General features: G+C 43.7%; 2 protein-coding genes and 3 gene segments (V, D, J or C); 1 reads left to right on the forward strand and 4 right to left on the reverse strand.

The window, feature by feature from the left end:
- Positions 1 to 26180: 26180 nt before the first annotated feature.
- On the reverse strand, positions 26181 to 31667 carry LOC116764505 (histone-lysine N-methyltransferase SETD2-like). The gene has a single exon (XM_032653185.1). The coding sequence runs from the start codon at positions 31650 to 31652 to the stop codon at positions 26181 to 26183; it is 5472 nt and encodes a 1823-aa protein (XP_032509076.1). The 5' UTR covers positions 31653 to 31667.
- Positions 31668 to 58994: 27327 nt separating this feature from the next.
- On the forward strand, positions 58995 to 169656 carry RPIA (ribose 5-phosphate isomerase A). Of its 3 annotated transcripts, none has more exons than XM_032653147.1 (9): positions 58995 to 59296; positions 64977 to 65037; positions 67190 to 67245; positions 86677 to 86736; positions 88875 to 88939; positions 90167 to 90235; positions 90912 to 91053; positions 92555 to 92654; positions 169270 to 169656. In XM_032653147.1, exons 1-9 carry the CDS (start codon positions 59024 to 59026, stop codon positions 169476 to 169478), a joined length of 1035 nt encoding a protein of 344 aa, XP_032509038.1. In that variant the 5' UTR covers positions 58995 to 59023; the 3' UTR covers positions 169479 to 169656. The 3 variants fall into 3 exon arrangements, with proteins under 3 accessions (XP_032509038.1, XP_032509039.1, XP_032509040.1); XM_032653148.1 differs by lacking the exon at positions 169270 to 169656 and adding an exon at positions 97719 to 100590; XM_032653149.1 differs by lacking the exons at positions 92555 to 92654; positions 169270 to 169656 and adding an exon at positions 97719 to 100590.
- Positions 133266 to 221527, reverse strand: LOC116764484. The segment is given in 4 exon segments: positions 133266 to 133819; positions 137159 to 137194; positions 220707 to 221018; positions 221419 to 221527. Coding segments are annotated over 4 exon segments (720 nt in total).
- Positions 163407 to 163947, reverse strand: LOC116764486. The segment is given in 2 exon segments: positions 163407 to 163709; positions 163899 to 163947. Coding segments are annotated over 2 exon segments (352 nt in total).
- On the reverse strand, positions 180996 to 182324 carry LOC116764485. The segment is given in 2 exon segments: positions 180996 to 181470; positions 182231 to 182324. Coding segments are annotated over 2 exon segments (390 nt in total).
- Positions 221528 to 288358: the final 66831 nt, after the last annotated feature.

A 288358-nucleotide genomic window follows, 5' to 3' on the forward strand; every position in this document is an offset into this window, starting at 1 on the left:
AATCGGAATCATACAGTATGTGACCTTTTGAGATTGGCTTTTTTTCACTCAGTGTAATGCTCTGAGGTCCATCCATGTTGTCGTATGCATCAATAGTTCATTCTTTTTTATTGACGAGTGAAGTTCCATGGAAACGATGTGCCACATTTGTTTAACCAGTCACCCACTGAAGGACGTTTTAGTTGTTTCCAGTTTTTAGTATTTTAGTTTAGTTTCCGGTTTTTAGTATTACAAATAAAGCTTTGATGCACAGTCATACATAGGTTTTTGTGTGATCGTGGGTTTCCATTTTTCTGAACTAAATGTCCAGGAGTGCAATTGCTGGGTCATATTTTAGTTGCATGTTCAGTTTTTTTAACTAAAGTAAGTTTGCCAAGCTGCTTTCCAGAGGGTATACCATTTTACATTCCCACCAGCAATGTAAGAGAGATTCACTTTCTCCACATCCTTGCCATCATTTGGTATTGTCACCCATTTTTATTTTAGCTGTTTTAATAAGTGTGAAGTGATATCTCAATATGGTCGTTACCTGTGTCAAGCCAAAAGACACAATCAAGATAAAAAGCGAGAGAAGGTGGGCTTCCCTGGTGGCACAGTGGTTGAGAGTCCGCCTGCCGATGCAGGGTTTGTGTCCCGGTCCGGGAAGATCCCACATGCTGCGGAGCGGCTGGGCCTGTGAGCCACGGCCGCTGAGCCTGTGCGTCCGGAGCCTGTGCTCCACAACGGGAGAGGCCACAACAGTGAGAGGCCTATGTACCGCAAAAAACAAACAAAAAAAGAGTGTCCCAACCCAGGGGAGTTTGGTGAGGAGTTTGATAGCAATGGTTCAAGGATGGTGCTGCTGATATGGATCAGGGTGTGTGCAGGGCCTCAGGTGGTCTCCTGATCTTCTCTGAAGAATGCTTCATCCAGCGGTTCCATCTTCCATTTGTTGGGGGTTTTCGTTCTGTAAAGAGCTCAAAGATATTGCTATGTGTATCCCTTGAGGTGGAACCAGGACCCTCCTCCAAGGCTGCACTATTGTTTCTTAGCTGATCCTCCCCTTGTCTCTGCATCCCCTCCCTTCCCTAATTAGCAACTGTTTGAACCTGCCCTTTGGGACTCAGGGAAGGTCAAGGAAGCTGAACAGAAAGACTCCTGGGCACAGGAGCCCCACAGGGTCCTGCTCAGTTTCACTGTCTCCTCAAACAGCAAAATCGGGGAAGTTTTAAGCTTCATGAAGGGGCTTGAGCAGGAGAGAATTCAGCACAGAACTGGGGCAAAGGATGACAGTGTCCAAACTTTAGTTGATTGAAGTCATGAGGGTCAGAAAAGGTCAATATCATCATTCCATCCTCCACCTAGGTGGGGGCCGAGTTCCTGTAGAACTCAAATAGAAGTATCAGATTGTGATGTATATCCCTTACGGAGGGTGAGAAAGGTCTGTTGAATGGCGGAAGGAGAGGTGAGGGGTCCTTGAGGGGTTTCTTTAGAGGCTAGATATAAGGGTTTAGTGAGGAGAGCAAAGTTAGGGATCCAGTGTTGGAAAAATCCTATAAGGCCCAAAAAGTAGAGAATTTATTCCGCTGTTTCCGGAGGCTGGAGTTCACAGATAATCCGGGTGCGATCGGCTGTTAGACCTTTTGTGGTAGGGGTAAGGTGGAGCCCCAGGTAGGTTACAGAAGATACAGATAACTGAGCCTTGGCTGGGGAGACCTGATAACCGCGAGAGCCAAGGTAATTGAGGAGATCTGCAGTATGTTGTCTTGAGAGGCTGAGAGATGGGCTACAGAGGAGGAGGTCATCTACCTATTGAAGGAGTGTGCTGGGGGTAAGGGAGCAGGAAGTGAGGTCCCGTGCCAGCGCCTGACTGAAGAGGTGAGGACTGTCGCGGAAGCCCTGGGGAAGAACTGTCCAGGTGAGCTGACTGGAAGTATGAGTATCCGGATCCGTCCAGGTAAAGGCGAAGAGGAAATAGGAGTCGGGATGTAGGGAGATAGTGAAAAAGGCATCTTTGAGATCCAGAACCATAAAGTGGGTTGTGGATGGGGGGATATGGGAGAGCAAGGTGTATGGGTTTGGTATGACTGGGTGGAGAGGAATTATGGCCTCATTGATTAGTCGCAGGTCCTGGACCAGGCGATAATCCCCAGAGGCCTTGCGGACAGGTAGGATGGGGGTGTTGCAGGGAGAGTCAGTGGGGATAAGGAGTCCCTGGTTTAGGAGTCTGGTGATAATAGGTTGTAGGCCCCTAAGGTGAGTCTCAGAGATGGGAAATTGGGGCCTTGATGGAAACTTGGAGGGGTCCTTTAGGCGGATGAGGACGGGGGAATGGTGTGTTGCTATTATGGGCTTTGATGTATCCCAGGCCTGGGGGTCTATCAGGTTGGGGGAGATGGGAGGAGGGAGAGGGTTCCGCTACCAGACCAAGGAGGGGGAGCAGGTGTTGAGAGGAGGGGGCCTTAGGATCAAGCCTGGCCAGTTGGAGAGAGGCCCCTAATTGGAAGAGAACATCACGACCTAGCAGAGGAACCCGGCAGGACGGTATGACTAAGAAAGAATGAGTGAAAGGGAGCCTCTCGATGTAACATGAGGGGGCCGGTCTGGAGTCGGAAGGACGGTTTGCCATCAATACCCATGACCAAGATCTGGGAAGGAGAAACTGGCCCGGAGTAGGTAGGCAGGACCGAATAGGTAGCCCCCGTGTCCACCAGAAATGAGATGGACTTACCTGCTACCCGTAGCGTTACCCTGGGCTCGGCGAGGGTGATGGGGGTCTTCGAGTCCGGGTGCCGTCAGTCGTCAGCCAATCCCAGCAGTTTGAGTGGTAATGCCGTTGGGTCGGCCTGCCGCCCGCGTGGAGACGCTGAGGGAGGGCCAGTCGTAGGGCAGTCACTCTTCCAGTGGCCCGTTAGCCCGCAGCTGGGACAGGGCTTAGAAGGAGGTCGGGGATTGGGACATTGGCGAGCCCAGTGGCCTTCTTTTCCGCATTTGAAGCAGGCCCCCGGCGGGGTTGCCTTTTGCGGACCCCGTGGATGCTGTGATCCATGGGAGATGGCCGGCCTTAGGGCGGCTACAAGAGCGTGGGTTTGGAGAGCCACCTTTTGGTGTATCCGAGCCTGTCGGCTGGATTCTGCCAAATCCTCACGGCCATTATAGACTTTAAAGGCCATCTTTACCAGATCTCGAATAGGGCTTTGAGGGCCGTCTTCTGCCCGTTTTAATTTCTTTCGGATGTCCGGGGCTGACTGGGTGATAAAATGGGTGGCTAGGACCGTTGCCCCTGCCGGGGTGTCGGGATCCAGCCGGGTGTAGAGAGTTAAGGCCTCTGTAAGGCGATTGAGAAAGATAGCTGGATTTTCGTTAGGGTCTTGGGTTATCTCTTTTAGTTTTTCAAAATTGACCACCTTATGAGCGGCATCCTGCATGCCAGCCAGGAGGCATTGGATCATGAGGTCGCGTTTACGGCGGCCATCTTGGCCATCCTGGTTAAGTCCAGCCTGGATCGGTGCCGGGTACGGCAGTCGCTCCGACAGGCATGGAGTTGTCGGTAAGGTGAACCTGATCTGCATGGTTTCGGGCAGCAGTTTGAATTCTTTCCCTCTCGTCAGGGGTCAGAGTAGAAGATAGGATCACAAAGATACCGTGCCAGGTTAGATCGTAAGCTTGAGAGAGGTAGCGAAATTCTTTGACGTAGCGGGAAGAGTCGGCAGAAAAGGAGCCTAATCGCTTTTCTATTTGAGAGAGATCTTGGAGGGAAAAGGGAACATGAACTCTAACTAATCCTTCAGCTCCTGCTACCTCCCTCAGAGGGCACAGGAGATTTGCATCTTGGGAGTCTTGGGAGTCGTGAGAGCGTGTATGGGCACTAATTGGTGAAGCAAGGGGCGTGGGAGAAGAAACCGTTGAGGGAGGCGGGGGAGCGGTTGGAGGGGCCGGTTGGAGGGGCAGGAGCGGGTTCGGGAGGAGGAGGGACCGCCTCAGGGTAGGGTGGAGGATGGAGAGGAGTTCTGGAGCGGGCAGAGGCGAGAGATTCGGGAGGGTCGGCTAGTGGAGAGGGGTCATGTCAAAGGAAATTAGGGGCTTGGATGTAGGAGATGTAGAGGGAAGGGCGGGCGCATAAATACCAGAAGGCCTGGACATAGGGGACCTCAGACCATTTGCCCGTCCTGCGGCAGTAATTATCTAGATCACGGAGGATGTTAAAATCGAAAGTCCCTTCAGGAGGCCATTTGGATTGATTATCTAGAGGATAAGCCATCGGCTACGGAGATCTTGGGAGAAACCGAGGGCTGTAAAATTGGCTAGGAGACACCCCAGGGGCGTCTTAGGATCTGGTTTCGATTGTGAGGTTCCCATGACCCCCAGTCTGTCCCTGAGTGAATGGAGAGGGAGAGAGAGGCGTCCCTGGTCTCAGTCTCCAATTCACGGCAGGTCGGAGGACGGTCAGGCGATTGGGACGTCTCCACAGTTGCCCGAGGCCCGGAGAGAGGACGGAGGAGTCCCTGACGCGGCCGCGATTAGGGACAGGGAGTCCGGTGGGCAGGGACTCTGAGGGTCGGAGGGAACAAGGGAAGGGGACTTACCCCGTTTTCTGCCGGATCGGGTGGATGAGTAGAGGTTCCCTGGTTGTCTCCTGGGGTAGGGGAGGAGCGGCCCGCACGGTAACCCGCGGGGCTTGGTACCCCTCCCGGGTTTCGGCACCAAATGAAAGGTCGGATCTTAACAAACAGCACCGCGAAACAGAGGAAAGCTTCAAGTGAGCTTTATTAGGGAGCGCTCCCGGGCGAGGTTCACTGGTCCGAGAGAAAGGGGCCAGAGAAGTCGCACCCGGGCGAGGGTTGGGCAAGATTTTATAGGGGAAGAAGGGAAAGGGGTGTGGTGAATCCGGGAGGGCGCAGGGTATTCCTTATTTGGTGGTTTTTCGGGTATCCTGGGGGACCGTTAGTCCCGCCCCTCGAAAGGCGGGAAGGCTGGGCCGGGTGGAAAGTCTCCAGGTCAGTTCCTGGAACTGGGTGGTCTGGAGAGTTTCGGTCTGATGCAACCTGTGAGTCTGATTGCGTTCCCCTGCCTCGGGCCAGGTGGCCTTACAATTCTTTTAAAGGTGGTGCCCTGCCCCTTTCCTGCCTGAGTCATCAATATTAAATATAATACTTTTACTGTACCTAGTTTTACTAGAAATCAAATAAGACCTTATTACTGTTAAAGTTTGTCAGCAAGAAAAATAATGGTATGAAAACGTTTTAAGTAAATAAAATACAGGTAAATGAGATAAGAGCTTTAGGTTAACTCTTTAGGAATAACTGTTTTGGGAATGTCTACTTTAAGGATAATATCTCCAGATTTTGGTAACCTGAAACAAAACTAAGTTAAACTACGAGAATTTCTTCACTATCTGGGTCATTACGAGTAGGATAAAATACTAGAACATGAATTGCTGGGCAGGCTTAAGCTTACCTACTTTTGTCTTATGAGAAACTGAAGGTGTTTATTAGATACATGTATCACATTGAAGAAAGAAATTCTTTAAGAAGGTGTATGTTTCTAAAGGTTATAAAATACGTTCATAATTGTCAATCAGGAAATGCTGGTATGACAGTTTATAATTACTTGCTTCTTGGTTTTTGCTAGAGATTAAGATTCTAAGGTTAAGAATTATAAGGGAAACATTTCAGTATGCAAGGAAAGTAGGATGTGTGTTTTCAGCCAAAAAAAGAGGAATGAAAATACATTTTGTTAAAAAAAAGGTCATTTTGTCCTAGAGCTGGTTGTTTCTAAATGGATACATAAAGTTGTCAAATGTTTGTGGAAAGGGAACACAGAGTTTTGTACATGATCAGGATTGGCCTAAATGAGATAAGATTGAACTTAATTAAGAAAGTGAATTTTAAAAGTAAAGTGGTACAAAACCTGAATTTGGTTCTCTGAAAGGACAAAGTTTTCTTAAAATATTGAACTGTTTTTGATAATAGATTGTGAGTTTCTTTGTGTTTAAGTGATCTGTATTTGCCAGTGAGATCTTCTGTTGTCACTTTAGTTAAGTGAATGGGTATTGTTTCACAGTGACCTGTGATTCTATTTGACCAAGTGTTGTAAAACTTCTTGATATTTTTGACAAACCTCCCAAAGATAAAATCCTAAATGACGCTCATTTGACCTCTAGCTAATTTTGAAGTTTTCCAAAGGGTCCCTAGAATACCTCAAAATATTTGTTTTCTCTCCATCTCAGAGAGAGGAATATTAAACTACTTAGGCTTCTTTGGTATGTTAAATTACATGGGAAGCATTGTCAAATAGGTGGTGATAAAACTTCTTAGATTGTACCCTATGGGTAAATGTTACCAACATACATATTCTAGAAATTATATGGAACTCCTAAAATTCTGGTAGGTCCTGGTAAAAATTATATCAGTCATAATTTTAGTAATTATCTTAAATTTTTGTGTGTCACAGCAGTAACCAAGTTTTCCAATTGCATTATAATCAGGTCTTTAACCTTGACTTTTTAAGTCTTTTGACGTTTATAGGCAGTTATTATTGTACTCTTTTTGCAAAATGCTTCATCTTCAAGAAGATCCACAGAAAGTACTTTTTGCCGTGAACAGATTTCTGATAATTTTCACATCATACTGCTGAACTGGGTAAGAAATTAGAATTCTGATAAACTGGATGGCTTCGTGTAACTGTTACCAGAAGAGTAAGATCAAGAACTAGTCACATAGGAGTGGGTGAACAGACTGTGGTTATAATTTTTGGTTTTTGTCTGAAATATTACTGGGTTTTAATCTGTTTTCCAGATATAAGGAAACCTTTAAAATATACCTCTGTAAGTAGAACTGAAACCTTATCTTTTCTCTCTACCAGATGCCTCCAGAATTTGGAACCACTTAGGCTCCCAGTAGCTTTATCAGGCCTGTAAGGAAGGCCACCTCCTAAAAGGTACAGGAACCTCACTGTATTTTGGGGACCTCGAGAAGAGAGGAATTCACCTAAATCCATCACCCAAATCTATAGAGATCACAGGTTGAATCTATGACATACCTTTGGTATGGGTTTCCTAGCCCTGAGGTTTTTAAAGTACAATCTGAGATTCTTTATGAAAAGTTCCAGCACAGCCAATTTAAAAGTCTATGTGGTCAATTACCCAGACTTATTTTGCAAACAAATAAGTCTTAATTTGGCTATATTTGGTAGAAATGAGGGTATTTTAGAGAGAAAAAGATTGTTTCAGTGAATACAGAATTCTAGTTTTGTTAACTGATGTCTGTATTTATTGGCGAAGACTCACTTCCCAGATAACTCCTTGTTAAGTTTAGTCATTAAAAAGACACTGTTTCTGAAGTTTATCACAGTAATCTAACTTTGGAAGAAGATCAAGATGCATGATGACCTGCAACCAGGTTATGCGTATGGGAAAAGACATCAGATAAAGGACTCTTTTGGGCCACTTCGGAAGGGACCTTATCAGACCTCTACAACTGAATGAACTGCAACTCCAATTTCTGACACCTGACTTAGACTAAGACCAGCACTACCAGACCAGGATGAGAATATTACATCAGAAGTAGACAGCTGACCCAAGATGCCAGAGCAGGTCTGTATACTGATTACTTTGACAATTGCTCACACTTTTCTAATGAACCAAATGTATTTCTTGGGCTCAATCCCATGCAAGTTTCAAAAAAATAATCAATCCAATTGCTGGGTTTGTGGCCAATTACCAGTAGTCCCAGGTTGCCTTGGTGGATTTCTCCTCTCCAAAGCTCTAACTGGATGGTTCTTAGAAATTTTATTTCAAACGAAACTCTAGCACCATGCAAGCTAACATTGCCACCAATATCACTAAGTGATACCCTCTTACCTGGCCAATTAATGGTGCATGTTCTGAACCTGGCCATAATACTCCTTTTTTATTAGATGTTGAATATTGGGTAGCTCCTAACAGGACCCAATGGATTTACTGAACAAGTTTATGACCTTGGCTCTCCCCAGGTTGGTTAAGAAGATAAAAAACTGGTTTCCCTTGGGCTCAAGGTCACCTATGGCTGCCGTGGAATCAGCCCCTGTCAATCTGTAATGTGAGTACTCTGGTTACTATCAGTTTTCCAAATGGCATGACCATTTAGCCATGATATTTGTTTACTCATCTTATGACCCATGAAGTGTCAGATTTCTGCTCTGAACAATCCTCTTCCTAGTTTAGGGGAAATACTAGGAAAATGGTTTTGTTCAGGAGGATTTTGGCTTAAATCTTTGCTAATGATATTGCTACTACTACCAGTTTAGTTTGTGGAACTTATAAGTTGATACTTTCCTGCCTTTCATGCTGTGTCACCTACTCGTACTAAGATAATGTCTAAATGACTTGAAACTATAGATCACATCTGTAGTTCTATATAAAATAATGGACATACCCCACACACATGTGAGGAAAATTGGCTTAAGTCTTACCAGACAACTTAGAATTGAATGTCAGTCCTTGCCAAACATCCTGCTAGTACAGCTCCCCCGAAAGGAGAGAATCAGACCATTAAGACCAAGCATCAAGGGACAGGCAAGCAGCCACCCTGGTTTTGAGGGACCAAATATTTGATCACCTAACACTTTCTACTGAAAGATTATTTCACAGTTTCCCCCCATTGATCATTAAAGTTCGTATTTTATGGCAAGACAAGAAAAACTTAAACTTTTCTCTGCCCTTTGGTGGCCTCTCTCCCCACTACTATGCATAGTGTGTCTGCATTATGCATCGGCCAAACCTTCCCCATTGGCAGAAATACCTGCTCAACCATAGAGAGCAACATCCTCCTAGCATCAGAAAGACAACTCCTTAAAAGATAGTATTCCTTCTTGATCTTGTAAGGGGCCAAGATGATGCTTAGACTTGGATTGTGTAAACTGTCAACAACACATCATCTAAATGTATAGCCTCTGTCTCAACAAACTTCTATAACTGTGCCTTTACTTCACTTCTCAGAGCTTTCTGAGATGCTCTTCCTGGGTTGTAATATCCAAATTTGGCTCGAATAACAGTTTCCATTCCTTAGGATGACTGATTTTTGTCAACATCTCATAGTGGCTTGCTTCCTCACTTATGTCAAAATGTTTCAAATACTACCTCCTCAGAGACCTTTCCTGACCCCAGCTGTCCTACCTAGCATAGCAACACTATTCCCAACTCCTTAGTTTTACTTCTAGCATTTAATATTTGAAATTATATTATGCATATTTATGTTTTGTCACTTCACACTAAAATGAAAATTCCCTGAGGGCAGGAATGTTTTGTAGGTCATTTACTGCCATATCCTCAATGCTTGGTAACATACATGGCACAGCGCAGGAAGGAGTACTGTAACGGTTGATCGAGTGGAATGAATTCTCTTCTCAGAACTCGTGCAGGGCTTGTAGAAATCTTCTTGCGTGTTCTTAATCTAGAACTGTAGTTATTTAATGCTTATTCATCCTGCAAGCCTGTATGCTCTCAGAGGACAGGAATTATGGCTTATTTATTTAGGGGTACACAGGAGGCATTCAAATAATGGCACTACCTCTAAAACTCCAAATATCAGCTGTAAAACTTGTCTTTCCATACAGGGACTACTATCAGGATTTCATATGAATAATAGTATTATTCAGAAGGAGGAAAATACATCACATTTAATTTATAATGCATTCCTCTGCATGTAACGAGGTACAGTAAATACAATTAGGTACTTAACTTTATTTTTAAAACAAAGCCATCTTCCAAATATAAAAAAATAGACCTCTTTTCAAAGAACCATTTAAATATGCCTTTGAGAGCCACAGTATTTTATTTATAACAAATAGATGGCACTGCAAAAAGCATTCATAGATGTTTACGTAAATAAAAATGTTAGTATCATTCTGGCACCCTTTTGAGGCAGGCCTTTACATTTATAGAAAAATTACCGTAACTCAAAAGTAAAATCAATAATGGCCTTTAGTGTAATTTGTATTTAAAGCTGAATTTGAGCAATGTAGATTGGTAACTTATTTGGGATCTGGACCCACATATCTGAAATCTGAAGTAGAAAGCTAAAGCTTCTCATTTCCATACAGTTTGTCAACAAACGTACCCCAGTCATTCTAGTATCTGTATAAGGTGATCTATTAGCAACACCAGTAAAGTGATTTATAGGCAAATATGCTAAGTAAGGGCTGACACAGCTGGATCCTCGTTCAGATTTTATAAAAAGACACTAACTACCTATGCCAAAAAATAATAATGCGATCCAGGATTACATTTTAAATTATGAAAGAGCTTCTGGGAAAAAAAATTAGTGATGGAATGACAACAGATGTCAGGTACTTCTCAAATTAAGAGAAGTACATAACTGCATTCCAAATGAATTAAAACAAAAGCACATTTACAGTGGAGTTTTTTCCCCACCAAACTTTCCCGTCTCAAAAAGGGTCAGGATTTGGGCAACACCTTTCCCAGCAAACACTTGAAACAGCAATGACGTCTTTTAAGAAGCCGCTTTTTTTGCTATTGCACAGAGGTTGATTTTAAAGCCAATACAGACAAACGAGTTCAGAAAAAGGAGCGGTCTTCAAATCCATTCAGCAAATGCTGCAAATCAGCTTCTACTTGGACAATGAAATGGAGAAAATCTGTGAAACTCTCCATTTGGTGTCAGTTTTACTGTTGTGTTGCTGGCAACCGTCTCAGGTAGAGGAAGCCAAGTCCCATACGTATGGGGAAAGCAAAAGCAGAAAAACATTGTGAAGGCTTAGCAGTTCTGTGACTTCTAATGATTACAGACCGAGTTCAATTATAAGCCATGTTGCTGTGCAGTATTCTTCTGAGTTTCATGTCTCAAATACAAAGGAGCACATGGCTGCCTTGGGCAGATGTACTGGAATTATCCTCTTTTAGTTTACTTCTCCTTTTCTCTAAGGCCAAGTAAAAAATGTGAGATATTTTCATATACCACAAAGGTAATACAGCAGGCTGGAGTCACTCTAATCAAATTGGGGGCAATTCCTTTGTAAAATCCACCGATGCCTTCTTTCCTTTAAGAGAGAGACAAAAAGGATATATACATATATATGCATATATACACATATATGCTTAATTTCCTACAGAGCTAGCCTGAAGATAAAATCATAACCATCTTTCAAATGCCTTTAAATGTGTGAACGTGTAGGAGTATTAGCTGATCTAATGTAGGCATTAAACATCTCATAACTAATAAAAATGCTAGACAACACTAAACATAGCACACAACAATAAAACTTTATTTTCTTAATGCCTAGAATTGGAATAAAGCCTTGAAACTTTTCACTTACATTCTCAATATATATATTTACTAAAGTGAACTGAATTTAAATGTTTAAATACTCTGTCCTGGCCTTTTAGAATTAAAAAGAAACATGGGGATGTATACCTATAACAATTTAAACATTCCCACACTGAAGACATACATGTCTTCCATACATGGAAACAAGTGTTTGCAAAAGTTCTGCCACCAGTAGCAGATGTGGGGCCTTTTTTTCTTTTCTTTTTTTAAATTGGAGTATAATTGCCTTACAATGTTGTGTTAGTTTCTGCTATGCAATGAAGTGAATCAGCTATATGCATACATATACCCCTCACTCTTGGACCTCCCAACCCCCATCCCACCCATCTACGTCAACACAGAGCAAGGAGCTGAGCTCTGTGAGCTATATAGCAGGGTCTCGTGAGCTAGCTATTTTACACATGGTAGTGTATTTATGTCAAACCTAATTTCCCAATTCATTCCATCCTCCCCTTCCCCCTGCCAACATGTCCACACGTCCATTCTCTACATCTGTGTCTCTATTCCTGCCCTGGAAATAGGTTCATCTATGATTCCACATGCACGCGTTAGTATACGGTATCTGTTTTTCTCTGACTTACTTCACTCCGTATGACAGACTCTAGGTCCATCCACACCTCTACAAGTGACCCAATTTTGTTCCATTTTATGGCTGAGTAATATTCCATAGTATATATGTACCACACCTTTATCCGTTCATCTGTCCATGCACATTTAGGTTGCTTCCATGTCCTGGCTATTTACAAATAGTGCTACAATGAACATTGGGTTACATGTGCCTTTTTGCATTGTGGTTTTCTCAGGGTATATGCCCAGTAGTAGAATTGCTGGGTCATAGGGTAGTTCTATTTTTCGTTTTTTAAGGAACCTCCAGACTTTTCTTCACAGTGGCTGTATCAATTCACAGTCCCATCAACAGTGCAAGAGGGGTCCCTTTTCTTCACACCCTCTCCAGCATTTATTATTTCTAGATTTTTTGATGATGGCCATTCTGACTGGTGTGAGATGATATCTCATTGTAGTTTTGATTTGCATTTCTCTAATGATTACTGATGTTGAGCATCTTTTCATGTGTTGCCATCTGGTCCCGGACTTTTGTTTGTTGGAAAATTTTTAATCACAGTTTCAATTTCATCACTTGTGATTGATCTGTTTGTGTTTTCTAATTCTTCCTAGTTCAGTCCTGGAAAGTTGTACCTTTCCAAGAATTTGTCCATTTCTTCCAGGTTGCCCATTTTATTGGCATAGAGTTGCTTGTAATAGTTTCTTATGATCCTTTGTATTTCTGTGGTGTCTGTTGTAACTTCTTTTTCATTTCTAATTTTATTGGTTTGAGTCCTCTCCCTTTTTTTCTTGCTGAGTCTGGCTAAAGGTTTATCAATTTTTTTTATCTTCTCAAAGCACCAACTTTTAGTTTTATTGATCTTTGCTATGGTTTGCTACATTCCTATTTCATTTGTTTCTGCTCTGATCTTTATGGTCTGTTTCCTTCTACTAACTGGGTTTTCTTTGTTCGTCTTTTTCTAGTTGCTTTGGGCATAAGGTTAGATTGAGATTTTTCTTGTTTCTTGAGGTGAGACTGAATTGCTATAAACTTCCCTCTTAGAACTGCTTTTGCTGTGTCCCACAGGTTTGGGGTCATCGTGTAGGAACTACAGGTGTAAGACTGATAAAGTTAAGTAAATCCTGGGCTTGACTTGGAAGTGTCAGTATGAGCTCATAAGTTACTTTATCTTAAATAAAGCTATAAAACAATTAACAACAGAATCTCCTAGCTTTGTTTACTGAAAAGACCTAGAAATAATGACCAAACTAGTAATGCCTGGATTGTGATCTCTATATACCATTTCCTACTAAAAGGAACTAAGGCTCCTTGAAGAAATGGGTGATTTCAGCTCTGGGGCAGGAAATGTACAAGATGAGCCTGGAACATCTTGGCAACTATGAAAGACAACTCAACAGGATCCGAGAGTCAATGTGGATTGGTTCTCACTGGAGAGTTGATACGATTTAAGCATCAATGAAGATAACAACTGGAATGGTTTGAAACACATCAGATATGTTTAAATGCATGAGTTCATAATGATATTAAAATAAAATTCATTGGTCAGCTTAGAGGATGCCAAGAAATCAACTTGTTACTTTGAAATTTGGGGAAAAAAGCAAAGCATTTGTTCTGCTTTCTCTACATGAACTGTATTTCTGGGTAACCAACTTGTTGATGAAGGAAAATTTCTCTATAGAATGTGTGTGTGTATATTTTATAGCAATATATATTGGTATAGATAACAAATGAAGAAAGTGATAGGATATCCCTCTTTTCAACCCTGCATGATTTTAGGGCTCTAGCAATGATCATCAATGACCGATAACATTCCAGCATGAGAAGAAGACTATGTGCCCCCTAAGGAAAGCACATAACACTCCCCAAGAAGTTGTTTTGCGAGAAAGAATCAAACCTGGATCTGGGAGATTTAGGGGTAGGATTGTGGAAGAGTAAGACGCGGAGATCGCCTTCCTCCCCACAGATACACCAGAACTACATCTACACGTGGAACATCTCCTACAGAACACCTACTGAACACTGGCAAAAGACCTCAGACCTCCCAAAAGGCAAGAAACTCCCCACGTACCTGGGTAGGGCAAAAGGAAAAGGAATAAACAGAGACAAAAGGATAGGGACGGGAGGGAGTGGGAGGGAGTGGGAGGGAGCTGTGAAGGAGGAAAGGTTTCCACACACTAGGATGCCCCTTCGCGGGCAGAGACTGCGGGTGGTGGAGGGGGAAGCTCCAGAGCCGCGGAGGAGAGCGCAGCCACAGGGGTGCGTAGGGCAAAGCGAAGAGATTCCTGCACAGACGATCGGTGCCGACTGGCACTCACCAGCCCGAGAGGCTTGTCTGCTCACCTGCTGGGGCGGGCGGGGCTGGGAGCTGAGGCTCGGGCTTCTGTTGGAGCGCAGGGAGAGGACTGGGGTTGGCGGCGTGAACACAGCCTGAAGGGGTTAGTGCACCACGGCTAGCCGGGAGGGAGTCCGAGGAAAAGTGTGGAGCTGCCGAATAGGCAAGAGACTTTTTCTTCCCTCTTTGTTTCCTGGTGCGCGAGGAGAGGGGATTCAGAGCGCTGCTTAAAGGAGCTCCAGGGACGGGCGCGAGCCGCGGCTAACAGCGTGGACCCCAGCGACGGGCATGAGACGCTAAGGCTGCTGCTGCCGCCACCAAGAAGCCTGTGTGCAAGCACAGGTCACTATCCACACCTCCCCTCCTGGGAGCCTGTGCAGCCCGCCACTGCCAGCGTCCCGGGATCCAGGGACAAGTTCCCCAGGAGAACGCATGGCACACCTCAGGCTGGTGCAACGTCACGCCGGCCTCTGCCGCTGCAGACTCACCCCGCACTCCATGCCCCTCCCTCCCCATGGCCTGAGTGAGCCAGAGCCCCCGAATCAGCGGCTCCTTTAACCCCGTCCTGTCTGAGCGAAGAACACATGCCCTCCAGCGACCTACACGCAGAGGTGGGGTCAAATCCAAAGCTGAACCCCCGGAGCTGTGCAAAGAAAGAAGTGAAAGGGAAATCTCTCCCAGCAGCCTCAGAAGCAGCGGATTTAAGCTCCACAATCAACTTGATGTACCTGCATCTGTGGAATACCTGAATAGACAACGAGTCATCCCAAATTGAGGAGGTGGACTTTGAGAGCAAGATTTATGATTGTTTCCCCTTTTCCTCTTTTTGTGGGTGTGTATCTGTATGCTTCTCTATGAGATTTTGTCTGTATAGCTCTGCTTCCACCATTTGTCCTAGGGTTCTATCCGTCCATTTTTTTTCCTTTAATTTGTTTTTCTTAATAATTATTTTTTATTTTAATAACTTTATTTTATCTTACTTTACTTTATTTTACTTTATCTTCTTTCTTTCTTTTTTCCCTTCCTTCCCTCCTTCCTTCCTCGCTCCTTTCTTTCTTTCCTTCCTTCTTTCTTTCTTTCTATCTGTCTTTCTTTCTACGTCTACTAATTCTTTCTTTCTACTTTTTCTCCCTTTTATTCTGAGCTGTGTTAATGAAAGGCTCTTGGTGCTGCAGCCAGGAGTCAGTGATGTGCCTCTAAGGTGGGAGAGTCAACTTCAGGACACCGGTCCACAAGAGACCTCCCAGCTCCACATAATATCAAATGGCAAAAATCTCCCAGAGATCTCCATCTCAACACCAGCTCCCAGCTTCACTCAACGACCAGCAAGCTACAGTGCTGGACAACCTATGCCAAACAACTAGCAAGACAGGAACACAACCCCACCCATTAGCAGACAAGCTGCCTAAAATCATAATAAGTCCACAGACACTCCAAAACACACCACCAGACGTGGACCTGCCCAAAAGAAAGACAAGATCCAGCCTCATCCACCAGAACACAGGCACTAGTCCCCTCTACCAGGAAGCCCACACAACCCACTGAACCAACTTAGCCACTGGGGACAGACACCAAAAACAATGGGAACTACGAACCGGCAGCCTGCAAAAAGGAGACCCCAAACACAGTAAGATAAGAAAAATGAGAGCACAAAAAAACACGCAGCAGATGAAGGAGCAAGATAGAAACCCACCAGACCTAACAAATGAAGAGGAAATAGTCATTCTACCTGAAAAAGAATTCAGAATAACGATAGTAAAGATGATCCAAAATCTTGGAAATAGAAGAGACAAAATGCAAGAAACATTTAACAAGGACCTAGAAGAACTAAAGATGAAACAAACAACGATGAACAACACAATAAATGAAATTAAAAATACTCTAGATGGGATCAATAGCAGAATAATGGAGGCAGAAGAACAGATAAGTGACCTGGAAGATAAAATAGTGGAAATAACTACTGCAGAGCAGAATAAAGAAAGAAGAATGAAAACAACTGAGGACAGTCTCAGAGACCTCTGGGACAACATTAAATGCACCAATATTCGAATTACAGGGGTCCCAGAAGAAGAAGAGAAAAAGAAAGGGACTGAGAAAATATTTGAAGAGATGATAGTTGAAAACTTCCCTAATATGGGAAAGGAAATAGTTAATCAAGTCTAAGAAGCACAGAGAGTCTCATACAGGATAAATCCAAGGAGAAATATGCCAAGACACATATTAATCAAACTGTCAAAAATTAAATACAAAGAAAATATATTAAAAGCAGCAAGGGAAAAACAACAAATAACACACACGGGAATCCCCATAAGGTTAACAGCTGATCTTTCAGCAGAAACTCTGCAAGCCAGAAGGGACTGGCAGGACACATTTAAAGTGATGAAGGAGAAAAACCTGCAACCAAGACTACTCTACCCAGCAAGGATCTCATTCAGATTTGATGGAGAAATTGAAACGTTTACAGACAAGCAAAAGTTGACAGAGTTCAGCACCACCAAACCAGCTTTACAACAACTGCTAAAGGAACTTCTCTAGGAAAGAAACACAAGAGAAGGAAAAGACCTACAATAACGAACACAAAACAGTTAAGAAAATGGGAATAGGATCATACATATTGATAATTACCTTAAATGTAAATGGACTAAATGCTCCCACCAAAAGACACAGATTGGCTGAATGGATACAAAAACAAGAGCCATATATATGCTGTCTACAAGAGACCCACTTCAGACCTAGGGACACATACAGACTGAAAGTAAGGGGATGGAAAAAGATATTCCATGCAAATGGAAATCAAAAGAAAGCTGGAGTAACAATTCTCATATCAGACAAAATAGACTTTGAAATAGACTATTAGAAGAGACTAAAAATAGAACTATCATATGACCCGGCAATCCCACTACTGGGCACATACCCTGAGAAAACCATAATTCAAAAAGAGTCATGTACCTATATGTTCATTGCAGCACTATTTACAATAGCCAGAAGATGGAAACAACCTAAGTGTCCATCATCGGATGAATGGATAAAGAAGATGTGGCACATATATACAATGGAATATTACTCAGCCATAAAAAGAAACGAAATTGAGCTATTTGTAATGAGGTGGATAGACCTAGAGTCTGTCATACAGAGTGAAGTAAGTCAGAAAGAGAAAGACAAATACCGTATGCTAACACATATATATGGAATTTAAGAAAAAAAATGTCATGAAGAACGTAGGGGTAAGACAGGAATAAAGACACAGACCTACTAGAGAATGGACTTGAGGATATGGGGAGGGGGAAGGGTAAGCTGTGACAAAGCAAGAGAGAGGCATGGACATATATACACTACCAAACGTAAGGTAGATAGCTAGTGGGAAGCAGCCGCATAGCACAGGGAGATCAGCTCGGTGCTTTGTGACCGTCTGGAGGGGGGGGATAGGGAGGGTGGGAGGGAGGCTCAAGAGGGAGGGGATATGGGGATATATGTATACATATAACTGATTCACTTTGTTATAAAGCAGAAACTAACACACCATTGTAAAGCAACTGTACTCTAATAAAGATGTAAAAAAAAAAAAAGAAAAAACCTGGATCTGATTTAGCCTCCAGATACAACCGTTAAATTTTAGGCAAGGGCTTCCCTGGTGGCGCAGTGGTTGAGAGTCCGCCTGCCGATGCAGGGGACACAGGTTCGTGCCCCGGTCCAGGAGGATCCCACATGCCGCGGAGTGGCTGGGCCCGTGAGCCATGGCCACTGAGCCTGCGCGTCCGGAGCCTGTGCTCCGCAACGGGAGAGGCCACAACAGTGAGAGGCCCGCGTACCGCAAAAAAAAAAAAAAAAAAAAAAAAAATTTTTAGGCAATACAGGGGATAGGAAAATTGACATGTCAGGATTATAATCAGCAAGTCAGGACTATGGGAAACTTGAAAGACAACTGGGTTTCTTCAACACATATACTGCAGCAAAAGAGAAAAAGGAAAACATGGATTAAAAGAGTTAATAGATATTAACTCTTTTCGGTGTTTGGACTTTAATTGGATGCTTGAGGTAGTTCAGGACATTTAAACATTGATAGATATTTGATATAAAATGATTTGGGGTTGTGGTGTGAAGTAGTATTGTGGTTATTTTAAAATAGCACTTATATTTTAGAGATACGGAAATATTCAAGATAAAGTGATATGATGTCTGGAATTTGCTTCAGAGTAACCTGGAAAGGAAAAGTGGGTGCGAGGGGGTCTAGATGAAATCATGTTGAAGAGAGGTAGAAGTTAACCAAGATGGGGAAAAATTGTGACACATGGGGCCTGGGATGAAGGACATAATGAGTGGAGACCAGAACATTAGTTAAGACCTCTTTGAATTGGCACAGACTGTGAAGGTATTTGTGTCCCATGTGAATGCCCACCAAAGGACATCAACTGCTCAGGAGGTTCTTAATGATGAGGTGGACAAAGTAACTCGCTATGGATGTGAGTCAGCTTCTTTCCCCGGCACTCCAGTGCTAGTTCAATAGACCCCTGAACAAAGAGGCTGAGGTGGCAAGGATGGAGGTTATGTATGGATTCGACAACATGTAATTTCCCTTACTAAGGCTGGCCCGGCTGGTGCTTCTGCTGAGTGCCTAATGGGCCAACAGAGAGTCCAGCCTGGAGTCTCTAATATGGCATCATTCCCAGGGGGACAAGCCAGTCACCTAGTGGCAGGCTGATTACCCTGGACTTCTATCATGGAGGGACAGAGATTTGTTCTCATGGAAATAGACATATATTCTGGATACAGATTTGTCTTCCCTGCCCTTAATGCTTCTGCTAGCACTACCATTCATGGACTCACAAGAATGCCTTATCCACCACCTTACATTCTAAACAGGATTTTTCTTTTATACATAAATATATATATATATATATATAATTTTTTGTTTTTAATTTGACTGTGCTGGTTCTTAGTTGCAGCATGTGGGATCTTCATTGCCGCCTGCGGGATCTTTAGTTGCGACATGCAGGATCTAGTTCCCTGACCAGGGATTGAACCCAGCCCCCCTTGCATTGGAATCACAGAGTCTTAACTGCTGGACCACCAGGTAAGTCTCTAAACAGCATTGTTTCTGATCAAGAAACTTCATGTCACAGCGAAGAAGTGCAGCGATAGGGCTTGTCCCATGGAATTAACTCGTCTTTCCACATCCCCCATCACCTGGAAGTGACTGGCCTAAATGAGAGGGGAAATGGCTTACTGAGGACTCATTGATGGTACCAGTTGGTAGACAACATCCTGAAAGAATGGGGTTCTGTCTTACAGGTGCAGTGTATGCTTTGGATCAGAAAGCATTACATGGTGTTCTCGCTCCTATAGCCAGAATACAAGTGGCAGAAGTGGAAGTGGCTTCTCTCACTATTACATCTTATAACCCATTTACAGATATTTGCTTCCTGTCCTGACAACTTTGAGCTCTGCTGGTTTGGATATCTAAGTATCCAATAAGGGAATGCTTCTGCCAGGGGATACAACAATGTTCCCACTGAATTGGAAGATGAGACTATGTGTTTAAAATAACAGAAATGTCTTTATCCCCTGGTTTCTGTGGGTCAAGGATCTAGGCACAGCTTAGCTGAGTCCTCTGCTTAGGGTGTCACCGTGCTGAAATCAAAGTGTTGGCAGAGGCTTCAATCTCATGTGGGGCTCAGGGTCCTCTGCACAGGTCATGTGGTCGTTAGCAGAACTCGGTGCCTTGCAGATGCATGATTAACGTCCCTGTTCTCTTGCTGTCAGCTGGGGATGGCTCTCAGCACCTGGAGGTCGTTCTCAGGGCCTTGCCACGCGGCCCCTCCTATCTCAACATGGCTATTTTGCTTCCAGACTAGCAAGAGAACTCTTCTGCTTTTTTATTGTTCTGAAATATGTTTTTATCTTTCATTTAACATTAAGAACATCTTTTGTTGTTGTTGTTGTTGTTTCGGTGGGATTGATTTTGTTTTATTTATTTATTTTTTGGCCGCTAGTGCAGCATGCAGGATCTTAGTTCCCCGACCAGGGATCGAACCCGTTCCCCCCTGCAGTGGAAGCACAGAGCCTTAACCACTGAATCACCAGGGAAGTCCCAAGAATGTCTTCTCATGTAGACAAACGTATGTTTACCTCATCCTCGTAAACAGCTGCACAGCATTCCATTGTAGTAATAGATCATCATTTATTTAGCTAGACCCTAGTGACTGACTGACTGTTAACATTGCTTCCTATTCCCGCTGTTTCAAACAATGCTGCAGTGAAATTTCCTTGCACACACAGTATGTCCTGGGGCATTTCTGCAAGAGTGCCTGTAGGGCAAATTATCCCTGGGTCCAAGAGGAAGCAAGTTTCAAATTTTGATATATTACTGACTTACCCTCAATTATTATGACAGTTCTCACTCCTGCCAATAGTGTTGGAGAATTTCTGTTCTCCCTACCCTAGCCAGCACGGGATATCATGAAGCTTTTTTTTCCTTCCTGTTTCCTTGAGATATAACTGACGTACAGCACTGTATAAGTTTAAGGTGCATGGCATAATGATTTGGCGTAAGTACGTCTTGAAATGATTATCACAATAAGTTTAGTGGACCTCCATCATCTCACATAGATATGAAATAAAAGAAAGAGAAAAAAATTTTTTTTCTCCTTCTGATGAGAACTTACTTTCTTAACAGCCTTCACAGATAACATACAGCAGTGTCAATTACATTTGTCATGTACATTACATCCCTAGTACTTATTTCTATAACTGGAAGTTTGTAGCTTTTGACTATTTTCATCCACTTCCCCCTCCCCTCAGTCCTCACCTCTAGTAACCCCAAGTCTGATCTCTTTTTCCGTAAGTTTGTCTGTTTCTTTTTGAAACCTCATTGACCTACAACGCTCTGTTAGTTCCTTTTGTACAATATAGTGATTCGATATTTCTATACATTTCAAAATAATCGCCATGATAAGTCTGGTTGGCAACCAGCTGTTTGTTCTCTGAATCTATGACTCTGTTTCTGTTTTTTTGTGCTTGTTCATTTGTTTTGTTTTTTAGATTCCACATATAAGTGAAACCAAACAATATTTGTCTTTGTAAATATCTTCTTTCATTCAGTAGGTGGCCTTTTTTTTTTTTTCCGTGAATAGATGTTGAATTTTGTCAAAAGATTTTTCTTCATCTGTTGAGCTGATCATATGATTTCTATTCTTCAGTTTGTTAATGTGGTGTGTCACACTGATGGGTTGGTAGATATTGAATCTTTCATCCCTGGAATAAATCCCACTTGCTCATGGTGTATGATCCTCTTAATGTGTTGTTGAATGCAGTTTGCTAATATTTTGTTGAGGATTTTTGCATCTGTGTTCATCAGTGATATTGGCCTGTAATTTTGTTTTCTTGTGTTCTCTTTATCTAGTTTTGGTATCAGGGTGATGCTGGCCTCGTAGAATAAGTTCGGAAGAGTTCCTTCCTCTACAGTTTTTTGCACTAGTTTGAGAAGGGTAGATGTTAACTTTTCTTTAAATGTTTCTTTAAATGTTTGGTAGAATTCACCTGTGAAGCCATCTGGTCTGGGATTTTTTGTTTGTTGGGAGATTTTTTACTACAGACTCAATTTCATTCCTGGTCATTCATCTGTTCATATTTTCTACTTCTTCCTGATTCAGTCAGGAGATTGTATCTTTATTGGAATTTGTCCTCTCCTTCTAGTTTGTCCACTTTATCGACATATAGTTGTTCTTTGTAATCTCTTATGATCCTTTGTACTTCTGTAGTGTTTGTTGTAACTGCCCCTTTTTATTTATGATTTTATTTTGGGGGACCTTCTCTTTTTTTCTTGATGAGTCTGGCTAAAGGTTTATCGATTTTGTTTATCTTTTCAAAGAACCAGGTCTTAATTTCATCGATCTTTTCTATTTTTATTTTTTTAGTCACTATTTCATTTATTTTTGCTCTGATCTTGATATCTTTCCTTAACTAACCTTGGGTATTGTTTGTTGTTCCTTTAGATGTAAGGTTAGATTGCTTTCTGAGGTAGACTTGTATCACTATAAAATTCTCTCTTAGAACAGCTTTTGCTGCATTCCATAGATTTTGGATTGTGTTTTCATTTTCATTTGTCTCCAGGTATTTTCTTATTTCCTCTTTGATGTCTTCGATGGCCGATTGGTTGTTTAGTAGCATATTGTTTAGCTTCCACGTGTTTGTGTTTTGGGTAGTTTTTTCCTTGTAGTTGATTTCTAGTCTCATAGCACTGTGGTCAGAAAAGATGCTTGCTATGATGTATGGTCAGGCCCTCAAGATGGCTGTTCTCTTGCTCTCTGTACCTCCCCTGATCAACCAGTCCCTGCTTTACTCACATGACTCTCTAATCCTCTTAATTATAGGGCTTAATTATAACTGCCTACCTACTTGCCCCCTGCCCCAGCTGCTGGTTTCCCTGGTAATTGATGAGCTAATCTGGCATCAATTCACCCTATAAATGGTAGCCACCTTCTCCCCGGAGTGGTGAAGATTGCTGCCATGTCCTGCCTGCTGTCTGCCACGCACAGTGAGGTGTTGCTCCAGGACCTTGCTTCATGTGTAGGTTTCTCTTGTCCAACAAATCCCTGATGTCTCTGTTGCTGTCTCTGGGTGAGAAAACTCCTGGGAGCTGAGATGTCAGGACGTAAGGACGGGAAACAGAAAGTTGTGGAGGTGATCGGGAGGAGGCCATCTACTAGCATGTGGGGCCTTGTGGTAGCTGTGTTCCATGAGAGATGTCTTTTTCTTCCATTATGTTGATGATATCCTGTCAACCTCAGTCTTTTCCCAGTTTAAAAGTAGCCCAGTGCTCCTCATTCATCTGACTGCACGGAGTTGGCTGGTGAATAGAGACAAAACTCAAGGACCTGGATTATCTACAAAATACAAGCATACCCCTGACCTACCACCCCTAAACAATTAGAGACACAGGCTTTAGGGTTATGAATTCAGAGACAGACTTGTGAATTAACATGGCCAATTACCCGGGAGTGTTTGGCTGAGGTCTGTGGCAACAGCGGAATAATGAGTGCCCTTGGGCTTCTGGTCCCAACTATGGAAGGGGGCAGAGCAATGATAGAGTGTGATGGAACAACAGCTATATGCAGTCTACGATACATTACAACAGGTGGAAGACATTACAAAAAACTACCCGATTCTTTGAGCATGCAAAAAACCACTATTCATTTGTATGCAACATATAGGATCCCCGTGGACATCGATAATGACCAAGGAATCTACTTTATTGGCCATGAAGTTCAGGAATGGACCGATACAAAGGACATACAGGGGCATTTCCACCTGCCTTACAACCCCACTGCTACCGGGCTACAAAGAGACTACTTAAACAACAGTTGAGGTGGGAAACTCACTCTTAACACGTGGACACATCCCAGGAGCAGTTATCCCAGTGCCGACGCCATGTTAACCCGGAGGTAACTAGTCAACACCGTTCGAGTTCAACTGTTGACCACCGAAGGACTGTTGCCAACTACAGGTCAGGACAGCAACTCATTTTTGCTTTTAAAAGACTTGCCTGATTAGATAGGTTGGACCCACCCGGGATAATCTCCCTTTGAATTATAGTCAGCTGATTAGGGACCCTAATTTCATCTGCAAAATTCCTTTCGCCATATTGTTGTATAGTCATGAAGGTGATATCCAATGGTATTTACAGGTCTCTACAGTGCTCAAAGGAAATTACACTGGTGTTTACCCCAGGGGGCAGGAATTGTGGGATCCATCTTAGAATTCTGCCTACCACAGACTGCCCCCTGGCCATCTCACACTCCTTATACCACTGAACCAACAGGTGAAAAAGGTTAATCTACTGGTGTTATGATCTCAGTTACCGCAGGAAATTGGTTGCCTTTATAATGGAAGCAAGGAGGATTTTTTCTGGAACCCAGGAGATTTTTTCTGGAACCCAGGAGATTTTCTGAGGTTCCCTTCAATACTTCCATGCCAACAGTAAAGATCAATGGAAAGCTACAGGAACTGGAAAAAGGCAGGACAATTGAGGATTCAGACCATTCAGAAGGGAAGGATTGAATCATTCTACCAGTAAAGAATCTGGATGGAGCTGTGGGTTCTGGCTGTGGGCAAGGAAAACAGGGAATAAGTGGGTGAAGGTGGAAGCTATAGACGTCACCTCTGACCTCGTGAATAACTACAGAAACCAGGACTGGTAGCTTTGCATATTTTCTGTTATATGTATGTGTTTATTCTAACTTCTCCTTCCCATTTTAATTTTATATAACACCAGGTGGAGGTCAACTTTACAATGTAGTCTTTAGTGGGACCTAAGACTGAAATTGAGGCCTAATTAATATAGGCAGCAATGGATTCAGTGACCGTTGGGCTTTGTGTTTTACCTGGGGGAAGGGCAAGAACTTCACTTATCAAGAGGGTTAGCTGTTTCTTGCTAAAATGTAGTTTCTTTGCTGGGCAGGCGTTGAAATGGTGAATGGTGCATATGAAAGCTGAGAAGTCAAAGGGATCGACTGAGCTGCTTATGAACTTATTGCTTCCCAGCTCCAAATTCATTCTCCAATTGCACACCCAGAGTGCTCAGTCCTTTGACTACCTTGTAGCCCCAGCCCAGGAGCCTTGGTGATCACCTTGCTGCGGTCTTAAGAGGCACACCGCGTGCTTCTGGCTTCATGCTGTAGCAACCCACAGCCCTCACCACGCACACTCCCAGGCATGACCAGGCCTGATTTTGCTGCCCCCTGCAGGGCTGTTCCTGAGACCTTTCCAAGGTGGGCGATGTCCGCTCCGGCTTGGCACCCGCAGAAACATCCCAGCTTCCTCAGCAACCTGCTTACATGCCTTGGCTTGCCTGTGTCCTAGGTGACTGTTTCCTGTTTATCAGATGACCCTAAACCAGTTCTCGCACAGGCAACCCAGCAAACGTTCTCACCAGCCAGTGGTTGTCTGCAACCGCACCTTCTCCAAAATTCAATTAACTATCAAGTTAAGAAAAAGGGAATTCTGTTGGAGCCAAACTGAGTATTATAACCTGGGAAGCAGATTCTCAGAAAGCACTGAGAACTCTTCCACCTGTTAGAAGTTGAAGGCATAGACTTATGCTTTTTTTTTCTTTAATTGATTCTATTTTTTACATAAAAAGTTCAGTAAAAATTGGATAAAGTAAGTGATTTTTTTTTTTTTTTGGCGGTACGCGGGCCTCTCACTGCTGTGGCCTCTCCCGCTGCGGAGCACAGGCTCTGGACACGCAGGCTCAGCGGCCACGGCTCACGGGCCCAGCCGCTCCGCGGCATGTGGGATCCTCCCGGACCGGGGCACGAACCCGTGTCCCCCGCATCGGCAGGCGGACTCTCAACCACTGTGCCACCAGGGAAGCCCAAGTAAAGTGATTTTAAGCAGTAAATCAATCTTGTCAACATAGCACAAGGCTGGCCGGAACCACAAGGCAGCCCGCTCTGGAATATTTACATGATAACACATTAAACCTTGCAGGAGAACTTAAACCATCCTTACAAAGTCTTCTGTGATCCTAGCACGCAGCGGCTTAAAAGCAAAACAAAAGCCAAAAACCAGGAAAGACAAACTATTTTCAATGTATTCTCATAGACATTAAAATATAATACAGATCGTCAGGGTAAGGGGTCGTGGGTGGGGATGCGCATGAGTCTGTGCCCTGACAGCACCGCCAAAGAGGAGACCCAGCCTTGCGAGTGGGGTCAGGCCTGGCCGGGGTCTCGGAAGGCAAGGTCTCAAGGGCCTAAACCCTTGCCTCAGATGACCTCTACCAACAGCTCACAACCAGGGACCGCTTGTTGTAGATGGACCTCATTTTTGTGAGCTCATTCTGCAGGTTTGAATTCCCCAGGGTGATGTGTCGTCAGTAGCACAGCCCTGACAGTGGGGTGGGGAGAGAGGGCCCACGGGACTTCTTTTCCCCAGAGTCTCTCCTACCAGCTTGCCCGTCCTCCCACCCTGGCCCTGAAGGTCACTCTAATTCAGTGTCCCGTTTGGGTTTGTAAACAGCCCCAAACTTCTGCATGTACTTCTTAATGTACTCCTTGGTTTTGTGTCTCACATCCTCATCGCACTCCAGGTCCTCGGGGTCCTTACAGTACTTCAGCTCCTTATTCATAACGCCGTGAGTCAGCTTGCGAGCTAGGTGTTTGAAATCTTCAGTTGTGGTAATTCTTCCCACTTTGCAGTCAGGTTTCCAGTAAGGGTTCAGGCACCGGACGATGAACTGGGACATCTCTTTTCTGAATACTTGTTTGCTTTTCTCAGCCAGCTCACTGGAGGCGTCTGCTTCTGCTGTCTTAGGCTTTTTTGAGGTCTTCATGGGATTTTCATCGTATGTTGGGGTTCCCAGGTCCATCTCAGCTTCATGGTCAAGGCTGGCATCCTCTCCTGGGCTTTCCCAAGTAGGAGGATCCCACTGAATCTGCCTTGTGATCACATGGTAGTAGTAAATCTTCCCTTCTGGGTCTCGGGCTGTCTTCCAGTTGGGAGGTAAGACAATGGTTTTCGGTTTGGGAGGAGATGGGGGTGGTAAGTCCGAGAGGTTGTTTGTCACAACCTTTTCAGGTGGCTGTAAGGGCTGAGGCTGCCCTGGTGCAACTATTGTAGTCACGGCTGTGGCTGGCTGTACCACCACTCCTTGTGGGTGAGCTGTGAAAATCTGTTGTCCCTGGATGTACTGAAGACTTGGCTGGGCATAACTCTGTACGATTGGTGGAGTTGTTTGTGAATAGGGTGACGTCACACCGTAGACAGTGGGAGCAGCCTGTCCTTGATGACATAAGGTTGCTTGAGACTGTGCGGGAGGGTACTGCTGCTGTACACTCACGGACTGTTGGTTTGAATCCCAAACACCATACTTCTGTCCCTGGACTGGGCCTGGGGCCGGCACTGGCAGGACGGTGACCCTGGAGTCTTGGTGTACCACACCATCGCTTTGGGCCACATACTGTGAACTGGAAACTTCCACAGGGGCTGCCACATGTGGCACCACTGGCACAGGTGGAGGGGCAGCAAGGGGTTCTGTAGAATGTCCCACCAAGGGCTGAGAATAATCATAAGGAGAAGGAGAACACACAGGATCCGTGCTGCGTGTGGGGAGGAGCACCTTTCCAGCACTAGGATTGCTGGGATCCACATAGGCTTGCATGGGGTTACCTGGTGGGTAGCCAGCAAAGGGGTGATGAGGGGCATGGCAGCCAAGAGAGTCATAGGGCAGTGGAGACGTCACTCCCAGGTTCTGCATCTGCTGCTGTTTTTTTTGAGCCTCCCGCTGAGCTACCTCCTGCTCAAACCACTTTCGACGCTCCTCTGTAGAAAGTTGATTGCGATCTTGAATTTGTACTTTCTTTTTAGAAGTTGGTGTATCATATCTGCCACCTGGCCTTTTTGTTCCCCGCTCACAGGCAGAAGGTGGTGGGGAGAGGGAGCCCCTTCGTTTCCTTTTCTCTTTATTCTGAGTTTGTTTGTCTGGGTCTCTCTCTCTCGACTTGTTAGGAGTCTTCGGGGCAACTGTTTGATCTCTGAAGCCAACAGCATCCCTTCCTCGTTCGGTTATTGTGCTCTCCTTTTCAGTTTGCCTTTCCTTTGGAATTTCATATACCTCCTTTAGGTCTTTCCAACTGTCCAGGAGCTTGGTGGCCAAATCACTTATATCTACTGGTTTACGTGGCTGTTCCTGGCTCCTCTCACTCTCCACATCAGACACACCCTCCTCTTCATCTTGGGATGGTGTTTCCTCAGCAATAGGTTCGTCTAGTTTTGTGCCATTGTTCTCTCTAGGCTCTATTTCAGTGTCAGCCTCTGGTTCAGATGTGGGTAGCTTAATGGCCTCCACAGTGATGTCACGATCAACTTCAGATTCAGGCAGCTGTTGTGTGAGTAGCTGTTGTTCCTCTTCTTCTATAGGGACGTTTTCTAACTGGTCAAGGTCCTCTTTGCCATCCTTGCCTTCTAGCTCGCTGGTAGCATCAGAGATCGCACTGTCCGTGCCATTTTCACTTGTAATTTTAAGTCTGCGAAACATTAGCTTCTTGGGGGTGTCTGTGTCAGCTTCTATGCTCAGCTTGGTGGAAGGATCAGGTGTGTTGAGCGGTGTGTGGGCACATGATGTATTCTCGCTAGAATACCCATCTCCTTCGCTCAGCTGAGGGACAGCAGTCTTGGTTTGAGACCAACGTTGAACAATAGGAAGCACTTTGCTTTCCTCCAACATACTTTTAGCAGAAATGGGTAAATGTTCCAAAGTCTTTATAATCTCTTCCTGAAGCTTCTGGTTACTTTCCCGGCCATCACGTAGCTCTGCCATCCAGATCCACAACAAAGGCAGCCCTTGATGTTCCAGAAAGGACTTCAGGCAAGACTGTGAATGTGTGTTCTGTATGAGCTTGAGACAGGTAAGTTTCTGTTCCAAAGTCTCAATTCTAACCATTAGCCAGGATAAGCTGAGCACCTGGTTTTTATCAGAGAGACACTCACCATTCTCCATCAGAGCTTCTAGCTCTCCATCCACCGAATCCTTCTTCCGAGATCGTTCTTTCTTCATTTTCCCCCCTGCTGCTCTGAGGTTGACTCTGTTCTCTCTTCCCAGGTAACCCCGGCAATTAGCCGACCCACAGAAACATCTCTGTGCTTCCTTGCCATATCTTTGGAACTGATAGTCAAATGTTAACTCTGAGCCTGAAGGAACCAGTTTGGTGGTAAAAATCCCAACTCTCAGTTGTCCGTTCACAGTCCATTTTTGAGTCTCACAGTTTGGTTCACAGCTGTGATTCATGAACCGGGAGCAATTTCCTTTCTGAGTGGCATCTATTATCTCATCATTCTTCAGGGCCATGAAATAGTAGTGGATGTTTCTGTTTCGTGCATACTCCTTTACCCGGGCCTTAAACTCTTTATGATCAAGTACCTCTCCACAATATTCCAGGACGAAGGTGTTGGAAGGAAGGTCTTTGGCAGCTCTCAAGCCCCAGCCTTTCTTTTCTGTGAGTATGACTTCCACATCTGCATGCTGTTTTCTTTGAAACCGTCTGTTGCAACAATAATCCCCATTTGGACAACGAGACGAACATTCGATCATGAGGAGGCGATTAAGACAGTCTTCCCCACACGCTATTTCACCTCGAGCTCTTTCATCTTTAGAGAGAGGTGTACACTCACACTGCATTCGCTTAAAATCCCTATGGGATTTATTCTTCCTTCTTTCCGTTAAATAAACATTTTCTTCAATCAGATCAAAGTAAGAAGGCATCTTCCCTCGTTTGGCACACTCCTTCCACCGCTCCGGGTCCCTGAAGTCCTCCATGACACACGAAGGCCCAACCAATGCTGAGCCTGGAGGCACTGCTGTCTCTCCCTGCTCTACCTCCACTCGAACTTTCTTTCTGTCCCGAAGCTCACCGTCACTCTCAGAATCACTCTCCAATTCCTGTCTCCTTTTTTTAAGAGGCCCTCTATCTTTCCTATCATTTTTTCCTAAGTTTTTCGAAAGATCTTTCTCCTCACTTGCAGCTAAAGAGTCCTTAATGGAATTGCTGCTTAGTTCAGGTGCTTGCACTGACCCCTTGTCCTTCTGAAGGGACAGGAAACATTTATTGGACTGGCCTGAAAAGCGAGATCCTCCACGTTGGTCCCAATTCTCCTCCTCTTCACGGTCATCTGTTAAGGAATCTGGTACCTGCCCTTGAATTCTGTCATACACAACCCCAGTTCCAGGCGGTCTACCTGCTGATCTTGGATCCCAGTAGCCATTGGCTTGCCAGTAATTACGTGTCCCACTATGCTGTTCTGCACTTTGCTGATACTTGTGTCCACCACAGGCTCCATAGCTGCTGTCAGGTTGCCGACATGTGGTAGCAGGCTTTTCTTGTTGAGAGAAGTCCCACCCTAGATTTCTGAGCTCTTCTGATGATGAACAGAAACCATCCACTCGGGAGATCTCACAAGAAGAAAAATTTGACTGTGTTTTTCCCAGTCTACTATCTGGCCTGTTAGGGAAAGTGGTCTGTTGCCGAGACTTACTTGAGACATCTTCAGAATCGTCAGGAGAAGAAACTGGCAGTTCTTCTTGCTGCCTAGAAGTTATTTTGGCTTTCGCTGCTTCCTCAGAATTTGGGTGACCTAGAGGGTCAGGTTTTATGTCTGTATGGCTTGTACTATCAACCCCATCACTCTGAGGATGAGCAGTTTCAGACAAGTGATTATCTGTCTGTTTTTGGATGGGCTGTGTAAAAGAGATTTCTGAATTCTTCTCTGTTGCTTTATGAAAGAAGAACTTCTCAGTTTGAGGACAGGCTTTACTTGGTATGCTCTCAAATTTTTCCTCATATGAATGCCTCCTTGGCTCCAATCGCTCATCTTCCCAGTGGTCAGAATAGCGTCTGTAACTCTGACTGCTCCGAGAAGAACAAGGACTTGTTTCTTCCATGGGCAAAGTAGAATTCTTTGGCACAACCAGCACAGACTGAAGATGGTTTCTTGGAATGCTGCTATCATCAGAATCTGTATCTTCCGAATCACTTGAACTTTTGGAAGAACCAGAATAATCTTCATGGACAGTGGATACAATCTCTGAGGCATGACCACTACTGTCACATTTTAAGGTATATGTTACACCATCACTGTCCTCCATGATCAAATTCAAAGCACAAGAAGAAAATACAACTTCTGAGTCATCAGAAGTATGTGCATGTCGTCTTCCACCTTCTTCATCTAAAGAGATTTCTGGGCTTCCTCTTCTATCAGGCAGTACGGAGTTCCCTTCTTCTTGAACCTTTTGCACATATTTCCCAGATAGTCCATTATTACGCCTGTTTTCCCAGGAAGCAAATCCTCTTCCTGAATCAGGGAGGCCACTAGCTACTCCTATTATTTCTTTCTCTGCATGCTTTAAAAACTCTGAGCTCTTACTCTTCAGCACAGCATCCGAAACTGGAGATGCATTCTCTCCACATTGCAAGAGAGTTGAACTGTCTACGTTTGTCCCTGGTGGAAAACTCTGAAGAGATGAAGCAATGCATGAGCTCCCTGTAGGTGGATATAAATCATCAAAATGATTAATAGAAGCTGAACTAGTACTACCAACACTCTCCTTATATCCTCCACATGCAAATTTTGAGTGCTGTTCTGTCAGACTTCCATTATCACATATAACTGTTTTTGATTTCAAATGCACATTCATGAAGCTATTTGAAGAAATATTTGTTACTAAAGGCTCAGTATTTTCAGCTCTGGAATGACACAAAGAAGGGGGGTTGTCGTTTGAAGTACAGTATATATCTGAATCTTTGGTTTTACAGCAAGAAACTCTCACGTCAACTGGTTCTTTAACTATTGTTTTGGAATAATCTATAGTCATAACTGGCAAAGATATGAGTTGATCCTGGTGTGGCGACACTGGAGGTTCTGTTTCTCTAAATGGGCTTTCTGACTTACTGTGCTGCATGCGAGTATCATCCAAGTCTTTTTCTTTACATCTATTAATGTTTCGAAATCCATTTGATGAAAGCATGCACGTTTTGACCAAAGGGGATACCTCTGATCCAGTCACACTATCATCAGAAGACATCAAACCAGTGTCGCGTTTGGAAGTGCAAAATGTTGCCAAATCAGATTCTGCCCCAGGAGATCCGTTTGTATTAAATTCTGTGGGACAATAACTTTTTAATTAATCATTCTTCACTTTACACAAAGAGCCTAATTCCTTAATACTATCATGGCTATCATGTCCTATAAATTCAGACTTAAAAACAGGTGATTCATCTAGCTTTTTAAAAGTAGGTGAATCATTTAATCGATTTGATGGAGATGGAGACCCGATCTTCTCTCTTTCAGGAACTTTACTAATCACTCTTAATTCACTACCTTTTGAACGAGGAGTCTGTAAACTAAAAGAATGAGACTGTTTGATTTCCTCATTCAATTCTGTACAACAGAAAGAATTTTTAAATATCAGACTTGGGTGCAGGTTTTGAAGGGGGCAGATTTATAACGGGAAGCACTCTTACCGTGCTTGGAATATGATGACCCGCGTCGGAATCCCTGTTCATTAGTGGGAGAGTAACATCTTTTCATTGCTTCATTTTCTGAAGTCCTTTTGGATTCTCCTAATTTTGAAGAATCCTTGGATTCTCCTAATTTTGAAGAATCCTTTCGTCTTTCTTCCATCTCTAAGTAAGAGGACTCAGTTTTACAGTCTCCATCAGATTTAGAATAGGAGGATGGCGTCCTTAGGTCTCTGTAAGAGCAAGGAAGAGACGAGGTGCTCCTTGAGTATGTCTTCTTATACTAACCATCCGAGTCAGAACTTTGTCTTGACCTGTTATCTGTGTATGGCCGAGACTAGCGTGCCCTCTCTCGATAAGGGGAACTCCTATGGTAACGACCATCATAATGAGAGTCGTCATAATGGGATCGTTCTGACCGAGAATAGGATGAACTAGTTCTAGAACCTCTGTCAGATTTAAACGAGACCTGCTCCGCCTTCACTCTCTCTCTGATCTACGGCGAGAAGATATGTAACGAGTATCTCTTTCAAGTTTTGAGCAGCTAAAATACTTATCCTCTCTCTCTGTTTTAGATCGTGAAGACGTGAGGAGGTCTGCTTAATGCGTAATGCAAATGCACACTGGACATTAGGGAGGGAGAAGGCCCGAACAGAATTCCGTGTTTAATTTTTTTTGTCCTGCCTTTACATTTTATTCCATCAGAGGTATGAATGCCAGAGGGGGATCCTCTTCCAAGCTTGCCTTTCCTTGGGTACTCTCCCTCTGCCCTAGGGTACTGTTAAGAGTTCTCAACACGCAGTCATCCCTCTGCAGGAGCAAGGAATTGGTTCTAAGTCTCCCCCTGCCCCCCCAGTCCCCTGCGATTGCTGAAGTCTCTTATATAAAATGGAGTAGAACAGTCTGCCCTCAGTACCCCGGGGCTCCACAATGGAGGATTCTGCATCCGAGGATTCAATCTACTGCAATTCAATTTATGGTTGGTTGAATCCGGGGTGCAGAACCCGTGGTACAGAGGGGTAATTGTATTTATTTCACTCTATTATAGCTTAACAATTCTGATTAAATTTACCGTGTTCCGTCTCCTGGTTGGACCTAGATTGGTAGAGGTGTGATGACTTGCTTGAGTGTGGGACAAAGAAGTGAGCATAGGTAGCACTTTCTCCCCCCTCTTTGGGAATAAGCTGCTCACAGAAAGCGTGCATTGGGCCCCGTTTCTCCATAAGTCTTACTAGGGCAGGCGGCAAAACAGTCTGGGTCCAGTGCTGTCTGCGGCTGGATGTGTATGTCTGTATCGTTATGGGGCTCAGTGTAAGGAAGCCCTCTTTTACACAGATATAAGGCTGAAATTAGAGAATGAGTGTTATTAGAAATAAAGATAATACATCATGTTCCACATACCTCTTGTCTACTTATGAATTACTTTAGAACCTGGGTGCAGAAGAGGTTAACATGCTTCACTTAAGGGAAGAAGCTTGTCACTATTTCCTTTGACAAGTTGAGTGTGAATTGGTTTTATCACTTTCTAGGCTTGTTCTATTCATAATTAACATATATTGAAACTTACATTAATATAAACAAATAATCCTGCAATATTTGCTGTCAGAAAATAGATAAGGGACAACCTTCAAATCCAACTTCTGTGTAGTTGGGCCTTCAACTATAAGCAGGTCTTAGTTATTTTTCTAAGTCTCTTATGCTTTTCATGGTGAGTTGAATATCTTTATTATATAAAAAAAGTTTCTCTGTAAAACTAAACGTTTTAAAGAACCTATACAACACATATAAGGGTCCCCAAATGCTCACTTTTCATAAAAATGACATCTATTTCCATAGACGAGTTCACCAACATCCTGACAGCTGATGGAAAAGTGACACATAGGCTTTAGGGTCTAGATCACAGATTCTGTCACCTAGGAAGCTTTCAAGTACAGCAAGTAATAGAAAAACCCAACTGAGAATGGCTTACATAGAGTGAACCAATTAACTTCCTTTGAAACTACAGAGATACATGTTGCTAGGAGTGAGGCTAGAAGCTCACATAATGTGACTTAGAACCTAGTTTCTTTCAGTTTTTAACTGTCACTTCCCTGGTGTTGACTGTTTTTGGACAAACTCACTCCCTCCCCCCTCACCCCCCAGTTCATAATCCTAAACTGACTTTGAGGAACTCTAAGAATTACATGAATCCTTTTTGTGAAACAAAGAGAATCTATATCATATATTCAGCGAAAGTGTCTAAGAGTCACTGATTGGACCAACCTAGGTAATCGTGCCAATTCTAAAACATTCAGAGATGGCACATTCAGATTGGCTCTATGAGTCAGGGCCTTTCTCTGGGGCAGGTGAGGCCCATTTTCTATCTAAATCACAACGGTGAGAATGGAGGGATGGGGTAGGTGCTGAAAAGAAATTCAGGCTATTACTCCAAGAAGGAAGAAAAATAGATACTGGGCAGCCATATAACAGGTATTCATTATAGCTACTTCCAGAGTCTATTTCCTATTTACTCAAAGAAATTTAAGACTCTAGGTAACCCTGAAATTCACATATTTTCTGCATGTTACCTAACACATTTTTAGAAAATAAAAAGGTAAAATAATGTGAAACGATTTAATTTCTATAAGTGATCTTATAATCAAAGAGACCTTGCTACAAAAGTGAAACTTTATCTAGAGGATTTTATATTCAGTAAAGTGTTCACATTCAAGAGCAAATTCTCATTCTGACGATTCATGAAGTCACTCGTGATATTCCTTCTTTAGTGTGGTGTTTATATAAAAACATGAGTCTCTAAAATTGCCATGGCAAAAGCACATATTGAAGCTTGATAGCCTTCTTTTCACAAAGCATGGTTTCCATCATTGTCTTGGATCACACTGTACCTTATGTTCATTCTCTGGTACAGAGCTCCAGCAGCTTTTTTTTTTTTTTTTTTTTTTTTTCTTTTTCTCTTGCCCTGCATCTTAATCTTCAAGCATTCTCCTACAGTCATGTTCTGGTTTTCGCTTTGTCAGCCTCCGCCACTTCCACTCCCTCCTAGACTCCTAGTACTTTTTTCAAGCTAAAGTTCTTTACCTTTATCTGCTGAAATCCAAGAAAGAGCCTGTAGTGAAATGAAGACTTGCAGTTTTCCCCACCTGCTTAGTTGCTTGCAATCTGTCTTCAGCCGCTACAATTTGAGTCTGCCTCAAGTTATCAGTGGCATTAATCTTCATCCTACCAGAATATTTACATGGTTGATAACCCCTTTTTCTTTGATCCTCTTGTCTGATTGGTCTTCCTCTGTCACTCCTAAGACATAGCCATGTCTTTCTGTTCTATTAATTTCTCTCACTGCTCTTTTATGCATCAAATAGACAGGTGAAGTAAGGCTCTGAAAGTACTCACCTTTCTGGTCTCAATCTTTCAACTTCCTCTTCCATTTCTTGTTCCATTACCACATTGACTATTCACTGCTAAAGACATGTCATCTGTGCTTTTTTCCAAGGTTCTCTTGGAAATATCTTCCTTCAAGGCTCAGCTTAAATAATTTCCCTCCATGAACCCTGCTCTAGTTTCCTCCAAACTTGAACTACCTCCAACTCCGTTAACCAGGTCCATGCTCTATCACCAGCTCTTGACGGAATATTTGCGAAAGCTCTCTAGCTAGTATCCCTGCTTCTTGCCTGTCTTCTACTTGTTTCTCCATACTACCGCTAGAACTGTCTCTCATACAACCTGAACCCCTCATCATGGCCTCTAAGATCTGGCTCCTGCTAATGTCTATTGGCCCAGGAACTGTGCTAAGAACTTTACTTGAATTAATCCATTTAATCCTATGAGCTACATACACTTAAAAATTTTTACATCTTTATTGGCGAATAATTGCTTTACAATGTTGCTTTAGTTTTTGCTGTATAACAAAGTGAATCAGCTATGTGTATACATATATCCCCATATCCCTTCCCTCTTGAGTCTCCCTCCCCTCCCTATCCCACCCCTCTAGGTGGTCACAAAGCACCGAGCTGATCTCCCTGTGCTATGCGGCTGCTTCCCACTAGATATCTATTTTACATTTGGTCGTGTATTTATGTCCATGCCACTCTCTCACTTCGTCCCAGCTTCCCCTTCCCCTGTCCCATGTCCTCAAGTCCATTCTCTATGTCTACGTATTTACTCCTGTCCTGCCCCTAGGTTCATCAGAACCTTTTTTTTTTTTAAGATTCCATATATATGTGTTAGCATACGGTATTTGTTTTTCTCTTTCTGACTTACTTCGCTCTGTATGACAGACTCTAGGTCTATCTACCTCACTGCAAATAACTCAATTTTGTTTCTTTTTATGGCTGTAATATTCCATTGTATATATGTGCTACATCTTCTTTATCCATTCATGTGTCGACGGACACTTAGGTTGCTTCCATGTCCTGGCTATTGTAAATAGTGCGGCAGTGAACATCGTGATACGTGTCTCTTTTTGAATTATGGTTTCCTTAGGGTATATGCCCAGTAGTGGCATTGCCGGGTCGTATGATAGTTCTATTTTTAGTTTTTTAAGAAACCTCCATACTCTTCTCCATAGTGGCTGTATCAATTTACATTCCCACCAACAGTGCAAGAGTGTTCCCTTTTCTCCACACCCTCTCCGGCATTTATTGTTTGTAGATTTTTTGATGATGTCCATGGTGACTGGTGTGAGGTGATACCTCATTGTCGTTTTGATTTGCATTTCTCTAATGATTAGTGATGTTGAGCATCCTTTCATGTGTTTGTTGGCAATCTGCATAACTTCTTCAGAGAAATGTGTATTTAGGTCTTGCACCCATTTTTGGGTTGGGTTGTTTGTTTTCTGATATTGAGCTACATGAGCTCCTCGTATATTTTGGAGATTAATCCTTTGTCGGCTGCTTCGTTTGCAAATATTTTATCCCATTCCGAGAGTTGTCTTTCTGTCTTGTTTATGGTTTCCTTTGCTGTGCAAAAGCTTTAAAGTTTCATTAGGTCCCGTTTGTATATTTTTGTTTTTATTTCCATTACTCTAGGAGGTGGGTCAAAAAGGATCTTGCTGTGATTTATGTCATAGAGTGTTCTGCCTATGTTTTCCTCTAAGCGTTTGATAGATTCTGGCCTTACATTTAGGTCTTTAATTCATTTTCAGCTTATTTTTGTGTATGGTGTTAGGGAGTGTTCTAATCTCATACTTTTACATGTACCTGTCCAGTTTTCCCAGCATCACTTATTGAAGAGGCTGTCCTTTCTCCACTGTACATTCCTGCCTCCTTTATAAAAGATAAGGTGACCATATGTGCGTGGGTTTAACTCTGGGCTTTCTATCCTGTTCCACTGATCTATCTTTCTGTTTTTGTGCCACTACCATACTGTCTTGATTACTGTAGCTTTGTAGTATAGTCTGAAGTCAGGGAGCCTGATTCCTCCAGCTCCGTTTTTCTTTCTCAAGATTGCTTTGGCTATTCGGGGTCTTTTGTGTTTCCATACAAATTGTGAAATTTTTTGTTCTAGTTCTGTGAAAACTGCCAGTGGTAGTTTGATAGGGATTACATTGAATCTGTAGATTGCTTTGGGTAGTAGAGTCACTTTCACAATGTTGATTCTTCCAATCCGAGAACATGGTATATCTCTCCATCTATTTGTATCATCTTTAATTTCTTTCATAAGTGTCTTATAATTTTCTGCATACAGGTCTTTTGTCTCCTCAGGTAGGTTTATCCCTAGGTATTGTATTCTTTTTGTTTCAATGGTAAATGGGAGTGTTTTCTTGATTTCACTTCCAGATTTTTCATCATTAGTGTATAGGAATGCCGGAGATTTCTGTGCATTTTGTGTCCTGCTACTTTACCAAATTCATTGATTAGCTCTAGTAGTTTTCTGGTAGCATCTTTAAGGATTCTCTATGTATAGTATCATGTCATCCGCAGACAGTGACAGCTTTACTTCTTCTTTTCCGATTTGGACTCCTTTTATTTCCTTTTCTTCTCTGATTGCTGTGGCTAAAACTTTCAAAACTATGTTGAATAAGAGTGGTGAGAGTGGGAAACCTTGTCTTTTTCCTGATCTTAGTGGAAATGCTTTCAGTTTTTCACCATTGAGGACGATGTTGGCTGTGGGTTTGTCATATATGGCCTTTATTATTTGAGGAAAGTTTCCTCTATGCCTACATTCTGAAGGGTTTTTATCATATATAGGTGTTGAATTTTGTTGAAAGTTTTCTCTGCATCGATTGAGATGATCATATGGTTTTTCTCCTTCAATTTGTTAATATGGTGTATCACGTTGATTGATTTGCGTATACTGAAGAATCCTTGCATTCCTGGGATAAACCCCACTTGATCATGGTGTATGATCCTTTTAATGTGCTGTTGGATTCTGTTTTCTAGTATTTTGTGAGGATTTTTACATCTATGTTCATCAGTGATATTGGGCTGTAGTTTTCTTTCTTTGTGACGTCCTTGTTTGGTTTTGGTATCAGGGTGATGGTGGCCTCGTAGAATGAGTTTGGGAGTGTTCTTCGTTCTGCTATATTTTGGCAGAGTTTGAGAAGGATAGGTGTTCTCTCTTCTCTAAATGTTTGATAAAATTCGCCTGTGAAGCCATCTGGTCCTGGGCTTTTGTTTGTTGGAAGATTTTGAATCACAGTTTCAATTTTAGTTCTTGTGATTGGTCTGTTCATATTTTCTATTTCTTCCTGATTCAGTCTTGGCAGGTTGTGCATTTCTAAGAATTTGTCCATTTCTTCCAGGTTGTCCATTTTATTGGCAGGGAGTTGCTTGTAGTAATCTCTCATGATCTTTTGTATTTCTGCAGTGTCAGTTGTTACTTCTCCTTTTTCATTTCTAAATCTATTGATTTGAGTCTTCTCTCTTTATTTCTTGGTGAGTCTGGCTAATGGTTTTTCAATTTTATATTCTCAAAGAACCAGCTTTAATTTCATTGATCTTTGCTATCGTTTCCTTCATTTCTTTTTCATTTATTTCTGATCTGATCTTTGTGATTTCTTTCCTTCTGCTAACTCTGGGGGTTTTGTTGTTGTTCTTTCTCTAATTGCTTTAGGTGCAAGGTTAGGTTGTTTATTCGAGATGTTTCCTGTTTCTTAAGGTAGGATTGTATTGCTATAAACTTCACTCTTAGAAGTGCTTTTGCTGCATCCCATAGGTTTTGGGTCGTCATGTCTCCATTGTCATTTGTTTCTAGGTATTTTTTGATTTCCTCTTTGATTTCTTCAGTGATCCCTTCGTTATTAAGTAGTGTATTGTTTAGCCTCCATGTGTTTGTATTTTTACAGATCTTTTCCTGTAATTGATATCTAGTCTCATAGCATTGTGGTCAGAAAAGATACTTGATACAATTTTAATTTTCTTAAATTTACCAAGTCTTGATTTGTGACCCAAGATATGATCTATCCTGGAGAATGTTCCATGAGCACTTGAGAAGAATGTGTATTCTGTTGTTTTTGGATGGAGTGTCCTATAAATATCAATTAAGTCCATCTTGTTTAATGTATCATTTAAAGCTTGTGTTTCCTTATTTATTTTCATTTTGAATGATCTGTCCATTGGTGAAAGTGGGGTGTTAAAGTCCCCTACTATGATTGTGTTACTGTCGATTTCCCCTTTAATGGCTGTTAATATTTGCCTTATGTTTTGGGGTGCTCCTATGTTGGGTGCATAAATATTTACAATTGTTATATCTTCTTGTTGGATCGATCCCTTGATCATTATGTAGTGTCCTTCTTTGTCTCTCCTAACAGTCTTTATTTTAAAGTCTATTTTGTCTGATATGAGAATTGCTACTCCAGCTTTCTTTTGATTTCCATTTGCATGGAATATCCTTTTCCATCCCCTTACTTTCAGTCTGTATGTGTCCCTAGGTCTGAAGTGGGTCTCTTGTAGACAGCATATATACGGGTCTTGTTTTTGTATACATTCAGCCAGTCTGTGTTTTTTGGTGGGAGCATTTAATCTATTTACATTTAAGGTAACTATCAATATGTATGTTCCTATTCCCATTTTCTTAATTGTTTTGGGTTTGTTATTGTAGGTCTTTTCCTTCTCTTGTGTTTCTTGCCTAGTGAAGTTCCTTTAGCAGTTGTTGTAAAGCTGGTTTGGTGGTGCTGAACTCTCTCAGCTTTTCCTTGTCTGTAAAGGTTTTAATTTCTCCATCTAATCTGAATGAGATCCTTGCTGGGTAGAGTAATCTTGGTTGTAGGTTTTTCCCCTTCATCACTTTAAATGTGTCCTGCCAGTCCCTTCTGGCTTGCAGAGGTTCTGCTGAAAGATCAGCTGTTAACCTTATGGGGATTCCCGTGTGTGTTATTTGTTGTTTTTCCCTTGCTGCTTTTAATATATTTTCTTTGTATTTAATTTTTGACAGTTTGATTAATATGTGTCTTGACATATTTCTCCTTGGATTTATCCTGTATGAGACTCTCTGTGCTTCTTAGACTTGATTAACTATTTCCTTTCCCATATTAGGGAAGTTTTCAACTATCATCTCTTCAAATATTTTCTCAGTCCCTTTCTTTTTCTCTTCTTCTTCTGGGACCCCTGTAATTCGAATATTGGTGCATTTAATGTTGTCCCAGAGGTCTCTGAGACTGTCCTCAGTTGTTTTCATTCTTCTTTCTTTATTCTGCTCTGCAGTAGTTATTTCCACTATTTTGTCTTCCAGGTCACTTATCCGTGCTTCTGCCTCCGTTATTCTGCTATTGATCCCTTCTAGAGTATTTTTAATTTCATTTATTGTGTTGTTCATCATTGCTTGTTTCCTCTTTAGTTCTTCTAGGTACTTGTTAAATGTTTCCTGCATTTTGTCTATTTTATTTCCAAGATTTTGGATCATCTTTACTATCATTATTCTGAATTCTTTTTCAGGTAGACTGACTATTTCCTCTTCATTTGTTAGGTTTGGTGGGATTTTATCTTGCTCCTTCATCTGCTGTGTGTTTTTCTGTCTTCTAATTTTGCTTATCTTACTGTGTTTGGGGTCTCCTTTTTGCAGGCTGCCAATTTGTAGTTCCCGTTGTTTTTGGTGTCTGTCCCCAGTGGCTAAAATTGGTTCAGTGGGTTGTGTGGGCTTCCTGGGGGAGGGGACTAGTACCTGTGTTCTGGTGGATGAGGCTGCACCTTGTCTTTCTGGTGGGCAGGTCCACCTCTGGTGGTGTGTTTTGGGGTGTCTGTAGCCTTATTATTGTAAGGTCGGATCTTAACAAACGGCACCGTGAAACAGAGGAAAGCTTCAAGTGAGCTTTATTAGGGAGCGTCCCGGGCGAGGTTCACTGTTCTGACAGAAAGGGGCCAGAGAAGTCGCACCCGGGCGAGGGCTGGGCAAGGTTTTATAGGGGAAGAAGGGAAAGGGGTGTGGTGAATCCGGGAGGGCGCAGGGTATTCCTTATTTGGTGGTCTTTTCAGGTGTCCTGGGGGACCGTTAGTCCCGCCCCTCGAAAGGCGGGAAGGCTGGGCTGGGTTCAAAGTCCCCAGGTCAGTTCCTGGAACTGGGTGGTCCGGAATGTCTCCAGGGCAGTTTCTGGAACTGGGTGTTCCGGAGAATTTCGGTCTGATGCAACCTGTGAATCTGATTGTGTTCCCCTGCCTCGGGCCAGTTGGCCTTACATCCCGACATCTTTGGTTTAATGGGGTGGCGTTCTGATCTCTGGCTACTTCATGCTGAATGGGGGCGTCTAAAGGGGAGTCAGGCGACCAGAGGTCCGAGGCTTAGGGGAGACCAGTGGGGGGTTCTGTAGGAAGCAAGGTGTAAGGACCGAGGAGCATTTGGTTTGTGGCCACCCGAGAGACTTCCTCCATGCGCCTGCGAAGGAACCTAAGAAAACAGGGAGCAGGCGTGCTACGAAGAGGGTGCGGTCCGCTTTTGAAAGAGGGGTGTCAAAGAGTCCCTCTCTCGGCGGGCTGAGGGCCTCTACGACTTGGGGGCAGGAGTGGGAAGGGGAGGTCCCGGTATTGGAGATAGGCAAGAGGGAGGCCAGGTTTAGGCAGGGGGGAAGAGGTTGAGGGAGATAGCAGGGTTTTCAATGTACAGTAGGTGGGACTCCTGGATGCGGGAGGGGCCCAGGAGGGAGAGAGACTTGTGGCCTAGAAGGTCGACCAGCCGGTGGGAGGAAAGTGGGTGGGACAGAGGTTAGTGGGTGGGACAGAGGCAGTTTGAGTGTTTGTTTGGTCAGTTAGTGGGTGGGACAGTGGGTGGGACAGAGGCAGTTTGAGTGTTTGTTTGGTCAGTTCGCCTGTGCTGCTAGGGCCCGAAGGCATGGTTGCCATCCCCAAATGGTTGGGTCTAGCTGTTTGGAGAGGTAAGCCACGGGGCGGTAGGAAGGCCCTACAGGCTGGGCAAGGAGTCCAGTGGCTATTCGGCCCGTTCATCCACAAAAAGGTGAAAAGGTCGGTTTGGGTTGGGCAGAGAAAGGGGAGGAGAAGATATCAGAGCGTTATGGAGGGTGAGAAAGGCCTGTCGAACGGCGGAAGGAGAGGTGAGGGGTCCTTGAGGGGTTTCTTTAGCGGCTAGATATAAGGGTTTAGCGAGGAGAGCAAAGTTAGGGATCCAGACTACTGGGTGGAGAGGAATTATGGCCTCATTGATTAGTCGGAGATCCTGGACCAGGCGATAATCCGTAGAGGCCTTGCGGACAGGCAGGATGGGGGTGTTGCAGGGAGAGTCAGTGGGGAAAAGGAGTCCCTGGTTTTGGAGTCTGGTGATAATAGGTTGTAGGCCCCTAAGGTGTCTCAGAGATGGGAAATTGGGGTCTTGATGGAAACTTGGAGGGGTCCTTTAGGCGGATGAGGACGGGGGAATGGTGTGTTGCTATTATGGGCTTAGAAGTATCCCGGACTTGGGGATTGATTGGATTCGGTGTGATTGGAAGAGGGGGATAGGAGCGGGAGGGTTCTAGAGACAGGCCGAGAAGAGGAAGCAGGAGTTGGGAGGAGGGGACCTTAGGGTCAAGTCTAACCAGCTGGAGGGAGGCCCCTATGTGGACAAGGACATCTCGGCATAGCAAGGGAACTGGGCAGGATGGTATGACTAAGAAGGAATGAGTAAAAGGGAGTCCTTTGATATGACATGGGAGTGGACTGGTCTGGAGTGGGAAGGATGGTTTGCCATCGATACCCATGACCGAGATCTGGGAAGGAGAAACTGGCCCGGAATAAGTAGGCAGGACCGAATAGGTAGCCCCCGTGTCCACCAGAAATGAGATACCCGCTACATGTAGCGTTGCCCTGGGCTCGGCGAGGGTGATGGGGGTCTTCGAGTCCGGGCGCTGTCAGTCGTTAGCCAATCCCAGCAGTTCGAGTGGTAATGCCGTTGGGTCGGCCTGCCGCCCGCGTGGAGACGCTGAGGGAGGGCCAGTCGTAGGGCAGTCACTCTTCCAGTGGCCCGTTAGCCCGCAGCTGGGACAGGGCTTAGAAGGAGGTCGGGGATTGGGACATTGGCGAGCCCAGTGGCCTTCTTTTCCGCATTTGAAGCAAGCCCCTGGCGGGGTTGCCTTTTGCGGACCCCGTGGATGCTGTGATCTATGGGAGATGGCCGGCCTTAGGGCGGCTACAAGCGCTTGGGTTTGGAGAGCCACCTTTTGGTGCATCCGAGCCTGTTGGCTGGATTCTGCCAAATCCTCACGGCCATTATAGACTTTAAAGGTCATCTTTAGCAGATCTCGAATAGGGGTCTGAGGGCCGTCTTCTGCCCGTTTTAATTTCTTTTGGATGTCCGGGGCTGATTGGGTGATAAAATGGGTGGCTAGTACCGCTGCCCCTGCCGGGGTGTCGGGATCCAGCCGGGTGTAGAGAGTTAAGGCCTCTGTAAGGCGATTGAGAAAGATAGCTGGATTTTCGTTAGGGTCTTGGGTTATCTCTTTTAGTTTTTCAAAATTGACTACCTTATGAGCGGCAGCCTGCATGCCAGCCAGGAGGCATTGGATCATGAGGTCGCGTTTACGGCGGCCATCTTGGCCATCCTGATAAGTCCAGCCTGGATCAGTGCCAGGTACGGCAGTCGCGCAGACGGGCATGGAGTTGTCGGTAAGGTGAACCTGGTCTGCGTGGTTTCGAGCAGCAGTTTGAATTCTTTCCCTTTCGTCAGGGGTTAAGGTAGAGGACAGAACCACAAAGATATCGTGCCAGGTTAGATCATAAGCTTGAGAGAGGTAGCGAAATTCTTTGGTGTAGTGGGAGGAGTCGGCAGAGAAGGAGGCTAATCGTTTTTCTATTTGAGAGAGGTCCTGGAGAGAGAAAGGGACATGGACTCTGACCAGTCCTTCAGCTCCTGCTACCTCCCTCGGAGGGCACAGGAGATTTGCATCTTGGGAGTCGTGAGCGCGTGTACGTGCACTAATTGGCGAAGCAAGGGGCGTGGGAGGAGAAACCGTTGAGGGAGGCGGGGGAGCGGTTGGAGGGGCCGGTTGGAGGGGCAGGAGCGGGTTCGGGAGGAGGAGGGACCGCTTCAGGGCAGGGTGGAGGATGGAGAGGAGTTCTGAAGGGGGGAGTGGTAAGAGATTCGGGAGGGTCGGTTAGTGGGGACAAATCCAAGGGGATTGAGGTTTTGGAAGGAGGAGATGTTTGTTTGGCAAGGAGGATTTGAGAGGTAGAACAATTGACGCAAAGGGAGGGGCGGGAGCGCAAATACCAAAAAACCTGGACACAGGGGACCTCAGACCATTTGCCCGTCCTGCGGCAGTAATTATCTAGATCACGGAGGATGTTAAAATCGAAAGTCCCTTCAGGAGGCCATTTGGATTGATTATCTAGAGGATAAGCCATCGGCTACGGAGATCTTGGGAGAAACCGAGGGCTGTAAAATTGGCTAGGAGACACCCCAGGGGCGTCTTAGGATCTGGTTTCGATTGTGAGGTTCCCATGACCCCCAGTCTGTCCCTGAGTGAATGGAGAGGGAGAGAGAGGCGTCCCTGGTCTCAGTCTCCAATTCACGGCAGGTCGGAGGACGGTCAGGCGATTGGGACGTCTCCACAGTTGCCCGAGGCCCGGAGAGAGGACGGAGGAGTCCCTGACGCGGCCGCGATTAGGGACAGGGAGTCCGGTGGGCAGGGACTCTGAGGGTCGGAGGGAACAAGGGAAGGGGACTTACCCCGTTTTCTGCCGGATCGGGTGGATGAGTAGAGGTTCCCTGGTTGTCTCCTGGGGTAGGGGAGGAGCGGCCCGCACGGTAACCCGCGGGGCTTGGTACCCCTCCCGGGTTTCGGCACCAAATGAAAGGTCGGATCTTAACAAACAGCACCGCGAAACAGAGGAAAGCTTCAAGTGAGCTTTATTAGGGAGCGCTCCCGGGCGAGGTTCACTGGTCCGAGAGAAAGGGGCCAGAGAAGTCGCACCCGGGCGCGGGTTGGGCAAGATTTTATAGGGGAAGAAGGGAAAGGGGTGTGGTGAATCCGGGAGGGCGCAGGGTATTCCTTATTTGGTGGTTTTTCGGGTATCCTGGGGGACCGTTAGTCCCGCCCCTCGAAAGGCGGGAAGGCTGGGCCGGGTGGAAAGTCTCCAGGTCAGTTCCTGGAACTGGGTGGTCTGGAGAGTTTCGGTCTGATGCAACCTGTGAGTCTGATTGCGTTCCCCTGCCTCGGGCCAGTTGGCCTTACAGCCACAACTAGAGAAAGCCCGTGCACAGCAACAGAAACCCAATGTAGCCAAAAATAAATAAATAAAATAAGTTAAAAAAAATTTTTTTTTAAGTATTGAGAGTAATAGTAGAGCAGAGAGGTAAAAGGGGTTTTTCTTTCAGTAATCTTCTAAAAGTGTGAGGTTTACATTGACGTTTGCCGTTGTTTTCTTATGGTTATTTTCGGTAGGTTGAATAGCAGCCCGTCAAAGATGTCCACATCTTAATATCTGGATCCTGTGAATGTTACCTTGTACCCTTGTATTGATCTTGGGTGGCCTCGGCTTGCAGCGGCTTGAAGCAAGATTTCCATTCCCGGCCAGAGACTGAAGTCAGGCCACGGCAGTGAGAGCACTGAGTCCTGGCCACTAGACCAGGGGCCAGTGACAAGACCCTGGCCCATACAGCTTTTCAGAAAATGAATTTCCACAAAGAAACGGAAGGTAGTGAAACAAGTTAAAATGCTTATTAGAAGGAAAAAGAGTACGTGTGGATAGACACGTGGGCGGGCTCAGAGAGAGAGAGCGCCCTGGTGGTAGTTTGAATCACTTTTATGGGGCATTCCTTTCAGGTTTCCTCTGGCTAATCATCTTGCTTTGCCTGGTTCTGAGTCCGTATTTGGTTTATCTCAGGGTCCTCCCATGTGTGCCTGCGCATCTCTTAGTCAAGATGGATTCTAGTGAAGAGGCCTATGAGTAGGTTGAACATCACTCCCTTTTTGACCTCCAAGGAGCCTTTCTGCGCCTGTGTAGTCGGGAGGGTCTCCTTGACCTTGAGAATGAGAAATATGTGGACTCTTATCTGGGCAGGGCTCAGTTCCTCCTCTTCTTCATCTTGGAATATCTGTCCACAGGCGACAAACTCCAGCTGCTCAGCCTGGGGCCCATCTACCTCCTGCCTCAGTATCACAAGAGAGATTTTTGCTGATGTGATTAAATTAAGGTTCTTGAGAGGAGGCGATTATCCTAGATTATCCATGTGGGCCGGGTGCAATCACAAGGCTTCTAATAACAGGAGTCGAGGAGATCAGAGTGAGTAGTAGGAAATGTGACTACAAAACCAAGATATTGGAGTGTTGTAGGAAGGAGCCGTCAGCCAAGAAATGCAGGCAGCGTCTACCTGTTAGTGACAAAGACAGGACTAAAAATCGATTCTTGAAACTCGTTTTTTTTTAAACTGAAGTATACTTGATCTACAATGTTTCAGGTGTACAGCAAAGTGATTCCGTTTTAGATAGATAGATGGATAGGTAGATAGTTAGATTCTTTTCCATTATAGGTTATTATAAGATATTGAATATGGTTCCCTGTGCTATAGAGTAGGTCCTTATTGTTTATCTATTTTACACATAGTGGTGTGTTCTAACTCAATTCTTTATTCTTCCCATCGCATCATTACCGTTGCTATATGATGTTATAAGTTAAATCAGATATGCTGCATATGTTAAATCATATTTTAATAAATTGTAAGCTATTATACAATTTCTGGGTTGTACCATAATCTTAACGTGCTGATTTTGTCTATTCATCATCCAGGAACTACATACTGAGCACTTACCTTGGGCCACTGTAAAGCCCTGTGGACACAGACAGAGAAGATGCAGGCTCTAGGCTCTGAATCAAGGAGCTTGCCCTTTAGTGGGCAAACACATGTATATCAGTGTGAAAAGTACTATGATGAGATTATTCAGGAAGTGAGGCCTGAGCCAGGTCTTAGAGGATGACCAGGTGTTAGCCAGAAGAGGATGAAGTGGGAGTGGGGAGGGGAGGGGTACACCGGGGAACTCTGTTGGCTGGCTATGATTGGTGCTTAGGCAGTTGAGGGTGCTACTGAGAGAGGAGGATGCTGAAGGAAAAGGTTAAGGTCAGCTCCTGGGAAGCCCTGGCATGCCTTAAGACGTTTGGAACTCATCTTGAAAACGATGGGGAGCCATCAAGATTTAAACAGGGATAATATGATCAGATTTGGGTTTTTTTGTTTGTTTGTTTGTTTGTTTTTGCGGTACGCGGGCCTCTCGCTGTTGTGGCCTCTCCCGTTGCGGAGCACAGGCTCCGGACGCGCAGGCTCAGCGGCCATGGCCCACGGGCCCAGCCGCTCCGCGACATGTGGGATCTTCCCGAACCGGGGCACGAACCCGCGTCCCCTGCATCGGCAGGCGGACTCTCAACCACTGCGCCACCAGGGAAGCCCCAGATTTGTTTTTTAAAAATTGCTCTGATGACTGCAGAAGGGAGCTGAGGATGAGGAAGGAGAGAAGCTACGAAGCTGTTGCAGTAATCTAGATGCTGGAACAGGAAGGTCCCCTCAGACATAGGGAAAGGGGCCGGGTCTGAGAGTTATAAAGGAGGTAGGACCTGTAGGTAAAAGTAATTAACTGACTAGAGTGAGAGAGAGAGAGGACTCTTCTTAAAATCCTAGCTCAGAATTTGTTAATTTATTCATTGCAATGGTTCTTGCTTATTGGTTGCTTAAATCTATCATCTGCAGGGAGATAGAGACATCCCCGGTGTGGGTCTATGTCAAAAAGCATTGCAAATCAACTTTCCTTTTTTTTGTATAAAATATCCATAATGGAAATTGGCTACAAAGATATTTTAATTCCAGCTATTTTTTTAACATCTTCATTGGAGTATAATTGCTTTACAATGGTGTGTTAGTCTCTGCTTTATAACAAGGTGAATTGATTCCAGCTACTTTTTTCCCTTTGTCACTTGCTCACTTACTGATCATATCCCTGACACTAGCAGATGGTAGATGTGTATGCGAGAGATGCCAGCTGGGTATGCGAGAGATACCAACCCATTCTAATATTTGACTGATTGTCTCATGTATTTATAACTCCACCTGTTTCCAAAAAGAATTTGGAACAGCCTACTATGAAAACACAGATACAATAAGCCTAAGCTCAGTGGATACAAAGCAAAAGATTGGTAATCTTTGTACTCCCATGCATGGCAGCCATGTGCTGTTTTCAAGTTCCTAGCATCCATTTCTTTCTTCAACCCTAATTTTAAAAACTTTATCTTATTGAAGTATAGTTGATTTACAATGTGTTAATTTCTGCTGTACAGCAAAGTGATTCAGATATATGTATATATATAAATATACAATAAATATTTATATATAAATAACATTTATATATAAATATAAATATTTATATATAAATAACTATATATATAAATAAATACATAACTCTACTCAATATCTTGTAATAACTTATAATGGAAAAGAATCTGAAAAAGAATATATATATATACATATATATATATAAATACAAATATATGCATGTATAACCAAATCACTTTGCTGTAAACTTGAAACACATTATAAATGAACTATACCTCAAGAAAAACATTTAAAAATTAAAAAAAATAATGACTATATTCCGCACACTGTAAAAAAAAAAAAGAAAGAAAGAAAGAAAGAAAGTAGGCAAAGAGAAAAACCAAAAAACCCTGTATCGGGGTCATACTTCATCTTTTTTGGAGAATTTTCTTTTAACAGCATCATCTACCTTTGAGGTGCTGAGGAAATGGAATCATTTCCATTGGAAGATATGCCCCGGCCTTGGCAATGGAGGCAGGAACCCAGACTCCCCTGAGAGCTTCAGAATGACAGGCGTTTGTCTGTGTGGCCCATTGCTGTATTCCTGGTACCTGGAGCAGCATCCAGCACATAGGAATTGCTCCATAAATATCTGCTGAGGGAATATGCGAGGCAACTGAATGGGAAACATTCTGCTGAAGCTGAGTAGATTCTAGAAGAAAAAGGGAAAGAAAAGACCTGTGTTCTCTGTGGGGACAAAGAAGGGGAGATTTCTTTAAGGGGAGGAAAAAATTGACTTGATAAGGGGAGGAAAAATTTGACTGGATAATGGGAAGAAACTTGTGTTTAAATGGGTAGGGTGCTAGGGAATGCGCAGTCCCCGACATTGCTGGCAGCTCTATCATCTGGTGCACATTGCATGGGCCAGTCTAGACAGTGAGCGTAATTTGAATGAACAGAGGGTGACTAGTTCCCCGACCAGGGATCTAACCTGTACCCCCTGCAGTGGAATCGTGGAGTCCTAAACACTGGACTGCCAGGAAATTCGCCTAAACTCACATCAAACACTTCCGGGGTAAAAATTAAAGGCATTCATAACATATAGTAAGTACAGTACTGCCTGTATTTTTGGCCCCAGGTGAGTATATAAGGGGATAATACAAGGTAACCTCAAACATACTGGGATAATAGGAAATATACAAAATAGGAAAAACGTACTGAAGAAATCCACCAGCTGTATTCCATCACTAAAAAGTGGAAGCTTTGAGTTCCCAAAAAGCCTGAGCCTAGCTTTTGTTGTCTACTAGCAGGAAGTATACCTGTTAACCAGGGGGAACAAACAGAGGTTTCTGGGGCCATGAGGTCTGAGAGTTCTGGAAAACTGGACATCCACATGCAAAACAATTAATCTAGGCATAGACCTTACACCCTTCACAAAAAGTGACTCAAGGGCTTCCCTGGTGGGGCAGTGGTTGGGAGTCCTCCTGCCGATGCAGGGGACACGGGTTCGTGCCCCGGTCCGGGAAGATCCCACATGTCGCGGAGCGGCTGGGCCCGTGGGCCATGGCCGCTGAGCCTGCGCGTCCGGAGCCTGTGCTCTGCAACGGGAGAGGCCACAACAGTGAGAGGCCCGCGTACCGCAAAAAAAAAAAAAAAAAAAAAAGTAACTAAAACTGGACCACAGACCTAAATATGAAATGCAAAACTATAAAACTCCTAGAAGATAACATAGGAGAAAATCTAAGTAACCTTGTGTTTGGCGATGACTTTTTATATGCAACACCAAAAGGAACAAGCCATGAAAGAAAGAACTGATAAGCTAGATTTCATTCAAATTCAAATTTTCTGCTCTGTGAAAGGCACTGTCAGGAGAATTAGCAAACCTCAGACCGGCAAAAAATATTTGCAAAAGACATATCAGATAAAGAACTATTGGGAATTCCCTGGCAGTCCAGTGGTTAGCAGTCCGCGCTTCTGTTGCAGAGGCACGGCTCATCCCTGGTCGGGGAACTAAGATCCCGAATGCCACTAGGCTTGGCCAAAAAGAAAAAGGGAACTGTTAGAACCGTTATCATCCAAAATACATGAAGAACTCTTAAAACTAAACAATAATAACACAATCCGATTTTAAAAATGGGCCCGAGACCTTAAAAGACACTGCACCAAGGAAGATCTACAGATGGCAAATACACATATGAAAAGATCCTCCAAAACATATGTCAACAGGGACATGCAAATTAAAACGATAATGAAATACCACTGCACACCTATTAGAATGGCCTGAATCCATAACACCGACAACTCCAAATGCTGGCGAGGATGCAGAGAGAAAGAAACTCTCAACCACTGCCGGTAGGAATGCAAGATGGTATGTGCACTTTGGAAGACAGTTTTGCAATTTCTTACAAAACCAAACCTCCTCTTACCATATGATCCAGCAGTCACACTCCTTGGTAGTTACCCAAAGAAGCTGAAAACTTATATCCATTCAGAAACCTTCATTTGGATGTTTAGAGCGGCTTTATTCATAATTGCCAAAACCTGAAATCAGCTAAGATGTCCTTCAGTAGGTAAAATGGATAAAATGTGGTCCATCCCAACAATGGACTATTTATTCAGTGTGAAAAGAAATGAGCTATCCAACCATGAAAAGACATGAATGAAACTTAAATGCATATTCCTAAGTGAAAGAAGCCAATCTGCGATGACTACATAGTATATGATCTCAACTACTGGACATTCTGGAAAAGGCACAACTATGGAGACGGTCAAAAGATCAGTGGTTGCCAGGGATGGCGGGAAGGAGGGATGAATAGGCAGAGCACGGAGGATTTTAGGGCAGTGAAACTATTCTATATGATACTACAATGGTGAATACATGTCATTATACATTTGTCCAAATCCATAGAATGTACAACATCAAGAGTGAGCCGTAATGCAAACTATGGATTCTGGGTGATAATGATGTATCAATGTAGTTTCATCAATGGTGATACAATGGTGTGGGATTACCCTGTATTTATTACCACGTTGATAATGGGGGAAAGCAATGCATGTGCGGGGGGCAGGGAGTATGTGGGAAATCTTACTTTCTACTCAATTTTACTAGGAATGTAAAACTGCTTTAAAAAATAAAGTCTGTTTTTAAAAGTTATAATCAAAACATGTTATTCATAAACCCAATAAATATTTAGATTATAATTTAGAAGAAATTGAAGCTTGGGAGAGCATGGACTTTCTAACCAACTTAAGAAAAACATGCTCAGAAAACTAGTAACTCGTTTTCGCTTTTATTCTCCCGGTAAGAATAAAAACAGTGCTCCTTTCCTGCAGCTCCCTTTTTCATTATTAGAACGTATGTCCGGCCACTCTAAATGGTGTTCAAGACACGGTGTCCTGCTTTTCTAGTGGGGAGAACAGAAGTGGCTGACCTCAGGTCTGTTCAGCTCCTCCTTGAACCGCGCACGTGTGTGGTGACACCAAGGCCCAGCAGTCTCTACCAGAAGCCCCTCCCCTCTGAGCTCTGGCTGGGCCTTGAGTCAGGGAAATCAGCAAGGAAACAGTTACTGTAAAAAACATCAGAGACACTGTGTAGAGCATCCAGTAATGCCTACAGTGTGCTTCATACATCGCAAACAGCTCCAGATATGCAGGAGAAACATTTGGGATAGAGTTATCTTGGTCCATTGTTTTATCATAATTTCTTGGTAAAACTATTTCTTACACTCTTAAACATTCTTGTAAGCTGATAAAGAGGGAGGTTATTCCACATCAGTGAGGCTGAAGGCGGGGAGTTGGGGGATGAGGGGAGAGGAGGGGCCAAGGGCTGTGGATTCATTCATTCTGCAAGTGCATGTATCCAGCAGTGAATAAGAAAGACAAGTTTTCTGCTTATAGTCTACAAATAGGGGATACAGACAATACACAAAGAAACAGATTACTTAAAGAGATGATGTTACAGCAGAATAGGACGATCTGGTGGGCACGAGGTGGGGATTGGAGGGCTGAGGATTGGGGCAGTGGTACTTTATTAAATGATCAGGGAAGACCTGGGAGTGGGCAGGAACCTGAGGGAGAGTGAAGGTCCATGGCTAAAACGTGTGGTCCAGCCTTAGAAAGTGCCCCTGATTCCTCTGGAGGACTCACTTGTACACTGAAGTGGCAGAACAGGTTATTTTGGACCTGTTGGACCACATTGAAAACTGTGGACCATTTTTAAAGTCTTAATTGAATTTGTTGCAATATTGCTTCTGTTTTATGTTTTGGTTTTTTTGGCCGCAAGGCATGGGGGATCTTAGCTCCCCGACTAGGGATCGAACCCGCACCCCCTGCATTGGAAGGCAAAGTCTTAACCACTGGACCGCCAGGGAAGTCCCCAGCCTCCTTCTTTAAGAAGGACACAAATCCTTCCCTTCTTTGGGGCCGGGTACCTGGTAAGCCAGGCCGGTGCTGCTCAAGGCTGAACAGACACAGGCTCTCGGGGTAATAGCGCAGGCATTAGGGCCAGAGCTGATCCCTCTGACAGTGTGAAAAGGATGAACCTTCTCGTGGATGTTTCCCCCCACCTCCCATGCCCGCCAGGCAAAGCTTGTGTTCCTTCGTGTCCTCCGACCCCTCCTCAACTCACAGGGATGTGAAGCCTCTTCCAGCTCCAACCAGAGGAAAAAGAACAATGGAACTGAGCGACGACCTTGACCAAAGAGAAGAGGTGAATTCCTGAGGGCACTCTGGGGAACAGGAGACAAGCAACAGGGGTGGTGGTGATAGGAGGTGGGGAGATGTTTGGCAATAGGATGGACTGGAGAAGGCCGATCACGTGAAAGTTCTGGGTGAAGCAGGTGAAACAAACTGCCTGGGGTAGAAGACCCATCTGTGAATTTCCATTTGAGGATGCTTTAAGGTGAGTTTTTCAATCTCAGCACTACTGACACTTTGGGTGGGAAAATTCTCTGCGGCTACCAGTGCATGTGGAATGTTTAGCAGCATCCCTGGCCTCTGCCCCGTAGCAGCCACCAGTCATGACAATTAAAAATGTCTGCAGATATCGCCAAATGTCCCCCGGTGGGGGGCACAAGATCACTCCGAGTTGACAACCATTGCTGTAAAGATTTCAAAAGGCAGCTTGATCCTTACGCAAGGAATGGTTTCACACAGCAGTAAGAAATTGTCCTATACATATTTTTTGACCATGTGGTCAACCAGAAGGAAGACTTGCTTTTGGTAAACGGCCTGCTCTATGCTTCCTTCTAGTGCTCAGTGTCTAGCAAGGTCAGAACACTGGTATATTAACCGTGGCTCATTTTGATCACTAGACCATCAGAAATAACAAGGTCTCATTCTCTTCCAATGCTTTAAATCGCAGTCAAAATTACTAGTAGACAATAAACCTGTTCTTGTGGAAACGGGATGAAGGAAGTCAGGCCACAGGTTGAGGCTCCAAAGGCCCATTCTAAGGCTGTGGGAGTTGGATGCTAAGAGAATGTGAGCTATTTCTAAATGAGTCTAACTCCTGAATAAAACTAGGGGAATCCGAACTCTAGCCTGAGGTGTATTTGAGCTAGCCCCACGCCAGTCTCTGTCAGGATCCTCAAGTCCATCCCAGCATCTGGACAGTCTTCCCTGGAGTGCCCTTCCAAATGAACACACTGAAGAAAAAGATAGGGAGAAGGGAGTGGAAAGGGAAGCGGGGAAGTGGGGAGGGAGAGAGTTTTTCTTGCTTTGCTGAAGCCCAGGCAGGCACGCATGCTGGCTGTGTATCTCCCTGGGGGAGCCTGCATCCTGGGATTGAGGGAGTGGCCAAGGTGCCTTGTTTCCTCTCAGACTGAACCACACTGGAGCCATCAAGGAGGTGAGGTGCTCAAGGCCCTCCCTCTCACCATCAATAATAGTGCTGGAAAATGGGCTCTGTGATCCTTCATTCTGTCCCTGAAAACTCTTTTCCAAGGATATTAGGGCCCATGAAAGAGGGGAAAGTGAGCCCCATGTGGTTCTTGCCAGTGCAACTAATCTAGAAGGAAATAGAATTTTTAGTGGTTTGTTAAGATTGTAACACAGATTGATCCCCACTCTGTGAGACCCTGAAAGTGGTCTAGCAGCCAAAACTTGGACTTCCCTTCAGTTACTACTTCTTCATTTATAGAGTTTTTCCTTCCTTTTTTCCCTTATTAACTATTTTGTCTTAAGGTCCGTTGCTATTACTTGTGACTTTAAAGAGAAAAAACATTACCTGTGTGGTTTATACAAAGTTTAGGGCTATATTGTGTGTGGGAAGACAATTAATACATATCCATCTAGGTGATTCTGTTAGATCAAAGTTTGATCCTAGAGTCACTGAAGGTTTGCAGCCCAGCTTCACCTATGAGCAGTGTGACCGTGGGTCAGTCAGGACTTCTTTCATGTCTTATCTGAACAATGGGGATAAGAGTACCCACTTCTTGGAGCTGTTAAAATTAAATGTGATAACATCCGCAAAGCACTTAGCATGGTGCCTGTTATTAATACATATGCAAATGCAAAGCGTCATAGGAACACGATACTCAAACTATTCTCAGGGTCAGCATAATCTCAGCCCCAAGAGCCGCCAGCGGAATTTCAGATTGGCCGTGAGAGTCACTGGGTACCATTGGCAGACCTAAGGAGAAGGGTTAAAAGTGAAGGCAGAGGGCTTCCCTGGTGGCGCAGTGGTTGGGAGTCCGCCTGCTGATGCGGGGGACGCGGGTTCGTGCCCCGGTCCGGGAGGGTCCCACATGCCGCGGAGCTGCTGGCCCCGTGAGCCATGGCCACTGGGCCTGCGCGTCCGGAGCCTGTGCTCCGCAGCGGGAGGGGCCACAGCGGTGAGAGGCCCGCGTACCACAAAAAAAAAAAAAAAAAAAAAAAGTGAAGGCAGGAATGAGAAATGATTGCAAGATGGAGAGAGGAGAGACAAGAAAGAAAGAAAAGAAACAAAAACAGAGGCACAGACAGGTGGACCTTTTAGAACACTGCTTACTCCCCAAATATTGAGCCGGGCACTGTTCATTCTATGAGGAATAGACTGTGCTATCAAGAGACACAGTCTCACAATCTTTTGAGAGAGACAGTCGCATCAATAGAGCAAGGTGAACTATCACAGAGAGGGTAGAGGTGAGTGGAAGCACAGAAGGGCAGCCAACCCCGGAAGCAGTGGGGTTCAGGGTTACAGAGTAACATGTACAAGAGTGGAGACCTTAGGAACATCTGAGAGGAGAGTGCAGTGTTTTCAAGACATGGAGGTAAGAGCACGTGTGCAGAAATTGAAATTCTGTACAGCTGAAGGTGAAGTGTGGGGTTAGGCATGAAATGTATCGGTTATCTAGTCACGCTTTAGGTATTTGTTACGGACCATCTACATGTCAGACACACGGAGGATACTGTAGAGGAAAAAAAGCAAATTCCCTCTTCTCAGAAATATTATTATTATTGGCCACGCCACACGGCTTGCAGGATCTTAGTTCCCCTACCAGGGATTGAACCCAGGGCCATGGCAGTGAAAGTGTCGAAGTCCTAACCGCTGGACCGCCAGGGAACTCCCAGAATATTATTTTCTAGAGAGGACAGGTGACAAACAAATACAAAACCAAGTAAACATAAATAATCAAGGAAAGTTCTATGAATGAAAGGAAACACTGGTAAAGTGATAGAGGATGGGTGGGTGGGAACCCAATTTAGATAGGGTAGTCAGGGGGACTTCTCTGAGGAGGTGGTTTTCAGCTGAGTCTAAAGAATAAGATGGAGCTGGCAGTGCAGAGAGGGGCAGACAGACAGGCAGAGCAATCAAGATGGTGGGAAGCCCCAGTTCAAATGCTGGAGACTGGGGGCAGCTGGGGGCGGTGGGGAGTGAGGTGGGTAAAGCAGAGATTGGCACTGATATTTGCTCCAGTAACCTTTTGATGGAGAGATCTGAAGGGGGGGAGACTGCCCCCAAGAGGATGCAGGAGAGGCCACAAGTTTGTAGAGAGCAACTGTAGTGAAGATGCACGTATTTTTCTTTTTTCCTGCATCTCAGCCAGAACTTGGCGCTAATTTCCAAATTCTGCCTAAAACGTAGGATTCAAGTATCACCTCAAATAACTTTTCCTCCTGCAGGCCAAGGTGGAGGTGGTTGAACTATTGGTGGGCGATTGTAGTGGGATCAGTATCGAGGCTGTCAAGCAGAAGGAGCTTTATTTGGGGTCTTAAGAATTGCAATTCGGGAGACACAGATTCAGGTAAAACTCAAGAGTGTTCTGGGGAAGAGAAAAAGCCAGGAGCTTATACGGACAAAACCACAAGGTTATTAGAGTTGTCTAGCAAGAATTGTAATTGATTCTCAAGGCAGGTAAGAAAATATTTGTCCTGAAAGACTAGGCTTTCACGAGTTATTTTAGGGTAAGGGTCCCAATAAGTACATAGGCTGTCTGGAGTTATTTTAGGGTAAGGGTCTGATAAGTATCCCGAGCTTCTGGCAGATGTCCTGAATGCCTGCTTTAAGACAGAAAGTGGTCAGCTTAGATGTGCATAAATCACACTTCCCCAACGGCATCCTCACTCCATCTTAGAGAACTCTCTTACCGACTCCATTTTGATTTTCCTTTCAGAAGGTCCAGGGGCTGACAGCCTCAGGGGTCATGGCAAAGAGAATCCAGGTGACCAGGGCGATAACACAACTTTTACCGGTGCCTTGTACACAGAAGACGGAGAAGACCTGAAGTGACTTTGAAGGAGATGAATTCATGGCAGACAGAATGGATTCCACCAACTTGGAGGAGTAGCACAAAGGCTAGTGCTTTTTAAAGACCTCTAAGTAGTTTATAAGGCTGGTGTTAGCAATAGCTTTCTCACCTGTAAAATGGGGACAATAAGAATTCTCTGACCCTCCCTATTCCCTCTGTAAACAAACAAACAAAAGGACAAAGAGTCTCACTCATCATCCAGTTACACGAAGGGCTAAGTCTCAATCCTGCAGTTGCCCCACCAGCAGTGCACCCTGAGGGGAATTCAGGATGAAGAAAAACAGTATGAAGCATTTTGTGTTTTGGATACAGGGCCCCTAGATAGTTAAATGCATATCTAAGTAAGAATTTCAATGACCCTAGATTCTTGGATCTTCCCATATTTGGGAAAGCACTAAAATCATTAACTTGAGATATATTCAATATATATATTTTTAATGATTAGCAGTCATCTTTTACCAAGATGTATGCTTAACTACATTTCCTAGATCAAAAATTCGTATGTATACATATACATATATATGTATACATATGTGTGTGTGTGTGTGTATATATATATATATATATATATATATATATATATATATATATATATACTGGCCCCTCCCCTATCTCTTCGTAATAGTTCCACATAGCTGAGAGGTTTATCTCCCAGGCTAGAGTCCCTAGTAAGGTCCCAGAATAAAGCTGAAAGTCACTGCCCTTACGTCGTGCGTTTTTTTTCCTCCACACCTACAGCAAGACACTTTAAAGGTAGAGAAGAAAAGAGAAAGCTGTTAGGTTCAGTGAAAGCCCTTTTTAAATCAACAAGTATTGCAGGGTTTCTGCAGGGCACACGTATGTTCCCAGCCAGGCTCCATCTGGAGGGAAACCGTGCCTTCCAACGCTGCCCAATGCAGAACAACATCTAAGGCTGGGCGTTCTAATTTGTAGCCTCGGGCCTGCGGTGGGGGGCGGCGGGGCCTAAGGATGGACTAAAGTGGGAGTCGGAGCCCCCAGGTGCGTTTCCCTGTGGCGTCAGTCTAGAGAAGTCACTCCCAAAAGGACATCTCTAGAAGAGCGACTGCCCTCAGGCCTCGCCCACCGCCACGTTCTTACTTCTAGAAAAAACAACAGGGTCAGGTCTAACACTCCCTTCGCAGATGCTGGAGCAAAGAGAAAAATCTCCAGGATTGACCCCCACCGGGGCTACTTGGGCGGTACAAGCCGTTGCGCCAATGGCTGTCGCCGAGATTTGCGAACCCGGTCGCGGAGCATTGTGGGGCTGGTAGTCCAGGCTGGGGCACGGCTTTAGGCCATTGAAGCCGTAGAACTACATTTCCCAGAAAGCCCCGCGCTGCAGCAGACGCGGACCTAGTACGTCAGCTACCAGACTTCCGGCAGAGCCGGGGGCGGGACCGTGGCGGAGGCTGGAGCGGGGCGGCGGGATGCAGCGACCCGGGCCCTTCAGCACCCTCTACGGGCGGGTCCTGGCCCCGCTGCCCGGGCGGGCCGGGGGCGCGGCCTCTGGCGGAGGCGGGAGCAGCTGGGGCGTTCCGGGTTCCCACGTGCAGTTGCCGGGACGCGCGCAGTTCGGCGCTGGCAGCACAAGTACAGCTGGCGGGGACGCTAACAGCGTCTGCCCGGCCCCCTCCACGATGTCCAAGGCCGAGGAGGCCAAGAAGCTGGCGGGCCGCGCGGCCGTGGAGAACCACGTGAGGGTGAGCAGCTCAGGACGTGGGGCGCCCGTGCTCGGCCTGATGGGCTCGCGCTCTGGGCACTGCCGGTTGCGCCTAGTTCCTGGCAGGGAGGGAGCTGCGTGAGAGGGGAAGGGGTACGCATTTCACCCACCTTGAGACCTGCTCCTTCAAGGCCTTTTAGATGTGGAATCGGTTGGGGTCGCGTTCCCTAAAGTTGTGCTATCTAAAGACTGCTTGTCCAGGCCAGATAAGTTTGCAAAGTGGAGCCTGGTGGTGTGTGTCTAATGTTTGGAGTGGGGTTAGTAGGGACTTAGCATGTGGCTTCCTTTTCAACAAATAAGAGACTGGGACTGCGAGAGGTCTTCACTCGCTTCACTGCCCTGGGAAGTCGGGGGTGGGGGAGCTGATTTTAAAAGTGTTTTGAAATTTTACTCCAAGAAAGTACTTAGCTGGGCGCGCACCCGCTCCTGAGGGTACTTGGAGGGAAGAGGAGACTGAGCCAGAGGAGAAACCCAGGCTTTAAACCTCCTCCTTTTGACACTTGAAGTCTGGAGGACCCTCTTTAAGGTCGGGATGTGGGGATGTTTAGCTCTTACTTGGCGAGGTCGTGGCCCTGCTTGTTTGCTGTGTTGTGGGTGTGGTCCTCTTGGGTGGAGTCTTTTAACCCGAGCGCATTTGCTGTCAGCAGTCAGTTATCTTAATTGTAATACCGGCGGCCAAGTGGAGTATCTCTGCCCTTAGGTGGAGTTTTCTTGACTTTATTGGCTTTTAGTCTTTCTTTTCTGCTTCCTGGAAAGTGGTATCAGATTCCATTTTCTCTAGTGATGGTTCTTTATTCTTTACATTTGGTAATGCTTTCGTGTACAAAGTTATTTTGCCTAGCTAGATAAATGTTTGATCCTCCCACCGCCTGGCTAAGTGGGAGGGGCGAGTGTGGTAACCTTTGGCTCAGCGTGTTCTGTAGGAGGAATGACCAAGGATCCTCCGGGACCCAAACCGAGTGACTTCCGTTCCAGTGCCCTTCCACCTGTTACACAGCTGCTCTGTTCTGGTTTAATAGTGTGGTTAGCAATAGGATTTTCTATGGGGATTCACAGAGATGATGTAAAATGTGTAATCTGGCTCTCCTTTTGGGATTCACGTGCCTCAGCTACAAAATTGGGACGGTAAGCTGAAATTTCAAAATGCCTGGATAAAGTGAATCGTAATGGATAAATGTAATGGATAAATGAGATCTATACAATTAGAAAAGACCCATGTATTAGATTTCCTGTTAACCTATTTGCATTCCTGTTTGGTGGCACGCCCCTCCCTGACCATTGTTTTATTATTTTGTATTTGATTAAATTACAATCTGCAAGCTCCCACCTTAGGCCAGAGCCGCAAAACACTGGATTCTGGCCACATTATTGCGTGAAGTTACCAGGCAATCCTGGGGAGATGGTCATAGGCCTTTTGGGGGCACTCACCCCAATCTGTTACACCCACTTTCCTTTTCAAACTTCTTTTCTGAGATGCCAACACTACTTGAATTTTGTATTTTCTGCTTTGTAACTTTGATTCATTCATTGCAGGTATTTGTTGAGTGCCTACTATGTGTAGGTAGTTGGTGTGGTGGTCAGAAATGTGGCTAAAGGGAGGAGGAGGGGCTGGTCCTGGATACTTTGCAGACAAGATAACTTAATTCAGAACCACAGGTTTATCGAGCATAGTCCCGTACCTCACTGTCAAGGCTTAGCTGCTCTCTCCAGGGGGTATCCTATCCTTTTTTCCATCTAAGGCCGAGTTTTCCTTTAGCACTTTGTGTCTTGCAATTGTTTACTTGTTACACAACCCAGGTTTTGCTGCTCACCCCTCCAAAGACAAGTGTTGGTTGGAAAGAAAAGGTTACTTTATTCTGGAGGCCGGCAACCTGGGGAGAAGGCAGACTCCAAGGATCAACTCCTAGGGAGAAAGGGGAAGTTAATCGCAGTTAATCATTTGGGGAGGGGGCGTTCAGAGTCTTATCTTCCACTGAGTGCAGACTTTCTTCTGATTGGTTGATGGTGAGGTAACTGGGTGATGGTTAGCCGGAAGTCATGCGCCCAGCCTGAATTTACCATCTTCCACCTGGGTGGGGCCTTAGTTCCCGTACAGGAACTCAGAGTTGTATTGTTTTGTATATTCCTTGAGAAGGAACCGGGACCTTGCCTGTCGCAGCACCATTGCTTCTTGACTGCACCTCCCTGGTTTCTGCAGTCCCTTCCTTCCCTGATTAGCAACCGTTTGAATCTGCCCTTTGGAACTCAGGGGAGGTCAAGGAGGCTGAAAGAAGCCTATTTCCTACAAACAGGAAGCGAAGGACACGGAAAGGATTTGTACGGGAGGACCCCATAGGGTCCTGCTCCGTTTCATACTCACTTGTGTAAGTTTATCAAGCTAGGTTGTGTGCGAGGTCCTGTTGGTTCCACCTTTGGAATGAATGTTCTTAGAACTGACCCTTCCTGTTGGCCTGCCAACTTTCCCGGTTTAGGCTCTCCTCATGGCCAGAAGATTGCAGTTGCCCTTATCTCGTCCCCTCTGTCGACCACCCAAGTGGTGCATTACCATCTTCTGAAGCTTTAATCTACTCTTGTCACTGTGCCCCTCAGGTGGCCTCGTCCTAACCTCCATAAGACACATCAGGAGCATCTATTGTCAACCAGTACTGAGGCAGGTGGAGGGGATACACAGATGAGAGGCTCTGGTTCTTGTCTTTAAGCCCACAGTCTTGTTTCCTTCTCTGCCCCCTTCTCTCCCATGTACCAGAACATTGGAAAGGACAGACTACTGGCATAGAGTGTGTGTTTTAATATCAAAACCCTTGACCAAGAGTACTTTTTCTTGTCCGCTGCTTTTGCCTATTAAAATCGTATATGTCCTTCAGGGTTTGGTTCAAAGGCCATTCTTCCTTTCAGTTTCTCCTTAGTCTCGTAGGGGAAGCAGTTCTCCCCTTGAATTCTGTAGCACTCCATACCTCTTAGGTGCCTTATGCCTCTTAGGTGTCTTTATGGTCTAGTTATGTGTATGTGCGTCTCCCAGTTCCCTGAAGGGTAAGCTTCTGGAGGGTAGTTAACCTTATTTTCATTCCGTGTTGGTCACAGTGGGGCCTTCCCAGTAAATGCTTGATGAATTATGCGGAGTGTGGACACGAATATGGAGGTTGTGGGGTGAATCTCCCTAGCCCGTTGGTGACTACTTGCATTTCCGGGTGGGTGGAAAACTTGGAGAGTTCTCAGCTGAAGCCTTTGGGTAGCCACCCGGGACTCAGATGTGCCTGTTGCAGGATGGGTCACCGTGCAGGGCCGTGCTCTCCTGAAGGTCCCTAGCCTCCTTTGTTCTCTTTGGAGCCTGGGCTTAGCTTTTCGGCTGGCTTGGCTTGAAGGAGTTGGTGGGCAGTGGTTCCGGTTGGTCAACAGAAGAGGTTACCCTACCGGACAAGGTGACCCAAGTTGTGCTGTCGCGCGTATGACCTGTTGTCAAGTACTTGCCGCTAGGAGGAGCCTGCTTGTACAGCAGAGCCTGCCTGGCAGCCTTCTGCTGTTGGGCCGCATCTATTTGGCTTTGGCTGGTACACCGATTCTCGGCCAGTCATTTGATTGCAAGGTAGCAGGACCACAGGGTTGAGGAGCCTTGGGCCTGGCAGGCCTGTGCAATTCCTGGCCTCTTCCAAAAGCCAAGGGAGGAGCCTTGCGCAGAGCTTGTGTGACTCACCCAAGTTCATCTGTGTGCCACCTGCCTGCTGGGTGACGTGAGTATATGGCAGCGTATGGTAATGCGGAACCTGACAGTTGAATTACTGTACAGCTAGAGCTCACAGCTTCAGGTTGGGTGTGAAGGTCAGGTTGAACCTACCTAGTCAAGACATTTCCTCGTTACTTGAAGGTTTGTACATTTTCTGATATTCAGCTATTTTGTGTCGTGATGTAGCATTTACTGGTCTTGAAGACCTTGCTATTGAGGTTTGCCCAAGTAGCTAAATGGCTATTGGATGCATTGCCTTCTTGAGGGCATCATCACAGGTGAAATCCTGACCTAGCACAAGCCCTGTTTTAAGGCCCCTTGGTGTTATTTGGTGACTTTGAAACTTTGAGCAAAGACACGCACCCCTGTAGGATCAGATACTACCTGCAGATTCCAGCATTTCATTGAAAGTATGTCTAGTAATCTCTTGCTCATTTCTAAGTCTTAAATTTTTCCTTAGGGTGTTGGATTCATCTCTAAAGTGAGGCTAAGGGCCTTGAGGTCACAAGGGGTTGTTGTGAGATTTGACTTATATTAACATTTATGAATCTTCTTGGTAGGTGCTTAACAGATGATGTTAAGCTTTGGCTTGTAGCTGTTTTGCCCTAAACAGGCAGGAGATTACTCCCAGGAAGTTGCTTAGGAACCAAGCTTCACACTAGTTCCTGACTGTTTGTACTCTGACCTTGTTTTGCCGTTTGTGGTCTAACTGACCTTGGCTGGGCCCCGGCTCTGCCTCTGGTCTACTCTGAGGTACCTGCCCCCTCTTCTTAAGATAATAAGCTCAGTAGTAAGTTGCCTGTTTCTTCTCCATTGTACTCAAGGAGTGGCTTCCTATATGGCAGATGAAGACTGTTTCTCATGTTCCCACCTAAGCCTTCACCCTCTCCCCGTTTTGTCTGAAGCAGGCTTGTGCAAAATGAGGACCCCTTGGGATCAGTCGGACAGAGTTGACGTGATTTGCCGTTCAAGGTTGCTTCAGACTCTCTTCTGTTGACTTGGGCTGGAGCTCTGGATGGTAGCCTTGATGTGTCTCTGAGGTTCGCTGTGATGCCACCAACTTGATGGCGACTGTGTAGATGTTAAACTTGTGTGAAAAGGCGCTGAAGCCAGAAACCTCTGTTTTCTGCTCTTAACGTTCAGCTAGGCTGTTTTTCTCCTAGGGTCTTTCCTTTCTGATCGTGCTCCCGGGGATGGCCAAAAATCGTTCAGCGTCCATCTGCAGGCCATTTCCGTGAGGCTGACTTAAGTCGCAAATAAGCCAAATCTTTTGTGTTGATAAGAGGTAGGGAGTGTTAAAAATGAGACAACAGACCCAAAATGGAGTCGCTTACGCCAAGCCCCGCATCACCAAACAATACCTAGTTACACTTCTGGCTCTCCCGGAAATGGAATCTTAGCATGGAATCTTAGCTCAGCCAGTCAGGAATCACCTTATCAGCACTATTGAGGTCATCTGCCTGGTAGAGCCCTGCCGTCCCCTAAAGGGAAGTAACCTTACAATAACCAGCTTGCTTTTTTGCCCAATATAACTTCCTTGTGCCCGCTTGCTTCTTGCTATAAAAGTCTTAATTTTGTACAGCTCCTCAGAGCTCCCTCCTGCCTGCTAGACTGAGTGCTGCCCAATTCAGATTGATTTTTGCCGAAATAAATGCTTAACATTTTTAATAGGCTTCAGTTTATCTTTTTACAGGAGGAAATGGTGATGTCATTGTCAGGAATGAAAGGAGGAGGGCTCTGCTGATAAATTGCCACTGGGCACCAGGACATAGCACAGCTTTGAGGGTCAGTGATTATGTTTCTGTGGGCACAGTACCTTGCACCCAAGTTGGTGAATTGCTGTTCCTAATAATTTTATAGCCCTAGGAAGTGGGCTGCAGAAGGGAGTGAAACACGGTATTAATAAGTCTTGGATTTCCCTCCTCCTTTTTTTTTGCAGAATAACCAAGTGCTGGGAATCGGGAGTGGTTCTACAATCGTCCACGCTGTGCAGCGAATAGGTATGTTTTCAGGCTGACTCCTGGATGTTTGTGTGGGGTGGTGGGGATGGGGGCATAGAGGAGAGGGAGGAAGCAGGGCGCAGCTTGGCACCAGCGTTGTGGAGCCCGTGGCCAGGTGAGTGTTTCTGCTCTTCTCTGGGTGGGATTCTTGGACCTCTTCACCCAAGTTTGGGGTTGCCCTGGCTTTGTTTACTCTGCTGAGCTGGGTGAGGAGCTGACTTAGGGTGAGGTCTCCACAGAATCTTAATTGTCATCAGTGGTGTGTGTGTGTGTGTGTGTGTGTGGCCTCATGGATCCCGAGGCAGGCAAACCCTCTAAAGCCTGCGGTTTCTCAAGCAAACAAATCGAGGTCGGCCGGGCCAGCGCAGGCTCGGCCTGTCCGTGAACCTGCAGTCGGTGGCAGGCTCTGCAGACGCTGACTTCATTCTGATTTGGGTGTCTCTGGGCTCAGGAAGGGCTCAAGAATTATCAACCCCGGTGGCTGCTGGACAGGTTTGACCGCCCCGCTCTTGTTTGTGAGAACAGAGCCCAGAGGCCAGGCTTGCCTGAATGTGGATCTCCTCTGGTAGGTGCCAAGGGGCTGTGCTCAGGGGACAAAGCGCAGGAATGCTTTGTCTTTAAGGAATGGTTGTGGTGCGGGTGTGATGGCTTCTGGAGAACTCAGTGTCGCACACCTTTCTGCCTCAGCACTGAGTATGTGAAGGACTTTAGGGCGCAGGGATTACTGTGGGTTTCATAATAGTGGCATCTGAATCTGCCAAGGTGTACACCCAGTGATTAAGGAGACTTGAAATTTTTAATAAGACAGTTTTTCCCTGTCGACTGAAAAAAAATACACAGCCTCAAAATTGAGAATTATGTTGTATGTGTGTGTTGTTTATTTATTTATTTATTTTGGCCATGCTGTGTTGCACGTGGGATCTTAGTTCCCCGACCAGGGATCACACCCGCACCCCCTGCAGTGGAAGCGCATAGTCCTAAACCATTGGACCGCCAGAGAATTGCCCAAGAATTATGTTTTATTTGGGGGTGTTACTGAGGACTTAAATGTGGGATGCAGCCTCCCAGATAGCTCTGAGGGACTGTTGAGGAGCCAGGATATGTAGGAGTTTTTGCAAAAAAACCCCCGAGCAGTCAAACATCAAAAGATTAATTAAAGAAAAACCAGACATCTCAAGTTAACGAGTGTAGTGCTTTCCTGTGTATGGAAGATGCAAGGGTCTGGGCTCAATGAAATTATTCCTTTGATATGCACCTTAATCTAGAGCCAGTATCCTGTTCTTTCCGTCCTGAATTCTCTCAGGGGTGCACCGCTTGGGGGCAGCTGCAGAGGCTGAGGGCTTGATGGCTGCGACATCCTTTGTTGACTGAAATGACGGGAGACGTTCTTTGTCTGCATCCCTTAAGACTTTCCTTTTTGTATTTTGTTTCTTTTTGGCCGCATCGTCGGCATGTAGGATCTTAGCTCCCTGACCGGGGATTGAACCCGTGCCCCGGTTGTGAAAGCACCGAGTCCTAACCACTGGACCACCAGGGAATTCCCAAGACTTTTCTTTTTGTTTAAATCAAGTTTTCCCGAAAGGTACAAATCCAAAGTGAATAAATAAACCCTCTTTAACCACCCCCTGGGGTCTATTATAAATGATTATATTTTTTTACTAACTGTAAAAGTCAAATTCTAGCTTTTCTCTGTAAAAGCCTATATAGGGAAGTAGTTAAGACTGGCACTAGACTGCCTGGGATCGGATCCCAGTTCTGTCATTTGTTAACTGTGTACCAGTTACTTTGCCTCTCTGTGCCTCAGTTTCCTCATCTGTAAAGTGGGGATAGTAATTGTAAGTTATCTTTTTGGGTTACTGGATTAAAAGTTCATGTGTACAAAATTCTTTGAATATCGCCACGCACATACTAGCAAACCCTGACGTTGCTCTTTCTGTGGTTAATACTTACCTCCTTAGGCTTTTTTGTCCCTGTCTAGTGACATGTGAAGGCTGTTTACCAACTTTTCAGCAAGGGTGGGGACATAGAATGAAAGGGACATTTCAGTGGGGGGAGGGGTTGGACCTTTTCTGTGGGATTTGAGCAAATGTGAGTACAAGGAAAATAAGGTGAGGAGAGAGAAAAACCACCAACGCGGCTTTTGTCTCCACAGCTGAAAGAGTGAAACAAGAGAATCTGAACCTCGTCTGTATTCCCACTTCCTTCCAGGTATGTCCTGCTTTCCATTCTGCATCTTGGCAGTTGGATGAATCTTCTGGGTCCCTGAGGATGTAGGGGTGTGGCTCTGGGTTGTGTACCAGGGTTTTCTGGGCGAGAGAGCCAGGAGCGGGAGCGCAGGTGATTGGAGATTGCTCCTCGGAAGCATGGTTTTAGACGTGAATATTTTAGTGTATCTTGTATTAGGCACCACAGAGTACGTAGAGAGAACCACATGGTCTCCGTCCTCAAGGAGTATTATCTCCATTTATAGATGAAAAAACTGAGGCTAAAGGGCGTTAAGTGATGCATTAGAAATGCAAGTACAGTAGTTTGAGTCCATGTCTAATGCTGTTCCACCATGAAATAGTAGGGGCTGGTGAAGGAAAGCAGTGGAGCCAGTTAAATACAGGGAGAGATAAGGGAATAGTAGACTTCAGGAAAGGAGGGAAGAGAGGTGCCGAGATAGAGCCCCATGCCTCACCTGGCTGTTGTGGGGAGGGTATGTGTGTCGTCTCTCATTGGCTTCGTCGCAGGGATCCTGTGAATTGGGGTTAAAGGTTGGCATTGCTGGTGATTTGTGCTCCTGTGATGTTGTGGACATGGTTTTGGACAGCTAGGTCTTAAGAAACTCTCAGTCCTGGAGGCAGGATGTGTCAGGTGTGTGCCCCAGCCTGTCAGAGTAGGGAGTGGAGGAAGGATTCCGGATTCCAGGTAGGCAGGATAGGAAGTTAGGAAGGATAGTGCGCGCTGTCGGAGCTGTTTTGAAGTTAAATCTCTTGGAGGCTCTGACAAGCTGCCCGGACACCCAGGGAACTGAAGACAATACCATAATTCCTGCTTCAGGCTAGAAAAGGAGTGGTTTTACCTGGCCTTTCTTGCTTTGGAAATCCTGATGTTCTGAGGAGATGCTCTTAAAGTCAGAGGGGCTGTGATGGGTTGCCTCGCTCTTGAAAAAGCGAAGTGTCTGATTTTTCCAAGCGACTTGATCATCTAGTATTTTTAATTTCTTGTTGAATAAAATTATTTCATATTGGTGTGCTTATTTTTAATTAAAGCCATACATACACATAGATTGAAGAATCAAATAATTCAAGTCATTTTATTAAAAAATAAGACACTCCCTTCACACCCTCCCCCACTCCTGACCACCACCATTTCTTGCTCTTGAGATGGACATACTTTTAAAACTCTTTTAGCTGATTGGGTATTTCCAAAGTCTGGAAACTACATGCTTTTCTTGCCATTTAAAATTTTTTTTTCAACTTGAGGTGATAATTCCATGCTGAGTGGATGCAGGGAAGACGAGCATTCGGTTATCTCTTCCCTCCTTGCTGTCACAGGTCAGACACCCTTCTCCTAGTCTGCAGTACAGTTACGTTTTGGTGAGGCCTCACTCAGAATTGTGATGTCCAAGCTACAGCTGAACTGTGCGGTCAGCTATGATTGCGCTTCCGTGCCTGCCTGCTCATTATTTTGTTTTCCTGAAAGTTAAGTAAATGATGCCTTTGTTTTTTTCCATTTCCTTGGTTGTCTGAAGACTCCTTACTAAGTCAACCCCAAACTCTTACTTGGATGGAAAATCTCACCTCATTCTGGCCCAGTGGATATTCTACTCCCATCAGCTTCATCTTCTTGGTACTCTGGTTGGTAGCAGCTACCCTCGACTGTTGTCTTGGGATCTCCCTTTGCTGTCAGGAACTTTCCTTCTCTGTCTGCTCTTTTTTTTTTTTTTTTTTTCTTAAGCTACGCGGGCCTCTCTCTGCTGTGGCCTCTCCCGTTGCGGAGCACAGGCTCGGGACGCGCAGGCTCAGCGGCCATGGCTCACGGGCCCAGCCGCTCCGCGGCATGTGGGATCTTCCCGGACCGGGGCACGAACCAGTGTCCCCTGCATCGGCAGGCGGACTCTCAACCACTGCGCCACCAGGGAAGCCCTCTGTCTTGCTCTTTTGGATCATCCCGTTCCTCCCCACTACTCCCCCAAACCCTTTGGTTTTGCTTCCTTCAGTTTTGGTGAATCACATCCTTTAGGTAGCTACGCAAGTGCACGGGATGCAAACTTGTCAGCGCTTTGGTTGTCTGAAAAAGTCTTTAGCCCCTCTGGAAGTCAGTTATTTGGATAGAGAATTATTTTTTTTAAAAAATATTTAAGGGGGGGGACCCTGAAGATGGCGGAAGAGTAAGACGCGGAGATCGCCTTCCTCCCCACGGATACACCAGAAATACATCCACACGTGGAACAACTCCTACAGAACTCCTACTGAAGGCTGGCAGAAGACCTCAGACCTCCCAAAAGGCAAGAAACTCCCCACGTAACTGGGTAGGGCAAAAGAAAAAACAGAGACAAAAGAATAAGGACGGCACCTGCACCGGTGGGAGGGAGCTGTGAAGGAGGAAAAGTTTCCACACACTAGGAAGCCCCTCCGCGGGCGGAGACTGCGGGAGGCAGAGGGGGGAGTTTCGGGACCGCGGAGTAGTGCACAGCGACGGGTGCGGAGGGCAAAGCGGGGAGATTCCTGCACAGACGATCGGTGCTGACCGGCACTCACCAGCCCGAGTGGCTTGTCTGCTCACCCGCCGGGGCGGGCGGGGCTGCGAGCTGAGGCTCGGGTTTTGGTTTTGGACGGAGCTCAGGGAGAGGACTGGGGTTGGCGGCTTGAACATAGCCTGAAGGGGTTAGTGCACCACGACTAGCCGGGAGGGAGTTCGGGGAAAAGCCTGCACCGGCCGAAGAGGCAAGAGACTTTTTCTTCCCTCTTTGTTTCCTGGTGCGCGAGGAGAGGGGTTTAAGAGCGCTGCTTAAAGGAACTCCAGAGACGGGCGCGAGCCGCGGCTAAAAGCGCGAACCCCAGAGACGGGCGCGAGCCGCGGATGAGGGCGCGAGCCCCCGAGACGGGCGCGAGCCGCGGCTGAAAGCGCAAACCCCAGAGACGGGCGCGAGCCGCGGCTAAAACCGCGGACCCCAGAGACGGGCGGGAGACGCTAAGGCTGCTGCTGCCGCCACCAAGGGGCCTGTGTGCGAGCACAGGTCACTCTCCACACCCCTCTTCCGCGGAGCCTGTGCAGCCCGCCACTGCCAGGTTCCCGGGATCCAGGGACAACTTCCCCGGGAGTACGCACGGCGGGTCTCAGGCTGGTGCAACATCACGCCGGCCTCTGCCGCAACGTCACGCTGCCTCTGCAGCCGCAGGCCCGCCCCGCACGTAGTGCCCCTCCTACCCCCATCCCCCAACCCCCGGCCTGAGTGAGCCGGAGGCCCCGAATCAGCGGCTCCTTTAACCCCGTCCTGTCTGAGCGAAAAAACAGACGCCCTCCAGCGACCTACACGCAGAGGCAGGGCCAAATCCAAAGCTGAGCTCCTGTGAGCTGTGAGAACAAAGAAGAGAAAGGGAAATCTCTCCCAGCAGCCACAGAAGCAGCGGATTAAAGCTCCACAATCAACTTGATATACCCTGCATCTGTGGAATACCTGAATAGACAAGGAATGATCCCAAATTGAAGAGGTGGAATTTAGGAGCGAGATCTATGATTTTTTTCCCTTTTCCTCTTTTTGTGAATGTGTACGTCCATGACTTTTTTTAAAAAAATTCTTTTTCTTAATAATTAAGTTTAATTGTAATAACTTTATTATACTTTACCTTCGTTCTTTCTTTCTTTCCTTCCTTCCTTCCCTCCTTTAGACAACGAATCACCCCAAATTGAGGAGGTGGTCTCAGGGAGCAGGATTTATGATTTTTCCCCCTTTACCTCTTTTTGTGAAGGTGTATGTGTATGCTTCTGTGTAAGATTTTCTCTGTATAGCTTTGCTTCCAACATTTGTCCTAAGGTTCTATCCGTCTCTTTTTTTTTTCTAAATATTTTTTAATTCAATAACTATATTATACTTTATTTTATTTTTACTGTATCATCTTTCTTTCTGTCTTTTTTCCTTCTTTCCCTCCTTCCTTCCTTCCTCCCTCCTTCCCTCCCTCCCTCCTTTCTTTCCTTCTTTGCTTCTTTCTTCCTTCCTTCCTTTCCTCCTTTCCTTCTTTCTTTACTCATACTTCTACTAATTCTCCCTACTTTTTCTCCCTTTTATTCTGAGCTGTGTGGATGAAAGGCTCTTGGTGCTCCAGCCAGGAGTCAGGGCTCTGCCTCTGAGGTAGGAGAGCCAACTTCAGGACACTGGTCAACAAGAGACCTCCCAGCTCCACATAATATTAAACGGTGGAAATATCCCAGAGACCTCCATCTTAACACCAGCACCCAGCTTCACTCAACGACCAGCAAGCCACAGTGCTGGACAACCTATGCCAAACAACTAGCAAAACAGGAACACAACCCCACCCATTAGCAGAGAGGCTGCCTAAAATCATAATAAGGCCACAGACACCCCAAAACACACCACCAGACGTGAACCTGCCCACTAGAGAGACAAGATCCAGCCTCATCCAGCACAACACAGGCACTAGTCCCCTCCACCAGGAAGCCTACACAACCCACTGAAACAACCTTGGCCACTGGAGACAGACATCAAAAACAACGGGAACTACGAAAGTGCAGCCTGCAAAAAGGAGACCCCAAACACAGTAAGATAAGCAAAATGAGAAGACAGAAAAACACACAGCAGATGAAGGAGCAAGATAAAAACCCACCAGACCTAACAAATGAAGAGGAAATAGGCAATCTACCTGAAAAAGAATTCAGAATAATGATAGTAAGGATGATCCGAAATCTTGGAAGTAGAATGGACAAAATGCAAGAAACAGTTAACAAGGACCTACAAGAACTAAAGATGAAACAAGCAACGATGAACAATGCAATAAATGAAATTAAAATCACTCTAGATAGGATCAATAGCAGAATAACTGAGGCAGAAGAACGGATAAGTGACCTGGAAGATAAAGTAGTGGAAATAACTACTGCAGAGCAGAATAAAGAAAAAAGAATGAAAAGAACTGAGGACAGTCTCAGAGACCTCTGGGACAACATGAAACGCACCAACATTCGAATTATAGGGGTTCCAGAAGAAGAAGAAAGAAAGAAAGGGACTGAGAAAATATTTGAAGAGATTATAGTTGAAAACTTCCCTAATATGGGAAAGGAAATAGTTAATCAAGTCCAGGAAGCACAGAGGGTCCCATACAGGATAAATACAAGGAGAAACACGCCAAGACACATATTAATCAAACTGTCAAAAATTAAATACAAAGAAAGCATATTAAAAGCAGCAAGGGAAAAACAACAAATAACACACAAGGGAATCCCCATAAGGTTAACAGCTGATCTCTCAGCAGAAACCCTACAAGCCAGAAGGGAGTGGCAGGACATACTGAAAGTGCTGAAGGAGAATAGCCTGAAACCAAGACTACTCTACCCAGCAAGGATCTCATTCACATTTGATGGAGAAATTAAAACCTTTACAGACAAGCAAAAGCTGAGAGAGTTCAGCACCACCAAACCAGCTTTACAACAAATGCTAAAGGAACTTCTCTAGACACGAAACACAAGAGAAGGAAATGACCTATAGTAGCGAACCCAAAACAATATATAAAATGGAAATAGGAACATACATATCGATAATTACCTTAAATGTAAATGGACTAAATGCTCCCACCAAAAGACACAGATTGGCTGAATGGATACAAAAACAAGACCCTTATATATGCTGTCTACAAGAGACCCACTTCAGAACTAGAGACACATACAGACTGAAAGTAAGGGGATGGAAAAAGATATTCCATGCAAATGGAAACCAAAAGAAAGCTGGAGTAGCAATTCTCATATCAGACAAAATAGACTTTAAAATAAGGACTATTAAAAGGGACAAAGAAGGACACTACATAATGATCAAGGGATCGATCCAAGAAGAAGATATAACAATTGTAAATATTTATGCACCCAACATAGGAGCACCTCAATACATAAGGCAAATACTAACAACCATAAAAGGGGAGATCAACAGTAACACATTCATAGTAGGGGACTTTAACACCCCACTTTCACCCATGGACAGATCATCCAAAATGAAAATAAATAAGGAAACACAAGCTTTAAATGATACATTAAACAAGATGGACTTAATTGATATTTATAGGACACTCCATCCAAAAACAACAGAATACACATTTTTCTCAAGTGCTCATGGAACATTCTCCAGGATAGATCATATCTTGGGTCACAAATCAAGCCTTGGTAAATTTAAGAAAACTGAAATTGTATCAAGTATCTTTTCCGACCACAACGCCATGAGACTAGATATCAATTATAGGAAAAGATCTTTAAAAAATACAAACACATGGAGGCTAAACAATACACTACTTAATAATGAAGTGATCACTGAAGAAATCAAAGAGGAAATAAAAAAATACCTAGAAACAAATGACAATGGAGACACAACGACCCAAAACCTATGGGATGCAGCAAAAGCAGTTCTAAGGGGGAAGTTTATAGCAATACAAGCCCACCTTAAGAAGCAGGAAACATCTCGAATAAACAACCTAACCTTGCACCTCAAGCAATTAGAGAAAGAAGAACAAAAAAACCCCAAAGCTAGCAGAAGGAAAGAAATCATAAAAATCAGATCAGAAATAAATGAAAAAGAAATGAAGGAAACAATAGCAAAGATCAATAAAACTAAAAGCTGGTTCTTTGAGAAGATAAACAAAATAGATAAACCACTAGCCAGACTCATCAAGAAAAAAAGGGAGAAGACTCAAATCAATAGAATTAGAAATGAAAAAGGAGAAGTAACAACTGACACTGCAGAAATAAAAAAAATCATGAGAGATTACTACAATCAACTCTATGCCAATAAAATGGACAATCTGGAAGAAATGGACAAATTCTTAGAAATGCACAACCTGCCAAGACTGAATCAGGAAGAAATAGAAAATATGAACAGACCAATCACAAGCACTGAAATTGAAACTGTGATTAAAAACCTTCCAACAAACAAAAGCCCAGGACCAGATGGCTTCACAGGTGAATTCTATCAAACGTTTAGAGAAGAGCTAACACCTATCCTTCTCAAACTCTTCCAAAATATAGCAGAGGGAGGAACACTCCCAAATTCCTTCTACGAAGCCACCATCACCTTGATACCAAAACCAGACAAGGATGTCACAAAGAAAGAAAACTACAGGCCAATATCACTGATGAACATAGATGCAAAAATCCTCAACAAAATACTAGCAAACAGAATCCAACAGCACATTAAAAGGATCATACACCATGATCAAGTGGGGTTTATTCCAGGAATGCAAGGATTCTTCAATATACGCAAATCTATCAATGTGATAAACCATATGAACAAATTGAAGGAGAAAAACCATATGATCATCTCAATAGATGCAGAGAAAGCTTTCGACAAAATTCAACACCCATTTATGATAAAAACCCTCCAGAAAGTAGGCATAGAGGGAACTTTCCTAAACATAATAAAAGCCATATATGACAAGCCCACAGCAAACATCATCCTCAATGGTGAAAAACTGAAAGCATTTCCACTAAGATCAGGAACAAGACAAGGTTGCCCACTCTCACCACTCTTATTCAACATAGTTTTGGAAGTTTTAGCCACAGCAATCAGAGAAGAAAAGGAAATAAAAGGAATCCAAATCGGAAAAGAAGAAGTAAAGCTGTCACTGTTTGCAGATGACATGATACTATACATAGAGAATCCTAAAGATGCTACCAGAAAACTACTAGAGCTAATCAATGAATTTGGTAAAGTAGCAGGATACAAAATTAATGCACAGAAATCTCTGGCATTCCTATATACTAATGATGAAAAATCTGAAAGTGAAATCAAGAAAACACTCCCATTTACCATTGCAACAAAAAGAATAAAATATCTAGGAATAAACCTACCTAAGGATACGAAAGACCTGTATGCAGAAAATTATAAGACACTGATGAAAGAAATTAAAGATGATACAAATAGATGGAGAGATATACCATGTTCTTGGATGGGAAGAATCAACATTGTGAAAATGACTCTACTACCCAAAGCAATCTACAGATTCAATGCAATCCCTATCAAACTACCACTGGCATTTTTCACAGAACTAGAACAAAAAATTTCGCAATTTGTATGGAAACACAAAAGACCCCGAATAGCCAAAGCAATCTTGAGAACGAAAAAAGGAGCTGGAGGAATAAGGCTCCCTGACTTCAGACTATATTACAAAGCAACAGTAATCAAGACAGTATGGTACTGGCACAAAAACAGAAAGATAGATCAGTGGAACAGGATAGAAAGCACAGAGATAAACCCACGCACATATGGACACCTTATCTTTGATAAAGGAGGCAGGAATGTACAGTGGAGAAAGGACAGCCTCTTCAATAAATGGTGCTGGGAAAACTGGACAGGTACATGTAAAAGTATGAGATTAGATCACTCCCTAACACCATACACAAAAATAAGCTCAAAATGGATTAAAGACCTAAATGTAAGGCCAGAAACTATCAAACTCTTAGAAGAAAACATAGGAAGAACACTCTATGACATAAATCACAGCAAGATCCTTTCTGACCCACCTCCTAGAGTAATGGAAATAAAAACAAAAATAAACAAATGGGACCTAATGAAACTTCAAAGCTTTTGCACAGCAAAGGAAACCATAACCAAGACCAAAAGACAACCCTCAGAATGGGAGAAAGCATTTGCAAATGAAGCAACTGACAAAGGATTAATCTCCAAAATTTACAAGCAGCTCATGCAGCTCAATAACAAAAAAACAAACAACCCCATCCAAAAATGGGCAGAAGACCTAAATAGACATTTCTCCAAAGAAGATATACAGAATGCCAACAAACACATGAAAGAATGCTCAACATCATTAATCATTAGAGAAATGCAAATCAAAACTACAATGAGATATCATCTCACACCAGTCAGAATGGCCATCATCAAAAAATCTAGAAACAATAAATGCTGGAGAGGGTGTGGAGAAAAGGGGACACTCTTGCACTGCTGGTGGGAATGTGAATTGGTTCAGCCACTGTGGAGAACAGTATGGAGGTTCCTTAAAAAACTACAAATAGAATTACCATATGACCCAGCAATCCCACTACTTGGCATATACCCTGAGAAAACCAAAATTCAAAAAAAGTCATGTACCAAAATGTTCATTGCAGCTCTATTTACAATAGCCAGGACGTGGAAACAACCTAAGCGCCCATCATCGGATGAATGGATAAAGAAGATGTGGCACATATACACAATGGAATATTACTCAGCCTTAAAAAGAAATGAAATTGAGCTATTTGTAATGAGATGGATAGACCTAGAGTCTGTCATACAGAGTGAAGTAAGTCAGAAAGAAAAAGACAAATACCGTATGCTAACACATATATATGGAATTTAAGGGAAAAAAATGTCATGAAGAACCTAGGGGTAAGATAGGAATAAAGACGCAGACCTACTGGAGAACGGACTTGAGGGTATGGGGAGGGGGAGGGGTGAGTTTTGACAGGGCGAGAGAGAGTCATGGACATATACACACTAACAAACGTAGTAAGGTAGATAGCTGGGGGGAAGCAGCCGCAAGGCACAGGGATATTAGCTCGGTGCTTTGTGACAGCCTGGAAGGGTGGGATGGGGAGAGTGGGAGGGAGGGAGACGCAAGAGGGAAGACATATGGGAACATATGTATATGTATAGCTGATTCACTTTGTTATAAAGCAGAAACTAACACACCATTGTAAAGCAATTATACCCCAATAAAGATGTTTAAAAAAAAAAAAAAAAAATTTAATTATTTCTTTTATTTGGTTGTGCCGGGTCTTAGTTGTGGTGGCAGGCAGGCTCCTTAGTCGTGGCTCGCCCACTCCTTGGTTGTGGCATGCGAACTCTTAGTTGCGGCATGCATGTGGGGTCTAGTTCCCTGAGCAGGGATTGAACCCGGGCCCCCTGAATTGGGAGCGCGGACTCTTACTCACTGTGCCACCAGGGAAGTCCCCTGCGTAGAGAATTCTGTGCTAAATCACTTCTTAGTACTCTGTTGTATCTTCTGGCTTTTTTTTTTTTGGCCGCACTGTGCAGCACGCGGGATCTTAGTTCCCCGACCAGGGATGGAACCTGTGCCCCCTGCAGTGGAAGCGTGGAGCTCTAACCATTGGACCGCCAGGGAATTCCCTCTTCTGGCTTTCAGTTTGCTGTTGAGGAGCTTGCAGCCATTCCGGTTCTTGATCCTTTGTATAAAACCTATTTTTCATTCTCTCTGAACTCTTACACCCTTATATTATCTTTTCTTTGTCTACAGTGTTCTGAAATTTCACCATATTGTGCCTTGGTGTGGGTTTATTTTTGTCCACTATGCTGGGCGCTTGCTGGGACATGTCATTCTACAAATTCACACTCTTCAATTTTGGGGATTTTCCCCCCTATTATTCCTTTAATTTTCTTTTCTCTGTTTTCTCTGGCTCTGGTCTTTCCTTTTAGGGTACTTGTTATGACCTTGGTGCTTGTGGCTTGTTTTGTCCTTTTGTCTTTTCAGCTTTACCTTTTTCTAACCCTTCTGTTGAGCTTTCTTTGCTCTCATGTATTTAATTTCAAATAACTCTTTTTTTTATTGTTCTCTGAAAAGGTTTTTGTTTTATGGGTGCAGTTTTTTTCAATTTCTTCTCTTAGCTCCCTGAGGATGTTAATACTTTGGTTTTTGTTTTAGTATTTCTTCTCCTATATCTCTTTTCTCAAAGTTTTTTTTTTTTAACAGTTTGTTGGAGGTATAATTTACATAGAAAATTTACTCTTTTTCTTAATATCTATAAAAATTTATTTATTTATTTATTTATTTAAATATGGCTGAGTTGGGTCTTTGTTGCTGCGTGCGGGCTTTCTCTGTTTGCTGTGAGCAGGGGCTGCTCTTCGTTTTGGTGCACAGGCTTCTCATTGCGGTGGCTTCTCTTGTTGCAGAGCGCAGGCTCTAGGTGCACAGGCTTCAGTAGTTGTGGCTCGTGGGCTCTAGAGCGCATGCTCAGTAGTTGTGGCATACGGGCTTAGTTGCTCCACGGCATGTGGGATCTTCCCGGACCAGGGCTCGAACCTGTGTCCCCTACATTGGCAGGCAGATTCTTAACCACTGCGCCACTAGGGAAGCCCCCAAATTTACTCTTTTCAGTGTATAATTCTGAGTTTTGACATAGTCATGTAACAACCAACACAGTCAAATATTGTTAGAATGCTTTGTTCTTTTTTTTAAAGAAGATTTTGCAGCTCATTTTGAAGACTAGTGGACTAAGAAGCTGACCGGAAGCCAGCTCTCGGGGTGAGGGTGGTCCTTGCTCTCGGCTTGTCTGCCAAGAGCACTCGTGGCAGACAGATCATTGGGGAACCCCTAGTGTCAGATCATTTTTTTTTTTCCTCTGGCTGGTCAGGTTTCACAGAGAAGACTGCCCAGTGCCCTTTCAGGAGGGGTATGCATGGCTGCCTGTGTCCCGGGAGCCAAGTGAGAGAAGAGGGCTAGAGGACGTCTGTCATTATTTGGGACATAACCCCCGTTTTCAGCGTAGTGCCTGTGGTAGACGGGGAAAAAGTGCCTGCTACACGTTGCAGTATTTCTTTGACTCTGGGCCTGATCGTGTGACGTGTTTTGCCAATGGGATGTGACCAAATGGCAGGCCATCAGTGGCTTGAACAGTGAGTGCTTTTGCTTTGTGGCTTGGCCCTTCTGCTGCTGAAACCATTCTGCGGCCATGTGAACAGGCCTCGGCTCCTCCTCTGGAGGATGAGAGGCTCTGTTAAGCCTCTGAGTCTTGGGGTAGCTGCTGCACAGCCAAAGCTTGCTGATGCAGTACCCCATCTTCAGCTGCGCCTCGCAGCCCAGTCCTGACACCTGCTGTTTGACCACCAGAGAATAAGCGTGCTGCTTTGGCAGTAGTGGAGCAAGATGCTTTTCACTCCCACCGTTGTGTCTGTTTTCGGAAGTTCACAGCGCTGCTGGTCCTTGAACCTTTTGGGAGGTTCTATGCCGTTTATTTGGTCGCTTCTTAGCTTTTTCCAGTACTGGTTTAGGACACTGGCTTAGGATTTCTCTTCCTCATTTCTGCCATTTACCATTGTGCATCAGCGATCTGGCTTTTAGAAGTTGGTTGCTGTTTTTTCCTCTTTTTGGTTTATGCCATTGAGAAAAATTCCTTTATTGTACTATAGATTTAGAGAGGTTTAGGGAAAGAGCTGAGCTAAATACAGGTGTTCAATTGCTATCTTTAAAGGGAAGTTTGATCTGTGTTTTTAAGGTAGCATCCTCCCAGCCCACTTCTGTGTTGTGGTGGTTAGTAATAACCATGTACCCAGACTGGAAAATGCTGGCCGGTTCCAGCTGATCAGGTAGAGGAGTCATTCACAGTTCACAGGACTTTAAAAAATTCGCTTGTCCAGAGTTACTGTTTTGTTTCCCCGCCCCCACCATCAAACCCAAACTTATTTTGTGTTAAGTTTAGCCAGCCGCAATCTTCCTGAAATGACTGAAAGGAAATCAAGATATTTCATGTTCTGCCTTTTAAACAAGTAAACCCATAGGTGTTTAAAAGGATTTTTGTAGATTTTCCCTTTAAAGTTAAAAGCTTTTGGGAGAGGAAAATTTTAAAAAAGGATTTAAAAGCCAGATCTGGTCTAGGCGAAAAAACAGCGTTTGCCCATGCTGGCTTTCAGTCTACCTCTGTTAGTTGATAGGAGGGGAAGTGCAGCGTTTTCAGGTATTATTGTGAAATTGATGAAAAACAGGACTGCTAGCCTGCCACATGCCACTGTCCTTGATCACATGAGGCATTTGGGGGCACCAGCTGTGGGATTGCAATGAGAAGGCATTGCTTCCTGTCTTTTTTTTTTCAAAATCACAAGCTAATCATTAGCTTTCCTGCTCCCTGCACTTTTAAGAGCTGGAAGAGACAGCTGTTTGCTCTACACCCTCAGGAGCCCCTTAGCTTGTGAGCCTGAAGTGTCTGGTGTCCAGCAGGTACTGATCTCAGTTGAGCACCTGTGTCTGCGTTAGTACTGGCTGAGCCAGTGATGGGTCCCTATCTCCACAGTAGGGCTGTAGTGTTGAATTCAGTGGATTCGTTTCCCAGGGCTGCCATAACAAGGAACCACAAATTGAGTGCTTAAAAAACAAATTTATTGCCTCTCCTTTCTGGAGGCTAGATGTTGATTGCTTTACAGGCTATGAAGGAGAATCCTTTTTGTCTTTCTCGTAGCTTCTGGTGGTTTGCTGGCAATCTTTGGCATTGCTTGGCTCGTAGGCACATATCCTTGCTCTCTGCCTTCCTGTTCACGTGGCGTTCTCCCGGTGTGCCTCTGTCTGTGTGTACAAATTGCCCTTCTAAGGACACCAGTCCTGTTGGATTAGGGCTCACCCTCATGACATTCTGACTTGATTACCTCTGTAAAGGTCCAATCTCAAAATAAGGTCACAGTCAGAGTTACTAGGAGTTAGGACTCCAACATACCTTTCTGTAGGGGAACACAGTATAACCCATAACACTCAGGGAGGAGGAAGCTCGTACCACCTGTGACGATGACTTCTCTCTGTGTGCAGGGCCATTTGCGGGGGTCTTGTGCGGAGTCCGGTCAAAGATGGGGAGAAGGGAGAGTTGGAGGACCTGCTGATGGAAGCAGGACTTAAGGGTCCGACCCCAGTGGGCTCTTCGAGGTCATTGTACAGGGTCCTCCACGTCGCGAAGGGGGGGATACAGACGATTTAAAGGGAGAACAGATCCTGTCCTTACGTTACTGCTTATTGTCTGGGAGGACACAGGGCTTGTGGAGGTTGGGGTGGCCTCCCAGCCACATAACATAGACAAACGTATCTGCTGGGCTCCTTTCGTGTGCGGACTCTGGACGGGTGTTGAGACAGGCAGCTGGTGGTGGTGGTGAGGCAGATTTCAGTCAGCGTAGTGATCACCGAGGGGTTATCTTCTCAAAGGGGTGCAAGGCTCCTTGTGCATGGCGGGTGTTATTCAGCAGTGCTCATGCCCAGTGTGGTGCCTGGCTCTTAGTAGGCACTCTGCTTGTTGGATGAATAAATGCTACATTTGTGTGTGTCATGTTTTACAAATATATGGTAGAGAAGAAGTAGAGGTAACGTGCCTGTTGGAGGAAGGAGAGCCCACTCCTTGCACAGGGGATTGGGGGCTTCCTGGAAAGCCGGGCGTGAGGGGCTGGAGTTTGGGAGGAGGCAGGGCATTTCAGGTAGAGGAGGGAATGCCAAAGAACTCCTTTTAAAATTGTTATTGTTAAAAACGTTATTAATAGCATAGTATTATTATGTAAGATGACGTCAATTCCATTTATAAGCAGAGGCCGTCCTCTCCTTTCCTTTTTCTTCTACATTCCCTTTGTTTGCCTTATCTTCTGATTTCCTTCCTAGTCCCTAGACAGGGCAGGAGAGCAGGAGACTGTATTTCTGGTCCTCGCCCTGCCCCTAACTTAGCACTGGGACCTCTCTGGGCATCCATTTCTTTCTTAAAACAGGAGTTTGCACTAGGTAACTTGACTGAACTCAAAATAATTGATTATTCACTCAACTATTGGCTTAACTGACCCTAACGGCTATAGGGTGAAAAGTGTATGTGAAATGTGCTCACTGATTACAATCTAGATGGACAAACAGGACATCCTCATGAAAGAGTAACACCGCCAAGTGGTGCAGGCAGTCTTAACACTTGAATGTTAAATTACAATGATATACAGGATGTTTCCCTATAGGAATCATGATAGAACAGTTTCCTGACGCCCAGTGTTCATGTAATACGTTTGAATGCAGTTTAGTATTGTTTCTAAAGTAGTACATAAAATTAACAGGAACCGTAGTATGTAACAAGTTTTATTTGCATGATAGAACATCACACTGAACTTTATGCAGTTCCCAGCATTATTCCAGCACCATCTGTATTAGATATCTTTGCTGGAACAAATTACGCCCAGACTTAGCAGTTTAAAACAAACATTTATTAGCTCCTGGTTTCCAAGGGGCAGGAACCTGGAGTGGTTACCTGGGGGGCTCTGGCCTCGGGTCTCCGGGGAGGTTGCGGTTAAGCTCTTGGCCAGGGCTTCCAGCTCCGTCTTGTGGGTGTTCTGGGCCTTAATTCTTCACAGCCTGTGGGGTAGGGGCCTGTCCCCAGGGCTGTCTCCATGTCTTCAGGACTTGGCAGCTGGTTTCCCCCAGTGTGTGTGATAAGAGAGCGAGGGTGAGGGGGAAGGAGGGAGGGAGGGAAGGATCTCTTGTGGGAGCACGCCCCCCCTTCTTTATAAACTAATCGCAGAAGTGTCTTGCTATCTCCTCTGCTGTGTGCCACTGGTAACACAGAACAGCCTTGGGACGTTGTGGGCAGGGATTCCCCAAAGGCACGAATACCAAGAGGCGTGGGGGACTTTGAGGGTTCATCTTCCAGACGTTCCAAATGTTTTCATAGGCTTAGGGTCTGGAATTAGTATGGTTCCTCCAGTGTTACATTCGGAGAAACCTAGGAACTGAGAAATAATCCAGAAATACCATTTTATTGTTGTTTTCTCCCTTCATTAGATATTTCTCTTTAAGAGGATCAAAATCATGTTTTTTTTTTTTTTTTTTTTTTTGCGGTACGCGGGCCTCTCACTGTTGTGGCCTCTCCCGTGGCGGAGCACAGGCTCCGGACGCGCAGGCTCAGCGGCCATGGCTCACGGGCCCAGCCGCTCCGCGGCATGTGGGACCTTCCCGGACCGGGGCACAAACCCGTGTCCCCTGCATCGGCAGGCGGACGCTCAACCACTGCGCCACCAGGGAAGCCCCAAAATCATGTTTTTTTTTCTTTTGAACTTTTTTTTAGTCAGTATTTTATTTTAGCTTTTCATTGTGGAAAATCTCGAACTTCAAAAAGGATAAAGAATAATGAACTTCCACGGACCCATCACCCAGTTTCCACAGTTATCAGTTCATGGCCAGTTTTGTTTCATCTGTACCTCATTCTCCTTCACCTTTGTTATTTTGAAACAAATCCTAGGCGTAGTATGATTTCATTGTATGTATTTTATTATGTCTCTCTGAAAAGTAGGGAGACTTTGAAACATCTCAACAATACTAAAAAAATCAAACGGTAACCTTTAATAGGATCAAATAAAAATCCAGGATTCAAATTTCCCCTATTGTCTTATCCTTTTTTTTTTTTTTTTTTTTTTTTTTTTTATGCGTTACGCGGGCCTCTCACTGTTGTGGCCTCTCCCGCTGCGGAGGACAGGCTCCGGACGCGCAGGCTCAGCGGCCATGGCTCACGGGCCCAGCCGCTCCGCGGCATGTGGGATCCTCCCAGACCGGGGCACGAACCCGTGTCCCCTGCATCGGCAGGCGGACCCTCAACCACTGCGCCACCAGGGAAGCCCTGTCTTATCCTTTTTTACAGTGTGTTTGAATCAGGATCCAAATAGGTCCCATATATTGCAAATTCCAGGATCTTTGTACTTTATTGTTAGAGTCTTAGGATTTTGGATTTGAAGATTGACATTGGTCATTACCCATCTGCATCTTTTTATAGATGAGAAAACTTGCCAGGGGTCACGTGACTGGTTCATTTAAGATTAGAACCGAGACCTTCGGATCCTACATTTCAGGTGCTTTTGACTTTCAAGCAGAAAATATTTTCAAGACGTGGCTTTTGAAAAGAAGTTTTCCATCCTTTAGTTCCTCTGCGTATTGTAAGCAGTGGCATGAACACAGATCCTTATCACTTGAACTTGAGTGGTCAGACTCAAAGGTTCACGGTGCATTTATTCCAGCAACGAATTCTGCTCTGGGCCCTGTGGTGGTGATAACCCTCCCCTTCAGTCAGCCTGTGTGAAAGGCATGTCCATAGAGTCGGTGGTGCTGACTCTTCCTGCAAACATCCTAAATCTTTCCCAGTCTGGTGCTCTCAGGTGCTCTCACCTAGCCATTCTGGAGGTCCAGCCTTTACATATTCTTCTGAGCGTATGTATTCTTTTGCTTATTTTTATTCAACAGTGTAGTCTGGAAATCAGTATGTATCAATTTGTAGTGATCTTCCACAGTCTTTTTTCATACTGTTAGATTTTTTTAGAGACGTTTCTAATATTTTGTAGGTTTGGCTCTTAGTTTAGGAAATTTAAAAAAATGTTAGTTCCCCCTTATCCGGGAGGAATATGTTCCAAGACCCCCAGTGGATGCCTGAAACCACAGGTAGTACTGAACCCTGTATACACTGTGTTTTTTCCTATACAGCCATACCTATGATAAAGTTTAGTTGATAAATTAGGCACAGTAAGAGATTAGCAACAACAAATAATAACATAGGACAATTATAACAATACACCATAATAAAAGTTACACGAATATGGTTTTTCTTTCTCTCAAAATATCCTACTGTACAAATTTAATACCTTTTCCATCTTAACTAGGCACTTACGCACTGTAGTCTTGTAACTTTTGCAGTTTGAGATGCAACAGCAAAATTAGCACAGCTTTCTTTTTCCTTCTTTAACTTCATGGATGGAAAATTCATTCTTACCATAGATCTTAGCAACCTCGGCATGTAACTTTTTTTTCTTAACTTACTAAATTGAGGACTTTCACTTTTTTACTTAAAGGACTTTATGGCTTGTCTTTGGCATATCTGAATTGCCAGCATCCCTATTGCGCTTTGGGACCATTACCTTGGAGATATTGCAGGTTTGGTTCCATTCCACCATGATAAAGTGAGTATGATATAAAGCGAGTCACATGAATTTTTTGGTTTCCCAGTGCATATAGAAGTTATGTTTATACCGCATCGAAGTCTAGTAAATGTGCAATAGTATTATGTCTAAAAAAAGCAATGTACATACCTTAATTAAAAAATACTTTATTGCTAGGGACTTCCCTGGTGGTGCAGTGGTTAGGAATCCGCCTGCCAATGCAGGGGACAAAAGTGCGAGCCATGGTCCGGGAAGATCCCACATGCCATGGAGCAGCTGGGCCCGTGTGCCACAACTACCGAGCCTGCGTGCCACAACTGCTGAAGCCTGTGCGCCTAGAGCCTGTGCTTCGCAACAAGAGAAGCCACCATAACGAGAAGCCCACGCACCACAACGAAGAGTAGCCCCCGTTCTCTGCGACTAGAGAAAGCCCGCGCACAGCAGTGGAGACCCAATGCAGCTATAAATAAATAAATAAACGAATAAATAAATAGACTTTATTGCTAAAAGTGCCAAAAAACAATTACAGTAGTAACATCAAAGATCATTGATCACAGATCACAGTAACAAATATAATAACAATAATGAAAAAGTTTGAAATATTGCGAGAATTACCAAAATGTGACACTGAGACACAAAGTGAGCAAATGCTATTGGAGAAGTTGTACCCCTAGACTCCTTGGAGTCAGGGTTGCCACAGCCTTCAACTTGTAACAAATGCGGTACCTGCAAAGTGCAGTAAACTGAAGCACAATAAAACAAGGTATGCCTGTATTGGGTAAGGTAAGGGTTACTTGATATACAAGCACTGGGGTATTGTGACGGTCAATCTGATAACTGAGATGGCTTTTAAATGACAAATAGGCAGGGTACACAGGACAAAGGGATGAGGGCTAGCTACTCAAAATGGCGTGCAGTTTAAAAGTTGTGAACTGTTTGTTTCTGGAATGTTCCATTTCATGTTTTTGGATCAAGGTTGCCCCTGGGTAACTGAAACCGTGGAAAGTGAAACCTTGAATGGCCGTGGAGGGGGAAGGGGGTGGTGGTGGGGGGGGAGGGGGGTGGTGGTGGGGGGAGGGGGGTGGTGGTGGGGGGAGGGGGTGGTGGGGGGGAGGGGACTACTGGTACTGTATTACCAGAGGCTTTGGGAGGCCATGACGCTACCTTTATTTATTTATTTACTTATTTATTTATTTACGGCTGCGTTGGGTCTTCGTTGCTGCGCACAGGCTTTCTCTCGCGGCGAGCCGGGGCTACTCTCTGTTGCAGTGCGCAGGCTTCTCATTGTGGTGGCTTCTCTTGCTGTGGAGCACGGGCTCTAGGCGCACGGGCTTCAGTAGTTGTGGTGCACGGGCTCCGTAGTTGTGGCTCGTGGGCTCTAGAGTGCAGGCTCAGTAGTTGTGGCGCACTGGCCTAGTTACTCCGTGGCATGTGGGATCTTCCCGGACCAGGGCTCAAACCCTTGTCCCCTGCATTGGCAGGTGGATTCTTAACCACTGCGCTACCAGGGGAGTCCCCCTTGACGTTATCTTAAGTAACAGGTCACTGAGGAGGAACTCTCAGCCTAGCACTGGAGCAGTGTTCACTATGTGCTGTCTATCTTCTTCCAGCTTCTGGAATGAATTAACTTTTGCTGTTCATGGGGCTAGACCTCCTACCTCGTGGTGGACCAGGTTGGATTTGAGAGGAAGCCTTGGTGGGACTCAGTGTCTGACACTTAAATCCAAGAGGATTCTGGGGATTCTTGCCGTCACTTAGAGTTAATGATTAAAGGTGCTTTTTCCTGTCCTCCACAGGCCCGTCAGCTCATCCTGCAGTATGGCTTAACTCTCAGTGACCTGGACCGACACCCAGAGGTAAGTAGAGAGAGGCTGCTGGGTTTTTTGGTCTCCTTTCTTTTTTTTTTTTTTTTAAATAGCTGTCACTTGTTCGTGGACTCTGCATATCTTGTTGAGTCTAGGAGAAGAGTCAGTTAGTCATACTAGCTTTTCTCCTAGGACTTTGAATATTAATCCTAGCTGAGGTCAGAAGAGAAGAGCTTATTAATTTCTAGGACATTCCCTGTGGTTTAACCGAGAGGGCTCAGGGACCCAGGGCGGCCGTCAGAACTAAGTGGAGATAAGAAGCATCGTCTGAGGCAGCCATGGGTCTTTGAAAACAGATTAAAATGAAGCTGTATGGTGAAGATGATTAAACACACAGACAGTCTGGAGGAGACTGAGGAGCGAGCAGCATGCTCACAGCTGGCGTTTACTGAGCCCTGACTGTGTGCCAGTTACTATGCTAAGTGCCGGGCCTGTATTAAACCACAGTCGTCCCTGGGTATCTGATGGGGAGCGGCTCCAGGACCCACTGCGAATACCAGAATCCGCGGATGCTCAGGTCCTGTAGTTGGCCCTCTGTATCTGCGGTTCAGCATCTGTGGATTCAACCAACCGTGGGTCACGTACTGTAGTACGTATTTAGTGGGAAAAAAATCTGTATAAGTGGACCTGTGTAGTTCCAACCCATGTTGTTCAAGGGTCAACTGTATTTAAGCTCCAGTAGTCTTGAGGGTGGGTACCATTATTAGCTCATTTTACAGATAGGAGAAAGGCACAGAGAGGGCAAGGCATTTGCCTAAGGCCGTGCTGTTTGTAAGTGGCAGAGCCTGAAAGTGAATCCAGGTGCTTCTGACTCTAGAGGATGCTGCTTAGAAGGGTGTTGTGGGAAGGGGTAAAGTTTGAGCAGAGCTGTGAAGGCTAGGTGGCAAGGGCAGGAGAGAGCATTCCAGAGAGGGGTAGATGGGAACCATGGGAGCGGTTCCAGTCTGGCATGTGTGCAGTGCTGAGACTGGCTGGGGTGTCTAGGACCGAGTGAGTGGAATGGCTTTGTGCACAGCAGGGGGAGGGGGAGAGGGAGAAGGAGAGGAGAGGGCAAGGCTGCATTGGAAGAGTGAGGTGGGATTTCGGCAGCTTGAACACAGACTTGATGGTGGTCTACTAATCCACTGTGTCATGGGACATGTGGGCCACAGATGGGTTAGTAAGTACCATGGGAAGGGCCTGTTCAGAGATATCTGTGGGTAGAGCCAGGGCACAGGCTGAACCAGCTGTCCAGCTCTGTGGGGAGAGTGGTTTGGGCTGAAGGTGGGCGTGAAACCCAGACAGAAAAGGTTGCCGCCTTCCAGGCCCCAGAGAGCTGCCATGGTGCAGAGAGGGGAGGCTCTACCTCCATCCTTGTGAAAGGGTGGAAGCGAGGATGCCCCGTTGAAGCTTTGTAGGCCCTGGGCCAAGCAGCTTCTAACTGCAGCTTGAACTGAATTTGCGCCCTGAGGTTTTACACTGCTCTTTTAAAAACCATACTTGAGGCTCCCACCTTGTCTCTGCAGAGTACCGGGAGTGACAAGAAGTACATCCCTTTCTTGATTTCAAATTTTGAAACATGAATGAACCTATTCCCACTGCTTTTGGGCCTGGCAGTGGAGCTTCCTGTAAAGGGAGTGGGCCAGCCCAGACAGGTGCCTTGGTGGGTCATAGCGGGGGTACCTCAGAAAATTTCCAGTTCTGTATTGCATCAGATGTGTGTCAGCATGCCGGTATTTTTGCCACATTAGTACGGAGACTTCTGAATCAGTGTGTCTCAGCCTTTTTTCCATTAATGCCCACGCCCAATGAAATTTTAATCTCACAGGTATACTGTATACCTCCTTCTGTACTTGGAGGTGAAGTTACTCATGTTGAGATTGCATGCTCTCAGTAATTCCAGCTCATCCCCAGAGAAGCCCATCAATGAGTAAAGGGAGTGTAAAGTGGTGGATGAGAGTTGGACCCGGGTGTGGTTCCCCTGTTTGTTTCCTGGTGACCTTAGTGGAATAGCTTAACCTCTCAGGGCCTCAGTTTCCTGACTGGCTAAATAGGAAGAACTGTGCTGGCTAATAGGGCTGCTGGGACCTGATGAGCTATGGCATGTTCAAGCTTAGTGGTTTTTATATCTTTCCTTACCCTCAACACAGATTGACCTTGCCATCGATGGTGCTGATGAAGTAGACGCTGATCTCAATCTCATCAAGGGTGGTGGGTGAGTGTCGTGGGGATTTTTTTGCAGAGTATCTGCTGGTTAATCCTTAGCAAAGCAAAGTGGAACACAGAATAAACACACTGCCGCTGTGATGTACATGAGTTTGTCTCTCTACTTGGATGTGGCTCGCATAAGGCTGTAGAACCAGCCTGGCATTTCTGGTTGCTAGTAGCAGTCTGGTGACAGGAACCTGGGCCTCTTCAATGAAATGATTCATCTTAAAGGGTTCTCTTTGCTGCTTTCTGCTGATTCCAGCTTTAAAAACTGTACAGGCTAAAGCAAACATATTACCAGGACTAGATTACGAGGTCTGTGGGCTCTGAGCAGTTAGTGATGTATGTATTCATTGATTTGGAAAACATTTCTCAGGTGTTGATTTTGGGGGGTTAGGAAGTGGTGAGTTGAAGGAGGTGAAGTCCTGGTCTCCTCGTTCGTACAATCAAGCAGACTGTGGAGTGACACAGAATTTGCTTCACATCTCACTGTGCCCTCTCCACTTTATAACCTGGCTGTCACTCTGCAGATACGGCAGGTTGTTCAGAGCTTGTCCTTACTTCTCCAGTTGCAGAACCTCCGCCTCATGCCGTGCTCAGGTGGCTTCTCCCCAGGCACAGTGCTTCCTGGCAGATGCATCTTAGATGGGATTACGCCCGCTGCCTGACTGGGAACCATTTCTCCCAGACACAGGCTGTGTTTCCATAGTCCATTTACTGGAAACAGCATGTCTTAGCTTGGGCTGCCATAACAAAAACCTTAGACTTAGTGACTTAAATGGAAAAATTTATTTCTCACAGTTCTGGAAGCCCTGGGCTTGCAGATGGCGGCCTTCTCAGTGCAGCCCCCTGTGGCGGAGGGAGGGGAGAGTAAGAGAGCTTTCTGGTGTCTTCTTAAAAGGATATCCATCCTACCAGCCCAGGGCCACACTTTAATGATCTCATTGAACCATAATTACTTCCTTAGAGACCCCATCTTCCAGGTATAGTCACATTGGGGGTTAGGGCTTGAACAATTGAATTTTGGGGGAGGGGCCGGGAGACACAAGTCAGTCCGTTGCACGGTATGATGGAGTTGGGGGGGGGGGTTCCTTTAAGAATTAAAAATTCAATTTCTCTTTAAGTGCCAGAATTGAGTGGATTTTGGTTTCCCGCATCTGATTTTAGTTCCCAAATTCAGTTTTTGTCTTAACTTACCCCTGTGTTCATTTGCTGCTTCTTCACCATCCCCCAGAGGCTGCCTGACCCAGGAGAAAATTGTGGCTGGCAATGCCAGTCGCTTCATCGTGATTGCCGATTTCAGGTACGATGTTCGGTGTTCTGAACTGTCCACTGAGGAGGTAGATCGGACCGCAGGCTTCATTTTACAGAGGAGGAAACAGGTGGAGGGAGGGGCTTTCCTAATAGTCTATGACGGAGGGCAGTATTGCGGAGGATTAAGCTCTGCTTTCGTGCTGAAGTTAGGCACTGCTATTTCATGTGTCCACTGGAAGGAGGAGGAAACAGCTTGTCATGCTTGTTAACAGAGCGCCTTCCTAGCAAGGAGCCTCAGAAGAAGCGGGTCAAGCCCTGCCCCTGGGTAGTGACCCAGCATCCCTGCAGCCTCTGGGGTCACACGTGACTTGTGTCGTGGACAGTCTTTGACCAGGCTGTCAAATTCTCCTGCAGGGAGTCTGATAGAAGGCACTTCTGCGAGCATGTTAATTAAAAAAAAAATTACAGCTGTAAATGATGATGTTCTTCACACCTGTATATGACAAGCCAGTCACATCCAGGTTTTACCATTTTTGTCATATTTACTTACGAAAGCTACTGCTTTTCTTAAACGGTAAAACACAGCCAATGCATTTGAAGCCCCGCGCACTCGACCCTTCTCGCTTCCCTTGTCCTCTTACCTCATTATTACCCCCATGCCTGAATTTGCTGTGTCTGTACCACTGAGCTTATTTACATTTGTTGTACTTTCTCTTTCTTTCCAGGAAAGATTCAAAGAACCTTGGGGATCAGTGGCACAGGGGAATCCCCATCGAGGTCATCCCGATGGCCTATGTCCCAGTGAGCCGAGCTGTGACCCAGAAGTTTGGGGGCGTGATTGAACTTCGAATGGCTGTCAACAAGGCAGTAAGTGGCCGGGGAGGTTTCTGGAAGGCATTCCAGGCTCTCAGGGCTGTGTCCTCCTTCCTGCTTCCATTAGGTCTGTGCCTAGACTGGGCAGGTGGCTTCTGTTTATTTATTTTCAATCAGCCTATTGGTTTACTTTTAGAGCGCTGGCTTTATCAGTTTCCACATTCAAACTCATGTAGATAAGGTTATACTTAATGCAATGCGTATTCTCTGTATAGATGGACGTATTTTCTGTCGCTCGGGATCTATGCTCCTTAGGTTATCTGGTCTTTGTACCCGAGGCCTGGATCTCTGACTAATAGCTGCTAAAAATGGGTTTTGGGAGGCCCACCTGGGGCAGAAAGTTATTCAGGTTTCATGGTGTAATTTTATTTTTCCTCCTCTTTTCTCATTCTGTGGTTAAATGAAGTAGAGTTTCTTGGGAGATGTGGATTCCTCCCCAGGAATATGCTCCAGAAACTTCGTCCAAATGTTTCTCTTCAGTGTCTAAAGTGGGTTGCACAGAACTTTTTCTTTCTTACACTTAAATAAACAAAAAAGCAACAGCAATACTCCAAAACATAACTGTAGTTGCAGACGGAACTATATATAAAAAGTTTGGAACATGCAGAAGAGAAAGCAAGTTATCTGTAACTACCCTGACGAACTTTAATTGTGGCGTGTTTTCTGCCTGGTGCTTTTGTGACTTTTACAAAATCATAATCCTAATCATACTGGTTGTACAGAGCTCTGACTCTGGCTCCCTGTGTAACTGAAAAGCCAAGAGGAGATTGTTGGGGTGCTCTCTCACGGCTGGGGTTCCTCCACACTAGAGCCCAGCATCGTGCCTTCATGGGGTTCTGCACTGGGCTCCCAGCCCTTCTCCAGTTTGCAGAGGAGACCTCATTTCCTTGCCTTCGACTGTAGTGTTCTGTCAACGTTTATGCTGCTAAACGCTTTCTAGTGCGCAAAGCTGTTGCGGAATCCTGGCTTACTTAACTAAAACTACCCCCAGCCTGTTTGACCCCAGGACCCCTCTCTGTGCCCTGTCTTTTGGATGGGTCTGCCCCACCTGGGGGAGCCTTGTCTTATGTTGCATCACTGATGATTCTTAACATGAAGCTGTGGGAGTGTTGAGCCGTGTCGGTAGTCTGTTCTGTTGCTGTAGTTTTTCACTCTAATAATAGCTAAGAATCAGTGAGCCCTCGCTGTGGCTAACGTTAACCCATGTGGCTTTCCCACAAGCTGCCTGATGAGGTATGTTTCATTATCCCTTTTTTGCCATTGAGGAATCTGAGGCTTACAGAGGTTAATGGCTCCTGTGAGATCTATGCCTGGATGGCTTCAAGACTCCAGTTCTGACTCCCAAGTTCCTGCCTCCTAGAAAGCATGAGACAGGGGTACTGGTTGGAGCGGGTTAATTCAGATACTTGCCTTTGGTTATCACCTCCACTCTCCTGCTCTTCTCTGCCTGCCTGTATCTACATGGCCTCTGTAAGTGTGGGGAATTATCTTCTAGGGTCCTGTGGTGACGGATAATGGGAATTTTATCCTGGACTGGAAGTTTGACCGGGTCCACAAATGGAGTGAAGTGAACACAACTATCAAAATGATCCCAGGTAATGGGAGTGGCGTTCACTGAGCACAGACGCCCATGCCCTTCGTAGCTGTCCCCTGCCTCTGGCCGTGGATGGATGTGGGCTTTGCAAGACTTGGTTGGAAAGAATTTCCTTCATGCTGTGTTTGGAATTCCTAGCTTCACGCCTTTGCCTTTTCCTTCCGAGAAGAGTTATTGCTCACCTAGCAGCTTCGTTGGTTGGCATTTCACAACCCATTCAGTTGGGGTAGGCCTGGAGTTGATGGGGTGTCAGATGGGGCCTGCCTTGAAATAAGCCCGCCCTCTCTGCGAAGAGCCTTTCCTTTCAGGAGCTTGACTGCAGCCTCTTTGATTTTGGCATGTTCTCTGGGGGAGAATGACTCAGGTCACCCACACACTAGATTCCTGCCACAGGCAGGGCGCTGTGACACGTGTTACAGGGAGTTCTCCTGTTAATAGAACATGGGCTCTGCCTCAGGGAGAGTTGATGTGAACCTGGGGAAAGCTGTGTGGGGCTGCCTAGAAGCTGTGCCTACAAATAAGATGGAATGTGGAATACCAGGAGTCTAGAGTTGCTTCTTCTGCGAAGCAGGGGGAGGTTCATGGAGGAGAGGTGACTTTGGACCTCTGCCTTAGTGTAGAGTGATCCAGACACTGTGCTAAGTGTTGAAAAACGTCTCGTTGACCCCCCAATTTAATAAGATAGTTACAGAGGAAGACACGGATCGAGGAAGGGTACATGGTTTGCTCAAGGGCTGCAGCCCCAAGGTGGGAGCCTGGGTTGTCTGCCTCTAGACCCTGAACTCTAAGTCCTTCCTTTGTCGAGAGCCAGGTCAGGAGGGGGTTGTGTGACACGGACATCTGGAGCAGTGGGGTGTCTCCAGTCCACCTTGTGCCAGGGATCCGGGCCCTGGGTGAAGGCTGGGTGGGCAGTATCGAGGTGAGTTATGAGTCCAGGCCAGAGGTGGTACTGAGGCCTCATACGAGGGGATTAAAAAGAGGAGGCAGATGTGAGAGGTATATCGAGCGACTAAGATTCCAACTGGGAATATTGCATGACATGAAGTATTCTTGGGCCAGAGCAAGCTAATGGGGCAGATGGAGTCAGTTTAGTAGATTGTAGTGGCTAGGGGTGGATTCTGGAGCAGACATCCTGGGTAAGGATCCAAACCCAGGCTTGCTCTATCAGTATGACCTTTGTGCAGTCAGTTAAATCTCTGCGCCTCAGTTTCTTCCTCTGTAAAGGCGTCTGCTGTTAGTACCTACCTTAGGATTGTTGGGAGGAGTAAATGGGTTAAAATGGTGCTCAGCACACATGGAAATATTTGTTGAATGAGTACATCCCTAGGAAGGAAGTATACTGTCTTCATCGTTAACTAAGTTGCTAGATTACATTCTGATTTACCCATGCTATTTGGGAATGAAATACATATAAATATATAAAATGAAAAGTACATAGACATGTAATAAAGAGCTAATTCTCCAACCTTACTTTACTCTACTATTTTAGTCTTCTATTGACAATCTTTTTCCAGATTTACTATGTAAAGAAGATTGGTTGAATTAAGCTTATTCCCTTACTTAGTGTTAACTTTTTAGTGGAAGAACTAAAGAGCCTTCTAAGAAGGCAGGAGGAAGAGAAGCCATAGAGGTCACTGTCAGTAACGTGGGAGGATTAGCCCCAAATGATAATACAGACAAACCCAGGGACGCACAGGAAACCGCTCACCACTGCCAGCGCTGTTCCTCTCTAGGTGGATTTCTTGCAGTGCCCACTAGGTAGCTCTGTTGCACCTGTTTAGACCTTTCTTGGTGTATTGAGACATTGAGATCTCCTTCGTGAGCAGATTTCTCCCACGCTTTGCTCTCCACCTTAGTAAGTAGACGCTACATCCTAGAGAAGTTCAGAGTTTCATTAGGAACTTAAAATGAAGAAAACAAAAAAAGAGAAGCTAGATGTTAAATTATTTAGTGCAGTGCCACCAGGATCATCAGTGAGATTTTGTTCTCTTTCTCATTCTCTTTTCTCTTCCTCTTTGGTCTCTTAAGATACTTGCTGCTGGACCATGATCAAGGGAGGAAAAGAGGGCAAGTTTCCCTGTCTATCCTGTCTGTCCTGTCACCCTGCCCTTGTCCCATGTACGTTCATTTATGTGAGGACACTTAAAGGACAGTTAAACCGGTCCATGGCTGGTCACGCCCTTGGGTGTTCCATTGTTTGCACGCAGAGCAGAGGTTCTTTCCCCCATGTTCACGTTGAGCCACCTCTGCCCTTTCCACTAATTGGGAGGGTGGGGGTAGGGATGGGTTAGTCACTCCTAGCATCTCAGTAACCTGAAGAGAGTTTGCTCTAAGATCAGACCTTAGACTGCTGCCATGCATCTCTGCGCTTTCTTTGAAGTCTTTTCTGGAGCCAGTATGGCTTTCTCTTGGATCAGGTGGAAGCCGTCACCTTGTATTACAAAATTTTTGAAAAGGATGGGTCTTGAGTGGCCACTTGGCATGTCTTTGGAAGGCCCCAGTTGTGGCGGCCCAGTGTGGTGCTGGAGACCTCTGTGTTTCAGCAGCTCCTTTCTCTATCTGATGGCTTTTTATTGCCGGTAAATGATTTTATTTGTTTATGTATTGGGGGCTGTCTTTGAAAATTTTAATTTTGTTTATCCTTTTTAATATATGTAGTTCAAAATTACAAAAGTAAACAGTGAAAAGTCTCTATCTTCTGTCCCTTTGCCCTGCCAAAGTCGTGTGTCCTTCTTGAGCTGATCTTTCATAAACGCAAATCAGCCCCCGCCCCCATCTCCTTTTACATAAGTGACAGCACACTAGACAAGTGGTTTGCTTCCTACTTTTTCCCATCTTGAAGATTATTATGTAATGGTTCACAGAAGAGCTTCCTCATTGTTTTTTAAATAATTGCATGGCATTCCATTTTGTGGCTATCACAGAATTTATTTAACCAGGTCCCCACTAGCAGATGTTTGTTTCCAGTTTTTTTTGTTTTTGTTTTTTTTCAGAAGGGAATTACCAGATCAGAGAATAAGTGTATCTGGTTTTGCTGTTGGTGCAGAATTGCCCTCGATGGATAGCACCAGTTTACCCTCCTGCTAACAGTGTATGCAGGTGCCGCTTGCCCTACGCACTGGGTCCATCAAACTCTTTGTTTTTTAGTTTAATTTTATTTATTTATTTTTGGTTGCGCTGTGTGGCATGCAGGATCTTAGTTCCCTGACCGGGGATCGAACCTGCGCCCTCAGCAGTGAGAGCTCGGAGTCCTAACCATTGGACCTCAGGGAATTCCCAAACTTTTTTTTTTCGACAGTTGAACAGTATAGTTAAGTCCCCCTGCATATGGACGAGTTCTGTTCCAAGGGCGCATTTGTAAGTCCAATTTGTTCATAAGTCCAACAAAGTTAGCCTGGGTGCCCAACTAACACAATCGGCTATATAGTACTGTACTGTAATAGGTTTATAATACTTTTCACACAAATAATACATAAAAAGCAAACAAAAAATCAAGAAAACATCTTACAGTACGGTACCTTGAAAAGTACAGTAGTACCAGCTACATCACTGCTGCTTTTACGCTTGCTTCCAGACATCCCGAGCTTGAAACAAGGATAGTATACTACTGTACTCTATGCAGTACTCCACAGTAAAGTACACAAAAGCACAGCCACTTGTAGAGGACGCACGGACGTAGCAATGTACGCCAGACCTGTGAACTAACTTACGCGATCGGACATGCGAACGCACGTTCACCTCTTTGAAAGTTCGCAACTTGAAGGTTCGCGTGTAGGGGATTTGCTGTATTATCTCATTGTAGCACGTGTATATACGTAACTATCTTCAGTGAAGGTTGCTTACGGTTAATTCTCACTGCTGAACAGTATACCATCATATTTATGTGTGTGAAAAAAAGTCTGTATATCCATTCTACTCTTACGGGCATTCGGGTGTTTCTAGTTTTTAGCTATTAGTAAAAGTGCTGCTGTGAACGTTCTCATACACGTCTTTTGAGGGCCATATACATACCTAATATATAGCTTATATACCAAAGAGTAGAATTGCTGGATCATCAGGTATGAATATGTCCAGCTTTAGAAGATGTACCAGCAGACGTTTTCCAACGTAGTTTTGCCAATTTACTCCTACCGTTAGCGTGTGGGAGTGTCTTTGCATTCTAGTCAAATTTCATTATACTCATTCTGGTGAGTGTGTTGTGGTGTCTTGTTTTAATCTGCATTCTCTTTTGACTAGTTTGAGCACCGTTTTCTCTGTTTATTGGCCATTTTGGATAACCTTTTTTGTGAAGTGCCTCTTTAAGTCTTTTTTTTTTTTTTTAAATAAATAAATTTTCTATTTATTTTTGGGTCTTCGTTGCTGCACATGGGCTTTCTCTAAGTTGTGGCGAGCGGGGGCTACTCTTCATTGTTGTGCGTGGGCTTCTCTTGTTGCAGAGCATGGGCTCTTAGGTGCTCGGGCTTAGTTTTGCTCCGCGGCATGTGGGATCTTCCTGGACCAGGGCTCGAACCCGTGTCCCCTGCATTGGCAGAAGGATTCTCAACCACTGTGCCACCAGGGGAGTCCCTCTTCAAGTCTTCTGCCCATTTTTCTACTAGGTTGTCTGTCGTCTTATTGATTTGGAGAGTTTATATATTTTGATGTGGTATATGCATTGCACGTATGTTCCAGCCCTTTGTAGGAGAAAGTTCTAAGGCTGATAGTGTGATTGAGGATAACTGGAAGTGGGGGTACTTCGAGTAGTCCTGGGGGGGCCTCTCTGAAAAGATGACCAGTCCAGACTAAGGCAACAGTGTGAGCAAAGGCCCGAAGGCCAGGAAAGGCTTTGCACATCTGAGTATAGAGGGAAAGCCAAGATTGCAGGGGAGAAGGCATTGCAAGAAGAAATAAAAGTAATCAGAATCTCTTTTCATTGTCATGAGGGAGGGAGGGCTTTAGACTTGTCATTTCTTTGTCCAGTGCTGTTCATGGTAGTTGCTCCTACGGACCCTGCCCTGTGATCCTGGTTTTCTTCTCGCCTTGGGAACCTGAAACTTAATGCTCCCTCCCGTCCTTCGTCCTGCAGGCGTGGTGGACACGGGCCTGTTCATCAACATGGCGGAGAGAGTCTACTTTGGGATGCAGGACGGCTCGGTGAACATGAGGGAGAAGCCTTTCTAAACTGGCCCTGCAGGAGCGGAGTGTGTTCCCCTTGTGTCCCCAGCCCGCCGCCGAGGCGGACATGCCTCTCCAGGAGCCTTTGCCTTAATGTATCTGTGCCAGGTGGACACTTGGCAGGGTGGGGGGGTTGAGGGTTAAATCTGGTCTTCTGAAGTATTGTTATTAAATGTCTTTTTAAAAAGAGAAATATAAACATATATATTTTTACTATTAAAAATACTTAGTTTTTTTTTATAAAGTAGAACTTGATTTCATGTTTTATATGAAACATTTACCAAAAAAAAGGAGGACTGTCTTTTAAACTTTTAACTTGAGCCTGCTGGTTATGGTGAAGCCTCTGAATATTGGGTTTGCTGAGAAATGTAAATCAAACTTTTCTTTAAAGTGGTGAGATGAAGGGCCCAGCCGGCAGCGATTCCCTGATGCCTTACTGGAAACACTGGAGTTTGTTTACTTTTCTACCACCCTGTTTTATTTTTAGTTTTTGTTGTGTACAGACGCACGGTGTGCAGTTACGTGTTGTAAGATGTGAATGACAGAAACCCGGTGAGCGTAGGGGTGTGGTGTGTGTGACTCAGAGTGTGTAGACCACCAGGGGGAAAATGTGGGGGCTCTTCTGCTGAGAACAGGGGGTTCATTCAGACCCCTCTTGTTGGAAGCCATTGGCTAGAAGTACTTGCCAGTACTGCCAAAGCACTGCTGTGAAACACCTTTGAATGATTGTCTTTTCGTCGTTAATTTTTTTTTTGTTCCTTTATTGTTATTTGCATGGTTCGGCATCAGAAGTTGTTACCTCTTTATATTGTTTGAAGGTTGAAATAAAACAGTATGGTGCCATTTTGACTGTTTGTCTTTACTATAGAATTTTTGTCAGTTTTGCAGTAAAATAGGAATCAGTTTTCCTCACCCACTTTACGTTGGATCTTTGATAAGGGGTAGAACTCACTCAAGCAATCTTGAGCCAAAGAGTAGACAAATATTACCTTTATTTCTGAGAGAGCTTGATGTCAGTTTTATTCCAGAGACCTCTGTCAAATAAGACATTAGTTTTCTTTATTAACAGAGGATGACACGGCTGAACAAAAGTCACAAATTATCCCTAAGTTTCACACCAGTCAGACTTTGGATCCTGGAAGCCGACGAGCAGTAAAGTGGGTAACCTGACTTTTCTCTGTGTTCTCCCGGTCTGTAATCTTCGCAGTGTGCCTGACGAGCAGTGAACCATCCAGAAAGCCTCCGATGGGAACGGAAAGGCTGTGGTCAGCTCAGTGATGATTCTACATGGGACTCGGGAATCCATCCTGTTGCAAAGGTGTTTGTGCGGAGAGCCCTGATTCCACCCCCCGCCACGTGCTGACTTCACACGATCCTTAGACAGTCATTTCACTCGCCTTGGCCTCTGTTCTGAAGCTTGGATTATAGCTGCCAAACTTAGTGGCATCGGAATTCCTGCTAAATCAAGTTGCAGGAAGAAAGTCGATCAGTCAGGACTGAGCACTGACGAGGCTTTCTTTGCCGAATTCCTTCTCTTCTTTGCTCTTAAGGTGCTGTTTAAAAATCGTTGCCTCACACATTGTTAGAAGACCTATTGTTAGGAGCGCTTTATTTTTCTCCAAGACTGTTTTGGTCTGGGTGATAGGTAATTTTTGCACAAAATGGGCACTAGGTCTTAGCTGAGAAAACTTGATAGAACTGATTTTTGGAATGATCCTTTAAAGCTCTTGGATTAAATTCCGGCATAAAGATAAACAAAGTTAAACTGGGCTCCTGAAAAACGCCTGCACGCTCCACAGCACATGTAAATCCTCAGAGGCTTTCATACGCCTTCACACCTGTGACCCAACTGCAGTTCCCTGAAGTGTGAATGTGAGGTTTTTTTCTCGTGAAGAAGGAAAAAACACCTGCTGTGCTTCAGGTAGCACACAGCAGTTTGTTCTAAAGGTCAATTTTGATTAAAGTTTCTTCAAGAAAATTGCTAGTAAATGTGGTCTTGTTGGATGGACACAATTTGCAGGCTTGTGATCAGTTGGAGGGGCACAGGGCAAGCTGCAAGTCCAGTGTCTGGGAAAGGTTTATAACCGAGTTAAGTTGCCACCTTTCTGGGAGACATCAAAGGGGAAAAATAATCACTTGGATTTGAATCAGATCGATTCTACTTTGGTTTCAGCTAGAGCTCATCAAGTTCTGATACTCTTCAATCATCAAGTGTTTTTCAATCAGCAAGTCCCCATCACGTGCCAGTTCTTAGTGGGGAATAGTCGGGGGCCGTGGTGGGGGAGCGTGGGGACAGAGACGAGACACCTCCTGTGCTCCAGACGCTTCCAGCCTTTTGGGTGAGACAGATAGAGGAATTGTCAGCACAGTGAGGAGGAGGGGCCACGAGGTAGGAAAAGTTATCAGGTGACTGGTGACAGAGCCCTACCTGTCCTCACTTACTGCGTGCAGGTGCTGGCCTGGGCCTTTGGCCTGTTGTCTCACAGCAACTTGGTGGTGTCTGTTCTTTTCATTGGCGGAGTGGGATACGGGCTCAGTTTAAGTAACTCGTTCAGGTCATACACTGGAAAGCAGGCCAGGCCTTTCTGGCTCATGGTTGCAGGTGGTTGTAGGACTCTGAAGGGTTGGTGTTCTTAATTGTTGTATCCATCATTTGTAACTCGAATCACAAGTAATTTGTAATTTGTTAAAGTACTGAAGTTAGTGAATGGTTTATTGTGTATGTCTGTATGTGTATAGACTCATGGGTAATCCTATAATATTAATAAATTTCTGTTCTCTAATGAGCTTTCTTTTAATGGGAGAAAGGAGCAGGACACTGTACAACCTAGGGTTGGCTGTGGGAAGGCCCTTGTAGGAGCTGAATGCCATCACTGATTTTCTCTCCTCCCATGCTTGTTTCCTTTCTCCCCTTTCCAAGATATACACACAGTGGCAACCATAGGCACTCCTAGCCTGGGGAGGATGTTTATGGCTAAGGGTTGTTAGTTCCCTGTAGCCAAAGACTCTTCAGAACATGTAGTTGAACAAAATTGGTTTTATTGACCCATTGAGTGAAGGACGTCACATGCCATGGGGAGTCTGTCCAAGGGTGTTAGGACTTAGAGGATTTAGGCTTATGCCTGGGGCTTTGGGGGAGGGCTTTGTACTGGAATGGATGTCATCAAGAAGCAGGAGAGGGCTTCCCTGGTGGCGCAGTGGTTCAGAGTCCGCCTGCCGATGCAGGGGACACGGGTTCGTGCCCTGGTCCGGGAAGATCCCACGTGCCGCGGAGTGGCTGGGCCCGTGAGCCATGGCCGCTGAGCCTGCGCGTCCGGAGCCTGTGCTCCGCAACGGCAGAGGCCGCAACAGTGAGAGGCCCGCGTACCGAAAAAAAAAAAAGCAGCAGGAGAATTCTGTGATCGGGTATCTTAATTTTTACTGCGAAGGTAAGAAGAACGGAGTGAGGCTAAAGCTGGGATTGGTAACGAAGCAGCAGGCACTCAAATAGCCAGGGGAGGAGATGTCTGGTCCTATTTGTGGTTTGGATGACGTTCATGTGTTGTCTCTTTTATGGAGACATGAAATGATTTTGGAGTCATGTCGTGTTTGTCCTCACAGTCACAGTGGCTTTGTCTGATGGTGTTCTGTGATATTGTTTATGATGTACAGGAGAACACAACAGCCTTGCTGTGGGGTGCCAGGCCAGCTCTTAGCAACACCAAGACTGGGCTATAGAGCCTGGCCAGTTCCCAGCTGTCAGGGGCTGCATTTCTCTTTCTCAGGATCTTCTGACCCCAGGGTCTGGAGACCTGAGTGTTCTATGAGCTACTCTTCCCTTCCCTTTGGTTAACAGGTACTGAGTACTTTCTGTGTCCTGGGCACTGGGATGGAAGAGTCAGGCCACACATACCCTATGATGTGACTCTAGCCTTCAAAGACTTCATTGGTGCCATGAAGTTTGCTCACTTCCTGTCCCACCTAGCAGCTGATCCAGCCAGATTTAGGATTGCATCAGCCTTCACTCTCCACTAACCCAGTAATCAGATGATGTTTTTGACACAGGTTCAGTGCCTTTGCTTTTTTAGTAACCAGCTTGTACTGCAGGACAGCAAAACACTCCAATATAGCCTCGCATTCAAATGTGCCCAAGTTGACCTCTGCAAATAAACATCTTTCACGATGCTTTGAGAGGGATAGAAATGTGATGGTTAATGAGGGCAGTGTGGTAAGGTGGAATCCAGAGGGGAAGGGAAAGGTCTTCCCTGCAAAGGCCACCCCAGTGTTTGTGGACAATGCATTATGCAGCCTGATTCAGTGTTGAAACTCCATCACTGAGAACATCTCTGCTCGGCAGCAAGGTGGGAGAGGAAGCAGCTTCTCTGGGAACGGAAGCCCTGGCTGCCTTCATCTCTATCAGCTTCAGCCCATGGGCAATAAGACCCCCAAATGTCTCCCTGATGACAGAAATACATTGGAGGGACTTCCCAGGTTCAAGGGTGTTCCAACCTGAGTTGCAAATAGGAGAGTTGCACGCATCCTCGTTTTATTTCAGAAGCTGTTCTTAGTGGAGTGTTAGGCCAGTCTCCAGTCTCTGATGAGTTCAATTCAGATTAGAGCTCTGATCTGAGTTTAGCTCTGCTTGGCCCATGTTCCTGTGCTAGTGGTGCTGGCCTCCTGTTTCTCTGTGAACTTGTGGAAGCATTGACAAGGCGAGAGCCCGCGGGGAGCTGGCACCCAGGGCAGTACAGGTATGGTCAGGAACAGCACTGCCCAGTGGAAATGTGAGCCACATATGCTATTTTAAATGTCCTAGTAGCCACGCTAAAAAGATTAAAAACAAGCCAAAAAACAGGACAACTTAATTTTAATAAAATATTTAACCCAGCGAATCCAAAATATTAATATTTTAACACACAGTTGATACTTTACATTCTTTTTTTTTTTTTACTAAGTCTTCAAAATATCATGTATATTTTACTTCAGTACATCTCATTTTGGACTAGGCACACTTCAGGTGCTCGGTAGTGACTATAGGATTGTGGAACAAGGTTCTAGAATTCAAGTGGAACTCTGGTGTTGTCCTTGTTCTGGCTTTTTAAAGCCTCCTTTGATTCACAGGAGCAAGCCTGGGTTCTCCTGTGGCCCTAGATTTTTTTTAAAGCCCACAGAGCATTAAGTCAAATAGAGGGCTCCCCAGGGGCTCCACTCAGTTGCCCCCATTTTTTTTTTTTTTTTGGCATCTCTTTATCTAACTATCTATCTATCTATCTGGGTTGTGCTGGGTCTTAGTTGCGGCATGTTGACTCTCGGTTGTGGCATGCAAGTGGGATCTAGTTCCCCGATCAGGGATCGAACCCGGGCCTCCTGTATTAGGACTGTGGAGTCCTACCCACTGGACCACCAGGGAATTCCCATCGAGCAGATGACTTTTTTGACCTTGTAAGTGGCCTTAACTCCAGGAAAGGGAATACCATTCCTTCAGCTTCTGAGTTAAATGACTATTTTAGTTGAGGTATACTATTTTTTCTGAGATAAGTAAGTATGATTAAGATAGTAACCTTGGTTTGGAATTCCATTCTTCCACTTACTAACTTTTGGATAAGTTATTTCACTCATAAGCCTTGATTTCCTCAGTGTAAAATGGCTATAAAAATGTTACCTTTTAGGGTAATTTTGAGGATCAAATGAATTAATTCATGCCAAGTGCTTCGAGCAGTTATTGGCACATAAAGCACCTGAATGTTTTATTCTCATTAGACTGCTGTGAACTTATATTTTCTAGATTCCTTGGGCCTCACAATGAAGAGCATTGGGACGTGCAAAAATAGCTTGCTGAAAATAATTAGGGGGCGCATTGGATGGGGAAACAGTGAACTGAGTCATAGGTACATGGGGTTCACTGCTCTCTGCTTTTGAATGTGTGATATTTTCCATAATCAAATTTTTCTTAAAATGGCTTGCCAACTTTTGTTCTGGAATTTGCTGAAAGAAAACATTGTTAGAATAATTTTAGGTGCCCCTATGAAGTGCCATATAGGATTATCGAGATGTGTGAGTATATGTGTGTGTTCTGCTTGGGAAAGTCAGGGAAAGCCTCGTAGCGTAGGTGGTCATTTAGTTGTATCTCTAAAAAAAATTTTTCAGCTCTATTGAGATATAGTTCACATACCATACAATTCACCCACTTAAAGTGTACAGTTCAGTTTGTAGTATATTCACAGAGTTGTGTAGCTGTCGCTGCAATTCTAGAACATTTCCATCAACCCAAAGAGAAACCCCTTGTCCATTAGCAGCAACTCCCTGTTTCCCCTCAATGCCGCCCACCCACACCCCCCAGTCCCAGGCAACCATGAATTCACCTCTTTTTTCAAAATTATTTATTTATTTATTTATTTATTTTTGGCTGCATTGGGTCTTCGTTGCTGCGTGTGGGCTTTCTAGTTGCGGCGAGTGGGGGCTACTCTTCGTTGTGGTGCGTGGGCTACTCATTGCGGTGGCTTCTCCCGTTGCAGAACACAACCTCTAGGTGCGTGGGCTTCAGTAGTTGTGTCACGCCGGCTCAGTAGTTGTGGCTCATGGGTTCTAGAGCGCAGGCTCAGTAGTTGTGGTGCGCGGGCTTAGTTGCTCCGCGGCATGTGGAATCTTCCCAGACCAGGGCTCAAACCCACGTCCCCTGCATTAGCAGGCAGGTTCTTAACCACTGCACCACCAGGGAAGTCCCATGAATTCACTTCTTGTCTCTATAGATTTGCCTCTTCTGTAATTTCATATAAATGGAGTCATACAATATATGATCTCATTGTGTCTTATTTAGCATAACGTTTTCAGTTCTTGTTCATTCTTAGAGCGTGTATCGATACTTCATTCCTTTTTATTGCTGAATACTATTGTATGAATATGCCACATTTAATTTATTCGTCAGTTGATAGACACTTGGGTTGTTTCCACTTTTTATGAGTAATGCTGCTATGAACAGTGATGTACAAGTTTTTGTGTGAATGTATGTTTTTTGTTATCTCCTTGTCTGTTTGTACTTCCTTCTTTCGATTTAAATAAATTTTAAAGCCTACTTTCTAATTCCTCTGTTTTTTGTTTTCTTTTTTACTGTTTATATTTTAGTGACTTTTTAAAGTGGTTGTTCTAGCTGCTGAATCTCGAAGGAAGAGTAAAAGACCACCAGGTAGGCAGTGGTGGGTGGGGGAAGAGTGGAAAGAAGCATTCCATGGAGGGGGAACAGAATGTGCAAAGGCAAGGGTTAGTGAGGACCTGGTGGGTACGGATAAACTTGAGGAGCTGTGTATGGGTGACAGGTGGTGGTGGCTTCGGGGAGGAGCTGAGAGAAGGGAAGGCAGGAACCACTTACTGAAGGGCCATGTTCACCATAGCAATGGACTATGGTCTTAATCCTGACAGTGGGGGATTTAGGCAACGGAGACTTATGATCCGTCATTGCTGGCGGCAGGGAGGAGGGTGGGATGAACAAGGCAGAGTCTGGGCCGGAGAAATCAGTGATGAGTCTATAGAAAATGTTCAGAAGGGCTTCCCAGTTTATTTGAAGACTTTGTGTTTTTTTTTTTTAAAGGCTGGTAGAATGTTTTCTTTACAGTTTCAGGACACAGCAAGTCTGGGTTGTACAAGATGCCAGGAAATGGTCTATATCATGTGGGTACTTTTTCTGAGCGTCACTGGTTACCCTGGAGGCAGGAACTTTGGCACTTCCTAAATCCAGTTACCTTCAAAGTGTTTCCGTTAAAATGATCCATTGTTTAGGAACCCCCCAAACACGATGAGATATAAAGTGGAAGTAAGAAATAGGATACTTGGGAAGGAGACACAATCATCAATGTCTCTAGAGGACGATCAATATATAAAAGCCAGATATGCAGAGGCAGATAAAAGGCAGGTACTGAGTTTAACAGGTTTTTTTTTCCCCCTTCTCCAGCATCTGAGCTCCCTGTATATATCTGGGGAATTCCTCACTGTGGGAACTTGATGTGAGGCATGTCTTGCCCTTTCTACCACAGCTGAAATGTCCATTCTTCCTACTCCCTGGCTCCTAGGGCATGGACTGAGGCTTGATCAGTGGGCTGCCCCTGCCCAAGACTTGAACCTCAAGGCAGCGTCCCAGCTATCTATTGCATAGTGAACAACCTCAAAGTGTAGTAGCTTAAAACCACCACCACCATTCATTTGCTCAGTCCTGCAAATTGAGCAGAGCTTGCTGGGGATGGCTCATCGCTGTTGTATGTCGCTTCAGCTGGGGAAACTTGGCAGAGGCTGGAATGTCTGGGAGATGCCTGGGCCTCTCACTCTCCCTGGGCCATCTTGGGCTTCCTAACAGCATGGTGGCTGGATTCCAGGAAGGAGTGTTTTTGTGGAAGCTGGAAGGCTTTCTCAGACATTGTACAATGTCTCTCTCACTTATATTGCTCAAAGCAAGTCAAAATGCCAGCCCAGATTCACAGAGGTGGAGAAATAGACACAATGTTCTTCTGCTGGTGGCAACCAGAATTCAGTGGTGGGTGGCAGTAAGGCCAGGAATGACATTCAGGGTAACAAACAAAAACAATATAGCATCGTATTCAGACCATTTTAGGGTTAGATCTTGGCCATATTTCCAGTGTGTCAGGTACCCTTGGTTCTGTTTTCTAAACCTAATTTTCCAGTCTTCCCATCCGTTTTGGAGCTGCATTATACTCTTTAAATAAATCCCATTTCCGCCTAATTTATCCAGAACCAACTTCTGTTGTTTATATCTAAGAACTCTGCCTGTTACCCCAATCAATAAGAGAATCAGTAAGGACTGTACAGTAAAATAGTAAAATAGATAATTTACCAAAGAGGAAAAGAACATGGCTAATAAACACCCAAAAAAGTTCTATCTCACTGGGGCTTCCCTGGTGGCTCAGTGGTTAAGAATCTGCCTGCCAGTGCAGGGGACATGGGTTTGAGCCCTAGTCCCGGCAGATCCCACATGCCACGGAGCAACTAAGCCCGTGCACCACAACTGCTGAGCCTGTGCTCTAGAGCCCGTGAGCCACAACTACTGAGCCCGCATGCCACAACTACTGAAGCCCACACACCTAGAGCCTGTGCTCCACAACAAAAGAAGCCACCGCAGTGAGAGGCCCGCGCACCACAGTGAAGAGTAGCCCCCACTCGCCGCACCTAGGGAAAGCCCGCACACAGCAACAAAGACTCAATGCAGCCAAAAATAAATAAAGTAAATTAAAACAAAAAAGTTCTACCTCACTAACAACAAAAACAAAACACATCTAAGATAAAACAGTAACCACCAGATGCCTTTTTTTTTTTTTTGCTTATAAAATTAGCAAATAAGGTGATCAGTGTTGCAGAGGGCAAGGTGAGACAAGCTCTCTTTAGACCGCTGGTAGGATTGAAAACTGGTCTAATCTTTCTTTCTGGGGATTTTGGGGCAATATTTACCAAGAATCTTCAAATGAATCAGTCCTTTTTAGTCGCATCCAGGAATCTAGTCTGATCAAATACTTATAAATGTGAATAGAAATTTATGTACAAAGATGTTCATACCAATGTTATAATCTAGCAAACATTAGAAATTTGAATGACACAAATGAGTTAACGTGTGATGTCATGAGATATTATGCAGCCATTAAGAAAGTTTTGTAAATAGTGAAAGATACCAGAAAAACTTTATAGAATAATATTGAGGGATAAATTAACCGAAAATTATAGATGTGAGTGACATATGTCAGTCATGACCTAGTCAGAAAAGTAAACCACTCTAGGCATTTCAAACAAAGAGAACTCATTATGGGAAATGCTTCACAGGAGATGGAAGGGCAGAGAATCAATCCTTATGTTAAAGCAACTCAGAGATGAGTGACAGCCACAGGCCACTGCACTCCCAGGGCTGGAGGACGTGGTGTTACCAGAACCCAGAAACTGGGCACTTGGTAGAAGCTAGGACCACAGAGGAGATGTAGCCACTGCTGGAAAATTCCTCCCCAAAGCAGAGAGGGACTAAGGCCTTGCTTTAACCCTAATTCCCACTCTCTAAGCTTTTGCCAGTGCCTCCCATCAGCCAACCAGCCAAAGTCAGTCGGCAGTGGAACCTGGGGCAGGAAATGCATCTGACAGTGTATGGAGTATGATCTCCACTAGATGAAAATTGTGCCTATTAAATGATGTTAAAATTAATATTTTGCTGATGGAATTATATATGACTTTTACTTTCATGTTTTTTTGTGTGTTTTCTAAAGAACCCAAACAGTATTACTAAAAACAATGGTGAGTATATTCAGGGGAGATGCCAGACATTCTTACAAAGATAATACGTACATGAGGATGGATGTGATGCAGTCAAACAACAGCGTTTTAGATACTGGGTCTCTTTCATTAAGCTCCAGGCTTTAGTGAGCGCTCCTCCTAGCGCTGGGTGTTCTCTCTTCATGGCAGCCAGTAGGGGGCACGCCAGCCCAGCGCACAGGCTGGCTGGCAGGCTGGGGTTTCCGGCGGCCCTTGCCGAGTGAGACCCTAGGGGAGAGGTTGCTCTGTTGACTAGCCTGGCCCCAAGAGATTTGTCTCTTTCAGGCCTCCATCTCAGAGCTGCCCCTCCCTTCCATTTTAGACAAGCTATTGCCAAGATTCATGAGAAAGCCAAGACAGGCACCACTGGAACTGGAGGGGCTTTCGTTGTCCCTTTGGGGTGTTTGGCACATGTGTCCATTGAATCTTGAGCCCCACTGTCCTGCTGATACTTGGCCTAAAGGGACTTTCCTGGAGGTGCCAGTGGTCACTGGTTAGACTCTCAGCCCTAGGTGTCATATGACAGTCAATGCTGTCTGAATCCATCGTGGCGTTGCCTTGAGTGTGGACCTGAAATTGCTGTGTGCAAGGCTCCATATTTTACAGTTTCTGCTGTTTCTTCAAACGGTCTCACCTCAAGTGACTGATTCTGGTAGACCAGCTCGGGCTGCTTAACCAGCGAAATGCCAAAAGTAGTTCGAGCTGCATTACTGAGTGGCCAGAGGACTTTTTTTGGCGGTCAACATGAGTACCTTGACATTAAGGTACCTCTGTTCACCTGACCTTTATCTTTGCCTGTTCCCCGGGGTACACAGAGCTTTCTCACGGCTGGAAGTGCAGGCTGGGCTGGGCTGGGCTGGGATTCCTGCCTTCCCGAAGCAACTCCATGACCTCTTCAGGCAGATGATCTCTGGACACCTATATACAGGTCCCCAGGGGTCACAGGAGATTGCTCTGGGGAGTGGGGAAGCTTCCCCGGGGGAGAAGGGGTCACATTCTGAATAGTGGACATTGTAAAAATGTAGCAGGTCTCTGATAATGAAGGCAGCTGCAGCCCCATCAGGAGCCGCCCTGGGCTGCCACTAGGCCTCCCACAGTGAGTGCTGCCAACCTGCTGCCTGTGCAGAAACTCTGGGGTAAGAGCTGGGCCCTGGAGTCCCACCCAGGCTCTGTGTGTGTGTGTGTGTTCTTGGAAAATCCAAGGGAGGTCCAGTGAGGTGGAAGTATAGAATGCTTTGCGACTTTATGCGTTTCTGTTTTGGGAAATGAGTTAAAACTCCTCTAAGGAAAAGATTGCTTTGGTAAAATGTAATTAAAGAGATTGCGCAAGCAAAATACAATGAGTGTTAAGAGGGTGACATGCAATTTTTTTTTTTAGTTTTATTGTTCTTTTAAGTTGAAGTATAGTTGATTTGCAGTGTGTTAGTCTCAGGTGTCCAGCAAAGTGATTCAGATATGTATATATTCTTTTTGAAATTCTTTTCCCTTAACTGGTAGATGCAATTTTAATCGGGAAAAATAAGCATACTTTCATCAAAGTAAACTATTTTAGGCATGAAAAGTTGAGTCTCTGATTAAGCATGAATCCAGGCTGATAATGCTTATAAATGTTGATCTGGGAAGTTCTTGGGGTACTTTGCAGAGCTGAGAGCTGGGTCCTCTGGGCTGATGGCTTAGATCAGCTCCTTTCTCTCAAGTACAATTTTCTTGGATTTTATTTAATGCACTCTTATTTTTTATTGAGATATAATTCACATACAATAAAATTCACCTCAATGCATTCATCTTCCTAAAATTGATTGCTGTTATATAAGATGTATGCTTAAGTATTTTTACATTTATGTTTAAAAGTTTTGAGGAGAAAAGAGGAATCTTTCTCTAAGTAACCTTGTAGATTTTTGTTTTTAATTATGGCAAGTACTCATTAATTATAATTTTTTCTTTTTGTTCCTTTTTAAAAAATTGAAGTATAGTTGATTTATAGTGTTTCCGGTGTACAGCACAATGTTTCAGTTATACATACAAATATATATATATATATTTTTTTTTTTTTTTTTTTTTTTCAGATTCTTTTCCATTATAGGTTATTACAAGATACTGAGTATAGTTCCCTGTGGTATACAGTAGGTCCTGGTTGATTATTTTACATATAGTAGTGTATATCTATTAATCCCAAATTCCTAATTTATCCCTCCACTCTCATTAATTATAAATTCATTCCATGGGGCAAAATATATTTTCTGTGTACCCCTATCCATAGGAACCTCAGTGGATCATCTCATTTTTGTATACCAGATATAAATAATGGCAATTAGTAAATGACCCCAAATATTTATCCAAATAAGAGACTGAATCCTAGAACTTATTTTTTGAATACTTTTCTGTAATTAAAATAATTAACACTTTGATAACTTGAATTTTTATAGTAAGGAAAATTCTAAAAGAATTCCAGAAGTATTGGTTTTGGAAGTAGTTCAAAAATTAGTTTGCTCTGTAAGGAGAGTTTATGTAGCACGTACCTTGAGGTCTCACTTCTTGTTATGTCTTTTCTAACATTCCAGTTTTTGGTTTCAGTCCACTTTTATTAAAAAACCTACTTGAGAACTAAAATATTTTATTAAAAATTTATTAGTCTGGGGGATATGGAGGGGTGGAGAGAGAATTATTTCCCATGATTTTTCTTTTGTACTGTATGAGTGTTCTGCCAAGTTCATGGATTACCTTTTTAACAATCAAATGGAAAGATTTTCAGTAAAATGCTTGATGCCCTTTAGTGTTTTTCATTAACCTATTTCTGCCTTTTTAAGTACCTTCAAGAATGGAACTAGACAAATGGCTGTGAGAAATTAGAGAGAAGCAACTTAATTGACTAAAGCATGCGTCTGCACCCAAGCATACCCCTGGTAATTTATTTTAGACAATTGTCTAAACCTAAAGTATTTTCAGTTCTCAATCCAGAATGACTGAACCTATTTTTATAGTTCACGTGTCACTTGACAATAAAGGATAATTTCAGATTCTGAGAACTATTTGCTGTAACTGGTAGAATTTAACCTTTCAAATCACTTAGTCCAAACTGTTAGGAAGCAATAAGCTTTCATGTTTGTCTGGTTAAATAACAGTGCTTTATTTACCCTGGGTGCTGGGGGCAGGATCTTCACAGCTGGGGAATGATCTGCCCAGGGCCTGGCACAGAGCTTGTGCTCAGGAGGTATTGGTTCTATTTGAATCTGAAAACAAAACGATTTATTTCTGACTTCCACTGTGCAATCTTGGCAATATTTTCCTGTTCCTAAATATTACTTATTGGGAAATGATATTCTAATAACAAAAATTTCGGAGGAAGAAAATTCACAAATTTGGACTTAATATAACAGTTTTAGCATTTTGTCCACGTTTTCTTTCCAGCCTTTGTTCGGAGGCACATGTATTTTTACAGAAAGCTAATGGTAAGGCATATAGAGTTCCACACTTTACAGATGCCTCACTAATTGAGTTTTCCATGTTGCAGTACAGGCTTCAGAAGCCTCCTCTCAAATGACTGTAAGTTAGTTCACTGAGTTGGCTTTCCATAATTTCCTTGGCCATTTCTATTGTTGGGCATGCAAGAGTTTTCTAATGTTTGGTTTTTAGACTTCTTGACATTTTTGAGTTAAAGGGAATGAGATTTTAGTGGCTTCTGATATGTGTTACTAAATTTATTTTCAAAAGGTCGTACCAATTTACAATGCCAATTAAGTGTTTCACAAGTGTCGTTTTTCAACCATAGGAGAATTATGTTACAGTCTATTTACACACATCTGTATCTCTCCTGTACAGCCAGCAAAAAAACTGGCTTGAGGGTGAAGACCTAGACATACATAAATACCCGTATGTTCACTGTGAATGTCTAAGCTTCACTAAATTCTATAGATATTATCTCACTGAGAAATACAGAGATAACCCACTTAGCTCCCGGCCTCAAGTCTGGCATTAGGTCTTTTTTGAGAGCACGATTCTGTAAGTTTTTGGTCACAAACCCTCATCAGCAAACAGTGGAGACTTTGACTTTCTGTTTCTATGATCACAGGTGTCTCTCCAGAAAGAAGGAGTTGAGGGAAATTGTTCCCACCCGTGTAATTATTCAGGACTAAGTAAGTGCCCGGCCTGGAGGCAGGAAGGAGAGCTTGCCTGTGAGCCCACCACACATGGAGAAAACAGTTTTGCTTCATGTTGCCGGTGGGGCAGGAAGTGGCACCATGTTGCTTTTTATGAAATGAATTCTGTGCCTGTCCGAGGGAGCTGTTGTTCAGAAGACTGGGTACAATACGTTTGCCAGGAGTTTTCTTAAACATTGTTTGTGTGACCGTTATTCAACACTGTGCAGGACATAAGGTGTTTTTATCCTCAATTTTATACTAAGACTTATTTTATCTGGACTAAGTAACGCAGTCAGCAGAACAGGAGCAGAACCAGAGCCAAGTACCAAAGTCTGTATTCAAATCCAGTGTGGTTTTAGTAGGTTTTATTGCCATCTTAGGCCACTTGTTTATTTATTTATTTATTTTTGGCTGCGTTGGGTCTTCATTGGTGCACGTGGGCTTTCTCTAATTGAGGCGAGCGGGGGCTACTCTTCGTTGCGGAGCACAGGCTTCTCGTTGTGGTGGCTTCTCTCGTTGCAGAGCACAGGCCCTGAGTGCACAGGCTTCAGTGGTTGCAGCACACAGGCTCAGTAGTTGTGGCACATGGGCTTAGCTGCTCTGCAGCACGTGGGATCTTCCCGGACCAGGGATCAATCCGCATCGCCTGCATTGGCAGGTGGAATTTTAACCACTGTGCCATCAGGGAAGTCCCAGGCCACTTATTAAAAACATGCCATTTGAGGGCAGAAATCTCTCAATCTGCATCCCCAGCACAGATGAAGGGGAAATTAGATCAGTTGCCTTGGCAACTTTGTCCAATGTTGACTCATTGGATAGGGTAACCCAAACCAGGATACTCAGGGATTTCTAGATTTAATTTGTTTCCTTCCGACGGCATTGTTTATATCATCTGGGTAGTCTCCTACTTTCGCTCTTGCACTCTGTAGGCATATTCTCAACACCCATGTGGGTGAGGGCCTGCTTTAGGTGATAAGCTCCTAAAAGGTCTCTGGAGGCCTGGTACAAGGCCCACACATCAGGGGGGTCATAGGTTAACCTGCATGGTGGGCCCAGTCCATCTCTGCTGGAGCTGTTGTCTTACTTTCTCTTTGGCTAGTTACGTTCCTTAGAGCAGTGCCTCATTATACACCTTTTCATCTGCTGAAACTTTAAAAATCCTTGCTAAAAGGAATACTGCAAAGCCTCTTTTTCATATTAAAGTATTTATTTCTATATTATACTTAGCAAGTCATGTTCAAAGAAAGGACCTTAAAAATTCTTCACGTTGGGCTTCTCTGGTGGCGCAGCGGTTGAGAGTCCGCCTGCCGATGCAGGGGACACGGGTTCGTGCCCCGGTCTGGGAAGATCCCACATGCCACGGAGCGGCTGGGCCCGTGAGCCATGGCCGCTGAGCCTGCGCGTCCCGAGCCTGTGCCCCGCAACGGGAGAGGCCACAGCCGTGAGGGGCCCGCGTAACGCCAAAAAAAAAAAATTCTTCATATTGTCATGAAGGAATCGTAGAACCTTAGATGTGGAAGGAAACTTCACAGACACCCAGTTCAACCTGCTCATCCTACAGACTGGAAAACTGGGGCCCACTGGCTTGCTCTAGATTGTTAGCAAAGTGGTGCTAAGGAGGGTCTCCAGCACATCTTTGGATTCCAGTCCACTGTTTTAAAGACTGTGTAATGAGCACCTGATGTTTGCTCTTCTATGACAGGAGAGCAGACAAAAAGAAAAATACTCTAGTTCTGGAATCAGAAGCATACAATATTCATAATCATGGGACCCCCTTACAACCGTGAAGCCCTTTGTAGTTTATAAATCTCTTGCACCCTCAGAAGTGTGAATACGTAAAATCAAATTTATTTGCTATTTTCTGAGTTTCTTAATTGGCCAACATTTTGCCCCTTTATAGTACTACAGTAGTTTTTGGGGAGATTCTGAAGTGTCTTCTGAGTTATCAACGAAATAAAATTACTAGAGAGAGGAAACCAGATCTACTGGTTTTATTTCACCTCAGTCATGATCTTTTAAAATCTGTTTACTTTAACTAGAATAACCCATTCCTTAAGTAAGGCAGCTAACAGGGAATTTTCTGAGGTTGCTTAAAAAATTTTGGCGATTTTGTTAGTCCTCCATTGGATGCTTCTTCTTTCACCTTTTGTGAAAGAAATAGGGTTTGTGGATTTTGATAACTACACACAGCAGATTTTATATCATCAAGTTTTGATAGAACAAGGAGGTCTAATGACATGATTTAAACTAAAATTCACAGAATCCTTTGAATTTGAATGACAGTGTCTTGAGAAGAGGAGGGGTGTGCTAGAGAGTGGCTGCTGTATCATTAGTGGAGCCCTGAGGCTGGGATTGATTGCGTATGGTCCGAAATGAAGAAACAGCAGTGAAGCATCTCGTGTGAGCTTGAAAGTTGTAAAGCAATGCTTGCGTGTAGGTTGATAAAAGGAACAAGAGTGGTTACTTTTACCTAGGCTCCGCACTAGGTGCTCTCATGTTGTCACTGTTCTTACAGTAACCTTCAAAGAGGTGCTCTGTTATTATCTTCAAATTACGGACGAGGAAACTGATGTTTTGAGAGTGTCACTAACTTGCTCAAGGCCAGTCACCCAAGTTATGGTAGAGCTGGATTCAAGGTCATGTCCGCCTGTTCTGAAGTCCATAATCTTTTCATTGAACTTTTATTACCATGCTGAAAAAACTATGATTAAAATATTTTTCTGCTTTTCTTGGCAATTTATTCCAAGATTGAATGATTTCCTTTTTCTGGACATGTGCGGGCTCTTAACGTCTCTTCCTCTAACTATGGCTGGGCTGGACCTTCTCCTGTGTCCCATTTCTCCTGCGTAATCAGCTCACAGTGGTTGGGGGAGCCCCTGTATCAGCCAGAGTATTAGAGTCGCTTTCTCTGACTTTTCCTTACTTTCCCCTTGGTGTTATGGGGAAAAGCTCTGTAGTAACTGAAACTGGGAGTCTTAGGAGAAAAGGTTCCACTGTGGGGTACACGTCAGCAACATTTGCTTCCTCCATTGTGGCTTAAGCAACCTGTGAGCTGGACCCTCATGCCGGCCCCCTAGTGAAAAAAGCCTGTTTTCATTTCTTCTCTTGCCAAGCCCAGCTGGATAGCGCAGGTGCAGGGCTGGCCTCTTAAAATAGAAGCCTTTGTTCCATGTGACGTGGCCACATGGAAACCCCCTCGCCCCTTCACCTGCTGTTCAGATTCATGAAATGATGATGATCTGTTTTCCACCGTGCCATTTTCCTGACTTCTGTGGGACTTTTCGTTTGTCAGTTGACGTTTCTAATTTCTTCACTTGTAAAATAGAGGTAACCTCGAGGATCCTTCCTAGCTTTGATATTCTGTGTCCGTGCTTCTGCTGAGAGCTCAGATCTTGGAATTCACCATCTCTATTTTGTTTCATTCTCCCAGCAATATTATTCTAGCAGGAGTAGCTGGGCCTACAAATGAGTCTCGTTGGTTAGAGTACGTCATCCCACTATCTTGACTTCCCATTTGTTCTGCATCGGCAACAAGTGTAAAGCACCATTCAAAACCTTGAATAAATCCCCACGTATACGTATAGGATCACAGAAAACAACAGGTGATTTAATTTAACATCAGGGAGGGTTATTTCCATGAGAGCTGTCTTTTCCTTTCTGGCATAAGAATTAAAGATTCCTTTCAAAAGTTCTAAATCTTAAGAGATTAGACTTTTTGTTTTAATATAAATTTATTTATTTATTTATTTTGGCTGCGTTGGGTCTTCGTCGCTGCGCACGGGTTTTCTCCAGTTGTGAGCGGGGGCTACTCTTCGTTGCGGTGCGCGGGCTTCTCGTTGCGGTGGCTTCTCTCGTTGCAGAGCACAGTCTCTAGGCACGCCGGCTTCAGTAGTTGTGGCACGTGGGCTCAGTAGTTGTGGTGCACGGGCTTAGTTGCTCCGCGGCATGTGGGATCTTCCCAGACCAGGGCTCGAATCTGTTTCCCCTGCATTGGCAGGCGGATTCTTAACCACTGTGCCACCAGGGAAGTCCCAAGAGATTAGACTTTAAGAAATTGATATTTATAAAACTCCGCTGGCTTTTTTTCCTGATGGTCAAACTAATCTTTGAGTCCTCTTCTCCATTTTTTGTAATTTAGGACTAGTAATGCCTCCTTCATGGGGTCGTTATGGGAAATAAATGGGAAAAAGGATGTGGCTCTGCTTAGGAAGTGTCTGACACATATTAGGCACACAGAAAATGTTTGTTCACTTAGGGTCAGATAATAAGTTACATTTTTTCTGCTCATGTGTGCTACCTGTTGATTGGCCTAGCTACTGATTTGGCCCCATGATCTCAAGAAGCTAGCAATATTTTAATGAGACTAAATAAACATATGAAGCAATTAGAGAACAGCTTAAATCAGGACATGACCAGCTGTTGCTCTGGGGTTAAGATGCCCCAAGCAGAGCAGGCAAATTCTCACAGTGATGGTCTCTGAGTCAAGTTTTCAAGGAGAGTGGTGTGCCAGCATAGCTGACCATTCTAAGAAAGAGTCAAGGCCATAGGTTGTGGGTTCCAACAATGGGGAAAAGGCTAAGTAAAATTATGCAGTATCAGTAAGAGAGAATGATGTGTATCTTTCACAATCATCAACGTAATATCTAAGTCAAAAATAGAAGTGCTGGGAAAAACAGCAAGTGAAAGAAGTTGAACACAAAATTGTGGTAATGATGTGAATTACCCCTGTCACTATGAATGAAATACATAAATAAGTATTAGAAAATAATATGACATGAGGAATGAAAATAATAGATGTATTAGGGTTATGGATTTATGGATAAATTTCAAAAACATTCTCCTTAGTAGTCTTTCACTTTTAAGAATTGACATAGACCAAATATTCTGAATAACTTCATACTGAATAATGGCTCGGATTGAATACTGTACCAGTGCGTGGGTGAGGGCTCCATCCTTCTCTGGGGTAGGACTTCCTCTCTGATATCCAACGTGATCTCTGTCTTGAATGACTTGATTTTTTTTTTAAAGAGAAAAATGTATAAATCCGGTAGGTTGTGGAGTCCTCTTCCATTTACATTCCTTCCATTACATTTACAATTCTTCCTAAATTCCCTACAACCTGATATTGAATCCAAAAGGAGGGAGAGGCCCTGAGAGCTCTGATTCTGAGCTTCGTGGATATGTCCTGCTACTTCTCTAGAAAATGTCTGGGTCCTCCATGAATCAGTCGGCCCCAATAGAGGCTCATATCTCTTCAAGAAGAAAACAATATGCCGGGTGGGAGGGAGGGAGACGCAAGAGGGAAGAGATATGGGAGCATATGTATATGTATAACTGATTCACTTTGTTATAAAGCAGAAACTAACACACCATTGTAAAGCAATTATACCCCAATAAAGATGTTAAAAAAAAAAAAAACAATATACCAACAGTCAACTTGGCAAATGGATAATTTATGTTTTATTTTGGCAGACGGACCCTTTATTTTCAAAAGAATTCCTCATAAATATCCCTTAAAATTATATTGACCTTTCAGGAACACATTGCTTTCATGCAGTGACTTGCCCTATAGGTCAAGTCATGAATACTTAGGGCTGGTTCTGCTAGAGCTTGACCAACCCTAACCCTAACCCTGACCCTTTATTTTTTTAGGGTTCTTGTTAAGGGGAAGAATCTGAGGAGATGCAACACAACTGGGACCCTCAGTAGTCTTCCAGCTTTCAATTCGATTTAAGTCAAATTGATTCGACCCTGTGCAAGCCCATCCAATGCAAACTAGTCCAATCTAACCAGTCCAGAAAACATGTGGGTGTTTTGGGCCAGTGACTGAGGATCAGTCATTCCCCCCGAATCAGAAGTTAACACAGCAGCCTGGCCCAGGTTGCCCTCTAATCTTTCCTGCCACCACGGGGAAGCCTGGAGCCCTTTTCCACTCACTCGATGTGCCAGCTTCTCAAGGTCTCCTTGCCAGAGTCTGCTAGAGGAAGGAGAAATGGGCAGAGAGCCTCAAGACTGGCTTCTAGTCTCAGCTCAACTTCAACTGCTAAGTCATTGGAAGTTAACTAGTTATCTACTTAGTCAAATACAAAGTGCTGAATAAGTCAGTCAATCTCTCGAGGGCTTAGTCTCCATATTTATTCCACTAAAGAGGGTAGACTGCCTTTTCTGGCCGCTTCTCTTCAGTCCTAGTGGTCTGTGAATTCACCTCCAGCTCTTTTATCCAAACTTCTTGATTCATTCAAACCAAATCCCAATCACTATGATACTTCTGGCTGGCTCTTCTCGGGGTGATAGCACTCAATTTGGCACTATTCTAATTTTCCCATGTCTATACTCATTTTGGGGGGGGCAAGGATTATGTTTGTTTTTTGTTTTTGTTTTGCGGTACGCGGGCCTCTCACTGTTGCGGCCCCTCCCGTTGCGGAGCACAGGCTCCGGACGCGCAGGCTCAGCGGCCATGGCTCGCGGGCCCAGCCGCTCCGCGGCATGTGGGATCTTCCCGGACCGGGGCACGAACCCGTGTCCCCTGCATCGGCAGGCGGACTCTCAACCACTGCGCCACCAGGGAAGCCCTATGTTTTATGTTTTACACAGACTTCTTGAGGGTAGAACTTGTGACTTCCATGTCCTTATATCTCCTCACAGTGACCTGAACTTTTAGGGCCATTGTAAAAATGACATTCTTCTCGGTGAGTCTCTCCTTTCTTTTAGAGTCCCCTGTCTATAAAACATTCTACACTCAAGGGTAAAAAGTTATCAAAATTTAAATAAATCCTTGAATTTTTATAGCTCCAATATTTCCTTTTAGAGTAAATGTTGGAAGTAACTTCATACACATAAAATTTTTTTAAAGATTTATTCTTAAAACTAAATGAGGTTGTTTGATAAATCTGTCTGGTGTGAAACACAAACAGTCATTTCCAGTTGTGAAAGAGCAGTGATTCTAAGTTATTTGGTGCAAATAAGCAGTTCTTTCCTGTCAACTCAATGACTTCTTACCTCTGGTCAAACCATTCTGCCCAAAAGCGTACTTCCTTTCCACTCAAAGAGAAAGTGCCCATCGTGCGTGCACAGAGGTGGAGAGAATGGCATGGTGCTGGGTAGGGTGTGGTGTTGGTGGATTTGGATTAGATGATATGGGATTGTGAGAAATGACACTTCATTTCTAGGTGGCTGGCTCCAGAAGGTGCAATCTCCTGTCCTCACATGAAATCGGAGCTTACATTCATTGGAACTGAAGGCAGCATAGAGCAGATGTGCTATAGAAGGATAGCAAAGCAACAGGAAGACCAGTCCCTGAAGTTCACTTTTGGAAGGTGGATTCCAAGTCCAGGCGGGACTCTTTAGGAGGACCTGGATGGTCAGATCCAATTATGTTGTTCCAGGCAGGTGGTTGTGTTGAGAAAAAGGAGGAACAGGCTTGAAATCAGAGGGCAGGTATCTGAGAGATGGCTTTTCCACTTGGGCAAGTCTCTCAGTCTTTCCGGTTCTGTTTCTTCATCTGTAAACCGGGGTAATAGTGTCACACTCTGTGAGTCGGTCTATCCAAATAACAAACAAACACAACCACGCACACAGAAAAACAACCCCTATAATAGTTCTCTCAACATATATCAACCGTAAACAATTCATTATTCATTCACTCATTTATTTATTCAACAAACGCTTTTGCAACCAAGGCACTGTGCCTTGTGCCAAGCACTGTAACAAGTATACAACTGCATAAAAATGAAGGTGCGAAAATTCTAGTTCAAGTCCTTCATAAATGGTAGATGAATCATAAACCAAAGCATGGAAATAAAGAATGACTTTCAGTTGGTTCTCCAGCTACTATTGTGATCCTCAAATATTGTTTTGGTGCACAGTTTTTGAGCAAAACAGTGCCAGTTTCTTTATAATGGACAGAAGGCCCTCCTTTTCAGGAGCTTATATTTTGATGGGAAATAAAGGCAGAGATCCTTGGGTCTTACACAAGTCAAATACATAAGTGATGGATCGTATGTACCGAGCACGGTGGTGTGGGGAATCAAGAGAGTAGACTCTGGGTAAAATCAGCAGAGTTTCTCATTATTCACAGATGATCTTTTAGGGAAGGTGGGATATCTGGGGGATATCTGGAGGTCAGCTGAAAATAGAACCAAGTTTTCATTGATTTTCAGACATACCTGCAGATAAATAACGAATGACTTATGAGGTTAACAAGTTTGATACTGTTCCATTGAACAAACCATTCCTGCCTCATCATTTTGGAGTGTGTCGTAAATCTGACAACACGGGTGAGAAGTTTATTTGCAACTGTCATATCAGATAGGCCTAGAGAAAACACAACTTGTTTGATTTTACTTATTAACTCTGACTGCAGTAACTGGAAGAAGTGCATTCCTTTTTCTTACCTAAAAATTAGGGGTTACTATATTTCTGAGCAAAATGCATATTAGAAAACCATGTTGAGGTTGAGAGTGGAGGGAGCCAGTGGCTGGGGTGAGAAATGCTCTGGACAGAAGCGTGTGTCTGTGGGTCTGCGTGTGTGTTGGTTGGGGACGAGGAGGGTTGCATTGTATCATTTTTCACATCTGTCTGTTAAGCTTCTCCTGTTTCAAGAACTTTGGATTTTTACAGTCAATTTAGGAGACACTGTGTCTTCAAGCATTTATAATCCTCAAAGAGTAGGGAGGGGGAAGGGAGGAGAAGACAAGCTCACATCGGGGCAGGAAAGCTCAGTCCCATCCAGCCCTTCGGTTTGGGGCTCTCTTTGCAGTTGCTGCAGTCCGAGGAAATCTTTCCATCTCAGGGTGGCTGCTCTAGTCAATAAAGTCATAGGAGACTCTTTGCTAGATCATCATTGCTAGATTATTTAATTGCTAGATTATCATCTAGCATTGGAACCCTGGTACAGTGCATGGCAGACCAGCTGATCATCACCTCAATGCACAGCCTCTCTCAGAAACCCGCAGCGTGGGCTGGGCCCTCAGGGGAAAGACCTGGTGACCACTGTGTTCAGAGCCTACCCAGTTTCTCTCTGTTTCTCTGTCTTTTTGTCTCTCTCATTGTTCCCATCTCTGTTATCTTTTGGCTTTCTTCCAGCTCTCTTTATTTTCCTTTTCCCTCGAATCCTGTACAAAATGTGCTTTAATTCAACACGCTTTGGAATAAAATCATAAACATTAGTTTGCTAAATAAAACACTGCACACACACACACACACACGAAATATTTTCTATTTGTTAAAACAAAAGAAGAGAATTTAAACAGCTCTCCGGAATGTAGAAGTCTGGGGCAGATTGTCTCTTTGGATTGGTGATCCTCAGTCCAGAATTTCCTCATGTCTGGATTGTGGGCCAAAAAAAGAAAATATATGTGGGAAACCCATATGTGGATCTTTGAGTCTGTGGAGAGTATAGAGAAGTGAATGGGAGTAGGAGGAGGTCCTCATTTTATTCAGGTCCAGGGAACAGATTTAAGCTTCTGTTTGGTGACTGAGGATCTTAAAGGGCTCAAGGTGAGTGTTTGTAGGTCACGCGGCAGCCCCATGAGGTCAGGGGCAGCTGTGTACTCCTCTCCACGGTGCATCTTCCCTCGCCTACCTCCCAGCCCCCAGGACACAGACCCTAGTGCTCGTCAATGTCTATAGAACGAAAGAATCCAGGAATAGGTGTCGGGTCAGAAGTTGTAAGAGAATGGCTTGAATATATTCTGATTCCCCAAGCTCTTGATCTGTTTATTTTCTTATTCCTCTCTATCCGTGATGTTAGTTTTTTCCTTGTTATGTGTCTCTTTCCCACAGGGAAGGGCAAAAAACCCGGTTTCGGTTATTAGAGGATTTCAGTAAATGAGCCATCACCTGTCTGCCCATGAACCAAGTGGGTGGGAAGCCAGGTCTTCCGTCCAAGAAGAGTTTGTGTTGCCTTAGACTCCAGAGTATCCTTTCCACAAGGCTGTAAACACGCTCTTAGTTCACTGTCCTTCTGGTGAGGAAGACAGCTGAATGGTTGGAACACTTGAAACCATGTGGTGATATCTGGAGAGCACATTTCTTTCTTTTTTCTTTCAGCATGAAATATTGTTCTTTTGGGAAATGCACCTTCCACCTTAATCCTGCAACCTTCTTATGTTCCGTTACGGTGTCAGGAACGATGCGCTGGGGGAGGAAATACCCTGAACTGAACTTGATCCTTAGGCCTGTGGGTGAGACATTGTAGCAACAAATAGTTCCTTCACTCCATGGCTCAGTTTCTCTATTTTTCAGATTGAGAGATTTTTCTTGCTTTACGTGTCAAATAGGTAAAGAGGAGCAGAAGGACTGTGATGTTTTATTGTCAATTGGAAGAAATGAAGATTTCAAACCAGACTAAAAAAGGTTTCTTTGTGGAATCACTGCAGGGAGAATATCCACTGAACGCAGCCATGGAATCCGAGAACCTATTAATAATTAAGAATCAGAAAAGATCATGGATTGACCATATACTCTGTGACCTGCCCTGTCCTAAGTGGATTATATACAGTATTTCATTTAATGTTCATAGTAATACTGAGACAGAGGTTTTACTTCTGTTGCTTTAGTATAGACAAAGAACCTAAGACCAAGAGGAGGTGACTAAGTTTTGAAGTGATGAGTCCCCATGTCAGAGGTCCTTAGCCTGTGGCTTCCCGGTCACAGGGCTGGAGCCCTGGAGTGATTTGTGAGGATATCCTTGGTGTCAGGTAAATCCCAGGTTGACTAATGTTTGGGCAGGAGGATGAAGGTATGTATCTTTCCTGACCTCCAACGTGTATTATGGGCCCATCCTGTGTGGTTCCACAGGGTTCTTTAGACATCCCACCCTCCATCCCACTGCTCTGTGTGGGATTTCTGCTAACTTGTTTCTGCCCTAGGCTGGGAGCTCCTTGAGGTTGAGAGCTCTGTGTTGTTCACTATGTTTCTGCAGAACATAGCGCTACACAGGGCCCGGTAGTGAAGATACTAATCATAAGGTTTGTGGAATGAATGAAGGTGGGCCTCCAAGTTAGGGTTGCTTGGGATAGAAGGGCAAACAACTAACCCTGTGCCTAGGGTAAGGGCCAGCAGATGGCCAAATGGATGTGTGGATGGCTACACGCATGGATGGAAGGGGGAGATAGTACAAGAGCAGAGAATGCTTCTGTCCTGGGCACTAGGAAATTTATGAAATATGTTCTGAAATGTTTCTGTGACTCATCCCTATCCCTCCCAGCCTCCTATCCCTGAGATGCCCAAACTACTCAGCATGAAGTTTTTCTTGCTGCTCTCAAACACTTCCAGGACCTCTGTGGGCCTCACGAGGAACCTGCTTGCCCACAACTTTTTTCTCACATGCTGTGTATATAGATTCTATTACTGTATCAGACCACTTAGGGGATGCTGACCATTCTGGGCTGAGGTTTTCAAGTAGGAGAATTCTAGGACTGGAGATGGGGCAGTGGGGTTTGGTAGAATGGTATTAAACAAGGTTAGGGTCCATGTTACTTCCATTCCAGTGCTGGACACAGACTTAGCCAGGTGCTATGGGGGCCCCAGGTGCAGGGGGCCGTGGAAAGTACTGTAAGGGCGTGGAGTGTACCACCCAGCCTGTTGAAGGAGGATGGGAGTGAAACCAGCAGCTGTGCTCAAGGTTCTGTTTTCAGTTCCCCAAAAGATCTTCTTGACCAAAGTGGTGTGACCGTTGCTATGACAGTTGCTATCTTGGTCCTTGGCGCTCTCCTTTGTAAGATGTCATTACTTTTTTGGTCTTCTCAGGCCAGTCACCATGAAACTCAGAACCAATCTGGGGTTGGGGTGTCTGGGCATGGTTTTGGGGCCTCAGCACTGTGAATGTGAAAAACATTGGGGGTGCTAAGAGGGACGTTTGGCTAATGAGTTATTTTTCCAAACTAGACCAACATACCTAGTTGTCTTAGGCTTGGCTGACTCTCCATTTTTGCTGAGGGTCTTGAATTCCTCCCCCTGAGAAGTCTGTAATGAGCTCATTGTTACATTTAGTAAAAACAAAACAGTTAGAAGACTGGCTTCGAATCTCAATTCTGTCTCTAAGTGACCAGGCTATGCCATGCTTTTTAGTCTCCTCATCTGTTAATGAGAGATTTGATTTCTAAGCTCCTCTCACTCTAGGATTCAATGATTCTTTGCCCCTGAAAATGGCAGCTGTGAATAGTGGTTATTAAGGGATTGTGCTTTAGAGTTTGGGCTCTTGACCGGGCTGCCTGAGTTTGAAAACTGATTTTGGTATTTACTGATTGTGTGACTTGGACACAGTGTTTACTCTAAGTCTTAGTTTCCTTATAATACAAACTACCCATGGGTTGTTGGAGGATTCAGTGACATGATCTCTGTCAGTGTTGAGACATTACTATCCATTACTCTATCATAGAGTACAAACCTATTACAACTCAACATGGGTTGAGCCACCAACAGTATTACGGAAGGTCTTCTCTGTGTATTCTTTGTTTCCTACCTTGACCATCAACATGTTGTTATGGTGTCGTGGATTGGAGGCAGCTCCTCATTTGCTCTGTTGAGCCCCTGATGAAATAAAAACTTGTATACTTTCTTGAAAAGGACTCATAGAGAGAGAAGATCCTTATTCACCATCCAGCCCAACACTTTTGCTAGTATTATAGGAGTTGATTGAGGCCTAACTGGTAAGATTACAAACCAATAACATTGAAAACCTGCAGAGAACCTGCCACGTGCAAAACTATGAAAAAGACATGGTGGTTTGGGCTTGGTAACCGTAGTTTAAGTCATGGTTCTACCTCGCATGAGCTCTGTAATACTAAGCACTTGACATAACATTCTTAGTCTCAGTTTCCTCATCCATGAGGCAAGGACATCAGTGCCCATGGACACCCCCTTCTCTTCTGTTACTGGGTGAGCTGTCTGTGTTCCTAGCTAAGGGCAACACCTCCACCTGTGCTCCCCCTTTCCCACCTCACCTTCTCAAGGACACGCTCCAGTAGTTTTCCCTTCTCTCTCCTACAGCACCAGATCTTCTTTCTCTACTAGATGATTCTCATAAACATTTGTCAGGAAGAAAGAAATTTTCCTCTACCCTTCTAGGTTTTTCTGGCTGGTCTGAGATTTAAATTTACCTGAGACAGATTAACAGGAGAAAAACACAGTTTAATAACCTGCATAAGTGGGAGAGACCCAGAAAAACTGAGCAACTCGCCCACATGGCTGCAACCGTCACCTTAATTACCGTCTTCAGCTAAAGACGAAAGAGGATGTTGGGGGCAGTGGCTTGGGACTTGAAAGGGGCAGAAGGCAATTCACATGGAGATGGAAAGGTAAATGGTGGGTAAATAAATGTTTGCTGGGCCAGGCTGAGATAATGAGACATGGAGTGGACTCTGATCTCTGAGAGTTTCCCCACCACACGCAGCTCATGTTCTTTGTAGACATGTCTGGTGATAGCTCTACTCTGGGAACAGGCCCTCAATCTAAATTTTTTTAGGCAGTTAGGGGCAAGGCCAACATTTCTTCCTGAGTCTTTTGAGCCTTAATTGTTTTCAGCTCAAAATAATCCACATGCCAGAGAGGCATTTTGGGGTGGCAAGTTTTGCTCCCGACACATTCAAAAATGCTGTCATTTCTCTTCTCTTTCCAGATACTGCCTCACTCCTCTTCTTCCCTTTTCCAACTCTTTCCTTGAAAGAGTTGTTCATGCCCACTGTCTCCACTTTCTTTCCTCCGATTTTCTTTTGAATCCATTCAGATCAGACCTTTGCCTGCCATTCTATAGAAACTGCTCTTATCTGTTCACCAACGACCCCCTACGTCACTCAATCCAATGGTCCATTTTCATTCCAGTTGACAACTGATCGATTTTCCCTCTTTGGAACATCTCTTCTCTTGGATTCCAGGACAACACTACTCTCGGTTTTCCTTCTTCTCTGACCAATCGTTTTCAGTCTTCTTTTCTGGTTCCTTCTCATCTCAGTAATCACTTAATGTTGGCGTGCCTCCCAGTTCAGTGCTTGGATTTCTCTATCCATGCTCACTAGCTAGGTACCCTCTCACAGTCTGTTGCAATCTGATGGCTTTTAACACCATCTGCATGGTGATGACACTACATTTATGTCTCTAGTACTGACCTCTCTCTTCTAAATTCCAGGTTCTTATATCCAGCTGTCTACCTGCCATGTTTGCTTGGTTGTCTAATAGGCATCTCAGATTTAACATATCCAAAATAGAGCTCTTAAATCATCAATAATCAAGGCAATGTCTATTGGTATCAGGATAGACAAATAGGCCGTGGAATGGGAAAGAAAGCGTAGAAATAGACCCTACTTTACGGAGTCAATTTTTTTCAACAAATATGCCAAAGTAATCCAACAAAGGAAAGGAAAGTCTTTAAAAATAAATGGTGCTGGAACAACTGGATATTACATGAAAAAAAAGTATGTTGACTCCTATACCTCATACTATATGCAAAATTCATTCCAGATGGATCAAAATTGAGCTCCTGTCTTTTCTCCCAGACCTGCACGTTCTGTAAGCTTTCTTATTTCATTAGAGCAACTCTATCCTTCTAATTCCTTAGGCAGAAAACCCTGGATGCACCCTTGTTTCTTTTGTCTTTCCCCACATCCACACTGTCAGCATGTCCTATTAGCCCTACTTTCAAAGCAGCACCATCTCTTGCTTGGGTTATTCTAGTAGAAAGAGGAAAGGGAAAGGGGAAGTGGAGATAGATGTTTATCTGTTTGTCTTTTTACACTGTGCTTCATTCAAGAACTGACAATTCCAAGGTCTTAACTCTTCCATTGTGTCCGCAGCCTAACAAGTCTCTTTGTTCTTTCTTGAGACCCCGGACCCCAGGGATCTCAGGTCCCTGCCAGGCCTCTTCATCTTCCCATAGAAGGTGCCACGGGTCCACAGACTACTGGTCATTTCCCATTTCCCTAAACCATTCTCCTATCTGATGCTGTTGCTTCGTGGGGCTGGTGTAACCTTCTTGTGCACCACTTGGCTGTCCTATTAGACTGTAAGAGCATTAATGGTTTACTGAGGCTGACTTGTCAGTACAGATGGAAGTTTGTTGAGAACCGAACTCTCATCTCTGTCATCCCCATTATGTTAGTTTGCTTGGGCTGCTGTAACAAAGTACCACCAACTGGGTGGCTTAAAACAGCAGAAATTTATTCTCTTTCAGTTCTGGAGGCCAGAAGCCTGAAATTAAAGTGGTTCTTCCTTGAAGCTCTGAAGCAGAAGCCACCCCGTGTCTCTTTCCTAGCTTTGGTGGCTCCCCAATGATCCTTGACGTAAATTAGCTTGCAGCTGCGTTACTCCAGTCTCTGCCTGGCTTTTTCCCTGTGTGTCTCTGTATCTCTAATCTTCCTCTCCATAGAAGGACACCAGGCATTAGATTTAGGGCCCACCTGAATCCCAAATGACCTCCTTTTTCTTTTATTTGCATTTTCTTTTATTATTTTTTTAAATTGGGGCATAGTTTCTTTACAATGTGGTGTTAGTTTCTGCTGTACAGCGAAGTGAATCAGCTATACGTATACATACATCCTCTCTTTATTGGATTTCCTTCCCACTTAGGTCACCACAGAGCACTGAGTAGAGTTCCCTGTGCTATGCAGTAGGTTCTCATTAGTTATCTGTTTTAAACATAGTAGTGTATATAGGCCAATCCCAATCTCCCAATGACCTCCTTTTTTAAAACTTTTTTTAAAAACCTTTTATTTATTTATTTATTGGCTGTGCAGCCTGCGGGATCTCAGTTCCCTGAACAGGGATCGAACCTGCACCCCCTGTTGTGGAAGTGCAGAGCCTTAACCACTGGACCACCAGGGAAGTCCTTAAAACTTTTTATTTTGAAAAAATTATAGATTAACAGGAAGTTGCAAAGATAGAACAGAGAGGTCTGGTGTGCCTTGCACTCAGTTTCCCCAGATGGTTACTTCTTAACATGGTTACAGCACAGTATCGAACCCAGCAATGTGACGTTGGTACAATGTGTGTGTATCATTTTATGTCATGTTATCACGTGTCTAGATGTATGGAACCACCACTGCAATGCAGAAACAGGATTATTCCCTTACCACTAAGATCTCCCTTCATAGTCACATTCAGTCTTTTTTCCCCCCACCATCCCTCACCCCTGGCAACCAGTAATCTATTCTCCCTCTCTACAATTTTGTCACTTCAAGAATGTTATGTAGGGGACTTCCCTGGCAGTCCAGCGGTCTTTGGCCTAGCCAAAAAAAAAAGAAAAAAACGTTACGGAAAAAGAATCATGGACTATATTACTCAGCCATAAAAAGGAATGAAATTGGGTCATTTGTAGAGACATGGATGGACCTAGAGACTGTCATACAGAGTCAAGTAAGTCAGAAAGAGAAAAACAAATATCGTATATTAACACATATATGTTCAATCTAGAAAAATGTTACAGATGAACTGGTTTGCAAGGCAGAAATAGAGACACAGATGTAGAGAACACTGTATGGACACCAAGGGGGGAAAGCGGGGGATGGGGTTGGGATGAATTGGGAGATTGGGATTGACATATATACACTAATATGTGTAAAATAGGTAACTAATAAGAACCTGCTGTATAGAACAGGGAATTCCACTTCACTGTACAGTAGAAACTAACACAACATTATAAAACAACTATACCCCAATTAAAAAAAAAAAAAGAATCATGTACTATGTGACCTGTGAGACTGGCTTTTTTTCACTCAGTATAGTACACTTCAGAATCATCCAAGTTGTTGCATGTATCAGTACTTTGTTTCTTTTTATTGCTACGTGGCATCCATGACATGGATGTGTCACAATTTGTTCAGCCTACTGAGAAGCATGTAGAGGGATCTACTGAGTCACCTTTTGTATCACCTATTGGGGGCCATGTTGGTTGTTTCCAGTTTTTAGTTATACATACAAACCTGTTATGAAAAGTAGGTACAGATTTTTGTGTGGATGTACTTTTTCATTTTGGGAGGTTAAATGCCCTGGAATGCAATTGCTGGTGTATTTTGTTTAGTTTTTTAAGAAACTGACAAACTATTTTCTAGAGCGTTGCCTGAGGCATCTTACTTTTCTACCAGCAGTGTATGAAAGATCCAGTTCACTGCATCTTCACCAGCATTTCAGTATTCACATCTGCAAAAACCCTATTCCAAAATGAGGTCACATTTATAGGGACTGGGAATTTGAGCATATCTTTTTGAGGGACACAATTCAACCCATAACACCTGTCTTCACTTCTTTGGGTCGTGGTGGGTCTGGTTTCAGAGTTTTGCTTTATGAGAAGACCCTTGCTTGGGATCAGACGTGCCATTGATTGTTGAGTTTTGCCACCAGAGATGAATGAGAAAGTTTATGTCATTTGAAGGGACATTACTGAGTCTTTCTGAACTCTACTCAGACCCCCAAAATTTCAAAGACGTGATAATAATGAATATTCTCAAGAGGTACAGTGTCAGTGTTGTCCTTCTATCCACTTCTTTCCATGAGTGTTCTTTCCCACTTGCTCCAGGACTGACAAAGGAAAGGAAAAAAGAAGAAAAATTGGGTTATAAATTTGTTTAGGGAAAGGACAGCATTTTAGTTACTTCTGTACCTCTTTCGGGGTATAGGCTAAGAAAGGTGCTCAGTAAATGTTTGGATGGATGAGTAGGTGAGAGGGGAAGGGCTGGGGTCTGGGGGAGGACAGTCAAAGTTGGTTTTATATGTGCCCCTCCTGCCCCCCGCTTCCCAAACACATAACCTTTCATACATGGGATCCCAATACCTGGTCCACGTTAATTCCATCCTTTGCCCATTGTTGAATGTCTGTCCATTCCATTTCTACGTATGTATGCTCCTGGTTAGCCAGATAGAGGAGGAGTCCCTGGGAAGGTAGCATTTGACCCTCTGTTCTGTGCAGCAGTGTAAGTACTGGAAGGCAGAATTGTATAGGTGTCAAGAGAGCAGAATTAGGGGACTTCCCTGGTGGTCCAACGATTAAGACTCCTCGCCCTCAATGCAGGGGCATGGGTTTGATCCCTGGTCAGGGAGCTAGATCCCGCATGCTGCAACTAAGAGATCCCTCGTGCCACAACTAAAGATCCCGCATGCCGCAACTAAGACCCAGCGCAGCCAAATAGATAAGTATTAAAAAAAAGAGAGAGAGAGAGAGAGAGAGCAGAATCAGGCAGGTAGGGATTTGATTCCTGGACCACCACTTACCGGCTGTGTGGCCTTGACCTATTACTTATGTCTCTTAGCCTCTCTTATCTGTAAATTGAGTATATTTCTTTATGTGAACTTATCTTGAAGTAGAATGTATATACAGAGAGGTGCACAGATCATAACTTTACAGCTCGATAAAGTTTCACAAAGTGGCACACATCGCATTATCAAAACTTCATAAGCCCCTTCTTGTCTCCTAGGCACTACCTCACCCCACCCCCCAGCCAAAAGTAATCCCTATCTCAACTTCTAGTTGTATTTTTCCTGGTTTTGAACTCTATATAGATGATAATATATAGGACATGTCTTTTGTGTTTGGTTTCTTTTGCTTATGTCATGTTTATGAGATGCATCATTGTTGTTGGGTACAGTTGTAGTTTATTAGTTCTCTTATTGAATAGTATTCCAATGTGCAAACATGCTACAATTTAATGACCCATTCTCCCGTTGGTGGACATTTAGATTGTTTCCAGTTTTTGGCTTTTATTAATGAAGCTACTCTGAAAAATTCTTGCATGAGCTTTTTTGGTGGACAGGGACACAGTCATTCAGGTGTAGGATTGCTGAGTTATAGAGTATGAATATCTCTCAGCTTTATAGAACCCGACTCACATTTTAATGAACGCTTTTAACCGTGTAACGTAGTGAGAATTAAATTATGTTGTGGAAAGCAATCAGCATGGTCTTCGGCAGATAGAAGGCCCTCAATACGTATTGTATGTAAAATGTAACGAAGGCATCATATTCCCTTAAGTTGAAGTGCCATAATGGACTTAAACATTTCCTATTGCTTGTTCGCTTACGTTGTTATCATTGTTTTGTTATTTTACATAGATGTTATTTTACATGGATGACTCTTTTTCTAGCTGTTCCCTTCTTTTGATAGATTTGCTTTTGGTAAATTAGATTCGACTGGATCAAAGAATATGTGACAGTAAGAACCATCACCCTTAAAAGGACTCTGAGGGCCTGCTGAAGAGGGGAATCAAAGAAGCAAGCATCTCAATCCCAATAAAATAGGTAACTAATAAGAACCTACTGTATGGCACAGGGAACAGTACTCAATACTCTGTAATGACCTATATGGGAATAGAATCTAAAAAAGAGTGGATATATGTATATGTACAACTGAATCACTTTGCTGTACCCCTGAAACTAACACAACATTGTAAATTAACTATATTTCAATCAAAAAAAAAAAAAGGGGGCTTCCCTGGTGGCGCAGTCGTTGAGAATCCGCCTGCCAATGCAGGGGACATGGGTTCGAGCCCTGGTCTGGGAAGATCCCAAATGCCGCAGAGCAACTAAGCCCGTGAGCCACAACTACTGAGCCCACGCACTGCAACTATTGAAGCCTGTGCACCTAGAGCCCGTGCTCCGCAACAAGAGAAGCCACCACAATGAGAAGCCCGCTTGCTGCAACTAGAGAAAGCCTGTGTGCAGCAATGAAGACCTAACGTGGCCAAAAATAAAATAAATAAAATAAATAAATTTAAAAAAAAAAAAAAGAAGCAAGCCTCTCATAGCATGGCCCAGGAGAGGGCTGGGAAGATAGGTGGCTTATGGGTTTCATGGAAGAGTGTCTTATAGAGGACAGTACAGTAGGGTAGAATGGAGGATGATGATTTTTATAAATGATGGTGTAGTTTTTAGCAACTCAATATTTAGTTCCTTAGAACTGCTGGCAGTGGTCCCCAACCTTTTTGGCACCAGGGACCAGGTGGAAGACAATTTTTTCACGGGGTGGGGGGGTGGGGGGAGGGGTTGGGGATGGTTCAGGTGGTAATGCAGGCTATGGGGAGCTGCAAACAAAGCTTCTCTCACTTGCCTGCCACTCACCTCCTAGCGTACGGCCCACTGGGGACCTCTGCCTTGGAAGATAAACTGGGTCATTAGAAAAACAATGTTTTGTTCCTTTTTATGGCTAATATTCCATTGTATATATGGGCCACATCTTCTTTATCCATTCATCTGTTGATGGACACTTAGGCTGGTTCCGTGTCCTGGCTGTTGTAAATAGAGCTGCAGTGAACACTGTGGCACATGACTCTTTTTGAACTATGGTTTTCTCAGGGTATATGCCCAGTAGTGGGATTGCTGGGTCGTATGGTAGTTCTATTTTTAGTTTTTTAAGGAAACTCCATACAGTTCTCTATAGTGGCTGTATCAATTTACATTCCCACCAACAGTGCAAGAGGGTTCCCTTTTCTCCACACCCTCTCCAGCATTTATTGTTTGTAGATTTTTTGATGATGGCCATTCTGACTGGTGTGAGATGATATCTCATTGTAGTTTTGATTTGCATTTCTCTAATGATTAATGATGTTGAGCATTCTTTCATGTGTCTGTTGGCAATCTGTGTATCTTCGTGAGGTGGATGGACTGTCATACAGAGTGAAGTAAGTCAGAAAGAGAAAAATAAATACTGTGTGCTAACACATATGTATGGAATCTAAAGAAACAAAAAAGGTCATGAAGAACCTAGGGGCAAGACGGGAATAAAGATGCAGACCTACCAGAGAATGGACTTGAGGATATGGGGAGGGGGAAGGGTAAGCTGGGACGAAGTGAGAGAGTGGCATGGACATATATACACTACCAAATGTAAAATAGATAGCTAGTGGGAAGCAGGGGCATAGCACAGGGAGATCAGCTCGGTGCTTTGTGACCACCTAGAGGAGTGGGATAGGGAGGGTGGGAGGGAGGGAGACGCAAGAGGGAAGAGATTTGGGAACATATGTATATGTGTAGCTGATTCATTTTGTTATAAAGCAGAAACTAACACACCATTGTAAAGCAATTATACTCCAATAAACATGTTAAAAAAGGAAAAGAAAAACAATGTTTAAAAAGCTTAACTCAGGAAGGAGAGAGAAATCACAGGTGCAAAGATTCACTTTATTTATTCATTTTCCCCCCAACGTTAGCATGATTAAAGCCAAAGAGGGGGAGGACGGTGAGGTGGGGAGATGGGCTGGAGGACTGCAATAGGGAAAAGGGCCCGAGGCCTGAAGAGGCGAGGAAGGGGGCTGGGACCCAGCCCAGGTGATGGTCGAGCCTGCAGGCCTCTCGCTCTAACACTCGTCCTTATTGATGCTCTTGACCAGGGCGGAGGCCAGGGACTGGTGACTGACCTCGCAGGTATAGAGACTATGGCTTTCGTACTCGGACCTGGACAGCGTCAGGGTGCTGCTGAGGCTGTATGTGCTGTCCTTGCTGTCCTGCTCAGTGAAACTCTCCTGGATGTTGCTGGCTTGGACAACTCCATCCACTTTCCAACTGACTTTGATAGTTTTGGGGTAAAAGCTATTCACTAAGCATACGACAGAGGCAGTTCCGGTCTCTAACTGCTGTTCCGATGGGTGGAAGAGGAAGACAGATGGCTGAGCATCAGACCCTGAGGAAGGAAGCATAGGGAGTGGTGTTTAAGTAACGGGGAAGTTCTCCACTTGGGTGCATTGTTTGTGGGTGAGCCTGGAACTGTAAGGGACAGACATGCAGAGGGCAGCATGCTTATTCTGTGGCATCCAGGGAGCAACTAGGGAAGCCAGGAAGCATATTTCTCATCGCCATGATTGGGAGATTTTTCCCTAGCCCCTACCCCTTAAGAAAGTTCTAAATTGTTTTGTTTGAAGTCTTTGCAGCCTTTCGAAGCTCTTTGCATGCCCTTCTGACCTTACCTTTCTCTCCTTCATCTGTGTTCTCTGCCTCCTGCAGGGAACCCAGTGCTTCAGGCCAAGAAACAAAACCACTTCATTGGACCCGCCAGAGTTTAGAAGTGAGAACAGGACTTGCACAGATCGTTTCCCCTGTGCCTCTCCTAGCTCTGTGCAGTGATATCAGGCTGCCTTTCACTTCCTGGCCTTCCTTCGGGCGTGTTGGGGTCAGACCCACCAGGCAGGGTGAGCCCCAAACTCAGTCTGGGCCCGGGTCGGTGGGGGGATCGGCCACTTCACCCTCTGCGATCAGGCCAGCAACTCACCCACTCCTCGCCAAGGCCTCAGAGGGAGACCTGGGTCCTGGCCTGATGGCTGTCACCGTATGGGGCAAGGTTCAGCCAGACCAGGAGGGTCAACTGTAATTTTGGCCACCTGCCCAGGAGGAACTGGCTAGCTTCACTTCTGACCATGAACAGCTGGCAGATGGCCTGCTGGGAATCCCCTTTGTGGGCCTTCAAGCCCTCAGGTGGGAGAGCATGAGTTAAATAACAAACCAAGACTCTTCTTTTGCTGTGAAAAGTCACAGATAAGTGAAGAGATTTTTATAAAGCTATAAACCTTTATAAAGCTATAAGCCTCCATGTTAACCAAGCAGTTTAATATAAGATACTGAAATTTTAATGTTTTGATACTTTCTTCTCTTTTAACCATCATCACTATTTTTTTCAGAGAATTTTATAAAATAGCCTTAGTAGCAAAATAATATGAATTCTAGAAAAAAGGGAGAGGAAATAGTCTATGAAGATATCCTATTTGGGTCAATTTTTGATAGCTTTAAACTTTCTATCTTGCATTAAACAATTAGCATATTTGATATGGAAACTCTTGTAAGACCTCTTACTAGCTTTCTAATGGAGTTTAAAATTTATTAAAAGGTGTTTAAAAGGCCCTAAATACAGTTTTAGAACAGTTTAAAATACTTACATGGTTTAAATAGTTTGAAAAGAGTTTTAAAATGGCCTAAAATAGTCCTGTCAGGTTGTCACAAACCAAGAATAATCTTTTTCAAGTATTGCTTTTGAAATTACCTGGAGTAAACAACAATGACAATGACAAATAACTAAACTATGTTAAAGAGTATATAATTAAAATAGCCCGATTAAAAATGTTCTAACCACAGAATGTGGGGATTGGAAAATATATTCTATTAAGTTTTTATCAATGGCATTTACATATGGTTAGATATTTTGTACACCTGAAATATAATCCTACTGAAGCCATTAAATTTCTGAAAATTAAAAACATGTCACAAATTTATCTGATTTTTTGTCAGCAAATATATCTTAATGATATTTATTTTGAACTCAGTAAAAATTAATTGATCAAAACCTGAACGGCCAGATTGTTGCTGGCCTTTGGTTATATTTTTGCTGGTGTCGATTTTGCCCTGAAAGAATTTTTATATATATATATATATATATATATACATACATATATATATATATATGTATATATATGTATTTCATTTGGATTGAGCCTTTATTACTTAAATACATTTGATGAGAAGATATTTAAGAAATTACATATCACTGCAAAAAAATAGCTTTAAATTCTTTATAGTCTTCTACTGGAAATTTTTATTAAGGGGATATAATGTGAACTTCATTTCTGGAATCGCTAATAAAAATCAGGTTTCTCCCTGTTTTCCCCATGTTAACTCATGCCCATCACATTTCTGTTCTTTTCCGTTAGCGACATTATTTGTATCACTGTGTCAGGAAAGAGGGCCACAGCACAGCTGAACAGGCGATCGCGGGGTTGCCGTGGCCTTTGGCGGCATTTAGCGGCCAGGTGCGCCGTCACCAGAGCCCTGGGACCCGGCCGCCAACGTCATTCAATCACGAAAAGAGACCGCCAAGAAGTCTACAGACCACCCTAGCTGTGCCACGGCCTCCTCTGCAGTATAAAAACACCAGCAAGTAATAACAAAGAACATACTCATTAAAATATTTCCTATTTTTCTACATGTCCGTGGGCATCTGAAAAACGCAATTATTTTATTTTCCTTCACTTAAACAAATTACTTCAAAACTGAGCTTTTGGGGACAACCCAAAAATGGTAGGAAATGGTCTTTCCTCCATTATGATAAGAGATCATTTCCAGTTTAGTCTAATATAGAAATGCGGCTTTTTAAAAAAGAGTAATCTGTTAAGGTATAGAATCTCTATAGAATTTCTAAATATTGACAGTTTAGCACTCATTTTAGCCTCTAAAAATGGCGGTGCTTCTGATTCGCAATTAAGCGGCAACTTTAACACAAATAAATATGCTTTTCTAACTTCTTACTGATTTTGTAATGCATCCTATTGATTTTTATTCTTATAAAATAATATATCGGACAGAAGAGAGAAAACAGACTAAGAAATACATTTCTCTACTTTTCCGTGTTGTACATACAAGCAAAAATCAATACAATATTTGGCAAATTTCAATGAAAATTAATTCGCTTTAACTCTTTTAGAGCTGCAAGTATTCCTTTTTCATCGACACTAATTTTTTTTCCCTTCGAGTCATTCGGTGTAGATTAATCTTTTTGTCTACAAACCCAGGTTTGGAGCTGAGTTTAACTTCTGAAACTGATAAAAAATCTGAAATGTTCTCATTTACCCATCTCCACAAAACTCATACTTAAGCCTCTAAAAGTCAACACTGGCATTTAGACCCAGACACATTTCAGAAGGTAGTAGAGAAAAATTACTTACGTTTAATCTCCAGACGTGTCCCTTGGCCAAAGGTGATCCTCAGCGTTAACTTAATTACTTTCCCCTCAACAAAAATCTGTTTTTGCTGCTAAAGTCATTTGACTGTCGGATACAGAGAAAATCTGGCCATTTAGATGCCACGTCAACTAACTAGCTCTTTGCTCTTCTGAGACAACCTGATTTTCAGTCCCTTTCTGATCTCATTTTCAGAAGAATCCCATTCTCTTCGAAAGTGACCTCAACTCACATCCCAAGCATGAAAACCCCCAAATTTCACGACTCTATAAGAAAGAGGAGTAGAAAAGTGCACTTACGTTTGATTTCCACCTTGGTCCCCTGGCCGAACGTATAAGCCACAGTGAGTGAGCTAACACACCCCCCTGATCAAAAACCTCCCTCTGAAGCCAATCACAGGAAAAAGGCTAATTCACAGAAAAATCCAGATTTTTCTTCCCTTCTCTCCACAAACCCTACTCTCCTTACAAATTCATCCACTTTTCTGTTCAGCTTAAAAATTGACTATCTTCTGGTTTTCTGCCTTTTAACTTTTGGGTCACCAGGAATGGCTCATTTAACCAAAATGTCACAAATTTGCACAAAGGATACAGCAGGACAAAAACCTCACAAATAACTGAGCAAAAATGTGCTCACATTTAATCTCCACTGTGGTCCCTGGGCTGAAGGTGAACCATGGTGATTCCCCTTAACTTCCACTCGCACAAAACCCTACCCTGACAGGGCAGCAAGCCCCCTTCCCCAATTCAGTTATTTTGGTTTGGAAATCTTAAAAATTAGTCATCAGTTAGCCTCCTGTAGAACAATTTCCCCTCCTCTGTACCTAATCTGGGAATGAAATTTGTTTTATCCCTGACACCTAATTAATGAAAACGTGCAAAAAAAGGAACAAAAAGCAACCAATTAGACGGAAACGGCAAAGAGCAGAACCCTGGGTCAGCTACTGAAGCTTAACTCCCTTCTCAAGCAGGAGTGGAGGCCCTGGGGCTTCCCTGACAGAGAATGTTTGTCATTCTTAGGTGAGCTCTAAAATCCTAGAAGATGATTTATTTATGTCTATGGCCTGATGGTCCCATATTTTAGCAGTCTCCCACATCTGGACTGCTGTTTATTTATTTATTAATTTGTTTATTTTTTGGAAAGTAGGTTGAATATAAATTACAAAGAAAGATAAGCACATTAAAAAAAACAACCCTGTACTTTTAAGCAATTGAAATATTGTTGATTTACAATGTTGTGCTAGATTCAGGTGTACAGCAAAGTGATTTAGCTATATACACACATACATATATTTATATATATATATTCTTTTTCACATTCTTTTCCATTATACATTATTACAAGATATTGAATATAATTCCCTGGGCTATACAGTAGGACCTTGTTGTTTATCTATTTTATATATAGTAGTGTGTATCTGTTAATCCCAAACTCCTAATTTATCCCTCCCCTGCCTTTCCCCTTTGGTAACCATAAGTTTGTTTTCTACATCTGTGACTCTATTTCTGTTTTATAAATAAGCTCATTTTAAAAAGTGCACTTCTTGGGCTTCCCTGGTGGCGCAGTGGTTGGGAGTCCGCCTGCCGATGCAGGGGACACGGGTTTGTGCCCCGGTCCGGGAGGATCCCACGTGCCGCGGAGCGGCTGGGCCCGTGAGCCATGGCCGCTGAACCTGCACGTCCGGAGCCTGTTCTCTGCAGTGGGAGAGGCCACAGCAGTGATAGGCCCGCGTACCGCAAAAAAAAAAAAAAAAAAAAAAAAAAAAGTGCGCTTCTTTATACCTTCTTGTGGGGTGGGGGGCTTTTTGCAAATGATAAACCTCATTCAATGCCATTATGAAACTTTTAAGCTTCTTTCGTTAATAATATTAATAAAGAATGTTTTCCTATTTGAACCTCTCCTTTGCCACCATGTTTTTTCAATATGGCTAAATACATATCAAACAAAGGCCCATGTCTTATTTTGAAATCTAATTTGGAATGAAGCTATAGATGGCCTGTGAAACAAAAACAAAGATCAAAAGAGTAGAAAAGCAGACTTTACTTGGTTGGTTGTCTGTTGTCACAGGATAGGTAGAGCGAGAGGGGTACCCACCACGCCACAATGAGCTGAACCAGGTGCATGCTGTCTTTGGAGTTGCCAGGGAATCATGGCGTGCCTTGGTGTTTCCACAGTAACCGCATCAAGGGCCCTGAAGACCTCATTTTGCTGTGAGTCCAGCTTATTGCAGTCCTGTTTCCCTCTTAACCTTCCATTCCCACCTTAGCGTACATTGCTCCCAGCATCTTCAAGTCCTTGCTGTACTTCTGTGACCTCCAGCTTTTGCATAACGCTCCCTCTTCTTGGAGACACTTTTGCTCACCTCCATGAGCTTGTGAACAACAAATTGTCTTTCAAGACTCAACTCAAGAGAGACCTTCTGTTGGGTTATCTCCTAGCAAGTGACTCAATTTTGTAGAGTACAGAGGCAGGTCACTGGGCCTAGAACACCTAGTTGCTCTTATCTGCTGTCAGATTCTTTCTACCCTACTGGATTGTAAGCTGGTTGATGTTTCGTTGTCTTATATTTGGAAGGCCCAGTCCAGCATCTTCACTTGGTAAATGCTCAACAAACATTTGCAGAATGAATGAAAAAAAAAAAAACCCGAAAAACAAAAATACAATCCTACCACAGATAGTTGAAAATCAATAATAGATCAGAGCTGATAAATTATAATGGACCAAGGACTAATACAGACCACTGCAATAGTAAGTTTTACAAAAGAAATCGTAATACTAATTCTGAAGATTAGGGTAGCCTTCATTGATTTTGACACTGAGAGCTTTGCTAGTTACCTTGAATAGCAGAATCAGCAGTGAATCTCACCAGAAGATGAAGAAAGAAAGCAACCTGGAGATAGAGAGGAGAGTGGAAATTAAGTGTAAAAAACAGTTGACTGAGGACACAGTCGACATGGATGTTAAAGAGGATAGAAAGTGAATTTCTCTGCAGAGATGCAAGCAATAACAATCAAAACAGTTGAAATTTATTGAGCATTTATGAAGTGCCAGACATTGTACATTGATCACCACATTTAATTATCCCTCCAAATTTAGGAACTAGAAACTACTCTATCCCTTATTTTGTAGATGAGGAAACTTGAGTGCAGAGAGATTAAGTGACTTGCTCATGGCAGTGATGAGTGACAGAGCTGGGATTTCAACTCAGAGCTCATGCACTTAGTTGCACCAGTCTGCAGATTAGACCCTGGGAACGAAGTCACCCAGTGGAAGCAATACACTTGGCAGAAAACACTGGGGTGAGGGGAGAAAAAAGAAGCTCCTTAGATTGTCCCCGGGTTGGCAATGAGTAGAAAAATAGTCTCAAAGGTATATACAAGACTGCTCATTGAAATGTTGTTTAAAAGGTAAAAAAATAGAAAATAACTGACATCTTCACCATCAACTAATTATGATAGAGCTTTGCAGTGGAGCACAAAGCAGCCAATAAGAGGATGAAGTAGGTTTCCGTATAGTCACATGGAAGGTGATTGTAAAGATGTAGGCTGAATGGTCTGTATTGTATGATATTGTGATCCCATTTTAACTAAATATGTATGGATATGAATACAGGCTAATTGCTGAAGGGAATACAATGAACTGTGCTCAGTGGTTATCTCCTGAAATCGATTACAGAGGTGTGTTGTTGTGGAAGAAAGGGGAGTAGTGACATTTTCTACTGTCCTGTATATTGCAGATTATTTGATTTTTAAAAATTATATGAATACATTCGTTTTGTGGCTTTCAGAAACACCAAGGCTGTACCAATTGTGATAAAAAGTAAAGTCTGATATCGCCCAGTAGAATTCTCAGTATTTATGTGCAAATATAATTTTTAAATAATATCTACATATTCTTACGTTTTCTTTGTTTTTCAAATCTTTTTTTATAATCTTTAGATTAAGAATACAAAAAGGTAGGGGTTTTCCTGGTTCTGTGCAGGAGATGTGGGTGTGGCTGGAAAATGTATATTCTTAAGTGAGTAAATCGGAGACATAGTGAAGCGTGCAAGCAGAAAGTGAATTATAAAGCAGAATTTGCTACTGATAAAAGATGGCTGTCATAAGAACCATTGTGGCACAGGCCAGTTTGTTGCTCTTACTCAGTAGGATCAATAGGGATGGTTGTTGTCATGTTTGCTGTGACATCACGTGTATCACTGAGAAGTGGTTGAGATCCTTAATATGGATGTTTGCTCCCACTCTGGAAAATGCAGACACTCATCTCGTTTCCACGAGGACATGTAATATGGATTATTTGAAGGCAAAGGATGTCTTAGAAGCATCTGTGAGCATCTACCGTTCTACAGAGTGTCCAGGATGGACCTCGATAAGATTGACTTACTGAGGAAAGGCCGTGTCAATAAACTAGCCTGAGAGGTTCTTGGATTTATGCATGAGTGATGGAAATAGAAAATTTGGGGGAGAATTCCAGCAAACTCATCACTGAAGCTGCTTTCCATGTGGCCCGCAACAAAGTTAGATTCTTAGAATAAATTCTAAACTGTTTGTGGGGATAGAGAGAGGGAGAGGCTAAGTGCATGTTTATAAGTCACCCTGAAAGCTCTATTTTTTTTTTTTTTTTTTGCGGTACACGGGCCTCTCACTGCTGTGGCCTCTCCCGCTGCGGAGCACAGGCTCCGGACGCGCAGGCTCAGCAGCCATGGCTCACGGGCCCAGCCGCTCCGCGGCATGTGGGATCTTCCCGGACCAGGGCACGAACCCGTGTCCCCTGCACCGGCAGGCGGACTCTCAACCACTGCACCACCAGGGAAGCGCCACTCTGAAAACTCTTTTTTTTTTTTTTTTTTTGCGGTACGCAGGCCTCTCACTGTTGTGGCCTCTCCCGTTGCGGAGCACAGGCTCCGGACGCACAGGCTCAGAGGCCATGGCTCACGGGCCCAGCCGCTCCGCGGCATGTGGGATCTTCCCGGACCAGGGCACGAACCCGTGTCCCCTGCATCGGCAGGCGGACTCTCAACCACTGCACCACCAGGGAAGCCCCACCCTGAAAACTCTTGATAAGCTATCTTATCAATGTTCCTCAGGTCTAATATTTCAAAAAACACCTTTTTTGGTTTTTATTTGACATGATTAACCAGCCTATTTGAGAGGTCTGCCTCCCACCAGTACCATAGAGTAAATCACCCAGCATTTTAGAGACACAATGACACAACTTTGCTCTTCGCAAAGGTTGAAGGATGGGGGCTTCCCTACCTGACTGCTGAATATTTGTGTCTGATAATCCATCCTGAAGTCTGTGGTTCAAAGGTTTTCTTCAGCTCATCGTTCACAGTAGAGTCCCAGGCAGGTGATTCTTTTGACTTCAGTTTGATCCCTCCCTCCTTAGGATCATATTGTCTGTCATTTGTACTTGACTTAAGCTGATATTCCAAAAGGGTAGGAGGAAATTCTGGAGTCCACATTCAGTGGTGCTCAGAATCTGATCAATTGCCGGTCTTCGGGCTAGAGTGCCACAGATGGACATCTGCCCTGCGTCTCCAAGGGGGCAAGGATGGCTCCATTAGCCTGGAAGGAGGGAGGCAGAGGAGGTCACTTGAAAACTCGCTGCTGCTTCGCTGCTTTGGAGCTGTGTCTTTCCGTTCATCTCTGAAGAGAGACATGCTGAGAGAAGCAAAGTCCTTTGCCCAACCATGTGCAAATGCGTGTGCCGTAAACATGACTCAAGATTTTGGTCCCACTCTGGGAAATGTAGACACTCATCTTGTTTCCACGAGGACATTAAGGCTGCAGGTGTTTCTTGACGTTCTAGAGTGAAAGAGACAACAGCAGCAACGTACCCCGGCTTATGGACCCTTGGAGATTTACATATTGAGGCTTGTGGTTTGCAGCGGGTTTCCACTAGTGATGAGCCCTTTGAGCTCGGCCCTGGAGTTCCCTGGCTCCCTGTCTGTCTGCTTGGCATCCAGCCCTGCGTCTTCTCTCACCCTACTCAGAGAAACCCATCGCGGACCAGCTCCGCAGGCAGCTGTGGAGTTACGTGAATTCAGGTTTGGCTCTTCACACTTTTTGCCTTTGTTGTCAAAATCCTCAGGTCCTGTATGGACACTCCACTCTGCTTTGTGCTGGCTCAGGGACCCTCACTGAGTGCCCCCTCCCACCCCTCTGACCATGCCCCACCCCCACCCCAGTCTTGCTTATCTTGACTAAGGACCTGGGCTCTGCATCTTTCCTGCCCACTCTGCGATGTTGCCTCATTCCCTTAATATGTATATCCTGATCCCATTTCAAAAGGATTTCAATCTCTCTTTGCTTTCTAGTTCCACCAGCTCTTCTGAGAAGCTGAGCTTCTGTTCAGCTCCACGGGTCAGTTAAGGTGGTTACCACTCAACCTGATATTTTGCTGCTGTTGACTCTGCCCTGTTCTTCTTGTCCTTGTAGGTTTGTTTATTATTATTATTATTATTTTGGCTGCACCGTGAAGCTTGTGGGATTTTAGTTCCCTGACCAGGGATTGAACCCGGACCCTTGGCAATGAGAGTGCAGAGTCCTAACCACTGGACCGTCAGGGAATTCCCTGTGGGTTTATTTCTTTAAAATAATTTCTTAAAAAAAAATTTATTTTTAGGTTTTTTTAAATTTGTTGTTTTTTTAAAGAATTTATTTATTCATTTACTTTTTGGCTGCATTGTGGCTTTGTTGCTGCGCACGGGCTTTCTTTAGTCGCAGCGAGCGGGGGCTGCTCTTCGTTGCAGTGCGCCAGCTTCTCATTACGGTGGCTTCTCTTGTTGCAGAGCACGGGCTCTAGGCACGCGGGCTTCAGTAGTTGTGGCGCGCGGGCTCAGTAGTTGTGGCCCACAGGCTCTAGAGCGCAGGCTCAGTAGTTGTGCCGCACGGGCTTAGTTGCTCCGCGGCATGTGGGATCTTCCCGGTCCAAGGCTCAAACCCGTGTCCCCTGCGTCGGCAGGCGGATTCTTAACCACTGCGCCACCAGAGAAGCCCCTTAATTTTTTTTTAAACAAGGGCGTATTGTGATTGAATGTGTGAGTTTAATTCATCATCTTAAACTGTATCTTTCTTAAATTGGCTCCTTTGGGTTCTAAGTGGGGTTAAACTAGGCTGGTTCCTGGCTCTTCTCCCGATACTAATCAGCATCGCATTTAAGGGCTATTAGTCTGGTGCTGGGGAAAGAGGCACAGATCACTCCCTTCTCCTCAACGCACCCTCCACCCCAAAGTGCCCTGATCATCCTGGCTGAGACTAGAGTTCCGAACCTAAGAGGGAAGGATGGGAAGAGGGCCGGGTGGCGAGAAAACAAACAACAAAGAAACAAAAAGAAAAATCAAGAAACCCAACAATTGAAGCAAGGAATAATGTGGACTTTTACATTTAATATGCTGGACCTGTCCACCACTCTCAAACTCCCTTTGCAATGACAGAAAAAATATAAAAATGAGAATAAATGGAGTCCATGATTGCAGCATCACAAAGGATCCTGTTAGGAGAAAAAAAAATGGGGGGAAACTGCACAGATTTAAATTACATTATTGAAATGATGGAGCAACTAGAATCTAGAATCTTCCATTCCATCACAAAAATAGGCAGGGGCCCTTAAAGCAGCCAACACTAGTTTTCCCCACAAAGCCCTCAAAAAAATCACATGCACCTCAGAGTTAAAAGACATTGGGACTGGAAGTGGGATGGGGGCTGGTGGAATGTGGAGTAACACCCGGACGCCTGACACTTGCCCTTCAGGCCATGTGACTAGTGACGGAAATAAAAAGGGGTCAAGTGACAGGCATTCAACAACAATGGGATAAAAGTGTTCCAAAGCACCAGGAGAAGAAAAAAAAATTAATAAACCAAAGTAGCAAAATTCAGGACAAGGAAATAAAAAATCAAGAGAAAAATAATGATAAACTGAAATATAAAATAAGATGGGCAGGCCAAGTCCAAATAGAACAAACTATAATAAAAGTTAAGTTATCCAAAGCTTGAAGATAAGGCAAAATGATGCCTACTGAGAAAAATTCTCTCCTTGACCAAACTCTACTCAGGCTCCTCTGAACTCTCTTCTCAAGCAGGCCCTGAATTTTGGGCTTCTGTGTTTATCACTGCATTGTCCAGTTTTAGCAAGAATCCTGCTACGTCAGTTTAACCAGAATTCCCCATCCTGCATCCTCCTTGGTATCTAACTGAGTTCCTTATGTTCCATCATCTCCCAGGTAATGTCTGAGGACCCTGGTCTGCCTTCAGCAAGGCTCCCATCAGGTTGGTTCAGCCAGAATCAGAATTACCCCTGATGTTTCCTCTTAGAAATTGTCTATCCACTGACCCCTACCCTGCTCCTTGGCTATAAATTCCCACTAGTCCTTGTATCTGAAGCCCAATCTCTCTCCCCTTCTGTATAACCCGTTTGCTGCGTGGTGGTCCCTACACTTATGATGGTAATGGTCCGGAATAGGGTCTGTCTTACCATTTTTTATTTTTCTGGCTGTGCTGCGTGGCTCCTGGGAGCCTTGACCAGGGGTCGAACCTGGGCACTTGGCAGTGAAAGAGAGGAATCCCAGCCACTGGACTGCCAGGGAATTCCAAAGCCTTACCATTCTTTAATAACTGTCATACATGATTTTTCTTCAACCCTATATGTCCTTTCAAGGTCCTTTGATTTGCTAGAGAAATAAAGTTTGTTTGACTTGTATTTATTACTGATTAAAAACTAGATTCCAGGGCTTCCCTGGTGGCGCAGTGGTTGAGAGTCCGCCTGCCGACGCAGGGTACATGGGTTCGTGCCCCGGTACGGGAAGATCCCACATGCCACGGAGCGGCTGGGCCCGTGAGCCATGGCCGCTGAGCCTGCACGCCCGGAGCCTGTGCTCCGCAACTGGAGGGGCCGCGGCGGTGAGAGGCCCGCGTACCGCAAAAAAAAAAAAAAAACTAGATTCCAAAAAGTTAGCTGTTAGCCTAGAAAAAACTGATATCATGAAAATGACAAATGATTTTTGTCCGGGAAGACCACTCTAAGCCTTATGGTTTTATTGCTCTGTAGGACGTTAACCAGTTTTGAATCTTGTTTAGCAATCTTATTCTAGCCTTCATAGGTGTGTGTGTGTGTGTATCTATGGCCTCCTTTCACCAGCTTTATCATCTGGTTCTGTCATCAATAAATTAAATGAATCTTTGATACATGCTCACGATCTATATGCATGAGAACTTTAATTGTTTTGGAAAAATTTGTACCTTGACAATATAAATGAGAAAAACTTTACAACCGAAAGACCAAGAACAGTGAATGTAACCCACAAATCCGGCCCTATGTTGTTGAAAAGAGATGTATTTAAAACTAATACATAAAATGATTGAAACGACTAATGCAATGGATGAGGATTGTCAACTGCTAACTGAAGGAAGGACAATGTGTAATACTGGAGAAATAGAATTAGAGGAAAGAACACTTCCAGGGACAAAATCAGATATAATAAAAAGACTGAAGAGCTCAGATCGCGCAAAATACATTTATATCAGATTGTTCTGTTTTTGTGAATTTCATTTGCAAAGCATGAGAGCAAGGCACTGGGTATTGAGACTGCCAGTTTTCCCAAGAACAGGAAATGGGTGGGCTTGGGGCCCAAGGAGGGGTGTGTCCCTTGGGGCTCAGGGACCATTAGGGGCTGAGAGAGAGGCTGGTGGTGGCAGTGGTGGGAAGGAAGGTGGGGAGGGTCAAAACTCACTTGAAGTCACGGCAGTGCCTCCAAGACTCTAACTTATATTCACGCTCATCCTCAAATGTTCTTATGTCAGGAACAGCCTGCTCAGGTTGAGTGATTAGATAGAATGAAATGCTTTCAGCCTCTGGGTCCTTTTCTTCAAGATTCAGCAAGCGGGGAGGTTTGTTTAGCCTAGCTTGGGTCAAGGGCTACCCCTTGGCTAAGGAAAGTGTCGGTCCCATGACATCCTCAGCTGAATCCACCTAATCAGAAAGAAGTAATTCCTCAAAAGGGGAGGGTCGTTTGCTCTTAGAAAGTGCAAGGATGCAGTTAGGAAACGGAATGTCCGTTGCTGTCTGTTCTTCCGTGTATTTCGAATCCTCAGCTGGTGAATTAGGATATTTTGACTATAGATAAAAGATACAATTTACCAAGAAGATTTAATAGTGGTGGACTTTTATACTGAGTCAAAATGCATCAAAATACATTAAAAAATTTTATTACAGACACAGTAAGAACTTGAGAAAATGACGATTACACCAGAAGACTTTCTTTTTTTTTTTTTTCCTGCCTATTGGGAATAATAGGTGTTTTTATTAAACTATTACTGGCAGTCAGTATTGTGCTAAGTGCTTTATATATATATATCACTGTTTTTGATTGTGAGATTAATTCTGTTAGATAGTTGCTTTCTTCATGTAAGAGATGAGGAAACTGGTGTAGGATGATCTTAAGTAACTTGTCCAAGGTTACATTTAGTAAGTAGCAGAGAAGAAGACTTTCTATATAGACAAAGAAGTTGGGACCAACACAATGAAAACTGGAATCTCTCTCCCTTCTTCATTCCTTCCCAGGCCCATCATCCTATCCGGTGTGGAATAACAGAACTGACAATAGTGTGAAATAATTTTGCTGGCATCAACATGTTAAAGATTATTTGCCTCTTTCCCAAGTGTGTTTATGTAATAAGGCACATTTCCAAAAGTAGCTGAGAATATTTCTGTCTAAGTTCCCTGGTGGAGAAGCACAAGCTTCAAATAGATCCTTTCTAATCCACACACTGACCCCCATTAGAAAAAGAAAAAGAGATATATGTCTCAATTCATTTTAATATATATGCGTATATATATAATACACACACACGCACACACACACACACACACATATGTATCAGTAGATACTTGGGTATATAACATTGAAAACATAACCTTTTCAAATGCCTATGGAATATTTATAACATTTAGCTGTGTACTGGGCCAAAAAGAGAATGAAACATTTATACATTGTCCCAAAGTAGAAATCATTTTGGTCACATTATCTTTACCACAACGCAATAAACCTAGAACTTAGCCATAAAGTAGCCAACTAACAGATTACTGACTTGGAAATTAAAAAATGACCACTCTAAAAATCTTAAAAAGAAATATATCAAATTACAGAGCAACGAATTATTGAAGCGTCAACAACAGTGAGAGTACTGCATATTAAAATGCAGTATTTTATTTATTAAATATTAAATATTTATTAAATACTCTTAGTATTTAATACTGCATATTAAAATTCATGGGATGGAATCAAAGTGGGTCTCAAATGAAAATGTGTTTTCTTTACTGATTAAAGAGCCAAGAGGACTTCCCTGGTGGCACAGTGGTTAAGAATCTGCCTGCCAATGCAGGGGTCACGGGTTCGAGCCCTGGTCCGGGAAGCATGCTGGAGCAGCTAACATGCCGCGGAGCAACTAAACCCGTGCACCACAACTTCTGAGCCTGTGCTCCAGAGCCTGCGAGCCACAACTACTGAGCCCACGCACCACAACTACTGAAGCCCGCATGCCTAGAGCCTGTGCTCCACAACGAGAGAAGCCACTGCAACGAGAAGCCACCGCAATGAGAAGAACGCGCACCGCAACGAAGAGTAGCCCCAGCTCGCCGCGACTAGAGAAAGCCCGCGCGCAGCAACGAAAACCCAACGCAGCCAAAAATAAAATAAATAAATTTATTAAAGAAAAAGAGCCAGGAGATCAAATATAATAAACTAAGCATTAAACTCAAGGAGCTAGCCACAGAACAAGATGAACCAAAAGAAGGTAGAAGGACATAATTAGTAAAAATAAAAACAGAAGCACATAAAAGACAAAGCTATTTTGGTGAATAAAACCAAGAGATATTTATTTGAAAATGATCAATAAAATAGACAAATTTCTAGACAGTGTGACCAAGGAAAAAGAGAAAAACACATATAGACATTGAGAATGAGAAAGAGATTACAGCATACCGAAAAGCTTTTAAGAATTAAAGCAGGGCTTCCCTGGTGGCGCAGTGGTTGAGAGTCTGCCTGCCGATGCAGGGGATACGGGTTCGTGCCCCGGTCCGGGAAGATCCCGCATGCCGCGGAGTGGCTGGGCCCGTGAGCCATGGCCGCTGAGCCTGCGCGTCCGGAGCCTGTGCTCCGCAACAGGAGAAGCCACAGCAGTGAGAGGTCCGCGTACCACAAAAAAAACCAAAAAAAAAAAAAGAATTAAAGCACGTGCTGCCTGGATTTCCCCCATTCTTCCAGCCTTCTGGGGCCATCCTCACTATTATTTTTTTCCATTTCCTTTTTTGGTAGTGACTTGGGGGTAACCTCGCTATTGAGATATAATTTACATGCCATACAATCCACCCATTTAAAATACACAGCTCAGTGTTTTTTAGTATATTCACCATATCACACTACACATGCAACCGTCATCATAATTTGGGAATATTTTCATCACCTCGAAAAAGAAACCCCGTTCTCCTTCTCTACCACCTCTTAGTATTCTCATCCTTCCCGGCTGCTGGCAACTGCTAATCTACTTCCTGTTTCTCTGTATTTTCTCATTCTGAACGGTCCATAAAAGTAGAATCATAATAGGTGGTCTTTTGTGTTTGGCTTCTTTCACTTAGCCTAATGTTTTCAAGGTTCATCTCTGCTGTAGCATGAATAATATCCCACTGCATGGATATACCACATTTTGTTTATTCATTAATCAGTTAATTCACCCTTTTTTGTTATTCAAATAAAACTGCCCGGGTCCCCCTGTGACATGTTGGTGAAGGCTCCACCTTTTCAAGGATTCTCAGAAGCTTCTCAAATGTGTGGTCCCTTCCTGTTTCAGATTCTTATTGCAATGGGATTATTGATCTCCCTGACTGCTGTCATGATTCCTGTACCATTGCCTTCTCTCTGCCCCTCCTCACTTCATGCTTGACTCGTCCTCTTACTTCATTTTCCAGAAACCCACTTGTCCAGGGTTTCTAGGTTAGGCAGGGTTGGTTTGATAGAATGTTTATTCTTCTCATTTTCTACCCATATTCAGATTAAAGCCCCCCTAGGCCATTGCTCTTTTAAATTTTTATTTTTTTTTTAATTTTTAATATTTTCTTCCAGTTTTATTGAGATATAATTGGTGTACAGCACTGTGTAAGTTTAAGGCATACAGCATCGTGATTTGACTTACATATATCATGGAATGATGATCCCAATAAGTTTAGTGAACATCCATCATCTCATACAGAGACAATATTAAAGAAGTAGAAAACACATCCTTTTCCTTGCGATGAGAATTTAGGGTTTACTCTCTTAACAGCTTTCCTATGTAACACACAGCAGTGTTAATTATCTTTATCAGGTTGTACGTTACATCCCTAGTACTTATTTATCTTATAACTGGAAGTTTGTACCTTTTGACCACCTTCATCCAATTTCCCCTTCCCCCAGATAGGCTTTTGCTTTTTTGAACATCTAAATGAAGGGCACAATTCCTTATCTCCCAAAATAAATGGAATAATTCGCCCAAGAAGAGATAGACACTAATTTTAGAAGAAATTGAGGAGTTTGTCAAAGACCTACCTCCTCCAAAAGAACCTAATACAAGACAGTTTTCAAGCAGTTTCTTTATAAGCTTTTTTTTTTTTGAAACTGATAATTCCTATGTCAAGGAGATACACAGATATGGAATACTTTTCAATTTATTCTCTAATTTGGCATGACTGTGATACTGCAAGTGGACTGGAGCAGTCCTCAAATGAAACCTAGGACCCTTACAGATTAGAAAGGCTCATCTCTATTCCTTGAACCGCAAATTTCATGGCCCTTTAAAGTGAAGTGAGGAGAAAGAGTAAATATTTAATCAATCTTGTAATTGGCGTGGCTGGGAATTTGGATAAGTACTAGACAAGGAGTAGCTGATGAAATTAATACCAGAAACCAGGAGGAGTCTACCCAAATGTAAGGCACATACACCGGGATACATCAACCTAGGGAAAAACCAAGATCGCAGAAATAACCACGCACAACGTATCATTGACACTTGTCTCTGCCCAGGATATCATATCTTCCACTTCTATGAAAAAGAATATTCTTCACATCCCTCATTATTTCTTGCATCGCACAGGCATCTCATGAGGGATCGCACTCACCGCTGCACTCTCCGTGATTAACAAGTGTCTGGCATACACTTGGTGTCCAATACATGTTTACCCAAATGAATGAGTGAAATGAACAAGGATTGTTCAGCAGTCACATGGTACTTGCTGTTTTCTCCTCTCTTGCTCTGGCGCGCCCTCTGGTGATCACTTTCGGTAATTTCTGAAGCCCTAAAAACTGCTTCTGAAGGTGGTGCCTTAACTGGGACTGTCTGGGCTGCAGCTGAGCCTGGGACCATGTTAGACTGAATAGTATATAGGCTTAGTGTGATCTTGGAGGGTCTTTGTAGAGCCTTGCCTCCCAATTAAAGTACTTCCATTAAATTTCCTGAGGCACTTTGCAAAACCTTCGTAAACCAGGAAAATTGTTTGCACAGTTGCCATCTGTTTCCCTTAAGTCAGAGGAGACATTTTAATGCATTTTCTGAAATCCAGTGACAGAATGAAAAATGAGTCTGTGCAGCATGAAAACACGTTTCTTTCTTCAGCGTGACAGCTGCTCCGGAACTCAGTCAGGATACAAACATCCCATTTAATATAGAAAAGAGCCTTAACTATTGACTTTTATAACTGAGGAAACAAAGGCCCCCTTAATGATACTGAGGTTGTAGGAGCACAGTCAGGGTCTAAACCTTTGCCTTCTAAGAACCAGTTTGTGATTTCCACTAAACGCTGCTAGTTGCAATAATCTTCAGCCTGATAAGTGCATTAACTAAGAGCAGTGATAGCTACTCTAATAGATACGATCCAAAGCTTCAGTGACTTAATGCACTGGAAATTTGTTTTTCACTTGTGTGAAGTTCTAATTGGCAGTGGAGGGTAGGGTTTCTGTCCCATGCTGTCTCTGAGGGACACAGGCTGACAAAGGCCATCTTCAGCTTAAAGCTCCTGTAATGAGTTGCAAGACTACTGATTAGGAAAGGAAAATTGGCCTCACAGTCAGCCACTGAATCGGGCTGGAGTTCCAGGCTAGAATGGAGGCTTTGTGGATGGTGAGCTTTACACATAATGAAGTTCTCCATTGCTGCCTAAGAGATTTTGGCTTTTGAAGGAGAGGGTAAAACCCGAGTGACCCAAACTCTCCAGGTAGGTAGGCAATCACTTTGGTAAAGTGGTATTTATCATACCTCCCACATCCTGCCTTACATCATGGAATTTTATAATCATATTTGAACAGCTTGAAATACTTCTGTATTCGCCATCGTGCCTCTGTACTGAGTACTCAGTGATTGCTCTTCAAACTGAATTTGATAAATATGTATATTTGGGAATATGTCACATTGAAACTACTTGGATATATAATTTAATTAGAAAAATTAGAATGTTTATGGATAAATCAACAAGTATCTCCTCCCTCCCTCCCTCCCTTCCTTCCTTCCTTTTTTCTCCACACTAGTATTGCTGGGGTCCACTGTTGTGCAGACAGCAGTAACATAATGTCATGAGGTATGACAAAATATGTACAGATCCTTGAAGAACATGGAGAACCACATATCTTATCAAATATTCTCTAGATGGGTGCAGGGTCTCTCCTGTCCAGTGCCATGCAGGCTTCATCCCAAGGGCTGCCACATCCTATTTATACCTCCCAGAGCAGTAGGGCAGTGACTGAGGTGGGGAGAGAGATTGTAGCACTTAGATTTACATGGAATAATTAAACAGAAAGGAGATGACAAATACAGAAAATTCTTTCTTCTGGACAGGTCTTTACTATTATAGCCTTAGAAAAATTACTGCTGATTATTTTGTCTTTTTGAGATTGACTCCTTCTCATAGTCTTGGCAAAGTGATCTACTGATTCAATACAATTCCTATCAAAATTTCAATGGCATTTTCCACAGAAATATAAAAAACAATCCTAAAATTTGTATGGAAACACAAAGACCCCCAAACAGCCAAAGCGATCTTGAGAAAGAGAAATAAAACTGGAGGCATAATACTTCCTGACTTCAAACTATAATACAAAGCTTTAGTAGTCAGAACAGTATGGTATTGGCATAAAAAGACAACAAAACAAAACAAAACTATATGGAGCTAGAATGAGATTGTTTTATAGAGTCGCTACATTTTAACTGGTTCACATCCTCAACTTGAAACCTGGGAAGTTTAAACGACTGGACACCCTGTTATTTTTAAGGCATTCAGCAACAACATTTAATTATTGAAACACTTAATGTTCTTAACAAACAATATTTAATTGTTAAGGAACTGATGATTCAGTTCCTAGAGCACGAATCCTGTCATGGGTGGATGGGCAAGGGTACCACCCTCTCTCCTTTGCCCTCCAGTGACCTGGCAGCTGAACTGCTAAGTCACCTTTTACAGGGAATGGGTTTTTGCTTTCTTGTCAAGAACAAGATAGGTGCTTAGTAAATATAAGATGCCTTCAGCTTTTACTATATGAGTAGTTATGCATATAAATTTATTAAAAACCCTGGATATTCAGTTGTCTTCACTATTGAACTGTGGATGTATATTTGGACCATTGAATATTCCACCTAAAGCTGATACTGGTTCCTTGTTCTATTGTTGCTGCTATTTTTTGTTTTTGAACGCTTAAAAAATATACAAGGTGACTTCCACTTCCCAAAAGAAAGAAGTACTTTTCCTTATTCCTCCCACCAAGTACAGCTAAAAACCCCAGGCATCTTGTTAAAAACAATAATACTCTGAAAGGTGATGTTATGGGGTGGATTGTGTTCCTCCCAAGAGATACGTTGAAGTCCTAACACCCAGTACCTTAGAATGTGACTTAATTTGGAAATAAGGTTGTTGCAGATATGATTAATTATATTAAGATAAGGTTATACTGGAGAAGGGTTTGTCCCTAATCCAATACAACTGGTGTTCTTATAAAAAGAAGATAATACACAGAAACCCAGATGGGAGAATGCCATGTGATGACAGGCAGAAATGGAAGTGATGCAGCTGCAAACTATGGAATGCTAAAGATTGACAGCCAATGCCAGGATCTAGGAAGAGGTAAGGGAAGATTGTCCCTGACAGGTTCCAGAGGGAGCATGGCCCTGCCCACACCCTATTTGGAGCTTCTAGCCTCCAGAATTGTGAGAGAATAGGTATCTGTTATAAAAGTCACCCAGTTTGTGGCTTTAAAAGGCACCCAGTTTTTGGTACTTTGTTATGGCGACCCTAGGAATTTAACACAGGTAGAGAGAATAAGGCAGACCATGTAGGGGTCTTGGGATCTGAAAAATGACAGAAAACTGCCTAGGTTTTCTTTTTGCCTCATATATCACAGAGCAGGTGTTGGAGAAACTAGCAACTTGGGAACACAAATGGGCTTAGACAAGAAAGAGCTTTAACAAATGCTGGCTCTTTCTTGCCAAAGGACTAGGAAAGGGGCAGCCTAGAAAGACAGAAAACCTTTAGACAATAACCACGAAGACAGCCAAATGTCACAGAAAAGACAGTGGCCCCACCTCCACCCACACCGGTAAAGTCCAAGTGGTTCTGCCTGGAACACTGGAAAAGTCATCTTGTGATAAGTAGGGTGAAGGTCACGAACTAGGGTGAGGGGGCAGGAGGGAAAGGAGCCTGTTCCATCCCTGAGTCCCCTGCCCCAGGTTCTGTGAGAAAAGAACACTCCCTCATGTTATAAAGTTTCCCTGGTTAGATTCCAACTGTGTGCAGCCAAGTGAAATTCTAACAGATACAGCTTTCTAATACTTTCTCTTAGAGTTTTACATCGAGGACGATAAATGTGTTTGGGTTCTTTCTTCATGTTCAGTCTTTAATTTTGGTTTCAAGATTATCCTAGCCTCATGACATGATTTATAGTTCTAAATACTGGTAGTTTACTCTTTTTTACTATCCCCTGGACAATTTTCATAAAATACAGGGTCTTGGGGTTTTTTTTTTGAGGTTTTGGTAAAACTTAACCATACAGTTATCTGGACCTGGACTTTGACCGAAGCGAAATTTCTGTAACAACGTATTTAGAGAGAATCAACGAATTTGAATAGAAACTGGTTATTAGATATGTTAGGGAATTGCTCTTAATTCTGTATTATAGTGGCGTGGTGGCTGCTTGGGAAAAGGTCCTCATCAGTGAGCAGTGTACTGAAATTCTTAATGGTTTCGCTTCAAAATACTCCAATGTATGTGTGTTTTATATATCTTTGTATAAGGTTGACCATTTCTATAAACATTAGAAATGAAAATAATTTAAAAGAAACAGTGTCACATTGCTGACTGTGACTCGCCTCACGCTGAAGTCAGGGTGCAGTTATGAAGTTCTGTCAGTAGATAGCAATGCTGTATAAGCCAAGAAGACTGCAAATGGCCACCTAGTCTTCCCTGGATCCCTGAGGTTGCAAGATAACAAATGCAGTATTACAAGCCACGTCAGATTTTATTGTCTTTAGTCAAAAAGTCATGGTAAGATTTGCAGAGAAAAAAAGCAGGTACAGAGCAATCTTAAATTATTTTAAAAACCATATGAGATTTATGAATGTTTTATGGAGAATTTAGGTAGAAAAGTAAAATAAAACAAAACCCCTATACACCAGTAAACTTATTACCCCTATATAAACATTTTGGTCTCTTTGTGTGTCTCTCTTTCTTCCTTTTTCTCTACCTCTATCTCTCTTATCTCCCTATCTGTAGTTTAACATATGTATGTATATTTTAATTTAACATATATGTATTATATACATATTTGCACACTTTTGACTATGATTTTGAGTTTTGCTTTTAAAAATTGTATAATAATGACCACCACTTTTAGTTCAGTCTGTAGAAAGAGCTGCATATCTTAAGAGATTTTCTGACTGTAATATAGGCTATATTTCATAGATCATGAAATATTTGGTCAACTAATACCATTGTATTTCAACTTAAGTTAACTTAGGTTATATAAGATGGCTCTAAGGAGTGGCTATGGAATATGATGTATAGAAATAATATAGACCCTGTCACTAGGCCAACCTGGGTTAGAATACTTTCTTGTGTAATTGTGGACAAATTATTCTTTTTGACCCCAATTTTGTTATCAGAAAAATGATCCTGTAATATGAGAATCCTTAGGCAGTAATGAAGTCTAAAATTAGACAAACAATGTAAAAGAGCTAGTTTCCATTCTTAGGATTTTCTCTTTGATTTTATCATTAACCCATTGGTTTGTTTTTTTTTTAACATCTTTATTGGAGTATAATTGCTTTACAATGGTGTGTTAGTTTCTGCTTATAAGAAAGTACATCCGTTATACATATACATATGTTCCCATATCTCTTCCCTCTTGCGTCTCCCTCCCTCCCACCCTCCCTATCCCACCCCTCCAGGCAGTCACAAAGCACTGAGCCGATCTCCCTGTGCTATGCGGCTGCTTCCCACTAGCTATCTATTTTACGTTTGGTAGTGTATATATGTCCATACCACTCTCTCACTTTGTCACAGCTTACCCTTCCCCCTCCCCATATCCTCAAGTCCATTCTCTAGTAGGTCTGTGTCTTTATTCCCATCTTGCCCCTAGGTTCTTCATGACCTTTTTTTTTTCTTAGATTCCGTATATATGTGTTAGCAGTATTTCTTTTTCTCTTTCTGACTTACTTCACTCTGTATGACAGACTCTAGCTCCATCCACCTCACTACAAATAACTAAATTTCATTTCTTTTTGTGGCTGAGTAATATTCCATTGTATATATGTGCCACGTCTTCTTTATCCATTCATCTGTCGATGGACACTTAGGTTGCTTCCATGTCCTGGCTATTGTAAATAGAGCTGCAATGAACACTGTGACACATGACTCTTTTTGAATTCTGGTTTTCTCAGGGTATATGCCCAGTAGTGGAATTGCCGGGTCGTATGGTAGTTCTATTTTTAGTATTTTAAGGAACCTCCATACTGTTCTCCATAGTGGCTGTATCAATTTACATTCCCACCAACAGAGCAAGAGGGTTCCCTTTTCTCCACACCGTCTCCAGCATTTATTGTTTCTAGATTTTTTGATGATAGCCATTCTGACCGGTGTGAGATGATATCTCATTGTAGTTTTGATTTGCATTTCTCTAATAATTAATGATGTTGAGCATTCTTTCATGTATTTGTTGGCAATCTGTATATCTTCTTTGGAGAAATGTCTATTTAGGTCTTCTGCCCATTATTGGATTGGGTTGTTTGTTTTTTGATATTGAGCTGCTTGTAAATTTTGGAGATTAATCCTTTGTCAGTTGCTTCGTTTGCAAATACTTTCTCCCATTCTGAGGGTTGTCTTCTGGTCTTGTTTATGGTTTCCTTTGCTGTGCAAAAGATTTGAAGTTTCATTAGGTCCCATTTGTTTGTTTTTATTTCCATTTCTGTAGGAGGTGGGTCAAAAAGGATCTTGCTGTGATTTATGTCATAGAATGTTCTGCCTATGTTTTCCTCTCAGAGTTTGATAGTGTCTGGCCTTACATTTAGGTCCATAATCCAATTTGAGTTTATTTTTGTATATGGTGTTAGAGAGTGTTCTAATTTCATACTTTTACATGTACCTGTCCAGTTTTCCCAGCACCACTTATTGAAGAGGCTGTCTCTTCTCCACTGTATATTCCTGCCTCCTTTATCAAAGATAAGGTGACCATATGTGCGTGGGTTTATCTCTGGGCTTTCTATCCAGTTCCGTTGATCTATATTTCTGTTTTTGTGCCAGTACCATACTGTCTTGATTACTGTAGCTTTGTAGTATAGTCTGAAGTCAGGGAGCCTTATTCCTCCAGCTCCATTTTTCGTTCTCAAGATTGCTTTGGCTATTCGGGTCTTTTGTGTTTCCATACAAATTGTGAAATTTTTTGTTCTAGTTCTGTGAAAAATGCCACTGGTAGTTTGATAGGGATTGCATTGAATCTGTAGATTGCTTTGTGTAGTATAGTCATTTTCACAATGTTGATGCTTCCAATCCAAGAACATGGTATATCTCTCCATCTCTTTGTATCATCTTTAATTTCTTTCATCAGTGTCTTATAATTTTCTGCATACAGGTCTTTTGTCTCCTTAGGTAGGTTTATTCCTAGATATTTTATTCTTTTTGTTGCAATGGTAAATGGGAGTGTTTTCTTAATTTCACTTTCAGATTTTTTCATCATTAGTGTATAGGAATGCCAGAGATTTCTGTGCATTAATTTTGTGTCCTGCGACTTTACCAAATTCATTGATTAGCTCTAGTAGTTTTCTGGTAGCATCTTTAGGATTCTCTATGTATAGTATCATGTCATCTGCAAAGAGTGACAGTTTTACTTCTTCTTTTCCAATTTGGATTCCTTTTATTACTTTTTCTTTTCTGATTGCTGTGGCTAAAACTTCCAATACTATGTTGAATAATAGTGGTGAGAGTGGGCAACGCTTTCTTGGTCCTGATCTTAGTTGAAATGGTTTCAGTTTTTCCTCATTGAGGATGATGTTGGCTGTGGGTTTGTCATATATGGCCTTTATTATTTGAGGAAAGTTTCCTCTATGCCTACATTCTGAAGGGTTTTTATCATATATAGGTGTTGAATTTTGTTGAAAGTTTTCTCTGCATCGATTGAGATGATCATATGGTTTTTCTCCTTCAATTTGTTAATATGGTGTATCACATGGATTGATTTGCATGTATTGAAGAATCCTTGCATTCCTGGAATAAACCCCACTTGATCATGGTGTATGATCCTTTTAATGAGCTGTTGGATTCTGTTTGCTAGTATTTTGTTGAGGATTTTTACATCTATGTTCATCAGTGATATTGGCCTGTAGTTTTCTTTCTTTGTGACATCTTTGTCTGGTTTTGGTATCAGGGTGACGGTGGCCTCGTAGAATGAGTTTGGGAGTGTTCCTCCCTCTGCTATATTTTGGAAGAGTTTGAGAAGGATAGGTGTTAGCTCTTCTCTAAGTGTTTGATAGAATTCGCCTGTGAAGCCATCTGGTCCTGGGCTTTTGTTTGTTGGAAGATTTTTAATCACACTTTCAATTTCAGTGCTTGTGATTGGTCTGTTCATATTTTCTATTTCTTCCCGGTTCAGTCTCGGAAGGTTGTGCATTTCTAAGAATTTGTCCATTTCTTCCAGGTTGTCCATTTTATTGGCATAGAGTTGCTTGTAGTAATCTCTCATGATCTTTGTTATTTCTGCAGTGTCAGTTGTTACTTCTCCTTTTTCGTTTCTAATTCTATTGATTTGAGTCTTCTCCCTTTTTTTCTTGATGAGTCTGGCTAATGGTTTATCAATTTTGTTTATCTTCTCAAAGAACCAGCTTTTAGGGGTTTTTTTTTGTTTTTTTTTTTTTTTTTGCGGTACGCGGGCCTCTCACTGTTGTGGTCTCTCCCGTTGCGGAGCACAGGCTCCGGACGCACAGGCTCAGTGGCCATGGCTCACGGGCCCAGCCGCTCCGCGGCAGGAACCCGTGTCCCCTGCATCATTGAGAGTCCCCTGCGAACTCTCAAACACTGCGCCACCAGGGAAGCCCTAGGGGATACACTTTTAACCTTGGGATTATGGAAATGAACTGTTTCACAAAAGAACAAAGGTCTTAAAAAAGTACTAATTAAGTGCCATTCTGGTGGTCATTGTTTCAAGAGCAACCCAGGGCAAATAGTAAAAGGACAAATTCCGGGACTCTAAAGAAGGACTGTGTTTTTTTGGGACCTGCATCTTATGTAAGTTGAGTTCTTACAGCTATCACTTGCTCTCCCCTGTATCATAGGAAATATTAAAAAGGAGCTGGTGAAAACTAAGTCAGTAGGGAAGAGTCTAAATGAGTGTGTGGGTGAGTTTAGAGGGTGGGAGAAGATTGCTTTTACTGCTATAATTGGAAACCTAAGCTGGATCCATCATTGCCTTCGTTTCTTCTTGGAGGTGGAAATGAAAGATGTGGCAAAAGATAGGGACATGGCCACGTGGATTTATCTCTGCTTCAGAGTGAGCTCATTGAAACAGCTGGACAATGTGGTTGAAGGCTGTAAGAGTCTCTACCATATCAAGTGTGTCAGGCATAGCACTAGAGGCAGCAGAAAATATGGAAACAAATAGAAAAAGGAAGTGAGTATGCGTGTACATGGAGAACCTTATAAATCCCTGTGGGTTGCCTAGTTCTATATTCTGAACATTTTGAGTGGCAGCTGAGGTCACTCCACTGAGGGCATTTGGAGGTTTTTGTAACAGAATATATCACTCTGAGATTTTATTATCATCTTGTTGACAGAAATAACATGCAACGTCTTCAGATTTCACGTCATCAGTTGTCAGGGTAAAATCTGTTCCATACCCACTGCCACTGAACCGGGATGGAACCCCAGAGATGAGAGTAGAAACATATTTCACAATGAGCTTAGGAGCTTTTCCTGGTTTCTGTTGGTACCAGTGCTCGTCAACATCAATGTCTTGGGCTTCCCTGGTGGCACAGTGGCTGGGAGTCCGCCTGCCGATGCAGGGGACACGGGTTCGTGCCCCGGTCCGGGAAGATCCCACATGCCACGGAGCGGCTGGGCCCGTGAGCCATGGCCGCTGAGCCTGCGCGTCCGGAGCCTGTGCTCCGCAACGGGAGAGGCCACAACAGTGAGAGGCCCGCGTACCGCAGAAAACAAAAACAACAACAACAAAAAAAACATCAATGTCTTGGCTGGCTTTGCAGGTGACAGTGACTTTGTCTCCTGGAGTCACTGACACAAATGCTGGAGATTGTGTGATGGGTGTTTCTGCTCTGGTCTCTGTTTAGGGAGGAAAAGAGAAAAGATAAATCAAAAGCATCATGTTTGTTGAGAATGAAAAAAACCGATTTCATATACAAATGCTATATTTTTTGGTCAAGATTCAGAGGACTTAAGTGCTGCAAAAAGAGGAACTATTTCTCTTACCAGAGATCCAGAGGAGCAGAAAGATGAGGGGAGCCTGGGAGCTCATAGCCTTGGCCTGGCGTTCACTTGTCGTCAGCGTCCTCACCAGTTGAACAATACGCATTCTACGGCCTCTGAGATGTTGAGGGACTTATGTATGGGAGCAGTATGCAAATTACATGGTATGTGGTGGTGGGATGGGCAGGCAGTGTTTAACTGGCAGTGTGAAACTTCCTGCATGAGCTGTCCATGGTGATATTGTCAGAGCTTTCCTTACTCTCAAAAGGGCTGTGAGTAAAATCTAAGCTCCTGGGCAAGTAGCATCATCCTTCCTCTACTTTGCTTTTCTGCCCCCAGACTTTTCATTATTCTGCAGTATTCAGTATTCATTCCATCTGCTGCCATTCTGATGCTAAGTTAACTGGGGTGATAGATACCATGGCAATACTCCTGACATCATCAACCATTGCCCCCCTTTTCGGGTTACACGCTCAGGACCATAATTACTTCACATCGTGGTTGAATACAGGATTCAGAGAGGTGTCTATGTAATGCTGTTTCCAACTGCACACTTGCTTCCGTGATTACTCAGCTCTCTGTCCCAACATTTACACACGTATTAGTTACCCTGAACCATAATTACTTACACTGAGATTTTTTCACATTAAAATTTTAAAATTTTCTTTTGACTCAAGTGAATTCATGTCTACTCGGTGGTACTGGGTAGAACCTAAAATAATTTTCCTTGTATACCACCCGTCTACATTTCAGAAAAAACTACATGCTGCATTTGAAAGTGGAAACTTGAGAACTACAGCTAAAGAATAGGGCAAAAAAGATGAAGGGTGAGACATTACATTGCTACTGTCAGTTTGAAAGGAAAGTAAGATAAGTGTCTTTCTTTTCCTTAATCAAATTCTGTTTACCTGATGCCCACACAAAAACTTGTAAAAGAGTGTTCATAGCAGAGGCATTGAATTCACCAAATAGTGGGAACAGCCCAAATGTCCATCAAGTGTTGAATGGAAAAGCAAAATGTGGCCTCTTCGTATAATGAAATACTATTTGGCCATAATAAGACATAAAGTACTATAATAAGCTACAACATGGAAAAACCTTGCAAACATTATGGTAAACGAAGTGAGCCAGTCACAAAAGACAGCATGCAGCATGATCTGTTTATATGAAGTGTCCACCGTGGGCACAGACAGTAAGTGGTCACCTAGGACTTGGGGATGTTTGATGCTGGAGGAAATGGGGAGTAACTGGTAATGGGTACGGGATTTCTTTTCGAAAATATAAAATTGACTGCGGTGATGATTGCACAACTCTTACACTAAAGTCCATCATAGTGGACAAGATAAATTGGTGAACTATATTGTATATGAATTATAATGCCATAAAGGTGTTAACAAAAAGTCTAGAGTTTCAAGAGTGAAGAGACCTTCGGCAAGGAACAGCAAGAATATGTGAGTAGGGATTCCCTGGTGGCGCAGTGGTTGAGAGCCCGCCTGCCGATGCAGGGGACATGGGTTCGTGCCCCGGTCCGGGAAGATCCCACATGCCGCGGAGCGGCTGGGCCCACGGGCCATGGCCGCTGAGCCTGCGCGTCCGGAGCCTGTGCTCCGCAACGGGAGAGGCCACAAAAGTGAGAGGCCCGCGTACCGCAAAAAAAAAAAAAAAAAAAAAGAATATGTGAGTAGTAGAAACCGAAAGAGCTATTTGTAAGCCTGGGGCTTTGTGTTCTGAGATGTGTTTTGAACATTTAAAGATTATCCGTTTTTTTGAATTATTGAGAAAGAAATTTGTCCTAAAATGGAGTTACTAGAATGATCTGTGATGCTCTTCAACTAGGTGGATGACCTTGAACAGCTCCTACCACCTACCTATCTGGGTCTTATTCATCTCTATTGAATGACACAGCAAGTGTGATTTTTTTAAAAATCCCGTTGAGATTTTGATTTTGACTAGGTTTTTTTCAATTTCTTTGAATAATATTCTGGAGTCTACAGTGTATTTTGTTATTTTTTCCAAAATATATGATGCTTTGGATGCTCTTGTAGATGGTGTGTTTCGTAATTTTAATTTTTAATTTGTTGCAGTTATAGAGAAATCAAATTTTTTTTTGTTTTTTTTTGTATATTCACCTTGAATCCAGTGGTTGGCTATTTCTTTTATTGATTTCAGTAGTTTTTCTGTAGATTATTTTGAATTTTCTCTGCACACAATCCACTCATGTTGACAGTTTTAATTCTTCCTTTCCAGTTCTGTTCTTTGTTGTTGTTATTGTTGCCTTATTGCACTGGCCAGGACAGGTATATCTTTAAAGGCATCCACTCATGTGCGTCTGATCCAATGCCACTGGCAGAGAAATTGTGCCTAAACCTGGCTGTGCCTTTAAGTCCGAGAAAAATTCCAGGAATCCGCGTGCAAATCTTGTCATGGGGTTACTTTTCAGAACATTAAGATTTCCAGATAGAGGTAGAGATGCTAAAACTGCACAGCCATCACAGCAGTTGCTTATAAAGGAAACAGCTGGTATAATGAAACACCCTCAAAGGTTTGTGGAGGCTTTTGTTTCACGTTGAATTACTGTGGATACCCGCTATAGTACTGATAGCAGTAATAGACAGCAACATCTTCAGGCTCCAGGCTGCTGATGGTGAGAGTAAAGTCTGTCCCCGACCTACTGCCACTGAACCGGCCTGGGATGCCAGAGGCCCTGGTGGTTGCATCATACACGAGGAGCCTGGTTGCCTGCCCAGGTTCCTGCTGGTACCAGGCTAAGTACTTGCTAACACTCTGACTGGCCCTGCAGGTGAGGGTGGCGCTTTCCCCCAGAGACAAAGACAGGGAGGCTGGAGACTGTCAACGTGGCTTCTCCAGTGGTATCTGAGATTGGAAATAAAACAAAAAAGTCGCTCATGTAATCTAGATCCTACTTACTGTCTTCCCAACAGGGCTAGGGTCATCGATCTACACTGAGCTTTAATTTTTTGCTTGCTGAGCAAAGGTGCAGGACCCAATTGCATGAACCAAAAATCTTCACTGACATGCACAACCATCCCATGTTCCTCTCACCTGGGATCCAGAGTAACAGGAGGCAGAGAAGCTGAGCTAGGGCTTCCATGATCCACTCAGAGGCAGATCTGAGGCAGATCTTCCCCAGAGCACTGACTCAGGCATAGATATGGGCTTTGGGCAACAGGGTGGGCTGGGAGGAACATGCAAAGCAGCTGGGGTGGGGCGAGCTGGGCTTCCAGCTGCAGAAACCACGTGCCTCCTCTTCTCTACACTTGAGCAACCCATCCCCAGGTGGTCAAGTCAGAAAAGCCTATTGACTTAGTCTGAGGGATGAATTTTTCTCCTCTGGTCACAGAATTTCCTTCCCGTGTCCTTTCACTTCATTATTCACCTAGATTCAGAGAGATGGTGTTTGGTATAAGCCTGCTGGGAACAAAATAGATGCCTTTGGTTCTGTTTTCCTCTTTCTACTGGCACTATGCCTGGATGTCTCCCTTGGTGCATGCTTGGGTCAAAATGGATTGAGAAGTTTATAGGAACTTCACGTTCCAGATACACCTTTCATCTACAGCACAGTGCTACTTCCCAAGGGCGCTTCCCAAGAAGTCACCTTATTCTTTGCTAGAATTAGGAAAGAGTAATGTCAGGTTAGGCCAGGCAACATGGTTGTAAGGGTAATGACAACTGCACAGATGATGAGGACCCTGGCTCTCCCCTCCTCCCTCCCCCCTCCAGTGTACTGATACCGTATACATGAAGACAGACAGTGGTACTGTCCATGCAGGCAGAGTTAATTACTCTGTATTTATCATGAAGGAGAAAGATGTAATATGTCAGATTTACTTCTGGAAGATTACTAGGTTATTTTGTAGTGAATGGATTATTCATTCCTTGTCAAATAGATTTTTAAGAATTTAGAGCCTTTTCACATTTTTTTTTTTTTTTTTTTTTTGCGGTACACGGGCCTCTCACTGTTGTGGCCTCTCCCGTTGCGGAGCACAGGCTCTGGACGCGCAGGCTCAGCGGCCATGGCTCACGGGCCTAGCCGCTCCGTGGCATGTGGGATCTTCCCGGACCGGGGCACGAACCCACGTCCCTTGCATCGGCAGGCGGACTCTCAACCACTGCCCCACCAGGGAAGCCCTCACATTTATTAATATTATTTATCTTCTTTATACCACTGAGCTATGGGGACATATCTGAATTTGTACTTAATATTTGTGCTAATACGAGTTGTATCATTTAAGAGTAAAATTTTTTCTGTATTGTGGGGAGGAGGTTCTTGATCACTGATCACAGTTTTGTTAAGGAGAAGCTTATGTCACACACTTTTCACAGTATTACATATGTATAGGGTAAATAGTCTCATACCCAGACAAACCAACAGGTCACATAGACCATACTACTAGTAAGACAGATTTGAAGCCTAGTATGGTCACTTTTCATTCGTTTGTCAAATGATTGCTATATAGTTAATGCAATTTGCTCATTTTTCTGTTTAATCTATGACTTGATGAAGTTTTCTTGCTATGAATCCAAACTTGCTGATGATTCTTGGAAGCACATTCAAGTAGAGTTTGGTCCGTCCCCTGTCTTAAAATTCTGAGAGCTGGGGAACTAGTGATGATGCCGGGTTGTCTGCGGTCCTATGATTAGAGTGATATTTTGCTCTCTTCAGAGTTCAGAACATGCTTTTCTTGCTGTCTCTCCAACTAAGGCAGGGTTTTTCAGGTATGAAACAACACCAGAAACTGCAAGGAATTCTATAACCTCCTTCAACTTAGAACCTATGGATACTGAGGCCAGAGAGGCTTTCTCTTTGACTCTCTGATGCCCTTAATAAGATAAATTATCAGCGGTACCAATGAGAGATGCGATGAAGTAGAAGAGCAATAAAAATATGCAAGGCCATGATTTGTAAAGAAAGGACCAAGCACTGGTTATCTGTCATCACCAACTGCTCACCTCCAGCTAAGCACTTATAGATGTTCTGTCCCACAATTTCCATCAAGGCCAGCCAAGGTCAGAGATTTTCTCTCTCTACATCTGAGAAGTATCAGCCGCCTTCCTAACTCTATTTGCTATTACATGCTAGATGCTCTCTGCATTACACACATCACTGCTCTCTGTTCCCTCTCAACCCAAGCTATTCTTCTCTAGAAGTTAAGGTCTTCCTTAGACCAAATGTTCATGTATACCCTTGCATCTACTATGTTCCCTAAACCTGCATATTCTACCATACTATCACCAAATCTTTGCCAGATCTTAAGAGAACATAGTTTTCAATGTTTGCATTTAGGACATTAGAGCCCAAGCATGATGAGGAAGCAACCACATAGGAAAATGAAGGGGGAAGACCCTTGTGGGGTTGGGAGCCCATAATATGGAAAGGGCATCTGTGTGGGGTGGAGCTGGAAGTGCAACATGGGTTGCTGGGGCTAGAGCAGGGAATGATCGCACCATTTTCCCAGTTTGCGTGTGCCAGCTGGTGGGTGGTTGGGAGGATGTTCACGTGGGCGGGGGCCCACAGTGCAGGAGTCAGAGCCCAGACTGGGTGAGGAGCCCACCCATGCAGGAGGCACAAAATGGTGGCGGCTGTGCGAGGGCTATCAGAGCTGGAGCAAGGTATACGTGTGTGTGGGAGGGAGGTGGAGTTGTCTGCACGGGAGGTGGAAGGGACGGCTACCACCGGAGACTGATTTCAAATCAATTTGATCAAGTAGTTTGATCAAGTAATTAAACGCAATAATGATACTTGGAGTCAAATTATCAGCGTTAGAGAAAGAGTCATGAATAATCAAAGGAGAGTATTAGAATAAACTCTATGGTGTAGATTGGAATTGGAGATAGTGTAAACCCTTGGGCTTTTGTAGATACAGATATGAATGTGCACGTGTATATACATGTGTGTGTGTAGATAGATGATAGATAGATAGATAGATAGATAGATAAATTTTCCCTAAGCTGGAAGCAATGACACCCCGGTCCCAAATAGCATCCATAGTGCTCAAATCTTGGTGTCTAAATACCATTCTCCACTAAAAGGAACCAATAATTCTTGGAGAAATGTCTGATTCTGGATTTAGGACAGGAAAAAAGCCAGATGAGCCTGGACCATCTAGTTCCAGAAACTAAAGAAATGCTCAAAGAATGATGGGGTTGTGGCAGAAGGAAATAGAAGCCAACTTCGATGGTTCACCAACTGGCCAAATCTGGGAAACTTTGAGTACCAAAATAATTAATGATGGTAACATATTATAGCCCATTGATGAAAATAGGAATCCATGAGTTCATATTGATGTTTTGATGAGGAATAGGGATTCATATAGTGTCAAAGAACTTATTCATACGTTCTTATTAAGTACAAAGGGGCAAAAGTAACTATGCCTCAGAGGTCTGGGAGACACTACCTTCATTCAAGGTTCTAAGGAAACATCATCAGTAATGGGACAGATTGAAATCATGCACCACCTGATAGGATGCAGTGAGTAGAGCAGGACATTGCTGTACGTTACGGGCTGAATCATAACCCCCAAATTCATATGTTGTAATAGCCAGTGGTAATTACCTCAGAATGTAACTGTATTTGAAAATAGGATCATTAAAGAGGTAATTAAGTTAAAATGAGAGGTGACCACTAATCCTGTATGTCTGGTGTCCTTAAAGAAGGAGAAATTGGAACACAGACACACACACATAGGGAAGTGCACGTAAAGACACAGAGGGAAGACGGCAATTTGCAAGCCAAGGAGTGAGGCTCTGAATTAAGGATTACAAGAGGAATATGTAAGTGCCTCAGGGAGGCACAAAAAGAATAAGTGGATGTCTCTTCCATCTAGGAAAACTTCATTTTTCAAGAAAAAATGGAGAAGGGTAAAATGGAGGAAGGTTCCCTTTACGAGACATGAATATTAAACATAAAGTGCTCTCCTAAAACTAGATCCAGGTCATTTTTGTATACAGTGTATTGATTTTTGTCACCAACCTGTGTCTTGTGTAGTTTCATGCTGCAGAGACATGATGAACTGAAAGACCACTGTTTGTAATCAGGAGATGATTCGGATATCTGACAATTAATGAGACTACAATTGACTTTATTTTCCCAGGAAACACAGGTGTTAAACTGTACTGATTTTTTCCGCTTTCCTCTGACTCTTTTTTATGAATGCAGGATGAGGATAAAATAAGTGCACCTGCACATTCATTGCCCCATTCACCCTGTGTGATGACATTTCTTCAGGGGAGGAATCTCAGAGGGAGAGGCCAGGAGGAACAGCAGAAAGCTTATTTCTTTATTATCTGTCCCTCCCATTAGACTGAAAGCTCTCTGAGGTCAAGTGTTCTGATGGAGTTGTTCAAAATGTCCTGTGCCTAGGAGAGTTCATGATACTGTTTGCTATTTGTGTAATTCTATATATATATATTTCATTTGGAGTAGGAATAAATAAAGAACTGCTCTAGCAGTGCTTGGGAGCTGAAGCTATTTACTTTAGGTCAGTTAGAGAAAGAAACCTGAGAGGACTTAAAATGATATTCGAGAAACTAACTGATTGACCTAAAGATTACTAACAAGGGTAGTTCACTGGTATGTGGTGATTCGTTTTCTAATACAGCATATGAGTTGAGGGAAATATGAGAGATATAATTTGGATGTATTGAGAGCTTATGAGCTGTCCAAGAGGAACTTCAAATATGAATTTAAAATTGTAAAGAGAATCTGAGAGAGATACAAATGTGTGCATAATATCTTCATTCTGTTCAGTGACATGACTATATTTTATATACTGATGCCATATTTATATGTTTTAAATAAGTCCTGTAGACATACTCACAATTAATTTATTTATTATAAGTTAATTAATGTTTCCAAGTTTCCTTCAACTGTTTTGAAAAAGTACAGCTGTATTAAGAAAATTTTACATTTGGGAATTTTGGCGAATTGTATTGAAAATCACAGTTTTAAGTTGGTTTCTGGGCCTCTTTTAGGCATGCAATCACATTTCCTGGGGTAGTGCTATTTTTGTCTCCTTATTTTCATTATTTGTATTTACAACTCACTGCACAGGCACTTTTGATTTCATGCTCTGATGCTTTGCATAGGCTCCTGGAGCCCTAGGCTGGCTGGTCAGGCTCTATTCATGGGGTTTCCTGGAAATGGGGCCTGAGCGCATCAGACGGGTGGGCAGCATCAAGATGATGCCAGAGCCACGACTTCTCATCTTCCTGGTTCTCTGGGTCTCAGGGGAGAGGTTTAAAGGAGAAATATCTTTATAAAACTAAAGATTGATTTTACAATGCAGAATGAATAAACCATTTTACCTAAAACAGCGTGATTAGGTTTGACAAAGAACAAACCGTACACTTTTAAGATATATATTTTAATATATTTATGATGCAATATATGGTCACTGGTCCATTGTGATTGCAGGTGTCTCTGGGGCCATCGTGATGACCCAGTCTCCAAGCTCCCTGGCTGTGTCCACAGGGGAGAGGGTCACCATCAACTGCAGGTCCAGCCAGAATCTTTTGTACTCCAACCAGAAAACCTATTTTGCCTGGTACCAGCAGAAACCAGAACAGTCTCCTGAGCTGCTCATCTCCTGGGCATCCATCCAGGCATCTGGGAGCCCTGATTGATTTAGTGGCAGTGAGTCCACAACAGATTTCCCTCTCACCATAGGCAGCGTCCGGCCTGAAGTTGTGGCAGTTTAGTATTGCCAGCAGTATTATAGCAAGCCTCTTACGGTGCTTCAGCCTCAAACATAAACCTCCTCCCCAGAGCCATGGGCCGGTGAGTATTTGCTGCACCAGCTGATTCCTTCCGGCTCAGCCCTATTTCTCCCTTAGCCATAGGAGAAGCTATGTCTCCTCTACATTGTTTAAAATTTCTTTTTATTTTTTATTAAAATTTTTTTTTATACAGCAGTTTCTTATTCGTCATCAATTTTACACACATCAGTGTATACATGTCAATCTCAATCGCCCAGTTCATCTCACCACCACCACCACCCCCCGCCGCTTTCCCCCCTTGGTGTCCATATGTTTGTTCTCTACATCTGTGTCTCAATTTCTGCCCTGCAAACCGGTTCACCTGTACCATTTTTCTAGATTCCACATATATGCGCTAGTATATGATATTTCTTTATCTCTTTCTGACTTACTTCACTCTGTATGACTGTCTCTAGATTCAACCACGTCTCTACAAATGACCCAATTTTGTTCCTTTTTATGACTGAGTAATATTCCATTTTATATATGTACCACTTCTTCTTTATCCATTTGTCTGTCGATGGGCATTTAGGTGGCTTCCATGACCTGGCTGTTGTAAATAGTGCTGCAATGAACACTGAGGTGCATGTGTCTTTTTGAATTCTGGTTTTCTCTGGGAATCTGCCCAGTAGTGGGATTGCTGGATCATATGGTAATTCTATTTTTAGTTTTTTAAGGAACCTCCATACTGTTCTCCATAGTGGCTGTATCAATTTACATTCCCACCAACAGGGCAAGAGGGTTCCCTTTTCTCCACACCCTCTCCAGCATTTGTTGTTTATAGATTTTCTGATGATGCCCATTCTAAATGGTGTGAGGTGATACCTCATTGTAGTTTTGATTTGCATTTATCTAATAATTAGTGATGTTGAGCAGCTTTTCATGTGCTTCTTGGCCATCTTTATGTCTTCTTTGGAGAAATGTCTATTTAGGTCTTCTGCCCATTTTTGGATTTGGTTCTTTGTTTATTTAATATTGAGCTGCATGAGCTGTTTATATATTTTGGAGATTAATCCTTTGTCCGTTAATTCATTTGCAAATATTTTATCCCATTCTGAGGGTTGCTTTTCGTCATGTTTATGGTTTCCTTTGCTGTGCAAAAGCTTTTAAGTTTCATTAGGTCTCATTTGTTTATTTTTGTTTTTATTTCTATTTCTCTAGGAGGTGGATCAAAAAAGATCTTGCTGTGATTTATGTCAGAGTGTTCCTCCTTTGTTATCCTCTAAGAGTTTTATAGTGTCCAGTCTTACATTTAGGTCTCTAATCCATTTTGAGTTTATTTTTGTGTACGGTGTTAGGGAGTGTTCTAATTTCATTCTTTTACATGTAGCTGTCCAGTTTTCCCAGCACCACTTATTGAAGAGATTGTCTTTTCTCCATTGTATATCCTTGCCTCCTTTGTCATAGATTAGTTGACCGTAGGTGCATGGGTTTATCTCTGGGCTTTTAATCTTGTTCCATTGATCTATGTTTCTGTTTTTGTGCCAGTACCATATTGTCTTGATTACTGTAGCTTTATAGTATAGTCTGAAGTCAGGGAGTCTGATTCCTCCAGCTCCGTTTTTTTTCCCTCAAGACTGCTTTGGCTATTTGGAGTCTTTTGTGTCTCCATACAAATTTTAAGACTTTTTGTTCTAGTTCCGTAAAAAATGCCATTGGTAATTTGATAGGGATTGCATTGAATCTGTAGATTGCTTTGGGTAGTATAGTCATTTTCACAGTATTGATTCTTCAAATCCAAGAACATGGTATATCTCTCCATCTGTTGGTATTATCTTTAATTTCTTTCATCAGTGTCTTATAGTTTTCTGCATACAGGTCTTTTGTCTCCCTAGGTAGATTTATTCCTAGGTATTTTATTCTTTTTGTTGCAATGGTAAATGGGAGTGTTTCTATAATTTCTCTTTCAGATTTTTCACCATTAATGTATAGGAATGCAAGATATTTCTGTGCATTAATTTTTTATCCTGCGACTTTACCAAATTCATTGATTAGCTCTAGTAGTTTTCTGGTGGCATTTTTAGGATTCTCTATGTATAGTATCATGTCATCTGCAAAGAGTGACAGTTTTACTTATTCTTTTCCAATTTGTATTCCTTTTATTTCTTTTTCTTCTCTGATTGCCGTGCTAGGATTTCCAAAAATATGTTGAATAATAGTGGTGAGAGCGGACATCCTTTTCTTGTTCCTGATCTTAGAGGAAATGCCTTCAGTTTTCACCATTGATAATGATTTTTGCTGTGGGTTTGTCGTATATGGCCTTTATTATGTTGACGTAGGTTCCCTCTATGCCCATTTTCTGGAGAGTTTTTATCATAAATGGGTGTTGAATTTTGTCAAAAGCTTTTCCTGCATCTATTGAGATGATCATATGGTTTTTATTTTCCAATTTGTTAATATGGTGTATCACATTGATAGATTTGCATATATTGAAGAACCTTTGCATCCCTGGGATAAATCCCACTCAATCATGGTGTGTGATCCTTTTAATGTGTTGTTGGATTCTGTTTGCTAGTATTTTGTTGAGGATTTTTGCATCTATATTCATCAGTGATATTGGTCTGTAATTTTCTTTTTTTGTAGTATCTTTGTCTGGTTTTGGTATAAGGGTGATGGTGGCCTCAAAGAATGTGTTTGGGAGTGTTCCTTCCTCTGCAATTTTTTGGAAGAGTTGGAGAAGGATGGGTGTTAGCTCTTCTCTAAATATTTGATAGAATTCACCTGTGAAGCCATCTCGTCTTGGACTTTTGTTTGTTGGAAGACTTTTAATCACAGTTTCAATTTCATTACTTGTGATTTGTCTGTTCATATTTTCTGTTTCTTCCTGGTTCAGTCTTGGAAGGTTATACCTTTCTAAGAATTTGTCCATTTCTTCCAGATTGTCCATTTTATTGGCATAGGGTTGCTTGTAGTAGTCTCTTAGGATGCTTTGTATTTCTGCGGTGTCTGTTGTAACTTCTCCTTTTTCATTTCTAATTTTATTGATTTGAGTCCTCTCCCTCTTTTTCTTGATGAGTCTGGCTAATGGTTTATCAATTTTGTTTTTCTTCTCAAAGAACCAGCTTTTAGTTTTATTGATCTTTGCTATTGTTTTGTTTGTTTCTATTTCATTTATTTCTGCTCTGATCTTTATGATTTCTTTCCTTCTGTTAACTTTGGGTTTTGTTTGTTCTTCTTACTCTAGTTCCTTTAGGTGTAAGGTTAGATTGTTTACTTGAGATTTTTCTTGTTTCTTGAGGTAGACTTGTATAGCTATGAACTTCCCTCTTAGAACTGCTTTTGTTGCATCCCATAGGTTTTGGATCATCGTGTTTTCATTGTCATTTGTCTCTAGGTATTTTTTGATTTCCTCTTTGATTTCTTCAGTGATCTCTTGGTTATTTAGTAATGTATTGTTTAGCCTCCGTGTGTTTGTGTTTTTTACGTTTATTTCCCTGTAATTCATTTCTAATCTCATAGCGTTGTGGTCAGAAAAGATGCTTGATATGATTTCAGTTTTCTTAAATTTACTGAGGCTTGATTTGTGACCCAAGATGTGATCTATCCTGGAGAATGTTCCGTGCACACTTGAGAAGAAAGTGTAATCTCTGTTTTTGGATGGAATGTCCTATAAATATCAATTAAATCTATCTGGTCTATTGTGTCATTTAAAGCTTCTGTTTCCTTATTTATTTTCATTTTGGATGATCTGTCCATTGGTGTAAGCGAGTTGTTAAAGTTCCCCACTATTACTGTGTTACTTTCGATTTCCTCTTTTATAGCTGTTAGCAGTTGCCTTATGTATTGAGGTGCTCCTATGTTGGGTGCATATATATTTATAGTTGGTATATCTTCTTCTTGGATTGATCCTTTGATCGTTATATAGTGTCCTTCCTAGTCTCCTGTAACATTCTTTATTTTAAAGTCTATTTTATCTGATATGAGTATAGCTACTCCAGCTTTCTTTTGATTTCCATTTGCAGGGAATATCTTTTTCCATCTCCTCACTTTCAGTCTGTATGTGTCCCTAGGTCTGAAGTGGATCTCTTGTAGACAGCATATATATGATCTTGTTTTTGTATCCATTCAGCAAGCCTGTGTCTTTTGGTTGGAGCATTTAATCCATTCACATTTAAGGGAATTATTGGTATGTATGTTCCTATGACCATTTTCTTAATTGTTTTGGGTTTGTTTTTGTAGGTCCTTTTCTTCTCTTGTGTTTCCCACTTAGAGAAGTTCTTTTAGCATTTGTTGTAGAGCTTGTTTGGTGGTGCTGAATTCTCTTAGCTTTTGCTTGTCTGTAAAGCTTTTGATTTCTCCATCAGATCTGAATGAGATCCTTGCCAGGTTGAGTAATCTTGGTTGTAGGTTCTTCCCTTTCATCACTTTCAGTATATTATGCCACTCCCTTCTGGCTTGTAGAGTTTGTGCTGAGAAATCTGCTGTTGACCTTATGGGAGTTCCCTTGTATGTTATTTGTCGTTTTTCCCTTGCTGCTTTCAATAATTTTTCTTTGTCTTTAATTTTTGCCAATTTGATTACTATGTGTCTTGGCATGTTTCTCCTTGGGTTTATCCTGTATGGGACTCGCTGCACTTCCTGGACTTGGGTGGCTCTTTCCTTTCCCATGTTAGGGAAATTTTTGTCTGTAATCTCTTCAGATATTTTCTCGGGTCCTTTCTCTCTCTCTCTCCTCCTTCTGGGACCCCTATAATGCAAACGTTGTTGTGTTTAATGTTGTCCCAGAGGTCTCTTGGGCTGTCTTCATTTCTTTTCATTCTTTTTTCTTTATTCTGTTCCACAGCAGTGAATCCCACCATTCCGTCTTCCAGGTCACTTATCCGTTCTTCTGCCTCAGTTATTCTGCTATTGATTCCTTCTAGTGTAGTTTTCATTTCAGTTATTTTATTGTTCATCCCTGTTTGTTTGTTCTTTAATTCTTCTAGGTCTTTGTTAAACATTTCTTGCATCTTCTCGATCTTTGCCTCCATTCTTTTTCTGAGGTCCTGGATCATCTTCACTATCATTATTCTGAATTCTTTTTCTGTAATTGTTTTTCTCCACTTCATTTAGTTGTTTTTCTGGGGTTGTATCTTGTTCCTTCATCTGGTATATAGCTCTCTGCCTTTTCATCTTGTCTGTCTTTCTGTGAATGTGGTTTTTCTTCCACAGGCTGCAGGATTGTAGTTCTTCTTGCTTCTTCTCTCTGCCCTGGATGAGGCTGTCTAAGAGGCTTGATGAGAGGGACTGGTGGTGGGTAGAGCTGACTGTTGCTCTGGTGGGCACAGCTCAGTAAAGCTTTAATCCACTTGACTGTTGGCGCTGGGTTCCCTCCCTGTTGGTAGTTTGGCCTGAGGCAACCCAACACTGGAGCCTACCTGGGCTCTTTGGTGGGGCTAATGACAGACTCTGGGAGGGCTGATGCCAAGGAGTACTTCCCAGAACTTCTGCTGCCAGTGTCCTTGTCCCCACGGTGAAACAGAGCCACCCCCCGCCTCTGCAGGAGACCCTCCAACACTAGCAGGTAGGTCTGGTTCAGTCTCCCCTGGGGTCACTGCTCCTTCCTCTGGGTCTCGACGCGCACACTACTTTGTGTGTGCCCTCCAAGAGTGGAGTCTCTGCTTCCCCCAGTCCTGTCGAACTCCTGCAATCAATTCCCACTAGGCTTCAAAGTCTGATTCTCTAGGAATTCCTCCTCCCATTGCCGGACCCCCTGGTTGGGAAGCCTGACGTGGGGCTTAGGACCTTCACTCCAGAGGGTGGACTTCTGTGGTATAAGTGTTCTCCAGTTTGTGAGTCACCCACCCAGCAGTTACGGGCTTTGATTTTTACTGATTGCGCCCCTCCTACCGTCTCATTGTGGCTTCTCCTTTGTCTTTGGATGTGGGGTATCTTTTTTGGTGAGTTCCAGTGTCTTCCTGTCGATGATTGTCCAGCAGCTAGTTGTGATTCTGGTGTTCTCACAAGAGGGAGTGAGAGCACGTCCTTCTACTCCACCATCTTGGTTCCTCCTCCTCTGGTAACACTCTTATCCATTGTTTGTCGGTTTTTTTTTTTTTTTTTTTTTTTTTTTTTGCGGTACGTGGGCCTCTCACTGTTGCGGCCTCTCCCATTGCGGAGCACAGGCTCCGGACAGGCAGGCTCAGCGGCCATGGCTCACAGGCCCAGCTGCTCCGTGGCATGTGGGATCCTCCTGGACCGGGGCATGAACCCATGTCCCCTGCATCAGCAGGCGGACTCTCAACCACTGCACCACCGGGGAAGCCCCAGTTTGTCGGTTTTTTGATGATGGCCATTCTGACCAGTGTGAGGTGATACCTCACTATTGTTTTTTTTTTTTTGCGTACGCGGGCCTCTCACTGCCGTGGCCTCTCCCGTTGCGGAGCACAGGCTCCGGACGCGCAGGCTCAGCGGCCATGGCGCACGGGCGCAGCCGCTCCGCGGCATGTGGGATCTTCCCGGAACGGGGCACGAACCCGTGTCCCCTGCATCGGCAGGCGGACTCTCAACCACTGCGCCACCAGGGAAGCCCCTCACTATTGTTTTGATTGGCATTTCTCTAATAATAAGTGATGTTGAGCATCTTTTCATGTGCTTTTTGGCCATCTGTGTGTCTTCTTTGGAGAAATGTCTATTTAGATCTTTAGCCCATTTTTTGCTTGGGTTTTCTTTCTTTTGATATTGAGCTGCTTGTTTGTTTTTTGTTTGTTTGTTTTTGTTTCACAATAAATGGTGAGGAGCTGTTAGATATGGAAATGTAAATCACATGAGGAATTTGAATGAAATTCTGACCCATCTAATGCCAGGCAAAAATATGAATTAGAGTATAGTCTTCATGTGAGAGGTAAAATACTGATGCTTCTAGAAGAAAGTATAGGAAAATATCTTTAGGCCCTAAAGGTAGGCAAAAATTTATTGAACAGAACACACACATAAACACATGAAGCAAACATAAGAGAACAAAAGAGATAATAGAGTGCTTTATAATTAAGAATTTCAAATGATATATAATTTATGTATTATATGTGATTCATATTACATAAATATGCATAAACATGTATAGGTAGATGTATAAAGAGTCATTCAACATGATTGGTCATCAGGGAAATATAAATTTTAAATACAACATCACTTCAGGTTTACCAATACAGATTTTTAAAAAAAGTTTGACAATACCTCATATTGGAAGATTGCAGCAACTGGAACTTTTATACATGGTTGATGGATTTTAATATGTTCACCATTTTGGAAAACTATTTTGCAATTTTACCAAACCCATCCCAGTCCTATGACTTGGCACTTCCACTCTTAGGAACGTACCCAAGGGAAATGAGTACGTAAGTCCACAAAAGACATTGAAAGAATATTCCCAAAACAACTATATTCATAAAAGCTGAAAGCAACTCCTTAATTACAGAATGAATAAATTAATTTTGATATATTCATATATAAGATATTCTGCAGTGAAAGGGAACGAATTACTGCCACACCACCAACATAAATGACGCTTAAAATATATTGGTCGAATAATTGACAGGAAGGTAAGGAGATTCCGCATATGCCCCCAGTCCAACACATGTACAGCCGCCCCCATTATCAACATCACTCACTAAAGTGGTACATCTTACAATTGATGGACCTACACTGACACATCAAGATCATTGAAAGTCCATAATTTACCTTAGAGTTCACTCTTGGTGTTGTACATTCTGTGGGTTTGGACAAATGTCTAATGAAATGTTATACATCATTTTAATATTATACAGAGTATTTTCATAGTCCTGAAAAATCTCTGTGTTCTGCCTATTCATTTCTGTCCCCCACTGCACCCAATCTCTGGCAACCACTGACCTTTTTATTATCTCGTCTTTCCATTAAGAATGTCATATAGGGCTTCCCTGGTGGCGCAGTGGTTGAGAGTCCGCCTGCCGATGCAGGGGACACGGGTTCGTGCCCCGGTCCGGGAGGATCCCACATGCCGCGGAGCGGCTGGGTCCATGAGCCATGGCCGCTGGGCCTGCGCATCCGGAGCCTGTGCTCCGCAACGGGAGGGGCCGCGGCGGTGAGAGGCCCGCATACCGCAAAAAAAAAAAAAAAAAAAAAAGTACATGAAAGGACTAAATTCACAGCCTGTTTGTTTTTTTTTTTTTTTTTTTTGCTCGCGCAGGCTCAGCAGCCACGGCTCCCGGGCCCAGCTGCTCCGCGGCATGTGGGATCTTCACTGACCAGTGCACAAACCCGTGTCCCCTGCATCGGCAGGCGGACTCTCAACCACTGCGCCACCAGGGAAGCCCTTTCGTGTGCTTTTATATCACCTCTGAAATCCTCACTCTAGCTTACTCTGGACTTACCAGGTTTCCTGGTATCAGATGCATGGGCTTTTCCTTAGCTACTCTGTTTCTTGCTTACTTTAGCGCAATACCACAGCACAAATTTGATACCTTAATGATACACTGTCTTAGAGGGGATGCTTTTACTTTCTTTGTGGTCATTTTTCTTAACGAGAATGTACAACCTTCACGCAGCGATGTTTATTGAGCACCTTGAATATGCCAGGTACTCTTGTGTAACGCTGAGATACGTCAATGCTCACAGGAAACAAATGTCCCTGACCCTATGGAGCTGAAATTCTACCAGAGAGAATCACACTCTAAAGGGTAAACATCAAAAAGAGATAAATAAACTTGGGAATTCCCGGCAGTCCAGTGGTTAGGACTCCAAGTTTTCACTGCCAAGGGCAAGGGTGGAATCCCTGGTTGGAGAACTAAGATCCTGAAAGCCACAGGGTGTGACCAAAAATGTAAAAAAAAGAAATAAAGTTGAGAAGTGCTTTGAACAAAAGTGTGGAGCAGGATGTACTATTCATGCAGGATCGGGGTGATCGTTGAGAAGGGAAGCTTTGGGCTGAACTGACGGATGAGGCGTTAACACAATGCGTGTTTAGAGGAAATGTTTTGCTGTCAGAGGGACCAGTAAGACCAGAGGTCCAAGGGCAGGACTGTGTGTGGCTTGTTCAAGGCAGAGCCAGGTGGCCAGTGAGGCTGAAGCTCAGTGAGTCAGTGGACAGAGCCATGGGAGATGGGGTCTGAGAAGTAACAGGGAGGGTCCTGGTCAGTTGGAACCTGATAGGCATTGTAAGGATTTGAGCTTTTCCTCTGTGTGAAGTAGAATCTAGTGCAAGATTTTGAACAGAGGACAAGCTTAACTCACATTTTAAAAGATTGCCCTGGCTGCTGACTTGAGAATAGACATGTTGATCTTTGGGGAGGGTGTGGCCCTTGTCCAGGTAAAAGATGATGGAAGCTTGCACCAGGATGGGCAGTGAAGGTGGAGGTGATCAGGGGTGGTCAGATTTGGGATATATCGGAGATCTGGGATTATTTGTCCACTTCTCTTTGCTCCAGGATTCCCAGCCTACTGTGTTGAGTGTGCTGTAACTATAATCACTCTTAATTATTTATTTTTGAATGAGAATATTCCTTCTGCCTGTTGGCACTCAGGAAAAAGAATCATCATTTCCTCTTAGGTTTCCTTTGAGTAACCAAGATTGTACCTTTGTTTCACATCTCCTTTCCTGGTTTTCTCTGTCTTCTGTAAGGAGAAGGTCAGTTTACTCCCTACTAAGAGTCTTAATCTCTGATCAAAAGGCTTCAGCCTAGTGTTTTCTCTATTGCTTGTATGTTATTTTCTTGTTGTTGTTTTTTTTTTTGTCATCATCTTAATAAAATATCACATTTTCCCTCTGGTTCTAAGTGATCAAATGTCATCTTAGTCGGTCACACTGATTAGTTTCAGAACTGTCAATGAAGGTACAAAAAAGTATTAAGAGCCATATGCTAATGCATATATATGGAATCTAAAGAAAAGAGTACTGATGAACCTAGTGGCAGGGCAGGAATAAAGACACAGACGTAGAGAACAGACTTGAGGACACAGGAGGGGAAGGGGAAGCTGGGGCAATGTGAGAGAGTGGCATGGACATATATACACTACCAAACGTAAAATGGATAGCTAGTGGGAAGCAGCTGCATAGCACGGGGAGATCAGCTCGGTGCTTTGTGACCACCTAGAGGGGTGGGATAGGGAGGTTGGGAGGGAGGCTCAAGAGGGAGGGGATATGGGGATATATGTATACATACAGCTGATTCGCTGTTGCACAGCAGAAACTAACACATCGTTGTAAAGCAATTATACTCCAACAAAGATTTAAAAAAAAAAGGTATTAAGAGATCCCAAAATCTGTCCTCAGCAAGTTACATGTGGAGCCTTGTCTAGTACCAGTGTCCTTGCCTCTCACAGAATCTTTCCAATCAGCTACCTACACAGAATCCTTCTGTGTTCTCATAATACTCACTCCCTTCTATGAATCAGATTTTCTGATTAGAATCTGTCCTTACTCTCTGGATGACCTTGAACACATTTTATAACCTCTCTCTGCCACCGCGTTTTCTACTGGAAGATGGGAATAAGACATCCTTCTCATACCAAGACTTAGCTCAATTCTTGGAACATAATAAGCATTTGATAAATATCGCAGCCATTCTTCTTGGTCGTCCTTAAATTTATAACTCAGGCAGTTATGGTAGATCAGAAAAACATGGCTGCATGTTTCTGCAATCAAGACTTCAGTCTATTTCATCAAGCCTTGAATCAAGTTGGGTTTGGGTCTTACTTTGACAAACAGAATGTGGTTAAAAGAACCCTGTGCCAGTTTTGGATAGCGGGTCTCAAATAGTGTTGTAGCTTCCATCTCACCTCTTGAATGTAAGAAAGAAAATGTAGCCTATTAGAGGATGAGAGGTCACATGGAGGAAAACTGAGGCTCTGGGCAAACAGCCGGCACTGACCACTATCCAGTGGCATGACAAGGATGGCTAGGGGAGTGGGAGTGGTCCTTCCTGCGGGGAGGAGAATTGTTCAGAATTTTCTGTGCACAGTGATAATAAAAAGTAGCATTATTATTCATTTAAAATTCTCTATAGTCAATTCACTGTTTAGAGCCTGCACCTGAGGTGCAGGTCTCTCACCAACCTCCACTTCCCTTACATGTGCCTAAGGGAAAAACCAAGACTCCCCACTCATCAACCAGAACCAATAGGCAGACTTGTGGCTGAGAACAGCTTGGACCTTTCAGCCCGGGTGACCTTCAGCTGACTGCAGCAGCATGGGTGAGCCCCTGGCAAAGCAGCAGAGAAAGCACCCAGCCAGCCCACAGAATCACGAGAAATAATAAGCTGTTGCTTTTTTAAGCTGTGATTTGGGGGGTGTTCTTTTATGCCGCAGTTGATAATGGAAATAACAACAACAACAAAATTAATTTAAAGCTTCTGTCTGGATCACAGCTTGGCTCCAGTCTCCTCCCCCCTTTCCCCTATGTAGATCCAGTTTAAATGTGAGGTAATAAGTCTTCAGCATTTCCCTGCTTCACCCAGCACAGAAACTTCGACTCTGAGAACATGGCCATCTAAAATATGGACATCTTACATCGCACATCGTGGCTTCTTGCAGGAAGCAGGTGTCTTTTCACCAAGTGGGCATCATTAGACCAGAAAGGATATTTTTGTTTGAGGGCCTGTCACTGTGAGAGGCGGGCTGATTTGCCACTGACAGTAATACACCCCAACATCTTCAGCTTCTACTCCATGGATGGCGAGGGAGAAGTCAAAGCCAGAGCCACTTCCTTGGAACCTGGACGGGGTTCCTGAGGCCCGGGCAGAAGCTCCAAAGATGAGCAGCCTGGGAGGCTCCTTGGGTTTCTTTTGGTACCAGGCCATGGAGGTACCTACCTCCATGCTGCTCTTACATGTTATGGAGACAAAGCTTCCTTGAGATGCTGCCAGGGTCTCTGGAGTCTGGGTCAGTGTGATCTGTCCCCAGCAGCCTGTAAGGACACCCCACCAAGGCAACACAAAGTGTTACTTTTCTCAAAGACTCAGAATCCACATCGAAGTGGCTATTGATATGTCCTCAGGACAAGGGCAAGCTGTGAAAGGCGACAGAACATGGGACAGTCCCATCCTCAGGGGCTGAGGGATGAGTCCATTCATTCTGGTCTAAATGGGTCCCTGGTGCACCTCTAAGGAGAGGGTGGACATGGGGTGGGGGCATGGACAGAGGGCTCCATCGTCCTCAGGGGAAGAGGACAGGTTCCAGGTTCTTTGTGCCTCTGCCTCATTGTCAACCTTGGGCTCTGCCTTGGATGCTAATAAGAGTTAAGTCAAAACAACTCTACAGGGAGCTTCCCTGGTGGCGCAGTGGTTGAGAATCTGCCTGCCAATGCAGGGGACACGGGTTCGAGCCCAGGTCTGGGACGATCCCACGTGCCGCGGAGCAACTGGGCCCGTGACCCCCAACTACTGAGCCTGAGCGTCTGAAGCCTGTGCTCCGCAACAAGAGAGGCCGAGATAGTGAGAGGCCAGCACACCGCAATGAAGAGTGGCCCCCGCTCGCCGCAACTAGAGAAAGCCCTCGCACAGAAACGAAGACCCAACACAGCCAAAAATAAATAAAAACAAAAACAACAACAAAAAAAAAACCAACTCTATATATTGCATGGTAATTTCTAAAGCCCTATGAGCACATGATCTCTTTGTCAAGGGCTAAAGTTCTAGCTCAGAATCTGCAGTGGGAAACATGCTTACCCTGAAAACCCATCACCAGGAGACAAAGGAGCTGGGTCTGTGAGTTCATCTTGGAGTGTCCTCGGAATCCGTTGCTTCTGTACCAAAGGGCAGGAGATAGTACTGCTTTGAAATTGAGGCTGAGCCCTGGGACTAAATAAACACAGGCTTCCTTGGAGTTGATTTGCATGTCTGATGGCCTGACCAGAACTCTTCTCTAGAGCCCTCTGAGGGCAGCAGGCTTACTGCACCTACAGCTGCAGGAGGACTTGGAGGTGAGGGAGGTGCCTCTGGTCCCAAAGACCCTTAGGCTGGACTGGGCGGTACCAGTGAGGCTGCCCCCTTCACAGGCTCCTCTCCAGAGGCTGGGACAGAGCTCACTCCAGAGCCAGCCAGATGCCTGCGGAGTGGTCACCCAAGGGTCTGTTCTTACAGAAATGGGGGCTTGTTTTACTTTCTGCTCTAACCAGTTTCCAAATTTACCCTTGATTGAAGACCAAACCAGCCAATCAGGTATCACAGGAAAGCCAAGTCAGCCAGGCTTCATCACAGAGAATGTATTTCCAAATATACACAACCACTACCGACAAAGACTGGCAATTAAAATTAAGTTGTTGCTGAGGGAAAACGTTAATATGGGAAGCCACATACTGACGGAGAGCATATGGGTATATGTTGCTGACGTAACAGTGCAGTAGCCTGTCCAGCCCACGTCTCCAGAGGAAGGATGATGTGCTGCCCTCAGAGACCACAGTGGGGCCCTTGGGTTCTCTCCTGTGTGTTGTAAGCTGGGGAGTCTCAGGGTCTCAGATCAAGTCCTCTGTACTATTTTCAGGTCTTTGGGACAAGTTTGTAGCTCTGGGGCTCTCATGGACAAGACTGAGTGATGATTATGGGAGTGAGGTTTGTGAAGACCTCCTGGGATGTCAGGCATCTCCTTTAGTCTTCAGCACCATCATGGAGCACGCCTGCCTGTCTGGTTGAGTCTGGGCCCCTTCTTTCTTTCTGTGGGTCTATCTGTCTGTGGGCAACCTTCCTTAGGAGGACCCTGTCCGTTACCATAAGGGGTGAACCGAACACAGCAGGGAAATGAGGTGGTAGGCAGTTCCCCAGGGACAGGACACAGTCCTGTGGTCACTCTGACTGTTTTGACTTTAGAACTACATGTTCCCAGAGAACATGAGACCTGGGCAAACAAGCAGGCTGAACAATCTCATTATCCTCAGGAATTTAAGGAAGCGTTTTGAACTGGAATATTCTTTCCTCACTGTAGGTAGGGACTTTTGCTGATTCTACAAAAGCATCTTTAGTGACCAAAGAAAGGAATCAGCAGGTTGAGATCGATTTTCATGGAAAAAATGAGCCTGGGGTCTGAGAGTGGGAGGAGTTCTGTGTGGCCCTGTGTGGTCATGGAGGTGACAGCTCACTGATGTCACCCTGACCCCCACAGAATAGTCCATGCGAGTACCAGAGCCTTGGAGCAGAGAGAGCCAGCATCAAGCTGCAGAGAGATTCAGTAGCCTTCTCTGCAGCAGACCTGCCAGCGGTCAGCAGAGCATCAGCTCCATACCCAGCCCTGTTGATCCTGTTGGGGCAGGACCAGGACCTGAGTGATGTGTTATGTGTGACGGAAGCAACCTCACTGCTCTGCGGGAAAATGGGACGAGCTCTGTGGGAGACAGGAGCAGAGGGCGCAGGCTGGGTTTGCGCAAGTATATGTGGCCTGGTGAAAACTCCTGATTGATCATCCCTTTCTTACAAGTTTAACTGTTTTAGATGCCACATATAAGTGATATCATACAGTACTTGTCTTTCTCTTTTTGACTTACCTCATTGAGCGTAATGTGCTCGAGGTCCATCCCTGTTGTTGCAAACGGCAGGTTTTCCTCCTTTCACACCTCCTTTTATATATTATATATATAATATATAAAATGGAATATATTATATATAAAATGGAATATATATATATATATACTGCATTTTTTAATTAAAAATTTTCCCTTCCTTGATTCCCACCCCCCGCCGTGGTCATTGCCCATGTGAGAGATGGCGTGCCCACTGGAAACACAGATTCTCAACCATTTAAATTTTGGAACTCCTCAGCATCCAAAGTTGAGTCAGCCTTTCCCTAAAGTAGGCCATAGTCTAGAAAACAGAGACATGAGAAAAAGAACACAGTCTGACCCTTCAAGGGTGCTGAGGTTCTTGGAAAGAAGTGTAGGGCCTCCCTCTACTTTGCTTCCTTGCAAGAGTGAAGAATATTTCTCTGATGCCCTAGGGAAGGGACATCCCTAAAGTGAGACTTCAAAACAGCAGTGAGATGCTACCCCAACCTCTTCCCGGGGAAAAGAAATACTCTTCCCCATCTTATACCCATGAAAATCCCTTTTCCTCTGTAAAAACTTTCCTCATGCAGTGTCTCTTTTGTGCAGTGTTCCACCCTTTTTCCACTACAGTCCCTTTTGTCTTTACCTGTAACCACAGCCTAAATCAGTTATGCTGTAATCATTTGTATATCTAAGGGATCATCTTCCCCAAAAGGCAGTGTCTTCCTTGAAAGCAAGGGCTAAAGTTTTCAATATTTTTATCTATAGGACCTATCAAATGTCAATAGCCCCAGCCTGAGTGAACAAGGACTCACCAGCAGGGGTAAACCAGAGATAATCCAGGATAATTTCCCTGTTTTAAGATCCTCATGTATCTCTTTATCCCATAGTCTTAATTTATCTCTCCCCCACCCCTTTCCCCTTTGGTAACCATTAGTTTGTTTTCTATTCTTGTCAGTCTGTTTCTGTTTTGCAAATTTCATTTGTGTTATTTTTTAGATTCCACATACAAGTGGCATCATATAACATTTGTATTTCTCTGACTTACTTCATTTAGTATTATAATCTCTAGGTCCACACGTGTTGCTGCAAATGGCAATATTTTGTTCTTTTTCATGGCTGAGTAATATTCCTTCATCTGTATCTACATCTATATCTATATATATCTCACATCATCTTTATCCACTCATCTGTTGATAGACACTTAGGATGCTTCCATGTCTTGGCTATTATAAATAGTGCTGCAGTGAACATTGGGGTTCATGTATCTTTTTTTTTTTTTTTTTTTGGGGGGTACGTGGGCCTCTTACTGTTGTGGCCTCTCCCGTTGCGGAGCACAGGCTCCGGACGCGCAGGCTCAGCGGCCATGGCTCACGGGGCCCAGCCGCTCTGCGGCATGTGGGATCTTCCCGGACCGGGGCACGAACCCATGTCCCCTGCATCGGCAGGCGGACTCTCAACCACTGCGCCACCAGGGAAGCCCCATGTATCTTTTCAAATTAGAGTTTTCATCTTTTCTGGATATATGCCCAGGAGTGTGATTGCTGTATCGTATGGTAACTGTATTTTTATTTTAAGGGACTTTATACTATTTTCCATAGTGGTTGCATCAATTTACATTCCCATCGACAGTGTAGGAGGGTTCCCTTTTCTCCACACCCCCTCCAGAAGTTATTATTTGTAGACTTTTTTTTAAACATCTTTATTGGAGTATAATTGCTTTACAATGGTGTGTTAGTTTCTGTTTATAACAAAGTGAATCAGTTATACATATACATATCCCCATATCTCTACCCTCTTGCATCTCCCTCCCTCCCACCCTCCCTATCCCACCCCTCTAGGTGGTCACAAAGCACCTAGCTGATCTCCCTGTGCTATGCGGCTGCTTCCCACTAGCTATCTATCTTACGTTTGGTAGTGTATATATGTCCATGCCACTCTCTCACTTTGTCCCAGCTTACCCTTCCCCCTCCCCGTATCCTCAAGTCCATTCTCTAGTAGGTCTGCATCTTTATTCCCGTCTTGCCCCTACGTTCCTCATGACTATTTTTTTTTGTTTTTTAGATTCCATATATATGTGATAGCATATGGTATTTGTTTTTCTCTTTCTGACTTACTTCACTCTGAATGACATACTCTAGGTCCATCCACCTCACTACAAATAACTAAATTTCGTTCCTTTCTATGGCTGAGTAATATTCCATTGTATATATGTGCCACATCTCCTTTATCGATTCATCTGTTGATGGACACTTAGGTTGCCTCCATGTCCTGGCTATTGTAAATATAGCTGCAGTGAACATTGTGGTAAATGACTCTTTTTGAATTATGGCTTTTTGAGGGTATATGCCCAGTAGTGGAATAGGTGGTATGGTAGTTCTATTTTTAATATTTTAAGGAACCTCCATACTGTTCTCCATAGTGGCTGTATAATTTACATTCCCAACAACAGTGCAAGAGGAGGGTTCTCTTTTCTCCACACCCTCTCCAGCATTTATTGTTTGTAGATTTTTTGATGATGGCCATTCTAACTGGTGTGAGATGATATCTCATTGTAGTTTTGATTTGCATTTCTCGAATGATTAATGATGTTGAGCATTCTTTCATGTGTTTGTTGACAATCTGTATATCTTCCTTGGAGAAATTTCTATTTAGGTCTTCTGCCCATTTTGGATTGGGTTGTTTGTTTTTTTGATATTGAGCTGCATGAGCTGCTTGTAAATTTTGGAGATTAATCCTTTGGCAGTTGCTTCATTTGAAAATATTTTCTCCCATTCTGAGGGTTGTCTTTTTATCTTGTTTATGGTTTCTTTTGATGTGTGTATATGATCCTTTTAATGTGCTGTTCGATTCTGTTTGCTAGTATTTTGTTGAGGAGTTTTGCATCTATGTTCATCAGTGATATTGGCCTGTAGTTTTCTTTCTTTGTGACATCTTTGTCTGGTTTTGGTATCAGTGTGATGGTGGCCTTGTAGAATGAGTTTGGGTGTGTTCCTCCCTCTGCTATATTTTGGAAGAGTTTGAGAAGGATAGGTGTTAGCTCTTCTCTAAATATTTGATAGAATTTGCCTGTGAAGCCATCTGGTCCTGGGCTTTTGTTTGTTGCAAGATTTTTAATCACACTTTCATTTTCAGTGCTTGTGATTGGTCTGTTCATATTTTCTATTTCTTCCTGATTCAGTCTCGGCAGGTTGTGCATTTCTAAGAATTTGTCCATTTCTTCCAGATTGTCCATTTTATTGGCATAGAGTTGCTTGTAGTAATCTCTCATGATCTTTGTTATTTCTGCAGTATCAGTTGTTACTTCTCCTTTTTCATTTCTAATTCTATTGACTTGAGTCCTCTCCCTTTTTTTCTTGATGAGTCTGGCTAATGGTTTATCAATTTTGTTTATCTTCTCAAGAACCAGATTTTAGTTTTATTGATGTTTGCTTTCATTTCTTTTTCATTTATTTCTGATCTGATCTTTATGATTATTTCCTTCTGCTAACTTTGGGTTTTTTTGGTTCTTCTTTCTCTAATTGCTTTTGGTGTAAGATTAGGTTGTTTATTTGAGATGTTTCTTGTTTCTTAAGGTAGGATTGTGTTGCTATAAACTTCCCTCTTAGAACTGCTTTTGCTGCATCCCATAGGTTTTGGGTCATCGTGTTTGCATTGTCATTTGTTTCTAGGTACTTTTTGATTTCCTCTTTGATTTCTTCCGTGGTCTTTTGGTTATTAAATAGTGTATTGTTTAGCCTCCATGCGTTTGTATTTTTACAGAATTTTTCCTGTAATTGATATCTAGACTCATAGCGTTGTGGTTGGAAAAGATACTTGATGCGATTTCAATTTTCTAAAATTTACCAAGGCTTGATTGGTGACCCAAGATATGATCTATCCTGGAGCATGTTCCATGAGCACTTGAGAAGAAAGTGTATTCTGTTGTTTTTGGCTGGAATATCCTATAAATATTAATTGATCCATCTTGTTTAATGTATCATTTAAAGCTTGTGTTTCCTTATTTACTTTCGTTTTGGATGATCTGTCCATTGGTGAAAGTGGGGTGTTAAAGTCCCCTACTATGATTGTGTTACTGTCGATTTCCCCTTTAATGGCTGTTAGTATTTGCCTTATGTATTAGGGTGCTCCTATGTTGGGTGCATAAATATTTACAATTGTTATATATTTTTCTTGGATTGATCCTTTGATCATTATATAGTGTCCTTCTTTGTGTCTTGTAATAGTCTTTGTTTTAAAGTCTATTTTGCCTGATATGAGAATTGCTACTCCAGCTTTCTTTTCGTTTCCGTTCACATGGAATATCTTTTTCCATCCCCTCACTTTCAGTCTGTATGTGTCCCTAGATCTGAAGTGGGTCTCTTGTAGACAGCCTATATACGGGTCTTGTTTTTGTATCCATTCAGCCAGTCTGTGTCTTTTGGGTGGAGCATTTAATCCATTTACATTTAAGGTAATTATCGATATGTATGTATGTTCCTATTACCATTTTCTTAATTGTTTCGGGTTTGTTATTGTAGGTCTTTTCCTTCTCTTGTGTTTCCTGCCTAGAGTAGTTCCTTTAGCATTTGTTGTAAAGCTGGTTTGGTGGTGCTGAATTCTCTTAGCTTTTCCTTGTCTGTAAAGGTTTTAATTTCTCCATCAAATCTGAATGAGACCCTTGCTGGGTAGAGTAATCTTGGTTGTAGCTTTTTCCCCTTCATCACTTTAAATATGTCCTGCCACCCCCTTCTGGCTTGCAGAGTGTCTGCTGAAAGATCAGCTGTTAACCTTATGGGGATTCCCTTGTGTGTTATTTGTTGTTTTTCCCTTACTGCTTTTAATATGTTTTCTTTGTATTTAATTTTTGATAGTTTGATTAATATGTGTCTTGTCGTGTTTCTCCTTGGATTTATCCTGTATGGGACTCTCTGTGCTTCCTGGACCTGATTAACTATTTCCTTTCCCATATTAGGGAAGTTTTCAACTATAATCCCTTCAAATATTTTCTCAGTCCCTTTCTTTTTCTCTTCTTCTTCTGGGACCCCTATAATTCGAGTGGTGGTGCATTTAATGTTGTCCCAGAGGTCTCTGAGACTGTCCTCAATTCTTTTCATTCTTTTTTCTTTATTCTGCTCTGCTGTAGTTATTTCCACTATTTAATCTTCCAGGTCACTTATCCATTCTTCTGCCTCAGTTATTCTGCTACTGATCCCATCTAGAGTCTTTTTAATTTCATTTACTGTGTTGTTCATCTCTGTTTGCTCTTTAGTTCTTCTAGGTCCATGTTAAATGTTTCTTTTATTTTCTGCATTCTATTTCTAAGATTTTGGATCATCTTTACTATCATTATTCTGAATTCTTCAGGTAGACTGCCTATTTCCTCTGCATTTGTTAGGTCTGGTGGGTTTTTACCTTGCTCCTTCATCTCCTGTGTGTTTTTCTGTCTTCTCATTTTGCTTATCTTACTGTGTTTGGGGTCTCCTTTTCACAGGCTGCACGTTCTTAGTTTGCATTGTTTTTGGTGTCTGTCCCCAGTGGCTAAGGTTGGTTCAGTGGGTTGTGTAGGCTTCCTGGTGGAGGGGACTAGTGCCTGTGTTCTGGTGGATGGGGCTGGATCTTGTCTTTCTGGTGGGCAGGTACACATCTGGTGGTGTGTTTTGGGGTGTCTGTGGCCTTATGATTTTACACAGCCTGTCTGCTAATGGGTGGGGTTGTGTTCCTGTCTTGCTAGTTGTTTGGCATAGGGTGTCTAGCACTGTAGCTTGCTGGTCATTGAGTGGACCTGGGTCTTGGCGTTGAGATGAAGATCTCTGCCAGATTTTCACCATTTGATATTACGTGGAGCTGGGAGGTCTCTTGTGGACCAGTGTCCTGAACTTGGCTCTCCCACCTCAGAGGCACAGCCCTGACGCCTGGCTGGAGCACCAAGAGCCTGTCATCCACACAGCTCAGAATAAAATGGAGAAAAAAAAAAGAAACAAAGAAAGAAGAAGATAAAATAAAATAAAGTTATTAAAATAAAAAAAAATATTAGAAACAATTTAAAAAAGTAATAAAAGAAAGAAGAAAAAAAGAAGGAAAGAAGGAAGAGAGCAACCCAACCAAAAAACCAATCCACCGATGATAACAAGCGCCAAAAAGTATACTAAAAAAACCAAAAGAAAACCAAACAAACAAAAAAACCCCAGACAGACAGAACCCTAGGACATATGGTAAAAGCAAAGCTATACAGACAAAATCACACACAGAAGCATACACATACACACTCACAAAAGGAGAAAAAGGGAAAAAAAATATATATATATATATATTGTTGCTCCCAAAGTCCACCTCCTCAATTTGGGATGATTCGTTGTCTGTTCAGGTATTCCACAGATGCGGGGTACATCAGGTTGATTGTGGAGGTTTAATCCACTGCTCCTGAGGCTGCTGGGAGAGATTTCCCTTTCTCTTCTTTGTTCTCACAGCTCCCGGGGTTCAGCTTTGGATTTGGCCCCGCCTCTGCATGTAGGTCGCCTGAGGGTGTCTGTTCTTCGCTCAGACAGGACGGGGTTAAAGGAGCAGCTGATTAGGGGGCTCTGGCTCACTCAGGCCGGGGGCAGGGAGGGGCACGGCGTGCGGGGCGGGCCTGCGGCTGCAGAGGCCGGCATGACGTTGCTCCAGCCTGAGGCGCGCCGTGCGTTCTTCCGGGGAAGTTGTCCCTAGATGCTGGGACCCTGGCAGTGGCAGGCTGCACAGGCTCCGCGGAAGGGAGTTGTGGAGAGTGACCTGTGCTTGCACACAGGCTTCTTGGTGGCGGCAGCAGCAGCCTTAGCGTCTCATGCCCGTGTCTGGGGTCCGCGCTGATAGCCACAGCTCACACCCGTCTCTGGAGCTCCTCTAAGCAGCGCTCTTAATCCCCTCTCCTCGTGCACCAGGAAACAGAGGCAAGAAAAAGTCTCTTGCCCCTTCAGGCTGTGTTGAGGCAGCCAGTCCTCTCCCTGCTATCAACCGAAGCCCCAGCCTCAGCTCCCAGCCCTGGCCGCCCCGGCGGGTGAGCAGACAAGCCTCTCGGGCTGGTGAGTGCTGGTCGGCACCGATCCTCTGTGCGGGAAACTCTCCGCTTTGCCCTCCGCACCCCTGTTGCTGCGCTCTCCTCCGTGGCTCCGAAGCTTCCCCCTCCGCCACCCGCAGTCTCCGCCCACGAAGGGGCTTCCTAGTGTGTGGAAACCTTTCCTCCTTCACAGCTCCCTCCCACTGGTGCCAGTCCTGTCCCTATTCTTTGTCTCTGTATTTTCTTTTGCCCTACCCAGGTACGTGGGGAGTGTCTTGCCTTTTGGGAGGTCTGAGGTCTTCTGCCAGCACTCAGTAGCTGTTCTGTAGGAGTTGTTCCACATGTAGATGTATTTGTGGGTAGGGAGGTGATCTCCACATCTTACTCTTCCACCATCTTGAAGCTCCTTCCTATTTGTAGACTTTTTGATGATGGCCAGTTTGACTGGTATGAAGTGATATCTCTTTGTAGTTTTGATTTGTATTTGTCTAATAATTAGCAATGTTGAGCATCTTATCATGTGCCTGTTGGCCATTTGTATATCTTCTTTGGAGAAGTGTCTATTTTGGTCTTCTGCCAGTTTTTTGATTGCATTGTTAGTTTTTTGACATTGAGTTGTATGAACTGTTTGTATATTTGGAAATTAAGCTCTTGTTGGTCACATCGTTTGTAAGTATCTTCTCCCAGTCTGTAGGTAGTGTTTTCATTTTGTTTATGGTTTCCTTTCTGTGCAAAAGTTGTAAGTTTGGTTAGGTCCCATTTGTTTACTTTTGCTTTTATTTCTTTTGTCTTGAGAGACTAATCTGAAAAAATACTGCTACAATATACATCAGAGAATGTTTTCCTTATGTTCTCTTCTAGGAGTTTTATGGTGCCATGTCTTATATTTAGGACCTTAAGTCATTTTGAATTTATTTTTGTGTGTTTTGTGAGGGAGTGTTCTAACTTCATTGGTTTAGATGAGCTGTCCAACTTTCCCAACACCACTTGCTGAACAGACTGTCTTTTCTCCATTGAATATTCTTGCTTCTTTTGCTGAAGATTAATTGACAGTAGGTGTGTGGCTTTTTTCCTGAGCTCTCTAGTCTGTTCCATTGGTCTGTTTTTGTGCCAATACTATGCTGTTTTGATTACTGTAACTTTGTACTATTGTCTGAAGTCTGGGAGGGTTATGCCTCCAGCTAGGTTCTTTTTCCTCAGGATTACTTTGTAATTTTGGTGTTTTGTGGTTCCATATAAATTTTAGGATTATTTGTTCTAGTCCTGTGAAAAATGTCATGGGTAATTTGATAGAGATTGCATTAAATCTGTAGATTGCTTTGGGTAGTATGGCCATTTTAACAATGTCAATTCTTCCAGTCCAAGAGCATGGGATATATTCTATTTCTTTGAATCATCTTCAATGTCTTTTACCTATGTTTTATATTCTCAGCATATATAAACATTTTAAGTTATAGGAAATAAAGTCTATTTTGGCAGAGACTGTTAAATCAATTAAAGTTACATACATTAGTAACATAAATCAACATCCTCAAATTGGTATAAGTGTGACACATTTCTTGTTTTCCCTTGTTTTGCTAAATTACCATAACCTAAATTGTATTATAAAATTGATTTTATATATATATTTCTAACATCTTCATTGGAGTATAATTGCTTTACAATGGCGTGTTAGTTTCTGCTGTGTAACAAAGTGAGTCAGCTATACATATACATATATCCCCATATCTCCTCCCTCTTGCGTCTCCCTCCCACCCTCCCTATCCCCACCCCTCTAGGTGGTCATAAAAATGATTTTATATTTTGAAAAATGAGCATGAACCTTTCAAATCAACAGTGAGTTCATTGCTCTATGGCCACTTCCCCACTACAGAGCCTGATGGTGATGAAGCCCAGGACCCCACACCCACGTTCCTGATGGGTCATCAGGGACCTGCTCATTGCTGAGGACTCTGAGTGATGCGAGGGAGGTCTGGGGGACCCTGTGAAGCTGTAGGCACTGGGGGAGATATGTAGTGTGCCAGGGACTCAAGAGGAGAAATATTTCTTTCCAGAGCTCATCCCATAGGCAGAACCTCCCCTGGTGGCTTCCCTCCCTAAGAGCAGCACAGGTGACCTCAGGTGCAAGTGTAGTCACACAGACAAAACCACTCCACTTGAGAACACTCAAGCCTGTTCTCAGCCTTGGGTCTGACTCGGAGTGAGGAGGGATGTCCCCCCTGCCCCGGGGTTCATTGCTTCTCATGGCTGCCAGGACTGTTGTTCTCAATGGGCCAGGTCTTCCCCTGTCCCTTATTGCTAGCATCTGAGTATTTGTATCTTACCTTATGGTTTCCAATAACCTCAACCTGCCAACAACGACTCCTCCACAAGGATTCATGGAGTGGAATTAGAACTACAGGATAACAATGGGTCAGGATGTGAGGAACAAGGGCCTCAAATCTCAAGATGAGAATGCATGTGTATGACATAAAGATGAATTGAAATCAGTGAATTCAGAGTAGGAGGTCGATAGAACACACCAAAGTGATTCACTCAGTGATGAAGGTGAGATGCACTGGAGGTGCCCATAGGGGAGGTGGGAAGGGAGGGTCAGGAGGAGAGGGGGTTGGCCCAGCCTTATTCCCCTGAGATGGCCCAAGGAAGCTTAAGAGCTCCAGGAGAGAAAGCTGGGTTAGGCTTGGGCTCAGAGTGATGACAGGAGGAGTGTCCCGGGACTCCTGAAGGCAGTTCTCCTGCTGGTTCTAAGAGTGATGTCTGTGCAGACCCACTGCCTCATGACCAGGGGTAAGTGCAGGAGCTCAGCGGTTGGTCCTGCTTTCTGCTAACGTCAGGCCATGACGCTGTGAATTCTCTGGCTGGCCCTGCAGGTGATGGGGCCCCTCTCTCCTGGGACACAGGGAGGAAGGCTGGAGACGGTGTCCACACAGTGTCCCCAGTGGCCTCGCAGTGGGAGAGCAAACATTGACATCCCCAATATGCAAACGAAGCATGTAGGTAGCTCATTCCATTTGATGCATTTCTGATCAGAAAATAACAGACTAACAACTTCCTCTTCAAGGGCATGTGCATGTTCAGTGCAGAGAAACTGAGGCTGAAGCCTGAGTCCTCCTTCCTCACCAGAGTCAGAAGAGCAAGAGGAAGAGGAGAAAAGCTGGCGTCCCCATTTTCCCGAGGTGCTTCCTGAGGCGGGTAGAGATAGGCACTGGGGACACAGCCATCACAGAGGGGAGGGACAAGGCAGGGCTTCCAGCCACAGAGCACAAAACATTTAGGAGGGTTTCTCCACCACTCAGCAGAAGACAGCTCCTCCCCAGGTGTCCCCACCACGCCAGAAGCTATTCAAGCCTTAGGGGCTCCTGTTGAAAATGGTACAGTGTCACTTACCTTCTCAGTATTTCTGAGAACAGGATTATGTCTTGTGTTTATTCAGCATATGTCTGCCATCTAACGGCAGTTTGCGATACAGCAGTTCATAAAATTTTCAATGCAGAGTCTCAAGAATATTGACTGTGAGTTTTTTTAAAAAAACATCTTTATTGGAGTATAATTGCTTTAAGATGGTGTGTTACTTTCTGCTGTATAACAAAGTGAATGAGCTATACATATACGTATATCCCTATATCTACTCCCTCTTGGATCTCCCTCCCACCATCCCTATCCCACCCCTCTAGGTGGTCACAAAGCACCGAGCTGGTCTCCCTGTGCTAAGTGGCTGCTTCCCACTAGCTATCTATTTTACATTTGGTAGTGTATATATGTCAATGCCAGTCTCTCACTTTGTCCCAGCTTACCCTTCCCCTCCTGTGTCCTCAGGTCTGTTCTCTATGTGTGCGTCTTTATTCCTGTCCTGCCCCTAGGTTCTTCAGAACCAATATATTTTTTTAGGTTCCACATACATGTATTAGCATACGGTATTTGCCTTTCTCTTTCTGACTTACTTCACCCTATATGACACACTCTAGGTCCATCCACCTCACTACAAATAACTCAATTTCATGTTTTTTTATGGCAGAGTAATATTCCATTGTATTTATGTGCCACGTCTTCTTTATCCGTTCATCTGTCGATAGACACTTAGGTTGCTTCCATGTCCTGGCTATTGTAAATAGTGCTGCAATGAACATTGTGGTACATGACTCTTTTTTTTTTTTTGTGGTACGTGGGCCTTTAACTGTTGTGGCCTCTCCCGTTGTGGAGCACAGGCTCCGGACACGCAGGCTCAGCGGCCATGGCTCACGGACCCAGCCGCTCTGCAGCATGTGGGATCTTCCCGGACCGGGGCACGAACCCGTGTCCCCTGCATCGGCAGGCAGACTCTCGACCACTGCGCCACCAGGGAAGCCCCATGACTCTTTTTGAATTATGGTTTTCTCAGGGTATATGCCCAGTAGTGGGATTACTGGGTCACATGGTATTTCTATTTTTAGTTTTTTAAGGAACCTCCATACTGTTCTCCGTAGTGGCTGTATCAATTTACATTCCCACCAGCAGTGCAAGAGTGTTCCCTTTTCTCCACACCCTCTCCAGCATTTATTGTTTGTAGATTTTTTGATGGTGGCCATTCTGACCGGTGTGAGATGATATCTCGTTGTAGTTTTGATTTGCATTTCTCTAATGATTAATGATGTTGAGCATTCTTTCATGTGTTTGTTGGCAATCTGTATATCTTCTTTAGAGAAATGTCTATTTAGGTCTTCTGCTCATTTTTGGATTGGGTTGTTTGTTTTTTTGATATTTAGCTGCATGAGCTGCTTGTAAATTTTGGAGATTAATCCTTTGTCAGTTTCTTCATTTGCAAGTATTTTCTCCCATTCTGAGGGTTGTCTTTTCGTCTTGTTTACAGTTTCCTTTGCTGTGCAAAAGCTTTGACGTTTCATTAGGACCCATTTGTTTATTTTTGTTTTTCTTTCCATTTCTCTAGGAGGTGGGTCAAAAAGGATCTTGTTGTCATCTATGTCATAGAGTGTTCTGCCTATGTCTTCCTCTAAGAGTTTGATAGTTTCTGGCCTTACATTTAGGTCTTTAATCCATTTTGAGCTTATTTTTGCATATGGTGTTAGGGAGTGATCTAATCTCATACTTTTGCATGTACCTGTCCAGTTTTCCCAGCACCACTTATTGAAGAGGCTCTCCTTTCTCCACTGTACATTCCTGCCTCCTTTATCAAAGATAAGGTGACCATATGTGCGTGGGTTTATCTCTGGGCTTTCTATCCTGTTCCATTGATCTATCTTTCTGTTTTTGTGCCAGTACTGTACTGTCTTGATTACTGTAGCTTTGTAGTATAGTCTGAAGTCAGGGAGCCTGATTCCTCCAGCTCCATTTTTCGTTCTCAAGATTGCTTTGTCTATTTGGGGTCTTTTGTGTTTTCATACAAATTGTGAATTTTTTTGTTCTAGTTCTGTGAAAAATGCCAATGGTAGTTTCATAGGGATTGCATTGAATCTGTAGATTGCTTTGTGTAGTATAGTCATTTTCACAATGTTGATGCTTCCAGTAAGAACATGGTATATCTCTCCATCTATTTGTATCATCTTTAATTTCTTTCATCAGTATCTTATAATTTTCTGCGTACAGGTCTTTTGTCTCCTTAGGTAGGTTTATTCCTAGTTGTTTGCACTGCTGGTGGGAATGTGAATTGGTACAGCCACTATGGAGAACAGTATGGAGGTTCCTTAAAAAACTACAAATAGAACTACCATATGACCCAGCAATCCCACTACTGGGCATATACCCTGAGAAAACCATAATTCAAAAAGAGTCATGTGGACTTCCCTGGTGGCGCAGTGGTTGAGAGTCCGCCTGCCGATGCAGGGGACACGGGTTCGTGTCCTGGTCCGGGAGGATCCCGCATGCCGCGGAGCGGCTGGGCCTGTGAGCCATGGCCGCTGGGCCTGTGCGTCCGGAGCCTGTGCTCCGCAGCGGGAGAGGCCACAGCAGTGAGAGGCCCACGTACTGGAAAAAACAAAACAAAACAAAACAAAACAAAAAGAGTCATGTACCAAAATGTTCATTGCAGCTCTATTTACAATAGCCAGGAGATGGAAACAACCTAAGTGTCCATCATTGGATGAATGGATAAAGAAGGTGTGGCACATATATACAATGGAATATTACTCAGCCATAAAAAGAAAGGAAATTGAGTTATTTGTAATGAGGTGGATGGACCTAGAGTCTGTCATACAGAGTGAAGTAAGTCAGAAAGAGAAAGACAAATACCGTATGCTAACACATTTATATGGAATTTAAGAAAAAAAGTGTCATGAAGAACATAGGGGTAAGACAGGAATAAAGACACAGACCTACTAGAGAATGGACTTGAGGATATTGGGAGGGGGAAGGGTAAGCTCTGACAAAGCGAGAGAGTGGCATGGACATATATACACTACCAAACATAAAATAGATAGCTAGTGGGAAGCAGCTGCATAGCACAGGGAGATCAGCTAGGTGCTTTGTGACCACCTAGATGGGTGGGATAGGGAGGGTGGGAGGGAGGGAGACTCAAGAGGGAAGAGATATGGGACATATGTATATGTATAACTGATTTACTTTGTTATAAAGCAGAAACTAACACACCATTGTAAAGCAATTATAATCCAATAAAGATGTAAAAAACAAAAAACAAAAAGAGTCATGTACCAAAATGTTCATTGCAGCTCTATTTACAATAGCCAGGACATGGAAACAACCTAAGTGTCCATCAACAGATGAATGGAAAAAGATGTGGCACATATATACAGTGGAATATTACTGAGCCATAAAAAGGAACGAAACTGAGTTATTTTTAGTGAGATGGATGGACCTAGATACTGTCATAGAGAGTGAAGTAAGTCAGAAAGAGAAAAACAAATACTGTATGCTAACACGTATATATGGAATCTAAAAGAAAAAAAAATGGTCAGAAGAACCTAGGGGCAAGTCGGGATTAAAATAGATAGCTAGTGGGAAGCAGCCACATAGCACAGGGAGATCAGCTCGGTGCTTTGTGACCACCTAGAGGGGTGGGATAGGGAGGGTGGGAGGGAGGGAGGGAGGGAGGGAGACGCAAGAGGGAAGAGATATGGGAGCATATGTATATGTATAACTGATTCACTTTGTTATAAAGCAAAAACTAACACACCATTGTAAAGCAATTATACTCCAGTAAAGATGTTAAAAAAAAAAAAAGAGAATCTAACTCGCAGAATATGACAAAGACACAGCTAGCTTTCATACCGTCTCTGTGTTTCCTAAGACTCAATAGTGAAGAAAATAAGGAATTGATATATCTCAAGAATAGAGTTAAGGCCCACAATAATATTTCACCACCCCAGGCAGGGGAATGCAGACTCTGGTAGAGGACACTGATAGATGTTGTCTCCAAAGCCATAGCTTCAGGAAGCTCAGTCATTTTATGCACAGACATAGATGAGACAGAACTTCATTCCCCAATGGGGATTTAGCTCCTGAGAATGAGGGTATAGAAATAAGTAGCCAACTAAAAATAACACCCAGTCTTAAAATAAGATTTTTGTCTTTATTTCAAGTATTAAATAAGAAAAACTGTACTTTTTAGTGTCAACATCAATATAGATAATTTGATATGAGGAATCTACCTCACTGGCTGTTAGATTCAGGGGAAAAAATAAAACCCTTACTGAGCAGATATGGCATTTAACAATATTGGGGGATGAACTATGGCAGAAGAATTGCCAATGGAGCAAAGGATGAAGAACAGAAAATGATATGCTCCTCAAACATTATTCTTCCATTTGACTTATCCTTTTTTTTTTTTTGCGGTACGCGGGTCTCTCACTGTTGTGGCCTCTCCTGTTGCGGAGCACAGGCTCCGGATGCGCAGGCTCAGCGGCCATGGCTCACGGGCCCAGCCACTCCGCGGCACGTGGGATCTTCCCGGACCGGGGCACGAACCCGTGTCCCCTGCATCGGCAGGCGGACTCTCAACCACTGCGCCACCAGGGAAGCCGTGACTTATCCTTTTAACTTGCCTTTTGCTACAGTTTGCTGCAAAATTCAAATCTATATCTTAAATCCATAATTGTTTTTATGAGAAACAAGTATATCAAGATCTCTTGAAATAAAATTATAAAATTCTCACCCTTTTATGTAGTGCATCAACGCATGTTTAGTTGCCTTTTATCCTATAGGTGATCATGTTGTATACAGAGGGTCCTGTTTATTGTGACTGTTCCAAACTAGCTGTCATGTTATCCTGGAATGTCCCATAAACGTATCTGTAATGAGTATAGTTTTCATTCTTGCGTGGTTAATTGTACACACCAAATAGCTTCTAGTAGTGGTCCTAATCTGACCTGGAAATATATAACATCTTGCAAAAACAGAAGGATGTATGGTTCCAGCCACTGTCATCTGAGATGGGAATAAACAACATTTCTAAGTCCCTTTCCCTGAGCTTTCCACCAGATCTCCCCAGTTAGACACTGGTAACCTGGATAAGAAGAAAGAACTGAATCAGTGGACTCTCTTTGTTCAGGGCTGTCACATTTTGAGATACAAATTCTTATGTTGTTGGTAGTAATAATACGGTGCATTTTGAGCCTTTAGGCTAATGGTTGCAGAGGTGAAATTTGTCTCAGACTCAGTGTAATGACACCAAAGAAGGATACCAGGGGACGGATGGACGTATGGTTTGAGAAGACTGGGGACTTGTCATGTTTTCACTGGTGTCTGCTCAAGTGGGTACTAATATGTTGATACGTTGCAGCTGGTGGTGACTTTCTCTCTTGAAGCTTTTACTGGACGTTACAAATTAGGTGAGCACAAGTCTCCACTGGCAACTTAATTTTTTTAAAGTCACATGATCACAAATATCATTGAGACTAAGCACATCCCATTCAGTGATTTCTCAGGGCACTCACAGACATGAAAGGGGTCTCAGGATTCATCTTACAATGAGAAGAAATAATAGTGAATTCTTTTATCTCCAAGGAGCGCAGGTCTCTTGGCTTCTCTGTCTTCATGTGTAAAAGGAGGTCGTTGGAATAAGTGATCTACTCCTCAGTGGTTGAAACACGGCATCTCTCTGTTAGAGGCCATTAAGACACAGGTTGACTTAAGATTCATTCTTACTGCACCTTGGTCACTGCTGGATATAAGGTAACCTGTTACATTTCTTCAAGTTTTCCAGTATCGACAATCTACAAAATGTTACAAATGGTTAAGCAAAGAACAACCTAAAGGGAAAAATGTAATATATTAAATATTCTTCAAAAGATTCCTTGCATCCATTTTATTTGTTGTTGCTGCTGTTAGCTGTGGGTGTGTGTTTGTGTGTATGTGTACATTCGGTAAGAATATTTAACATGTGATCTACCCTCTTAACAAACTTTAACTATAGGCACTGTGTTTTAGATCACATCTCTAGAACGCAGTCATCTTGCATAACTAAAACTTTATACCCATTATTTTAATAGAATTTTGTCCATACTCGATCATTTACATGACAGAACAGCAGAGTGAAGACACACAATCTAAGGTGGTCCTCTGATATAGTTTGCTTGCATCTAGAATGAACACCAGCTCATATCCTCAGTCTTGTCCAAGGACAGTGTTAACCGTCTTGCTCTCTGTTACAATGTAGACCGAAGAAACCTTGATCCTCTGGACGTCCTGCAGCGTGTTGCACTATAAACTACCTGCCGATCAAAACATTTTAAGTAAACCCGATGATCAAGAAATTGCAAGAACTCTTGGTGACTTGTAAATATACAAGGTCAGAGGATGGAATGCAAATACTTAAAAAAGTCATGACCTGCCCTATCAGTGAATATGGCTCGTGTCCAGAGGTCTGAGGCAGGATGGCACATGCTCTTCAAGATAGATAGCAAGTCATCGCACCTTGCGTCTCCTGCCACAGAAAGTGAAGCACACAGGTTTGTAGGCCTCATGAAATGTTGAGAGAGCACATTGCATTCTTAGGAGGTAGGGGGACTACCACATCCCATTGATCAGGTATATTAGAAGGCTTCCAGATCGCAGGAGGCCCACAGCAGGAGAGGACTCCGCATCAGGTTCGGGTGGCAATATGAGCAGCTCCATCACTTGGACCAAATGATCTAACACATCACCTGCTGCAGGTTACATTTGGATTAGATAAGGATATCGTGAGCTCGCTCTGAAAAGCTCTGTTATAAACTCACCTCTTAGATTTGTAGACTTGTAGTACAAGATCGTGACATCCTTAAAAAATCAAAATATTATACACTATTCAAGAATCAGCTCACAGGATGTCACAGACCTCTGGTAGATGTGTCTATGGGACATTAAGAAGCTGTGTGATTGAGCTTCCTACTATAACCTGCTCATTTCACACTCATCAAATGATCAGGGTGGATGGGTCGCAACCGCAGTCAGTCTTAGAAAGGAGATGGTTCATTTAGGATTGGGCCTGAGCAAATTCGGCAGGCACACTTCATTTCCATGGACAAGTATCCCAGGTCCCCGTATCACTTTCCAATCTTGCCCTAACACCTCTGCATCGGCTTGTATCTTGGCTTCATGGGAGTGGTAAACCAGCTAATTCCATAGGGGAAAAAAAAAAACCCTCCAGGCTTTGTCCATGGCTATGCTGGTATCATGTGTTGGTCTGAGCAAAGATGTACAGTTCCCACACTACAGCCCAATCAATGGCAGGGTCTGAAATAAAATGTTAAGCTGGCAGGTACATGAGCAGTGCCCCTGGTTATCATCTTAGTCTGCATAGAGAACTGGCCCGAGATAAGGGTTTACAGCGATTTCAAAGTAGCTGGTTAATCAAAGAGAAGATTGGCAGATCAGAGATTAGGAGTCTGGGGAAAAGGAATGTAGATAAACCTAAGGACGTGGGCATGATGTAATTGTAACTTTGTGTTATGTCAAAAATCTGCAGAGGGGCTTCCCTGGTGGCTCAGTGGTTGAGAGTCTGCCTGCCGTTGCAGGGGACACGGGTTCGTGCCCCGGACCGGGAGGATCCCACATGCCGCGGAGCAGCTGGGCCCGTGAGCCATGGCCGCTGAGCCTGCGCGTCCGGAGCCTGTGCTCCGCAACGGGAGAGGCCACGACAGTGAGAGGCCCGTGTACCACACACACACACAAAAATCTGCAGAACATCTGCCACAGACAAGACTCCGAACAACCAAGCACCAGAAGATTCTTACATACCTGAGCAGATGAAGTAGCCCCAGACTTTGTCACAACTACTACAGTATTTCCTCTGCGTGTCCATGAATAGAGCAGCCCTGGTGACATGCGTGGAGGCTGTGCTGAGGCCCGACAGCCTGAGCCCACGTCCACCACGTCCACCACCTCGAGCAGTGTAGATCTCATACTGTCATCTTTGGATATCAGTGTTCCCAGCATTAGGCATCAATACCAGCACCCACATGGTGGTATTTTGTACCCCAAATCACTTCCTCCCTGAGAAGTTTTGATGCATTGCTCCTGGGATTAGTTGCCATCCGGATAGAGATTAGCCTTCCCTACCCACAGAGCCTCAGTTGCTGTTACTATCTACGGATTCACAGAGCCTGTGGTTTGCCCATAGGAGAAGCCACTGGATCAAGGAACTTACTTTGTGAAAAAAGTCATATATCAATAGACATCTATCTGATCACAGCATCCATTAATCCTACCAAACACAATATTACACAAAGGAGGCTGCTTAGGTGTGACATCTTGTAGACTTAGGAGACTCTCCATTAAGATATTCTGTATATTTTGAAAAAGTGACCATGATAGCAAGAATGAATAGGTTTGATCCAAGGGTGAAATTTATAGCAAGCTCTTTCTTTCATCATTACACACAATGACCAATTTGGGAAATGCCTGCTTCCTGTCATGCAATTTGGGGCCTTGCTGTAACAAAGTTTCTTATTCCTAGAAACTTATTCCTTCTTATTCCTAGTATATGTCTACCTGAAGATTCTGTAGGATATTCTAAAGCTGTATCAGTATGTGGTAATATATGTCCATAGACTGATAGGCAATCCAAATATTTACTATTTTGCCCAGGTAATTAGCTCTGCTACTCACGAAGTGATAGTTTTCGGCCACATATTGTGAGACTGAGAGAAATATGTCTGCACATCTGAACTGAGGGACACTGGAGACCACAGGAAAAATCCAGACAGTCATTCCCCCCAAATTCCCCTTTCAGTTTTTGAGATCATTTCATTTTGAGAATCTAGCCATTTGGGGTATTCGTGTTCCGTAGGATTCCTTTACTTATCTCACCACCTTGGCGCTGGTTTTGGTTTTATCTCCTCTCTGAGCCTGGAAACTCCGGGTGTTATCAATCTCATGACGGATCAGATGACTGTGGAAAAGTTTAAGTCCTACTCTTCCTACTTTCGCTTCCTTTTTCTCCCAGTGCATTCCACAATCTCTTTCAACTCAGTGATGAACTAGTATTTTCAAATAATTTATTGAGTCTTAAATTCCTCAGTTTGAAGGCTCCTGTCCGCTTACTTCTATATATATTTTCCCATACACCTTGAAACCTAATGCAATTGACACATTGGGATTTTCACTACACTTGCCATGGAGTCCATTTTCTTAGAATAGACAATCAACTCTAAAATACTTCATTTTCTTAACGAGAATTAAGATCATGTTGTTTTGTTCATCCATTCATCCTTGTAATAATTCTATCACACTGTGTTCTGACACTTAAGTGGCAGGACCCCTTATTCGGTCAGATTTCACCTGGGTCACTACTGTAAATGAAATCTATGCCATGCATACATTTTATGTACATTTCCAACTAAAATACATTTTTTCATGTTTATTTTCAGTTAATAACTATGTCATGTGAAAACAGTGAACTTATTCATTGTTTGAAAACTTTTCTTATGACAATATACTACCAAATTTGTCATATCTAAAATACTATTTCGGTTAAATATTCTCAATATTGTTTTCAATTTGGGAGTAAAAAGAGACATGTCATATCTAGGTTTTTCCTGTTGTACATGCAGTAAACTTTATGTCCTCCATTATTCATTTTTTGCTGTTTATAGTCAAAGCCCACATTTGAAATTGCAAGCCTTTTCACTCAGAAAAAAGAGGCAAAAAAAAAAAAATCTTTTGGCATTGAGATCTTTTATTTTCTGTGAATTTCAAAGAGCCTATTTAAATATTCAAAGATGAAACATTTTTACCGATTATTCTCATTCATAGTCTCCCTGAGGACAGCTTGTGTAGAATACTTTCTGGAACATGTTAGAGGAGGAGGTCATCTAAGTATAAAGAAGTAGGAAGTTGAAAAAGAGGGAGAATACCAATTTACCAATATTACCAAAAATTATCCTGAGGAAAATATACCCCAGACTATGCATTTGCAAACGCGTTAAACTTTTGTTGCCATGTATTAGTGTCATTTGTCTGATTATTGGACTGGATGCGTTTAATTGACAAACGTAGACAAGGCAGAGAGGATGAGGTTGTCGTTTCCCTCAGTCTCCCTTTCACGTAACTGGTTGCTACAGGACACAGGACCCCCTACCTTCCCCTGCTGCTTCTGCCAGGACCAGGCCGTGCAGCTGATACCTTAACATGTGGTGCCTGAGATGTAGCCGAGACACTCGTGGTCCAGAGCCCTCAGCTGCAAACTATTCCCCTGAGATCTCCAACATCGTCCTCTTATACAGACGCAGAGAACCTGCTGTGAGTTCCCCAGAGAAGGTGCACTTGGGGCAGCTGAGCAGCCGGAGGCGGGGAGGTTTGTGTTCAGGGCTGTACCACTGTGGGAGGAGCTTGTGTACCTTGATGACAGTAATAAACTCCAGCGTCCCCAGCCTCCACCCTGCTGATTTTGAGTGTGAAATCTGTCCCTGACCCACTGCCACTGAATCTGTCTGAGACCCCAGAGTCACGGTTAGAAACCTTATAGATCAGTTGTTGTGGAGACTGGCCTGGTTTCTGTTGCAACCAATTCAGATAGGTGTTTCCATTACTATGTACGAGGCTCTGACTAGACTTGCGGGAGATGGAGGCAGTCTCTCCAGGGCTGACAGTCAGGGAGAGTGGAGTCTGGGTCATCACAATGTCCCCACTGGATCCTAAAATCATGACAAAAAGTACCAAGTTCCATGAAAATATTAGCAGCCATTTTTATCATTTCCAATTCTTATTTATTTTATCTAAAATGCGACTTTGTTTTACTCTCATTATCTGTGCTTGTCATCTATACAACAAAATTGTACAGTCACAGTAATGAACCTGACATCAGCGAAGTGCAAAGAGGCCTCTAAACATTACCTACACCATCCCTACTTCCCTTGTCACGTCCTGAACAAAGACCAGGTAATTGTTTCTTCTGGAAACTTCCTCACTCTCACAGATCTAAACATCCCATGCCAGTCTGCAGGACAACTCGTACACATCTAACATGCAGACAGACCACACATGGTGAGCAGTGTTGCCTCCAAAGCTCATCCTCAGTCTCATCTCCCCTCCATCCTTACCTGGGGTGCAAAGTATTAGCAGCCCAAGGAGCTGAGCAGGGAACCCCATTTTCAGAAGCTGGAACTGATGAGTCCTGATAAGTCAGAGCAAGACTGGAGCTGAGCTTTTATCCAGACTTGCAGGGGAAGGTCCTCCCTCGGGAACAAGATGCAAATCCCCTGGGGGGGGGCAGCTGTGTGGAAAGAGCCAGGGGGAGGGGGGGAGGGGCTCAACTTTGGGCAAGGTGAAATAAAGGTCTTCTGTGTTTAGATGAAAACCAATAGCAAAAGTCCTTACTGCTTGGAATAGTGGGAGGAAGAATCCCACTGTGAAAGTCCCGGTTGATTGCAAGAACACACTGCACATGGCTTGTGGCTCTAAGAAAGCATACGAGACCCTGAAGTGAAGACATGTGTGTCCAGGGTCAATATCCGGGAGGGGAACAGTCATCTTGCTCTGATTCTTCCAGGCTGATCTAGATAAGAGAACAGCTCCTTCCCCACTAGTACTGACCATCAGAACTTTCTCCAAATAACTGCATAGAGTCAAGCTGTTTCAAGAGCTGTCAGGTAAGTGCAGTTCCCAGGTTACCTGTTTAAGAATGTTAGAAACAGATGTTAGAACTGGTCTTTTCTGGCACCGAGTGAATGGAATTTCAAAGAGCACTTAAGCCTGACGGAAAAAATATGTCTGTTGTTCAGAGAGTTGACAGTTCAGTTCAAGACAATAAGGAAAGGTAGGGCTTCCCTGGTGGCGCAGTGGTTGAGAGCCCGCCTGCCGATGCAGCGGACACGGGTTCGTGTCCCGGTCCGGGAAGATCCCACATGCCGCGGAGCGGCTGGGCCCGTGAGCCGTGGCCGCTGAGCCTGCACGTCCGGAGCCTGTGCTCCGCAACGGGAGAGGCCACAGCAGTGAGAGGCCCGCGTACCGCAAAAAAAAAAAAAAAAGAAAAGGTATAAGAATTTTATGCCTAAGACAGTAAAATGAAATACCTGAAAACCAGTTTTTTCAGTCTGGTGCATATTCTATCATAATTCTATCTATATCTCTATCTCTGTCTCTCTTCATATATATATAATATATATATATGCCATATATAATATAAATATATAGGGCAGACGAATCAAAGGATTTTTTTGATGAAAAACTTCACTTGGGATGATGGAACAATATGAAAAAAGAATTATTTTAGAATATATTTTTCTGAGTGGTGCTTAGAAAGACTCTTCCCCTGTTGACTCCCATCAAGTAGAACCAGGTCGTGCAGGATTTCCCGATTTTTGTCAGCTCTGTGTGAGAACCTAAGCTCCCATTGCCTGTGTGTTGGAAGCCACAGCCGTGAGTCTACGGTTCAAAAGAAGATGCAGTCTGTGCGAAGAGCAATGATGGATCCTTTATTTTAATGTCTCAGGGTAGCCTGTGTCTGTCATTGACACCTTCCTGGGCCTTTATTTAAGAACGGTCCATAGGGAACATGGTTCCAGGCCACCACTGCTCAGAGGGTCAGTCTGTTACACCAGCTTTCATCAAATAGGAAAACAATGTGACATTCTCACACGTCAGCCCGGTGCAGGTCATGGTGAATTGAACGGCTCCTGAAAAATAGTGCCGACGTCAAATTGCTTTTGTCCTGAAAATAGAATCTGGAGAAGTTGAAAGAGTAGACTTTGTTGTCCTATTCAAGTTGGGGTAATTGCAATCCAAGCTAGACTTAGTTGACCATGAAGACAAATTAACAAATTAACTAGACAATTAACTAGTAAGATTCCACAAGAATGTTTGGTGTGCATATTCTCTGGGAAATACTCAAGAATAAGATTTTGAAACAATGCTGAAAAGATAACTGAGCAAAAATTATGTTCACCTTTAAACTCAGAACTTTATGGCAATAATATCATTTTCTGAGAAAAATCGTGGTGTAGAAGGACATGCAGAAGTACGTTATGTTCCGTATCTCACTAGTCAAAATATTATTTACCTTTTTATTTTATTCTATTTCTTTAAGTTTTTGCTATCTTTGACCTGGTCTCTTTCATGATGCTAGCAAATAGATGCTGGGTCTTACTTCTGGCTTCTGAAGGTACCAAGACAAATAGGGGTTTCCACTAGGTAGCAGGCTGCTGTCCTGAAGACTCCAGCCCTTTAATTAACCATGCAGTGAAAGAAGTCAAAAGATAAACATCTGAAAAAACAAACAAATATGAAGCAAAATGGAGAAGGTATTATAAATACTAAAGCTAGTTTTATACGATTCTTTTAACAAGTATTAAATTAGGAATTGTTTTTAGGCACTCTTACTGAATGAATTCTGTTCCCCTAAAAATTATAATGAAGTTTTAGACTCTAGGACCTCAGAATGTGACATTATTTGGAAAATATTCATTGTCGATATAATTAGGTAATTAAAATCTGGTCATACTGCAGTATGGTGGGCCTTTAATGAATATGACAGGTGGCCTTACAAGAAGAGGAGAAAGGACACAAAGACAGCAATACACAGAAGAGACCACGTGAAGACAAGTGATTGGACTTACGATACCACTAGTTCGGGAAGACCTGGGGCCACCAGAAGGTGAAAAAAAGGCAAGGAGGGGTCCTTACCTACAGGTTTCAGAGAGGGCCTGGCCTGGACAACACCTTAAATTCATACTTCAAGTTTGCAGTCCTGAGAAAGGATTCATTTCTGTTGTTTTAGGCCACCGAATTCCTAGTACTTTCTTACAGAAGCCTTAAGAAACAAATAAATCCAGTAATGAACATGGAAACATAAACTGTGGGAAAAAGTGAAAGTGAGAATTCTGTTGTGTTTTCTTTTGTTACAAATCAATTTTCCAGAAACCCCTTTTTAAAAATATTCTTTAAGATGGATGAATTTCAAAGAGAATTTGTCTCTTTTGTGAAATTACCAGAAAACTTTAAAAAGTCTCCAATTATTATTTGTTGTATTATGACCAACTGTCCTAAAATATACAGAAAATGTAAAATCTCTTAAAAACTCATTCTTGGTCAGGAAAGTCTTTGAAATATTCCTTTCCTCCCTTCAGACAGAAATGATAAGACTTCTGATTCTAAAAGAGGCTCTCTGTCCCATGTATGTGACAAAACCATGTTGAGGCCTGTAAACAAAACTAACGAGCAGCCAGCACTAGTCACTGCACACCACGCACCAATAATAAGAGTGTTTCAGGGTTGAATGAGTGACCTCCATGACTTCCAGGTGGGGAGCAGACCTCTGTGAGTCTCTAATTTTGACCACAGTCAACTGAACGAGGAAGGTCTTAGGCAGGCAACTTCACTGTACTTTTGTCTCTTGTCAGATACTATTAGCTTGAGGTCCTTAAAAGTGAAAGCCAGTGTCTGATATTCGTGGCCTGGGAAGACTGTCTTGTTGGTGTTTGAGTTTGTTTTCCTGCTGTCCTTTCTCTGCGGGATGGAGACTGTGATACTGTTACACACTCAGTGCAGGGTGTTCCGTAGACGTTGCCACCCAAACAGCCCAAACCCATGGTGCTTTGGACAAGATTAGAGACACACGGAGGCCTGTTCACCTCCTGGATCCAAAGGGCTGTTCTCTGTGTTAACAGGAGAGAGTTTGTCCTTAAGGGAGAGTTGAGATCAGCCTACTCAGTAGAGGGAGTTCTCCGGCTGAAGGTGGGCTGGACTGGATCCTGAGCCCTGAGGCACCTGTGATTGGAGCTGGTTACCTTTCAAAACTAATAGCAAGTTCTCACCCAACAGAGGGCAAAGTCCATGGAAAAGCATTTTGGCTCATAGGGACCTCAGGAATGGCTCTGTGAATGTATTTATCCCAACCTGGAGAAGCAGGTTTGATTCCCTGCCTGACTTTTCTGAATCAAGACCTTACTCTCCATGTTCATGACAGAGTCTGTATCTAAATGTTTGGCTCGTTTTTGTTTCCTTTCTCTTGGAATAAAGATAAAAATCCCATAGTTAAATATAACTGATCAATAAGATGAGTGGGAAAATCGTGTGCTGGAGATGAAGACTTTTGTCTGTAAATGTTAAACTATGTTCTGTATCACACTCACCCACAGACTAACTGGACAAAGTAAGACAATAATTTCATTGATTTGCCTGCCTGAGCTCTCACTGCCCTGTAAGTTCTTCACCTCCTCTGGGATCTTCACTCAGAGCTCACCCTTGCACTCCAAAGATGGTCTCCTTACAAGGCATAGCTTTTCTGGATGTTTAATAATTTTTTCCACTGTCTACATGTGAGGTTTTTTTTGGTTTGACCTTGTAAGAAAGTCTAGGTCACTTGAGAAGTGGGGAGTGGAGAACAGAAGAAGATTCCGAGCACCAAATGAAAGATTCTAGTCTATTAAATTTTAGTTGAAGCTGCCTTTGGATAAGAGTTTGTATGGTAATCCAAGATCTCAAAGGATATAATTTTCTCCAATTTTTTATATAGATAAGGAGGTGTAACTGAAAAAAATGGAGACTCTAAGCTGAGAATTCTCAAATTCAATGCTTTTCTTACCTATTCAACAAGTTCAGGATTCTAGAAATTCGTATAATTTTGAAAAAGAGATATTCCATAGCCTCTGGAAAAAAACATCAAATTGAATCACTTAAACTGATATCTAAAATCAACTGAATTCTCTGTAACCAGTCCTTTTCACCTATCGTTAACATAAATGGAAAATTCAGAACATGAGAAACGCAAGGGATGAATGAAGTGTTTAGTAGCTATTCCTTATCTTAGAATAAAAATACACTGTCTGCATCAGTAAGGGAAAATGGTGATTTTCTGCCTTAAGGAAGTGTTGGCCTCACGGTAGTAAGCTTCATGTCCACTTAGTCACTGTTGACCAAGAGCGAGGGATCACTCAAAGTACAAATGCTCTTTGAAGAATCAATGCCCTCATCTTTTACTGCTTCCAGAAATTTGCATGTTGACTCTTCTAAAGCAATGACTAGACCAAGCAGAGATTAAGGGTCAGATATTAAAAATAAATACATGAATAAAAAATAAAAAATTAAAAAGATAATATCTGAGTTCCTCGGAGGAGACAGGAAGATATTATAAGTTTAAGAAGGAACTATAGGCCATGATAAATGACTGGAAACGTGCTTGCACAGATCTTACTTACATTACATATCCTTATCTTGGTCAATTGGGAACATCCTCAACCCACAGATTGGCTCTCTATTCTGGAATCCTCACAGCCTTATGTGAAATTTGAGGCCGTTATTAGAAAGTATAGAACTATATTATTCCAGGGAATTGCACCAAAATATTTTATTATTTTACAAATGTAAAGAGGAGAACTCTTTGATTCTATTTTTAAAATAAAGCAAATAATTGCTGGTCACAATAATCCTGAATACTCCTCAACTTACAACACCTTTTTGTTTGGGACTGAATAATAATGTTTCAAGATTCAGTAAAATTATGTCTTCATATAAACTAAACTTCTAATGTTGGTCATAACAGGAGTTCGCTACACTCAGAACATGTAGAAAAAAGAAGAGAGGATGAAAAACATGTTACAAAATTTGTCTCTGTTAACATTTGCAGAGAAAAACGAGAACAGACAGAGATTTAGAGAGAGAGAGAGAAGGAGAGAGGAACCATAATATGAATTACCATCCTCCCACCATCAAAATCTTCAAGGTGATAGGCAAATAAAGACAAACTTAGGACCAGAACTCGCAACAGGATAGACATGTATGTGTATTAAGAATTTGACTTGACTGCCCCCTATTGTCCTTATTTTTAAACCTCTTCATTGGAGTATAATTGCTTTACAATGGTATGTTAGTTTCTGCTTTATAACAAAGTGAATCAGCTATGCATATACATATATCCCCATATCTCCTCCCTCTTGCATCTCCCTCCCACCCTCTCTATCCCATCCCTGTAGTGGTCACAAAGCACCGAGCTGATCTCCCTGTGCCATGTGGCTGCTTCCCACTAGCTATCTATTTTACATTTGGTAGTATATATAAGTCCACGCCACTCTTTCACCAGGTGAAAGCAGGTACAAGTACAGATAATAATCTCCATTTAAGCCCTCCTGACTGGAGCACCAGTCCAGAAATCGTGTGAAACCAAGACATCTGAAATGAGTTGGGGACACTTTTGGGGCTGTCGGGTGACATTCTGGTTGTTGCCTGTGGTTGATTTCCCTTTATTGGAGTTGCTGTCCAGATTATATTTCTGGCACAAAACAGCTGGCACCAAATAACACGGAAAAATTTTCCCCCATTGGTAAGAGAGCTGTCGCACGTGCCTCATAAACAGGACGGGGATGTACATCCCCTTCTACGGTGTTGAATATGTGTCTTTTTTTTTTTTTTTAACATTCACTTTTATTTTATTTTTAAAGAAATGTGTTTATATTTTTTATTATTTTATTAAATATATTTTTAAATTTTATTTATTTTTGGCTGTGTTGGGTCTTCATTGCTGCGTGTGGGCTTTCTCTAGTTGGCGGCGAGCGGGGGCTACTCTTCGTTGTGGTGCGAGGGCTTCTCATTGCAGTGGCTTCTCTTGTTGCAGAGCACGGGCTCTAGGTTCACGGGTTCCCGTAGTTGTAGCACGCAGGCTCAGTAGTTGTGGCACGCGGGCTTAGTTGCTCCATGGCATGTGGGATCTTCCCGGACCAGGGCTCAAACCCATGTCCCCTGCATTGCCAGGCAGATTCTTTTTTTTTGTTTGTTTTGCATGACTCTTTTTTTTCCCACACACAAACATTGTATTTTATTTTTACAAGAGATAAATAAACTGACACCAAGCATTGTAAATGGATGACCACAACAAAAGCAACAATGATTGCAATTACCAAACACGAAACACACTCATACTATGTCATAATATTGACATTCAGTCCAGTAATCCTCTACTGTAACACCTCCTTTACTTTGCAGTGAAAATTAATTTGTATATTTTTTTGCCTCTGAGTCCTTGTGGGATTTTTTTTTTATTCAAACAGAAAGTCACAAAAATTATAATCATCCTCATCTGTTCACTCACTCCCATGTAATTAATTCTTTTTTTATCTTGATCTTTTGTTAGCACTTTTATGAATTCATCAGTTTTCAACTAGAGTTCTGAAAATGCTTATTCATTCAGTTCAGCAGTGTAGTCAGTTACCAGAAACCTGTGCTTGTCAGAGTCTTTTCCATGAATTCCTTGAAGATGAAACCCTTTTATAGGAACATTTTTGCAAAAGCATCAGAGTACACCCAGAACTGTCTGTAAATGACAAAAGACTTAAAAATGACTACTGTTAAAGATTTGATGAAAGTTCATAATAATGCAATTGACAAGGAAATTTAGTTATTTCTGAGATACACATTTTAAAGTAATAACTAAAATTATGACTTATTGTGCCAGACCATATAAGATTTTTAGAAATTTCATGTAATGTCTGAAACATTTATATTCACATATTTCCATACAAATAACCCAAAGAAAGTTTAGTATTAGTTGTTTTTTGTTTGTTTGTTTATTCTGCAGGTTCTTATTAGTCATCAATTTTATACACATCAGTGTATACATGTCAGTCCCAATCGCCCAACTCAGCACACCACCATCCCCACCCCACCACGGTTTTCCCCCCTTGGTGTCCATACGTTTGTTCTCTACATCTGTGTCTCAACTTCTGCCCTGCAAACCAGTTCACCTGTACCATTTTTCTAGGTTCCACATACATCCGTTAATATATGATATTTGTTTTTCTCTTTCTGACTTACTTCACTCTGTATGACAGTCTCTAGATACATCCATGTCTCAACAAATGACTCAATTTCGTTCCTTTTTATGGCTGAGTAATATTCCACTGTACATATGTACCAAAACTTCTTTATCCATTCTTCTGTCGATGGGCATTTAGGTTGCTTCCATGACCTGGCTATTGTAAACAGTGCTGCAATGAACACCGGGGTGCATGTGTCTTTTTGAATTATGGTTTCCTCTGAGTATATGCCCAGTAGTGGGATTGCTGGATCATATGGTAATTCTATTTTTAGTTTTTTAAAGAACCTCTATATTGTTCTCCATAGTGGCTGTATCAATTTACATTCCCACCAACAGGGCAAGAGGGTTCCCTTTTCTCCACACCCTCTCCAGCATTTGTTGTTTGTAGATTTTCTGATGATGCCCATTCTAACTGGTGTGAGGTGATACCTCATTGTAGTTTTGATTTGCATTTCTCTAATAATTAGTGATGTTGAGCAGCTTTTCATGTGCTTCTTGGCCATCTGTATCTCTTCTTTGGAGAAATGTCTATTTAGGTCTTCTCCCCATTTCTGGATTGGTTGTTTCTTTAATACTGAGATGCATGAGCTCTTTATATATTTTGGAGATTAATCCTTTGTCTGTTGATTCATTTGCAAATACTTTCTCCCATTCTGAGTGTTGTCTTTTCATCTTGTTTATGGTTTTCTTTGCTGCCCAGAAGCTTTTAGGTTTCATTAGGTCCCATTTGTTTATTTTTGTTTTTATTTCCATTGCTTTAGTAGGTGGGTCAAAAAAGGTCTTGCTGTGATTTATGTCCAATAGTGTTCTTCCTATGTCTTTCTCTAAGAGTTTTATAGTGTCCAATCTTACATTTAGGTCTTTCACCCATTTTGACTTTACTTTTGTGTATGGTGTTAGGGAGTGTTCTAATTTCATTCTTTTACCTGTAGCTGTCCAGTTTTTGCAGCACCACTTATTGAAAAGACTGTCATTTCTCCATTGTATATTCTTGCCTCCATTGTCATAGATTAGTTGACCACAGGTGCATGGGTTTCCCTCTGGGCTTTCTATCCTGTTCCATTGATCTATATTTCTGTTTTTGTGCCAGCACCGTACTGTCTTGATTACTGTAGCTTTGTTGTATAGTCTGAAGTCAGGGAGCCTGATTCCTCCAGCTCCATGCATGGCCACAGGCAAGACCTTGAGAATCGTCTGAGGTGCTGCAGGCAGCTTGCAACATCAGCACACCCACCCCTGGGCATCACAGACAGGCCACATGGTTTGGTTACAGCCTGTATCTCCAGTGGCAGATATGTTCAAGCTTCTGTGGGAACACCAGGGCATCACTTATTTCTAATAGTGCTTCACTTAGTATCACACTCCCCAGACTTTAAAAGGGTATAGTTTAGACTCACATTCCACGTATTAAAAAAAAATCCTTGCTTGCAAGGACTTGGTTTTCTTTTGCTGAAAGACCTCCAACCAAAGTCCTCAGGTGTAACCATCTGTCCTATATAAATCAGAAGAGGCATCATCATGTCTGTGCCACTGGCACTGAAGAGGGGCAGGAGAGTTAGAGTGCTGTTCCTGCCACTTCCACCAAAACTTCTAGCCACATTCAAAAAGTGGGCGCATCTCAGAAATGTTCCCAGTGGATGGAGGCGGCAAGAGCAGCTGGGGCAGTCAAGCCTCACACATCTGCATCCCCTAGTGGTTTATGTTCTGGTTTGTAACACTGTGGGAGGTGTTTCGTCATACTGTTGACAGCAATAAGTTGCAGCATCTTGAGCCTCTAGGCTGTTGATGGTGAGGGTGAAATCTGTCCCAGATCCACTGCCACTGAACCGGGATGGGACCCCAGTTTCCAAACTGGACGCACCATAGACCAGGAGCTTAGGAGCTTCCCCTGGTTTCTGCTGATACCAGGCTAAATATTTGCTAATGCTTTGACTGGCCCGGCAAGAGATGGTGACTCTTTCTCTTAGAGATGCAGACACAGAGGATGGAGACTGGGTCATCTGGACGTCACACCTGGCACCTGAGATTGGAAACACAAAAAACAAATATCCATGTTATTACTAAGTTATAAGAGGACTGCCCTGTAGGACCAGGCAGTAATGACCACACAGGCAGAGTAAATTCCTAGAGCTCTCCGTCCTTACCTGGGAGCCAGAGCAGCAGGAAGCTGAGGAGCTGAGTGGGGACCCTCATGTTCACTCTGTGTCCTGACTGGGACTGATTTCTGCACAAGATATGATCAGAGCATTAATAAGTCTCCAGGGCAGTGGGTTGTTCTCCAGTAACATGCAAATCAGTAGGGGATGGGGCAGAGCTGGGCACAGCTGCAGGGATGGCCAATCTCAATAACATCGCACAGGGGCCGTGTCTCCCAGATGCCCAAGTCTGATCAGAGCAGCTCAGATTTAACTGCAGACAATGCTTTTCTCCCTGGAGGCCAGAGACTTGAATTACTCTACTGTTCTTTTGTTCTTTCCAATGTTCATAACACGATTTTTTTTTTTTTGCTACCTTTCCATCTAATATGGGTTCTCTCGTGGATGATATACTTCAAGAAGCTGCAAGAATTTTTACACGATCTCTGCATTTGGTACCCGGGGATATCATTGAAGCTAGAATGTCTTCTCTGTTGACCTGATTCCCTGATGCTTTTGGAGTGATAAATTATTATTAGAGAGCTAGAGCATAGGGTAACCACAACGTTTCCCATCCGTATTTAACGATGCGCCAGACCCAGACACGTGCAGAATGTGCAGGGTCTACCGATGTTGTACAAAAATTTCTCTGAACTTATTACAGGGAAAATACCTGCAGAGCTCACACAGAGCCAAGATTAGTTGTTTCCACCAGGCAGAGCACAAAGTCTCATCATTTGAGAGACGTCAGGTTGCATGTTCCAAAAGGCTTTGTTCCAGTAGAGGGCAAAATTATCTGTATTCTCGATGCCATTCAGGTCTTTCCTAATAAAGATTAAAAGCAAAATCCATTAGACTCAAACAGTTTCAGCCAACAAGATTAGATATTGCTGAAGAAAAGATTAGTGACTTTCTCAATATAAAGTATCCACAATCGAGCACGAGGAGAAAAAATACAATAAAATGAGCAAAGCATTAGTGAGCTGCAAGCCAATTTCAAGCAATCTATTGTGTGTATAATTAAAGTCTTGAGAGGAAGAAGTAGGGACAGGAGTACAAAAGAATATCTGAGAAAATATTGTCTACAGTTTTCCACGTTAAAAAGAATCACAGCCAGGGCTTCAATAATTAAAAATCAAGATCAGGTGAAAACCATGAATTCAGTGGTTGAATTTGCAGAAGGCTGAGAAAAAGCACACAACTTACCCACCGCTCCCTCTGGGGTCCTGGCTGTAGTTGCAAATAAGTTTCTAGCATCTGAATGGCTGGGGGAATATCAAGAAATTATCTTCGAAATGAAAACACAGCCCTCATAACAAAAAAATAGAGTCAACACTAGTTACTCTTCTTTGGGTTCTGAAAGTTACATGTATATTTTGGAGTCAGTGGTCTGACTGATTACTTAATAACTTGTAAGGTTGCCATTTCTGAGCGAGTCCCAGAAGAGAAGACTCTGCACTAAGTACAACCTGCAGTGGACTTTATGACCTAGTGGACCAGTGAAGCTAAAGTGCCTGGGCTTAGATAGGGACAGTGTATGGAGGCTGCAGAAAGCGCGGGAGAAGCACAGTTCAGATCTCCAGAGTATTGGAATAATGCCATAATCCCTTCTGAATATACTGATTCCCTTTTTTTTTTTTTTTTTTGCCTCTCACTGCCGTGGCCTCTCCCGTTGCGGAGCACAGGCTCCGGACGCGCAGGCCCAGCGGCCACGGCTCACGGGCCCTGCAGCTCCGCAGCATGTGGGATCCTCCCGGACCGGGGCACGGACCCACGTCCCCTGCATCGGCAGGCGAACTCTCAACCACTGCACCACCAGGGAAGCCCCCAATTCCCTTATTTTGATATAGGTTCTGATTTGCTATTAATTCCTTGTAGAGACTACATGCTGTCTATAGGCCCAAAAGGAGCCCAGACCTGAGTTGCTCTTTCTGAATTGAGTGGTAACTGACCCACTAGTCTATAAACATATGCGTACAAAAGAGCATTCTATCATCAGGTAGAAGTGGGATATTAAGGCCAGGGCTTGATTCTGTCCCCCAGGCACACAGGATTTACCCATTGTAGGTTGTTCAAACTCTCTTGGCACCAACACTTGCAGAATTCCCCCTTTTCTCTCATGCTGTACCTACAGACTTCTGTGGATTCCTTTTAGCAAACTGATTGAAGAAGAAAATAATTCAGATCAAATTTATGTCATATATGCTTTCATCTTTTCAAAGTAGATTTTTATAGCATTGAAGCCTACTTTAAGAATAGTGGGGTAAGACGGAGCAGGAAGAAAATATCTCAGTGGGCAGGACTTGGGGTTATGTGCTCTAATCCACTTTGCCTTGCACAGAGATAACCTGTGTCAGAGGTCTTTACTAATTCAAGAGCAGTGATTAACAGTTTGACCAAATGGTCAGAAGATTGGATTAACCATGACTGCAAGGTTGGTGAGAAGTAGATCTAAAGCAGAGTTTTCAAATGCATCTTTTGGGCTGGGCACATTTCTTGGAGTGCCCCTTAGTATTTTCAGGTACAGAAGTAAAATTTAACAGTTAATAGAAGATTACAGTAACACAATACATAAACGTCAAATTGGTTAATCCATTAATGAGTAAAAGATTTGAGTTACTATACACCGAAGGGGTTGTTGTATATGGCAGTGGGAACATGGGTAGTGGAAAATATAAAGTTATAAATGTTAACTATGGCTGACTTGGTACAATGGGAGAAATAAGAGCTCTTATCTATATCTATATTTATGTGTCTATCTATCTATCTATCATGATTTCTCACCTTCTTCTGAGAGGCAGAGGTAAGAGGAAGGATACATGCAGATTATGGGTATTTCATGTTGGATTAAATAGTCAGGAGTGCTTGTCAGGAGAGCACCTGCCCTTGTCCTGTCTCTGAGTGAATTATGTCTCCCTCTGCTGGTGATCTAGAGTTGAGACACGTTAAGATTTTTTCTACAACCTTTATTTATACACAATAAACCGCACGTGTTCAGCGTAGACAATTCGGTGAGTTTGGATATATACACTCATGAAATCTTTACCACAATCAAAGTTTTAGACATATCGTTCTCCTTCAAAATTTTCATCACATCCCGTTGGGTATGTTGTTGTTTAGGATTTTACATTTTATTTTATTTATTCATTTTTAATGATAATACTGAAATCTCCCCTCCTAACAATTCAGTTCATTATATGGTCCTGTCACTTTAGGCACTGAGCTGTACGGCAGCTCACTGGATCTCACTCATCTCAAAGCTGAGACTTTATACTCATTATTTTGAAAAGGTTTGTCCATGCTTGATCACATGCAGAGCTGAGCAGGAGAATAAAAACACACAAACGAATACAGTCTTCTGGTATAGTTTGTGTTTATCTAGAGTAAAAGCAGTTCGCATCCTCAGTTCTCCCCCAGGACAGTGTTAATTCTCTTTTTCTCTGTCACAGTGAAGGCTGAAGAAACTTTGATTGTCTGGACATTCCGCAGTGTGTCGTATAATGCAGGACTGGATTGATGGCATCACGTTCATTAGACTTGACGGGCAAGAAATTGCCAGGACAGTAAATGACTGGTAAAAATATACGTGCTCCAAAAAAAAAAAAAAAAATATATATATATATATACGTGCTCCAGACAATGCGATGTAAATCCTACCAAAATTCATGGGCTGCCAATCAGTGGATATGGCAGGGGTCCAGATGCCTGAGGCATCTCAGACTGGCACACGTTATCCAGGGTAAAGAACAAGAAATTGAACCTTGTCCTCCTACCACTGAGGGTGAGGCAGAGCGTTTGTGGGCTCGGTGGAATGTTGACACAATACATTCCACACTTGGGTACAAGACACCACCCATTTGTGGCTCACACAGAAAGCTGCCAGGTCTGAGTTGGCGCAGGGAGGAGAGGTCTGTGCATCAGGTTCAGGTCATGATATATAAGTGGCTGTGTCACTTGGGCCATACGATCCAGTACATATGTTGTTGCATGATACATCTGTGATAGATAAGGATATTGTGTGTACACTCTATAAACTGTAATAGAGCTCACACCATAGATTTCTAGGGTTCTAGGGCAAGACCGTGCCACCCTCAGGAAATTTAAAAAAAGAACTATACAATGTTAAAAAATCAGCTCTCAGAATGTCAGGGATGCTTGCTAGACACGGCCTTGGAAGTGAAGTAGCTTTGTGATTGAGTTTTCCAGTATAATCTGGTAATTTTCTTTTTTCTTTTTTTGCGGTACGTGGGCCTCTCACTGCTGTGGCCTCTCCCGTTGCGGAGCACAGGCTCCGGATGCGCAGGCTCAGCATCCATGGCTCACGGGCCCAGCCGCTCCGCGGCATGTGGGATCTTCCCGGACTGGGGCACGAACCCATGTCCCCTGCATCGGCAGGCGGACTCTCAACCACTGCGCCACCAGGGAAGCCCTCACCACCATTTTTAATCCCACCACATAGAAGCCAAAGAGCAACTGTGTGTGTGTCAACTAGATTCTCTTTGTGTTTCCATTCCTGCAGTCTTCCCACACTTTAAAATTCTTAACTTTTGTGGAAAAAAAACACCTCATATCATTCTGTATTCTTCCAGTGTTCTACAGGGTAAATTCTATGCCCTACAGTTTATTTACTTTTTAATCCCTACTTTTGGAATTTTAATATCTCACATTTTCTTTCTGTGAAAGGTAATTGAGACAAATCAGATATGTTTAGCATTAGGCTATTTTATGGACTATGGATTTACAATCGACTATTTAGACACTCGTAACCCCAAAGTCTTACTGATGTTCTCAGCTAACTCCCCCTGAAGACAGCTGTCTAGAACATGGTAAACAAGTAGGAAGATATGTAGTAAAAAGGAGAATCAGAAAGTGGGGAAAGTGGGGAAAAATATTCTTGAATATTATGACATGTTATCTTAAAAAATATATCAAAAACTGCTAAACCCATTATGTTGCTATAAATCTGCCTCAGTTGTCCACCTGTTACACTGACTACATTTATTTGACACCTACCTGTACATGAGGGAGGGAGAAGTAGGATGAACTTTCACTCACCTCTCCTTCCTCAGGTCTGTTTGCTCAGAGGGCACTTAGACCCTTCCGTTCTTCTGCTGGTTCTGTCAGGCAAGGCTCTGCAGCTGATGGGGCCTTAACCTGTGGTGTCTGTGAGGAGTAGAGGAGGCTTTCATGGTCCAGAGGCCTCAGCTTCAAACTACTCCTCTGATTCTCTAACATCTTCCTCTTACACTGACTCAGAGAATCTGCCTGCCTGCTCCCCAGACAATCAACATATGTGGGCAGCTGGGCCACTCGGAGAGGGGTGTTTGTGTTCAGGGCTGTACCACTGTGGGAGGATCTTCCATGCCTTGCTGGCAGTAATAAACTCCAGCGTCCTCAGCCTCCACCCTGCTGATTTTTAGTGTGAAATCTGTCCCTGACCCACTGCCAGTGAACCTGTCTGGGACCCCAGAGGCCCGGTTGGAAGCTCCATAGATCAGAAGCTGTGGAGACTGGCCTGGTTTCTGCAGGTACCAATTCAAGTAAGTGTCTCCATCACTATCTTGGAGGCTCTGACTGGATCTGCAGGAGATGGAGGCCGGGTCTCCAGGGATGACAGACAGGGAGAGTGGAGTCTGGGTCAGCACAATATCCCCCTTGGATCCTAAAATAATGAAAGAAAACAACAAAGTTCTGGACAAAATTTATGAAACAGTTTCAGAATTTGTCTTCTGTTATTGATGTCAGGCTATTTTTTTTTTTTCTTTTTGATTCCGAAGAATACCCAAAATACCCAATTTCAAAAAGAACCCAAGATTTACAATGCAAAGAGTTCTCTAGACGTCATGTACACTTGACCACTCTTTCTATGCCACCATCTTCACCAGAGGACAGACACTGCTTGTTCCTTCCAGATTCATCCTCATTCTCATATCACTAAACATCACATGTCTTTTGCAGAGGGTATGGTATGCATCTAACATGTGGACAAAGACACATGAAAAGCAGTGGTGCCCCCAGAGCTCACCCTCCCACCTTCCTTCTCATCTCCCCTCCGTCCTTACCTGGGACCCAGAGCATAAGGAGGCCCAAGAGCTGAGCAGGGAACCCCATTTTCAGAAGCTGGAATTGATGAGTCCTGATAAGTCAGAGCACGACTGGAGCTGAGCTTTTATCTCACACTTGCAGGGGAAGGTCCTCCCTCGGGAACAAGATGCAAATCCCCTGGTGGGGGAGGGGGGCAGCTGTGTGGAAAGAGCCAGGGGGAGGGAGGGAGGGGCCCAACTTTGAGCAAAGTGAAATAAAGGCCTTCTGTGTTTGGAATAAAATGAACACCTAAAATCCATACTTCTTGGAATAGTGGGAAGAAGAATTCCACTGTGAAAGTCCGGATTGATTGCAAGAACCCAGTGTACGTGGCCTGCGGCTCTAAGAAAGCATCAGAGACCCTGAGGTGTAGACATGTGTGTCCAGGGTCAATATCCGAGAGGGGAACAGTCATCTTGCTCTGATTCTTCCAGGCTGATCTAGATAAGAGAACAGCTCCTTCCCCACTAGTACTGACCATCAGAACTTTCTCCAAATAACTGCATAGAGTCAAGCTGTTTCAAGAGCCGTCAGGTAAGTGCAGTTCCCAGGTTACCTGTTTAAGAATGTTAGAAACAGGTGTTAGAACTGGTCTTTTCCTGAGACCTCATGAATTATATTTCAAAGACCACTTAAATCACAGGAACTTGACAGTAAAATGAAATACCTGAAAACCAGTTGTTTTACTCTGGTGAATAATCTATCATAGTTCTATGTCTCTCTCTGTCTCTCTATCTCTCTCTGTCTCTTTCTGTCTCTGTCTCTGTCCCTCTCTCTCTCTGTCTCTGTCTCTCTGTCTCTCTCTCTCTCTATATATATATATGTTTTGTACACACACACACATATATATACACATATACATGTCAGATTAATCAAAGGAAAAAATTCACTTGGGATGATGGAACATAATGAAAAAACAACGATTTTATATTATTTTTTCTGAGTGGTGCTTAGAAAAACTCATCTCCTGTTGACTCTTTCTCACCTGGTAGAACCAGGTCCTGCAGGGTTTCCTGGGTCTTGTCAGCTCTGTGTGAGGACCTAAGGTTCTCACTAGCCATTAGGTAGGAAGCCACAGCCATGAGTCTACATTTCAAAAGGAGATGCCCTTTCTGAGAAAAGCAATGACTGGATCCTTTATTTATATTTATTTATTTATTTATTTTTCCTTTTTTGCCGTACGCGGGCCTCTCACTGTTGTGGCCTCTCCCATTGCGGAGCACAGGCGTCAGACGCTCAGGCTCAGCGGCCATGGCTCACGGGCCCAGCCGCTCCACGGCATGTGGGATCTTCCCGGACCGGGGCACAAACCCGTGTCCCCTGCATCGGCAGGTGGACTCTCAACCACTGCGTCACCAGGGAAGCCCTGGATCCTTTATTTTAACGTCTCAGTGCAGCCTATGTCTATCATTGACACATTCCTGGGCTTTTATTTAAGAATGGTCATTATGGAACACAGTTCCAGACCACCACTGCTCAGGGCATCAGTCTGTCACACCAGCTTTCATTAAATAGGAAAACAACACGACTATTCTCATGTGTCAGCCTGGTGCAGGTCATGTTGAATTGAACAGCTCCTGAAACATAGTGCCAATGTCAAATTGCTTTTGTCTTGAAAATAAAACCTTGGAGAAATTGAAAAATTTGACTTTGCCATCTTATTAAAGTTTGGATAATTTAAATCCAAAGTCAGACTTAATCGACCAAGACAAATTAACTAATACGATACTATGTAAGATTCCACAAGAACATCTGGTCTGAATATTCTCTGGGAAATATTCAAGAATAAAATCTTGAAACAATGCTGAAAAAATAACCGAGCAAAAATTATGTTCATCTTTAAACTCTGAACCCTATGGCAATAATCTCGTTAACGGAGATCAGCCATGGTGTAGAGGTACAAGTAGAATTACACGTGTTCCATATTTCACTGTTCAAAATATTATTTCCTCTTTCATTTTATCTATTTCTTAAAGTTTTTGCTTTCCTTGACCTGTTTTTTTTTTAATGATGGTAGCAAAAAGATTCTGGGTATTACTCCTGGCTTATGAAGGTACCAAGACAAATAGGTGTTTCTACTAGGTAGCAGGCTCCTATCCTGAAATTCCAGCCCTCTAATCAACCATGTAGTGAAAGAAGTCAAAAGATAAGCACCTGAAAGAAATACAAACAAATATGAAGCAAAATGGAAAATTGTTATAAATATTAAAGCTACTTTTATATTCTATATCCATGACTCTATTTCTGTTTTGTAAATAAGTTCATTTGTACCATTTTTTGAGGTTCCACATATAAGCGATGTCATGTGATATTTGTCTTTCTCTGTCTGAATTACTTCACTTAGTATGATAATCTCTAGGTCCATCCATGTTGCTGCAAATGACATTATTTCATTCTTTTTCATGACTAAGTAATGTTCCATTGTATATATGCACCACTTCTTCTTTATCCATTACTCTTTTGATGGACATTTAGGTTGCTTCCATGTCCTGGCTATTGTAAACACTGCTGCAATGAACACTGGGGTGCATACATATTTTTGGATTATGGTTTTCTCTGGATATATGCCCGGGAGTGGGATTGCTGGATCACATGGTAGTTCTCTGTTTCGTTTTTTAAGGAACCTTCATACTGTTCTCCATAATGGTTGTACTAATTTACTTTCCCACCAAAAGTGTAGGAGGGTTCCCTTTTCTCCACACCCTCTCCAGTATTTATTGTTTGTAGACTTTTTGTTGATGGCCATTCTGACTGGTGTGAGGTGATAACTTGTAGTTTTCATTTGGATTTCTCTGATAATTAGTGATGTTGAGTATGTTTTCATGTGCTTTTTGGCCATCTGTATGTCTTCTTTGGAAAAATGTCTATTTAGATCTTCTGCCCATTTTTTTTTTTTTTTAATTTCCCTCCCTCCCTCCCTCCACCCCCGTTTTCTTCTGCCCATTTTTTGATTGGGACGTTTGTTTTTTTGACATAGAACTGCATGAGTAGATTGAATATTTTGGAGATTAATCTCTTGTCAGTCGCTTCATTTGCAAATATTGTCTCCCATTCTGAGAGTTGTCTTTTTGTTTTGTTGATGGTTTCCTTTGCTGTGCAGAAGCTTTTAAGTTTAATTAGGCCCCGTTTGTTTATTTTTGTTTTTATTTTCATTATTCTAGGAGGTGGATCAAAAAAGATAGTGCAATTTATGTCAAAGAGTGATCTGCCTATGTTTTCCTCTACGAGTTTTATAGTATCTGGTCTTACATTTAGGTCATGAATCAATTTTGAGTTTATTTTTCTGTTTGGTGTTAGAGAATGCTCTAGTATTATTCTTTTCCATGTAGCTGTCCAGTTTTCCCAGGACCACTTATTGAAGAGACTGTCTTTTCTTCATTGTATGTTCTTGCCTCCTTTGTCATAGATTAATTGACCATGGTTGCATAGGTTTATTTCTGGGCTTTCTATCCTGTTCCACTGATCTATGTGTCTGTTTTTTATGTCAGTACCATACTGTTTTGATGACTGTAACTTTGTAGTATAGTCTGAAGTCAGGGAGCCTAATTCCTCCAGCTCCTTGTTTTTCTTTCTGAAGGTTGCTTTGGCTATTTGGGGTCTTTTATGTTTGTTAAACTTATAATTAATAATTAAAGTTATAAGACGATTATGGTAGATCAGAAAATATGTTACTCCGATTGAGACTGCAGTCTAATTCATCATGTCTTGAATCAAGTTGGGTCTAGGGTCTCACTTTGACAAACAGAATGTGATGACAGGAGCCCTGTGCCAGTTCTGGAGTCTAGGTCTCAAGTACCTTGCAGCTTCCGCCTTCCCTCTTGGATATAAGAAAGCTGATCTAGCCTATTGGAGGATGAGAGGCCATGTGGAAGAGAACTGAGGCCCCTCAGCCAACAGCCAACACTGACCACCAGATATGAGGTCAGTGAACCAAGCTCACTGCTCTGAGACTACCAGCCCTGCAGGGAATGGGACAGGCTCTGCAGGACACAGGATAGGAGGGTGAAGGCTGGGTTTACACACAGTGCCTGTGGTCTGGTGACAGCTCCTCAGTAATTATCCCCTTCTTGATAAGAAATGCCCTGAGCACTGGAAACTGAGATTCTCATCTATCTAAATTGAGGAATTCCCTAGCATTCAAAGCAGAGTCAGACTTTTTCCAAAGTTTGGCAAAGCCTAGAAAACAGAGGCCTAAAAAGGGAGTTCAGTGTGCCCCTTGGAGCTTGCCCCTTGGGTGATTCTTGTGGGAGCCTCACCCCTGGCTCTGGAGGCGAGGGGAAGAAGGGTCCTGTGATGCTCTAGGGAAGAGGGAAGTTCACTGCCCCATCTGCTGCCTGGGAAAGCTAATTGTCTTCCCCACCTCCTTCCCTCAAAATCCCTTTTCCTCATTAAAAATAAAGAGAAGAAAAATCTCTGGAAAAGAGATTTTACGGTAGAAAAAATGCACATGAAACGTCACAGGCTACAGTGAGGGATGTATTTATTTTGTGGAATAATATTGATGACTTTCAGTAGAAATGATAATATATGGCTAGTAATATCTTCCATAGCACCCTCATTCTAAAATATTCAAGGGTGCGTAAAATAGACCACCTGGGTACTCTTCACACACACACACATATCATGGTGCATCATCTGGTTAACCCTCACAACACCCCTTTACATGTGTAGTGATCTATTTCACAGATAAGAGAAGAGTTCATCAGAGCGCATGTGTGGTTTGGCCAATGTCACATGGTCAGCGGGTGCTGGGCTGGAATTCAAAGTCAGATCTGTGTGACATTAAATCTGTTCCTTCCATGAGGCCACATCCAACCCATAAATGAGCTCATGGCCTATAAAGTAGGAGAAAAGACAAAACCAGAAGGACCTTGTTAGATTACAGCTCCCTGGGGCTCCTGCCCCACACCATGCTGACCTTCACCTTAAACTCAGCCCTCAGCGGTTTCTCCTATAAAGCACAACTCTCTCCAAACCTTTGCAAACTCTCAGTGACATTATTCCAGATTGTGAGAAGAGGCACTTCTTGCATTGCCTCGATTCCTCATCTCCACGTGTCCTTCCCATTTCTCCACCTCTGTCTCTCCCTGCTAAGATTGTGTCCTATAAAAAAATTCAACCTCCCCAGATAATCCAGCATAATATAAAAATAAATAAAAAAAGATAACAACAACTTCCCCCTTTTCACATGTGCTTTGGGAGCTAACCCCAGGCTCTCAGATACCCAGGTTGTACAAGAGCTAAGCAAGGCATCTTATCCAAGAGACTTTTCTCCCTAAGAGAAATTCTGCTTCTCCTGCAGTAAAATGTTCTCCATCTCTTATCAAAATTGACACCAAATGATAAAAAGTCAGAAATTTTTGGGAGAACAGAGAATATCTATCCACCCAGAGATGCAGTAGATGTTCCCTCTCCTCATATAACTTCCCTGCTATAAAAAATCACCACGACCTTATTGGCTTCAAATAATTGAAGCTTATTACCTTGCAGTTCTGTGAGTGGGAAGTCTGGCAGGGTCTCCCTGGTTGGCAATCAGGGGCCGACAGCACTGTGTTCCTTGTGGCAGCGAAATGGAATGATCTGTTCCCAGCCTTTTCCAGCTTTTAGATGCCACTCTCTTTCCTTGGCCCATGGCCTTTTCCTCACATCCCTCTGGCCTTTCTTTCCATCATTTCTCCTCTCCATAACTCTAACCCTCCAACATCCCTATTATAAAGACCCCTGTGATCACTTAGCACCACCTCACCAGGTAATGCAGCGTAATATCCCCTTAGATCTTTAACTTAATCACAGCTGCGAAGATCCTTTTGCCATAGAAGGTGACATTCACAAGTTCCAGAGATTTGGATGTGGACATCTTTGGCAACTGCGGGGTGACATAATTCAGATCATCAACCCCTCTAATATCGCCAGAACATAAATTAGTTCTCCCCTAAATGAACATCGTAAAGCACATGGCTAGGAGGAAGAGAGAACGGGGAGCAATACAGAGATATGTGAAGCCATAAAGCTGGGAGGAATCTGAGACTCAGGGGCCCTCTGGTCTGTGGGTCTTAGGGATTGAGAGACTCCTCTAGTGAGGAATTCACAGGGCATAACCGTCTGTGCAGAGGTTCCTCTGATTTAGTGCCACAGAAGAAAAAATGTGCTGCTTAAACCTAATCTAAGAGAGATTGGTAAGGGGAAATTAAATGTTTCCTAAGTTTTCCTATTCATCAGTAAAGGAGAAATGGAAAAAATCCAGAGCAGAGATGCCTTCCAAGATTAAGAACTTGCCCATGGTCAGGCTGAGTCGCCAGTGGCAAGGATGTCCGTGCAGGCAGCATATGTGAGAGGTGCAGGGAGCACTGCCAGGGGAGGAGGGAAGAGAAGATGGGCCGTGACAGCACACATCAGCAGGCCTGTTGCTGTTGAGGCTGACTGGACCTCAACCCCACCGTGGAAACAAGGTGAATGTCCCTGAGTTATTCCACCTGAGATGTGAGGGCGCTGAGGTATTTACGCACCTCCTTCTGTTGAGGGCTGTCCTAGGAGGTGCTCATTCCAAGGCCCTCTGACCTGCGACACATGCAGGCACAGCTGTTTCCCCCTTATTCAGCGTGAGCAGTGAGGCACAGATGGGGTTTAGGAAGTCAGCAGAGGCGCACGGAAGTGGAAAGCCTGAGGGTACCAACAGCAACTTCTACATCCACCTGCAAAAGAATGTGTATTTTCACTCAGGAGCTCCATGTGAGCTGCATCTCACTGGTACAGGATACTGGCTGCCTAGCGGCAGGCAGGTTCCTTAGAAACTCAGGCCCTAAGGCAGCAGGAGTGTTTTTGCACAGGCTGCACCACTGTGGTTTGGCTACCTGCAATCATGCCTGCAGTAACACTGCCCGGAGTCCCCAGGCTCCAGGGCGCTGATGCTAAAGGCTTAGTAGGTTCTACTTCCCCTGCTGCTTTGCTGGGCTGGGACAGCAGGGGCCAAGGTAGAGATGTGAGATATAAAGGGCTCAAACCTTTGTCCAAGTTTTATTCGGATCCAGGTATTTCTCTGTATACATTGGCACTGGCTTGATAGGAAATGGTGACTCTCTGTCCTGATGTCTGGGCATCTGGGTCAGGATGATGTCTCCACTCACTGCTAAAAATTAAAATAATAAAGTGGCATTCATGGTGCACAGCAGGGGACATGCACAGAGCATGCGTGTTCACTTAAGAGAGAGGGTTTACTAATCTGGTCTCGCCCCACAGCCTCCCGGCTGACCTGCTATCCAGAAAGCCAGGCTCCAGAGGAGCTGCCCCTAAGTCCGCAGTAACATCCTGGTAGGAAGTGCTCAGAGACTGGGGAGTGCATCAGACCCATACAGAGAGACTGGGCAGAGGGTGTGCTGGTGCAGCAGACAGGGGAGGGATGCAAAAGAAGAGGCACCAAAGAAAGGATTCAGATAGCCCTCTGTGGCTGTGGGGTTTCTGATCTGAGATGGGGGCCGGAACCCTTGTAAAGAAAACAGATTATTTAGGAGGGAACTTTTCTATCCTAACCACACTTGGAGAAAAAGGCAAGAACTAGCTCTCCTGTGATACTTTTCTTCTTAGCCAGCCCAGAATCACACAAGATGTTAGATTTCAACAGCTACAGAGTAGATTGACTGTAAGTGGGAAACTCCTGAAGTTTAGAAGATGTTAGTACAATGGGTATAAACTCTTGAGGAATTCCTATGCTCATCTGTTATTTTATTCTATTGACCAGCAACCCATCTGCTTTCTGAATGGGGTCTCACTTTCAAGCTCACACACACCCCTGGGTAAAGCCTATTTCGTCCAGAGGGATCCATCCAACCTCCACTGAGGGACCTGACAGCCATTGTTTTGGGGACCATGTGGAGGCATCGATCAAGAGAGACAAGCAGGCATGTCCACTGTTGAAATGGACTTCCTGATGAGAACCAACTCAGATCCCCGAGGCTCTTTGACCAGTGGCCTCACCTTCCAGCTCCTAAGGCTGTGGCCATAGGTCTGGGGTCTAAGTTCTTTCTTCCCACATGCATAGCCCCTCTCAGAATTCACTCTGGACTCCTCCATGCTATGAATCCTAAATCCAGAACCATCTTCCCGCTCCCCATCCCAGGAATCGAGCATTCATTTTTCTTTGTAAATCCTCAGATTGCACCCTGATAGGAAATGGCAGGATGAGTCAGCATCTCCCCTGCAGGAACAGCTGAGAATGGAGGGAAAACCTGGAACACAATTTTGGTGTTGAAGAGACTCATATATCCCACAGACTTGGTCTTTTCCAACTTTTCCTGTTTCTTGACCACAATTCTATTTGAATGACCCCTGGAGGATGGAGGGATTAAGGAGAACAAGAGGCTGTTTCATCCTAAAGATATAAGAAGAGAAATAAAGATAGGGAAAGAGTAGAATTCATGAACTCTTCAGAGTGGTTTGGGTTTCTCTAGCCATGGGCATAGCATGACATGCCTGGGAGAGCATTACTTATGTTTCCTGCCTTTATGCCTCCAAATCCCCACCAGCACTCACACACATGTTGATAATGACTCTCCTCTACTAAAGAGTAGATCTAAGGTCCCGCCAGCCTCTTCCTTTTACCTGCCTTTTCTGTATAAATTAGAATAAATTTAGAAGCAAATTAAAAAATGATAACCAAAGTTTAAGCAATAACAAGAAGCCTGAGGTTTGGAGCTTGTAGAGTTGATGCAGCAGCTCAGTGACAGCAGAAACGTCCTCGTTTCTTTCCATATGTTTGCTTGGCCACCTTCACCTCATTGGTGTGATCTTGGGCTTAATACCTCATGGACTCAAGAGGGCTGCAGTGGCTCTGAACATCATGTACTCTCATAACTCTTCCAAGATTAAAGGCAGGGCTTTGCTCTTCACCTCTTGTCTTTTTATGAGGGTTCACAATTCTTTAGGGAAACACTGACTGCACCCTCACTCACCTTATATCTCACCCATCAAGCGGATCACAGGTCTCCCCACCCCCAATCCCTGCTCCTCCCCTGCAGCTGAGAGAGGTCCCCTGTCCTCACCTGGCACAGCACTCTCCCCAGTGAACCTGATAGGAAATAAAATTAGCTAAGTAACTAACTAACTAAGGTTCTCTCCTTGTCCAAACTCTACTCAGGCTCCCCTGAACCCTTCTTCAAATAGGCCCTGATTATTTGTTTTGTTTTTGTTTTTCTGCAAAAACTCTTTTTTGATTGAAGTATAGTTAATTTACAATGTTGTTAGTTTCAAGCGTACTGCAAAGTGATTCAGTTATACATATATATCTTCTTTTTCAGATTCTTTTCCATTTTAAGTTATTACACGGTACTGAGTATAGTTCCCTGTGCTATACAGACTTTTAGATTCCATGTTTGTCTCTGCATTATCCAATTTTAGCAAGAATCCCCCATCCTCCATCCCCAGTACCTAATCAGGTTCCTCATCTTCCACCGTCCCCCAGGTGATGTCTTCATCAAGACTCCTTCAACAAGACTTCTGTTAGGGTGATTTAGCCAGACCATCCCATCCCCTTACCCCTGATGTTTCCTCTTAGTAATTTTTCATCCACAGAGTTTGTAGCCACACTTCTTGTCCATGCTGTCTGTATTCAGAGCTGAACCTCCGCACTGAGGTCTCTTTTCCCCTATTGCCATTGTCCTGGACAAAACCTGTTTTTATCACTTAACTACTGCCCAGTTCTGATTCTTCTTTAACAAAACATGGGTGATGAAAGAAAAATTCATGAAAACAAGACATGGGTGATAAAGGAAAATTGGTGAAACTTATAAATCCAACTGTCAGGAGTGTGCCTCTTGTAGAAGTGAGAATTTCCAGGTCCAAAGTGATTTTGAGGTAATAATCTGAACCCCAGGGATATCCTTCTATTGGAGCAGTTCTCGTAACCACATAGGTTGTGTGAACCCACATACAGACAGAGAAAGGAAAGCAACTCTTGGGTCCCCAGACCAAGGTTGTATGAGAACTCTCCCCTGTCCCCATGCCATCAAGTGACAGAAACCTGTCCAGAATCCAATAGTCAGAGTTCAAACCTTAACTTAGAAAGGAAGGAATGATCCAGATATAACAGAAAGGGATTCAAGAAGATTTGCTGCATCAGAGCCAAGAGAGTCATTAGAAAGAGCTATACCAGGTTTTTTTTTAAATAGAGGAAGTGTAGGGCTTCCCTGGTGGCGCAGTGGTTGAGAGTCCACCTGCCAATGCAGGGGACGCGGGTTCATGCCCCGGTCCAGGAAGATCCCACATGCCACGGAGCGGCTGGGCCCCTGAGCCATGGCCGCTGAGCCTGCGCGTCCGGAGCCTGTGCTCCGCAACGGGAGAGGCCACAACAGTGAGAGGCCCGCGTACCACAAAAAAGAAAAAATAATAAAAATAAAAATAGATAGGAAGTGTAATATACATATATGTGCATATATATTTTTTAAATTTTTATTGGAGTATAGTTGCTTTACAATGTTGTGTTAGTTTCTACTGTACAGCAAAGTGAATCAGCTATACATATACCTATATCCCCTCTTTTTTGGATTTCTTTCCTGTTTAGGCCACCACAGAGCACTGAGTAGGGTTCCCTGAGTTATCCTGTAGGTTCTCATCAGTTATTTTTTACGCAGTATCAATAGTGTATTTATGTCAATACCAATCTCCCAATTCATCCCACCCCCCCCCCTTTTCCCTTGGTATCCATAAGTTTGTTCTCTACGTCTGTGTCTCTATTTCTTCCTTGCAAATAAGGTCATCTATACCATTTTTCTAGATTCCACATATATTCGTTAATATACGATATTTGATGTTTTCTTTCTGACTTACTTCACTCTATGCCAGTTTTTTAAATGCAACTTTGAAACATACTGTAAGAAAAGAAGGATGCTTACCAAATACAGACAGAACATATTCTGGAAGAAAGCATCACCTGAAAAATAGAATGATATCCCTCACCAACATGCTGACCTGTGAAAGTACTTAATAAAGATAAATTCCATACAATGAGACCCCCAAAGTTGAGATGAATTAGTTAATAGCATTGAGTGGAAACAGAGATTTCTCAGCTGAGGAGGCAAATTGAGACCTAAACCAGCAGGATCAAAGAATGATTTCTTTAGTCTACACAATTCACACCCGACTAGAAGCTAAGGGGTAGGGGAAGGGCTATTTGGTTTCCTCCTACTCATCCTTGCTGGCCCAGCTGGCCAGGTATCAGCCTCAGGCACATAACAGCACAGACGTGGAGACTCAGATGAGCTTCCTGTATCCCGCTGCTCTGGGTCCTGCGTGAGGAAAGTGAGTATGGAAGATTCTAAGAGAAGAGGAAGTGCCCCCAACCATTCTCTGGTTTCACAAGAAGGCTGTCCCTCCACCGTTGCCCCTCCAGATCTACCTTATCCACTGTCCCCCTTTTTGCAGCATCTTCAACTGTCCCCTCACTGACCTCTCCTCCTAAGCTAAACAAAATGCTCAAATATCAGCCTGCTTGCCCTGGATTTGTGATTCCCTGTGGCTACCACACTTTTTTTCTTTCTCTCCCTTTACTTTCTAAGTTAAGAGCATTGCTCAACATCACTAATTATCAGAGAAATGCAAATCAAAACTACAGTGAGATATCACCTCACATGGTCAGAATGGCCATCATCAAAAAATCTACAGACAATAAATGCTGGAGAGGGTGTGGAGAAAAGGGAACCCTCCTAAACCGTTGGTGGGAATGTAAATTAGTACAGCCACTATGGAGATATGGAGACTCCTTAAAAAAATAAATATAGAGCTACCACAGGATCCAGCAATCCCACTCTTGGACATATATCCGGAGAAAACCATAATTCGAAGAGATACATGCACCACAGTGCTCATGGCAGCACCATTTACAGTAGCCATATGTGGAAGCAACCTCAATGTCTATTGACAGAAGAATCGGTAAAGAAGATGTGGTACACATATACAACGAAATATTACTCATCCATAAAAAAGAACGAGACAATGCCATTTGCAGCAACATGGATGGACCTAGAGATTGTCATACTGAGTGAAGTAAGTCAGACAAGGACAAATATCTTGTGGTATCACTTATATGTGAAATCTAAAAAAAATGAAACTATTTACAAAACAGAAATAGACCCACAGATAGAGAAAACAAACTTATAGTTACCAAGGGGGAAAGGGGAGGGGAGGGATACACTGGGAGATTGGGATGGACATATACACACAACTGTACATAAAATAGACAACTGATAAGGACCTGCTGTACAGCACAGGGAGCTCTACTCAATACGCTGTAATGACCTATAGGAGAATAAAATCTAAAAAAGAGTGGAGGTAACTGATTCACTTTGCTGTACAGCAGAAACTAGCACTACATTGTAGATCAACTGTGCTCCAATAAAAATTAATTTAAATATATATATATATAAACTGGAAAAAAAGAGCATTTTTTTGAAAGCCTTGTCTACACTGCCTCCAGTCCCTCACCATCCTCTCACTCCTCAAGCTGCTACTGAATGCCGCCCTCACCACGTCACTGAAACTGCAAAATCACCATTGCCAAATCCTCGATGGCCACGCAACCACCAATTACAATGTCTTAGCCCTTCTCTTACCTGCTCCGCTTGCAGCATCAGACACTGTTGCTCATCCCCCCTTCAAATCCTCTCCTTTTGTTTGGGTGAGTCTCTTCTCTCTTAACTCTCCTACTTCCTCTCTGATGGCTCTAGCTGTCTTTTACTGAATACATTTTTCTGCTCTCCCTTTAAATTTTGGCACGTCTGGACTCTCTCCTCAGCTCTCTTTCTTTCTTCCTCTGCCCAGTCGACTTGCATACGCGAAAGCCCCATTAAATATAGAGTGTGCCTGTGAGCCAGCAAAGGATCCACCTGGAACTCTGTGTAGGAACCCATGATCCTCCAAAATTAACCTCAGCCCTGCTGTTCCCAGGGAAACTGCAGCCTAGGAAAAGTCTCCCATTATGATTTATTAATACCCAATAGAAATGATCTTTGTGAAGAATAAGATTCTGGTCCTCTAGAATCCTGTCTTGCCATAAGTTACGTGAGCTTTTCAGAGTTTAAAGGTATGAGAAATGAATGCACAACTCATTTTGTGAGACCCTACCTCTGGAGAGCACCCCTGCAGCCCAGGTGAGAATGAGGCATCAGGAGCCCCGCTGAGGTTTCCTCATGCTGGTGGAAGCGGGGGTGGAGGGGAGGGGGAGGGCCTGGTGCTCAGGTCATATTCCGTGGGAAGGACCATAAGACCCTGCGGCAACATTTGTTTTCAGATTGTATGAGAGTCCCAGTACAATATCAGGAGAAGAAGTTGCGTTGGGGGAAGTTGTGGGTGGGGTGTAGCTAGGAAAACTGCATATATGCAGGTAGCAGCTTATTTATACGATGCTCAGATTATTGACAAGGAAGGACTCCTAATGCCTACCCTCCTTGCTACACACACACACACACACACACACACACACACACACACACTCACACACACACCTCTCGGGTCCAGAAAGAGTGGTGAGGAGGAAACCAGACAGAGTTGCAGCATCCTGAGTAGGGCTGGACCGTCCGGAAGCATCAACCACGGCATCTGGAAACGAGAGTTCTGTTCTAAGCTCAGTTCCTAACGTCTGTATGGCCTTGCTCAAGTCACTTCCTTCTTACGAAACTTGCTTTGCTCCTTTGTAAATGAGGAAATTGAACTACGTACTCGCTAGGATTCCTCCTAATTCTTCATCTCGTGAGTCTGTAAATATAAATTAAGCAATATTGGTGCTTGTGTTTGGAGAAGTTGCACTTACCCACTTTGACCACTAGAGGAAGACATGCGATCGTTACAAAGGCTGGGGTTTTAATTTATTTTTTTATTTGGTCGCTGTAAGGTACTCTTTCCCTGCACTTAAAGGCAAAGAATTTCTTGGATTTTTCCATTTTCCTTATCAGTTGTGATTATCAGACAAGGTCAGAAAGATTCACCTTTTCAATTTAACAATAATTTATCAGGAAAACCTCCTAGAGAACACATTTAAGAAGGAATGTTCAAAAATAATCCCTTTAAGCCTTGTATTGGCTAATTATGACTGTAACATTCTTTAAGCATTACTTACATGACATTCATTTAAAAATGACTAGAAATCTGCATATTCTGTTCATCTCAGCATTATTTATATTAGGGAAAAATTAAATACTAGCCAAGAATTCAAAAAAAGAATGGTGAGGGGAAAGCATATGGTTCTTTTAAATAGTAATACTCACTAAAATTGATAATAGTAACTAAAAAGAATGACATAAGAAAAACGTATATTGTTGAGTGAAAAAATCAAGATAACTTTAAAATTATTATTACATTACATTATTACATTGACTATAAACATATAAAGAAAGATAGGAAAGAAATCAACCAAAATTTGAGAGAGTTTATCCTTGTTAATAGGCTTATCAGTTGTTGTCATTTTTCTCTTTTTAATGTTATATGATTTTCAAATTCTTCAGTATGGACTGGTGTTACTCTTGTATTTTAAAACAAATATGAAAAAAAAAACCTGCCATGAACTTTCCAGTAGATTTAACTGATCAACCATAACTGTATTTCTGGCATCAGCAAACATTGAACACACCCTTGGCACCATCCATTTCTTGGCTTTACTTTAAAAATGCCTGTGATGAAAGACTTCTACTTCCCTCGTACATCCTACTGTATAGTTGGTTAGTTCTGATTATGACAACATTCCAGATACAAAGGCAAACTCTGCCTTTTTGAATTTCCACCCATCAGTTTGATTCTGCCTCCTGCCGCAAAGCCCATGACAGGACTTCACAAGTTTAAGGCAAGATCACCTGACTCCTTGGTCCTGCAAGGGTTCTGTTGTCCAAGCTGAATAGCCACCATTGATTCCTTCATTCTGTTAATATTTAAGGGTCAGAAATTGTGCCAGATCCTGACATTTAGCAAAGAGCAGAGCTCAGGGTCTAACATCATAAACCAGCTGTGTTACCATCAGTGTCATGTGTTTGGTAGGAGTAAGCAGGGGCCCTGGGCCACATGTGAAAAGACATCTCCTTGGACTTGAGAGGTTAGGAATTCTGCTCCAAAGAAACATCTTCTCAGCTGAGAGCTGAAAGGAGCGAGATAGGAAAACAGTAAGAGGTGGGATGTGGGAGAGCTCTAGGGCTTTAGGAGAACGTAGCAGGAAGAGGATGTGCAGGGGCCCAGAGGGGAGAGGGCTGGCGCCTTGGGAGGACATACTTCTCCATCCCCTCAGTCTTCATGAAGTCTCTGCTTTGTCAGGATTACCCCATCTTATAAGCTATTTGAGGACAAAGATTGTTTTATTAAATTTTTTATTCTGTCTTTTGTCTATCCTAAACACCCAGCCCAGTGCACGGAACATAGTAAACCACAACGAGTTTTTGTTGGATGAGTGAATAAATGAACACGATAACACTCATGCAATCGGATAAGCACAGAGTAGCACAACAAGGTAATCTGCCTCAGTCAAAATATGGGTCTTCAATTTTTTATTTCTTTTTTACTATAGAGGTCAACACTCAGTGATCTCTTAGACCTTTCAGATGCCATAAAAGGTACAGTCACCCTCATGGACTCAGTTTTCACCCATTAAGTCACTGTTGATCAACCCATGATATAATTCTCCATCTTTCTTCCTTTTCTTCCATTTCAATTAATTCATTTATGTGTCCCAGGGAAAGGAGCGCATGATGTGAAATTCACAGGGGTTCCCAAGCCTCCGGCTTCTCTCCCTAGAGTCAGCCACTGCTTCTAGTTTCATGAGTAACCTTCCAGAAAGAGCCTATGTCCCCGCAAACATGTTTGCAGGTGCACTTTCTGTCCACAAATAGTAGCAGAGTAGGCCTGTGTACCACGCAAGAATTCAAAGCAGTTGGGAAAATGGATGAGTTGTGAGTTCCAAGTGTACAGGGCAGTTCCCACACTGATGGACTCAGCAAAAGCAGGGGATACCCGATGCAAGCATCACGGTGAATGAAAGGTAGTGAACGTTCATTCTTGGTGTGTTCCTAGTGACTGTGGAACAGATAAAGGGCTTGTTTGCTTGGCAGATACTAAACTTTCCAGTTCTGCATTCAGCAGCAGTGATGGAAAATTTCACTCTGGACCTAAATATCCACCTGCACAGGAGTTTTTCACTAATTAGGAGCAAGGGGGTGAGATATACACAATGCAGTGATTTCTTTTTTGAATCATTTTTAATATTGCCACAAGTACTAGTTCTATAATGAGCTAGACAATGATGACCCTCAGAGGACTAAGAGACATAACTGGAAATTAACTAATTAACTTTAACTAACTCTGGATCATACATCAGGAACAAGGGGGAATTATCCCTGTGATGCAAGGATGGTTCAACATATGAAAGTCAATCAGTGTGATACACCAGGTTAAAAGAATGAAGGATAAAAATTTCAGGATCAACTCAATAGATGCAAGAAATGCATTTGACAAACTTTAACACCCTTTAAGAAAAAAATTCTCAATAAGTTACATATAGAAGGAATGTACCTCAATACACAAAAGCCATTTTGAAAAGCCCACAACTAATATTATATTCAAGGGTAAAAAGCTGAAAACTTTTCCTCTAAGATCCAAAGCAAGGCAATTATTTCTACTCTTACCACTACTGTTCAACATAGTACTGGAAGTTCTCCTCAGAGTAATTCGGAAAGAAAAAGAAAAAAAAAAAAGGCTTTCAATTAGAAAGGAAGAAATAAAATTATTTGTTTGTAGATGACTTTATCTTATAGATCATCTAGAAAACCCTAAAAATTCCATCAGAAAACTGTTAGGACTCATAAACAAATTCAGTAAAGTTACAGGATACAAATTTCAGCTGTTTCTATGCACTAACAATGAACAATCCAAAAAGGAAATCAAGAAAACAATCTCATTTACATTAGCATCAAAAAGAATAAAGTACTTAGGAATAAACTTGATCAAGGAGGTGAAAGACTTGTATACTGAAAAGTATGAAACGTTGATGAAAGAAATTTTAAAAGCTATAAATGGAAAGACATCCTGTGTTCATGGATTGGAAGAATTAATATCGTCAAAATGCCATACTACCCAAAGCAATCAACAGATTCAGTGCAATTCCTGTCAAAAAGCCAAGGAAATTCTTCACAAAAATAGGGGAAAAAAACCTAAAATTCATGTATGAAAACAAGAAAGACTAAAAACAGCCAAAGGAATTTTGAGCAAGAAGAACAAAGCTGGAGGCATCACACTTCCTGACTTCAAATTTTATTGCAAAGCTACAGTAATCAAAATAGTATGGTTCTGGCATAAAGACAAACAAATAAAACAATGAAATCGAATCGAGAGACCAGAAATAAACCCCAACATGTACAGTCAACTAATATTTGAAAAGGAGCCATACTCAATGGAGAGAAGACAGTCTTTTCAATAAATGGTGCTGGGAAAATTGGATATTCACATGTAAAAGAATAAAAACGCCTATTGTACATCACTCACAAAAAATAACTCAATATGAATTAGGGACAAGTGGACAAATGTAAGACCTGAAACCATGAAACTCCTAGAAGAAAATATAAGAAAAAAGCCCCATGACATGGGTCTTAGTAACGATTTTTCGGAAATCACACCTAAAGCACAAGCAACAAAATAAAAAGTAAGTTAGTGGAACTATACCAAACTGAAAAGCTTCTGCACGGTAAGAGAAACCATCAACAAAGTGAAAAGGCAACCTATGAAATGGGAAAAAAATACTTGCAGACCATATATCTGATAAGGGGTTAATATCTAAAATATATAAAGAACTCATACAATAAGAGTTAAAAATAAATAATCCATTTTAAAAAGCAGCAAAGGACCTGAAGAGACATTTTTCCAAAGAAGATATACAAACGGCTCAACATCATTAGTCATTAAGGAAATGCAAATTAAAACCACACTGAAATATCACCTCACACCTGTTAGAAAAACCATCGTCAAAAAGTTGAGAGATAATAAATGCTAGTCATGATATGGAGAAAAGGAAACCCTTGTGTATTGTTGGTGGCATTGTAAATTGTCACGTCCACTGTGGAAAACAGTATGGAGGTTCCTCAAAATATTAAAATACAGCCACCATATGATCCAGCAATTCCACCTCTGGGAACATATCCAAAGGAAACAAAAACAATAACTCAAAAATATATCTGCACCCCCATGCTCATAATAGCATTATATACAATAGTCAAGACATGAAAACAACTTGAATGTCCATCAATAAATGAACGGACAAATAAGTTGTGGTATGAACATACAAGAAAAATATTATTCAGCCATTAAAAACTACCATTTGCAACAACATGGATGGACGTTGAAGGCATTATGCTAAGTGAAATAAGTGAGACAAAGAAAGACAAATACTGTATGATCTCATTCATGTGGAGTCTAAAAGAACAAAAAATCACCAAATCAGAGAGATCAGATTTGTGGTTACCAGGAGCAAAAGGTGGAAGGAGGGGAAATTGGAAGAAGATGGTCAAAAGATACAAACTTCCAGTTACAGGATAAATAAATACTAGCAGCGTAATGTACAACATAATAACTGTAGTTAACACTGCTGTATGATATATGGGAAGACGGTTAAGAGAGCAAATCCTGAAAGTTCTTATCACAAGGAGACTTTTTTTCTCTTTTCCTTTTATTGTATCTCTATGAGATGGTGGATATTAACTAAACCTATTATGGTAATCATTTCACAATATAAGTAAGTCAAACCATCATGCTGTATATCTTGAACCTTATGCAATGATGTATGTCAATTATTGCTCAGTAAAACTGGGGAGAAAAACAAACACAGAGACAAACGAAAAAACAGAGCCCAGAAATAAACCCACATGTAAACAGTCAACTAATCTTCAACAAGGACACCAAGAATATAATGGGAAAGGGATAAATGGTGCTGGGAAGACTGGATAGCCACATGCAAAAGAATGAATTGGATCCATATCTTACACCATACACAAAAATAAACTCGAAATGGATTGAAGACTTAAACATAAATCCAGAAACTGTAAAACTCCTAGAAGAAAGCAAAGGAGAAAATATCTTCTTGACATTGGCCTTGATAATGATTTCTTGAATATGACACCAAAAGCACAGGGAACAGAAGGAAAAGAATGTGATTATATCAAACTAAAAAGCTTCTGAACAGCAAAGAAAACAATAAACAAAGTGAATGGGCATTCTGTAATATGGGAGGAAATATTTGCAAACCATATATCAGCTAAAGAGTTAAAACCTAAAATGAATAATGAACTCCTACAACTCCATAGCAAAAAGAAAGAAAAAAAAAAAGGTAAATGTTGGTGAGGATGTGAAGAATAGGGAACACTTGTACACTGTTGGTCAGTATATAAATTGGTGCAGCCACTATGGAAAACAATATGGGGGTTTCTTTAAAAATTAATAATAGAACTACCATATAATCCAGAAATCCCACTTCTGGGTTTATATCCAAAGGCATTTGAATCAGGATCTCAAAAAGATGCATGCATTCCCATGTTCTCTGCAGCATTATTGACAATAGCCAGGACATGGAACTTAAATGTCCATCAATGGATGAAGGGATTGAGAAAACGTGATATTTGCTTACATACAACCTTAAAAAAGAATGAAATCCTGTCATTTGTGAAAATATCAATGAACCTAGAAGATATTATGCTAAGCCAGTCACAGAAGAACAAATACTACCTGATCCCACTTATATAAAGAATCTAAAACAGTTTTACTCCTAGGAACAGAGTAAAATGGTGGTTACCAGGGGCTGAGAGGAAGGGAAATGTGGAGGTATTGGTAAAGGATACAAAATTTCCATTATGCAAAGCAATTAAGTCCTAGAGCATAATGCCTATAATTGATAATATTGTATTGTATACTTAAAAATTTGTTAAGAGTGTAAATCTTATGCTAAGTGTTAAGACAAAATATAGGTAGATGGGAAGATAGATAGATAGAGAACAGGAGGAAACTTTTGGACGTGATGGATAAGCTTATGGCATTGATTGTGTGATGGTTACATGGGTATATACTTATCTCTAAACTCATCAAATGGTATACGCAAAATGAATACAGCTCTGCGTATGTCAATCATACATCAATAAAGTGATTTTTTAAATGGCCACAAGTAAAGAGGTAAGTCAAAAGACAAATGAGAAAGTGGGAAAATATATTGCAGCTTCTATCACAGACAAAGGACTACTCTCTCTAATATACAAATAGCACTTAGAAGTTGATTGAGGAATAGGCCAACAATCCAATAGAAAAAAAACATACGAACACAGAGTTCATAGGGAAATAATTGAAAATAGATCTTAAACATAAGAATAGTTGCTCAGCATATCTCATAATAAGTGTAAATTAAAGCTACAATGAAATGCCACTTCTCACCTATTAAATTCAACAATATATCTGTTGGTGAGGCTGTATGGGAACAGATACTCATACATTCTTCGAAGTGATACAAATGGTGCAACCCTTATGGAGGGAAATTTGACAATGTCTAAAACATTCTACATGTATTTCTGTCTGTCTATCTCTCTTTCTCCCTCTCAATAGTGAACTCATACATTTCATAGAGTCAATTGTTTTAATCAATTGCTTTCATTATCCTTTTTTGATATTCATGTTGTTCTACTTTTGGTTAATAAGAGTCCCTTCATATGTATGTCTATGTCTTTTGACCCAAGCCATTACTCTTTAACTTCCTAGCTTTCTAGCATGAAAAATATGCCAGGATCATCTTGTATATTTCCTGCTCCAGACCCGGAATCAGCCATTCTTTTAAGAAATTCTGATTCCTTTTAGTAAAGACTAGTATTAAGAGGATCACGTGCTGGTTCTGGACACACTCATTGTTATCAGATTGTTATTGCTTCTAAGATTTTCAGGAGAGCTAGAGGAAAAGGAGAACAATCCTCTGGATAGCAATGAAAGCAACTACCATAACAACTATTTAATATGAAAACTGGCAATTCAAAGGAAAACGTCAGCATTTATCCTATCTTATTTATATAGACTATATGAGCAAAATCGTTCTAAAGGATGAGGAAAACTGCCGTGACAAGAATGAATGAAGTAGAAAAATCACCATTTTCAAAGCCTAATGAAAAAACTTTTTCAAGCAACAATTACTAATGCATTAAATCATTATCTGTCACTACCTGAATGTAATGATTAATATTAGCATCATGAAAATCGGAACAACAGGGACTTCCCTGGGGGCCCAGTGGTTTAGACTTCGCCTTCCAATGCAGGACGTGCGAGTTCGAGCCCTGGTCAGGGAGGTAAGATCCCACATGCCTTGTGGCCAAAAACCCAAAACGTAAAAACAGAAACAATATTGTAAGAAATTCAGTAAAGGCTTTTTTTGCAAAAAAAAAAATGGTCCACATCAAAAAAGCTATCTTAAAAAAAAAAAAGAAAATCGGAACAACAGACATTGGGAGCTTCCTTTGTGGTGTGACATGCGGCACACTGCACCTCTGTATTTTTGCCACAGAAGTCAAACATGAATTTATTAAGCCTGTGGAGCTAACTTCCTTTTATAAGAAATATGGTAAACAGAGAAAGAAGTTAAATGACACCACAAAGAAGCAAATAGACAAGTCCAAGTAGGAAGACAACCAACCGGGTTAGGGCAGTTAATCTGATGTCCGCAACAAGTCACTGGCAAGGGGGTTAAAGGAAAGAGGGGCCATTGTAGATTACAGACTCAAGAGTCACGACAACCAAATTTAATTGTTAAGCTTATTTAGATCCTTATGCTCAGAAGCTTGCTATAAAACAACAATTATGATATAGTTGGAGAAATTCAATTATGAACAAGGTAATAAATGATATTAAGGAATGAATGTTTATTTTGTTAGTTATGAAAATCAGGGTCACATTATAACTTTTATGTGTTCTAGAAACTTTTGTGTCTGTGGGTCCCTTCCTCCATAGGAAAAATATTAAAAAGTGTATTTTATGACCACAATGGTGTAAAGACTAAGTTCAAGGTGAATTGAATATTATGTATTCAATATTATTATATTTATTTTTTTCTGATTTTAAAAGAAATAAAAATTAATACATTTCTCTGGGCTCCTAAAAGTACTGTGGGTCCTGGGCACTGTGCCCACTGGACTCGATGGATCACTTAGCTGCAATGATAATGCCACAAAGAACTGAAGGAAGTTCTTCACAATTGTTTTACACCATAGAGTAAGTCAATAGGAATTTAATTCAACAAAATAAGAGCCCAAAGATGAGAACATAAACAAAACAGAATAAGACTGAAAGAGAGTGCAATTCTAAGGAGAAAAAATGAGAGCCCACATAAATAAAATCGTTAAAAATAAACACATAAATTAGAAACAGCAAGGAAAAAAATAGTCATTATCTTAGTCCATTTGTGCTGCTATAATGAAAACCACAGACCGGGTGGCTTAAAAAACAGCTGACATGCATTGCTCACAGTTCTGAAGACTGAAAGTCTGAGATCAGGGTGCCAATTAATCAGGTGAGGGCCCTCTTCTGAGTCACACACTTCTCATTGTAACCTCACACTGTGGAAAGGACTTAGGGAGCTCTCTGGGCTTCTTTTATAAGGGTACTAATCCCATTCATGAGGCTCCATCCTCATGACCTAATCACCTCCCAAAGGCCCCCATTTTCTTTCTTTTTTTTTTAAACATCTGTACTGGAGTATAATTGCTTTACAATGCTGTGTTATTTTCTGCTTTGTCCCACATTTTCTGATACCATCATCTTGGGGGTTAGATTTTCAGCATATGGATTTTAAACATTTCTGAACATTCAGACCATAGCAGTCATCTTTCAAAATATTCTGTTGACTGAATAGACTGGTGATAATCACAATGAATTCATAAAACAAAGACTGAGATTAAAGAAATTAGTCTAAATATCCCCAGTTTTATTTACTGATCCCCAAGAGAATGAAACACATGCAGGGTCCTAGCCATTCACCTCTTGATGAGGTCTGGGTGACCTATGACCCTCTAAAAGTGTGGTGCCCAGAGTGGAATATAGTTTCCCAGTTATGGTCAAATCAACAGAGAGTAGGGCAAAGCCCTGATATTACTTGTCTCCAATCAGTACAAACCAAGGATGATAACTGACATATCTGGATCAACGTAAGGAAACAGATCTCATCTAGGAATCTCAAAGAAGGATGCACTGTTATGCTTGGGAATTCCATGGTACTATTGTAGCTGGAAATGTAGTGCCAGGTGCATATTCCTGTGTATTAGTAGTACCATGGGAATGGGGTCACCACAGAGCCACCCTCCTTCAGAGAAACCTTCCTGGCCAATATGGGGACTTAGCCCAGCAGCCATCAGACAGGAAGGGATAGGGGTCAACAGCACCCTCTGTGGTGGGTGGGAGGGAATGGCAGCAACGGTAGTACAGTAAGTACCCTACATACGAACGAGTTCCATTCCTGGAGCGTGTTTGTAAGTCTAGTTTATCCGTAAGTCCAACAAAGCCTAGGTACTCAACTAACACAATCAGCTATATCGTACTGTACTATAATAGGCTTATAATACTTTTCACACAAACAACACATTAAAGAAAATCACAAAAAATAAAACAATTTTAATCTTATAGTACAGTACAGTCCCTTGAAAAGTACAGTAGTCCAGTACAACAGGTGGCATACAGGGCTGGCATCGAGGGAACAGGCAAGGAGAATTACTGACTGGAGGAGGTGGGAGATGGTAGAACTGCAGGATTGTCAGCAATAGGAGATGGAGTGCAATTTCACTCACGCCTGACGTGACTGGACCGGCGAACATACGTTCGCATCTTTGAAAGCTCGCAACTTGAAGGTTCGTATGTAGGGGACCTACTGTAGTGGTCCCCCAGGCATGGTCTCACCTGCCCTTGGAACCTCCTAGTTTGGACAGCATAAGTCTTCCTTATGACCCAAGGGCTAGACTTTCTGAAAGTTTGGATTCTCAAACAGTTTAATTTAATTTGCATAGTAGTTTGTAGCTATTACGGTTACATGAACTGATGTATAACATTTAAGAAAAATATGGGTTTTCTACGATGATAATTGCCTTTTTAAATGATGATAATTGCCTTTTTAAAACAAGTTAATATTCTCATAATATTCTTTCTCTTTTTTGTTGGTTGCTCAAGCCAGCCTCTTTTAGTCATGTTTTTAAATAAAGAATCAAATCTTGGTGTTTCATTCTTGGGTTAATATGTCTTCCAGTTTCAATTTTTTTTCACTGTTACAATTAGTTTTTTGCAAGGGTTGACTGATTTCTTGATTTTCTAACTATTTTAATTACTTAGGTAGGTGTTCCATGGAGGATTTTATTTTTCTTTTTAAAGTCTGGATTAATGTTACGTATTTTATACTTGCTGCTGCTTTCCCGGCATCCTGTACAGTCACTGGTTTCATCTCTGGTATATCCATCACCTGCAAATAGTTGTTTCATGTCTCCTTTTTGTTCATGACTATGGAGTCACTGGATATGCATTCTCCTTGTCTGTCTGTGTAGTGTGTGTGTGTGTGTGTGCGTGTGTGTGTGCGCTAGAATTTGATATTGCACTATGCCCACATCTGAAACAAATAAACAAGCAAGCCAACAAAAACAGTTGCCCAAGCTTCTGCCTGCAGGAATTCGCAGTGAGGACCCTCAGTGGGAGGTGAGAGACTGTTCCTCAGCCCACTAGGATGCGACCCCTTTGAGTTGTAATGAAAGAAAGTGCCTCTCCACACATCTTCAGACAAAGCCCTCAAAAAACTCCACCAAAGTTCCTGAACTTCGCCAATTGTGAATTAAAAGGACTAGAGAACTGAAAAGTTCTCAAACCTCAGTGCCCACTAGAACCACATTGTAGGCTTCCTTGAACAGATTAGTGCCTGGGTCCCATTAGAGATCACAAGAATCAGATCTCTGGGAGTGGGGCCAGCTCCCACAGGTGACTCTACCTGTGATTTGCTGTCACTTGCAACCACTAAGACTTGGGAGCCACCATGCCAGGCTACCCAAAGTCAATTTAGGAACTACGACTGCTGGGGAACTCCTTTCCCACAGCTGGGCCCATGGGGCAAGGAACACTGGCAGCTGTGGCAGAGCAGACAGTAGAAAAAAACGCCCGTGGAGAACCCACTAGATGAACAGTAAGGGTGAAGGTAAGAAGAGCTTGATGGCAAGTGTTAACACCCATTGGTCCAGCTGCTTTATCGGACTTCTCTCCTACGTGTGACAAATCGGCAAGGATGATGGTTTTGCAAACCTGATTACTTTGAAAAAGTTAATTTTTTTCAAAAACAAAATTATTTTGTTCTTCTCTCCATTTTTCCTGTCCTTAGGGGTTCTTACAGCTTAGGGGTTATTGCTCCTTGACCAACGTTCAAGGCTGTCAGTACGGTTGTTAAATTGCACTGCTGTCTAAATTATGGAAATTAACTTAGCTGCTTTCTGCTTGGTCTCTTTTCCTAATTCTGTAAGTCTGTTCCCTGTTACCTTTATTCAGCTGTTAATGACTCCCAGTGTGCCTCTGAGGGTCTAATTGTATCACGTACCGTACTGAGAAACGAATTCTTTAAAGCTTTAGAGCTTTTAAGTAGAAGAGGTGAGAGCACAATGCCTTGAGCTAGCTGTAGTCTCTAACAAAGCTCTCCTCTCCCTCGGCCTCTTTTCCTTCCCCAGGCAAGTGCCGGGGTGAGAGAGCGACCCTAAGCCAGTGTGGGGTGGTGAGGAAATGGAGCGGCGGGGCGGGGCTTCTAGGTTTCCCACTGTGCTCTCCTGCCTACTTTATTTTTTTTATTTTTTAAAATAAATTTATTTTTGGCTGTGTTGGGTCTTTGCTGCCGCGTGGGCTTTCTCTAGTTGCAGCGAGCGGGGGCTCCTCTTCATTTTGGTGCGTGGGCTTCTCATTGCGGTGGCTTCTCTTGTTGCGGAGCACGGGCTCTAGGTGCGCGGGCTCAGTAGTTCTGGTGCACGGGCTTAGTTGCTCTGTGCATGTGGGATCTTCCGGGACCAGGGCTCGAACCCCTGCCCCTGCATTGGCAGGCGGATTCTTAACCACTGCACCAGCAGGGAGGTCCTCTCCTGTCTACTTTAATTTTAAATTATACACTGCTGCATCTGGAAAAACCTGCTATGACAACCTTTCTTCCTTTCTTACATTCCTGCTTGCTTGATTTCCTTCCACTCTCCTTTCAATTGTTCTTTCTTTCCCTTCTTTTTCTCCTTCCCTCCCTCCCTTCCTTCTTCCCTCCCCCACTTACCCACCTTCTCCTCCTCCTCCTCCTTTGTGACCGCCCTCCCCGCTTCCTTCTCCTTCCCCTCCCCTCTCCCCTCCCCTCCCCACTCCTCCCTCTTCTTCTTCTTCCTCCTCCTCTTGTTCCTGTTTCTTCTCCTTCCCTTCTCCTTCTTGTTCTCTCTCTTCCTCTCCCTCTCCCTCTCCCTTCCCCCCTTCCTTCCTTCCTTCTTTCCTTCCTATCTTTCTGTCTTTTTTTCTTTCTCTGCCTATTATTTACCTGGAGAGCCTGAGCTGAAGAATCTACTGCTTGCTTGGGCCCTCACTAGGTCCAAGTTGAAATCTCTCAATGTTAATTGTTTTCTTGATCTCTAATCACAGTTTTCTGGATTCGTAGATATGAGTAGTAGAAATTTAGGCATTTTCTTCCCAATTTAGTCAGGACCAAGAGCATTTCAGAGGCGTTCCATTATTGTCAATAATGATGGCTTGAGCATCACTGCATGATAACCCCTGTGCCAGTGTCCTTCCTGCCTATACTCAGACCCTGCCCAGCCGGGGCCCCCGAGCTTCCACCTCCATCAGCTGTTCTTACTTCTAACCTTGAGAGTGCTTTCCAATCTGATGAGTCTAGTTGCTGGTACTGAACCAAGCCTTGCTTCCCCTTCTGTATAACATTTCTAATTTAGTCACTGGGCTCTCAGTCTGATTTTAGTTCCTTGCCTGCATCATATCCCCATTACCATTTACAATGAGGCACTAGTCCAGCTTACATAACAGGTGCCTATAAATCACCTCAACCATGTTGGGGAAGGGGAATCCTTCTTCCTCTTTCTCCTTGTCACTGTGGGTGGGCATAGCTCTCCCCTAAGGAATTACTGTACTGGGGCGTGGGCTGAGGTAGGAAGAAACAGACAAGTCATTTTCCACTCTACATCTGTTCTGTTCCTGGAGAACAGTCAAATCATCTGTTATGTTCAATGACAAGTATCTTTTACCATCTGTCAATCAAGATGAGGTTACATCCTCAGTGTTTCTCCAAATTTCCAAGCCCAGTCCACAGTTACCCAGATGATCAGTGGACAAGACAGGTTATAAACTCCATATTCCTCTACCATTTTATGGGACCACTGCAGGGAATATTGGCTTCTTTGGATCACGTAAGCATCCACTGCCCCTGATTCTGGAATAACAGCACCTGGTAGCTTTCTTCTAGGGAACTGTTCTCTCCCAACTCTCAGCCCTTTTCTTCTGATGGTGGTTACTGAGTCCATCCCCCGCTCCCAGGATGGGACCATGAGTCATGACAAACTGACCAGAGCCTTGCGTTCCCTTAGCCATAGTGATTGGTTCTGGGATCAAGCCACATTTGAAGTCACACCCCTAAACTCTCACCTGAACTGACAAACTCCATCTTTGCTTTAGCAGCTCTGGGTTGGCTTTCTGTCACTTGCGACCATTAGAGCGTTGATGATTCATCCATCGGAGCCTGGCGCCTGCAAGGGTGTTCCCAGATAAGACCAGGTGCCGGAATGCAGGAACTTGGCCTTGGGTCTGTGAGCAGCTTCTCTGACTGAGACTTCTGGGGAGAGAAGAGGCATCTGGGACACAAGGTGAAGTGGGATGCGTGAAGACAGGATGAGTGTACAAGGGGCCACCGGACTACACTGTCAACCCCGTCCAGGGCCACCAGTCCCCAGGCCTCTGCTCTGGCTCCCTTCCAATCTGGGCCTTTTTGTGCCTCTCCTTCCTCCATTGTAATGAATTCAATCGTGCAGTCATTGTGCGTCACTAATCTTTCTCATCAATACCCAGGGCTCATAAACAAGAAGGTAATCTTGCCATTTGTGAAAACATGGTGAACTTTGAGGCTTTATGCTAAGTAAAATAAGTCAGATAGAGACAGACAAATACCATCTGATCTCACTTACGTGTGGAATCTTGAAATGAAAAAAAAAAACAAACCAACAAGATCATAGAAACAGAACAGTTTGCTGGTTGCCAGAGGCTGTGGCGGAGGTGGGGGATGAAATGGGTGAAGGGGGTCAAAAAAGTACAGACTTCCAGTTACGAAACACCTAAGGGATGGGGATGAAATGCACGTATGGTGATGAGCGTTAACGATATTGTATTGCATATTTAAAAGTTGCTGAGAGAGTAGATCTTAAAAGTCCTCATCACAAGAAAAAAATGTTTTGAAACTACGGTGACAGATGTTAACTAGACTTACCGTGATGATCGTTTCACAATATATACAAATATTGAATCATTACATTGTACACCTGAAACTAATATAATGTTATATGTCAATTACACTTCAATTTTTAAAAAAAAAGAAAAAAAATACCCAGGGCTCTGAAGCCTGTTTTCTTCTCCTTCTCCTTTCACAGTCCATGGGAGTGGTCGTCAGCTGTCTCAGACCCTCTTGAGCCCTCACCTTAACAGCCAGGCTCTCATTGACCACCTTCAGCCAAGGCCAAGTTTCCCCAGCACACGGTGGTTTGAGCTCTCGTGGTGCATAGCATCACTGGAAAAGATTGGAGGAAATACCCAGGCCGGGGCCACACCTGCAGCTCTTCTGATGTAATTGCCCATGGGTTGTACCCGGGCATCAGTATTTTGTAAGATTCCCCTCACGATCCAAATGTACACCTATACAGCATGGGTCTCTTTACAATTTCTGGGGAAGGTCTGAGCATGGCCTTTGTACCTGCTTGTTCAGTTTAATGGATAGTCCGGGCAGAAGCGCACAAAGCCTCCCGTGGCTTTGCAAATGATGTCAGCCTTTTCTTAAAACCTTCCTGTGGCTCCCACTGCACAAGGAATGGCCTGGAAGGCCCTGCGTGATGTGACCTCTACCCACCTCTCCACCCTCCCCTGAAAGCCCTCTCTGTATCACACACTGTGATCCAGCCCCACAGGCCTTCATTCTGCTCCCTCTGCCTGGGAACCACCCTCAGGGGCCTGACTGCTGCTCGTCACACAGCTCTCGGCATCCCTGTCCCCTCCTCGGAGTGGCCTTCCCTGATCCCCACCACCCACCCCAGATGAAGTAGTTCTCCTTCCCAGTCACTGCATTGCATTGTCTTGGTCCATTTTAGAGCACTTAACACTAAAGTAATCTTGTTTTTTTTTCTGTATTTATTTATTTCCCACCCCCCAACACATACCCCAGAATGTAAGCCCCAATAAGACAACAATTCTTTCTTTTCTTTCACTTCTACATCCCCAACATTGAGTACGTGACGGTGCAACTGGCCATCAGCAAATAACATGCTAAGTGGATGCAAGGCCCCTAGTGGGAGGTGCAGACGCAGTGAGACCGGAAGATATCAAATTCCACCGCATGGTGGCAGCACATACCTGGCCAACTGAGGTTCTTCTATAATACCTTACACGGAGAATATGCAGAAAGCCTGGAGAAATTGTCAGCCATTAGGCCTTCCTGTCTGAAGAACCTACATGCAGTGAAGACCAGCCATCAAACCATTGTAAAGGAGTCTAAAACTTTACATTGTCCCTAATTGTTCTGTCTTTATAATGGGCACATTAATATTCTTCCAAAATATTGTTTAATAATAATAATAAATTGCAATTGTAAGGTCCTTTATTTTTTACAAATTTTTGCCATGTGTTTGGGTACACAAAATGCAGCAATAAAGTGCTAAAACTTGGTAGTTTACCCGGTTAAAAATAAAGAGGGCAGTGTGGAAAGGGAAAAGAAAAAATGGCTTGGAGAAAGAAGACCTGAGTCTGAATCCTGGTTAGGTCTCTGTCAGTCACTCAGTCTTGAAGTAAGTGTCCGGTTTCAGCACATGACTGGCGCTCCGTGCATGTTTGTACAAATGCATGTGTAAAGTGGGAGTGATCATAATAATACTAGTTTCTGTGGTGGTGAGAATTAAATGAAGTCATGAATTCAAACGGGCTTTGTAATTCATAAAATGCTATGATATATTATGTGTTATTATTATTAGAACCTAACTGTGTGGTCGAATAATAAGAGAGCCTGTAGTCGGAACAGAGGGGTTATTGTACACCAGAGGTCCCAGGGAAGGCTTCCCAGAGATGGGGAGGGAAGACAAAGTGCTACAAAGCATCCTTCTCCATACGACCAGCAAATGTGCACCGAGGAGAAGCTCTCCAGGCAGCCGGAGCACAGTTTACCCTTACTAAGGTGGGAGGTGAGTTCTTCTTCAGGAGCAGAGGCCAGATACAGTTCCCTCACGGCTACATCCTCTCAAGGCTAACGGTTATTTTCTACCAAACTGGATCTAATCATATTTCTGGTAGGACTCCTTCCACCCCACCTCACACAAATTAGCGTCCTCGGGAAAAAGGCTCTCGATCGATTCAGAATCTTATTATTGCCTCCATAATTGTTATAGTTATGACTATGAGAGTCATTCTAAGGAAAATCATCCATATGTGGAAAGCAGAGGGAGGAAGAGGCTGTATGGCTCTGAGCAAAGTTAGAAGGCCAGCAAAACGGAGCGAGGTGTCAATGACCGTACGCTTCCCAGCATACGGGGGAAGCTGGCTGTGAGCCGCAGGGGTGGAGAGTAACTATACTATGTCAGAAAAGGCCCTTCCTTTCTCCTCCCTGCCCAAGCGTTGTACACCTCCTCTTCCAATGTCTTCAGTGCCCCTCACCTCCTCTCCATCCCCTCTGAGACTGCCCTCGCTCAGGTCCTCGTCACCCCATGCCTAGATTTTTGCAGTGTTCCCATCACCCACCTCCCAGCCTCTAGTGAAACCCCGAAAGGGTCTTCCCCAAATAGATGGTATCGTGTCACTCCCCTGTTCAAAGTCAGCAAGAGCTTCTCATTTATTAGAATGTACATGTTGAAGTCTTCATCATGGCTTGAAAACCTTCGTAGACTGGCCACTACTTTATCCTATCAGCCCAGAGACAGACAGACAGACTCATGGTGCCTGTACACACACCACCCGTTCACGTCTCGTGTCCCCACTCCTCTTAGCCTGATGATCTGGAAGTATCTTATCATCCTCCCTTCAAAGCCCTGGCTCAGACTGCGTCCTCCAAATATTTCCCAATGTTGGCATTATTTTCTCCTTCACCTCTGCTAAGTATTTTATCTGAGTTCAGGATACTGTGCCTTGGATCTGAGCTACTGAGTTCATACTGTTAGCTCCCCCAAATCGACACTCTCCAGAGGTCAGGATCTGTGCCTGAGTCACTTCCGGCATTACTATTTAGCACCCAGATATACTTGGAGCTGAATAAATGCCTGGTGAGTTGCAAGTGTATTTCATCACCTTCCTTTGACTTATTCTTGCACAGACTCTGGGAGATGAGTCCGTGGGCGTTACACATGGGCAGACCAGAGGCCAGATAACTTGGCCCCGGCCAGACACCAACCGATGGAACCTTACACAGAATCAAGCTCCATGCAAAAAAAAGCAAGAGGGCCCATCCTGGGAGGGTGCCTCCTCTGGTGGGGACGTGCCCCTGGTGACTCAGATGAGTCATAATAATGTAAGTTAATGATTAAGAATCCAGACCCTGTGTCTGGATCCTGCTTTCATCATTTCTACCTCTACGATTCTGGGGACGTTTCTTGACCTCTCTGATTCCTCATGTAATAGCAACCTCTTAGAATTGCAGATAAATTAGACAGCATGGAATACCTTGCACTGACTCAGGCACACACTGATACACAACTAGAGGTTTGTGGTTATTAAACCAGCACTAAGGGCATTAAAAAACAGTGGCCTCAGATTTCTCTTTTGTGCCTGGGAATAGTGGTGAAGAGTCCAAAGTACCACCCTAGGAATGGGGAGGAGAAGGAGAGGCTGGAAAAACATCCCCTGGTCGCCCGAGCACATTCCCAAGATACCAAGCCACCCATCGGCATTTCCCAAGCAACAAGTCACTGTCATTTCCTCCCCAATGCCCTGGGAAAGTGCGCAAATTGAGTTCATTCCATGAGACACTGTCTCCTGTTCTCAGGCCCAGTCGTGACCCTCACCAGCTATTTGATACTCAAGAGCCAGGTATCCACCGTATTGAATGTGGTCCCAGGCTTAAAGCAGTTTGCTCAGAAAGAGTTAAGAGTCGGTGTACACAGGGAGATGAGCTCGGTGCTCTGTGTCCACCTAGAGGGGTGGGATAGGGAGGGAGGGAGGGAGACGCGAGAGGGAGGGGATACGGGGATGTATGTATACATATAGCTGATTCACTTTGTCATACAGCAGCAACTAACACACTATCGTAAAGCAATTATACTCCAATAAAGATGTTAAAAAACAAAAAGTAGGTGCACGGAAGAGATGCCACCTTGCTTCTCTGAATCCAGAGAAGTAGTAACTGAATCCGGTCAGCCAAATGGAAGGCAGAAGACAGAAAAAAATGAGACGATTCAACAGTGACTGGGAATCGGGAAAAGGCCGCTTCCTAGGAAGCAGTACAGAGGCTTACGAGTTCAGTCCCTGAAGTCAGCCAGCCTGGGTTCAAATTCCTACCCCATCACGTCTAGCTGCGTGGCTTTGAGCAAGTTATTTAAGCATTTTGCAATTCATTTCCTCGCTTAAAAAAGTAAAATTACTGCCAGCGTCTGTATCAGGATTGTGAGGATTAAATGAGATAATGCACATAAATGCTGCCTCGGCCAGGGCCAACGTTCACTTGGGTAAGAGGGTTGGTGGTGATGCTAATTTGACCCTAACACAGCCTGGCTGAATATTTTTATTCCCATTTCACAGTGGAGTAAACTCTGACTCGACAAGTTAAGGGCCTTGCTTGAGGTCCCACGGACAGTACACAGCAGATCTTCTAACTCAAGTTCTTCTCTGTTTCTGCCCAGGACTCCAGCAAGGGATCCAGATGCCTTCTGGTGGAGGAGCTGGGACCAGAATGGACATCTTCTTGGGAAATTAGAGGATAATGAAGATGCGCACCAAGAACCAACGGAGCCTCATGGCTAGGTAAAATGTCAACGCACTCCAAATCACGACGTAGGACCAGGTAAGAGCACATCTGCCGAGAAAGCCTCTCTCCTCTATTTGCCTAAATAACCCAACTTGTGCAAGATTCATCTCTTCTTCCCCTGCCAGATTTGTACACCCGAGGTCATTTAAGTCACGGGAAGTCTTATTACAAGGGGCAGGTGTGAGGTTTCTTCTAGAAGGAGCGCAAAGTCAGTGGGTATCAGCAGGAAAGGCAGGGAGGCCCCAGGCTTGCCCCCAGGGCTATTTCAGGGTGGCCTGAGCTACGGAAAAAGACCGCCTCTCGAGGACCCCCATCTATGGATGATTGATCCCAGGTAAAATCTGCTCAATCGAAGAATCAAGGCAGTATCGATAGGTCAGGAACTGCAACTGGAGTGTGTTAGGACGAAGAGGACGGGGTGACCTCAAGGATTACAAATGACTTGAGGGAGTCATGAACTGTGGCATTCGTCACCCTTTAGCTATTGCTGTGATGTCACTGGGAATTCGCCTTTGACTTATTGCTCTGGCCCCAGCACTCATATGATGGCTTGACAGGTGGTCCATAGACACCTGTCAGATGAACAAATACAAGCCACCATCATTCGAATTGAGCTTCGTCACACCCTCAAGCAGCCTCTCTTTCCTTTGGTCCTCATGGCATCACTGAGAGTTCCGCGTGGCACACGCGGTTATCCAAGATATGCACAAGGCTCACCTGGGAGCACCTAGCTTCTGAGCACAATCGTGTGAGCTCTCTACGCTGCCACACTTGGAGTGATGGGGATGCAGGGGAATGGGGAGGGGCTCTGCCTGATGCATTCTGGGACAAGTGCCAGCTCTTTGCTCCCTTCTTCCTTTCTCCTGCACGGGTTGCAGGAGGAACCAAAAGTTTGGGCCCATGTGGCATCTGCCTCAGGCTGTCCTAGCCGTTACTCTCACTAGCTTCTCTGAGCAGAAGAGCCAGGGGAGATATTTCCAGAAGAGCTGTGGCTTTTCAGTGGACAGAACTGGAGTCTAGGACCAGCTCAGCTCTCTGCTGGCTGTGACCCCTTGGCAAGTCACAAAACATTTCTGTTCCTCACTTTCCACATCTGTCACCTGGGGTGTCGTAACGTGGACTGAATGGCAATGGGGACGTGAAGGACCTTGGGTGGTATCTGGCACGTTACGGGTCCTGGAAAAATCGTCATGAGGGGTAAATGAGAAAATACATGCCAAATGCTTATACAGGGTAATTTGATACCTGGGTTCAATGAATGTTGCTACCACAGTTATCGTTTCCTACCAGCTCTCATCCCTGGGGTGTAACGTCTGGGCAGCATCCTCACCCCGAGAGCTCCCTCACTCTGGCCACCGTCCTTTCCTCCTCCCAGGCTCACCGACAACCACCCACTGCCTCTCCACCCTCACTGGGCTCCCCGACCACTCTAGGCCACCCATCACCCAGTCCTCTGGGCTTGAGTCTTGTCCAGCCAGGCCCTCAGGGTCAGGGCCGTCACCGTCCTCCCTGACCTGCTGGAACCCCTGCCTCTCGAAAATCCATAGACTCTGTCTGAAAACCCTGGGTCATGTCACGTCACCGAAGGCCCCATCATGCCTTTTCTGTTTCCCTCCTCAGTTGGGCAGTTTTAATCGTCTCGTGTCCATTTTGAGCACATTCTCCACCTGAGTTGCCCCAAACCTCCTCCAGCCTCCCATGGTGCCTGATTCTACCCCAGCCTTCCTTTCTGGCGGGTGACTTTGCCTTCCTCGATGAGCACCTCTCCACATCCCATGAGGGATGACCCACAGACCACATGGCCCAGCTGTGGGCAATCGAGAGGGAGGGGGATGGAAAGGGTAGAGCTGGAGGATGCGGGCATGATGGAGGTAGAAGTGGGCCTGAGTGTAGGCCTGCAGACCCACTGACCCAGAGCCCTGGTCGGGAGGGGCAAGGCCTACTGTGGAGCCTGGTACAGCACAGCTGCTCAGTAAACACCCCCTTACTCATGCCCTGTGTTGACGTGGAATATTTTTTACAGTTTTCAAAACCACCTCAAGAATGCTGGTATCCGGGATCGAGCTGCCCACAGCTCTGCCATCTTTTGGACTCCGTGTCTGGGCAGGGATTGAAGAGGGGGAGGCCTACCCAGCTCCTATAACCCAAGGTAATATACTAGTGATAGCCCAGAGCCCTGGGGAGGAGAACGGGGGGACTCTGCTGGGTCAGTGGGAAGCGCTGGAGTCTAGGGTAAAAGATCAAAGGAAGCCCAGGAGCAGGTGGGAATGTATATGCTGATTTTCAGAAATCAGGTGTCCTCAGAGGTTGTGACTTTCAACGTCTCATGCCATCCAGGACAGTAAGGTTGCGGGCCATGAGCCTGGTAAGAAGCACCGGTGTCTGATGTCGTGGGGGACAGTGGTTACCAGCCTGGCTCATCTTCTGTGCACACGGATATGGAGTGGGAAGCAGGCTGCAGGGACCGCTCTGTGGAGGAGACTGCCCAGAGCTCCACAGAGGGCCTGTGGCGGCAGGGCAACATGTGCAGGATGGAGCTTGGGAATCGGCTTCTCATTTGGGCTCCGTAGCTGACCGCGTGTGGGGCAAGGAAAGTGGCCCTTCTGCCCACAGGGCCTCCATTTGAAACTTGGAAATTGGTCAGGACCGGTGATCTTAAACTTGGGTGGGTACCAGAGTCATCACCTAGTGGGCTTGTTAAAACACAGATGGCCGGACCCTACCCCGTCAGCAGGTAGGGGTGGGGCCTGAGTCTGTATTTCGAACAAGTTCCCAGATGGGATGGATGCTGCTGACCCAGGGACCACACTCTGAGAACTGCTGGTCTAGGTGATGACTACTAGAGCTTCTTCCAGCTCTGAGGTTTTAAGATCTGATTTCCAAGAAGTATGTAAATGGGAAGAAGATATTTTAAAATACAGGAGAATTTTAGAAGTAAGGGGAGATATTTCCAAACAGATGACCTAGCTGTGGCCACAGGCAGGCACCCAGTCATGTCCCAGGCCTAGCAGGAATGGGGCAGCAGGCCTGGTGGACCTGCTCTCTCCTCCCTTCTGTTCTCAGGATTTCTTTTCATTTGATTTTCATTGGATTCTACATCCGAGACCATATTTCATGAATGTAGGTGGGAGGGGAAGCCCGGTGACTCCAAAGATGAAAGAGAAAGGCTGTCCCCAGGGACTGAGAAGTGGACAGCACGGTAGCGTAGGGCATGGGTGTCATGCCGAGTGCTGTGTATGGAGAATATTTGCTTTCAGGAGACCTGGAGCCACGTGGAGACGTGGTCTTCTGTACCCGGGAGCCTAGACTCTGGTGAGCCAAAATGCCTTGGGGCTGCAGTCAGAACATTTGGTGACCAAGTCCCAGAATGAGAGCTCAGGCTTCCTGACCCCTGGCCAACGTCTTTCCCACCATCTCAACATCCTTCCATGGCCTTGCAGTTTCCCCGCTATCGGTACGGCAGAGCCCCTTAGACGTGGACCCAGCCCCTTCCCGTTTGGGCTTTCTGTCTACACTGGTGCAACTACTCCTTCCAGCCATCTATCCAGGTGTGCCCTCCGCACACACACAAGCACAGACATCTACAGGGACTGAAAAGCTGGTTGAATGCCGTTCACCCACGAGCAATACCACCTTCGACCCCAGGACAACCAAGGCCCCTGACCTAAGCCCTTTGACCCCGAGGGCCTTGCTCTGGCCTCCTGAGCCATGGGTCTTCCCATGAGATGAAGAGTCTGAGGGGCTAAGGAGACAAGCCCACCGGGAGCCCCCTGCCCACCTGGACCATGCTCCAATACACAGGCCTACGCCTGGTGGGTGGCCAAAGAGCGGCGGTTACGGGGAAGGGCTGCAACGGAACCAGGCCAGCCACACATCGGTGTGCAAAGCCCCTGGGGGTTCAGGTCAGAGCTGGGATGGGAGGGCAAGTTGGGCCCCAGGCCTGCCCATAAAACTGAGTGAAGTTTCAGCTTCACAAAGGAATTATATTCTATTTGTACTGGGAAAGAGGCTAAAGAGAGGCAAAGCCAGAGTCGTGGCCAAGTCTCAGGGCCTGCCTCTAGATCTGGCTAGAGAAGCCCAGCCAGGTGGGTACCCCACCTGCAGAGTCCCGTGGCCCCCAAGGAGGGCCCACCCTGCCGGTGGAATCACCCAGCGTCACTCAAGAGTCCTTCTCCGAGGGATCAGCTGCACTCTTCATGAGAGTTGTTTCAAGCCAAGATCCTAGTTACCCTTGAGAACGCTTGCAAGTGGACTGCTGGCCAGGGTGGCGCCAGGCAGCCCAGACCTCAACAACCCCACGACCTTCTCCTGACCTCTGCAGAGGAACAGGGCCAGCAGAAGCCCTAGATGGAGTCCAGTGGGCAATGTGTTTTGGAAACACAGCTGAGACACCAAGGACCTGCTTTCTGTGGGCAGCATTGGAATTTAAACAGGCTGGGGCACTGAAGTCTTTCTTACCAGTCGGATAAATGTAAGTCCTGGATTTAGGCTCAAAAGCTCAGCTAAACAAGAATCAAATGGAAGAGACCCCAGTAATCAGATCATCGAGACCGCAAACTGTCAGCTTGCCACAAACTTATCTGAGCCAACAGCCGGCTAAAAGAAAAACAGAAAACAAATGCAACCTTAGATTGTCTTAACAGAAGTATAAGAGCCCAAATACAGCAGGTATAAATGGGTCAGGCCATATGTGGTGTGTTGTGCTCTGTTTTAGGTAGCCCTTTTTTTTTTTTTTTTTTTTAGCAGTACGCGGGCCTCTCACTGTTGTGGCCTCTCCCGCTGCGGAGCACAGGCTCTGGACGCACAGGCTCAGCGGCCATGGCTCACGGGCCCAGCCGCTCCGCAGCATGTGGGACCTTCCCGGACCGGGGCACGAAGCCGTGTCCCCTGCATCAGCAGGCGGACTCTCAACCACCGCACCACCAGGGAAGCCCCTAGGTAGCCCATTTTTAAGACTATAATTACAAACCAGAATATTCTCTAATCAGTAGAATGATATGGCGAGGAGCTTAGAAAGTAGCCCTGAAAGAATTTTTAAGGAAAGGGCTGTTTAACCTTGAAGAGCCAGGAATCCCGGAGATTTGACAGCTACCTTCTGATATCGCGGAGTCATATGGAAGAATGCTTGCTCCAACCCGGGTGTGACAGCGGATGCTGAGAAACACACCCCGTCCATAGAAATTGACACGCTTTTTGGAGAACAGCATGGCCTTCCATACCAAGGCCCCTAAAATCCTCATGCTCTTTGGTCCAGGATTTCTATTGCTAGGAATTTAGCTCAAAGAAGTACTTAGAATGTGGCAAAGATTTTCCTACAATGATGTTTACTGCCATGTTATTTATAATATCGAAAATTTAGAAACAACCTAAGTGTCCAACAGTAAGGAAATGGTCACACACATTGTGATACATCCATGCCACAGACAATTTGGCAACCGTTAAAAATATGCCTTTGAAGACTATTCAGTGCTCTGAGAAATGTTCACAATGTCAGGGAAAAGAATGAGCGGGATACAAAACCTATAATGGAATGCAAATTTTGTAGAACACATGCATATTTCTTCCACAAATAGGAAGAAATACACCAAAGCACTAGCAGGGCTTACCACTGCATGTTATACTTATCAGTAAAGAAATTTGAAGAGCGAGGATTTCCCTGTCTGTCCAGTGGTTAAGGCCCCCCGCTTCCACTGCAGGGGTCTCAGGTTCGATCCCTGCTCAGGGAACTAAGATCCCTCGTGCTGCACAGCGTGACACACACCCCTCCCACCCCAAAAACTTTGAAGAGCAGTTGTGGGCTGAACAGGCGATAGACTCAAGTATGACGTAGCAGCTAGAGCTGCTCAGTACCAGCTTCCCCATGAGGTGGAGGCCTCCCTGTCACTGAGTGTCAGGGACAGGGTGGGAGGTTGAACAAGAGGGCTGCTAAGTGTGGGAACCAACAGGGGAAATGGAACCAACAAGGGAAAACGACATTTACTGTGGTCCTGCTATAGTCAGGACGCTCCAAGTCTGAGATCTACCAACAATATAACTCCGGTAATGATGTAAAGCTGGTAACAGAGCTGGGATCTCAATCCAGGGCTTCCTGCCTCTTCAGCCCATGTTTGAAAGAGCCTTTTCCCTCTGCAAGAGCCAGGCCTGCTCTAGTCACCTGTTTATGTGCCCAGCCTGCATCCCTTCTTGGGATCAAGGAGCAGGTAGGAAATCTTGCAGTTTATTACAGAGACTTTTCTCCCATAGATTTGTGAAGTCGTAGGGTGGAGACCTCTCTGGTACGGGAGTTGCTCAGCGAGTAGCTGGAACCCAGCTGGATTCTCAGACTGCAGTTTTCCCCCCACCGCCATCACCAGGCATCTTGGGGGGCACTCATGTGGATCAAGACTCCAGCTGATGGACTTCTTTTTAAAGTATGTAGAATAGTTTCCTTTTCTATCCATGAAGCATGAAGTTACCCTCAGAGGCAATTCATCCAAATGTGAAATACTCTGTTTTCTCACCTCACCTTCGCTGCCTTAGTCACCTGAAGCCATTTGGCTAAGGTGTCAAAGAGCACAGAGCCCAGTTCCCTTTCACAGAGGCCGATACTGAGTCTGCTGTCAAAAGTTCTAGACACGAAATCTGGGACAGCTATGTGTCTGTCTCCGCTCAAGGCTTTGGACTTCTAGAGGGTTACTTGAGTGAGTTATTTTCATGAGAGACCTTCAATGGGCCCTAGGAAAAAAAAAACAAGCCACAAATGTAATAGTGGCTTTCTGAGCACAGATGCATTCTTGTGTTATCAGCCACTGCTCCTTTCCCTCCCTCCCCCGACCAGCTACACACACACACGCACACGCACACACACACACACACACACACACACACACACACACACACACAGTCTTCCCCATAAGGGCTCTGAGGGTCATCTAATTCAAGCAGTTCCTGACTCTTGCCAACAGAGCATGGAGAGCAGGGGCTGTTTTCAGGAAAGTCTGGTCCAAATGTGAGAGGGTAATGTTTTCAGGGGACAGGCCCCACCAGGAACACCCGTCGACCAAAGGGAGGTCAATTACAACCTCCATTTACAGACACCAGTCTATCAAGGGACTCGGCTCTGAGGCTCAATGTCACTTGCATAGTCTGTCAAGAAATAAAATGTCTTCCCATCTCAGAACCAGGGGAGTAGGAGAGGGGGAAAGGAGTGTCTTGTTTTCTGAGTTCCAAGAATTTAACAGTAGCCTTTAGTTGAAAACAGTATAGCAGTTTCTTAAAAACTAAAAAAAGAACTATCATATGACCCAGCAATTCCACCCCTGGGTATATATATACAAAAAATGAAAACACTAATTAGAAAAGATACATGCACCCCAACGTTCATAGCAACACTATTTACAATTGCCAAGATATGGAAGCCACCTAAGAATCCATCAACCGATGAATGGATAAAGAAGATGTGGTGTATCTATAAAACAGAGCGCTACTCAGCCAAGAAAAAAACCATGAAATTTTACCATTTGCAACAACATGGATGGACTTGGAAGGTATTGTGCTAAATGAAGTAAGTCAGACAGAGAAAGACAAATACTGTTTGATTTCACTCATATGTGGAATCTAAAAAATACAACACACTAGTGAATATAACAAAAAAGAAGCAGACTTACAGATATAGAGAACAAACTAGTGGTTACCAGTGGGGAGAGGGCAGTGGGGAGGGGCAAGATAGGGGTAGGGGGTTAAAAGATACAAACTACTATGTATAAAATAAGCTACAAGGGGCTTCCTTGGTGGCGCAGTGGTTGAGAGTCCGCCTGCCGATGCAGGGGACGCAGGTTCGTGCCCTGGTCCGGGAAGATCCCACATGCCGCGGAGCGGCTGGACCCGTGAGCCATGGCCGCTGAGCCTGCACGTCCGGAGCCTGTGCTCCGCAACGGGAGAGGCCACAACAGTGAGAGGCCCGCGTACCGCAAAAAAAAAAAAAAGCTACAAGAATACAACACAGGAAATATAGCCAATATTTTATAATAACTGTAAATGGAGTATAACCTTTGAAATTGTGAGTCACTATATTGTACATCTATAACTTATATGATATTGTATATCAACTATACTTCAATTAAAAAATAAATAAAAGTAGCCTTTAGTTTTCTTAAGGTAAACTGTATTTCCAGATCCTCCTACATCTGAAACATTTTCTAAGAAAAGGCAGTCTCTGACCATGAATACATACTTAATGAGAATCAGAAATGCCAAATTGGACCATTGTATCCAGCAGGAGAACACTTCACTGCCAGCCTCAATAATATCATCTCCAGAGGATATAAATATATTCCCCTAGAACAACCAAAGAACCCCAATAGCCCACTATGGGCACCTAGCTGTATGACTTGGGGAGCTCATTTGACATCTCTTGATGTCACTCTTCTGCTCTATAAAGTGAGAGTATGATCACCAAAATTCCTCCCAGTTTTAAATTGTATAATTCGACCCACCTATGAGTTTTATGAATTTGGCTAGACCCAGGGTTAGCAAACTACAGCTGGTGGGTCAAATTCAGCTCGCTGCCTATTTTTGTAAATAAAGTTTTATTAGCACAGAGTCAAGCCCATTTATACCTATTATGTATGGCTACTTTTGGACTACATTGGCAAAGTTGAGTAATTGGGACAGGGTTGCCACAAAGCCAAAAATAATTACTATCTGCTCTTTTACAGAAAAAGTTTGCCAACTCCTGGTCTAGACCATTAGAAACTGAGGTAGTCTGAGTCAGAAAATGGGAGACCAGACATTCTGTAGGGAACTCACAACAGTACATCCATAGGCTGGGAATTTATTTATGTTTCGAGCCTGTGCCATCTCTTGGGATGGCACAGCAGGCAGCAAACCTATGGAATGTGTTAAGGAGAACTTTCTTGTTGTTGTCCCCAAACCGCTGCATCTGAGCGGCAGTGAGTGTGCCCTTGGCAGGCTCACCTATCTCCTCCTGCTTCGTCCCCTCCACTACCCACTGATTCCCATCACATCCCTGATCACCCTTCCTCTTTCCAAACTTCACTGTTTGGTTTTTTTAAGTCTGTCCTCAAACAGAAGGCTCTCCTTCCCCTTGAGCATTTTAATTGCGCTTCTCTGGACCATGTCCAGGTTCATTATGTCTCCCATAAGCCTTGAGGGCTTATGACCAAAACGGCACTCTTTCAGGAGCAAACCGTGGCGTCAAGCAAGGAGGGAAGTTTGGGCCATGGGGCTCAGGGGTGGGGGGCCAAGCTCTGTGGTTGGACCTGGATTGAAATCCTGACTCCCAAACTTCCTAGTTATGAGGTCTTCATGAGTAACTGCCAGGCTGCCTCCAGAACCTCTAAGGTGGTTGTAGACATGAGCTGATGAGACGCGGGACTCAGAACAGAACCTGCAAGAATGCACACCTGGGATGGAGAGCTGGCTGATGGTGCTGTGTGGATTCCCCTCCTCAGAGAAGTCGGCCGTGATTTCAACTGTATATTTGTACATGTTATGTGTGTGTATATAGCTAAAATCATAACTGACTTATCTGAAGATAAGAATCTCTCTCTCTATATATATATATGTATATACATACATCCATATATATATATACATATACGTACATATATGTATGAACATTTATATAGTTGTATTGATATTGTGTGTATATACATACAGTTGTATAATATATAATACAATATGTATATTACCATATATATACATATTTACTTACATCTATTTATACCATATTTTTTAAACTGACAGAATGTTTCCAAGCTGAGCACTAAGCTCCTTGCAGGCACTCAGCCTCACCCACCTTTCTGCACATCCAGGGGCCAGCGTGGCACACGTGACATATCAGACTGCCTTGGTGAAGGGACCCCAAAGGCCACAATGCGGCCCAGAAAAATAAATTCCAATAGAATTTAAAGCTATAAATGAGGAGCTATAATTGCTCCATAAATACTTGGGAATTCATGTTTTAAGTGGAATGGCTCTCAGAACCTGCGTGTAAAAAGTTATTTAGCCAACCTTGATTGAACACTGACTACTAGGCAAATCCCTTCAAATAGGACATGTTGTTTGCACCACTAAGTATTGGTTTACAACTCATTAGCCGTTTGACAGGGCAGCCGAGAGCGCAGGGGTGGAAGAGAAATGTAACCCTGGAGGGTCCCGAGCCATTGTCACCTGGAGATAATGCATCTCTGTGATGTGAAGGAAAAGCCCGTGAGAACCCATTTCCAGTCACAAGCACTTAGTGGATACCCAGACATTTAGGAAATACAGAATACCCCAACTCTTTGGGTCTCTGACCTTGGTGCCCTGCATCCTCTGAATACAGCTGGACAGATTTCCCTCTGGACTGCTTACCTTGCAAGTGGCTCATTTGTCCCTTCCCTGCTGGGCCACAGCAGCAGAGACGGGCCTCAAGAGGCCCTTGTCCCTAACCTCAGAGTCGACCATCTCAAACACTGACATCCAGAGGAAGATTACCTGAGAGCTGAGAGGAACCCAGAGCATCTCCCGCCTCACCGGGATTTGCCCTGGGTAAATCCGAGTGTTTCAAAAAAGCAAAAGCGTTTCCAAAGGCCTCCGCTCGAGGCTCCCATTACTCCAAGCAGACCGCTATCTCTAATCGGGATCATGCATTAATGACAGAGACAAGTCCTCAGGAAGATGAAAGGCCTTGTATAATTAAAAAGATAAGAGCGGTCCTGGGAGAAGGAAATTGGGATTCAATTAACACGGGCGCTCTGCCCCTACCCTCCCCCGCTATCAAATGTTCCACTGAGAAGTGCCCTCTCTGCTGCCGGAGAGTGAAAGGCTGAAGGGCTCTTATTTATGGCCTGGTTGGAGTGGAGCCTGGGGCCTTCCTCGGCTGGGGAGTTTGTTTACTTAGAGCTCAAGAGGGGAGGGGAAGAGCAACACGAATCCTGAAAAAGGAGGTAACAAGCTGCTTTTGACTCCTTTTCTTTCCTCATCTCAGCTCCTCTGATCTTCTTGACAGGGGAAGAAAAATACTCAATAGAAGGTCTATTTCCTTCCTCCTTCAGCCTGAGGCTGACACAACAGGCTAAGGGTCACTGCTGAGAAAGCTCTGCGGGGTTATTTGTGTTGGGAAACCAGGCCACTTCCCCCTTTCTGTCTTTCTCAGGTTTCCGTGGAGGCAGAGGGAAGATAAGGTTGGAGACGCAGCTGCTCGAAGGGTCTGTGGGACTGGACATGTGGGGAGACCGGCCTTGGGGAACCCTACTTCTGGGGATCCTCTGAAGAGTTCTAAAGGCAGGAGCAGAGTTCACTGGGGTCTGTGGTCTAAGCCGGGGTTGACAGGGTGGGGACAGCTTAGGGTCCTCCAGTACCCTAAGATTCACAGCTTAGGGTGCTCCAGCAAAGAGTAGCAGCTGACACCAGGTCTGTGGGAGTTGGTCCCAAGGTGCCTTTACTTGCAGTTCTTCTACTTCGCAGCTAACTTAGCGGTAAAGGCAGACCTGGGCCCCAGGACCTTACAGAAATATTAGAACATGGTGGACCACATGGATGGATGAGCTATGTTTTGAAAACTCTGCTTTGGCTGAAGGTCGGTGAAGCTTCTTTCTGCCTCTCTTTTCAAGGGGCTCATGGAACCCTCAGTCAGAACCCTCGCCACTAGAAGGCATCTCCCAGTCACCCTGCAGGGCCCTCGAGGCTATGTGCCACCAGGCCAATGGGGTCCATGAAGCTAAGGAGGATGGCTTTGAGGAAACCAACCCAGGACATCTGGGACCAAGAAGACAGAGAATAGTAGAACAGCTGGAAGGAGTGGAGGAATCTGCAGACAGAGCAGAATAATCAGGTTATTAGATCTTATTCTATGCCCGGTTGAAGCTCTATTCAAGGTTGTACATTAACCTCACTTAACACACTGCAGACACCTCAAGTTCAAGACATTTAAAGCCAGACTCCACATTTTAACCATCCAGTATCTTTTCCTCCCATGTTCCCTATTTCAGCGAATGACTCAATTAGGACTTTCTAAGCCTCAGTTGTTCAACCTACAAAATGGAAGAAACAACGCCAGCTCTGTCTCCTTCAGAGTTGACAGAATCAAGTAGAGAGCCCAGAAACAAACACATTTTGGAAAATATAAAATGCAAGGCAGATCGCCAAAGCCGGAGACCTTGACTCTCCTCTCCCTCACTGACCACATAGGTCACCTCCTTACTGACTCTCAAAGAAGGGGCTCCGTGTCACATGAAATGAGGATGCAGCCGCACTCTGGAAACTGCAGTGGGCTGCACCTGTAAGCGGGTGACAAACCAGTGCAACCCAGCTCCAGAGAACTCCCTCAGGTGCAGTGCACATCCATTTCTGCAGAACCTTATTGAAGACTGAAACCGAATTTTTAGTGTGGAGCAAGGGGTTGACAGTGTAGCAGGAACTCTAAGCTAGATGGGAGAGGAGAACGGTTGCATGGTGGGTTTGAAGGAGAGCTATCTGGACCAAGTTATAATGTGAGGACCTTAGAGACAATCAGCCATAATCTCTTCATTTTTCAGGCAAACCGTGTAAACTGAGAGAGGGTGTGGATGTCGGCCTCCAAGATGATCTCCTGGAATTCATGCCCTTGTGTAGTGCCCTCCCAGGCTGACGGGGGCTGGCCTGTATAACCATTAGGGTATTGAGTAAATCACAGCTTGTGACTTCTGGGCCTAGCTCACAAAGCTCATTGTGACTTCTACCCTGGATCACTCACTCTGGGAATCCAGCTGCCACGTCATGAGGACACCCAAGGAGTCTTTTGGAGAAGCCCACGTGCTGAGGAATTGCAGCCTCCTTCCAACATCCACATGAGTAAACCATCTTGGAAGCAGATTCTCCAGCCCCAGTCAAGCCTTCAGATGAGTGCAGCCCTAGACAATGTCTCTAGAGACTGTGAGCCAGAACTGCCCAGTTATGCCACTCCCAGATTCCTGATCCACGAAAATGTGAGATAACAAATGCCTGTTATTTGAATTCACTAAGTTGTGGGATATCTATACAGCAATAGATAACTAATACAGAGAGTGTATGTTACCTACTTATGTTCTATATTTTCACAATGTATCCAGATAATTATCTCATTTTATTCTTATACTTATTTGTTCTCTCAAAAGGAGAGAAGCTGAGGCTCGGAGAAGTTAAGTAGCCTTTCCGAGTTTACATTATGCATAGTGGCAGAAACAGGTAAAGAAGCCAAGCATCGCAACTTGCTTTCTCTGTGCACACAATCCAGCTTCTGAAATCACATTAGGTAGGCATCTGAATCCTTTGTCATTGTCTAGGGCCTGCTCTGTTTTCTAAGAACTGCTTGCTCTAGGGCACAGGTGGGGACAGCATCACCGGTAGATTAAGAAGTCACCTCAACTTTAGCACAACCTGCTAAGCTAGTCTGAGTATTCCCAGCCATCATCTGACAAGCCTCAACTGAGTGCCTGTGTATGACAAGTGTCAAAGAAGCCACATCTACAGGACGCATTTCCTAGAGGCACAGTTCAATAGAGAGCCAGGGGGTGAAATAAAAGAGAAAAGAAAAAATAAGAAAGCTATAACATTTGAGCTTGAAATGTCACAGGGAGCCAAGGAAGTTGTCTGATGGATTGCCCTGTCATCTCCAAGCCAAAAGAAAAAAAATTTCAGATCCATCAATGTGTTCCTGCCCTTTTAATCCAAACAATATTTTACAGCATCAGAATGCAAAGATGTTATTTTCTTAGACATCCAGCAATGTGTGAGGATTACCGAGCACTTCACCAGAAAACAGCAAGTGAGAACCACAGGTTGTTCTAATGGCTGCACCTCTTCTTGACCCAGATTATATGTAACACGAGAGCCTACATGGTGCTGTTTGTTCATTTACTCATTCATTCACTCACTCATTCATGGGGAGCCCACTGTCCACGTGGCTCTGCCCTAGACGATGACCATGAGGGACACCTGTGTACCTATGCTCCAGCTGCCCAGGTCAAGGACATCTCCTGCCTGCCCTGGACCTGCTCCTCCCTCTGGTTGGCTTCCTGGTCAGTAGGCATGCTCTCCACTGTCCTCTCCTCAGGCTTTTCCCCCTACTCTTCTACCATCTGCCCCGTGGATCAAATGTTTGGCTTTTGGGATCAGGTAATATGGGAACAAAGATTTATTTGCAGGGTAGGTTGAAAAACTCCTAACCTGATATGAAAATCTGACTGACAGCATGAGGTATATGCTGAAGCTTTGAGAAGGACAAGCAAGAAAGTACTGGCTTCGTAGCAAAGGCTTCCAAGTGAGGTGCAATTTGATGGGGTATTTGCCAGTCCTCAAACAAGTCCTGCCTTCTCTCATCCGCAGGTCTTAACTCACACTGCTTCCGCCTCCTCCAAGCAATCCTTCCTGATCCCCTCAGTCAGTGTGATCTTCTTTTGTTCCTCTGCTTTGTATTTTAATTACCCATGTGTGCACCTACCTTTCCCAATAGATTGTGAGTCATCACTGGGCATGACTGTATCTATATCCCTATACAATAACTAGCACAGCGAATAATAAACCTTTGTTCCAGTGACTATCATTGTCTACTCTCATTATACAGATGACGAAATGAAGGCACAGAGAAATGAAATAGATTTCTCAGGATCATACAGAGAAGAAGTGGTAGAACTGGGATTTGAACCCATATCATCTGACTGCAGAGCCTGTGCTCTTAACATCTTCACAGGACTGGAAGGCATTGCTTGCTAGTGATTCCGTACCTACCTGTCTTCAACTTCTCTGTTTTCTGTGGGAAACCAAGTCAGTAGACAAAAACCTTTTCTACCTCCTTTCAAATGTTTTAGGACAGCAAGGAGTGTTTCTGCTGAATTTTCTCTTTTGAGGTTTAACTATCCCTTCTCTCAAGTGTTCCATAAGGTGAGCTGTTTCTAGCTCCCTCACCATCTTGGTCACCCTGCTGAATAAATCTGAGTTTGTAATAACTCTCATAGAAGGTGATACTAGAAGTAAAGGCAATATTGCACATGTGGTTAAACCAGCATGGAGTAAGATGAGATGATGATTCCCTGTTTGAGGCGGAGCAGAAGACAGACACCTAGGCTTAAGGAAAAGCCACTTATAAGGGGACAAGGGTGATACTGAGTCAGAAAAGGAGACAGGAAACCATGAAGTGGTAAAGCGTTAGGGAGGATACAAGAAGGGTACATTCTAGTAAAAGTTTAAAGTGCTATGAAAACCTAGAGAAGAAGGAGTTTAAAGACGCAGGAAGATGGCTTGCAATCTGAGATTTTGAAGAGGGGTTAAGGATGATAAGAACAGAAAAGATGGACAAATCTGCTGGCTTGGGGAGAGCAGTTGGGAAAAAATGCAGGAGTCATGGAAAGAGCAGGCAATGAGCAGTGTGACTTCATGTTACAAAAGGAAAGGGAGGAGGACAGTGGCTTGTGGGAATAGGGGCAGGCAACAGGGTCACGTGAAACATTGTTTACTTGCCGTGGAGGTGGGAAGAGGGGTGTTTTTCAGTAGAGAGGATGAAGAGGGGAAGATTGAATCTGCTGGAACCAGGATAAGATGAAGGGAGCAGGCAAGATGAAAGGTAAACAGAACAATTTGCTGGTAGAGACAGAAATATTGGAAGGTCTGAAGGTGCAGAGAAGGGGGGTCTGGTAGTGACCCTCACTTCGTGCTTTATGGGGTGCAAAACTTATCCATGTTTATTATCTCATTGAATTGTACACCAATCCTGAGAGGGAGGTATTACTATTTATGGTTTACATGTAAGACAAGGGAGGTTCATAAAAGGTAAGTGACTTTCCCAAGGTCCAAGATTTTCTGACTTCTAAGCCCTTTTTCTGACCCTAGGACTGCAGCCTATCGCTCTGTGTACCAGTGTGTTCAGTAAGGCATGAATCAAGGCCATGTTCTAAAAGGGAAGCAACAGAAGTGGGTTGCTGACTAGTGTTAGAGGCTAAGGAGAGCTAAGAAGATTGAGCACACAATTGCAGAAAAGGGGTCAATGAGAAACGAATAGGAAGTTTGTCTGAAAGCATCAAGGTAGCCAGCCTAAGTTTGCACTGGTCCAAAGGAGCCCAGCTCCAGTCTTCTCCTGTGCCCTGACAAACAATAGCCCACCCATTGATTCCTCTGAGCTTAATGAGTACCACTGTGTCAAGGAACCAGTAGGCTACTCAGGGCAGGAGTTTTATGTGGCCAGAGACAGGGTAGATGGCTCAAGATATACATGAATCATGACAGTGCCCAAATATGGCAGAATGTGACCAAAGAGTGAAGTCTTCTTGGACACCCATAGGAAATGGAGGCAATTCCATGGGAGTGGGTAGACTGAGAAGGTTCCTGTGGAAGGTTAAACACAAACCTTTACAGATGCTCAAGCATGGTGGTGAAAGTAGCTACAGAAACTGAGAAACCTTGGTGGTAATGAATGTAGGTAAAGTCAAGTCCTGTTACTTAGAAGGGCTGGAAAACGCCTCCAGAAGGCCTGGAAAGGGACTTGGAATTATTTCGGTGGAGAATACTTTTCCTCAAGAAGGAGAATTATAAAGCATCAGAAATTACTTAAAGTTGATACTAAAGATTCACTAACAGCCACTAAGGGGAGCCTCAGAAACTTGGAATTCTCTTAGGCAACTGCTAAACTCTTCACTCCCAGAATGCTACTCTCAGGTGCTGCCAGGGTAGGACTCAAGGGCCAGGAGACCTAGGCTACATCCTTTTTTTTCTCTGCCCAGTTCTCTATATCCATCTTCAACAAGTGATTCTGGGAAGAGCCCAGTACTGTGGGCAGAAAGTATGAGGACAGGCTTGCTTGGGCAGGAGCCCCACAACCGAGGCGAAGTGGGCACACAGAGTCACAGGCCAGGTCCAGCTTCTTCTGCATCGCCGCCAGCTTGTCCTGCAGCCTCTTCCTTCTGCAGTCCAGGTAACGCCGCCGCAGCCGGTGTGCCTGCCAGTCCAGGAGCACTCCAGAGGCGAAGGCCGCCAACACAGACAGCTACAGCAGCCTCTCGAGCACGTCCACCACTGGCTGCCGGGCTTGCAGTACCCAGACACATCCTTGAGGTTACTAAAGCCTGGCCAGGATCTCCTGGTGCCATCTTGTCATGTGAACAGGTGTGTAACCAATCTCACCATTGTCCCCCAATCAATATACCCCTGGAGGACCTTGGCCCTCGCTAGAACTTTACAGTAAATGCATGAGGGGGAATCCGTTAGAAAATATTTCTGTGTTAAAAAAAAAAAAGAACCAAACAAACTTTAAAAGCTTCTCTCATTTTTGAGAGTGGAGAGAGTTTGTCAGTTGCCGGGAAGAATGCCCACCCCCAGTTCTGCTAGAAATCTGGGCTCAGTTAGTAACAATGCTTTCTGAACCCCAAATTGAACGGTGCAATCTCATCTACAATTGTATCTATGAGGATGATGGGACAACGTGTTTGAAACTGGTTCAGCACATACAGGCAGTCACCACTGTGTAGTAATAAGAGTTCCAGTTGGCCAACCCGAGTCTGAGTCCTGGGAACCTCACTTGCCCTGTGAACTTGAGCAAGTCTCAGACTCCCAGAGTCAACACCCAACCTCAGAGCGCCTCGTGGTGTTACAAGAATAAAACAAACCAATCTTCTAAAATGGCCAAATGATATATTATTGTTATTATGTTGCCAATAAATAGTAAGAAAGTCTTTAAGTTAGACTACAGAGCCTAGACTTTAAACATTTGATGATGACTATCCCTGCATGACATTTTTCCTCATCTGCCATTCTCAGCTCAGTAACACATAGCAAGTCTCCTTCTGCCAGTTACCCTCAATCATTTTTAGCAGAGAAACTTCACAGCCCCGTGCCCTCTAAAATGAGTTTGGAACTAAATCAGGAGGTTTGAGGAAGAGCGCTTCGTGAACTAAAACTGATGATTCATTTGGGAGCCTACGTCTTATTTTCATGTAGCGTACTTCCGAGACTTGACCCACTTTGGACTGGAGCTATTAGAAAATATCCATATGGCCTTAGTTTGGGAGTGCTCCCAAAGCACATCCTCTGGGACCATTCTGACACCAGGCACTTTCACATCCTTTAAAATACACAGTTTAATCCAATCCTCAATGAAACTTCTACGGTTGAAATAAGTATTCCCATTTAACAGACAAGGAGACTGAGGCTCAGAAAAAATTAAGAATGTACCCAAAGTCATACAAATAACTATCAGGGCTGGAATTGTAACTCTTTTCTTCAAGCCCCATATTCTTTTCACTATACCACCCCTGTGAAGAAAAGTCTCAGTGAACCAAATGTTTGGGGCTCCTTCTCATAGTATATTGACTCAAGAGCTTCACTGAGTCTTCTAGTCCATCAGCAGGGCTGAGATAGACAAAGTATCCAGTGAAATAGACTACAGAACCCAGAGACAGACCTGCACGTGGACGGGCACCGCTTCATATAGAATACAACTGGCGTCACAGATCAACAAAGAGAGAATAGACAGTTCAACAAATCTTGCTGGGACAACTGGTAAACCATAAAGAAAAACTAAATTTTAATCTACTTCACAGCATATATAAAATCAATTTAAGATAGCTTAATATCTGTGGAGAGTAAAATTTAAAGCTTTAGAAGAAACTGGGGGAGGGGGATATCTTTATGACCTCAGGAGACGAAATACTTTTATCTGCAAACACAATATAAAAAATAAAGCTCATAAAGAAAAGATTGTTAACTTTGACTAAGTTGAAATTAAGAACGTGGGTTCATCGAAATACACTATAAAGAAAATAAAAAGACGAGCCACAAACTGGGAGAAAATATTTGCAACACATAATCAACAACAGATTTTCAGAAGAGAACTTCTGCAAATCAGTGAGGAAAAGACAAACAGTTTGACAAAAATAGTCAAAAGAAATCATGAATAATCATTTTACCGAAGAGGAAACGCAAGTCGCCAATAAACATACAAAACTTCACTCAACCTCACTGGTAATCAGGAAAATTAAAACTCAGACAACAGTGAGAAACAACTTTGCATCCCAAAATTTAAAAGTCTGATAATACCAAGTGTTGGTGGAAAAAGTGAAGCAGGCAAAGTCTTATTACTGGTGGGAGTGTACCCTGATACAGCCACGTCGGGAAAAAATTCGGCATCATCCATTACATTGGAAGACAAGCGTTCCCTGTGACCCTGAAGTTATACTCTTGGATATATACCCCAAAAGGCACTTGGCCCTTGCAGCAAGAGACAGTGAAAAGAATGTCCGTGGCAGCATTACTATAATAGAAAAATATACTGGAAACACATCAGCCAAGCAAATGTTCATTAACAGGAAGATGGATGAATAACTTTTGACATAGTCCTGCACTGCAATAGCATACGGCCGTGAAAAGAAAGTACACGTGCCAACATCAACACACAGGAACCTCACAAACATCTACTGAACAAAATGAGAACAAACTCAGCTGCACGAGAATATACATATTGCATGGTGCCGCTTACATAAAATTCAAAACTATGAAATATGAAGCGATCTATTGTTTGGAATACATAGATTCAGGGCCAACTACCAAGAAAAGTAAGAGGAATAATGGACCCAGAATTTAGGATACTGGTCACCCCTGCTGGGAGAAAGGGGTCTGGGGTCTCCAGTGGTACTACAGGTGATGTTCTAACTCCCAAGCTGTGTGATGTTTATACTGGTGTTCGTTATGCAAGTCTTTCCACCTTATATATTCTATAAAGGCTATATTGTGAGTATGAGTTTGGTAGAGGACCCAGACAAGGAATAGTAATATTTATAATTCAGAGTGCGCTCTGGACGCACCTCAGCCCAGTACCAACACTACGTTCTTCTTATTGAAGTCTAGACAGCCAGCGCCTGGCACATAGATCATTACAGATGCATAATGAAAACTTGATGAGGGAATAAACGGTGGAGGATTGATTAGATGGATGGGTGGGTGGACAGATGGAAGACTGAATGAAGTGGCCAGCTCAGGGCCTAAATAACATCAAGGTATTTAATAGAAGCTCGAGGGCAAATGGGAGAAAGAAGCAGGAAGCTAAACAAGACTTGAGAACCGCAACCAGAACTTCCTTTCTCTCATCTCTTGAACGCACGCAATAAGATAAAATTAGAATCATCTAATTTAACCTAAGCCTGATTGAATCCCTCTTTATTAAATGGAAAGAAGACTGACTATTAATTCTACACAGTCCTCTCGCCACTACCCCACCCTCACTAGTCGGCTTGGAGAATTGCCTCTTCTTTCCCAACTCACTCGTGCTTTGCCCTGACCCTTGTTCGGTCTTTCAAACGTACTTTGATTATGGACATTCTTTACTGATTTGCAAGTGTGATGCCCTTCTCGGCCCTTCTAGGCTGTAGGCTTGATGAAGGGAAGTGTGTCCTATTCATCTGTTCATCCTGCACCTATTACAGCACTTGACAGATCACATGTTGGACACATACTTCTTCTGAAATGAACAGATCCTGATGTGCGTTAAAAGCAGTGAACCTAAGTCAATGACTCCAAAACTCAAGTATCAATAGATTAGCAGAGTAGGGATCTCAAAGTCAGAAGGAAGGGTAAAAATACAAAGTAGACTCTAGGCTGATTATGGCTAGGATGTAAAAAAAAGCAATTTAAACCGAGCCCTGAAGTCTCGCTGAGTCCTCTCAAGCCAAGCAAATCTGATGCACACAATACACCTGGCCTGGGCCACACACAGCCCAGGGGATAAAGTGGGTCCATAAAGTTTGGGCTGAGATATCTTTAGAAGGTTGAATAGAAGCCAGCTTTGTGAAAATACGGCATTTGAAATGAAAATTCTTTCGGGTATTGATTCCTGGAAAACACATTAGGGCGCCCTGCAAATAAAAACAGGCAGGTGACAAGGCCAGGAAGACGTGCAGAAATCCAGCGAGGTGAGTGAGGCGGGTGGAAAGTCACACACAGAGAAGTGTGAACCTTGGGTGGAATTAATCACACCTCCAATCGCTCAGGCCACGGTCTGCATTGATCCTATAGTAATTCTGGTGCAGTAGGCAAAACTCGGTTGAAATTCTTCTAGCAGACACTGCTGGAAACTCCTCTTTGAAAGATCAATCCAAGTTGCTTTATTTTGTTTATACGCTAAATGCTTCTTTGCATCCATATGTAAAGGCAGAACTCGAGGAAGAGATAGGTTAGAACTCATAATTGGATCTGATGATCACTTCCTTCTTCCTTTCCGGACTCTTTGCAAATATTGGTAGTTTAGCCTGATTGGTGAAAGCTGTTATTGTTCAGATACTGGATGGCGTGCCTCACAACAGCAAACAGGGCGGTTACAACTTGTTGACCAGTTGACTACTCAGTACGTGCAGACACCGTCTTAATCCGGGGACGTGCGTTATCCTTGTAACAGTCATAATAGTGCCCTCAGGTCGGGATTACTACCCGATTTTCTATATGAGAAAACTGAGTCTTGAGAGATAAAGTAGACTGAGCAGGGCCAGTCTCCAGGGCCATCTAATTTAATCTCCTTCCAGCTGATATTCATAAAAAGACATCTCTAAGGAGCACTGGGCTCTCTACAAGTATTGTCAGATATTTCTACCCATGTTGAGGGCAAAAAACAACCGCCACTAAATCATGGGAAACTTGTGGGCAGGAATCAGCACAGAACTGGGTATCATGAAACTCAATACATCGACTGACTGAATTTTGTTTGGGGACGACGTGAAGCCTCAGGGCTTTGAGAATGTCAGCTGATGAGAACTTCCCATTGTCAGTGGTCCTTCTTCTTTCCTTTTCCTCTTTTCTCCCTTCTTCCCTTCTCCTTCCTTTCTCTCCTGCCTGCCTTCCATTAAATGAGTATTTTCAAGCACCTACTATGTATAAGATTTGCACTTGAGGTGGGATACAGAGATAAAGTAACGTGGACCCCGCACTCGGGTACCTTGAAGGATAGACATGGGAACACACCACAGCACAGTGCGAGAGAGGCTACACAAACTCCAGGGAATAGAGGACAGGCGGAGTCAGGTTCATGTCCTTCTCTTCATGTTCATCCAGTAGGGTACAGGGCCATGCTTCCAAGTGGGAGAAGACCTGGCATGTGAATGCAGGTCTGCAAATGAAGCAAACCACACATTACGTACAGGAAGGACAGTGGGATCACGTGAAGGAAGAGCCATCTGCCAGGGATGGAGAGAAAGAGGGGACAGGAGAGAGAAATAATTTTTTCCTGAGCCCTAGGAAGAGGGGAAATCAGCGAACTTCCCTCCTGACCAGTCACACACTCACTCCCATTCTCACCCCTTCTGTCTCCCAAGGAGGACTTTGACTTCTCTCCATACTTGATCTCGTAAATAAGAACGGGGAATGTAAATTTCATCAACACTGAAGAGAGCAGGACAGAGCTGGAGCCCGCGTGGCAAGTGGAGGGGGTAGATCACTTCCGATATTTATTTATTTATTATTATTATTATTATTTCGAGGAGCGGGAGAAAAGGCAGAAATATTTCCAAAATGTCAACACTATTAAGGAAATCGGAACACCTTAATCCATTTAAATGTCAGCTAGAATCAGGCGTAGGTTTTCGGGAGGGGAGAACGAGAAAGTAAGGAGGGGCAGAGGGAATTAATGCCAGATTCCACATAATCTATCAAAGTTTCTTTCTTTTCTTAATATATTAAATATTAAATGCTTCTTTGCATCTGAGTGAGAGAGGAGAGAGAAAGGGACCAGTGTGGAACTCATAAATGCCTAGATAATTGGTTTTGAGGGTTTTTTTCTTCTTTCTTTCTTTCTTCTTGGCGGATTCTCAATTTCCCTATAAAAGAGAAAATTCATTTCCAGCCGCTAATGTAATGTCAGCGTGCTGTTTACTAAGCATGGATGATGTATAGGGGGACACTACTTTCAGAGGACTACTTAATGATGCATAGAATTAAATCCTGAGCTCCTCAGCTGAGCCTCCTCCCTCCCTCCTGGTTCCCAGGCTCCCAGTGCATCCTGGGAGAAGCAGGATTGGCCTAACCTGCCTCCTTGGTCGCGAGAATTCTGGGGTCTCTGCCGGGGAAGCTTGAAAATAACCCCTTAGCGTCAGCAGACACATTTGCCCCTGGCATAGCCTGGGATGACCTCCTGGGCAGAAAGAAACTGATGGACAAGGGGAAAGATGGCTGCTCAGTGCTGGGGAGACAGAAGAAGGGCGTTAATGGGAGGCACTGGTTGGGGGGGTGAGGGGGATGTGGGGGATGGGAGGGCAGAGGGCAGGGTGAAGTTGGAGAGCCTTGGGAGGGACAGGGCTGACCAGGAAGAGCTGGAGCTGGAGCTTCTCTGAGCTCACCCTCTGCCCTCTGGAAACTGCAGCATTCGGGTGTCTAGGAAAATAGATGTGGGCAGTTCAGCTGCATCCCTGGGGGCCTACGATGCTATCACCGCCAGAGCAGCGCCTTAGTTCTTCTCCTGCACCAGCAGTTCATGCTGCTTTCACAGCGGGGCTGGGCAGCCTGAGGGGCAGCGCCCCACAGTGGGACAGCCCAGCTTCCTGCCCCGTGGAAGTGACCCAGCCATGCCACCTAAGAAACCGCTGGTGGGCCGGCATGGAAACTGGGAGAGAAGGTAGGAAGGTAGACAAAGGGGCTGGTGGTGAGCTGAGGGTAGTTGGGGAAATACACGTCTAAGTGTGACGGTGTGAGGAGGGGGTAACCACCCAGTCCGTTCTGCATCTCCTCCAGGGCTGCTCTGCCCCCCTCCATCCTACTGAGGCTGGTCCCCCTTCTCCCCCTGGGTAAGACGGGTGGCCTCATTTTCTTTGTCCTCCTGGGCATTTGATCTCACTGACCACTTCTTCTTTCTGGAAGCCCTCTACTCCTCTGGCATCGTTGACACTGCTCTACTTCTGACAGCTCATTGCCTGTATCCCTCGTGTGTGTCTTTTTTTTCCCTCCCATCTACCCACCGTAGACTTTCTATGGGCGCTTTCTTGGGGGCTCACTCCTTCTCTGTGTGTTTTCATCCCCTATACAGGTTCCTGCCGTTCATGACTCCGAACTGCTATCTCTAGTCTGACCACACTCCTGGGCTCCCAGGACACATTGGCAACTACTTCTAAGCACCTCGGTATAAGCGCCCAGCTCTTGGGGCACATCCAGTTTCGTCCCTACAGTCAGCCGCCCTTCCTCCACCCCATTTCTGCCCATGCATTTGCCATTTTTCCAAGCTCTCAGATCAGAAAACTTAGAGTCATCATTGTCTCTTCTCCCATTTATCAGTTTTGAAATGTCCCCTGGCTTCACTCTTTCCTATTCATCCCCTGACCCAGCATCACCCTGATCTAGCTCTTATGCCTGGACTCCTGCCAAGGTCCCCCAGGTTTCACCTGCCCCCAACCCTGAACCCTGAGGCCAGACTCATCTTCACAAAACATTTCCACTAAGTCATTTGACAGGGGCTGGTCACCACCTACTCAATGGTGTCCAGACTGCATAGGACCGAGCAGACCCCACCTGAAAGAAGAATCAGCCCTGGGGGAACAGCCTCATGTACCAGCCGAAACTGGGAGGAGACCCCAGGCTCCAGCCTCCCTGTGGAAGAGTGATTGAAGAAACAGAGTTTCCAAACTGGAAGAAGGGAGGCTAAACATTTGAGCTTAATTTGAAAATCCTCAAGGAGTATCAGAAGCTGATTGACACAGAGGGACATGTCTGGAACCAGAGGACACAAGAGATCATGAGCTAGGACTTCCCTCGTGGCCCAGTGGTTAAGACTCCATGCTTCCAATTCAGGGGGCACTGATTCGAGCCCTGGCTGGAGACCTAGGATCCTGCATGCCATGTGGTGGAGAGAAAGAAAGGAAGAAAGGAAGAAAAGAAGAAAGAAAGAAAGAAAGGAAGGAAGGAAGGAAGGAAGGAAGGAAGGAAGGAAGGAAGGAAAGAAGAAGGAAGGAAGGAAGGAAGGAAGGAAAGAAAAAGAAAGAGAGAGAGAGAAAGAAAGAAAGAAAGGGAAAGAAAGAAAAGAAATCATGGGCTAGATTTTAGAAGACCTTTCCAACAGTCAGAGACATCTAAGGATGAAATTGTCTGCTCCTGTCTCTATATGTTTCAACAAAGATTGATGATCACAGGTAGGGTTATCATAAAAGAGACCCATGTGTGGGATTAGCAAGGTAGGAAGAGTTTTTCTAGAAGGCTTTAAAAAGTTCCCCCTCACCCAGAGGTTCTAGACTATTCTACCTGACTTCAAGGCCCTCCTTCGCCTGACCTCATGCCTGTATCCATCTTCTTTCCAAGTATGTGTCCAGACAGGCCAGATTCTGCACTGTTCATACCATGCTCAATGCACCTCTTCGCCCATGTGGCCTCTGGAGTGAAGAATGGCCTCTTGTTGATCCTTCAGACCCACTCAGTCTTCTCTGCTCTCTCCCGCCCTTGACTCACAGCCATTCAACCACATGATCTCATACTGTACTCCTTCTTCTTACCCTCCAATTTTTCTAAGTGTGAACCCCTCATGACCTCATGATCTAATCATGGTGCTTCTTTTGCACTTCCACAGTATCTAACACGGACCCTGGTGCACACTGACCATTAATAAATATCCGATCAGTTAATTGATTAACCACTAGTATATACGTATTTTCATTGCCCACCTTGAGTCTGGCTCTGTCAGCCTTGCCAGACCAAAAAATGTCCTGGAAAGAACGATCCTGTGCCTGGCTTTCTATCACCTACTGGGTAAGATGCCAGTTCCTAGTCTGATACTCAGAGCCCATCACACCCCGATCATCAGCTACCTTTCCAAAGTGTTTCTCAAACCCTCAAAACCAATCCACACGCTCTGCTCTGGCCATGACAGACTCTCACTGTTCCCCCTGCCTGATATATGCCCTTCCTGTCTTTGTTCATCTGGAAAATTCCTATTCACTCCTCAAAAGGCAACTCAGAAATCACCCTCTCTGTGAAGCTTTTCCCGCTGACCTCTAAGGCGGCTCCTTCACTCCCTCCTCTGTGCTCCCATGACACTTTGGGCAGGACTCCATTATATCACTCAACGTATTTTATTATAGTTAATTGTGTACACATCTGCCTTCCCCGCCGTATGATGCGCTTGCCCTTCAAGGGCAAGGACAGTGTCTTACCCATCTCTCATCCTTCTAGTATCCAGCAGAGTGTAAGGTATATAGTAAGTATTTAATTAGTAGGAAAGGGGAGAGGAAAGGGAGGGATGGAGGAAGGGATACAGGAAGGAAGGAAAAGAGAGGAAAAATCATGGGCAGTGAGGGTATTACGACAAGAAACTGATGAGGGACATATGCGTGGCCTGCAAGCGGTAAGTGACCAAGAAGAAGGCACTTTGTGAGACTTCATGGGTCTTAGACAGGGATCTTTGCCTTATGTTAGGAACATCCACTCTGGAACATGGTTACAGCTTCCTTGCATTATAGGTCATGCTGATTGAAGCAAAAATCTCTCTCGCTTCTGGGACCCTGAGGTCCTCTTCTGTATAAGAGAGAAGAGAGTATTTCCGTGAAGGCTGGAGATCTTGAGTGACGGGATAACTTGGTACAGGGACTTGGGAGAGTGTATTGCCCAGCATGGTGATTCATTAAGCCCACGGGTAGAGAAGGTGGTCCTGGGCCTCACAGTGGTGTCAGGATAAGTCAGAGTAACTCTCCTTGGTGCCAGTTCTCAGCAGAGTTGGTCCTCAGGAAAGCTCTGACCCTGGGCTATCTGCCTAGTCAATGCTGTTAACTGGAATAACAGGGTCTCCCAGTTAAGACAGAGCAGAGACTCTGGTACAATCTGGTAGATGGACTTGAGAAATATATCTCTCCCAAGAATCCGTCTGGGTCTTTGCTTATAGCAGAGCTGAGATGGTTCCCAGAAAAATCTTGAACTGAGTCTGTAGGAGTCTGTATATAAACAAACATGTCTGATGAGCTCTTGGGTGGTTCCCCCTGGAAGCCCATTTGTAGGAAGGAATGACAGGGACCTCGTAAGGTAATTCACCATTAGGAAGAAAATCTTTCAAAGCAAGCCAGTCTCAATGGTAGCACCAAGGGTTAGAGGGTCATGGTATCGTGTGCAGCATGAGTTACTTCAGGAACTTGTCCCAAATCAGCTACCTTGAGGACACAAGGGAAAAAAATAGCTCTGTGTGTCTAAAAATGGAAACAGGTGTTCCAGTAAATTTTGATTCTTTGGGGGTATAGGCAGCCCTGCTTGGAGATTTCCCCCAACTGAGCACAGAGGGTACAATGTTCTCACTTCCTAAGAGCATTAGTGGTTGAGCAGTGGCTTCGGATGACAGAGCCCCCAGTGTTGGCATTTCTGGGAAGAGCAAAGGCTCTTGCTGACCAGCAGAGATGACAGACCAAAATAACAGAAGCCAGCACCATAGCAGCCCAAGCTAAAATGCCTATAGACACTACCCCTTGGGTGGTACAGAAATGTTTGAGAGAAGGAAAAGATTGCACGGAGAAGTGGGAGTCAAAGTTAGCAAGCTCCAAAATTATTATTAAGGTGTCATCACCTGAAGCCACAGACAGGTGAGAGTCAAGACACTGAGAATACTCTCTTTAGTTGTAGTTGCCATCGTCCTTCTAACTTTTTTTGTTTGTTTAAACACAGAGGGTGATCGTGCAGGCCAGGAGAGGAGAAAATAAAATAACACTGGCAGATTCAAGTCATGACACCCACAGCCGTGTTGTTCTCTTAGTTCAGGCTCTGCATGAGGGGCATCCGCCCCCTAAAGGTGAGAGGTTCCAACTGGGAGACTTGGCTTCAGCCCTGAGAGTCAAGTATACTGAGGATGAGTTGGTGAGAGTGGGAGGCAGAGCTCAAAGCCTGCCTCAGGGGTGTCTGAACTGTTCTTCCTTCCCGGAAGGCCCCTCAGCATCAACAGAAAGAGATTTCAAAGGATCTCGAAGAAGGCAGACCCCTTGTCACTGGTTAGTCCAGCCAAGAACTCGGCTTGGCACAATTTTTTATGTATGAGTGTCTGTTCCTATGGCCTGGGCACAGCCAGTATTTCTTTGTCTTTGTGCTATTTCTGGAACCCTTGACTTTTCACTATCAAATATGAGTTCCTTCGGATTATGTCTTCTAGATTTTGCCTTTTAACATACTGACCTTTGTAGAATATCCTGATTTCTCTCCCTTCTCATCTCCTTCACAGTCCAACCTACCTCTGTTTCCAGGCCTTCGGTCTTAAAAAAATGGACTGGCCCAAGGAGGACGTGAAGACCATACAAAATCTGTCCATCCAATAGTTCAGCATTTCTCTCCTCCAAGTCGTTGGGTCACCAGTGCCTCCAAACCTGGCCCTGGACTGGGCCCTGTCTCTTTCCTCAACCCCGCTCCTTCCTGCTCGTCTCAGACTCCAATATCCTGGGTTCTGTAAACTCTTCTGGGTTGAAATGTTAATGGCTAATGTGAGTAAATGGGTTACATTTTCCTGGGGCCTTTTGAAGTCACCAAGGCAGGAGAGTTCCACTCAAATTCTTCACTAGGAGGTACTTGAGACATGCATATTTCAGTTCTGGGGAAAGTACCATGACCAAGCTCCTGGGAGATCTGTGCCCCTGAGAGACACACCCCATCTACTCCATGCCTCTTGTGTTATGTCCTGACCAGTCTCAGGTTTGGGTCAGTGTCTCAGCCTCACGGCTCCCAGGGGTTGCCCACATTGGGGCCGGTCACCACCCCCAGAGGACTTTGACTCTAATCCATAGTGTCTGGTTGTTCTGGGTACATCAGCCAAGAAAGAAACTTACTTACTTGGAAATTCCCTGGCGGTCCAGTGGTTAAGACTCTGCATGGGTTCGATCCCTGGTCAGGGAATTAAGATCCCACGTGCCAAGCAGAGCAGCAAAAAAAAAAAAAAGAACTTACGTATCCCTCCACCTCTCTCTCTCTGTGTCATAGGCCCTCATTCATGCTTACCTGCCTCAAAAATAGTTCCATGGATTTTTTTCAAAGTTAAAGGTAGAAAGACTTTAAAGATCCTATCTGGGGGCTGTGATGAAATAAGGGACATTTCATGCCTCTGGATAACTTTTGAGATGGTTATAAATGACTAAAATTAGAAATTTGGGATGGAAAAAATTTCCCAGCTGTTAGTCTCAAAGCTAAGAGTAGAAACAGACCCTTCACAAAGGGAGAGGGCAGGGAGGACTACAGGGGGGCACTGAGAAAAGTGAGGAGTAGAGTAAATGTTTCTGGACTAGGAAATGAGACCTGGGGTTGAGAAACACTACTCCAAACCCTCCTCAGGCCATAAAGACTCACTCACATGCCCTCCCACAATGGCACTTCCCACACAACATGTGCAAACAACAGAAGGGGCTCCAGTGAGCTGGGCCATAAGCAGGGGAGGAAGGGGGGGTGTGGATCAGTCTGAACTCCAAGGATCTCAGTCCAAAGTCTGCTGAAGCATCCCTCTCCCAGGTTGGGATTTGGAAAAAGTGTGCCTCCGTTTTCCCATTTGTAAACGATAATAACCAAAGCTAACAGCCACTGAGACTTCTCGATATGACAGACACCGCAAAGTTCTTTACATGCGTTCACTGACTTACTCCTCACAACAACCCCACGAGGTGGGTCCTATTAGAGATCCCATTATACAGATGTAAAACTAAGGCTTGGAGAGATTAAGTAGGCAGCCAGAGGTATACGATGCACCTGCGATTCAAACCCGAGTCTGCCTATCTTTCTACACGGCTGGTCTGGAGGCTCGTAGAGTAGCCCTTGTATCTTATTATTCCCTGGGGCTAGAGACATCACCCTGGGCCTTCTCCCTTCCATGGTTTGTTCTCCTAATCATCAGACTAGAGGCAGAAAGAGGGTGAGTGAGTTTCCTTAAGTTGATCAACTAGAAAGTTAGCCAGTGCCAACAACCCACACACATGGACAGCGCTTCTGGTTTGTAAAGTTCTCTTACATGTGTTCTCTTTTGGCTGTCACAGTAACTAAATCTATAAACAGAGGCATGTTGCCTTGCCTATAGAATGAGCATAAAATCACCTGCCTTGCAGGGCTGGTACAAAGATGAGACAATTATGGGAAAGCCCCTGGAACAGAGTCAGGCACAGAATTTGCTCTTTCAACGAACGTTGAGGTCTTTTCCAACTCTCTCCGAAGACTTCCTCTCTGGAAGCAAGCATGTCTTGGCACCCTATGTCTCTCCTCTGGGTTACCTTTCTCCTTTCCCCTTTCTTCTCCTCCCGCACCACCTCAAATGCCCCTTAACTGCAAGTCCTAAATGGATTTACAATGTGATACTGTGTTTTAGGCCAAGAATCCAAAAGAAGACCCAGGTTTCAAATGGGTAAGGGCTCAGGTCACTGAGGGGAGAAAAGGCACATGGCACTGAGAGATGGACAGGTGAGTGCACGCCAGTCAGTTGGGCATGAGTAGCATGCATGTACACGTGTGTACACACACACACACACACACCAGTAGGGGCCTGGGTAGAGCACACCTCTGGCAGTAGTGGTCTCAGCAAATGAGCCCCTGCTTACTCTAGAAAAGAGCTGCTCAGGCAATCTGATCTCCAGGAAACACTCCTTTTTCAGGGCATGTGTCAAATATGTATAATCATATATCATTGTTTATGTGGCCGAGTGTGTGTGAGGACCAGCCCCCTCTGCTGCCCCTGAGGTACCTCCAAAGTTCCTTAGGGCTCCACGGAATATACTTTGAAAAACACAGCCTTAAACCAGAGAAGGAAGAAATATAGAGTTTTGAAGTTGGAGACAGAGGGACCATGGTTGACCTTCAGATCACATGATGTGGGCAGCTGCCAATATGGCTTTGGAGGGGTGGGTTGCCTGGGTCTTTAGTAACTTGGTGGAGTCCCTGCACCAGTGCTTCGCTGTCCCATCCACATTCCTTGCTTTGGGAGAGACTGATACACCCCTGCTTTATTTAGGCCACTTTATTTGGATTTCATGTTACATGTGGGTCAACTCTGGCCTTACCTGATCCATCATGCTATTCATTCCTCTCCTGGCCTCCTGCATCACAGGCTGACCTCTCAGTCTGATGCTCGCTCTTTCCCCTGGAGTCGACCTCTCTTACTCTCTTCATCTACACAAATCATTCAAGATGCCTGCCCTGCCAGATTCATTGCAATATCCCCGGGTCTCAGATCCATGCTTAGCACACAGTAGGCACCCAGTGAATATTTCTTAAGCAGAGAAATGAATTATCTAAGCAGCTCTGCCCTGTTCCCATTATCCTACGGCCGTTCAACGTCCATCTCAAACCCTGACCCCTTGGCCCTCTCCCATCTCATATTTCTTATTGTCCATGGAAGATCTCTATTTGTTTGACCTTCCAACCCCTGCAACAAAACTTGTCTAAAGCAGAGCTTGTTATCTTTCCTTCCAAACCAGAGCCCCTTTCCACTTTCCCTATTACTGCTGGCAGCTCAATTAGCCTTAGGACGGCACAGTCATCGCTCTTCATTTTTCTCTTTTCTTGGCATTTACTCCCTCTTTGGGTCCTGTCTGTTCTTTCTCAGCAAGGACTCCAGACTCCGAGTTCTGCGTTCTCACACACCACTCCTGATCCAGGCGCACCCTCTGTGCTAGGAGCCCCAGAAGGTTTCCTTCACGACACCATCAGGCATCTCCATTGCCAGTTCCCTGATACAGGTGTGTTCCAGAGTGAGTGTTGTGTGCTGGATGGATGATCCCCACACTGGCTTCTCCTTGGGGAGAGGGGTCTTCTCTGTCCTATCTTCCCAAGGTGGACACGGTAATTTCGAGGCTCTTCTTAATTCTTCAAGTTTCTTTCATCCTCGAAACCAATCTGAAAACATATCCCTGCTCCCCTACCTTCACACCATCCACTCTCTGTCCCTTTCTCCTGATTCTGGACCACTGCCCTTCACTGAGTAGCATCCACATGACAGCTGCGGAAGGGGCCGTGATGGGGAATCACTGGTGATCTCAACAGCCTGCTTGTGGGAACAGGTGGTCTGGTTCATTCACCTCCTCCTGCTACTGGACTTCCCAGCTTTTTCCTTTACCTCTGTCTAGAAAACACTTCAGAGTTCCTGTTCCCTTCAATGTTCATCCTATGATGCTATCTTCCAAATAAATAAACAAAAAGAAAGGAAAAATTCTCCCCAGAGGCAAGGCCAGCTCATTTTCCCACCACCCACCCACAGACTCCAACCCTAAACCTACCTAAAAATGCTCCTCACACAAAGGATGGGAGAGAGGATTTTTGCCCACTTTAGCATGCTTTTCGGGTATAACTGTACATCCAGGATGAGGCTTTGGGTTCCCTGCACTCTCCCCTTCCATACCGCTCAGAGTCTATCTATGTTGACTGACGTATGCAGGGCTAAGACTCTTCCTGAGAAAACAGTTTGGGATTTGGACGTACACAGGTGACATTGACGGGGTCTTCATGGAAGCCAGATTGTGGTGAGGCATTCCAGGAGCCATTGAATCAATCTGGACACGGGACCTGAGCAGCTGATGGAAAGGACTCTGCACAGGGCGAGACCTCCACTCTGTGCACTCAGTCTGCCCAGCCTTGCTCACCAGCTGGGATGTTCTTCCACAGAGAAAGGGCTGTGTATACGCACAGTTAAGTGAGCAGCAAAGTCTTAGGGTTCAAGCAACTCTGCTCCAACATGCTGTAAGGGAATCACAGAAGAGAGGGGCCTTTTCCTTTCCTATTTTGCAGATGCTCAGCAAATAGCCATCCAGAGCAACAGGTGGTGACCACACTTCAACAAGCCACCTGAGCAGAGTGACAACGGGAGCGCCGCCAAGAAGCGAGCAGCGTCAGCAGATGACGGGAGCAAAGAGATTCACGAGAGCGTCATGACACCCCGGGCACTGCCTGAGATGGATGGGAGGAGCCATGGGAAGGTGAGGGGGTGGCGGAGGGGGGATGATGGCCTCAAGTTCCCAGAAATGATCTCGCCAGTACCAGGAACCAGGCACACAGATCACTGTGACCTCGTTGCACCCACAGGCAGTGTGGTGAAGGAGCATTCAGATTACATAAGGACTCCTCCAGGTCAAAGTACATCAAACAAGTCCAAAGAATGAAGTAGGGAGAAGAGAAAAACAAGACGACAGGACTTCCAAAGCATTGAGCACATTTGAGACAGCTGAGTACAGACAGTGCTTGGTCAGAGGCTCAGTTTGGTTGGAGTCAGATGGGAGAGGAAGGATGCAGCAGGAAGTCAGTCCCTGGTTCTCCCCCAGCCCACCCGGAGCCATCACTGTGCTCAGAGTCATGGGGAGCTCAGGATGGTCCAAAAACAGTGAATGCCTTGGAGACTGCTGACTCCAGTTCCTCCTTTTCATCGATGGGCAAATGGGCTTTGCACAAAAGGAAATAATTTAAAGTGTCACTTGGATAGCACATCACACAAGGTCCCCACTAGTCCACGTAATTCTCACAATATCCTCAAGAGATATGGCTGTCATCGCTTTAAAGCTAAGAAATAAAGGTTCAGCAACATTAAATAATACCCAAGGTGCCTTGGCTTCCCTGCACACCCGTTAAAGGGGAATTGGTGGGGGTGGGGAGTGGTGGTTATGAGAACCTGGTGAAATACTGAGCCAGCCCCTTTATCAGTAAATATGATGCATATGAAAACATATTCAATATTTTAAAAAATTATCAAACGCAAATTGGGCAGATTTTTAAGAACTGGAAAGTGCCATAAAATAGTGAGAAAATATGACATTCAGAACAATTCAGGAAAT

Source organism: Phocoena sinus, chromosome 13 (assembly GCF_008692025.1).
Source record: "Phocoena sinus isolate mPhoSin1 chromosome 13, mPhoSin1.pri, whole genome shotgun sequence".
NCBI classification, from domain to species: domain Eukaryota; kingdom Metazoa; phylum Chordata; class Mammalia; order Artiodactyla; family Phocoenidae; genus Phocoena; species Phocoena sinus.

Bases quoted from the DNA above. Each gene is read 5' to 3' on its own strand.
- RPIA (XM_032653147.1), top strand. From the start codon at position 59,024: ATGCAGCGACCCGGGCCCTTCAGCACCCTCTACGGGCGGGTCCTGGCC. The intron at 65,038-67,189 runs GTATGTTTTCAG...TTGTCTCCACAG, and splicing joins CCACGCTGTGCAGCGAATAG to CTGAAAGAGTGAAACAAGAG. The intron at 67,246-86,676 runs GTATGTCCTGCT...TGTCCTCCACAG, and splicing joins GTATTCCCACTTCCTTCCAG to GCCCGTCAGCTCATCCTGCA.
- LOC116764505 (XM_032653185.1), bottom strand. From the start codon at position 31,652: ATGCAGCACAGTAAGTCAGAAAGCCCATTTAGAGAAACAGAACCTCCA.